Consider the following 288,358-nt stretch of genomic DNA (forward strand, 5'->3'; position numbering starts at 1 on the left):
GGGGCATTCAAAGTCTTATCACGTAGTGTATATGGACTAATTTACCATCCACTTCGTATTCAAACTAGAAACTTCACCTCGTACATCATTATTAATGAAGTTGTAAAATAAGCGCTAAAAACTATTAGGATGTTGGTAACAGTTGTAGAATTTTTCTTTACACTTGACAATTGTATTTGCTTGAAAGTTTGTGAAGTCTTTGCGTTTTAGTTTGTTATAGTTGTCGTGGCTTAACATTGTATAGCTAGTTTGTTGTAACGAATATTTTTTCATGAGTTCTATTGTTATTGTAATTGTTTTATTTAATCTATTATTGTACCAACATTTTAAAAAGCATTTTCATAATATAAAGTTTTATAGTTTATCTTCCATTATGAGTCTGATTTGTAGTCGAGATTATCCATGTAAATGCACGAACAAAAGGAATTTTGTGGGTTTGTTGGATTCAACAATAATAACTCTGAGTTATCAATAAACATATTCTCGATTAACAAGGCATAGCAACCAAGAACAAAATAAGCCTTTGATTTAATGCCTGAAATAATATTTTTTACTAACTAAAATAAGTGAATAGCTGCCAAAGCTAAAGGTGGAAATACAAGGATTGTAGTGTTTTCACTATTTAAGGTTATCAAAAAATAGTGTTTATATTTTATCCATATACAATAAAACCGAGCAAGTCTTCCCCTAAGTTTCAATTTCAAGTATTGTGATGTGTCCAAGTTATTTTCAAGTTAAACAATACTTAAATGCAATCCTATACAATAGCAAGTATTGGAGATATGTACTGAAAATTGAAATTTCAAAATAAGTGCACAATGCACACAACAAGATCATGGAATTTTCAAAATTGATAGTTCTACGATATAATATTTATATATTTTTGATACATTCACATTGTTGTGATAAATAAATGCTATTGATTCACTAATGTAAATTAAGTGTGACTTTTAAAGTTACTGACCATACTTTTTATACTCTCCAATATATTATATAATTATATTTTACTATTGGTGTAACCATTGCACCTCCTTTGATGCAAGCACTACTTTAAGCTTATATTGAACAAAAGAATGAAAAATGTTAGGCCTATGATCTCTAACTCAATCATTTGTTCTTAGAGGGATATAATTCTCTTGCAACATTAAATCTAGTGCATGTCTTCTATTAGTTTTCTCCTAGACTAGGTACAAGATATATTAATATTGTTATCATATTTTTTCTATTTTGTTAATTGCTTGTTAGATTACTTTATCATTGTCAGTTGATTTTATTTTGTGGTGTTATCAAGGTCATTTATTTGCTTATATTTTCTGGAGTGACAATTAACTAAATGGTTTGATATAAATACATGAAATCAAATTATATTCCATCCTCTATTATTTTCCCAATATAAGGTATGTTTTATTAGCTACTTGTAATTTTAAACAATCTATATGATCTAAATATAATTTAAACTTTTTTTTTTGCATTGTTATTTTGATTTGATGTGTTCAATGTGTTGAATATTTCATGTTGTTAATTAGGAACATTCTACTTAGTACCTTGTGTTGGAATCAGGGGATTTCGAAATGATTATTGAATTGGATCCAAATCTACTCTACTCTAATATATCAAGGGATTTTGAAATGATTATTGAATTTGATCTAAATCCACTCTACTATAATATATCAAGGGATTTTTATTTTTATTTGAGATGTTGAATGTGTTGAATGCCTCATGTTGTTAATTAGGAACATTCTACTTAGTACCTTATCTTGGAATCAAGAAATTTTAAAAGGATTATTGAATTGGATTTAAATCTACTCAAGTTAAAACTTTAAGAAACCCCCTCTCAAAAAATTGTATAAAATCTTGGCGAATATTTAATTTTTTTTTGGAATTTTTTTTTTATTGGCGAATCTTTCCTTTTTTAATGAAAAATATTAATTTCATTGGCAATTTTTTTTGGTAGAAAATATTGGCGAATATTGGAAAATAATAAAAGTATATGCATTAATTACTATTCCAAATCCTTTCATTTTAAAAAAATAGTTCTTTATAGAAAAGTAGAGGCCTAAAAGTGGAAATCATTAATGAGTTTAAGGGGTAGACTCTACTTTATTTAGTTTCTATTATTTATTTAAAATAATTTAATAGCTCTCTTTGTATTTTGTGAGATAAAATGTACCAACAATTTGTAACACTCATGGGGCCAACAATTGCTTTTAGAACATTGATTTTCTTTGAGGTCAATAATTTAAAAGAAATTTCAACTCCCACGAGCATTACAACTTGTTGGTACAATTTACCTCATGGAATACAATGAAGGTTATTAGATTAAATATTTTAAATCAATGTTGGCAACTAAAGATTGTTGATATAACCCTAAAGTAACTAATAACTATGATATATTATTGGTGAATTAATTTAGATTTCTACAATAAATTATAAAATATTGATGAATCTAATCCAATCATGTATCGAATATTGTGGTAAATCTTTGACTTAAAAAATTAATAAAATAAATTCTCTGGCGATTGAAACGACACTAAAATTTATTTATTTTTAAATGTGGCGATTCGAGCCACTCTAAAAGTTGAACTTGTTAGCCAAATTTTGATTCCCAAATTTCAAAAAATAGCCAATTGACGAATATTAGCCACTAAAAATTTCACTAATCTACTCTACTCTAATATATCTAATTACACAAATCTACTCTAATCCATAATATGGTGATGAAATGTTACCAATCTTGATAAGATTTGAAGCAATTTAATTTAAATATAAAAAAATTATTCTAATAGTTTTAAAGAAAACTAAATTATGGATTGAAAGCAATGAACAAATGATGCCCCACACCTACAAGTTAGAAAATACTTGGTAAAACTATAGCATATCTATTTTCAAGGGCTTAATTTTTCTATATTCTCCACTTCTCTCTAGCTTGAGGTGCTCTAAATGACGGACGAAGGGAAAAGGATAGCAAACTAAGAAATTATAAAACTAATATTAGGGAATAAGTGATAGTGATTTTGAAAGATTTTGAAGCTTCCATAAGAATGATATATTTAAGGTTTGTTGGGAGCATTTGCTCTATGAAATGGAAAATGGATTTGACACCTAAGATTCAACTTCTTATCCTACTCAAGAAACTATGGGCATAGGGTAATATAGTCAAACTCATATAGTAGGAAAGAATCAATAGACAATGACACTATATAAATATCAACAACAATAGATTTCCACTATCCATTCGATTAATGGTGTATGTTTCTGGATTCGATTGTGTGAGAATTTTTGCACCAATGTTTCAGATCACACTCTATGATCCATCATAAGGATGATAGAGAGGATAAGGAGAAAAATGATACTAGATCACAGAGTGTGAGCCAAAATGTTGATGTAAAAATTCTCACACAATCGAATCCAGAAACATACACTACTATATAAATAATTAAATAGGCTAGGAAATATTAATCACAATCATGGTTAGGGAGAATTCAAGAGAAACAATTTATAGAGCCAATTAGGACTAAAATAAAGGTTTCACATGCCAACTAGAAAAAATAAAGTTGCCCTGGACTAGTCAAAGTGGGTTACTCATTTTACTAGGGGAAGTCAATCAAGCGAGCCTTTAACTTGATGTATGAAAAATTAGTTTTCAATGATGATGGGGACATGCAAGGAAAGTATGTAGCTTGCAAGGATGATGAATAGATCAATGAGAGTGTTAGGAACACGAGAGAAATTTCATCAAATTAAAAAAGGAAAAGAGAGTTATTCATGACAAATGGGTTATTAGTTGAACCACCAAATAATCATTGGCCTATTATTTATTTTTGTATAATTTTAGGCACTTACAAATTTTCCCCCTATCTAGGATAGTCTAAATGAAAGGTAGATGACATTTCCTAAAATAGGCGTATGGGATATATACTTACTTATACTTAACTTTATCAATGTTTCACATAAATGATTGCATGTAATAAGATACTCTTGATAATGATAAATAAAAAGAGTAATTCATATCAATATGAAGTTTTTGGGATATACATTGTGTAGTAACATAAATCTGTCCATTTAATTAAATGAATATTTACTATTTATTTGATTAATAAACCCACTAGCCAACAATTAATTAAATTAACATTTAATTAATTCATTTTCAACCATTCTCCTATTAATTGAAATAAATTATTCAATTTATTTCAATTAATTCATTAAACCAAATTCACAATCAATTAAATGAATAAATCCTATTTATTTAATTTAATCCCCTTTCCTATTTTAAATAAATAATTAAAACATTTATTTAAATCATTTAATCCCCCCCACTTGCATTCTCCTACAAATGCAAGTTGCAACCACAATTGAAATAAATTGATTTTATTTTAATTTAGATCCCGTTTTCCCTCACCCACCAAACCCACTTGCAATCCTAAATCCCCTTATAGACTCTTCTTAACCATTCTTAATTAGCCTAATACATCTCCTAAATATTGTCACATTCCCTAAGCAACTTGAGGTCACTTCTCAAAGACTCCAAAGTCTTTGAAAAGCATTTAATGCTTTATGTGTTCAACAAGCTAACCTCTAAAGTCTTCCAAACCACTAATGACTCTTCCGTGACCATTAATGATTGTTACATAACCATTTATGGTTAACTCAACTCACCCCCATTGTTAGAGGCTTTCCCTCTAACTCAACCCTCATTTAACCCATGGGTCTCTTCAAGTATTTATTGCTTTGACCATGGTTATCCTCACTAACTCTTGAACAAGAGTTTATCCATTGGATAAGAACATTCTTTATTGGATAATGTCTTTTATTCTTTCAACTCAACATTAACCTTACCTCCCAAGTTAACTCTCAAGTCATGTCAAGCATTTAATGCTTATTCCCTCTCCTCTCAACCCATCCCTTGTTGACATTTGTCATCATGGGATTGGGTTGAAAGCCCTCACATAGATCATAAACCCCTCAATCCTAATCCTTGTTGAGATTACTCAATCTCAACCATCCATTGCTCCATTTTACTTATAAATAGAGCTCATTTCTTCATAATCCAGATCCTGAAAACTTGTATGCATCTAGCTTATAATGAATTTTAGAGAGCATTTAGCATAATCATCTATATTTGTCATTTTGGGCTAAAATTAATATTCGATAATTAAATAATTAGATAATATATCATTTTAGCTTGTTCACATTTGCATTTTCATAATCATCCATTCTACAATCTTGAACCTCCATAAGACATCCAAAATAGTGCAAAAAGCTACTAAGAGCTACATACATTTGGGAACTTGGAAAGAAGAGGAACAAGGGAGGAGAAGCTACAAGCATGGTGGAAGGCATTTGGAGATGTCTTAGAGCATTTATTTCTTTGTTAAGCTCTCTATTTTGCTTTAAGTGTCTCTCTTGATATGCTTGCTTAGGATAGTGTTTGATTTTTGATTTTCTAACACTAACAATTGGTTTCTTGCTTGTTTGTTTGTGTTTGTCATCCTAACCATTTCTTTTTGCAGAGCATCATTTGGTGAACCCAATGTGAATCAAACACGCAACCTCCCGATATTTTATTTTTTGAAAACTGCTAACTTTTTCATGTTTTAATTGATACACAGGTCACACTTTAGCGCTATTGTTCACGCTCTAGCACCTTCAAAAGTTGGTACTTTAGCGCCATTGTTCCTAATGATAGCGCTATTGTCTTTCTTTTAGCGCTATTGACCATTAAATAGCGTCATCGTTCCTAGTTTTAGCACTTTCAGCTCGTTGTTTGATAGAGTTATTTTAGCGTTGTTGTCTCTTTTTTAGCACACTTGCACTTCTTTTAGTGTTTTCATTGGTTATTTAGTGCTTTCATGTTAAATAGCGTTTCTATTTCCACACAGAGTAGCGCTATTGTAACAGAGAGTTGTATAAAATTTCTTTGTAACCGAAAAACTAAAAATATTAAGCTTGTAGAAGCCCACCAAACATGCAGATTTTACTAACTTGTTATATTTTGTGCAGGTTTGGGCTAACCCTGTATTTGTAGGATTTTAGAAATTAAGCTTAGGAAGTAAATTTATTTATGTTGCTAACTTTGTCTTTAAAGTTAGGATAAAATGAATTCACTTTCTTCTCTTGGTTAAAATCAACTTCACTTCCATTTTGGGCTCTTAAAAAGAATCATGCATTTTGTTTTGGGCTTGTAAAAAGAATCTCATTTGTCAAGGTAAAAAGAACCACAAATTCAAAACCCAACAAAATTTATTTTTGCAAGATAGGAACAATCTTTATTTTGGTGCTTAAAATCAACAAAACAAATTTTATTTCTTGCATCAACTTAAAGAAATCACAATCCACACTTCATTTTGGGCAAGTTTAAAAAGAACAAACCATTTTTTCTTTCAAGTTCAAAGCGATTTACTTCAAAGAAAAACGTGTTCTCAATTCAGTTGACCAGGATTTCAAGTTCTTAGATTACAAAACATTTTACCTTGAAGTTAAAAAGAACACCATTTTTGTTGGAGCAACATCTCCAAATAGTTAGATCACATTGCTATATTTTGGTTAAAAAGAACAAGTGTTTTTGGTGATTGGCACACTTGTGCAAAGTTTTTCGCGTGGTCCTACTTCTAACACACACTATCCTCTCCCATGACTTTCGTGATCCTAGGTGCAAGAGAAAAGTGTTAGTAACACTCAAAATTTTATCTTTTTAAGAGAAGCCTGCCAAGAGACACATCACTCTTGGGAACGACCTCGCACGATAAATCCTTCAAGCCGCTATAGAAATCAGGTGTGAGCGAAAGTTGTAGCCTTGGGTATAGTTGTTCCTACAGTGTAACTTGCCGAAAGGACATATGGGCCCCACCACAAGTTAGGAGGCTCTTAAGTGAGTCACTGCAAAATGAACTTATGTCCAAAAACATCAAAAATTACTAGACACCTTTTTATATAGAAACCCACCCGTTCTATTGATTAAGGATATTTGTGATAAATTCAGTGCAAGAGCGTAGATAGTTTTGCTCCCTAGATACTCACCATATATATTTCCCTGAGTAGAAACAAGGCTTTTTGAAAGGCTACTTGTAGCTTGATAAAATTGGTGACTCCCCCATCATAGGGATCATCTATCTATTATGCTCACGCAAGACTTAGTATATCACATCATTACCTGCTACGACGGGATTCATAAGGTATGTAGTACCAAAGTTGAAGAAATATCAAGATGTGGGCTGAAATTGTCGCAACTGGCCATTTGACCTTAGGGATAAAATGTGTTTGAAGTGTCTTCGTTTTGTTTCAAACCAGTGATAAATTGAGCCGACTTCAGGCTTTTGGAAAAAACATACACAAAAACATTTGAAAAGGGGTCAAAAAGTTCAAAGATTGGGTTGATTTAAACCCACACTTATTTGTGCCTTTTGAGGCAACATTATTGTGTTTGTATGCTTGCTCTATTTTCTTGTCAAAGAAAATAAAAAACAATTAAAAAACAAGTATTCATCCAACACAAAATTTCAAAACCAACATTTGGCAAAAATCAAAACAAAGTGCAAACAAGATATCAAATTATATGACCATCCTTCACATTTTGAGAAAGAGGAATCTTCATCAACATATCAATTTGAAGAAAAGACCATTAAGCTCAAAGAATTTCATCAAAAGAAGGAGATTTTCATATCTCAATAGACAAATTTTTGTCTCACATAGAGCCTTCTTGCGTTACATGCGTCTATATCTTCAAGGAAAATCCAACGAGTTTGATTAAGAGTCTTTGAACAACATAGCTTTTACTCAATATAGAGCTTTGAGTTATCATAAAAACAAGGGAGGCAAAACCAACCCTACCTTCTTTTTAGACATCTGCATTACATATAACATAGCTTGGGAAGAACCACCAACCCCCAAGAGAGAAGAGGAAGAATTTGTCCCATATGTAACACAAAGTTTTTATTGAAGTTCCCATCCATTCTCACATTCATACATCATCAATCCATTCAAACTCTTGAAACATAAAAAGGTCTTATCCTAAGTTCTTTTTAGAAATTGCTCGAATCAAAACAACACATCACTCTTTAGAGTGTCTCTACATCTAGGATAAACTCATCCTAAGAGGCATTTCTACGCAGGTTAAAACTAGTCTATGAGTGCATCCTCTCATTACTAGATAGTTTGGTTTGTAACACATCTCATACCTTACGATACCTTATCATATCAAACATTGTTGACAACACAACAAGCAATTCATAGAAGGACTTTTGTAACATCAAACCTTTAGTGTTAGAGATCCATATGCTAAACACTTCACCAAACATTTATCTCTCATTCCATCACCAACTCATAATCATTTTCACCAAACTTCAACAACAACTTTCAAACAAAATGGCTCAAACCAGATCAAGGACTAGACAACTAGAGATCGAAGAAGAGGAGGAAAATCTCAATGAATTCCAAGAAGCCCTTGGAGGAAATGCAAATGATGAAAATCATAGTACTCCCACTCCTAAAGCAATAGAAAGGGCACAACACAACCCTCTCTTCAATCGACTTTCGATGAAATCCTCAAAAACAATGTTGATGCTCATTTTTTGAGACTTGCTCAAGAGGGAGCAAAACTACCCTCTGATTTGGATACTGCACAATTACGGCAAGGATCAGAACACCATAGTCGTAATGAGGGTGGAAGAGGTCGAGATAACTTCAAATATGACCTTAAACAAGGAAATCCCCCACTTCCCCCTCCTCCTCCTAATGACATTGACATGTTGAGGCAACAAGTCGAGAATCTAGCCCAACAACTCCACAGTGGTGTGAAAACTACCTAGTTTTCACTTAATGACATTTGTACCTATCCCTTTGATAGGAATCTACATATGCCGCCTTTTCCACGAGGGTTTGAAACACCTAAGTTCGAAAAGTATTGGGGAAAAGGAGACCTTAGAGATCATGTCAAGGAATTTCACTCAGCTTGCCTAGAAGTGGCATATGAAGACACATATCTAATGCACCTCTTTCCTCAGAGTTTGGGGGGAACAACCACACAATGGTTTTCGCGACTAACAGGCGGCATTAGGACATTCGAAGAAATGGTCCAAAATTTCATTGCACATTATTCACACAACATAAAACGCAATGTCACCATGGCAGATCTGTGTAACACCAAGCAAAAACCAGGGGAACTATTTTCAGCCTTCCTGCAATGGTGGAGACAACTATCTAGTAGGCGTTCTCTTCATCTACCTGAACGAGATCTAGTGGAAATATTTATTTCCAACTTGAACAATGAAATCAAATTCCACCTAGACATGAAGGACACAAAATCCTTTGCTGACATGATCACCCAAGGGTTAAAATGTGAATGGACCCTCATTAAAAAGGGGCTTATCAAGATATACAATGAACCAAAAGATGGCCCTCGCTTGCGCTTTAACAGTGATAATCTCAACTTCTGGAATTAAAAAAAAACATCGTCAATGATGGGGTTGTAGATGCAAGGACTATAAAGAGTGCACAACCCGTGGTCTGATTTGCGGGGCAAAATCCCCCTCCTAAAAACAACATGATTGCCCCTCCGCAAAATCAAGGATGCAATGCACCGCAAGAGGAACCGAGACAACGACAACAAAATTATAAACCAAAACGTACATATACTCCCTTAGGGGAGCCTATTGAAACAATGTCACGATAATTGGTCTCTTCAAATCTGGTGACCTTACCAAAGACATCTAACTATGAACCTTAGGTCAAACCTCCATGGTGGAGAGATAATGAACATTGCAAATTCCATCAAGGGAAAGGGCATAAAACAAGTAACTGTCATAGACTGAAAGATCTTGTTCAAGATCTTATTGATCAAGGAGAGATTGAAATTGAAGGACACAACCCAAAAACCTCAAATAATGATCATCTCATGTTTAAGAATCCACTTCCATCACAAGATCAAATGGGTCCTTCCACTTCAGGAAGAAACACAGATACCAATGATTATACGTGAGCCGCCTACAATTACACTATGAATCACCTATATGATGCCAGTGAACAAATTGCAACCATTACCATCAAAGATCCAAGCCCTACCTGCAATGTTGTTACGCGTCGTAGCAAGATCACCATTAAAGAAGCTCCACAAGGCACAACCTCCATCCCAAAGTAGTCTAACCTTGTGGAACAATTAGATAAGACGCCCACACTTATATCCATCTTAGAGCTTTTGCGCCTATCCCCGTCTCATAAAACAATCTTGGATCAAGCTCTCCAAGAAGCGTCGATCCCTGCCAATCTAAATATAGATAAATTTCAAGCTATGGTTGGTAATCTAAGGTCATCACCATGTCTCACTTTCTCTGAAAGCAACAATACATCCTTCCAACAACCTCACAATGCCTCACTCCATATTGAAGGATTTATCAACCAACACAGGATCAAGCGAGTCTTGATTGACAGTGGAGCAGGCCTAAATATATGTACATTACAATTGGTCACAACATTGGGATATGTAGTTGAATCAATGGACCCCCGCAAAAAGATTACCATAAAAGCCTATGATGATGCAGAGCGTTCTTCAAAAGGAGCAGTTGTGTTACCAATCCTAGTGGGCCCAGTGGTGAAGCACATCATATGTCAAGTTCTGAACCTTCCTTTGTCATATAATTTGTTGTTAGGAAGACCTTCAATACACGCCATGCAAGCCATTCCATCCACTTATCCCAGTGTATCAAGTTCCCTCATAACAGTGTAGAAATTACAATTCTTGGTGATGCAGATCCATTTGCATATTGTAACAATATCAACCATCAACTAGAGATTACCATTCCCAACAATAGAGAAACTATCCCATCCACATCATATATAAGTCCAGCCTCTCTTTCCAGTTCAAACACCACTATGCCAAAGCAAGAGAAGCTAAAAATGAAAATGGCAGAGGAAGGTCCTAGGGAGTACAATCTAAGCCAACTCTTTTGTGTTGGGCAACTACCCACTTCCCCTAGAACTCATGGTAAGCCTCAAAGGTTACTTCAAGCACCACTGGTCAAGCCAGCATGCACTTTGGCACCTTTTATCCTTGGAAAGAGTCAGGAAGAGGAGACCAGAGATGAGGACTTAACAGAATGGATCTATAAAGACCCTATCACCACGAAAATACCACAAGCTAAGCTTCCCACATATCAATATGGCAAAGGCCTTACCATTATGCAAAGAATGGGCTATGATGGTTAGAGTGCTTTGGGACCTCACAAGCAAGGACGACATGAGTCGTTGCAGCCTGAATTAAACCCTAAAGATAACACTAGATTAGGCTTTCAAAAGGAGACTCTTCCTAAGCTTGGATTCAAAGGGAAACCCAACAAACCTCTATATCAATCTAATACTCTAAAGAGGCCACCCTTGATTATATCAGCAACACCAAGAACCACACCAACTGCCCCAATGAGGCTGAGAATCCCAACAATACCATCCACAACACCAATCATCTCACCAATCACAACAACCCCATCATCAGTAGCAACCACATCAACAACCCCATTAGCAGTATCAGAATCCCCAACAGTATCGACAACACTGATAATTCCATCAGAAACAACAGATTCAACAATGTTGATACTCCCAGTATTAGATTCACTAATCCCAATAATCCTCCCCGCAACACCAACCATTCCATCTCCAAAGGTACATCAGTCGATTACACCTGCAGTGTTTAAATCAAAAGATATCCCAATTTGGTATAATAATCGGATGCTGGAAAGCGACTCAGAGACCGACTCACATGAGTAAGAATTTGATTCCGTGCATCTCAATACTTCAGAGGAGGAAGACACATCACCACCTCCACCTCGCAAAGAAATCCCTGTTTACAGAGAAGCACAAATTAAAACCTCTTGGGTTCCTAAACTAGAAACACCTTCCTCAGACCCTACGTCACATCCTACTCCTGATTTTGACAAGCAGAGTACCATCAACGACCTTCACCACAACGTCTTAACCCTCACTGACACATCTTATGAACTTAATCTGATCGATGAGGTAATGCCCATTATCCATCCTGAACTCATCGAATGGAACCAATCTAATCCCCCATGCCTTGACCAATTCCAAAACGATGAGGAGATCATTGACTTTTTGGAACTACAGGATAACATACCAAGTGGGGATCACAAAGCTGGATTCACCATTGAACTTAATAGCGCAACATACTTCGGGGCAGATGCCAAACCTTTCAGCTGCAAAAATATTACAATAAAACATGGATCTTCCAGTGAAAACCACACTGTGGCACTGTTTGATCCCAAAAAAGTAAAAAGAAAGAGCGTATCCAACGGTGAAAACCTCTCTAAGGCGCCTATGGATGAAAGGTTTGACATCCTCCCCTCCAGTGCAAATTAGGAATGATCAACAATCCTCATCGAGGAAACAAAAGAATTCAACGTGGGGACCCCTAAGACTCCTCACCAAATACATCTGGCATCTCTTTTAACTCCAAAGGAACAACCTAAGTTTGTCAAATTCTTCCAGAAGCGTCAGATCAACTTTGCATGGTCATATGCAGAAATGCCTGGTCTAGATCCTGATTTAGTCATGCATCACCTCACCGTAACAGAAGGAGCTAAACCAGTAAAACAGAAGCTTCGCAAGATGCACCCCCAGATTACGGTACTAGTCAAAGCAGAACTTAAGAAACTCCTGGATGTTGGTTTCATTAGACCAATTGATTATGCAGATTGGATCTCCAACATTGTACCTATCGGTAAACCAAATGGGGGCATCTATATCTATACTGACTTCAGATATCTAAACAAGGCATGTCTTAAAGATGACTTCCCCCTACCAAACATTGACATGATTGTGGACCTAACAATAGGACATGCCATGCTTTCTCTGATGGATGGCTTTTCAGGGTACAACCAGATAAAGATCGCACCAGAGGATCAGCATAAGATGACCTTCACATGTCCATGGAGAACATACTGTTGGAATGTAATGCCTTTTGGTCTAAAGAATGCAGGGGCAACCTATCAAAGAGAAATGACCACCATCTTTCATGATATGATGCATACCATAATGGAGGGATATGTCGATGACCTATTGGCAAAATCATTAACAAGAGAAGGTCATCTGGAAATATTAGAGAAAATATTTGATAGGCTAGAACAATATCATGTTCAACTCAATCCAAAGAAATGTGTCTTTGGAGTAACCTCATGGAAGCTTCTAGGATACATTGTCTCAAGCAAAGGCATTGAGGTCGATCTGGCAAAGGTCAAAGCAATCATGGACATACCACCTCCAAAGAACATCAGTCAACTAAGGACATTACAAGGGCGGTTTCAATCCATCCAACGATTCATTGCACAACTAGCAGATAAGTGTCATCCCTTTACACATCTGTTACACAAAAACATCCGTTTTCAATGGGATGCCATATGCCAACAAGCATTCTAGATGCTTAAGGACTATCTCATGAACACACCGTTGTTGATCCCACTAGATCCAAGTAGACCTCTATTGCTCTATATTTCAGCAACTAATACAACATTGGGATTACTACTGGCACAACACAATGCAGAAGGGAAAGAGTGTGTTGTATACTATATCTCTCGCACACTGGTCGGTTATGAACTCAATTACACACCTATTGAGCGAGCTTGCCTAACAGTAATCTTGGCAGCCACTAAACTGAGGCACTACCTGTTGACACATAAAGTACAACTCATTGCTAAGATCGATCCACTAAAGTACCTACTCAGCAAAGCAACATTGACAAGCCGCTTGGCCAAATGGGTGATGATTCTAAGTGAATTTGACATTGAGTATGTGGATCGTAAGGCTATTAAAGGCCAAGTTACTGCAGATCAGTTGGCCAATGCACCCCTCATAGGTGATCATCCTCTTGTTTCCAATTTTCCAGATGAAGAGATATTCATGATCAAAGCAACACAACCATGGAGGCTCTACTTTGATGGTTCATATACTAGACATGGCTTGGGGGTAGGCATTCTATTTATCACATCTCAAGATGATATCATCCCGAAGTCTTACAAGATAACTTTTCCATGTACAAACAACATAGCAGAATATGAGGCCCTGATCACAGGACTCAGACTAGCCATACAATGGAAACTAAAAGAGCTATAGATATATGGTGACTCCCAACTAGTCATTCAACAAGTCACAGACGAATATCAAACTAAGGATGATAAACTCATGTCGTACAAGCAAATGGTGGGCAGTTTAAAAGCATTATTTACGACTATCACCTTTGAGCAGATACCCAGAGATCAGAATTGAGCTGCTGATGTCATGGCTACCATTGCATCTCTCCTAGATCTTCCACAAAATTCAACACGCTACGAGTTCTTGGTGGAACAACTTTGGATTCCCGCTTATGATATCCCCAAATCCGAGATGATATGTCACCTTGTCATCTCTGAATCCTCATGGTACGGTGAGTTCTACACCTACCTCCGCGATCACACACTTCCTCCTAACCAATCGAATAACCAATGCAAAACCTTCATTCGCCAAACCGTTCGATACACCATCATTGCTGAAACCTTATACTGACGCAGTCTTGATGGTACTCTCCTTCGATGTCTAGAACAAGATGAGACAACAAAGGCCTTGGAAGAGGTACATGAAGGAATTTGTGGGACTCACTCAAGTGGTCCTTCCTTAGCAAAGAAGATCATGCGCGCTGGATACTATTGGCTATACATGAAAAAAGACTCTAACTATTTTGTCAAAAAATGCAAGAAATGCCAAGTTCATGGAGACCTGATACATGCACCAGCACAAGAATTGCAACCAATCACAACACCATGGCCCTTTTGTCAATGGGGACTTGACTTTGTGGGTAAAATTCATCCATCTTCATCCAACAACCACAAATTCATTATTACCGCCACCGAATACTTCACAAAGTGGATCGAAGTTGTTCCACTTACCCAAGTCACCGACAAGCAAATCGCCTCATTCATCCTTAATTACATCATCTTGCGGTATGGTGTACCCATGTCCATCATCACAGATAACAGGCTTCCTTTCAAAAATTAGGATGTCTGTGAGCTCTGTGAGAAGTTTCACATCCAACATCGCTTTTCCACTCCCTATTACCCACAAGGCAATGGTCAAGCCGAAACATCGAACAAAAACATATTGAGAATCCTCAAGAAGACAGTCAATGATGTCGGCCGTGATTGGCATGTTCAATTAAATCCAACACTATGGGCGTATCGAACTAGCATTTGACCCCCTACAGGCACAACTCCCTACTCACTGGTCTATGGCGCAAAAGTCATCCTTCCTATTGAGGTTGAGATACCAACTCTACGGGTTTCCTTGTATAATCTGATAGATGATGAAGCATATCGAGTCTCTCGTCTTCAAGAATTGGAACTACTTGATGAAAGGCGACACGCTGCATACAACCACCTCAAAGCCTATCAACAGCGCATGAGCAAAAGCTATAATCACTGGGTTAGACCTCGTACATTTGAGGTAGGTGATCTTGTTCTCAGAGAGAATCCTTGTAACCAACCAAACAGAGAACATCAGGGAAAGTTTGAATCAAACTGGTTGGGTCCATATGTTATCAATGTTGTATTTGGGTCCAGGGCATATTAGTTGGCTACTTCAGAAGGAGAACCGCTAGCAGATTCGATCAACAACATGCACCTCAAACGATTTCATACATAAGCTATATAGAGCATCAGGCTCCAATACATACCATAAAACTACCAAAAACATTCAGATAAATGTCCTGAAGAAAATACAAAAAAAATCAAAATAGTAAAGAAAAATCATGCATCCAAATGGTGAACAACCACTCCAATGGCACCTTGGGTAAGTACGATGGTGAAAACCTGGCAAACATGCACCACTAATAAAGGCTATGACTCCATTATCTTTTATACTTGCTACGATCGCATTCATTGCATCCACTCATCCATCAGTCAAACCATGGCTTGTTATTGATCTACAATCAGAGATAGTACTTCATGCGTCTTGCATCCCTCTTTTTCATAGTAATGTCTAAACTGGGGGCAATGCTCTTAACCTATTGATAGAAGTGGATTTTGCATTACTTGTGATTCATTGAGTTCTTCATTCAAACAACTCACAAAATCCAAAAACATTAAAAAATAACTCACAAAATCCAAAAACATTCAAAAGCAACTCACAAAAATCCAAAAAAAATCATAAAACATAAAAAAGAAATCGATAAAAAACATGGCAACGAATAAAAATCCTTTGTACATACACATCTCAATAGACATAAAACAAACATTTTGAGATACTCAAACAACGATGATCACATATCACATCAACCAAATAATCAAACATTGACACACAACTGTCTTAACAAGGATGCATCATTCCTTACCAAAACGAAGACATGATAACATTTTCTTTGACAAGAAAATTTTGTTTACGCTATCAAGTACTTGGTCAGTCGGATAAAGTTATTTATTTATTTATATTAGATTCCTACTCTACTCTAAGATATCCACAAGTGATTAGAGTAGCCAGGATGGTTCCTAAGTATTGTTTGTTTATCATCTAGGAATTGTTCCAATAAAGTTCTGGGGCATGTACTAATGGTGTCTACATGGGAAGTTCACTACGCTACACGATCTTATGCAAAATAAAATCATGGATCACTATGGCTTACCGACTACAACGTATACCTCGACCATATGAGCATGAACCATTATGGAGGGTCCATATTCTTTATCTATGCTACTTGCTTACAGGTACAATGCTCCAAACTTGGTTCCTACTGCCTCGTCCAAGATTGATACTACTATTGCTCAATGATGAAAAATAAAGCACTATGGATCATCATTCCATCTCATCTGTATATATTGCATTCCATCCATCCATACATTCATAATAGTTGCATATCATTCATACATAGTAATGACAATGGATGCATACTCTATTTTTTCGATCTTCTTTCATAGGAATGGGTCCTAGTTCCTCCATATCTTTTATCTAACATCGAATCCCCCCCTCACCCTCTGCATCTAGGTCCTTCATATCTTCTATCTAACATCGAATCCCCCCCTTACCCTCCCCATCTAGGTCCTCCATATCTTCTATCTAACACTGAATCCCCCCTCACCCTCCCTATCTAGGTCATCATCATAAATCCCTTCATCATTTCCCATCAAGCCACGTTCATCACCATTCGTCTCTAAAAGGAGGGACTATGTTTTCCATCCTAAGTAATCTTATAAGCCAAACAAGTTACTCTGTCTGCACAGGTAATCGATCATGGCAAACCTAGACTACCAACATATACTTTGATCAAGTATCTTCGGATCTCAACAGGTAATCGATCATGGCAAACCTAGACTACAACAAACATTTATCATAATGACCTAGTCTCAACAAGGCTGCTATGATTCACCACAACCATCCATCACAATGCAAACACTATCAATTGATCAACCAATCAAACACAATCCAAACAGACAATTACATCAATTATCTAAGTCTCAATGAGTATTTTGCTTCATATACCTTGACGTTATCGGACAATTACATCAATTGTCTAAGTCACCAACAGGTCACTTTGATTCACTCACTCAGACTTTATCTTGTCCAAGCAAACAACTGACATCAACTGTCATGCTTTGACTCGATCGGGGCAATTAAACCAATTGCACTAGATTGTTCAACCAATTTTAATCAATTGTATAGCATCAATCAAAAGCACACACCATATTTGCAACGTATCTCTTGCCTGACCTAAAGGTACTCATTGGCTTGTTCTTTCTCCGTTTCACTTTGTTTTCTCCCATTTTTTCCCTGTTATTGCTAATTTTTTATGTTCTATCTCCCCTCCACTTCTCGTCTTTTTTTGAGAGATCGCCCGATTTTTCAAAATTCTTTGGCCCATCTCTCGAGGGGGCATACCACCCATTAAATTAACATTTATGGGGCATATTTCTTCACAACTATTTTTCTTTCTTTGAAACAACGTGATAAACCGCACTGTCTCAAAGAAGGGCAAATGTAGTCACATAAATCTGTCCATTTAATTAAATGAATATTTACTATTTATTTGATTAATAAACCCACTAGCCAACAATTAATTAAATTAACATTCAATTAATTCATCTTCAATCATTCTCCTATTAATTAAATAAATTATTCAATATATTTCAATTAATTCATTAAACCAAATTCACAATCAATTAAATGAATAAATCCTATTTATTTAATTTAATCCCTTTTCCTCTTTTAAATAAATAATTAAAACATTTATTTAAATCATTTAATCCCCCCCCATTTGCATTCTCCTACAAATGCAAGTTGCAACCACAATTGAAATAAATTAATTTTATTTTAATTTAAATCCTATTTTCCCTCACCCACCAAACCCACTTGCAATCCTAAATCCCCATCTAGACTCTTCTAAACCATTCATAATTAGCCTACTCCATCTCTTAAATATTGTCACATTCCTAAACAACTGGAGGTCACTTCTCAAAGACTCCAAAGTCTTTGAAAAGCATTTAATGCTTTATGTGTTCAACAAGCTAACCTCTAAAGTCTTTCAAACCACTAATAGCTCTTACATGACCATTAATGGCTCTTACATAACCATTTATGGTTAACTCAACTCACCCCATGGTTAGAGACTTTTTCTCTAACTCAACCCTCATTTAACCCATGGGTCTCTTCAAGCAGTTATTGTTTTGACCATGGTTATCCTCACTAGCTCTTGCACAAGAGTTTATCCACTGGATAAAGACATTATTTATTGGATAATGACTTTTATTCTTTCAACTCAACATTAACCTTACCTCTCAAGTTAACCTTCAAGTCATGTCAAGCATTTAATGCTTATTCCCTCTCCTCTCAACCCATCTCTTATTGACATTTGTCATCCCGGGATTGGGTTGAAAGCCCTCATAGAGATCATAAACCCCTCAATCCTGACCCTTGTTGAGATTACTCAATCTCAAACAACCATTGCTTCATTTTACTTATAAATATAGCTCATTTCTTCATAATCGAGATCCTGAAAATTTGCATGCATCTAACTTATAGTGAATTTTAGAGAGCATTTAGCATAATCATCTATATTTATCATTTTGGGCTAAAATTAATATTAGATAATAAGATAATATATCATTTTAGCTTGTTCACATTTGCATTTTCATAATCCTCCATTCTACAGTCTTAAACCTCCATAAGACATCTAGAATAGTGCAAAAAGCTACTGAGAGGTACACTCATTTGGGAATTTGGAGAGGAGAGGAACAAGGGAGGAGAAGCTACAAGCATGGTGGAAGGCATTTGGAGATGTCTTAGAGCATTTATTTTTTTTGTTAAACTCTCTATTTTGCTTTTAGTGTCTCTCTTGATATGCTTGCTTAGGATAGTGTTTGATTTTTTATTTTCTAACACTAGACAATTGGTTTCTTGCCTGTTTGTTTGTGTTTCTCATCCTAACCATTCCTTTTTGCAGAGCATCAAATTGTTTAAATTTATTACTTGTAATTTATAAAAAATAATAATTCAAGTCAAGTGTTTTCATTAATAATGAGCTCAAAATATATGAAAATAAAAATAAGATGATGTGTCATTGAAGTGGGGTGTGGAGAATACTTTTGTTGCATCACATCACTTGACTTACTTATGGAAAATACAAGAAAAATAGAAGAAGAAAGAAAAAATCCCTATAAAAGTATAAACAACACATTCTAATCTTACTTTCACTCTTGATGATAGAGGGAAAAACAAAGTTTTGGATGAATGGTGGCAAAATTGCATAAACTTACAGTTGAGAGAGGATTAAAAGTATGAACACTATTTAGTCTCTAATAAATAATTAAGTGCAAATACCAAGACAAGCCCCTTCTTTATCATAGTTTTAGTTTTTACTCATACAATATTGAAACAACCATCAAACTTAGTGTTTTCAGATACATCAAGTTTTTGTTTAGTTAGAAAATATGTGTGTGTTCTCATTCCTTTTAATTTCACATATTTTTAGCTATTTTAAAGAAACTTGAGGAGTTATAGAGTGAGGCCTAGGTCACCCTTTTTGGCCCACCCAAGTTGCCTCAATGATCTTGTAGTGTCACAAAATGCACCCTATCCCAATTTCACACTTACACATTACACCCAATGCATTTATGACAAAATTCATGGTTGGATTTGATGATTCCAACATCATGAATGGAAAAGATGAAGTGATAGCAACCTATGGTTTGAATTTGGAATGAAATCAATTAGATGGGTGCATGGTGCACAGACACCTGCACAACACACAAGTGTCCTGAAAGATTCCAACATTCAAATGAGCATATTCCACATCAGAACCTTTATAATGCATGTCCCTTCACACAAGTGTGTCTGAAAAGGCTATTCTTGCCTATTCCAAGCAACACAACTCATATTTCTTCCTCATTTTAACTCTTTAGTCATTCCAATTCTCTCTCTCTCTCTCTCTCTCTCTCTCTCTCTCTCTCTCTCTCTCTCTCTCTCTCTCTCTCTCTCTCTCTCTCAGATCTCACAGTGAAGCTTTAACGAATTTGCTCCATGTACTCTTGTAGCAACCAAGAATTATCTTTATCTTCTATCACGTTCATCACCTCAAGAGAGAAGCCATAGCTATACAATGCTCTCTTTCTCATCTTTTGATCTCATGCATTAATCTTTCATATCTAGTTGTCTTTATATGTTATTTATATTATTTGATCTCTAGCAATAGGGGTTTTCCTCCATATTAGGTAGTGTTTCTATTACGTGTCTTTTATTAGGTAGGGGTTTTCCTCCATATTAAGAATGAGGGGCTTGGTTTCTCGAGATTAGTGATGTCTTATCTTCTTGTGATCTCACTCTTAATTGCTCTTCTCTCTCACTTTTCTACTATATCGTGATTATTTGCATAGGTTCATACTCTCGTTAAAACGAGGGCTAAATGTAGCATCATAAATTGTTACCAATCCAATTTACACCTCATACTTGTGCTCCTACTTTAGCATACCCTATCTCTATCCCCTCTCTAGGTCCGGTTTGACCCTATTCTCCAATTTTGATGTCATGAAGAACATTTGGTGGGCCCCATCTTGGAGGTCCTTACCCCATTTATTTTTGCATTAGTCATGTTTGTAGGAGGACCAAGGTGTGGAGTGCTCTGGTCTAGACCAGGGCACCCCAAAATGCCCTAGTCCCCCCTCAAATAAGCCCTGATTTGAAATGGGGCATGTCATTTAGCTCTTCAATGGTTTCCGATCTCTGAGGCTACACATGACCCTTGGAGGTTGGCCTAATTGGTAAATTACCTAAAGAACCCTATATAAAGACACACTATCAATTTATTTTGACATCCATGAGCTATCTAAAGTATTTGTGCATCTGTGAAGCATTCATCATCAACCATCTTTAGAGATTCAAGGCTGCATATTCGTCATTCAAACATTGTGGAGTGAAAATACATCACTCTTCATGCAAGCATGCGTGTGTGATTAGGGTTTTTCATGTTCATGTGTTTATCATGCCCTCACATTCAAAATTTATGATTACATTCAAAGAGTATTGCATCATCATCAACAATTGCAGATTTGAGGTATATCTCCTTAACATTTATTTCAGTATTTGCATTATTTCATTCAAGGTTAATTCCAAAATAGAGGTTTGACTTAAGTAAACCCCTATCCACAACATCTTTCCCTTTCTTTTTGTGTCCAGGAAATAGGTGCAAGAGATGTATTCAGGAATTCCAACAATGTTGATAGTGACGAACAGGTTCAACTTTTAATGGTGGAAAATTTGGAGGACCACAACAGATCTGTACTACCTAGTCCAAAAAAACCAGGCCAAACTTCTGGGAACAAATTGAATCTATTCTTTTGCCTAGATCCCAGTCTATGACTCTGTGAAACATCTATAGAATTTTGTATTCATTAATTTACTTCAATTATCCCTCATTTTGTCCTAATTTCATAATTACATTCCAAATTCAATTAAGAAAGAGGATAATCAATTCCAACCAGATGAATCCAATCAGAATCTCAACTCTTTCCCCATTAGGATTGAACCTAGATCTATTGGATTCAATCCTCTTTTAGTCCTAACCTTAGAATACTAACATAATTAAATCCTATAATAGTCTGCATACATTTAAACAAATGAATATAAATTTCCATTAATAAAAATGCAAGATTTAACATTCATACATAATGAATGGTGTTAAGTAAGAACTATATATTAACTAGTATGAAGGAATATGAAATTTCATATCAAAATTAACAAATTATTAGAACCTATAGTTAGTGTGCATGTGAAAAGATAAATTTAACAATATTAAATTATCATCATCATAACCGTCCATCCTAAGCATTAAGCATTCATAAAGGAAGTAACATCATCAAAGAAACACATAAGCAATGAGTCATGCACATGATTGACGCATGTTAGTAGGTTAGTGGTTTTCCTTACTTTCTACATGGCAACCTCCTGCCGCATTTACTATAGTAGACCTCATAGGTCATTGTACATAGTTTATATAGCTTAATCATGAGACCACATAGGCCATTTCACTTATACAATGATATAAAAATACAAACATACATTAGTCTATAGGTCTTTACAATGCCATAATTATGAATCTATGTCTCTGAATGTAGCATCTCCATTACCATCAGACTCACCTCCATCTGCAACTAGAAGACGGACATATGACTAGTTGTTCTATCCATCCAACCAAATGAAGCTTATGCCTCCCAGTGCTCATGATAAGCTCTTGTCCCTCATGATAAGCTCTCGTCCCTCATGATAGAGTTTTCTAGCAAACCGGAACCAATTGTCGGAATGGAACCTGTGCATGCATGTAGTATCTAACAACCAAACTGTTGAACTTAGCTATATGTGTTATGGCAAGGAGAAATTAATTATTTGGCCAAATTAATCCTATTGGGCTAGGTGAAAACACCCTAGTTTAACCCATAACAAACACATCTTTCCTAATACATCCATCATAGACAATATGATAAAATCTACCCTTCTCGATTAATTTTTTTTTTTTAAATTTCACATTCAATATTTCTTCTTACTCATTCTTATCTTTTTTAATTTCCTAATACTCCAAATATTTGAGTTAAATGGAAAGATTTAATTATATTGATTGAAACGAGTTTCATAGGATCATAATCACTCTTAAATCTGAACCATCTAATCTGCAAGTTAGAGTTGACTGACTCAAATTTGCCCAAGAACTGTAAAATTTCAAGTTGTGTCGACCTAGACTGGATCTGGACAACGATAATAAAGAATATCAATCAAAATTGACAAATCATTAACATTGGATAGGCAGTTTCCGCGATTAGATTTGAAAGTTCAAAAGTCATTACATGAAAAATAATAAGGATAAAGCTGCAGGTATGACATCCATATAGCGTCTATTAAGCCCGATTTGGAGTACAAGAAACAATTCAAATTCAGCAAATAAAAATATCAAAAACAGAGCTTATCTAGTATGCCACAGTCTATAGGAAAACAGTGGAAAGACAACCATATTTACCAAAAGATATATTTAGCAAGACACGCAGTGGGGAGGCAATGTTGGTCTTCCTGCAGGCAAGTCCCATTCAAACCCAAGTACCCTGCAGAAAATCATGGGGAAAGAGGAGAAAAAAAAATGGCGAGATGTTACATAGGAGTCGATTCAGCAAACAAACAGATTAACAAAGAAAAACACCCAAGAGGATGGATGTGATAAACCCACAATGGAGTCGACTTGGTTCTTCCAAATCCAATGATTAAAGAAGACCAAAATTTATCAATTAAGCAGATGCAAAATCGAGTTTGTCCTAGCATTGGAAGGGTGAGATGATTTGACATCTCTCTTCCAACAACAGAGTTAATGAATTAATGAATTAATGAATTTAGAAGTCGAATCCATCAGAGTTAATGCTTAATGTATGCTGCAGTTTCAAAGCAAGAATTTAGCGATTAATACCTGCTCTGCAGCTCGATATATGACCAATGAAGTAAGTTTTTTGCAGAAACTATGCATTCATAGAAATTGAGCTATGCCCAGTAAGAAACTATGCCAGAAAACAAGTCTAAAATACCACTGTCTATGCAACTCGTGGGATAGAAGGCACATAAAACATTCAAACTTATGCTCACCATGAGTTGACTGGCTCAATTTGGGAGCTGGAAAACTTCAGCAACACAAAAATATCAAATAGATACTAACCTAAATGCCAGGTGTTCAAGAGATCTGCAGGAACAAAGCAATGGAAATCAACGTTTACCAGTAAGATTCGGCAGATGATGACATGGTGAGGAGAGGAGGAGGAAAGGGTGTGGTCTTCCTGCAGGGGTTCTATCTTCCCCCAAATCGCCTTTGCAGCCCAAAGATTCGCCCAGGAAGAATGGAGAGATGAAAAGGGGGTGCCGCAAGATGTCGATTTCACCTTTTCCCCAATTTACATTGCCACCAAAAACCAATTTTCAGTCTCTTGCATGTGTCCCCCAAGTTTGATTTCAATTCTATTGCCCTAACCCCCAAAAATGGTATCTCAGGTTTGTTTTAAAAACTTCTCTGAGCTGAGAAAATCGATCCATGAAGCATAGATCTAAATTGATAAAACATGAATAAATGGGGAGTTGAAGGGTGGAAAAACTGAATTGGATTAGCCAGTTATGAAGAGTTTTGATTTGGAGAAAATTTTACCCTGAGTCATAGGGAGTTATCTCTATGTTCCATTTTTTTTAACTCTTTATGTTAATTTTAAAACATGTTTAAATTCAAATTTTAATAATTTAACTTTTGAAAAATCACAAATTTAAATTTTATTCATATTATGATTTTATTTATAAACCTTTTAAATTGATTTATTACTTAATGTCATTAATCTTATTTAATTATTATTATTAATTTGTGTGTAGGTTCACATCCTATGAATTACGGCCGACGAGAATTTCACACGATAAAATTGTTAGATCATAATATAAAAATTCATTGATGACATTAAATAACATCACATTAAAATAATATCGTCAAACACTTTTATTAGCATCATAATATCAAATATTATTAACATACTGATGTCTAGCATAATAATTTAAACTAAAAATTATTATTCTAGATTCGGTTTGTGACAATGTGGTGTTAATTGGATTATTTAATGGGTTTACTTGGTAAAACCCTAATTCCTAATTATCACCACATTACACACTAATTTATATTCTTACTTTTATCATTGTTTATATTTTTATCCGTATCTTAATGTCCACATTTTGTTGTCTTGTTTACTTGTCTTTTTATTAATCTTAGTATTTTGGTTTTGTTATTTTTAACATTATTTCCTTATTAATAGATATTATCACGTGTTATATCCTTTCCTTATATTTTATTTTTATCTAGTTCTTTTAATTGTTTTCTTTAAGCTTTTCTTTTTGGTAGATTCTTAGTTGTAATTTCTTTTATTATTTTTATTTCTTTGTTTTATCTTGTTATTGGTGCACCCTTTCACTCATTTGTTCATACATATATATATAGTTTTCATTCTTATACTTTCACACTTTACATATATATATATATTGCTATTTCATTTATTATTATTGAAAAATAGGCTATTACATTGGCATCATTACACCCATCGCTCTGTGGAGAAAAACTAGACTCCAAAAGACCCAAAGAAATCATCACACCCCTATGACCGTCAAAAACATCGAGCTACCATTTTCGGTGATAGACCAAAAAATAACCCTACAATCCACTGCCCACAGTAAAAACAGAGACCAAACAACCCAATGGTACAATTTCCACTAAAAAACTGCGAAATCCACAACCCTTAGCATAAAAACTAGACCCTAGTTGAATGGCAATTTAAACCTTTTACATATTAACTAGGAAATTCCCTATACACAGAGAAAACTAAAAAAAGTTGCCATGTCGAAGACGCATTCTTGTACCAAAAAAGAGGAGAATTTGCCTTCATGACTGTAGGAAGCCAAAGCAAGACCACACCACCACCACCACCTGCAACCACAAGCCACTAATACCTATGAGCACATCTGCGTCGACACCTAGCTTGACCATGACCAACATTTACCACTTGAACCAAGACACCACCACCCACGGCCAACCTCTAACACAAAAGATTCTTTAAGGAATCCCACGTGAGCATCGCCTCCACCCTTCGTTCAACTCGATCGGAACCCGTTGGCCACCACATAAAGGGCACCATCTCATGAAGTTCTTCCATCCTCTAATCAGAAAAGAACTCACTAACATCAAACCCGACCCTTGGAATGGCCCATTTAAGAATTGAATTGAGACCCACTAGCCACTCACCATCCAAGATAGCCTACACAACCCATTCCACATTTTCCGTGGAGTCTTTCAATTCTAATCCCCATGCCACCACCATAGTTACCACATCCATGTTTGAGTGATACTCGTGTTTTGCCTCCAGAAACACCTCCCCAACACAACAATTCCATGATTTGGATGAATTCATCATCCTTCACCTTGAACATTCATTTCATGCGAAGTGAAGAAACCAAGCCGAAAAAAGTAGCTTGCGGCTTGTCAGTGTAAAGAGGGAAGTTAGCCTTCATTCTCGCCAACCATCTCAAATCGATGACAAATGATGAAAGGGAATGAATGTAATCACATCCCCTAGCCGCTAATTTATCAAACCTCCTACATGTTCGTCTCATCACACACAAACACATTCCCTACCAAATCATAAATGCTTCATAATGAAATTGAGTGCCAATTTAGAACTCCTCAAGAAAAACGGTATGAAAATCCTCCACACGAACTTCTTCGATTTTGTTGAAGCCAACCGCCAATTTTGATAGAGTGTCAACCATGCCATTTGCTAACCTTCGAGCATGACTCACTTTGAAACCTTGGAAATCAACCATCTCATCCCTAATAGCATGTATTAATTTACTCAAGTGTCATGCTTGACAATCGCCCGCAATAATAGCATTGACAATTATCAACGAATCCCCTTCAATGTGAATTTTGGACAACGCCAAGGATTTAGCAAAACAAATTACCATTAAAGTTGTCATTCCTTCCGCAATATTATTAGATCCATTATCAATTCTCTGAGCTCCAAATGCCAAAATATCACCTTTCCAATCCCGAGCCACAAATCCAATCCCTAAAGGCCCTGGATTGCCTTTGGAGGCACTGTCGAAATTTATTTTAACCTATCCTTCTTCCGGTTTACACCATTCAACTTTTGCTTGACAATCAAGACTCGAATCCACTCGGCTAAACCCATTCATAGGCCTCAATTTGATACTTGGCCAAGCCCTTAGAATTCTCTCCTCAAAATTTGACATAATCACATTAGGAAGCAGCTTCTGAGAGACAAGTCACACTTGTAACCTCCTCAATAAGATGATTGATCCGTAAACACAGTCTTTCCATCGACTCCTATTGTCCTGAAAAATTTGCCAGTTGCGTTCCTTCCAAATCTCCCACATCATCGAAGAAGGGCATATATCCCAGATACAAGACAACAGTGATGAAAAGTTTATCCTGGGCCATCCCAAGAGAAATTGCCTTATGTTGTCAGGAAGAAGGTCATGCTACCCCAGTTTAGTTTGGATCATTGACCAACACTCCTAAGAAACATCACATTTGAGTAATAAGTGGTCCACACTCTCCTCATCCTTATTACACAACACACATTTTGTAGGTCCTGCAAAACCCAACCTTTTCCTCCGTTCTCCTATCAAAATCCTTCCCCTAAAAGCAAGCCAGGCAAAAGCTCTTGCTTTGGGAAGGCACACATTACCCCAGCACAACCTCAACGACCAATCTTCGTTGACTCCCCTATCAGCCATAGTCTGATATCCTATCTTGATAGAATAAGCACCACTCTTTGAACCACACCAAACCACCTCATCCGGTTTTGAAGATATCATAATTCTCTATCTATTGAATATTGCCAACATTCTTTCTCTTTTATCTGGTGTAAGATTTATCCCATCCAAGGATTTCCACCTCCATTTCAAACCAAAAAGTCCCTACCCCATTTCCACATAGTCTTGCACTCTACACCCCCATCTCTGACTGAGGATTAATTTCAAGTCAATCAAGTCTTCCTGATTTCCTAATGTCTCCAATCCATCCCATGAATCATCCCAGAACTTAGCCTTTGCTCCATCTCCTATTTTCCATGTGGTATGGTTCATAATAACACTCCTACAAGAAAGAATGAAATTCCAAATTGCAGACCCCTTCACTGGATTTCTAATCGTAAAGATCCTCTGATTATCATTTGAATCAAGATATTTAGTCTTCAAAATCTTCACCCATAACTAATCTAGATTAGAATAGATGCTCTAGACCAACTTAGCCCCATGACTTCATTCATTAGTTGCCAATCCCAAAGTCTTGCACCACCTTCTCCTTTAGCTCTACAGATGCAACCCCAAGCTAAAAAAGGAATCTTATCCTTCTCTCTAGCTTCGTTCCAGAATAATTTCTTCATCTTCTGACTAATAACCTTAATTACCTTGGAGGGAATCTTCAAGCACATCATAGAAAAAATTGGGATGGTCGAGATAACTGATTTAAGCATTAAAATCTACCCAGCAGAGGATAGCCAACGACTCTTTCAACCATCCATTATTTTTAGGAAAACATCAACTAAATCCTTCCAAAGGCCAGATTTACAAGCCCCACCAAATAAGGGGGTCCCCAAATATTTACTAGGGAGAAGGCCAGACTTCATGCCCAGGATTCTCCCAATTTCTACCTGCTTTTGAATTAGGGTGTTGAAGAAAAAAAATTCTGATTTTCTCCAATTCACACATTGCCTCGAAGCTCTACTATAAAGATCTAACATTTCTTTCATGACTCTTTCTTCTCAAAAGGACAATTCCCCCATTAGTAGAGTGTCATCCTCAAATTGAAGATGTAATACTGGATCTAAACCCCTAACAACCTTGACACCTCTCCAAACACCTTCCCTTTTTCTATCTCTAATCAATCGACCAAGAACCTCCGCCATAGTAATAAACGAGAAAGGTGATAAGGGGTCACCTTGTCTTAGCTCTTTACCAGACTCAAAAAATCCTTGAGGGCTCCCATTAACCAAAATTGAAAACCTAGGAGTGTTAATGCAACTTTCAACCCATTTAACCCAGTCACTACAAAAACCAAAAGCTGATAGCACCTTCAAAATAAATCTTTTGTTTACCTCATCATATGCTTTTCAGATATCTAGTTTAACCATCATACATTCAGTGTGAGTGCATCAAATGGAGTGAATAGCTTCATGTGCCATGTAATAATTCCTTCCTCAATTGATCTCTGAGGAGAAAATCCACTTTGTTCTTCGAAGATGATCGATGGCAAAATCCTTTTGAACCTATGGGCCATAGCTTTAGAGATGATCTTATAAATGGTATTACACAATGAAATCGGTCTAAAATCAGCAAAAGAACAAATTTTATTTTTTGGGGGAATGAGAGCAATAAAAGTGTTATTAAGGTCCTTCAACATATACTTCCCCATCCTGGATTCCTCCACCACATCTTGAATGTCCATAGCAAAAATGTCCCAGTATTTCTGGAAAAATATAGACAGTAAGCCATCAGGCTTAGGAGCCTCCCCCCCCATTGAAAAGGGAGATGCTTTGATTTCCTCCAAAGAGACCACATCCATCAGCATAATGTTCTGACTTGTTGTAATACATTTAGGGATTACTGACAAAACCTCCTCCATATCACCATCTTGAATTTTTGTCCCTTTGAGGAAATTAGAAAAATACTCAATAACTCCCTTGGTGATCTCCTCCGGATCTTCCAAGATCTTGCCACCTTGACCTGTTATAGAAAAAAAATTATTAAGGGATCGCCTCGCTTTAACTGAATTATGAAAAATAATTATATTACGGTCTCCCTCTTTCAACCATAACTCCCTTGACTTCTGTCTCCAATATGTTTCTTCCTTAGCTAAAATTTCAGCATACTCTTTCTTAAGAATCTTCTCCTCCTCAAATTCCATTTCAGACATACCATTTTCAATAATAATGGAATGAAGATCTTCCAAATGTGATTCCACTTTGTCTCTTTCCATGAAAATATCCTTGAAAACTTCCTTGTTCCATCTCTTCAAGTTTTCCTTGATCTCTTGTAACCTTTTAAAAAAAATGAAAACCTTAGAACCAGACCAAGAGTGGGGTTGAGACCACCATTGAGCAATTTGATCCCGCAAGCCTTCATGCTTCATCCACATCTTCTTGAACTTGAACGAACACCTGGCCAAGACTTTATCCTCCTGAACAATCATACTTAGAGGATAGTGATCAGAACCACTAATGGGAAGAACCGCTACCTCCATAACCCAATTTCCTTTCGCCCACTCTCCACAAATGAAGAAGTGATCAAGCTTCTCAACAATATTCAGAAACCCTGCACGCCTATTAGTCCAAGTGAAATCACCCCACTTGAAAATAATTTCCATTAATTCATTATCAACCACAAATTCATTAAAATCCTTTTGGGATTGTCTAGCCCATCCAAGACCCCCTTTCTTATCTAAAGGATGGAGAATAGAATTAAAATAATCCCCAATAATGAATACACTATCCTTATCTTCTTCTAATCTCCCCCAAGCTAATTGCCACCACAGGAGCCGTTTCCCTTCAGTACTAGATGGCCCATACACATTGATGATAAAAAAGGAGCAATTAAGAGATTTTGAGAAAACCCTAGCACAAAGCCAATTGACATCCTGGTGCACCATGTTAATATCAATAGTGTTCTCATTCCAGATAATCCCTAAACCTACGGAAGCCCCAATAGCAACCACTAAATGTCCTCTCCATCTAAAAAACTTTTTGAAAAAAGAGTCAAAATCCTCATCATCTAATTTAGTTTCCTGTAGTAAACAAATATCTGGTCGAGTTTGATCAAGGCATCTCTTGATCAAACAAAGTTTGTCAAGGGCATTGCAGCTCCTGACATTCCATGAAAGGATCTTCATTGACCCCAGGAAGAGGCATATCCTCTTCTCGATCTCAATTTGCTTTGCCCTTTGGCACAACCTACCATCTCCAGCTTTTCCGTGGCTGATTTTGGGCCCTTTCGCTTTTTCTCACCATTCTTTACCTTAGAAGAGAGGGTAGAAGTTTGTCCAAGGCCTTGCTTCTCCTTAATGCCAATAAGTTCATTTTATCCAAAAGGGTCCTCTTCCCCCTTATCAAAATCCAAAGTATATGACTCCTCTGAATCGTTGGAAGACTCATGATCACCTTGTTTCACCTCAAAGGAACACTCCAGGTTCCGAATGGGAGATATTTGGATATCCTTGAAGAATACCTCCTCATTGTCTTTTTCTGCCTCATCTTCTTCTCTTACAGTCTCTGGGGATTGGGGCCCACTTGATCTGTGACTCCCCGCTCAAAGCTTTAGTTAAACTTCTCCCCTTCTGCCTTATCTCTCACTGCATGCATATATTTTATTATTATTTCTTATATATATATATATATATATATATATATATATATATATGCACACACTCGTGTGTGTGTATTTTGTGTATACATTTAACACAATTGTTTACATATTATTTTTTAACATATGTTTGCACACATATGTGCATACTTACTTTTATCATGAAAATGTAGACATGCACATTTTCTATTAAATTTATATATGCTTAAAAATTATTTTAATATTTTTCCTTTTCCTTTTTCTTTGTCTGGTTCTAGTGTCTTGTCCCCTCCTTCTCCCTCCTCCCTTCCTCTATTTAGAGGATTCCGGTCTACAATTTGACTTATTTTATTTTCTAACTCTTTATCATGATGATGAATCATAAAGTATGATTCAAAATATTGATGAAAAAAAGATATACATAGTCAAATCCAAAAGCTCTAATCACATTAGTATTTTTTTAATATATAATTGATGTTAATTATTTTTTAATATATAATATATATTCCAAAATATTGCATATATACATGTACATATACATATAAGTTGAAGACTTATCAACTTACATAATAGTTATCCATATGTGTGTATGTATATACATACATATATATAGGTACATGCATGCGCGCGCGTGCACACGCACACACACCTATATGTATGTATATGTATGTATGTATACGTCTATGTATATGTATACATATATTAAAAAAAGTGACTTGTCAACTTGAAAAAATAAAAATAAAAGAGAAATAACATTTCATTTAAAATGTCAAATTAGAGTGAAAACCTTAAAAATTCATATAAAAAAGATTAACACAATGGGATTGTTATATATTTATTTTAAAGTGGAGCAACTACAACATACATAAAGAGATAAGAGATTGTTATATGTATATTTTATAGTGAAATAATTTTTCATTGTTCCACTTTAAAATATAATCTTATTAAAATAAAAAATTAAAAGACTTGATATCTCTTGGCTTATTTTATATATAGTACTTAATATATGTGCTAGTAACATCCATGAATGCAACATAGACAAAATAAAATAATTTAAATTTAGTTATAAGTTTAATAATTTAAATTTAATAAAATTATACATACATGTACATACATATGTATATATATACATATCTGTACACACACACACATAGATACACACATATGTTTTAAGTTAACTCTTATAAAAGGCAAAGTTGAATTGAAACCTAATCACTATTAAAGTATACTATTATAATTGATCCCTAACACTAACCCTAAGCTTGCTTATAGGATTTTCTTTAAAGTTGAATTAGGTTGGGGTTTAATTTGATTTTAGTGTTTAATTAAGTTTAGGGTGAAGGTTGAATTTGATTGTATTAGGGTGAGGGTTGAATTTTTTTTTTATATAAATTTATCTTAAGTTTTTTGACTTAAAAAATTTAGGGCTAGTATTTAATTACAATTAGGATCAAGATTATGCTTCAAATATTCTTAGAGGTAGGGTTCTAGGGTCAAAGTTTAATTAGAGTTAAAGTAAAAGTTTATTTAAGATTAGTGTTAACTTAGGGTTATGATTAAGGTTACAATTTTATTAGAGTTTGAGTTATTATTAAGGTTCAATTAGGGTTCAATTTTCTCTATTTTTTATTAGCTTTAGGGTTAGGGTTATGACTTAATTTAATTTAGTGTTAGGATTAGGGTATATTTTGGTTTAAGGTTAGGGTTCAATTTGGTTTAATGTTTATGTATAAGGTTTAAGATTAGGGCTCAATTTGATTTAGTATTAGGGTGAGGATTAGATATATAATTTATGGTCAAGAGTTTAAAACACTAACTCTAATGTAATATGGGCCAACATTTAATTTGGTTCACTATTCAATTATTTTTAGGGTTAGGGTTCAATTTGGTTTTATGTTAGGGTCAGTGTTTGATTTGGTTTTGGGTTACAATTTAATTTGGTTTAATTATCAATTAGGTTTAGCATTAGGGTTCCATTTGGCTTGGGCCTAAGGTTCGATTTGATTCAGTGTTATGGTAGGGGTTCAATTTGTTTTAGTGTTAGCCTTAGCATTAACAATATGTTTAAGGGCTAGGGTTGAATTTGGTTTAGGGCTAGGGTTCAACTTGGTTTAGTGTTCGATTTGGTTTAGAGTTAGAGTTTAGTTTAGTTCAGTGTTGAATAAGGTTTAGGGTTGGGATTCAATTTGGTTAAGTGTAAGGGGTATGATTAATTTGTTATAGTGTTAGGATTAGGGTTAAATTTGGTGTAATGTTAAGGTTAGGGTACAATTTAGTTTAGGGTTGGTTTAGTTTGGTCAAATGTTCAACTAAGATTTTGGTTAGAGTTCAATTTTGTTTAGTGTTAGGATTAGGATTTAATTTGGTTTACTATTAGGGTTAGGATTAGATATGCAATTTGAGTTAAGGTAAGGATTAAAACATTAACCATAATTTAAGAAGGATTAGATTTTAATTTATTATATTGTTCAATTAGGTTTTGTATTAGAGTTCAAGATTTAATTTAGCGTTAGGGTTAGGGTTTAATTCGGTTTAGGCTTAAGATTTTATTTGGTTTAATTCTAGTGTTAAGATTGAGGGTTCAATTTGGTTTGGTGTTAAGGTTAGGATTCAATTAAGTTGATGATTGGGGTTCATTTTGGTTTAGTGTTAGGATTAGGGTTCATTTGGTTTACACTTGGGGTTAGGCTCAATCTATTTTAGTGTTTAATTAGTTGTAGCAATAGGCTTCATCTTGGGTTAGGATTTAATAAGAGTTAGGATTCTATTTCTATTATGGTTTTATAAGGGTTAGGGTTGAATTTGGGTTTCAGTTTAGTATTAGGGTTACAATTAAATTAAATTTTGGGTTAAAGTTCAATTTGGTTTAGTGTTAAAGTTAGTGTCCAATTATATTTAAAATAAAGATTCAATTTTTTATAGTGTTAGGATTATGGTTTAATTTGGTTTAGCGTTAGGGTTAAATTTGGTTAAGGGTTAGGGTTAAGGTTGAATTTGGTTTAATGTTTGAAATTAAGTTTAGAGGTGGGATTTATTATGGTTAACATGTATGGTTCAATTTGATTTAGTGTTATACTTAGGGATAAATTCGGTTTATGGTTATAGTTTAATTTGGTTTAGTGTTAGGGTAGGGATTATATAAACAAATAGTCTTACAATTGGTATTAAATGTAACCCTAAATTAATAATGATTACAATTGAATTGTGCTTAATGTTCAATTATGTTCACGATTAGTATTCAATTTGGTTTAGTGTTCAATTATGTTTAAGGTTAGGTTCAATTTAACATTTTCAAGATTAAAACATAGATAGTTAAAAATTTTATACAAAATAATATAAATTTATCTTTAATATTCTGACTTAAATAATTTAGGGCTAACATTTAATTATAATTAGGATCAAGATTATGATTTAAATAGTCTTAGAGGTAGGGTTCTAAAGTCAAGGTTTGATTAGAGTTAAAAGTTAGAGTTTAAATAAGATTAGTGTTAACTTAGGGTAATGATTAGGATTACAATTTTAATTATATGTTTATTTTAAAACATCTTAGTTATATATATAGTTTCTTTCAAGCCTTTAATTAATAATAATGTGCCATATTTTTTTTTGACGTTTTAAAATATACAAAAATTGTAAGTCTTTATAGAAATAATAATTGGATTTAAAATATATATAGTTTCCTTTCCTTATATATATATATATATATATATATATATATAGAGAGAGAGAGAGAGAGAGAGAGAGAGAGAGAGAGAGAGAGAGAGAGAGAGAGAGAGAGAGAGCACTGTTGGTCTCGAAGATGTAAGGCTAAGGAGGCATCACAAAGTAAGTGTGTAAGAACGTCGTAAAACTGAGGATGATGCCCCTCAAAAATGTGGTCTCACTGGTTCATAGCTCCAGTCTAAAGCATTCACTGGTTGAAAAAAAATGTCAAATTCAATTTTTTTAAATGATATATTTTTATTATTAAATATTGAAATAAAGGAAGATAACTGATCAAAAAATTCAACTAAATCAAATCATCATTTTATAGTGCACAATAATGAAAGATTTTTGTAGAAGATTAAGATGTCTACTCGATGGGGAATTTTGTGAGATTAGTAGATGTTGTCAATGTGTCTAATTTGATTGTATAAATTTAAGACCATTGAAAATAATTATGAAGTTTTTTAATAATTTTTAATAAGATTAATCTTTCTAAAAAAATTATAATCAAACTTATAAGTTGATTGTTGTTAAATTATTCTTAAAAAGAAAAAAGAAAATTAAATTATTAAAAATAGCTCTCACATCATGTCAAAGTAAATTTAAACTAAGGATAATTAATTTATTATATATTTGTGTGTTTAAATTATTGACTTTATAGTGAATTAATATACAAACTAAAGAACCTAACACTTATTTCCTTCTTGTAAATGGTTCAAATTTCCTCACTATAATGTCTCCAAAATAAATTTTCACATCATGTTCCTCGATGAACAATCCCTAAAATATAGGAAGATGATATCATTGCTCAAAGTTATAAATCTCTTTAGTAAAATCATTTAAAATAATTAATTAACATATATTTTTTTATAAATAATAATCAATTTTTGAAAAAGTCTTCAATAAAAATATGTTATAAAAAACATATTAAATTCTAAGGAACAACTAAATATTTAATATTGATTTTTCATCATTGAACCTTTAACAAAGGTTATCCTCTTAAATATTATAGTTGAGAGTGTGGCACATAAAACAAAGTGTTAGGTAGGTGGATATAAGTCACTTATAAAACGTAAGGTAATAAAAATTAATAGATTCTTTTTAAGTTTAAGGTGAGTCCACCTTTATACATATTTTTATGGGTCAAGCTGTGAATGTTTTTTCCAAATCATAACAAATAAGCACATAGATAACTTGTTCCAACTAGTCACACATAGGAATGGGGAGGCCTAAGAGTCTAACTCATACTAAGACTTTTACAAGCATTATAAAATTTTAAAATCCCACGTCCACCCAAAAAAAACAAAAAACCACAATAAAGTATTTTTTTATAAACCAGCAGTTGGACTGATAAACAAAATGTCAACAGTCCAGAGGTCATCAATGGTCATAAAGAAAAAAAATCTTGTAAACATATATTCCTAACTTCAGATGGCTTAATGTTGTCTGGACTCCCACAAATTTTAAACCCAACAAAGCAAAAATATAGTTCAAGGGGGACAAATCCTTACAAGGTTTAAATCCTTAGAAGCATGATTGGACCAAGTTTGAGGCTTGGGGACTTCGATGGAATAGATCCCCTTGCTTGTGGTAGCTTGGTTGGAGGAAGCTTTTGGAATAGGTGTAAGATTACTCAACATGTTGCAATCTATTTAATAGCAGAGATGCTTATATCTATGTAACCAGTTGAATCAATTACGAATAGATACAATGCAGATTTTCCGTTTCCGTGTCACTAATTGGAAATCACATGATATGAACTGAGACTTGGGAAACACTCCTAGTCCTTGTATACAAATTTTTACATTTTCCCACACCTTCGTCTGGACCAGATATAATGATGCTATCAAATCTGCAGAGGATAAAATATTACATTGAATCTGCAAAACAAGTCAGGTCATCATTGAAACAGATTCTTATTGATGCAAAAAGTAGCCAAGTTCATCCGTAGATCACTAGATTCAAGATTCAAAACATACTTTTGAGTGTTGCAACAAATTCAAAAGTTGGAGATACCTTAGAAATACATCGGTGGATATTTGTGAAGGAAGAATCCCACAACTTGCAGTGGGTATAGATTTCATAAAATACAGAGGTAAAGAATATCATGGTCCAAAATTCAAATAATAGTTGCATTTCAACATGTGTTATACAAGTTTCATGAGAAAACATAATGGACTGATGGTGAGACCATGCAAATGAACCCAATTACTGGTACAATAATCTTCTCTCAAAACAGTGGACATGAGATGCAAAATGATGAGAGATAAATAGATGCAGTTAACCATGTTACTTTCATAAACAAAGAAAAGCAAAACAAGAAGGCTTTTTTGATCTCACTTTGGCACTGCTTGGAACGTCATGTTCAACTTTATTTATTTCCCTGATAAAGTTGTCATCTTCATCCTCCTTATTATGGATCCTAGCAAACCCGTTACGACTTCCAATTTTCTCAAGCTTTTCTGTCACTTTCCATCCAGGAAGAAATGAAGTCAATGTATTACCATTGCAATGCTGATCGGGTTCTGAATCACTTATCCCTTTCAAATTTAAACTAGCTGTGTGAGATTCAGAGGTCACAATAGGGCTCATGGCTTGAATCTGAGATACTTCCCCTTGCCCATGTGTTTTCACAAAAGCAATGGCACCGTCTAAGACTTGTAGTGCTTTCTGTATGTCAGGATCAATATAGCTAGTGTTCACCTCTATTTGGGGTTCAATGTTGTTTTTTTCTGAAAATAATATTCCCTGTTGAGGGGCTTCCTTTCCTCTAGAGAATAACTCTATTCTTGATGTAGATGCACCCTCTAAAGTTGTCATATCAAGTAAGCCCGTGGATACAGCTTTGCCTTTTGTTTTCCATTCTTTAATTTGCTCTCCATTTACCACCTCATCAGTGGAAACGCTATTGGACTTCTTTACTTCTTTTGTTGTGGAGGAAACGTTTCCTTCTTTGGTTTCCTTACTAGACCGCAATCCTTCTCGTATGCGAATATACATAGGTCCATGCTCAAGGATCTCTCGGAATTTGCCTTCCCCACTGCTTGCTGCAAGAACAGACTGACATTTCCATCATTTTAGTCCATGTTAGTATAAGATGTTGTAAAAATTAGATGCTCTCAAGAAAGCTATGATATATGTAAACTTCCTTTAACAATATACTACGAAGTACGAACACATGAATCCACCTTGTACACGAAATATTTCCATCCAACAAGAAGCAAATCAAATAGTACTCAGATTTCTTGATGTTTATCATCTGCTAATAATATGCTTATATGATTTTTCTGAAAGCTTAATGCACAATGTTTTTTAATATTGTAATTTTTTTGACATTTTTTAGTACAATATTTCTAACCTTTATTTGGAAAAAAGGCTTGCATGTAGAAAAGATTGATGTTTTAAAGATTAGATATTAATACGAATCTTACGATGAATGTATTTAGAAAATATGGTAAATTGTTTGAATGGCAAGATTTCAAAGCTTATATATCCATATGTTAGTCATTTCTGCTTATGTTAGGAAGGAGCTCATTTGGGCTAAGAAATTACAATTTGACATTCTTTACATTAATACATGTAATTTTGTTGCTTCGTGATGTGATATAAGATGCATGCTTCAAAAGGGAAGAAAAGTGTCCGTCTTCCATGCATTTGTACCAAAGTCACAAAACTTGCCCAGAGTCTCAAAAGTCTCCACGAGCCTTGAGATGAGAAAAAGGAAACAAGGCCAAGTGAAATTGAAGGTCTATGCGTTCTCAAAGGCTTAAATTTGGGCTTATTAGTGGAGGTCTCAGCCAAGGGAAATTGTAATCCCTTTTTATTAGACCTCAGAAAATAATTAAATAATTAAAATCAAGTTGTCCAAAAATAATAAATTACAAGACAACTAATTTTAATTATTTAGAAGTATTCTTAGAGTGATCTAAGTTGTCTCACTAGACACTCGGGACCAAAAAGGAAGATTTAAAGATAAAAAGATAAAAAAGGAAAATTAAAAGATTTCCTCTCAAAGGAAGTTATAAAAGCATCTGAGGAGAAGACGGGAAATCATTTGAATGATTCATAATTTTTCTTTTTGAGATTTGTGTCTGTGACCAAACTCCTATGGGCAAGATGAAAACTCCAATGGTTTCTCAACAAATGAAAATCTGAAAGGCTGAAGCCGAGGATGAAAACCCACTGCCTCCAATAGAGTGGTTTCATCCAGGGATCACGAATGAGCTGAAGGTTTTGAAATGGGGACAAAAACCCTCGTTTTGTTGTGAGTGATTCCATTCAAGGATTACTTGCATTGCTGAATGTAATCAATTTGAAGATTCCGAAATCGAAAGTTTATCTGGGTATTCATTTGTTGGTTAAAGTCAGTGTAGTTCAATGAATGAAATTTGCACCGTGTTTACAAAGATCACCACCTAAGAGAGATAATTACTATTTATTAGTCATGATACATCCGAGAAGTCAGATTTTACAATGATTGTGCCTATAGCAAACCATATTCAACTGCTAGACCAAAGTCCTGGGATATAGACACTACATGAGGAGGAGATTCTGGGTTATCTCTACAACAGCAAACTGATATAAATGTTTGACCTTACTACCAGTCATAAGAAGTAGAAGGAAGATGGAAAACAAGTCACAACCATTATTCAGGGGTTGTAAAACCTGTTATGGCTTTGTTGTCGTGTATTTTGTACACAATCATACACAGAATAAAATACCCAAAGGCATCTTATCCTCTCTTGAATAAAGCCTCTGATTGCTGAAGATATCGCGAAAAAGGATCAATCAGGATGACTCCAAGGTTCTTTGATGTAGGGTCTCTACGTGTGGATAAGCTCCAGTGGTATGATGTGATTTGCTGGAATCACAAGGGGACTTACATTTGATGATTGAACTTCTGATTTGCCTTTGAATATTGCTGGAACACAGGATTTTACTGCCTTAGATTAAAAAAATGAAAAAAAGATGAGGGCGAAGAGAGGATCTAATCCTAATACTAAGAATGTAGGAGCAATGATTGATCTTTGATGAAACTCTAACTAGGTCTTGTTTTGACATCGCAGGACCATCTCCACAAGGCTAGTGCGATCTTCGAAGGGAAGCTTTATGATGTTCAAATCATCACCGCAGGCATAGACACCATCAGGTTGATGCATATCAATGAAGAAGCGACAATTGAAGTTAAGCTTAAGTTGAACGATTCCAGTTGACTACACAAGGCAAGTCTGCAATCAACAAACTGCTAGTAGTATGGATATGTGAATTTCACCATCAATCAAGCATATTTCTTCCACTCATCTAATAACATGAAATCAAATATGAGAAGTATAAAGACCATGCAAATTGTCGAATCGACCCATAAATTTCACCATTTCTTCAATGAAGTTACAAGTCTTTTACAACAACATCTTGGCAACAATCTTTGCCTTCTCTCTCTACTCTACTCTAATTGCTATTCTATCAACTTCTATCTACTCTCTATCTACTAACTGCTTCTAACTATTTTCTAATTACCTTTACAAAATGAAATGTCAGGGCTTATATAGTGCCCTCAATACAATTCGATGGCTTAGATCGATTTGAGATCAATGGCCAAGATTCAACAATGAAAACCCTAATTAGGGTTTGTTACAACCATTACATAACATTTAATGCTTGACCAATGAAATAATTGTATTGCTTGGACACATGTCCTCTCTAGGAAATTCCACCAATGGATAGCTGGGGTAGGTACATCGGAGTTTGTGCCACCTTCCATGAGTTAGGTACATTGAATCTGGACGTGTTGAGGTGGACCACACTGACTGGAGAAGTGATGACTAGGATGCCACCTCGTCCGACACTTGTAACTTGGTAAATATTCAACTTGATGTTGTTGAGAAGCTAGCTTTAATTAATTCATCTGGAACTATTTGCTTCTTCAACGAACCTTTGTTCTAACTCCTTGTGTCCTTGATGTGCAAGATGATTGATGTATCTCGCCTTGGAATACTGGATTGGAAGAGGTCGCCCTTATCTTGATGATCGTCCTTGATCTGGCTTGATTTTCCTTGAGAAGAGTCCTCCGACTTGTAGATCTTTCGAGCTTGGAATCACCATTTTGATACCTACACAACATTTCAAAATTAGTAACATGTTTTGCAACGTGGAAATATAGACTAGAAAGAGGATTTAAGTTTTAAATTAGGAAACCTCATGATAAATCATTGAATTATCATTTCCTAAGTTTAATTAAGCCACTTGAAATTGAAAATTGAAAATTCAAAATTGAGACTAGGAGAATCTCGCCATACCTCCACTTCAGGACTAAATCTAAGAAAAGATGCAAAATTAAGCAAGTTTGCTAGGCAAAATGTGGATCGAAGTCTTCAAAATGTGCTTCTTCTATCAACTTCACCACCTCTAGCCTTCAACGCTTTGAGGAAAATTCGCTCCTTCTTTAGTCTTCAACTCAATTCGCTCTTTCTTTAGGCCAGATTTCGCACCTTGTTGTTCTTCTCCAAATCGCACTTGGACAAATGATTGAATGATGGATTAACATGCTCAACACACCCCTCCTATATAGGCGCTCACCATTTTAATTGCCCCTAGGCCGACTTGGAAAATAGGCCCAAAAAAAAAAATTTTAATAAAAGAGGGGGCCGACCTTGCAAAATAATACCCCAAGCGCTCCCTTTTTTAAAATTTAATTTAATAATAATTAATTAAATGCCTTTGTAATTAAAAACTTCGATTTTTTAAAGGCTTTAAATTAATTATTGAATGTCCATGCGCTATTTTTAAATACCAATTTAATTAAATCTTTCACATTTTTATCGAATTTGGCATTTTAATGTAATTCGAAAATATTGGCGCCTAAGCATGGGAGGAATAAGGGACACTAACCACATCGCTCTGGTCCCTGGGAGAGGGACAGGAGCGCTCCTTCATTTTGGCCTTGTTTTTCTTGTTTTTCACGTTCAGAGTCTTGTCTTAGACATCCAAAATAGCATTTTAATTGGGAATCTTGAGCTTAATTCGTCCCTTTGTGGAAGGAGTGTGCTTTAAAGTACTTTCGCCCTGGTCCCTTGGTGAGGGACAGGAGCGAACCTTTGTTCCTTGTGCTCATCCTTGTTTATATCAACTTGCAACTGTCTTCACGGTGTAAAATGATGTGCTTTACTCCCTTTCGAACACTTGAAATGTGAGTGGCAACTTAAATTTGGACACACTTGAACATTTCGCTCTGGTCCCTGGGAGAGGGACAGGAGCGAACTTGGGCATTTCCATCACCATTGCAGTCTTTGATACTTTACTTCCTCTCCGAGGCGTTCCAAACATCATTGCCCCTTTGTGTCTTAGCTTGGAGTGATTTAAGCTTGGAGGGAATATTAAATAACCTTGAGTTCGCCCTGGTCCCTGGCTGAGGGACAGGAGCGAACTTTCACTTGTAGGCTCAATCATGCTTTGCTAACTTTTAAAACCACCTTCAATGGATCCGCTATGCTCCCCATCACTCATCCTTGACATGTAATTTGCTTCATCTTGGCGAGAGATTTGTCTAAGGAAGAAATCGCTCTGGTCCCTCGGAGAGGGACAGGAGCGCCTAGGACAATATGGGCTTCACTTGGCGTTTTTACAATCTTCAAATTATCTTCAACGGACTCGTTACGCCTCCTTTGCTTGCCTCAAACTTAACCCTTACTTGATCTTTGCCCAAAACCTGTCTTATAAGGAAAATCGCTCTGGTCCCTGAGAGAGGGACGGGAGCTATCACTTAAATTCGCCCTAGTCCTTGGCAGAGGGACAGGAGCGATTTTGCTTCTAGGGTCAATTTTCCTCATGATTGCGCTTTCAAGTTATATTCAACTGATAAAATGTATCTCCTTTGATCTTCTCAATTCGCAAAATCGTTCAAATCTTTCAAGGACAAGGTAATTTTGGATTTCAAGCTCCGGTCCTTCAGTGAGGGACAGGAGCAATTTTTGTCCTCCAGGCCCAAATGCTTCACTTTTCACCATGAAATGTCTTTGCTAGGGAAGATATCATCTTGCTTCATGCTATGAATAAAAGTTAATGTCCAAAAAAAGGTCTAAAATTGTGCATATAAAGAAAATCGCTCTGGTCCTTCAGTGAGGGACAGGAGCGAATTTGACCTTCTAGGCAAAAACTTCATCATTTCATTGTTTTTGATCAAGTCTGAATGCCCTATCATGCTCATTTTGCCCTTCACCATGCCTTTGATGTCTCAATTCGTCCAAACAAGGTCAGGAATGGCTCAAATAAGTATTATCGCCCTGGTCCCTTGGTGAGGGACAGGAGCGCTTCGCCTTGGTCCTCCTGGGAGGGACAGGAGCGAAATTCGCTCTAGATCCTCAGGGAAGGACAGGAGCGAAATTTGACTTTTTGAACTCTCTATCAAGATAACTTTTATGGAATATAACATTTAAGTATAAGACTTATACTTTAAGTTATATTCCATATATACTTTCAGGATGTTTGAGAGTGGTTTCAGACCTCCAGGAGTTATATTCCAAAATCTAGCTTTTTGAGGTTTTTCAGTTTCCAGACTTAGTCAAATTTCAAGATCAGGGCATTCCAGACTTAGCCAAATTTAAGGACATTCCAGACTTAGCCAAATTTCAGGACCAGGGCATCACTTAAGTAGGACTTGCTACCCTATTGATCTCCCCGACAGCACTCAAAATGCAAAGGCTAACTAACAAAACCCTAAAAAACCTAAAGAACAAACCCTAAAAAGCAAAAAAGCAAGGGTCCCCATTTGCAATGGGGTGATGTGTGAAAACGTCACAACAGGCTTGTATTTCAATCATATAATAAACTTTGCAGCCATTATTAAAGGGTTAACTAATCGTGACAGACATATTTGTGATGCTCTGGTGCCATTTTTGAAGATTTAATAATCCATGACAAATGTATTTGTGATGCACCACCTAGCACAGAGGGTTGTTATGGGTTTAAGGAGATTGGCATCAATCTAAGGTGAAAACCAGAGTATAAAACAATAGAAGAGTGTCGTGTCATTTTAATGGGTCTGCACTTATTCTTCATCAGTTTAATGGTCACCACTTGCAGTTGAAGATTTTTTTTCAATTCACAAATAATTGTAGAGCACACAGCTGAGCGTAAATGGAAAGTGGTGCTGCAACATTTCTACAGGTCTGCATTTATTCCTACCAATAGTTGCATTGCCTGTAGGGTTATGTGAGATAGTTTAGAGAAGGAATCAAAGAAGATTTAAGCTTGTTAGAACTAAGTCAAGCATAAATTTGTAGCTTCATCAAATAGACCTCAACTTCTTCAGCCAACATCAAAGAGGAAGTCACGCCAAGCCTATTTTGTGTTTGCTGCCCCTGTGGAATCCATGGGAAGAGGTTGCAGCAGTATGTTGGGGAGTTTGCAGGGTTATTGAGGCAATTCTAGTAGTTTGGTATAAGGTAGAGTTGTGGTTGAGCCGTTTCCAACATCAGAGTTTATACATAGCAAGGTCTAGTATTCTACATCAGGAATAATAAAGTGTTAGAAGTTGTTCTATCACAGGCATTGATACCATAATAAAAATTGTGCATTTGAAATTCAATGTAAATAATTCTATGATAGAATATTTGTAACATCTTGTTGATTTATGAATATTGTTATCATTGTGGGCTCAACTTGTTGGTACAATGCTTCATCTCCAATTATAAATGCGAGTTCCTTTAATCCATTAAGTAAAAAATTTCTACAACAAACTGTATGCAAAATGTTTGATGGAATGAGTACAAGATAAAGACTAAAATATTGGAAGTTAGTGGGAAAAAAATTTGTTGGGGTCTTTGTGCATTTGAAGAGTCAGAAAGATGAGATAGAGAAGGCCATCTAGGAGTTGCTTGAGATGGGACACTTTAGTCTGACTAAGAGCCCCTTTGCATCTTTGGTGATGTTGATGAGGAAAAAGATGGGACAATGCAAATGTGCATTGACTACAGGGATCTAAATAAGAAACAATCACGAATAGGTATCCCATTTTGTGGATAGATGAGTTGCATGGTGCTTCTTACTTCTCCATGATTGACTTGAGATTAGGCTCCCATAAGATTCAATTTTGTGAGGACTATGTAGAGAAGACTGCTTTTCCGTGTCACTTTCAAGTCCTGCATGAATAGTGTTTAAAAATCAGCTCCATAAGTTTGTTCTCATATTCTTTGATGATACTTTGATATTTATCAAAACATGGGAAGAGCACATGAGTTACTTAGAAGAGGAGCTAAGCATCCTTGAGAAGCAGTCTTTGTTTACCAAGGAATCAAAGTGTGAATTTGGTTTGACAGAACTTTATCTTGGTCACATAATCAGCTCCAAGGGTGTTTGTGTAGATTCAGAAAAAATCAAAGAAATGGTTGATTGGACTCCACCTACCAATCTTTCACAACTTAAGGATTTTTTGGTTTGTGTGGGTTCTATAGGAGGCTTGTTAAGGGTTTTTCATAGGTGGCTGCTCCACGTACTGATTTGACCAAAGGGGGCCTTTGTCTAGTCTAATGCAGCGCATCAATGCTTTGATCAGTTTAAGAATATTCTGAGTTCATGTCCATTTCTTGCTATTCTTGATTTTTCCAAGCCTTTTGAGCTTGAGTGTGATGCTTTTGTAGAGAGAATAGGTGTTGTCTTGATGCAAGATAAGCATCCCATTGCATTTGAGAGCAAGAAGTTGATAGATGCTGAGAGGAGTTACTCTATATATAATAGGGAGATGTTAGCAATTAAGCATGTCTTAGCCAAGTTCAAGCCCTATCTAGTGGGAGGTAAGTTCATTGTTAAAAGCGACCATAACAGTCTTAAGTACTTCTTGAATCATAGAGATAGATTGATAGTCAACAGAAATGGGTGAGTAAGCTTCATGCTTACGACTTTGACATTGTATATGTCAAAGTGAAGAGAAACATTGTGGCTAATGCTTTATCTACAAGACCACATGTATGTTATTTAGTGGAGATTATAGCAAATTGGAAAGAGCTAATTTTTGTAGAGTATGCTATGGACTCTTGGACTTCTAGCATAATTGATGGTACTATATAGGATGACAAGTATATGGTAATCAATGAGCTTATCATTACAAAGATAGTATTTATTTGGTACCCACTTCAGAGTTTAAGGTGAAGGTTATGTCTTTTCATGACATTCCTATGGCCGGTCACCCAGGTTTTTCTAAGACAAAAAGGCAGATCCCAGAAAGGTTTAGATGAAAATGACTTAAGAATGAAGTCCTTAAGTATTTCCAAGAGTGTCCTTGTGTCAACAAAACAAAAATGAACATACTTATTCAGTTAGCTTGTTGCAGCCCTTGCCTATTACCAATCAAAACTAGGAAAGTATTTCAATGGGCTTTTTGGTGTCTGTTTTATCATATACCAAACATTTAGAATAAAATATCCAAGGATACCCTATCCTCTCTTGAACAAAATCACTACTTGTGCCAAGATTGTGAGAAAGACCACAAGGCAACTCCAAGGTCTATATTTGTGAACAAACGACTTTAGTGGGATAGCTTCTTGGGTAGTGTATGTTGAAAATCTCAAGGGGGACTTACGCTTATCAACTGGTATCATTCAAGATTTACTTAGGCAGATAATCTATGCTCTATGTTTTTGGATTTTCTGGTTCAGGACTTCAAAAAGGATAAAAGAGGATAGAGTTTAGGAATTCTAACTACTTTTAAGCTATTCCTATGAACTCAAGAGACGGTGTAGACTGGGTGAGACTAATAACAATACTCTGTTTCGCCACTCTTGGGACAACTATGCAAAGTATGTGCAACCTTCTAGGATTGTGCTTATGATTTTCACACTTAGGAATAGCACCAACAATTGAACAACACTATTCCAAGTAGAAGTTAAACATCCACATTAAAGCTCAAGCTAACTTTACACATTGAAAGGAAATCATCCATCCAAAGAAAGTATGAGCAAAATCTCACCAATCTATACTATAAAATCTATCATTCATCTAATTTCAAAGCAAATAACTTAAACAAATTTAATCGAAGTGTTGAAGGAAATATGCAACCATGCAACCATTTAGCAATAAAAAGATTTCAAGACAATATTGATAATGAACTTTTATTACTCAAGTAGCTCTACGCAACAATTTAATAAATCTCTCCACACTAAAATGAAGTTAGAGAGCAAGTTTATATAGAGTTTTTGAAAGCAAAATAAAGGATCGAGATCAATCTAAGATCGACTGCTGAGATCTAGACAACGTAACCCTAGATAGAGTTTCCCAAAATAATATCAGAGATCAACTTCAAATGAGACAAGTGGCACAAGATGCTATTTTTTAGGATTGCATCCTTTTCTTCTGATATTCAATGAAATTGGACACAATCTGGTCAACCTCTTCCATTGTGACATGTGGCAACATGTTGATCCTAAACTCTAACCCTTCCAGGTCATCTGTAGACAGAGCAAAGGTGATCTCCTAGTCTAATTCCTTCTTCTGAAAGGCATCTCTGATGGATAGGAGGTTTGATGCCTTAGCTAAATTGCTCTTCTAGATTGGTACTGTGATGACAAAGAAGATGTCTTGAACTCTAACCTTCAAATTCTCCAACTGCATATCACTTTCCCGGATAGTCTCCTTCTCAAGCATCTCTGCAACTATAAAGAAAATCTTGTCCTAAATTGCCCTTATCTGTTCTTCTTTTTTATCAGCATCAACTTTTACCTTCTCCAAGATTTCACTTCATGCAATCAACGTCCAATGCCAACTGTTGAAGTCATAGGCAGCCCCTGCTTCAATATTCTTTTCGTCAACCAACTCTTGAGACAAGACTCCTTTCATCTCTCTAAGGCATGGATGATTCTATCTTGGATATCTTGGAAATCAGTCCACACTTCTGCCATGTTTACAATCCTAGAAAGTAAAGAAGAAGTTTGTTCATATGCTGATGATATTCCTTCCATAAACTTGGCGAATAGTCAAATGCCGAATATATTATTTTAAGCGCTCAACTTCTCTCTTATGCTCACTCTTCTTTTCTGTCTCTTCATCCAGCTTTGCCTTCATGGAAACAACTGAAAGTTCTAAGTCCTCTTTTACTTGGGTCTTTGTGCTTGGGCCTGAGTCAAAGCTTTAGCACGACTATCTGCACCATACGGTTGCCTGCCTCATCTCTTTGGATGGTGGAAAATCTCTTAGCTGGTTTCTTCACTGCAACCTTTTCTAGTCTGGCCAAAAAGTCTACCATATCATCTTCTTCGGAATCCTCTATTACTAGTATGTTTATTTTCAACCTCTCCTTCAGCCAATCAGGAATAGTGAGTTGTTCAATGCCTTCCATCTCCTTATTGCCTTTTTCAAATCCAATACCTCGAAGGGCGGAAATCATTCCTTCTTAAAACTCTCCTTCTTCAACATTCATTTCATTTTTTGATTTTAGAGTTTCTGTGTCAGTGGGAGACAGTGGCTGTTCATCTTCTTGGTGGACTGATTCTGCATTCTCCTCATGAATCGAAGAAGGAATGTCTATCTTCGCCAATGACTCATCAATAGTTAAGATATATCTTTCATTCTTAGATGTGGCAGAACGAGATGGCTATACCCTTTGCTTCTTCTGAGGAGGCTCCTCGTTTACAACTGCTTTCCCCTTTCTTTTAGCACTAACATTTTGAGTTGCTTCTTCATTTGAGGAATACCAATGACAAAAGTTGGATACCAATGTCTCTAATTGTGGAATAAATAAAGGGAAATGTGGTCCAAAGTTGGATGTGTAACAAATGTTAATACTTTTCTCAATATTTCTCAAACAATCAAAATCACACTAAAGTCCAAGGCCTGGCCATAATGACCATGATGATGAATGTCCAAATATTAAAGTTGCCAATATTGTGGATATACAAGCACAATATAGAGATGAGTTCTTCCTAGTTTTATGACAAGGGCACAAAGAAAATAAAAGAGTTGGAAATGCTTGCTGAAAAACGAAGAATTAAAGTTGTTGCATATGGATTTTAGGATATTTTTCAATTCTCAATCACATCATGTGTGGTGGGTGCGAGAGGCAACATAAATACCAAGAATGGGATGATCTTGAGCAAAAGAAGTAGCATAAGTAGTATTAACAACTATTCTCACTAGCTAATGTCAAGAATACTATCAAGTTTGTTATGGGACTATTTGCAACAATTGTCTTATATTCAGGCACTAGAGAAAGACATAGCCACCTACTGTTTAAGCCAAGCCATTGTTTTTTAGTATCCTTGAGTTCAACTTAAACACTAATTGACTGCCTTTCTCTAGTGCTTGAACATGAGCCAATTGTTGCAAACTATCCCCAACAAATTTATTAGTACACAAATAAATTCATCTCTGTGTGTGTGTGTGTGTGTGTGTGGGGACCAATTTTACTTTTATTGTTAAATATATAGCCATAGTTTATTAGCAAAAGCTACTATATTATTACCGTAGAGTACCCCTCATGTATGCACATAGACAACTTAAGCCTTAATATTTTCTCTACTTAACGATACCACATTTTGCCATCGAGATAAATTTCCCTATCAAAGAGGAAGATAAAAATTCTCTTGCATAAATTAGTTAAATACATGTCTTATAGTTCTTTTAACTCTCATCAATCCATTATTACCAAACGAGGAAAGAAAATAAAATTCTTTTTATTGAGAAAAAAATCTAATTGCATTCTAGGATCCAAGGGAGGAAAGGAAAACAACCTTTTGATAAAGCTTATAACCATGCCCAATCAGCTGTCTTGATATAAAATTAATAAGTGATGGGGGCACAAAATCCAGCTTGATGTCTAAATTTACTATTGTCCTGCACATATAAGAAAGAAATGACAAAGTTGAATTATTCAAAAAATAATAAAATCACAGAACTCTTTTTGTGCAGTTTTGAACCAAAAAGATCTTTCTTCGAAATTAAAAATTCATTCAGATGAAGATGATAAAAATTCAATGCGGTCCTTGAATCTAAAGACAGCATTGCAAGATGGTTTGCATGACACACTACAAAATTGATCAGAAATGTTCGTGTCCAATCTAATTCCCTTTGTTTTTGGAAACTTCGTAATACATCATAACAAAGAATGGTTTGAGTAACAACAGTGGATAGTGTCTCTTCCCTTTCTAGCTCATTTCACTTGTAAGTCCTCAGGGATTATGGTAATGAAGCTGGTTGAGTAATATTTGGATTGCTAGAGCCTATAGAATCTTAGAGAGTTGGACTATGGAGGTGCTGTGAGCAAGTTGCATAGGTTGTAGATATTTGGGAATGTTCATGTATAGAATGTTGAGGAAGGCTTCAAGAAGACCTTAAACTTGTAATAAATCAAAGAGATAGTGTCATGAGGAGGAATTTCCTTGTGGATTTTGCTCCCTTTATGGATGTCTCTGGGTCAAATATTTTTTTGTTCACTATTGTTTGTGTTTATTTCTCTTGTTCACATGCTATATACTTCCTTTTATAAAAATACACTTGACAATGCAAATTCAAATGCATAGGGACAGATTTTTCCTTCAATTTCATAAAGAATAACAATTCATTCAAAGAATATAAGTTCTAAATAAACAAGATTTGCGCCTATGAATTAAGTAATGGAAAATCTATAACAATTATAGATGAGTTCTCTACGATTTTTTAGAGAATATCAAAATTGTCTGAAAATGTTTCAAATGTCATCTTAACAGTGATATAGTTATTTAAGAATGCTTCTAGAAATAATTGTTTATAAGTTTTTTGCATCAACATTTTGAATCACACTCTTGTCGATTCCCCTCAAAATTCAATTATCACGCCTCTTTCCATTATTCTCTTATCAATTAATTCTCAAATTTGCATCATTGCCAAGTTAACCATGGTCCCTCCCAATTAGTTTGAGAAAATTGTGTCTTTTCATGGTCTTTTCTTCTAGTAAATTATTGCAAGGGTAAATTGAAAATGGTCATCAACAAGTCCAACCAATCAAATAATGACATTCAAAAGATAGAAAGAGAAGCAAGAAATGGTGAAGATAATGGAGCAAAGCAGGGACAAGTTTTTAAAGGAAAAGCATGCACTTTCCACCTAGCATTATTATCAAGATCTTCTTCAGAAATTATAAATGAAAAACTATGTTAGAAATCCACCAAAAAGGGCAAAGTGATGAGAAAAGCATGCTCAAGATAGTTAAGTTTTCATAAGTTGTCATAATGGCACACTTTTGGAGTGTTTATGCCACCTTAAAGCTCCATCACAATATCCGAAAGTTTACGATAATGTAAAAAGTTTCAAGTGAATCACTCTTTGCGGCTTGCAAAGCCTAGTCAAAATCCTACTCAACTCAAAAAATATAGCAAAGTGACTTCTCTACCATTCAAACATTACAAAAGCATTATGTATCCATGCCTTACTAAATAGGGAAAGAAAAAGATTTTGGGTGCCATTATGTGTCCCCCTTCTCAAGCCTAGGCAACAAAAGTGACCATTAGCCTATTCTAGGGTTCCCATAGGCTAATTGATAGTCGTTGCGGGAATCCAGTGAACTTGGAGAGCTCAGTTGATGTTTGGGATTTGCGGTAACGTTTTCCAAAGCATTTTTGGCCTCCTGGGTTGTTCTCTACAGTTCTTGGAGAACATGCCTACTTTTAGTAAGTCTCTGAATTGGTGTTGATCTTCATTCCACTATTCAATGCTCCAACAATGCTTTACGCAACTCAAATGGGAGTATTTTTTAATTATACATAAAAATACTAATGTAAACATTTTATTATTTCACTTTAGTTTTATAATTTTTATAAAGTAGCTTTTATGTTCCCCAAAAGTGGACGCCTAGGGAAGGGGACTAATACTTATGTCATTTTATAAATTGAAAAGTAGTTTTTGGGAGGAAATGAATTGTTTGAAAGTTTCAATTGGCCTTTTTACCTCCAACTATATAAAAGGAGGTCTTGGCCTCTCATTTGTATTATGCAAAAAAGTAAACATAATAGGATGTTGTCAGATTGAACTCTAGAGTTGTTTCAAGGATTGATTAAGGACAAAAACCATCATCAAATCACTAGCTCCAGATCTAAAAGATGGTCCCTATCTAGTTGGAGTGATTCCACTCAGGGGTCACCTTTGTTATTCACAAAGTTTCAAACAAGGTTTTTAGGAAATGAAGACTTTTATAGTTTTTTTTAATCGGTAATAATATTATATTTTATTAATAATTATTAGAAAGTACAATAACAAATGAAACTAGAAGCAACATAAATCAGACCACCCTACAAACCAAAACAAATATTTGTAGCAAAATTCATGTACAAAAAACCTTCATCACCTGCCTAGCATAACCCCACCCTACAAAAAGATTCAACCCACCAAGCCCTAGAGTAGCACAAAACAATACATCGGTTACAATATATCCACACAAAAAACCACACACCTCGTCTACTTTTTTAAAATATTAATAGAGCCACCACGAAGCAATTGATTCAAAACAAGTCATATTAGCAACCAAAAAAATTTAGGAGCCTTGTCCTCATTCTGATTTCACCCTTTTCACAAACCCGTTCACCCAGTAGTCGCTCGGCTTGAACCTTACCCACTAGCTGCCCCTTGACTGCACACTAGAGTCCTCGGCCTGTTCCTTTTCTTTCTCACGAAGAAAGTCCAAAAGCACAACCCACCCTATATTGGCCTCCATCTTCCATTCTTCCCCATTCGACGTCACATTCCAATGAATGAAGGGTCACAGAGAGGGACACAATTCCACAACTTGAATCCAATTTCCATCATTTGTTACAAACCCTACCCCTGGTTTCGCCATTGCCATCAGAGACCGAATCCCAAACAACCATTCTTCCTTGACACACATCCTCATCACCCATTCAATCATTTCTTGCTCTCCATACTCCAACCCCCACGCCAGCACCATGGACACGATATCAACATTGGTTCGATACCCATGTTCTACATTGTTAAATTCTTCCCCCAACAAAATGTCAATAATCTGCATGGAGATGGGTTCATCAAATTTAAACAAACTATGCATCCTCTTCTCCGTTACCATCCCCAAAAAGGTCAACTACTACTTAATGGTCTTGAGAGAAAATTTGCTTCCATAATAGCCACAATCTTGCCACCCATCCTCACATACACTACACTATCTCCACCTCACTTCACAATGTGTCGAAAAACCACCGCATCTGTCGATTTAAAAGCCACCAACCAGCCATAATAAATGCCCCATTCGAATCATCATACTCCTTTGGCGGCGTACAACACATTTCACAATCACAAGCTCACATTTTGAAAATCCTCCCAAATCTTGTTGTCCTTCCCATCATTAATTGACAACCTTTTTTGACAGTGTGTCAGCTATTCTATTGCCTTCCTATCTCACATATGAGACTTTAAAATCTAAAAATGAGTTTAATTTTTTTTAATAATATTGATATATTTATTCAATTTCCACCATGGAGCTTCACCTTTAGTGATGGCATTTAAAAATTAAAGAGTCCCCCTCCAAGTGAAGTCAAGTGACCTATAATTTTTTTGCCATTCTGATTGCTAAAAATGTAATGTCCCCATTTGGGATTTGCCTTTATTTTGTCCTTATAACACGAAACTCCAAATATTTCTCTTGCAATAGACTTCCATCTATACCCATCATAACTTTACCATGAATGGTGAGCGCCAAAAAATGTTTTGCATGGGTGTAATATTATCGGAAGTGCACCAATTCATGGACTATATTCTACGGTTCCTTTGATTATCAGAGTGATGATATGTATTGAACGGGCCTCTAATTATATCAAGTATATAGATCACGATGTGTGGTGTCTTCCTTCATAAAGATCGCTGCCTTTCTTGTCCATAGTCTCAGTCCGAACATTGTCTGATTATACTTCTGCGAGAATGATGGCAATGTCTTTCTCTTAGCTCCTTATGCCTCTTATGAATTCCGCTCTTCCCATACTGAAAATCCTAACCATATATCCCCCCCCGATAGAATTATTCAATCTCATTATATAACTTGCAACCTTGAATGGTTGCATTTCTCCATAAGCAACTAGTTGTATCATATCTCTTCATAAATAATTACTATTGTCTAATCGCACTTGTACATGTATATTAGTTCCTTGTTCTAATCGCACTATTTCCATGAGTATTTCTTATTAAAACAAATCAATTTGTATGTTAATTCGCTGCTTTGTTTATTGATTGTTTATGTTACTTTTAATTCTCCATAGCCTTTGACTAGTCACTGCAATTCCTTTCTTCATATTACTATTCGTACTCATCACTCGATAATCCATGGTTCATTAATTCTTCCCCACGACACTACCTGTTGACGTGGCTAAAGTCGCACTGCTATGACTCTATCCGACCAACACAAAATAGAATGATCTCACCGAGTATCCTATCCTCTCTTGTATAAGGAAGCCCTAATGCTGCTTTTAATCGATCAAAGGGGACAACCTCAAGGTTCCAAATGTCAGTTCTTGACTACGGGATAACTCAACGGTCGATGTGTTTTGCTGGGAGCACAAGAGGACTTACATTTTGCAACAAGCTGGTCTGCTGCGATTCTCAAACTACAAAATAAAAGCAAAAGACAAGGGTTTAGGAAACCTAAGATTAACAAGACCAGTATGCGGGTAGACGGATTCAACATAACCAATCCCTGCTTGGCCAGAATGGCTCACAACCTCGTAGGAACGGTGCAATCTTCAAGGGGACTTGGAAGATTTTTAGACTGCAAATGCATGGCTAAATACCCAATTCTGGCGCATCTCAGATGGACATCTGCAATTGAACTAACCATACACAAGGACATACAATCAGTATATCCTCAATGGTATGAGCCTGAATCCATCAGATACGTGCACACCCCAAAAAGAAAGGTATATCTAAATTACTTAAAGAAACCATGCAAATAGACTAAAACCAAGATGATAAACACCAAATCAATGTCCATTATATTGATTTTAGCTACCTACTACAACAATTTCTGTATCATTTCTATGCTATTCCTAAAATCTAACCTTCTAACAATCTAACCTATTCTAACTGCCTAAAAATCTAACAATAATCTAACCCTTTACAAAAGAAAGGCCTCTACCTTTTATAGAATTTACAATTTGAACTGGTGGCAAGGATCGACTGCATCCAAGGGTTGCAATCTGCCTTCCAAAAGCATGGTAGCTTTAACCCATGCCCACTCAATTCTTAGTTATCTCCTCAACCACTATCTCAACTGCCTACCACTATTTGGCTTTAACTCGGTCCACCTGGTAGTTGGGGATAATTGATCACAACTGACCTGTGTTCCACTTTGTTTCAAAATATCTTGAGTGGGACCCACAAGCAACTTTACATTAAACAATTTCAGCTTTTAGGAACTGAACTTTTGGAATTAAATCCAACAGTGTATCCTTCTGAGAATGCACATTTGGATAGCATTATGTGTTCTTCACTTTGGTCTTGGTGGTGGACTTCAACTCTGTTTTGTGATGGCACGCTTCTTCGTGCTTCGTCTTTTCGACCTTGTGCTCTACATTTCCTCTTTCGATGTTGATCGCGATCAAGGCTCCTTGACGTTTCAGGCTTTCTCCCGGCTCTTCCTGACGACGCCTTCGACCTGCAAATAATCAATTTCCATTCCAGATTAATCATTTTGAAAAATTAAATAAATTAATTTAAGAAATATTAAATTTTTAAAGCGATGTTGGGCTTTGTCTTGACGAAGAATGAAGATGAAAGATGTTTATTTTAAAACAATATAAGTCCCCTCCTTTGTGAATTTAGGGTTTCTAGCCTAAAATTCGACATTTTAGACAAATACTCAAAGATTTGCTTTAAACGTCCCTTTGTTTAAATTCGGCCAATTGATTAAAAAAAAAAGTGATATTTTGCCCTATCACTTGATTCGGAATTTGTAGTTTTAAACGCTTTCACTTTCTTAATTGCCAAATTCGGGTCTTTCTACCTTTTGCGATTTTGACTTGTTCATTTTGACGTAATAAGGCTTTTGGCGAAAATGTCTTTTTTATCATTTTCGGCTGAATGAGGGAGTGTGTGAATTTAACCCTTTGATTTCACCTAAGTCTTTGAATTTCGGGCAGTTGAAGTCTTTTGCAAGACTTTATTTTCAATGATTATTATGAATCCCCTTCAAATTTTGACCTTTTTGGGCAAGAAGCGAGATTTTCTATTAAAACGTCTTTTTCTCCCTTTTGAAAGTTTCGGACCGAAAGGATAAAATGAGAGATCTTTAAGAAAACACTTTTATCGCCTCCTCACAATTTTGGGATTTTAGGCTAAAATGCGCGACTTTGAATCTCTTTCCTTTTCTCGCCAAAATCACTTGTTAATGGAATTCGACCATTTTGTTAAAAATACACGATTTGATCTAAATTCTTCTTCGGCATATTGAGGAGAAATGTGCGATTTTAAACATTTTAGATGGCCTTCCAATTTCGGGTTGTTAGGTGACTTTGGGCCCTTTACCATTTCTTTCGACCTTGGGACGATTTCAGGCATCTTCATCTAACATTTTGGCCTTCTAGGCCGAATTTGTCTTGTGTCTTATTACCTTTTTCGTCTTATAACCCCCTTTTGCACAACTTGGACTGTCTGTTTGAATTCCCTTTACAAATTTCGAGTCTTTAGATCGAAATTTGAGATTTCGAACTTTGCATTTTGACATTTTAAGCCGTTTTTGAGTGGTTTAAATGTTTTTTGGCCTTAGAGGTCAAATCTGCAAATTTGGGTTTTGTCATGGTTTCAGTTCATAGAGCCCTTTTGCACAATTTGATTCTTGGAGTCGTTTTCGGCCTTAATAGTTGAATTGCGCGATTTTACCCTTTTCGGCTAAATGGGGGTTCATACTACACGATTTAGACTTGCTTTCATGTCCGATCCTTCACTCACTGATTTTCGGGCCTCTTGAGACGATTTGCAAGCTTTAGAACTTCGCGTTTAGGCATTTTAAGCCGATTTTGGGAGCCTTAGTTGTTTCGAGGGTCTAAGAGGCAAGATTTTAAACTCTTTAAAATCTCTCGGGCAAATGAGCCAATTTGCATGATTTAGACTCTTTATTGTTTTGACGCCTTAATGATTCTGTGCGTGGTCACTCTGCAAGGGGACCTTATCGGCATTCTTTTGGCATTCACATGATTTGAAGGGTTTATGTGGGCATCATTGCTCTTTCTTCGACATTTGGAGGTCATTTGCAAAGTCAGGATACTAAATGATGAATGTATTATGGGAACATAATTGGTAAAAAATGATTGTTATTAACAATGAGAAAATATGCTCAATAAAAAGATTTACAAAATGTACAAAACAACAAGTTTCTAAATACATTCACCATTTAGAAACTGCAAATAAGATCAGAAAGATCTTATTAGAAATATTTACATAATATTACATAATTGAGCATTAAATAAATAATAAAAGTATTATTCTAATACCCTTCCTTAATGCTCAATCTATCAACTACACCAATAGACCCCCTGAATTTTACAAACTTATCTGGACTGAGGGGCTTGGTGAGAATATCGGCTTGCTGCTCTGCTGTAGGAACATACAGCAATTGAATGGATCCGTCTTCAACCAACTGTCGAATGTAATGACAATGAAGCTCTACATGTTTGGTTCTTTCATGGAATACTGGATTCTTGGCAAGTTTGAGAACTCCCTGATTGTCAGAGAAGAAGGGAATCGGACCTGCTTGAGATATTTGCATATCTGCAAGCATCCGACGAAGCCAAACTGCCTCACAAGCTGCCTTAATTGCTCCCCGATATTCTGCTTCTATCGAGGAGAGAGCCACTGCCTGCTGCTTCTTACTAGTCCAAGTGACTGCACCGGATCCCAAACTGAACACATATCCAGAGGTTGATTTCCTATCATCAATAAGCCTGCCCAATCTGAATCTGTGAACCCACTGAGTCTGGGATCATGACTCCTAGTGTAAAGAAGTCCATAATCAGAGGTGCCTTTCCTATAATGCAGCACACGCTTCGCTGCTACCCAATGATCAGCCTTGGGGGCTGTCATGAAGCGTGAAATGTAGCTCACTGCAAAACTGAGATCAGGTCTAGTAGCAGTAAGATAGATGAGACTGCCCACTAGTTTCCTGAATTGTGTTTCATCTACAGGAGGAGAATCGGACGTGGTTGACAACTTCAAGCCAATCTCCATAGGTGTGGAAGCAGGTTTGCAATCTTGCATTCGAAACTTGTCAAGCAAGTTCTTGACATACTTAGACTGAGAAATAAAAATGCTACCATCAGTCTACCAAACCTAAACACCTAAACAATAATGGAGAAGCCCCAAATTTGTCATATCAAAATCCTTGCACAAATCCCATTTGATTTCTGCAATCAAATGTGCTGAACTGCCAGTAATGATCAAGTCATCCACATAGACAACAAGAAAGAGAATATCATCACCAGAGTGTTTGATATACAAATTATTGTCAGAAGGGCAATGCTGAAAACCATGAGCAACCAAGTACTGATCAATCTTTATGTACCACGCTCAAGGAGCCTATTTAAGTCCATAGAGTGTTTTAACGAGTCTACATACTGCTAACGTGTTTGAAATCGCATCACGACCGTTCCATCCAGCCAATGCAGAATAGAATACTAAGAATCCTATCCTCTCTTGAAATAAGGAAATCCCTAATGCTGTTTTTTATTTGATCAATGGGGATTACCTCAATGTTTCGTTTGTCAGGTCTTGACTGCAGGATAACTTAGTGGTTTGATGTGTTTTGCTGGAAACACAAAGGGGACTTAAGGTTAGATGAACAACTTTCGAGTGAGTTCCCTAGAGTTTAACAGTCTTATATCGGTTGATTTCAGTTGGATTGATACTAACTCAGCTGGACTGTATGGTTTCTTTTTGGTAAAAAAAAAAGGAAAAAGAGGAAAGGGGAAAAGAGAGAGAAAATCTGATTAATTAACTAAGATAACATGTTCAGGAAAACAGACATAAACCTCCAAATAACCAGATTTAACATTATCAGCTATTTAAGAACAATGCTATAAAAATCCAGTGCGATCTTCAAGGAGAACTAAATTTTCATGCTACTAAACATAAATGCAGAATTTTAACATTCATTCACTTACTGTTTAATAACCGAACTGAACATATAAGTGAGTTTAGACTAACCATGTAGGGGGAATGACAATCAGTCAATCCTTAATGGTATGAAGACCAAGGCTTCTATCAAATGTTTATCCTAAAAAATGCTATCTGAAAATAAAAGACATAACAGAATAATTAAATGGTGAAGGAGACCATGCACTCACAAAGAAATGAAACAACTTTAATTATCCATTAATCCTGCATAAATTTCACCAGAGCTTCAACAACAATCTTGGACTTCTTACAAAATAAGGGAAAACCAATCCCTTTAAATAGAGGTCCAGAATTAGATGAATGGCCAAGATTTAAACAAAACAAGTGGCCCAGATTCATCTGTACAAAATAGTACCCTTGCCCATAAATAGGAGGTAAATATCAACAACCACCCCAAAGAGGAACAATAACTACCTAAAAAAGGTAATTAATAACTATCAACAACACCTCAAAAAGTGCACATGCACGAAGCTCAAAATTTACAGCTGACTTGGCAGTTAAATATGAACTTTATGGCCAAAAGTGCCTTTTTAGATTTTAAAAGAAATATGTATTTTATGAAGGCACTTTTTCCTTTTTAGCTGCAGATCCCTTTACTAAAAATTCATCTTCAGCGTGCAAATACTCTTTCCAAAGGTCCCGACCCGCTGTACGTTCTGCACGAACATACTCTTGAAACTTGATGCACAACTGGAACAACATCGTGAACTGAGGCATAGGAGGATGACATATCTTATATTGCATGCCTTCCAGATGGCGATCTACGTGCTTTAAACCATCTTTCCAGTTGGACCGATTAGCCTCAAAACACAAAATGTCTGAATGTAATTTACTAGCAAAATCTAGGTCCTCCGTGGAGTAGGCGATCTTATCCATTCTCAATCTATCCTCCCAGTCCGGTTGCATTACATCATCGGATAGATTATTTTTCCAACCCAAAACCATTGATCGGAGGATTGTCTTTCCAAATTCTTCTATGCCCTTCAAAATTTGCTCGCATTCCGCTTGCTCTTTGTTAATGGTTTCTTTTGTTTCGCTCTTCATGGTGATGGTCCCGTACCATTCTTTAAAAATGTTGATGTTATGGGGGTCCAAGATGGCGGACAATGTAGGAATCTGCGTTTGGCTCCAGAAAAGAGCCCTTATGAGAGGAAGGGTTGTAGAAACTACCTCATGAACTTTGAGGCATTCCCGCTTCACCTCGAGCAGCTTGACCAAAATGGTCTCTCGGTGGTGGGCCATTTCCTATACCTCTTCTATGATTAGCTCTCCCCTTTCCTTAATGCTTTGCATCCATTCCTTGACAGCCTTGTTGGTATCTAGTACTCCTTCAAATTCTGTGGTGGTCCTTTGTGCCAATGCTGTTGGGAGAACATGGGATTCGGGGGCATTATGCAATGGTCTCAGTAGGTGATCAATGTACCCCTTGGCCTGCTCAGCACGAACTCGATACATGTCTTTCTCAGCAGTTATCTCTTCGAGTTGCCTAAGCATATTTTGCACGGAGTCTTTGAACTTCTCCCTTTCCTGTTCCTTGGTGGCTTGTCCGATTGGGACGGTTGTGATGCTATAATCAGCCAATGTAACTTGATCTGTTGGCTTATTGACAGGTGGGGTGGTGATATGGATGGTACGGTTCTTTTGTTCATCCCCTTGGACTTTGCTTCCCTTATGCAAGAGAAAATGTCCTCCAAGTCGATAGGTGGCTGCCTTTCGCTGTGCCCGAGCAACTAACCAATCTTGAGGTATGGTCTGCCCGGATGCTATGGTCAAATTCCCACTCTGCTCTTTAATGCTTTCAGCTGGTTCATTGCATATCTGTAACTGATCTGTTATAGGAGGATTTGAGGAAGTGTCTAGTCCTTTGCTTGCAGCTGAATTCTCTCCTACTTCGCTGAACAACTGTCTGGTATCTCCCTGTGATGGTTGTTCCTCAGTTCTATCAGGCTCGTGGGTCTCATTTGTCCTTTGCTCTCCTTCAACAGTGGTGTCATCTTTGCCGGTACCGTGCAGTTGCAATTTGTGGCGACTCCCTTGGGTGAGTTCATGCACATCAACCCCTTGATTGGACGGAATTTCTCCTTCCTCAACTTAATTTTCAGGCTCGCCAGACTCAGTGACCCTCACCTCTTTATTTAGTCTGTCCTGTGTCGGAGGATCATCAGCCTCAAATGCATCAACATCGCTCTGGGAAGGCGGAGCATGTATATAATCAAGTTCAATCACATCATCATCGGAACTGGGGTCTTTTGATGATGAAGTGACCTCTGGTCTCCTAATAGGGATCTTCTCCCTTCTTGTCCTTTTAGATGTCCGAGTCCCTCTGCTGGCTTTGGCTTTCTTTCTTTTTTCGGGCTTTTCAACGTCTTCCTTTGGTGCACTCGAGGTTCCCTCATCCTCAGAGGACTGAGAACCAAGACTACCCATCATATGGTAGGTGAACTGGACTCCCTCATCAATTAGCCGCTCAATCTGTTGGTGTAACCACTGATCGGTGTACCTCCCTAGGGCTGCCATAACTACCTCAAAATCAGTGATTGGATCCTGTGACCAATCAATGCCTGGCAAGAGATGTCTTACTGCGTCAAACTCCCGAACTTGTAAGCAATTTCTAGAATCCGTTACCTGATCTGGGAACCGACGGTATTCATAAAGTCGCATTTGCTGCACACTTAACCTTGAATATTCGCGTCGTAGGACCTCATAGTCATTAGAACAATTCTTCTAATAATCTTCAATTGATTCCTTTGCTCTGTAGCGCCTTCCATAGGCTCTCTTTGCCAGATTGTCATGATCAAAACATTTCCTTGGGAAATGTTCCTGTAGGCCATAAGAGGCTAACTCAGCAAGTGACTCGTCGACCTGTGTTGGATTCTTTAAATGGACATCGAGGTTACCTAAAATCATAGGGAAGGCGAATCCGGACTGCTTCTTGTCTCTGAGTAAACTGTTTGCCGGACGTGCCTGCCTTGCAACTTCCAAAAGAATTACTTTGTCGATTGGATAGCATGGAAGTTGGAAAGGAGCGCCTTCAAAGCCAGCTATTCGGATATAGGAGAACCTTGGGAACTGAATGAACCAGGCGCCATACCTTTGTACCAAAATGGTAGCTTGCTCTGAGAGCCTTATGTGTAATCCCTCTTGCATCAGCCTGACCAGGCACATTGTGAAGGCGTCATTGACACGCTCATACTAACCAATAGCATAAGCAGGGTTGTTCTTTTCCCTCTGAGCTATGTCATGATAATGTAATTGTGGATAGCAATCGTACACCTTTACCTGATTGGGCCCGTTCCCAATTTCACCTTTCTTCATCAACCCTGACAGTGGCTGGTGTCGGGCGAACATATAGACTAGATAAGATGTCATGGTGAAGTACTTTTTCTCTTCAAGTTTGACCAACTGGGTATGGATATTGTCACTTATCTGGGCCTAGTCGAACTTGGATTTCCCAGCAAAGACCTGTTCTGTAAAATAGAACATCCACTCTTCAAAAAAGTTAGATTGGGGGAGTCCCATAACCTGGCTAAGCAATGTGACCATATCTCCATGCTCATTGTGAAAGTGACTTCTGGGGGTCTTTTTCCCAATTCTGATGCTTGGAGGTCTTCTCTCCTTATACCACTCCTCATTTATTAATGTCCTGCATTTGGCAGGGTTCATATCATATGCCACATGCGCTTCATCTATAATTGTTGCTATGGGGTTATCCGGGAAGGGGATGTCGAATGTGTCGCCAATGGCTTCAGGAGTAGTCAGCTAGGACCATATTCTCAAGGACTACCAATCTGGTGTTTGGTTGATAATGCCGGGCAGCCTCTACTACCAGCTCATAATTCTGCACTGACAGGGGAAATCCTGATGCCTAGGCGATACCACTTTCCATCATCCGCCTAGGCTTGCCATAGGCGTTAGGGGAGAATACTGTCTCTAAAGTCTTGAATGTCGATGTGGCCCAGGTCAGTATCACCTACGTTTTCCCATATGCTTTGGACCTTTGATTCCCTTGGTCCTCCCCTCTGATACTGATATTTCATCTTTTCGCCTTTGTGAGGGATGTCTGATTTAGAAGCTCAGGACGTTTCGGCTGCACCAGGTGTCTTGGAGGACTCTGTCGCAGATTTAGGCATCTATCCTACACAACCGAATGCGGATTACAAGACGAGATGAAGGAAACAAAACAGGTTAGATAAAAGGGATACGTTAGCACATAAGGATCAATGGAAAAACCAAATTTGAAGAAAGCATGATACTTTAGCGAAAGAGCTTGATTGATTTGGACGTGAAATATTATTAAGCTCTTTGATTAAAAAGTTACTATTCGGCTGCGGTTCAAGGACCTAAGCGATTTTGACTGCTAAATTTGCACTTTGTCCTTTTGGATCAGTTTTCAAAAATGGATGAGGTTTAAGATTCCCTAAGTCTGAAAAATGTATTCTTGGTTAACTTCTGGGACAGACTATGATTTTAACTACTTTGCTTGATGCCTTTCAAACAGGAAAAGATGCGGTCTAAAGACTTTAATCATTTAATCAATTTTGCATAAACACATCTAACCAATTTTACATGCATTTTAAATGATTTCAAGGGAGACAAAGCAAGCTTACCTGACAAAATATGGTGTCAATCTGCACAAATCCGGCCTGCAGGATTGATTTCCTTTGAAATTTGAAAATGCCCCTCTTATGCCCTATGCTTTTTGAAAAAACAAATGCATAGCTCGCGATTTTTATGGAATGGTAGGGTTTCTGCAATTTCAAATTCTAACAGTTAACCCTCTATCTCTTGTTTCATGCGCGATTTTCAAACGACAAACTTTGGGGGTTTTGGATGGTTTGCTAACTATTTAACCTCTGCGATTTCCCCTTAGGCGTCGAGCTTGGGCGATTTGCTTTCCTTCAACAAACCTTCAAACTTCTGTGTTTTACTATGTCGCCAAAAATAGGGTGTTTAAAGCTCTTCGCAGGGTTTATATTTCGTGATTTTCCTCATTTATCAAACTTCGGCGAAATGCACCATTTTGCAAACCTTTAACCTTTTTGCGATTTTCCTCCAAGTTGCGAACTTTAGTGGATTTATGATCTTTTGAAAACCTTTATATTTCACCCTTTTCATGAATCGCGAACTTCGGTGATTGAGGATGGTTTGTAAGCTTAATATCGCGATTTCGCCTAGGTTCAAATTTCGGCGATTTCATGTGGTTTGCAAACTGTTTAAAACTTTTCGCGATTTCCCTCAGGTCGTGATTTCGGCGAATGAGGTCTCTTTTCAAACTTTATACATTTTGACATTGCACCTTTAGTCGCCGAACTTCGACGTTTAGGGGTTTTTTGCAAGCCTTTAAAAAATCGCAATTTCGCCTTAGTTGCCGAACTTCGGCGATTTGGAGGCTTTTTTAGACTTTTAAAAAAATGTAATGTCCCCTTCTCCACAGTGATTAGTTTAGTGGTCCGCCTATTTCGGAGACCCATAGGCTATTCGGAAAGGAGAATTAGTGTTTCCAACTTTTGTGGAGTTTTGCTCGAGCTTTTTAGGGTTTACTAGGAGGAAATTCTTCAGTTTTGTCTATGGTTTCCTTCTGGGTTTTTCATGAGCTCTAGGGTGGCATAACATGCATTTGAGTCTTTGGTGAAGTGAGAACTTACTATTTTTAGTAAGTTAGGGTTTGGCTGTTTGGATGACGCTGTCAAACTAAGCTTTCCAAGCTCTTTCTCCGAGTGCGAAGATCATGTTTTTCGGAGGAGTATTTCATGACTTACTATTTTTAGTAAGTGGCAGTATTGAGCAATCTTATTTTTAGCAGTTTGGACAGGGTCATGATCCTGTAGCAGTTCAGTTGTCTTCATTGCTCAGCTTCATCCTGGATTTTGTTGATAATCAGTACTGAAGTCATAAGTGAATTAATTAAATATTATTTCCTTATCCTAAGGTTTAATATTTAATTACTGATTAATGATATATTGGGCGACTTAGGAAAAGACATATTTATATCTAATATCAATGTTATATTTTCCTAAGTTAGGTGTTGAAAATTGAAGAATGCATTGTTATTATTGAAGACTTAGGCAAGTTCGAACTTGTTTAATTATTGGTTAAAATGCAACTTGGGCGCCCACCTTGGGAAATGAAATGAAATGTCATTTGGACGCCATGTGAGAGTGAAATGAAATGCAAATAGGAGAGGTGAATTTGGGAGCATTTAAATTTGAATTTTAGAGGAAAAAACTATAAATACAGGTGCTTGGCCTCCCATTTGGATATCTTATGAAATTGCATTGTTGTGCTGCCGGTTTGGCGATTGAAAATCTGAGCTTCGAAGTGTGGCTTCCTAGCTAAGTCTCAGTTTCGTACTTGGAAGATAGTACCTAGCTGTGTTCCTCTAATTCCAGTGTTGTCTGTGAGTGTTCTGCAAAGTGTGGAGAGTTTTGTGTGGATTTTGGAGTGTTTCCTTGTTGCTGGTCGCGGAGTTGCTGAAACGATATTTTGCTCATACCTCTTGACCAAGTGATTGCATCATTCTGGGTATCGGCTCTTTGGAAGCGTATTGGGAAGACAATCATTCTCCTATCTTGGCGTGGCTTTTGGTGGTCATCACAATTTTTGGTTGCAAATTGAAGTTTGCTGCTATAGTGCCATTTTCAGACTTACCTTGGGATGCGTGCAACACATTCGGGGCTTCCAAGCTGCAAGTTTGAGGTATTGGATTGGTTGCCTATATTATCTTAGTCATTTGCATTTTATTTGGTGTGATTCCGGTTAGTTTTGAGAAAGTTATGAGTGTTTTGGTGTTTCCGATAGTGGCTGGATAGTGTGTTTTCTAACTTGTAGAATTAGAACAACAATAGTGTTCAAGTGTGGTGTGTTTTTGATAGTGGATTGTTTGAGATCAACATTAAGCTTCTTATCTTATCTCATATCTCTTTTTTGTAAGATTGTTTCAGTAGTACCGATCAATCATTCTTGATGTTCTTATTTGTAATTCCCACTGCATAAGTGGAAGAGGCTGGCTTAGCCGCCTTCTTGCTTTGTAATTCAGTTTATGTACTCAATCCTCCCACTGAATAAGTGGTCGAGTGATAAGTTTTATGCAATTGTCCTCCCTCTGAAATATGCGGTAGAGTGATAGCTTAATGTAATGTCCTCCTGCTGAAATACGCAGTAGAGTGATTGAGTTTCAGTTTCTTGTTATTTCCCTTTGCTGGTTTACCGCCAAGAATTCAGTTTCTATCTTGCTGGATAAGCAGAAGGGGCTGGCTTGCCGCCCATGCATTGTAATTTCAGATTGATTTATGGTGCTAACGATCCCCGAAACACCGTATGCTCTCATCCTCCCAGATTGGGCTCTCGGTGAACAAAAGGTGGAAGGGTTCCCTTTCAACAATTTGGATTATTTCTCTCACCTTAACGGGTTATGGTGTTTGCTTTGTAAATCTTATTGCCAAATCAAAAAAAAATTATTGGGGGTTTTGGCTTATTTCCAAGTCTATGACAAATTTTGCCCTTATGTGAACTTCGGTGATTTTAGCTAGTTTGCAAACTTATAATTTTTTTGCAATTTATCCATTATTGGTGAATTTCGGGATTTTTAGACCTTTTGCAAAGTTTTAAAACCTTGACATTTCTCCTCCCTAGTGCGAATTTTGGGATTTTGGAGCCTTTTGAAAAGTTTTGACACTTTTAACATTTTTCCTCCTTTCAATCTCCTTTTGGCGAAAATCGGCACTTTGGGTCCTTTTGCGACCTTTAGACACTTTATCATATTTGGGGGATTTTGCAAGCTTCTGCCATTTCTCACCTAACTTAGGCAATTTTACAAGTCAGAAAAAACATTTTGCAAAGCTTCACACATAGCGTTTTACCAGCTTAAGCGATCTTTTGAAATTTTAACGCCCAAAACGTTAAACTCACCTTGCGGATTCCCAAGCTTACGCTCATGACATCATCATCTCCTGGATTGATTACAAGCATGCTCAAAAAAAGACGCGAGACACCTTGCGCAGAACTCAACAGGGTGAAGGCGAAAAGACCAGAAAGAGGGGGACCCTATCAGCGACAGGGAGCGTGTGCAATGCACAACACATACTTGATGTTCTTTGTCGACAACCTTGAAACCAGGAGGCTGCGTCATGTAGACTTCTTCCTACAACTGACCGTTGAGGAAGGCACTCTTAACATCCATCTGATGGACTTTCCATACAAACTGAGTTGCAATAGCGAGAAGAAGACGAATGGTACTCATCTTGGCAGTAGGAGCAAATGTCTCCTCATAATTAATGCCCTCTCGCTATGTGAATCCTCGAGCAACTAATCTGGCCTTGTACTTATCCAAGGTACCATCTACATGATACTTGACCTTATAGACCCATTTGCAGCCAATGGGTTTCTTCCCTGGAGGAAGATCGGAGAGAACCCAGGTGTTGTTCTTCAAAAGGCTTTGGTATTATGCATCCATTGTCTATTCGCACTCTGGAATCCCTTTTGCTTCGGTATAAGTCTAAAGCTCATAAATACTATGAATGTTGGCCATGAGAGAAAAGTTAACTGTATTTTGCCGCTTGCCCTTATTTCTGGAAGATCTACCCTCAATGAGCTCATCAGGATTAAGATCACTGATTGTCTTAGCCCACCACTTAGGCCGGAAAGTAGATGTGCCAACATCAGATGGAGGAGGAATAACTAGAACTGGAGGTGGAAGAGGATCTGGAACAGGTGGAAGATTAGTATCATCTAGAGGAAATTCAGGTAGTGCATCATCAAATACAAAATCTGCATCATCCCTCCCATCAGGTGAACCAAATGGAAGACGGACACCTAAATCAAAAGCCTTCAAAGGCAGATCCTCAAAATTCTGCTCAGACGAGGAAAGCTGAAATGGTCCTCGATCTTCATCAAAGACAACATCGCGACTGAAGATGAGACGTTCAGTGTCTACATCAATCAGTCAGTAGGCCTTGTCACTGTATCCTGTAAACATAAGCTTCTGACTCTTGGAATCCAACTTAGAGTGCTTGGCATTTGGAATCCAAACATATGCAAGAGAGCCAAAAACTTTCAGATGGTTGATCCTGGGTTTGCGACCAGTCCAAGCTTCCTCAAGAGTCTTCCCTTTAACAACATGAGTGGGAGACCTATTAAGAAGATATACTGTAGTAAACACTGCTTTTGCCCAATACTTCCTAGGAACATTTATGTGTTCCAACATAGACCTAGCCATTTTTGTAATGATGCAGTTACGACGTTCTACAACGCCGTTCTGCTGAGGGGTGTATAGTGTGGTTAACAGACGTTTTATGCCATGTGTATCACAGAAAGTGGAGAAAGCAGTAGAACAAAACTCCCCCCCATTATCAGACCTAAGAGTAATAATAGAACAACCAGACTCTTTTTCTACCAAGGCCTTAAATTTCTGAAATACAAGAAACACATTTGATTTCTGTCTAACAAAGTACACCCACATCTTATGACTGTAATCATCAACAAAAAGTAAGAAATACCTGCACCCAGTAATAGAAGTAGTATTCATTGGACCACATACATCAGTGTGGACCAATTGCAGCACCTTAGATGCTCGCCATGAGTCACCATCCTTGAACGGTGTCTTGTGTTGCTTCCAACCTGACAAGCTTCACAAATTACTGATTCTGAGTTTGAATTTCAGGTAGGCCATGTACTAAGTCTTCTCGAACAAGATGAGCAAGATAGTGAATGTTCAGGTGACCATATCAGTAATGCCATAGATGGGTGATAGAGGAGGATTTTGCTGTGAAGGCATGCTCAAGAGAATCACCTATATCCACAAGTCTATAAAAACCATGATCCTCAATACCAACAACAATTGTAGTGCATGTCGCACGATCAACAATAAAACACTTATGTGCACTAAAGAGGACATCAAGCTAAGGAGAATGCTGCATAATTTGACTTATAGAGAGAAGGTTCAGTTCCATGCCAGGAAAGTAGTACACATTGAGGAATATGAGATTCCTCCCACTAGACTATATCTGAACGTTGCCCTTGCTGACAATTGTGTACTCCTCACCTCCTACAAAAATAATTGAATTAAAATAGGGAGTGAAATCTGTAAACCAATCATGCATGTGAGTGAAATGCCGAGAAGCACCAGAATCAATGTACGAAGCAAAAGATTTCACATGGTCCGTAGGTCTTTTAGCCATGAAGGCATAAAAGGCAGACTCTTTCTGCTCTGTGTGCTCAACGACATTGGCTTTAGGTTGAGACCCTCCCTTCTTCCGCTGTTCAGAAGCTATCCGATTGCGACAATCCTTAATCAACTGGCCATATTTGTGACAATAATTGCATTGAACCTTCTTCTTTTTCGAGCCTTCCTGTGGGTGACTAGAGCCCTTCTGCTGAGATGACCGGGAGGACTGAGATTTACCTTTATCCTTGTAAAAGGATTTGGCTGCAAATGCTTGCTCAGAGGAGGTGAAGTGGCACCGCTACCAAACTGTTGTTTCCAGCGATCCTGCTGCAGAAGTTTGGTGCACAACTTTGGAAATTTCAAATCAACATTCGTAGACGTAATGTTGAGAATTTTTATGAAGTTCTCATAGGATTTTGGTAGGCTTTTTAGGGTTATGACTACCATATTCTCTTCCTCCATTTTTGACCAATAGCTTCAAGCTGATCTCGAATGTCCTTTATCTTTGTGAGATGCTCCTGAAAGGACATGCGTTCATCCATCATGATGGAGAACAACTGGTTCTTTAGAAAGAACGCTCGACTTTTGTTGGATGTCTCATGCAACTCCTTCAGATGCTTCCAAATTTTTGAGGCTGACTTGCCGGAAGGAATCTGAGGTAACTAGTCATTTGTGACAAAGAGCTTGAGAAGCATAACAGCCTCTTGATTCTAGTCATCAAACTTGTCCTAATCTGATCCGGCTGTGGTAGGACGAGATTCTGTTCCCAAAACCAGATCATCAAAGCAGCGATATTCGAAAATAGTCAGCATACGCTGCTTCCAAGTGTTATAATTTTTACCATTAAATCGTTGACTGCCTTCCAACATCAAGTTGGTCAATGACGCCATCTTACACGTTTCCTAATGCATGGAAAACGAAAAAACTAAGAGGCGTGAGCAGAGAATCTGAAAAAAAAAGTCCAATGCAAACAACAGAGGCAAAGACAGGTACAAACTTCAAAAAAATTATGAAGTACGACTGACACGGATTTCGAGAAGATTTTTCGGTTGACCTAGAAAAATTTGAAGACAACCCAGAATTTCTTGCGAAAAACCCAAAAAGAATATGGAATCAGAATTGAAATCCACTAGCACAAAATTCGAGGCATGGAAAATGATGCACCCACAAAATTCTGAAAACAACCCAGTTGAGCTCTCAGAAAACCCACCAAGAATCTACAATCAGAAAAATAATCCGACTTGATCTAAAGGGTAAAAATCCTAGTCAAAAATGCAGATTTCCGTCCAAAATGGCAAAAAAAAATTGCAGGCGGGAAAAAATACGACACTGGAAGGAAAGTCGTTGCGTGGGCAGAGACGCAGGTCGAAGCACGAAAAAAGATCACAAAACCCACATCGCATGATGCAGAAAACACTTCACATCGGGCTAAACAAGGAGATGGGCTGGTGAAGAATTCGCGTCACATGTAGAGGATTAATGGCGTCGCGGGATGAAGGTCTGGTTAAAAAGAAATCCGCCATAGAAAACATGAAGAACAGTAGAAAAAACCGCATGGAAGAAAACCCTTTAGAAAAAAAAATTCGAATTTCGAATTCTAAAAAAATCGCAGGCCCTAGATTTTTTTTTTCACAGATGAAAAATTTCGATCGAATGAAAGTTTTTAGGAAAAACAAAATTTTTCTTTTCTGCTCTGATACCATATTATGGGGACATAATTGGTAAAAAATTATTGTTATTAACAATGAGAAAATATACTCAATAAAAAGATTTACAAAATGTAGAAAAAACAAGTTTCTAAAAAGAAACTGCGAATAAGATCAGAAAGATCTTATTAGAAATATTTAGATAATATTACATAATTGAGCATTAAATAAATAATAAAGTATTATTCTAATAGAATGCAGGTGCGACTTTTATCCTGGCCCCTTAAATCTATCAGGAAAACTATACTCAAACACGAGGGGTCCCTTGTCCACGACAAGGATGTGTGTGCAAAATGCACAACACTACCTTAATCGATGCTTATCTATAATCACCTTCATCATATGCCTAGCTGATCCAAGGTAATTAACTTCAGGCTGATCGTTCTTATAATCTTCTATTGCCGCTTGCTTATTGTCAAACGTCTGACTCTTGATTGCTTAGCTTGTGTTCTTCCCAAGTCGCTGACGTGCCATTCGTTCGCTAATTACCAGCTACGTCACCTTTTCTCAATATCATTGTATGATCGTTTTTTCCTCCAACAAACTAGTCAATATCTTCATTGCTGACTTTAACCATAAACTTGAATGCTTTCTTGTGAGTTGGCTATAAGCATATATTGTTGTCAATATTTACATGTTTTCATATCTATAATCTTTATTAATAATAGTCTCATCTTTAATGATACTATCTTAATTGTTCCTTCTTCATATGTCTTTGTAAGAATTCAATTGTGCCTTCTATTATCTATAAAGATAATACAAAGAGCTTTCCTTTAATTGTTTGGTTCTAGAGTTCTAGCATCTGGATGGGGACATCACAAAAAATGCCGCTTGTACCTCTGCTTCATTATTTGTCCCATTCAGTAAATCTTTTAACCCGAACACCACCATATCACCTTTCGAATCTCTTGCCACCCACACTGCTCCATCCTTTGAGGCACCATCAAAATTGACTTTAACCCATCCCTCCTCAACTTTGCTCTACACCACTTCCTCATTTCACTCAGAACTTTTATGGTTTTTTGATGTGCATATATTTTGTGTTTATGTTTGGCAAATTGAAGATTTCTTTGGAGTCTCTGTTGCTGTCCATAAAGCTAGGTCTCCTATAGTGCCCTAACTAGGTCATTCCTTTCCAAAGGCATAGGGAAATGTGACTAAGGAACTGAAATCTTTGAGATCAAATGTATATGGATATTTAGTGATAGGTGACACCATCTGCAGAGGTTTTAAGGATTTTCAAAGATCATAATAATTCCTATGATAGCTGTACCATTGGTTGGTTGATGTTGATGCATGGCATGAAGTTTGGGATGCATTCACATCATTTTTTACCGTTGTTTGGCTTTGAGAGAAAGCACCTAGTGCTTGAAAATCCATATCAAACCTTGAGTTGCAGGCAAAATGAGATTGTGATAAAATGTTGATGGTTTATGGCTGGACATCTATGCATTTTCAGCACCTATATTGATGCTGGGTTTATTTGAACGTGATAAAAAACCTGCAAACTTGTTATCTCATCGTATTTGAGATTGTTTAGAGTATTGGTTGATTTTGTTTCTGTTGGTGATCGTTTACTGGTTTTCATTGTTTACTAGTTTGGTGACTAGAGGCAATCTGGGGGTTGTTAGGGGCCTGGTTGAGCCTGTAACAAGGCATTACAAACCTACCATATGCACAATTGGTTAAATCAAACTCATTATATGCTCAGAAAATTACATCAGACCTGTCCACTTCAGAACTGTAAGCTGTAAGGTGACTTGGAAGTGTTCTTTCTATGTTGTCTCAGTTTTCTAGCCCTTGGATGTGATGATTTGAGATTCGGGATCTTGCTGGGTAATTACAAGGTTGTTATGAGGACCTTTGTTGTCAGGTAATTAAGCAATAGGACATTTAATGTAATTAGAGTTAATGACGGCAGTTAACCCGTCGGTTGTCGACAGTTGACACCGCGTAACTGACCGGTCACCTTTATATATTAGCGAAGTCCTTGGTCATGGGGACAAAGTTAGTCTGGTCATTGTCATTATACTGACATTATTATGAATCAATGAAGATCTGAGTTCCTTTATATTCTGTCATGATGTATTTTGTCATGTCTATTATTTCTGCAATGCATTGAATTACACTTTATTGGCAAAACATTTGGCGCCGTTGCCTAGACAGACTCGGGAAAAGAAGCGGATGGCGTACGGACGCGATGGGCCTACCCGCGAGCGAGATTAACCCTGAGGCAGACGACGCACAAATAGAGCTCTACGACGGAGAAGATACTACAACGAGGGAATTTTCAATCCTGCTTTAGGTGGCCATCGAAACCTACCTCCGAAGAGAGGCCACGGAGGCGGAAGTTCCAACAAGTGCCGTGTGGACCGCACTAGAAGTTAGCCCTGCGGTGAATCAGTTGATGAACCACCTCCCCCGATTGCTCGCACAGGCTTCACTCACATAGCGAGCTCGCTGGAGGAAATTGCTTGCGAAGAACGACGCCAACAGATCCTCCTACACTATGAAGAAAACAACCGTCGTTGGGAAGCACAACAGGATGGCATGCGATGGGACACTTGAACCTTGAGCCGTACGGGGCGGAATAAAGAACACTCATTGTAATAATTATGTCATATTGTTGACATAGACTTGTATCCCACAGGATGAATGAATAAAAGTGTTCTACTTTTTATATGTCATCGTTATATATAAAGCCGTGCGGGAATTAATGCCCAATACATTGAATAAAGACAAAAATAAGCAAGAGTATATAGATGAACGTGCAGTAGCCTGACGTGCCTTGATCCTTGAACAGCAAGCGGAAAGGCGACAGAGATATAAGCGAAGGGAGGAGGAACGCTCCGAAGGGGACGGTGAGGCCGATGGCCACCCACGGAGTCGGGAGGAGTTACTTGCGGAAACCCGCCACAGGATAGAGTGTACTAAAACTCAGATGAGGGACTTAAGGGGCTTGTCACGCACACCAGAGGCTAGGGAAACTCCACGGAGTGGAGAGGAGGAAAGGGAGGGAGAAGACACCAGGGTTGCGAGGAGTGTCGGAGGGACACCAGGGCACAGCGGTCAAGCACCTCTTACAGGATCTAACCCATTCGGAGTAGGACAGCAGCCACCAGTAGTAAAAAGACAAGGCATGGCGCAAAAACAAAAACTTCCAAAGTTCCATGGGGACGGGAAAGAAGACCCTGTCCACCACTGTCGCACTTGTGAAACAATTTGGGGAGCGAATGGTGTTACCAATCCGGACGAGTGGGTAACACAGTTTCCGCCAACCCTAAGGGGCGTGGCCATCGACTGGTTCTCCGATACGGAGAAGGCTAAAATTAGCACATGGCTTGACTTGAAGAAGGACTTTCAAGCGGAGTTTCGTCTCCTAAGAGGCGATAATGAGATCGTAGCCGAAATTTACGGCACGAAATAGAGGAAGAACGAGACGGTTCGAACCTACAGCCGGCGGCTCAAAGAGCTGCTAGGAAAAATGGAGAACCAGCCCGCAGACGGACTGAAAAAACGGTGGTTTGTGGAAGGTCTGAAGACGTCTCTTAGACGGAAAATGAAGATCGTACCTCCCTCTTCATATATCAATGCCTATAATAGGGTAATGGATTTAGAAAGCGAGCATAAGACGTCCAAGAAAAAGAAAAAGAAATCCTCATCAGACGACGATTCCTCTTTTGACAAAAGCAGTAGCAGTGATGACGAGTCTAATCGGAAGGTACGGGCTTTCCAGAAAGATATGGAGTGAATGATGAGAGAGATGAAGGCGACCAAAGGAAGCACAAGCAAAGCCGACGAAGGGGATTTATGGTGCACGGACTGCCGCAGCGATGGACACACCAAGGGGTCTTGTCCGAAGAAAGCATTTTGTGATATTTGTCAGATTGCCGGACACCTTACCAAGGAGTGTCCGTACAATATGAGGACCCATAACCAACAGGTTCTCTTTACGGAATCGTCTGCGCCAGCCGGCACGTCCCAGCTTGCGATCAACAACGCGTCATCTGGCGGCTATCGGAACAACAGGCGAGGAGGAAGAGGCAATAATAATAATACTAATAATAGAAGCCGAATCCAATACGACGCTAAAGGGCGGCCGATGATACAATGTCGGGCTTGCAACCAATGGGGGCATTTTGCCAGGGATTGTACGGCGGAGGAAGTGCCACAAAAATTTTGCAAGTGGTGCAGTCCAGGGGACCATGATGATGGCAACTGTCCAAAATCTGGAGTGAATTTGTTGAATGTAGAAATGGAGGATGTGCTCGCCATAACAAGATCCAAGACGAAAGTGGCCACTTACCCAGATCCTCGTACGGAAAAACGAAAGGCACTGGAGGCACGAGTGGAACTGGAGAAGGAGATGTCGATGAACAAGGACGCACACGGGCTTGCAGGTACTTCTTGCTCTGAAGCAAAAACAAATATTATAAACCAACTGATACAGGTTGAGATACCTGTCAAAATGAAGGATCTCCTAGAAAGTATGCCACACTTGCGGACGACACTTCTGCAATCCATACTGATAACCCCAGTCGGTCGACCAACACATGGAAGGGACAACCTTGGCGAGACGGCGACAGACCCATTAGCCCTGACGATCAACAATGGTAGACACCTAGCAGTGGTGGAAATGGGTATACTGGGCACCATCTTGACCGACACCATTGTCGATGGCGGGTCGGGAGTAAATGTCTTGCCAGAGGAAACATGGAAAAAATTGGGCAAACCTACTCTCTGGCCGTCCACCTTTAATTTATTGGGAGCAGACCAACACGACATCAAGCCGCTCGGCACACTCATGGCATAGCCAGTTACGATCGGAACACAGTCGTTTGTCTTGAACTTTGTGGTCATCCCATTGAAGAAGAAGGGATATGATGCCATCCTTGGCAGAGGCTGGCTGGTGGCGGCAAAAGCAAACCACAATTGGAAAAAGAACACCTTGTCCATGGAAAAGGCCGACAGAAGATATATCATTGACCTCAAAACCCAACTGGTCAGTGAAGAGTTGGCATCAGAGTCAGAGTCCGACGAGGACGACGGTACGGACGAAGGGAAGGATGGCAGGGAACCAGATGATGAAGGCATCTTAGGAATTCAAGCCTGTTCTGAGGACGAGATGGATTCTTTGAGAGGGCTCTTCCATTGGCAAATGGAAGACTATGAATTATTGTACAGGTGCAATGTGCTGGAGATCGAAGAAGAACCTGACGAGAATGAGTTCCCGCCAGAGTACGGACAATACAAGGAAGGGGATGCCCCTGTGGATGACGCACCAACGCACCAGTTCGACAAGAGTAAGCCCATAAGGTACGAGGAATCCACACTTAAAATTACAAATCTTGGAGAAACTTCAGAACAGAAAAATATTCTGGTCGGCGACGACTGGAATCCGGTCTTGAAGATGACGATGTTCAAAATTTTCACAGATTACAAGGATGTGTTCGCCTGGACATATAAAGACATCAAAGGGGTACCACAAGAACTTTGTGTACACCGGATCCCTCTGGTTCCCGGAGCCATGCCTGTACGGAAGCGGCCATACAGGATGAACAAAAATTATGCCGCTAGGGTAAATGACAAAATTGACCGCATGCTCGAAGCAGGAATCATCTTCAAGGTCCAGACTAGCGAATGGGTATCACCCATTGTGATATCCTTGAAAAAGGAGGCCGATCAGATAAGAATCTGTGTGGACTTCAGGTGTTTGAATGCTGTCACAATTAAAGATCCATTTCCCATACCATTCACAGACACCATCCTCGAGGAAGTAGCGGGCCATGAAATTTATTCATTTATGGATGGATTCTCCGGATATAATCAAATTTCCATTGCAGAGGAGGACAAATTGAAGACCACCTTTGTCGTAGAAGATGGCGTCTATGCATACAACCAGATGCCATTCGGGTTGTGCAACGCGCCAGCTACCTTCCAACAGATAATCCTCCATATTTTCGACAAAATGTCCATAGGAAACTTCAAAGCATTCTTGGACGACTGGTCCATTTACAGCACGAAAGAGGCACATCTCGCCGCACTTGGCAAATGCATGGAAAGATGCCGACGAGCCCGCCTCACCCTAAATCCCAAGAAATGCAGATTTATGGTGCCTCAAGGCAAGTTACTAGGGCACATCGTCTGCAAGGCCAAACTAAAGACTGACCCTGACAAGGTACGGGTCATTGTGGAGATGGAGGCGCCCGACGATGTCACTGGCGTCAAGTCATTTCTTGGACACATTGGGTATTATAGGCTGTTTATTAAGAACTTTGCCCAAGTATCATACCCACTTGATATACTGACACGAAGGGGGGAGCCATACATCTAGGGGACAGCCCAAGAAGAGGCTTTCCAGGAGTTAAAGTCATGGTTGGTAGGTGCGCCAATCCTGACATATCCAGACTGGGACAAAGAGTTCCATGTACATGTCGACGCATCCAACTTTGCCATAGGGGCCACACTGGCGCAGGTTGGCAGCCACGGGCTGGACCACCCAGTGTATTTTGCAAGCCGACTCTTGTCAAAAGAAGAGAAGAATTACAGCACGACGGAGAGAGAAGCCCTCGGGATGGTATACTCCATCCAGAAATTCCAACATTACCTATTAGCGACACCATTCACATTTTATGTGGATCACCAGGCGTTGATGTCCCTGGTGAACAAGCCAATCATCTAGGGGCGGATTGGCCGATGGCTGTTGCTGTTACAAGAATTTACATTCAACATCATTGTCAGACCTGGCAAGAGCCATGTCATCGCTGACCAGCTATCACGGATCAAGTCTGGAGAGCTGGCCAAAGGTGTTAACGAGGATTTTCCGAACGCCCATCTCTTCCGCATTGCTGTCCTTCATGCCTGGTACACGAGTGTGGGCGAAATCCTGTCAACTTCAAAATTTCCTAAGGAAATGTCATCAGGCAAAAGACAAAAACTTGTACTAAGAAGCAGAACGTTCCAACTTATAAATGGCCTTCTCTACAAGATGGGACCTGACCAGATCCTACGACGATGCGTCTTGGAAGAGGAAATTGCAAGAGTCCTGAGAGAAGCACATTAAGGGGTCGCAGGAGGACACATGGGACCGGACACGACGACAAGGAAAGTCTTACTAGCAGGCTTATGGTGGTTGACAGTGCATAATGACGCTAGAGAATGGGTGACAAGTTGTGATACATGTCAACGCACTGGACGACCGTTAAAGAGGGATTTTATGCCACTCAACCCGTCAAATGCTCAAGAGCTGTTCGAAAGATGGGGGTTAGACTTCATTGGTCTATTGAAACCAAGCCAAGCCCGACGATGTAGATACATTGTCGTGGCGACCGAATACTTGACCAAATGGGTCGAAGCGAGGGCCTTGGTAGACAACTCCGCCGTTAGTACGGCGAGATTCATTTATGAACAGATTATCACCCGGTGCGGAATACCTATACAGTTGACAAGTGATAGAGGAGGGCACTTTGTAAACCACATTATCCGGCTGTTGACAACCGAATTCAAAATTTTCCATTCTCTATCAAGTCCGTACTATCCTCGGGCAAATGGCCAGGCTGAGGCGACCAACAAAATCATGGTGTCAGTAATTTATAAGTCCTGCGGGGTTGAGAAGGAAGACTGGGAGGAGCGTCTACCGTCGGTACTTTGGGCGTATCGAACAACCTACAAGGTAACCACTCGGCAGACACCATTCCAATTAATGTACGGCCAGGAGGCTGTGGTGCCAGTGGAATTCATGGTGCCAAGTCTCAGAATTGCCATTGACAATAGGTTAGGCGACATGGAAAGCCTCCGGGAGAGACTATACGCCCTGAATAAGTTGGATGAAAGACAGACGATGGCACAGTGGGCAACGAAGACAGCTCAGCAACGACGGAAAGCCTGGCACGACAAACATTTAAGAAGGATGCAATTCACCCCAGGGCAATTGGTATTGAAGTTTAATGGTCGAAATGAAATTAAGCCAGGCAAGTTCAGGGTAAAATGGCTAGGTCCCTTTAAGATTCGTGAAGTTGACGCGAACAGAGCCATCAAGCTATGGACGATGGACGGGATGGAGGTGCCTAATGCTGTAAATAGCTCCAAGTTGAAAATCTATCACCAACGGAGGCAAGAGACGAGGTCCACCCAGGTAGACAAGTAAGTGCGATCGTATGGAAATGACCGTACGACCCCGTACGGTGTCGTAGGAGAAAAAAAAATGGAAAATTAAAAAATATAAAAATGCTGTCGTACAGAAATAACAGTATAGCAGGTTCGTACTACCGTACGGTACGGAATTTTAAAAAAAAATTATTTAAAACAAAAAAACCGTACGGACGCACGGAATTGAGTAAAAAAAAAAAAAAGGAAAAAAAGAAAAAAAAGAAAAAAGGGACATACAGAAAAAAAAGTTAAAAGTTATTTTTTTTGTCATTAAGTGTTTTATATGGCATGAATACTCAGGAAATTGCCAAGTTAGAAAATTGTCGGGTTATAAAGACGTCCGTATGGACAAATTAGCTACTTGCCAGTTAGAAAATTGTCAGGTGATAGCTGTACAATCAAATCAGCCGTACCACACTAGCAAGGCAAATCCATACAAAATGAAAGACAATTAAGGCTCGAAATAGTTACAAATCGAACCCCAGACAAGGAATTTTTATTTTATTTTGATTAATGGCAACTGAACCTAGGGGATTGAAAAAGCTAGATTGGAGGAAGAAATTGCAAGAAAGAGAAGAGCAAACCAAGAAGGAAGCCAGAAAGAAACCTGCTGTAGCAATGGGCGACCAAGACAAGGGCAAAGCAATTGCACAGGATGCAGGAAAGGGAAGAATTACGCAGGTCACTGCAGATATAATTCTATTCGAGGGTTTGGCTGGAACGGTGTGTAGGCAATGGTGGGAAAATGCCACGAGCCCGTCAGATATTGAGGTAAAAATTGAATTAGCAAGAGCTAGGGTCCATGATGCTATTCAGATGCCCATTTTTAATATTAAGGAATTCGAACCCTGCCTACGACAAATGATTAAAACATATGATCCTGAACTTCGCACATCGTCATTCAATTTCCAGCACATTGACATCATTGTTTCATTTAACTCTGATGATTTTGAGAGAGTATTTGGCATTCCTGACAAGGGTAAAAAGATTGACAAAAAGGTAACAAAGTTGTCCGAGGAAAGAAGAACCAAGCTATTAAAAGAAATGTGTAGGGACAACTTGACTACAGAAGAATGGAGTCGCATCCTGGATCTGAAGGGAAGAGGTCTGAAGAAGACATTTTTAAAATCTGGCATCTGGCAATGTTTACTTGACGTAGTACAGAGCAGGTTGACTGGCACCAGCAGAGCGTCGGACGCGGCAGTACCTATGATCGCATTGATGGCAAGACTCAGAAAGGGCACGGTGTATGATTGGGCTAGTCTACTGTCAGATAGAGCCCATGACTGTATGATGCTGAAACATAAAGTATTTTATATGTCACATCACGCTATCGGATTATTTTTAGATTTCGTGCGGGTACAAGTGCCACCACACCGTAGAGGATGGCAGCCGCGGGATAGCATCAACTCCCTTAAGCCAACTATATTTTATTGGTCAGAGCTGGATATTTTGACTACCGCCGAGGGACAGACTAGCAGGAAGAGGAGACAGGTCCACATAGTGGTGTCGGCCAGTGACACGGATTCAGGACGACATGGCACTAGTGAGGAGGAAAGTGAGGGGTTGGATGATTTAGAGGAAGATAGCACCTTCAGGCTTTCACAGACCGAGCAGCCAGTATCGCTGCAGGAGACCCCCACCACTCAGACAGTATCATTGGCAAGTGTACCGAGGGGGCATCGTGGAATGCCTGGAGGGGGAGCTAGCAGGATCGGCTAGGTGGTATTTACTCCAGCACTCCTGACCGTCGGAGGAGAGGGAGGACCATTGGCATCATCTGGTGTCACAGTGGGTACCATCTCTACCATCCCCATACCTGGGTTTGGTCAGATGCATCCTCGACCTCCACCAGTCCAGCCATCGCCAGTCACAGCCAAGATGACGACACTAGCGAGTGCACCAGTACGCATGCCCATCATCCTGACGGAACCTAGGACAGAGGAGGCCCAGAGGACGGGTGAGGAGAGGTCGGCGGGGGACGATGTCAATTCATGGCTAGACTGATATGCGGCTCTACCTTCATCCCCACGCAGGCAGGCACCACCCACACCTTCCTACCCTTGTATTCCTTCACCTTCAGGGGTTATCGACTTGGACAGTGGCACTAGAAAGCAGGGCGATAGAAAGACACCGCTGGTGGAGGAGGGGGCGGTATCACCGCAGCAGCAGCATCAGGTTGGACGGATTGGAGAGGGGAGACCTACTGCCATGGTGCAGTTCTTAGCCAGGATGGAGGAGGAGGTTCAGTTACTGGTTGCCTCGACAGTAGAGGAGTTTGTCGGACATCTCACTTTGCAGAGACTCCTTGCATTTGCTATGTCTGGAGTAGCAGTGGCATTTCAGCAGTGTTTTGAGCAGCATGGATGGCCGACGCTTGATCTTCCAGAGATGCGAGCAGAGTGGCAGAGCCAGGAGGTGGCCGGAGGGAGTCAGACGAATTGAGCAGGCTGTACGAGATAGGTATCTCGAGCCTCAAGAGACTCAACTCAGGGCGGATAGGGCTCAGAAGGAGTTGGCCACTCGCATCCCTGCATTGGAGACAGAGTTAGAGCAGCAGCGCACCCATGCTAGGAGTATAGATGAGATCCTTGCCATCGTGAGAGGAGAATTGAGTGCCATGAGGGCAGAGTTGGCAGTGCAGTCAAATGAGAGAGCCTCAGCAGAATCGAGAGTTGCTACCCTGGCAGCCGAGTTGGAGGCGAAGCATCAGGAATTGATGGAGGCAGTGTTTCGAGTGAGGAGTTCCCGAGAGCGGCAGTTGCAGGCTGAGTAGGACCTCCGATACCGGACCGACCAGGTGGTACAGCTTCGGGAGCAATTGGTAGTAGCAGCCCTAGCCCCTCCACCATCAGGGACGCCTCCCTTACCCCCTCAGTAGTCTATGTGTATTTGTTATTTTGTGGGGTTCATAGTTGTTATCTGTTGTAGGCATATCATTCCCATTTTGTTGTTTGTCGTCCGGAGACGACATTGCTTTTTGGGGGGGATGATGTTGTCGAGTAACTAAGCAATAAGACATTTAATGTAATTAGAGTTAATGACGGCAGTTAACCCGTCGATTGTCGACAGTTGACACCAGGTAACTGACCGGTCACCTTTATATATTAGCGAAGTCCTTGGTCATGGGGACAGAGTTAGTATGGTCATTGTCATTGTACTGACATTATTATGAATCAATGAAGATCTGAGTTCCTTTATATTCTGTCATGATGTATTCTGTCATGTCTATTATTTCTGCAATGCATTGAATTACACTTTATTGGCAAAACAACCTTTAGGGTGTCATTGATGAAGTTGGAGGGGGTATTGGAAGTGTAATTATGCTGTTGTTACCTGCTACAGGGATAACGTCATTGGTGCAGTCTTTAATATTAAGCATTCAGACCTGCAACACTCCATATATCGATATAGCTGAGTACTGGATGCAATTGGGAATAGATATCAGACATGTACGTTGATTTTTCCATGCATTAAGTGGCTGTGGGTGGCGATTAAAATGGACTCTAAGCTGAAGATCAACTTGAGTGGTGTTTCCTATTTGCTAGAAGGATTCCCCAATGTTTATGAGTTGCTGTTTGGCCAGCATTTATCCTATATAAGACCTGTAAATGAGCTAACAAACATGATGGCACATGCAGCTATTATATTCTGTCTACTCCATTTCATATGATCAGCACTGCATGTTATTTCAGAGTATTTCAAATTGGATTTATATGTTTATCAATTTATGTAATGAAGTTCATTTTTTGAATGCTTTCCCTCCAAGGAACTTGTAACAGCAGATATATGCACCATGAAAATGCTATCAGACTTTATGAAAGCTGGAGTTATCTTTAGTTGCATGGCTTTGCATTTCATGTTGTGAATTTCATTGAGAAAAGTTTTCAAAAAAAAAATTAGGGGTGGTTGTTACATTTTTAAGGCCATCTGTAATGTCCCTACTAGTTATAGATCACTTTCCTGCAAAACAGATTGTTAGAGTGCAACAAAATATATATATTTACTAATCTAAATTGCAATTAAACTTCAATTACTTAATTAAACAAATCTTAATTCTTAAGTAATAAAAAGGATATGGGTGAAGTATTGGGATATGTCCTTAGGTGGGTTGTAATGACCGTCTTCTCGTGAAGTGCTATCCCCAAACTCCTCCTTGGAATCAATTATGGTTCCCAGCCTTACCAAGGAAGTCGATAGATAATTCGATTCCCGTCTTGGACGTAGCATTTTACATCCAAGCCTACCAAGGAAGATCATCATATGATCAATTCCTGCCTTGGATGATACATCCTATCATCCAAGTCTACCAGAGAGGACCGGCAAGATCCATCCCGTCTTGGGTGAGGCTTCCTACACCCAAGCCTTTAATATATATGCATATTAGTACTTAGTATATACTGCCTACCAGGGATTATCATAATCCCGAATTAGGCTAAGGGGATTATTCCCATTACTCTCCATAACATAGTCAAATTATTGTCATCCATTAACACCCAGCATAAGGCATTTCATAACAATTTACATTTCCATTATTATTTAAATTATAATTTACGTTTGTCTTACATACTTCTTTATTCCTATTATTGATTCTACATGAACAAGTATATTGCAGATATATACATATATATATGTGTGTGTGTGTGTATACACACACACACACACATATATATATATGACAATATTATAATAACAATATAATTTTGTCAAAGAGATTGGTTACATACTACATATCATAGATGAAAAACTCGGCGAGCAATTCAAAAACTCGCGAGTAATCGCGATCCATAATGCCGCGCGAGTTAATCGCGGAAATACTCGGGGCGATTTTTTTATATACTCGCCGCGATTTTTTTGGCAAATACTCGCCGTTAATGGCCAAAACCCGCCTGAAACGCGGCACAAAATGCGAGAAAAACGCGACTTAAGTCGCAGGCAAAAAAAAAAACCGAAGTCTTTATTCCATTTCGCGGCTCGCGCGACTCCGGAAGGCAAAAAACGCCACGCGATTTGCAGTAGGGTTTGCATTTGCACGCGCGACCAGGTTTTTACTTGTTTGTTCGTGATCTTTTTGTATTGTTTTATTTCGAATACACAGTCATTTTGACTGTGTAATACACAGTCATTTGAAATGACTGTGTATTGTTTGCATTTGCACGCACGACCAGGTATCTTTTTGTATTGTTTTATTTCGAACGACTAAGACTGTGTAATACACAGTCATTTGAAAATGACTGTGTATTACACAGTCTTAGTCATTTCAAATGACTGTGTATTACACAGTCACAGTCATTTCAAATGACTATGTAATACACAATCATTAGTAATTACAGTCATTTCAAATGACTGTGTATTACATAGTCATCAGTCATTTGAAATGACTGTGTAATACACAGTCATTTGAAAATGACTGTGTATTACACAGTCACAGTCATTTCAAATGACTGTGTAATACACAGTCATTTACACAGTCACAGTCATTTCAAATGACTGTGTAATACACAGTCATTTCAAAATGACTGTGTATTACACAGTCACAGTCATTTCAAATGACTGTGTATTACACAGTCATCAGTCATTTGAAAGTCACAGTCATTTCAAATGACTGTGTAATACACAGTCATTTCAAAAGACTGTGTATTACACAGTCATCAGTCATTTGAAATGACTGTGTAATACACAGTCATTTGAAAATGACTGTGTATTACACAGTCACGGTCATTTCAAATGACTGTGTAATACACAGTCATTTCAAAATGACTGTGTATTACACAGTCACAGTCATTTCAAATGACTGTGTAATACACAGTCATTTCAAATTTTCAAATGACTGTGTATTACACAGTCATCATTACACAATCACAGTCATTTCAATTTTCAAATGACTGTGTAATACACAGTCATTTCAAATTTTCAAATGACTGTGTATTACACAGTCACAGTCATTTCAATTTTCAAATGACTGTGTAATACACAGTCATTTCAAATTTTCAAATGACTGTGTATTACACAGTCATCATTACACAGTCACAGTCATTTCAAATGACTGTGTAATACACATTCATTTTCAAATGACTGTGTAATACACATTCATTTTCAAATGACTGTGTATTACACAGTCATCAGTCATTTGAAATGACTGTGTAATACACAGTCATTTCCAAATGACTGTGTATTACACAGTCATTTTCAAATGACTGTGTAATACACAGTCATTACAGTCATTTCAAATGAGAAATGACTGTGTATTACACAGTCATTACAGTCATTTCAAAATTTCAAATGACTGATGACTGTGTAATACACGGTCATTTGAAATTTTGAAATGACTGTGTAATACATAGTCATTTTCAAATGACTGATGACTGTGTAATACATTAATCATTAATGTACATTGTAATTAATGACTGTGTATTACACAGTCAATTGTGAAATACTCATAGTCATTTGAAATGACTGTCAATTGTGTAATGTCAATGTGTATTAAAGTATTTCATTTAAATTTAAATTTGAAGTTAAAAACTTAAAAAAATACACAACCAATTAAAAATTTTAATTTTAGAGAGTCATCTATTAATAGATGACTGTAAATAAAATACAGTTATACAGTCATTGTAATTTTTGGATGTTTGTGATTTTTTTTGGTAACAATGTTATTTATCTCTAAATGTTGCCTCTCTTTTGCTAGGTTCTTTTCCACATCTTTTTGAAAGAAAATGGATTCAGCTTCTACAGTTAAAGTTGGTGGCAAAAAGAGAGACCCTTGTTGGAAACATGGGAGACCAGGTCCAAAACGAGGAGATATTTTTTGCAACCATTGCAAAAAAATTGTAAAAGGTGGCATTAATAGGTTCAAATATCACCTTGCAAAAATTCAATGCCGAGATACCACAAGCTGTACGGAATGTACTGAAGAGGCTACGAGAGATGCAATAGCAACGCTTGAAGCATATGATCAAAGGAAGGCAACAAAAAAGAGAACAGCAGAGGCAATGGCAGCCCCAAGGGCAGATTTGAGTTCCATGGGGTCACATACAGATGTGGGGACATCTGGTTCTTCCCTTGGGCCACGGATACGAGCAAAGGGAACTTTGGACAGCAACATGGAAAACTTCTTTATTCCACGTAACACTCCTGGTGCACAACCTGGATTGCTTGGCACTGCATGGAATAAAGAGGCTCACCAACAAGCCAAGGTGGCGTGTGCTAGATTTTTTATCTACAACGATGTTCCGTTCAATGCTATTTCTAGTCCATCTTGGGACCAATTGGTCACCGCGTTGACTGTGGCAGGTAAGGGGTTCAAATCCCCAAGCCGTTACGAGGTAAGTGGACCGTTATTGCAGGATGAGGTCCAAAACACTCATGCATTAGTGGAAGAGCAAAGGACTATTTGGGAAAAGAATGGCTGCACCATTCTTTCTGATGGATGGACAGATGGTAGGAACAGGACACTCATCAACTTTCTAGTTGCTTCAGGAGGACAGTTAGTATTTTTAAAATCAATTGATGCCTCCAATGAAGTGAAGAATGCGGAGACCTTGTGCAACATGTTGGATGAAGTGGTGATGGATGTGGGAGTGCAGAATGTCATCCAAGTTGTGACTGATAATGCAGCTGCATATGTGGCAGCCGGCAAACTTCTAATGGCTAGACATCCGACATTATTTTGGAGCCCTTGTGCTGCCCATTGTCTTGACTTGCTCCTTGAGGACATAGGGAAACTAAGTTGGGTAAAGAAAGTGGTTGAAGATGGAAGGAATATCACCAAATACATCTACAATCACACATGGGTCCTGAATCTTATGAGAGAGCACACTGAAGGTAAGGATCTTGTGCGGTCGGGGGTCACACGCTTTGCTACCAATTTCCTCACCTTGCAGAGCATACTTGCTACATTGCCCAACCTGAAGTGGATGTTCGTGAGTGAAAGATGGTTGGGGAGTCCTTATGCTACAAAGCCTGAAGCAGAGAAGGTTGTGATTGCCATTTTTGATACTAATTTTGCCAAGATAGTGGAGGAGATCATCAATGTAAGTTTTGAAACTTTAATTGATGATTTATTATTTAATTTTCTAATATTTCAATCTGCTGATTTTGTTAGATTTTTTATATCTAGGTGTCGGAACCGTTGGTGAGGGTGCTACGAATGGTGGATGGGGATCATAACTCCATGGGGTATCTATATGAGGCCATGGATAAGGCCAAAGAGGCGATTCAACACTTGTATGGGTCAAACAAGACCAAGTATGAACCCATATGGCGCATAATTCATCGGAGGTGGAACCATCAACTCCACCAACATATTCATGCTGCTGCCTACTTGAATCCCAAGTTTTTTTACTCTCCGAGTTTCAAAGCAGATGCAGAGGTTAGAATTGGCCTTGACACATGCATTCGGAGATTAGTTGATGATGAGATCCTTCGAGACCTGATACTTGATGAGTTGCAGAGTTATAAGAAGGCCTTAGGGGAATTGTTTTCTTCACCTGATTGCAAACGTAGGAGAGCCACCTTACGACCAGGTAAAAAAAAACATATGTTTAATTTTTACCATTTATTTCTCTCTTTAAGATTATTGAAATCTTTACAAGTTATAAATCACATTTTGTATCCTTGCAGATTTGTGGTGGGAAGATTATGGTGCCACAACGCCTAATCTTCAAAAGCTTGCCATCCGCATATTATCACAGCCTTGTAGTGCTTCTGGTTGTGAGCGCAACTGGAGTGTTTTTGAGAACATCCACACAAAAAAGCGCAATAGGTTGACTCAACAACGCTTGAATGATCTTGTCTATGTGCGGTACAACATTCGATTACATGAGAAGAAGGTGCTAGGGCAAGATTCACATGAAGCACTTGACTTGGATGACATTGATGCATATGCAGCAGAATGGGTTGCTTCTCCTGATGATGTTGATAATGATTTGGATCCATTCCTTACTAATGAGCAGCTGAGTGAGTTGGAGAGGGCAGGAGAGGAATGGGATGCGGAAGTGGCAGCACGTGAGGAGGAGCAGGAGGTTGATCATGCAGCAGAGGCACCTGTTAGTGTTGAGGATGTTGCCACTACTTCAGCACCACCCACCCAGCGGCCACAATCTGTTTTGAGCTTTAGTCGTAGACGCAATTTATGATTTCTTATTTTCATTGATACCAAACTTTGAACTTGATATGTAATTAGAATTTCAGAGGTTCTTGTTTTGTGGTCTATGACTCTATAACTCTATGAGACTGTCACTATGATACGTTGATATGTATTGAACTCTTATACATATGTTGCACTTGGTTTTTGGTTTATGCTATGATACTTGCATTTGTTGCTATGTATTACCAAAAAAATTTGATTTATATATCATGGAAATCATATATGTTATACAAATTTGGTGTAAATGTGTGTTTTTGAATTATATATAAAAAAAAAATGTATTTTCAAATGTTCGATAAAGTTGCCGAGTTTTGCCGAGTTTTTTGCCAAGTTTTGGCGAGTCCCGAGTTTTTAAATTTTTTTGGCCTTGCCGAGTTATTGCAAAATCCGAGTTTTTCATCTATATGATAGATCCATCCTAATATATGTGTGTGTGTGGCACACACGTCCACACACATATATATATTTATGGCATAAGTACCAACGTTTTACCTTTTCCACAGTCTGTGTTGGGCGCATCCTCCGTTCCTCCCTTTCTTTTCTTTTCCTTGTAATGTCCCCTACCCGATTAACATAATTAATCTATTTCAATATACTAAAATTGATTGAGAGTAATCATGAAGCCAGTTATTGATATTCTTCAAATTATTAGTTATTAACAAATGCTTATTTATTTTCCTCATTAGACAATTAATTTTGTTATCCCTCTTATTGACTATTTCCTAAGAGTTCTTTAGATTCTTTATTTTAATCTAATATTATTATTTTCCTGATTAAGACATCTTTATATATATATATATATACCAGTTGTTAATGTATCACCCATTATTAACATATTTGCTAATTACCTTTTTTTATTAAACATTAATATTACCATTTCTTTTTTTAAAAAAACATTAATTATCAATATATTTAATAGCTGGGAAAAGCAAACAGATCTGATACATGTCAGATCTGGTCTGCCACTGTTTGCAGCCAATATTAATATGATTATTAAATTCTGCATTAAACATTATCGGGCTTCATATATTAAGCATGCATATTAAGCACCAAGAACGAGCGATCCCAATTGGATAAGAAAAATAACAAACAAACTTCTACCCCCCGGAATGAATGATTTGTCTTATATAACTCTTCACAATTGAATGGTTGTGCTCTTTGAGAGCTAAAGAGCATGCTTCGTTACGGGATCGTGTCACTTCACTATTCCAATCACATCTCTTGTTTACTATTGTTATTATATAATCCATTATCGGACTCCATTAAAATTGCATGATTAGTTGTTATGTTTAACAGATGATAATTAGTTATCATGAGGTCTTCTTATTATGAATCTCCTTGGTATTAATCTCCTTTGTTAACATAAAAATGATCTCTGTTAAGGGTAACGCAGATTATCAAAGGTTTACGCCTTAGTCTTGAATGATTGCCTACGATAATTATTTACCACGGGTATCTCTAGTTATTGATCCCGTATATGATATCTTTGGATTGGGATGGATCCTTTCATATTGCTATCTAGTTATATATAGATTAGTCAATTCAATATTCTTGATGTTTATTTGCTATTAATAATACTTCAGCGATCTTGCACTTTGACCTGTCAATGAAGTCAGATAACTATTCTGCATATTTCTCTTAATTGCTCCACTCATATTATCACTCGGTACAATAAAGTATAAATAAATAATCGTGAGTGTTGTCCAAGGTTCGGTTTTGTCATATCAATGAATATCGGAAGAGTTGGCTTTCAATATTATCAATCTATAAAGATAATACAAGGAGCTTTCTCCTAGTTATTTAGCATTTGGATGGGGACGTCACAAAGAATTTGCAATATAAGGATTTGTTGCAATATTAATTTATCTTTATTTGAATGTTTCAAGAATATTAAATTAGTAATAAATATCAATAATAATATTTAATAAATAAATAAATTTTAAAAATTTTATTTATTGGTAATTATATTTATAATAATAATTATTTTATTTAGGATATATATATAACTATCAAGGAGGGGTCATGACACCATCTTAGAGTTCTACCTATCTAGTTAAAGTAGCAAAGTGTTTAATTATCTTTGCCTACACATAAAGGAGAATAATAAAAAAAGTTGTGGTTTCATTTGGAGGTGGCAAAGAAACAAAGAAAACATGCCAAAAAGTGGCAGTGACAAATCAAAATGTGTGACGAGAGAATTGATCATGAAAGGCATAAGGTAGGTGCACATAATTAGTGGCTTTGCTAGTAAAATGTTCTTCTTGGAAGTAACTTAAGAGTGGCAAACCTATTAGTGATTAGTTCCTAACATAAAAAGGGCTCAATTTGAAAAGACAATGCACTTTTGGTTGGAAATTGTCATCAAAAACTCTGCTCAAACTTAGAATAGGTGCTAGGTGGGTAAGAGAAATGTGTAGTCGGCATAAAATGCCTATTGTTATGTTTGATAATATTGGTTATCCGACAATTTATTATTTGTCCAATTTAAGTTTGTTGCAACTCTTAGGTAGTTATGTGTCGGTTGACAATTGTGTTCTTGGCAACTGTCGATCCTTAAAATATGTTGTGTACCGCCAAGTAAGGTAGTAGGATATAGTTGAATCAATTGTAGTCCTTGGCCGACCATCTTTGGACTTCTTCTCTGTATAATTTCATGTGCAAATAAAAAGATATTTTACTTCTGTATCTAGTATGCATTGTTATTTGTATTATTTTTTCCTATATATAATTTATCAGATATAGCAGTAAACATTTGGCTTCATTCCCTTAAAAGATATCAAGTCAGCCTTGAGTGATTCATGCCCTTAGACCCCAATAAAGCTGAGAAGAGCCCACAAGGTGGTCAAGACCAAGCAATTAAGTGATCTTTAAGGATTGTAGAACAAAGAGAAAGAAGAAGATGATTACGAGAAACATTTGAGGAAAATCCAGTTGGACAATTAGACCATCCGTCGATACACTCAACGTCAGATGAGGAGAGGAATCCTAAACTCATAGACATATTCAGCCATCTATCCATCTTAGGGGAAGCAAGAATTGGAGGATCCGAACCACCATGTAGTCCTCATTTTTGTTTTCAAAAATGATGGACCATTACATAAAATTTTTGTCAAAAATGAAAATTTTACTCTAAGGCACACTTCCTAAGGCAGAATTTTGCCTTACCCCTGGACTGGCTTAATCCTCAGTCTATCCTCAAACCATGTTTCGAATTTCATCGCATTTTGAGTTTGTTTGCTATGTATTTCCTTCAATTTCGAGTTTTTTCTTCCTGATTACAGGTGGGAAATTTTCCTTAAATTGCAAGTTTTATGTTTTCCCTTTGTTTTAGTGTTGTAGGGAAATTTTTATTTAATTAGAAGTGCACTTTATGAAAAATAGAACTTGTAACTTACTTTTTATTCCCCCCTTGTTGCTTTTTGGCCTTTTAAGTCATTGTAGGAACTTTTTGGGCATATTACAAGTGAACTTTAAATTATAAAGTTTAAATAAAACTTGTAATACATTTAAAAAGTTCCACTTGAGCGATTTTAAGTTATAGTAGGGGTTTTTCTCCTCCATTGCAAGCTTTATAAAGTCACTTTAAGTTGTAATAGGGATTTTATTTCCCTATTACAAGTTTTATTTTTAAGTTATTTTTGTGACTTGTAAAAGGAATTTTATTTTCCCTTTACTAGTATTTTGTTGAGTTGTTTAAAACTTGTAAAGGGAGTTTTATTTTCCTTTTACAAGTATTTTAAACTTGTAGTTTGCTCTCACAAACCCGATTTTTCCTTAATGCATGAGAGGTAAACATTTTTAAACTTGCAAATGGGTTTTAGAAACCCGATTTCATGTGTTCTTTGCAATTTTAAACTTGTCATTCCTCCTCAAGAACCCAACCAACAATATTGGAGGATTTTGTTGAATATTTCCACCGATTTTGTGGAGGGATTCAAGGAGGGAGAAGGCGTTTTGGTTTCCTTTCTATTTTCATGCATCTTTCAACTCCTTTCATGCCATTTGGAAGACGTTATTGCTGGTTTTATGGCCTTCAAACAGCAAAACAAGTGTTTCTTTAATGCCACGATTTTCTTCTTGGAAAGCCACGAATATTACCTCTCTTAAATCGTTTTGGCTTGTCTTGCCTAGGGTGGAGGTTGGATGATTTACTTGACCGATTTTTCATGCTTTGGATGGGCGTTTTGATCCATATGGCATTTTTCCAAAAACGTGGCTAGGGTTTGAAGTGCAGTTTGTTGTGTATTTAAGAGATTTTCTCTCTTATTTCAAGGATTGTTTCTTATTCTTGGGAGGTCGTTTTGATTGATCAAGGTATGTTCTCTTCTCTTTTTCTTGTTTTAGTTTGTTTTGGTTTCCTTGATCAATTTGTATATAATAAGTTTTATGTTGGTTTTGCCTAAAATCGGTTTTGTGAGAGATTTTCCCCTTTGTTCCAAGTTTGCAAGGCAATTTGTGAATTGCATTGTCTTTCCCCATTTTCCCTCTTTACTTGCATTCAAGATTTAAAAACCCGATTGCATGTAAGATGAAAATAGTTGATCTTCCCCTTTGGTTGAAAAACCTTAACCATTTTTTGGTGAAATTCCAAGTCTTTAAGTTGGAAAAAACTCATCTTTCAAAATCGGGTTTTTAAAACTTGATTACAAGTTGAAAGTTCTTCCCATTTTCATAAAGATGATCTTCCCAGAATCTTTTCATTTTCACTCATATTCATTGCCATCATCCGTACATACCATTCCCACCATTTCATCCACTTGTTTCATACCTTCACTCATTTTTCCCATTTAAAGTCTTCACTTGTAGTCAGCCATCCAGAACCCGAAATTGGTCCAAAATGCACTCAATAAACACTTGAACATGAGTTTTAAAGGTCCAATTACAAGTGCAAACTTGTAGTTACCCCGTACACATATGAAGTTGCATGTTTGTTCTCCACAATTGCAAGTTAATGCTCTTGTTTTCCCACACAGAATCCAAAATTCACTTGTGAGCCGATTTTTGCATCAGTTTATCCCTTCCCTTGTCAATTCGGTTTGCACACACGATCTACCAAATCAATGGATTAAGGCACGGACCTTATTTTGTAAGCAGATTTCAAAATTGGAGAATGATACAAAGAAGAGATACAACAACAATTCATGGATGCAAATTATAAAATGCTTTCAAGACAAAGATGGTCATGACATGAAAAGAGGAAGGCAGCTATTTCCCTCCTGAAAAGCCAGTACTACCCCAAGCAAGAAGATAAGGTTGAAGTTCATTGGCCAAGGACACAAAGATTATTAAGGATGCAAATTCCTGTTTCGGTTCGATATGTCTTTACCAATCCAGAATACTTCAAGTTCTAGCATCCTAAAGCAGCATGAAGATCATCACAGACAAAGGATGATGCAGTTAGAGTCGTTTCTTTGGACACTTAGATTAATTATGCATTTGTAATTTTGTTTTGACGAGTTACATGTAATGTCAAAAATTGTAATTGCAAGTGTCACTTTTACTTGCATTTTGCAAAATGTAAATACATGTAAAACAACAAGAAGTTGTGTTCAATTAGGACTATAGTTGGAATAATTCATAGTTAGTTGTTGAATAAGTCTTGGTGGTTGAGAGAATTTCTCAAGTTAGTTAGGATCCTCCCACCTTTTTCTCAAGGATCCTCTCTTATAAATACTTGGGGGGGTCTATTGTAATAGATATCTTTTGGCAATGCAACAAAATTCTGCCAGTTTGTATGTGCACTCTAGGACTTTGGGCTTAAATGTAAATCAGATTGCTTTCAATAAAAGAGGCAAGTTGTGTTGAGACTTTGTGCCAATTCAAGTGGTTATGTGACGACATTTTCTAGAGTTGATTGTGAGTTTTGTTCTATTGTGAAAGAGGGATTTAAATTCAATCTTGCAGACTTTGAGCTGCTAATTGTATTTAGAGTTATATGTTTGGTTTTTAGATTTGGTCTTACACACTTTGAGCTGCTTATCATATCTGAAACTAGTGTGGAAAGCTGAAGTGGGAAGATAGCTTGTAGACTTTGTGCTGCTTCTATTTTTAAGACTTGTGCATGTAAGGTGAAGTGCATCATGTAGTTAGACTTTGAGTTGCTACAGATTGTGCTTAGTTAGCAGAAAATCATCTAAAAAGGTTGATAGGAGAATAGATAGTTGAAGACTTTGAGCTTTCTTTCTGTTTTCCTGTCCCGTGTCCCGGGGAAGTGACGGAGGTCTTTCTGCCTTCATGGAAACTTTGCTTCCCTTTATGTTCCAAAAATCCTACAAAAAAGTCTCATTTCTATATTTGCTGTTATTTATTTCCAATTGCTATTACTTTTCTATGAAGAGAAAAGAGTATAGTTTTTCTTGAAAGAAGAAGAAAGACTATTGTCCCACCCATATTAGATTAGTTTAGTTCGTAGATAGGGGGAACCTTCCTTAAATTAGGAGAGTATCATACTCACACACTGTGGCTGAAACCACAATTTTGTACATCCCCCAGGTGTACAAAGTTTTCAACCAACACACCAACCCTTGGATAGAGAGAGCACAGGAACGAATTAAAGCCTAGGAGTACTCGAAGTGTTGGGGATGCTGGAGGTGGGCATGTAGAGGACGCGCACTTGGCCGAGAAAGAACCATAACATAGCAATCATAATAGTCAACCCAAGTCCGGTGCACAACGGAGTAAGCAAGCAAGAAAAATGGTGACTCCTCCAACAAGTTTGAATGTGGATCGGTAGAAATTTCCAAAGTTATGGGGAATGGGTCAGAGGATCCTATCCCGCACTGCAAGACGTGTGAAACCATTTGGTTGACAAGCAATCAGTTGGATAAAGGCTACTGGTTAAGGGCATTTCCTGCAACGTTATGGGTAATAGCCATTGACTGGTTCTCTAAACTAGAAGAGAAACACACGGAATCGTGGGATTGCCTGAAGAAGGCATTCCAAAAGGAATTTAAACTCTTGAAGGATGATAATGAAATCATTTCTGAAATCTACAATACCAAACAAGGGAAGCATGAGAACGTACGAGCATACAATCATAGGCTCAAGGAGTTGTTGAGTAAGATGGAGAACCAGCCAACTGATGGGTTGAAGAAGAGGTGGCTCATCGAGGGACTAATCCCCTCACTACGCAAGAAGATGAAAGTAGTGCCTCCATCCTCGTATGCCGATGCTTACAATCGGGTGATGACCATTGAGAGTAAAAGCGAAACATCCTCTCAAGGGAAGAGGAAGAATAACGATGATGAGAGCACCAAAAGTAGTAGTGACAAAGAATCCAAAACAATTCAGGCCCTGCAACGACATATGATGAGAATGATGAAAGAATTGAAGGTACAGAAAGGAACCAATAAAGAAAGTAGTGAACTATGGTGTATTGGATGCAAAAGTGAGGGGCACACGAAAGGTTATTGTCCTACAAATATGTCTTGTGAGATTTTCCAAGTGTTGGGTCATTCAATCAAGGAGTGCCCATACAATTTGAAAACAAGAAGTACACAAGTACTCTTCACATAGGGAGAGTCCACTCCATTGAAACCATAGAATGCATTGCCAAGCGAATATCAAAATGGAGGGCAAAATCAAATACAGTACGACTCCAAAGGATGTTCTATCATATAGTGCCGACAATGTAGTGAATGGGGACACTTTGCGAGAGAGTGTTAGAATAAGAAAGACAACATTCAACTATTGGGCAAATGGTGTTGCCAAGGGAATCATAAAGACACTGATTACCCAAAGAAAAAGGGTATTATTATGCTAGACGTGGCAGAACAAGATGAGGCAGTACTGGCAATCACAAGAGCATAGACGAAGAAGGTGGTGTACTCAGACCCTTGTATGAAGAAGGAACGACTCTGAGAAGCCAAAACAAAAGTAGAAAAAGTGTTGGTGAAAGAACGAATAACTTCCAATGGAACTGCAAGTACGTCATTGCGAGAGTCAGAGAAGAACATAGTTCAATAGGTGTTGTAGGCAACCATACCCATCAAGGTGATAGACCTTCAAACTATGCCACAATTGAGAGTGGCAATTACCAACATGGTCAGTGATGACATAGTTTGCCAAAAACAATGTAAACCACAACAGGAACTAACAAGGAAACCACTATGTGAAGAGAATGAGGCCAATGATCCAATGTTGCTGATGGTGAGCATCGGGAGGAAATCGGTGGTTGTCGAGATGGAAATAATGGGGAAGAAGTTGGCAAACATCATCATCGATGGAGGCTCGGGAGTAAGCATACTGCCAGAAGATACTTGGAAATTCCTTGGAAGACCAACGCTCTAGCCGCCGACCTTCCACTTGGTAGGTGCCAACCAACACGACATCGAGCCGTTGGGAACATTGATAGCACAAAAAGTAATGATTGGGAAAACAATTTTTCTTGAACTTTGTAGTTATCCTATTGTAGAAGAAGGCGTACGACCCAGTCCTTGGGAGGGGATGGTTGATTATTGATGAGGCGAGGCATAATTGGAAGCAGAACACACCCTCGATTGAGAATGATGGGAGGAAGTACGTTATCAACATAAGGAACCTAGCGGTGAGTGAAGAAATGGCATCTTCCAACTCAAAGTCTAAGGGTAGATATTTTGGGATGGACGGAAAACAATGGAACCTAGTGACGAACAGGTGCTCGAATTGGAAGATTGCTCTTAAGATGAGACGAGTTCCTTGAATGGACTATTCCATTGGCAAATGGAGGACTACGAGGTATTTTCGCCAACGTGTAATTTTCTTGAAGCTACAACACTTGGTGAAGAGGAATCGATGAAAGTGTGTAAAGTTATTGACGATACATATGACAGTAAGGAGATGGAAAATTTAAGGAAAAAAAAAGACCATTCGAAGCATTCTGTACTAGGCAAGGGAAACCATATGAGGTCAAGCCGGACACAGGAGTGGAAGGAAGTAGACCATACGCAATCAAAGGGAAACCAAACAAGCCGTACAAAGACCACACACTGTACGGAGGGGGAGATAGTAAGTTGTACAGAGGGGTAGATAAGCTGTACATGGTACTTGGAGGGTTGTACATGGAGGAAACTCACATGCCGTACGAACATGAAAGACCATACGTACAAACATACTTACACGGAATGTACGAACAAGAGAAGAGGATGTATGGGTTGAGGTTGTACGCGGAGTCACATGTGGTGGAGAAATCAAGTCCGTACGAGGTAGAGGATTGTACGATACAAAGTGTTGACGTGTCTGACATCGCATCGCTGCAAACTCCATCTTGCCAACGCGGAATAGAATGATCTCGCCGAGTATCCTATCCTCTCTTGAGATAAGGAAATCCATAATGTTGTTTCTTTGATCAATGGGGACGACCTCAAGGTTTTGATTGTCAGGTCTTGACTGCGGGATAACTTAGTGATCGATGTGTTTTGCAGGGAGCACAAGGGGACTTACGATTTTGCAACAAGCTGGTCTGTTGCGATTCTCAGACTACGAAATAAAATAAAAAAGGGAAGGGTTCAGGAAGCCTAGGGACAAGGATGATAACAGCTGATGCAGCGGGTAGACAGATTTCGATAAACCAGTTCTTGTTTCGCCAAAGATACCCTCACAACTAGACAAAAACGGTGCAAGCTCCAAGGGATGAAGGATTTTCAAATCGAAGACACTCGTTTTAGGCACCCAATTCTGGCGCAGCCTAAGACGAACACCTGCAGTTGAACTAAGCACAGTTTGGGTTCAGACTAACCATGCACGATGACCTACAATCAATAGACTCCCAATAGTATGAACCAAAAATGCATCAAATACCCCTCCACACTTCACCATTTAAATCCCTGCACTCTAAAATTAATTAGCTGAAAGAAACCATGCAAACAGACTAAAACAAAGACAACAAACACCATATTTCAATGTTCATATATTTACTTCAGCTGTCATTACAACAATTTCTACAGCATCTCTATGCTATGCCTAAAATCTAACTACAAAATTCTCTCTAACTATCTAACTATCTAACCCTTTACAAAAGAAAGGCCTTTGCCTTTTATAGTTTTTACAATATTGAATCAGAGGCTAGGATTGACTGCATCCAAGGGCTGCAACCTGCCATCCAAAAGCTGGCAGCTTTAACCCATGCCAATTCAATTTTCAGTTATCCAACCAACCACAATTCCAACTACCTGCCACTGTTTGGCTTTAATTCGGTCAATTTGGCAGTTGGACATAACTGTCCACAAAAATATCTTGCACGGGACCCACTGGCAATTTTATAACAAAACAGTTTCAGTTTTTAAAACTGAACTTCTGGAATTAAATCCAGCTATGCACTTTTCCTGAGAATGCATAGACTTGCCGCATTTGGAGTGTTCTTCGATCTTTGGTCCCGGTGGTGGACTTCATCTTGTTGTCTGGGTGGCACGCTTCCCAATGTTTCATCACTTTGATCCTGCACTGCATCTTTTCTCCTCCAACTTCCAACGCTTGGCCTTGGTTGCGATCCCTCTTTGATTTGCATTTTCAGGCCTTCGCCTGGTTCTCTACGATGGCTTTTACTCCTTCCGCGAATTTAGTTGTTCCTGGCAATTTCGGGCTAAATGCATAAAATGCGAACTTGGACGTTATGTGCGATTTTACCCTTCTTGCCCATTTTCGGGGTGAAGAAACTTTGCAAACGTTAAAGTTTAACTTCTACCTCATTCTGGCGATTTTGGGCAAGAGGGGCGTTTGAAAAGTTTTAAAAAGTTCATACTTAGACGTTTTCGAAATTTGGCCTAAATGGCACTTCCGCAAACTTTAAGTTAACGCCCTACTATTTTATTTTCACATTTTCGGGGAGGGGGGGTTTGAGAGCAATTGCAAGGTTTTTTTTTTAAACTTTAACATCGCGACTTCCACGCTATATGAGAACTTCGGCGAAATAGGATAGTTTGCAAACTTTAACTTCAAAACTTTTCGCGATTCTCCTAAGTTGAAAACCTTGGTGATTTCTATTTCATGCAACTTCGGCGATTTTACGTTTTATGCAACTTTATACCTCCGCGATTCCTTCCAGGTTGCGAACTTCGGCGTTTTGACATGGTTTGCAAACTTAGAACATTGCAATGTTTGCCTTCTTGAAACTTCGGCGAGTTTAGACTTCATGCAAACTTTAAACATTTCGCACTTTACGTCTTATTGGCGAATTTCGGGATTTTGGGCACTTTTGCAAACTTTGGAGATTTTAGCCACTTTTGCAAACATTGGAGATTTTAGCCACTTTGCAAACTTTGGAGATTTTAGCCACTTTGCAAACTTCGGAGATTTTAGCCACTTTGCAAACTTCAGAGATTTTAGCACTTTGCAAACTTCGGAGATTTTAGGCACTTTGCGAAATTCAGAGATTTTAGCACTTTGCAAACTTCGGAGATTTTCAGACTTTTTGCAAAGTTTTAAAACTTTAACATTTTTCCTCCTTTCAATCTCCCTTTGGCGAAAATCGGCATTTTGGGTCCTTCTGCGACCTTTAGATGCTTCATCATATTTGGGGAATTTTGCAAGCTTTTGCCATTTCTCACCTAACTTAGGCGATTTTACAAGTAAAAAAAAAAAAAAGGACACTTTGAAGCTTCAGACTTAGCGTTTTACCAGCTTAAGCGATCTTTAGACGTGAGACACCCTGTGCAGAACTCAACAGGGCGAAGGCGAAAAGACCAAAAAGAGGGGGACCCTATCGACAACAAGGAGCGTGTGCAACACACAACACAAAGTTGTACTTGAATTCAAGGACACTGTATAGAAACATTAAATCGTATGTGGAAAATCAAACACCATACAAAAACATTAAACCATACATGGAAAACCAGTCAGGCCCATACATGAGGAATCAACCAAGGTAGTCAAGGCCGTATGCAAGTACACCATATAGGCAAGTGGAGAGGGGGTTCTATGAAGAATAGGTAACCAAGCCATATATCAATTCCAGGCCGCACGTGAGGAAAAGTTGCAATTCATACAGAGAGGTGCCACCTGGGTCGTACGGGATAAACCCTACCATAAAGCATGTGGTAACAACTTCTCGGCCGTACGTTGTATGATCATCTTAGTGTCATCCCTCCATACATCTTCAACACATAGTGGACTGACATGTCTTGAAATCTCATTGGAGAGCACGAGTTGAAACATAATTTTGATATCACTATATTTTGGCTTCATCGGCATTGTTTTTGGCATCTTAAGAAATCATGAAAATCATGTGCGCCATGGAGTTTTGTGTGGTTTTGAAGGTCTTAATTTGATCTTGGTGGCAGGAGCTCTGCCCCTTGACCCTGCCCCGTATCGCGACAAGGAGCATGCCCAAAGCACTGCCATGGGGCCCCGCGAGGGGCGCTGCCCCTAGACCCTACAAGGGGTGCTGCCCCTCGACCCCCATTTGATTTGGCAAGTACACTACAAATTGGGGTTGTCCAATCCAAGTCATTGTCTACACTCTTGTCATCAGTCTTTTCAAATATTACTTGATCTATAATTGTCGTCTAGAAGACAACATTCTTTTGGAGGGGATGATGTAATCGGTATAAAATGCCTATTGTTATGTTTGATAATATTGGTTATCCGACAATATATTATTTGTCCAAATAAAGTTTGTTGTCAATCTCGAGTAGTTATGTGTCATTTGACGATTGTGTTCCTCTTGGCAACCGTCAATCCTTTAAATATGTTGTGTACCACCAAGGAAGGTAGTAGGATATAGTCAAATCAATTGTAATCCTTGGCTGACCATCTCTGATTTTCATGTGCAAATAAAGAGATATTTTACTCCTGTATCTGGTATGCATTGTTATTTGTATTATTATTTCCTGAATTTAATTTATTAGATATAGCTGTAAACAAAATTTTCCAGAAGCAAGCAAGGGATTTTTAAGTCATAAAAGTGCACTTTTGAGAGGCAATAGCCACCTAAAACTCCGCACAGCCTTTAACATAAACAGAGGCACACTTTTATAAAAGGATTTATCATTCCTTAATTCCTTCGAGTCCACTAGTTTAATGGTGGCATTATGACAAGGGAAAGGTGCCCAGCTTAGGGACCGATTTTGACACTTAAACCATAGAAAAATGGAATGGTTTTCCCTTGATGTTTCCAGCTCTGATCTTTCCCGTACTTTCAGTCAAAATTAAAAGCAAAAAACAGTCCAGAAGCATGCAGTAACACCAATGAAAGAGTGTTTTTCAGACTTGGATAATCACAACTAGAATATATTTTCCCTCTATTGCTACAAACTTACTGTAATGTCCCCTTCTAAGATAACTTGAAATTCTGGGACAATGACTTGAATTCCTTATATTTATTATGGATTATTAAGTCTGATTTTTCTTATGAGTTATATAATTGATAATATGAAGACAAATCAATATAGAATGATACTTCCAATGTCACTTGTTGTTTCTGATTTCTATAATTAAGAGTATGCTTCAGTGAACTGAACTGATATTCTTATTGTATCTAATATAGCAATTTACATCTACCGTGAGATATAAGTCATTATTGTCTATGGAAATACTGGAAGCGATGCCTAATTATATTATCACTTGAGGCAAGTGTTACCGATTAGAATTACTTGCAATGATCGTATAACCTGCAATGTCTGATATTGATAGTGAATGCTCGTTGTCTAATTATATTATCACTTGAGGCAAGTGTTACCGCTTAGAACTACTTGTAATGATCGTATAACCTGCAATGTCTGATACTGATAGTGAATGCTCGTTGGAAGATAGGGCAGTTTCTGCTGCTCCTCTAATTGAAGTATGCATCCAACAATGGGTCTTTGGCCTGTCTCTCTTCAGTTCTTCCAAACGGAGATAAAACGATATATATATATATATATATATATATATATATAAACTTTTACAAAGGCTGTTGTGTCTGATATACGATCTACACTTCCCGCACTCCCTTAGATCCGAACTTCTGGATTTTCCTTGGTATGCTTTCACCAGTAATGTGGGTTGATAGTTTTCCGGTTCTGACAGGATAGATTCCAAGAAGATCTGAAAACCATTTCCCCCCCCCCTTTTCTAGCATAAACTCGTTCTCAATATATATCTTATAAAATGGAATGACAAGTTACTCTTCCTTGAATATTCATTAATCGCACCTTTTCATAGTACACCCAATCAGCTCATACAAATGATACCGATTAGTTTAATTGTATAACCGCTGCCATTTACCATGCTTAACAAATTCCTTGCTCATCAATTTGCTAATATTATCGATGGTTATGTTTAATAAATCGACACACTTGATTTGTCAAGAGGTTTAAACAATCAATCAAGGCCCAATATCTACGATCAGCAATCTGAAGTAGTCAGTGATAGACTTGGTTTCAATTAAGTCTCTCCTACGATGATTCCATAGTAATTAGCGGTTAATGAGGAATTTGCACCACCATAGCTTCGATATGTAATATTATTCACGGTAATACTAAATGATATCTTCGTGCTCTATTATATTTGGAAACACCTATCACTCGGTACAAGATTCTTATAGAGGATAGATGTCGTGCCATTATTCGATACCCAAATCTTAATATAATTACTAACGGTGGATGAGGGTGTTGCCTTAATATCTCTAATGAAATGATTCCAACTCCAATATAATCATATCTTCCTTCATTGGTTTGTTGGTCATTATCCGTTTGGACAATCGTTGTGTTCATTAGAACTTTCGATATTACTTGTATTAATCTTTAGTTTGTGTATAATTCTTTTGGATGGCGATAATAGGTTTATTCTTATTGTAGTTTTGGTCAATAGTGTTGGCCATTTGGAGGAATTGATTGTGTGTTGCATTGATGTTTTGCCATTGATGTCAACACTAGCTGTTTTGGATGCTTTACCGGCACCCTTCTGGTCCCAGTAGGTTGAGTAGTTTCTGGTTGGTTTGGACTCGGCATGATCGGGTATGCTCCAGTATGATTTAGTTATGGAATTGGCTTATTCATGATAGTCATGTTCATATTCATTCACTTGGTTTTGGTTTGGTGATCAGATGCTATCCTGTTTGCTTGGAAGCTTGGTTTGAGGTTCCAGCGAGGGCTTCACCGACAAAGCTTTTAATGAAGATCTTTGATGATATGCATAAGTGGTGTTGGTGCAAATTCTGGTATGGATTCAGGATGCTGATGGTGATCATGTTCAAGATGGCGAATGAAGATCATTGCTTTAGCGTATGGACCTATATTGGGTCCCTGTTGATCTAGGTTATGGACCGGCTTAATGTAATGTTTGGATTGGACCTCTCGATGTGTTTTCGGGATGTCTTATGAGTTGGATATTATTTGTTTGGTCTAAGGCCGACATGTTTTGTAATTATGTAATTGGTTTATTGTTTGGTGGTCGACCTAATTGTTTATGGTTGAGGGTTTGTATATATATGATGTAAGATCTCATTGTAGATCATCATGGCATATGGTCAGGGAATGGGATATGGATATGTAATGTGCAAATAATGTAATATCATTCAAGCAGAGGATTTGGTCGATCATTGGAGATCGAATTGGATTTATGTAAAGAGGATTTAGTCCTCCAATATTGAGCTTAACCGGAACTATACTCAACCATAGGAGATGCTATCTTTGCAGTTCATTCATTCTTCCGAATTGTAGTCTGGTTTCCTATGTAGTTAGTTAAACTCCTTTTGTGATGAGCAGTGCGCTCTAGGCTGTTGGTCTTCCTTCAAGTGCAAGCCCCTCAATTGTAATTCACATACTTACTGCAGAAGCATTATCTGACTATGGGTAGGCTTCCCACCGTGGTTTTTCCCTTTACCGGATTTTCCACGTATAAATCTTTGGTGTCATGTGGATGGTATTTATTCTCTAATTATTGTTTATGCTTAATTGGTTTAACTACTATTCCGGTATTTGGTTCAAGCATTCTGGTATTAATGTTTTGGGTTCTGGTGTTAAAGTTTTAATTGCTAAATGTTCTAGTAATCTGTGACAACTAATTCACACCCCCCCCCCCCCCCGCCTTCTCAGTTGTCTTCTGGTTATTTGAACTATCTAACAATTGGTATCAGAGCTTTGGTCCTCTCTATAGAAAGCTTAACCGCTTGAGGAAGATCCTATGGCGACTAACAGTTCAAGTTCATCCAGTTCATCTGGAGCTATCTTTCAGAGAGAGATTCCTAGGCTTGATAGAACAAATTACACAGTATGGGAGATTCAGATGGAGTCTCATCTGAGATGTCTTCACAAGGAGATTTGGGAGATCACACAGAATGGTGTTACATCTCATAATACGGCATCTGGCAATCCTCCTTCGGCAAGCTTGGATAAGGATCTTGAGAATGATTGTAGAGCAAGGGAAGCCCTCTTGTGTGTAGTTTTTGATCAACAAATACTGGGATTAACTAATAAATCATCTGGAAAGGCTATATGGGATAAGTTGGAGACTCTTAATAAAGGTGACCCTACTGTGATGATTGCTAAACTTCATGGTTACCGGGTGAGATATGAAAACTTGAAGATGGAGGAAGATGAAAGGATTACTGCATTCATGAAAAGGGTAAATGAGATTGTTATGGGAATTCAATGTTGTGGTGGAACTCTGAGTGAAGATGAAATTGTTTCTAAAGTTCTAAGAGCCCTACAACCGGCTTACAAGATGAAGGATACTGCTATTAATGAGTTGAGAACAATGGCTAATACATCTGTCAACAAACAAACCTTGGTTGGGAAATTATCTACTTTTGAGCTTGAAGAATTTGGACCTTCTGGAGCTGTCAAGACTGAACCTGCTTTTCATGCATCTGCATCAACAACCGGTAAGCAAGATTGGAAAACTTTCTATGAAAGGAATTGGATGATATGAAGAGAGAAGATGATGAGTTTGAACAACTTGAAGCACTATTTGCTAGAAGAGTGCCTAAAGGACCGGTAGGAAGTAAGTATGAAGGAAAAGCACCTTTTAAATGTTTTGCATGTAATAAGATTGGTCATTTTGCATCTAAATGTCCCGAAAGAAATTCAAGATTTGAAGAAAGAGTTAAAATATCATTTAAGCCCAACTCTCGATATCAGAACAAGTATAAGTACAGGAAAAACAAAGACAAATCATGCTACATAGCGGATGAGGAAAGTGTTACTGAGTTTGATGATGAACCGACTTTGCTAATGGTTCCGGCAATGGGAAGGAATGGGTGTTCCTGGCTATCAAGGAATATGTTCCGACATTGGAAGAGAATGTACTTGAAGAGAAGGCACTTGCTGCTAAAATTGAAGACAAGGATGAATGTGTAATTGACAGTGGTTGTTCACATCATATGACTAGAGATAAAGGGAAGTTTCTATCTTTGCAAGAATTTGATGGCGGTCTGGTTAGATTTGGAGATGACAAAGCATGTATGATCAAAGGAAAAGGAACTATATCATTGGATGGTAAGAACAATACTGATAATGTTTATTTTGTTGAAGGTTTGAAGCATAATCTTTTAAGTGTAGGACAATTGGTGGATACGGGATTTCAATTACAGTTCAAGGATGGAAAATGCAAAATCATTAACAGATCTGGTTTGTAGATTGCAAACGGTACACAGACAAAAGGTAATATATTTCATTTGAATTCCAGTGAGAAGACATGTTTGATTGCAAAAATTGATGAGAGTTGGCTATGGCATAAAAGGCTGTGTCATGTTAATTTTGATTGCATTGTGAAGATCTGTTCAACTAAGTCTGTTAGAGATATACCTAAGATTGTGAAGCCCTATAATTCGGTATGTAAAGAATGTCAAATGGGTAAACAAGTTAGATACTCTTTTAGGAGTATACAAGATAAATCTAATGATGTTCTTGATCTTATTCATACTGATTTGTGTGGCCTTGCTAGAATTAAAAGTTTTCAAGGTAATAGATATTTCATGCTAATCATTGATGATTATTTTAGAATGATGTGGATTAGTTTTCTAAGGGAGAAATATGAGGCTTTTGAAAAGTTTAAAATCTTCAAAGCTAAAGTGGAAACTAAGACAAAATTGAAGATTAAATGTTTGAGGTCAGATCATGGTGGAAAATTCACATCCAGTGAGTTTAATAACTTTTGTGAGAAGCATGGTATAAGGAGACAATTTTGTGCTCCCTGGACACCTCAACAGAATGGAGTTATGGAAAAGAAGAACAAAACTATCTTGGATGCTCCTAGAACAATGATGATGGAAGCTAGTCTACCTCATATCTATTGGAGAGAAGTAGTGAGCAGAGCGGTTTATACATTCAACAGAGTACATATCAAAGGAGAAACCGTTAAGACACCTTATGAATTATGGTTTGGCAATACACCTACAGTTAAGTATTTCAGAATCTTTGGTAGTAAACGTTATATCAGGAGAGATGATATTATTGGCAAATTTGATCCTAGATGTGATGAAGGCATATTTCTTGGTTATTCTAATGAAAGCAAGGCATATAGATGTTATAACAAGAGATTGCAGAGAATTGTGGAGAGTGCTAATGTCAAGGTGGATGAGTTGAATAGAAGTCAAATCAGAGTTTATGAGCAAGAATCGACGGTGGAAATGATTATATCTGAACCGGTAGCATCTTTATCAGAACAGAGTGTTGAACCAGTTACTTCGGCAGTATCAAAAAATTCAACCGTAACTGAAGAACCGGGAAGAGGAACAGAGAGTTAGAAGACTCCTAGGTATGTGAGATTGAATCATTCAGAAGATCAGATCATTGGGGATAAGAACAATGGAGTGATGACAAGAAGAAGACTGACAACTAGTGAGGTATGTTTAATTTCTCAAGTTGAACCCGTATCAGTAATTAAGGCATGTAAAGATGAATATCGGTTGAAAGCTATGGAAGAAGAATTAGATTAGATTGAGAAGAATAACACATGGACTTTGGTTCCCCAACCTAAAAATAAGAATGTTATTGGAACTAAATGGGTTTTTAGGAATAAATTGACTGAGGATGGTCAAGTTGTAAGGAGTAAGGCAATATTGGTTTGTAAAAGATATTCTCAGAAGGAAGGAATTGATTATGGAGAGACTTTTGCACTTGTAGCTAGGATTGAAGCTGTAAGATTATTTATTGTCTATGTTGTCCATAAAAACTACAAGGTTTATCAGATGGATGTTAAGTGTGCATTTTTGAATGGGGATCTTGATGAGAAAGTTTATATTGAGCAACCTAATGAGTTTTCACTTTCAGATGATAAAAACATGGTTTGCAGGTTAAGAAAAGCTTTATATGGATTGAAATAGACACCTAGAGCTTGGTATGCAAGGTTGGATAAATATCTTTTGAAGCTGTGTTTTACTAAGGGTAATACTCACAGTAATTTATATTTTAAGATCACTGATGATGATACTGATTATTGAAGTATTTGTTGATGACATCATTTTTGGAGGTGAAGATAAATTATGCATGGAATTTTCTAAAAATATGGAGGAAGAATTTGAAATGTCTATGATTGGGGAAATGAAATTTTTCTTAGTTTTGCAGATTACTCAGACTAACAAAGGTATTTTCATCTGTCAAACTAAATATGCTAGGGAATTGTTGAAGAAATTTGGTATGGGAGATTCTAAACCGATAAGTACTCCTATGGTTACAAGTGAGAAATTGACAAGGAAAGATGATTCTGCAGCGGTAAATCCTACAAGATACAAATCTATGATTGGAGGTCTTCTTTATTTGACTCAGACTAGGCCTAACATAATGAATGTTGTTTGTATTGCATCTAGATTCCAGAGTGATCCTAGAGAAAATCATGAGTGCGGTGAAAAGGATTTTTAGATACTTGCAAGGCGCATCTGAATGTGGTTTATGGTTCCCTAAGGATGATGACTTTACTTTATGTGCATATACAGATGTTGATTGGGCTGGAGATATTGATGACCGGAAAAGTACTTCCGGTGGAGCTTTCTTTCTTGGAAAGAAGTTGGTTTCATGGATCAGCAAGAAACAGTCATGTACTTCTTTATCTACTGTTGAAGCCGAGTATGTTGTTGCTACTACTAACTGTACATAGGTTCTATGGATGAAGCAAATGTTGAAGGATATCAAAGTGCATTGTACTGGATCGGTAGTTATTCACTGTGATAACTGGGCTGCTATTGACATATTAAAGAATCTGGTATTTCATTCTAAGACAAAGCACATATCTACCAAGTATAACTTTTTGAAGGAGAAGGTGGAAGAAAATGAAGTTAAACTGGTTTATGTGAACACTAAAGAGTAGATTGCAGATACTTTCACTAAACCTTTGCCTAAAGAACCATTTGAGTACCTAAGAGACAGGTTAGGGGTGTCTGCCCCTCTGACAGGAAATTGATTGATGCTTTTTGGCATCAATTTGGTATGCATTATCAAAGATATTATTCATTTTGGCACTGATGTGGGGATGCTACTACTCAGGGGGAGTAGTCAACTTTGTGTTTCAATGATTTATGTTTTTTCTTTGATATTTATGTCAGATTTATGGCATTGATGTCAAAGGGGGGGGAGATATTGATGTAAAAAAGAATTGTATACATTAGTGGGAGAGATATATGTGTAATTCAAAGCTTTACAGAGATATCATTCGCAGGGGAGTTTGGTCTTTGTTCATTGCTATATCTTTGAGTAGGAGATTGTTGGTTGTCTTCCATTGGGGGAGACTTGTTTGGCATTTCTTGGTACTTAGATGTTTTTCACATCTAGTGTTGCCATCAATGCCAAAGGGGGAGATTGTTAGCCATTTGGAGGAATTGATTATGTTTTGTCATTGATGTCAACACTAGATGTTTTGGATGCTTTATCGACACCCTTCTGGTCCCAGTAGGTTGAGTAGTTTCTAGTTGGTTTGGATCCAGCATGATCCGGTATGATTTAGTTATGGAATTGGCTTATTCATGATACTCAGGTTCATATTCATTCAGTTGGTTTTGGTCTGGTGATCGGATGCTATCCTGTTTGCTTGGAAGCTTGGTTTGAGGTTCCGACAAGGGTTTCACCAGCAAAGATTTTGATGAAGATCTGTTGTCCTCATTTTAAAAAAAAAAATTGGACCATTACATAAAAAATTTGTCAAAAAATGAGAATTTTACTCTATGGCATGCTTCCCGAGGCAAAATTTTGCTTCGCCCTTTGACAAAACTGATCAATGGAAGAAGAAAGGAATGGGCAGAAAATAAGAAAGTAACTATTAAGGACAAAATTGATGAAAGGTCGTGGTTGTTGTCCTCATTTTTTGAAAAGGGACCATTACATAATTTTTTTGTCAAAAAATAAAAATTTTACCCTATGGCATGCTTCCCAAGGCAGAATTTTGCTTCGCCCTTGGAATAGCTTAACCCTCAGTCCATCCTCGAACCACGTTTCAAATTTCATTGCATTTTTGTTTCATTTGCTATGTTTTTCCTTCAATTTCGGGTTTTTTTCTCCCTGACTGCAGGTGGAAAATTTTCCTTAAATTGCAAGTTTTAATGTTTTCCTTTGTTTTAGTCTTTGTAGGGAAATTTTTAGTTAATTACAAGTGCACTTTATGAAATTAGAACTTGTAACTTACTTTTTATTTCCCCCTTGATGCTTTTTGACTTTTTAAGTCATAATAGAAACTTTTTGGATAAGTTACAAGTTAATATTAAATTATAAATTTATAAGTCATTTGTAATTCTTTTATAAAGTTCCTGTTTAAGTTTTACTTGTAATAGGGATTTTATTTCCCTATTACATGTTTTATTTTCTAAGTCATTTGTAAAGGGAATTTTAAATCCCTATTACAAGTTCTTTTTTTTTAAAAGTTAAATTATTAAAACTTGTTGAGGGGATTTTATTTTCCTCTTAATAACTTGTATTTCTCTCTCAAAAACCCGATTTCTCCTAGACTGAAAATTAAGGCATTTTAAACTTGCAAAATGGTTTTAAAGACCCGATTTTGCCTTGTCCAAAGAAAAGTGACATTTTAAACTTGTAAAATGAAAAAAGAAACCTGATTTTCATTCTTACATGCAAAATGAAACTTGTTGCATTTTTCCAAGAACCCGACCAGCATTGTTGAAGGATTTGGTTGACAATTTCCACCGATTTTTGTGGAGAAATCTTAGGAGGAAAGCGTTTTGGTTCCCTTGCTATTTTCATGCATCTTTCAACTCCTTTCATGCCATTTTGAAGACGTTGTTGCTGGTTTTATGGTTCTTTGGCAGCAAACACATGTTTCTTGAATGTCACGATTTGGTTAATTCAATTGCCACGAATCTTTACTCTCCCAAGTCGTTTTGAGTTGTCTTGCCTAGGCGTGGAGGTTGAATGCTTGTCTTGACCGATTCTTCATGCTTTGGATGGGCATTTTGATCCATATGGCATTTTTTCAAAAACATGGCTAGGGTTTGGAGTATGGTTTGATGTCTATTTAAGAGATTTTGTTTCTTCTTTCAAGGATTGCTTCTTGCTTCTTGGAGGATGTCTTGAATAAGCAAGGTGAGTTTTCTTTTGGTTTTTGTTTTCTTGCTTTGTTTATTTTCTCTTCTTATTTGATCTTTCTAGTTGTAAATTTGTATACATGTTGGTTTTGCCCTAAAAAGCGGTTTTGTGAGAGAGATTTTCCCCTTTGCAAAGCAATTTGTGAATTGCATTGATCTTCCCCATTTTCCCTCTTTACTTGTATTTGAGATTTTAAATCCTGATTACAAGTAGGATGAAAATAATTGATCTTCCCTTATGGTTGTAATATTTTAAGCATCTTTGGTTGAAATTTTAAGTTTCAAAGATGAAAAATACCCATTCTTCCAAAATCGGGTTTCTAGAACCGAGCTACACGTTGAAAGTTCTTCCCATTTTCTTAAAGATGATATTCCCAAAATCCTTCCATTTTTATTCATGCTCCTTGCCTTTATCCGTACATTCCATTCACGTTATTTCCCACTTGTCAAAATCTCATTTTTCACTCATTTCTCCATTTTCCATTTTACAAGTATACTTGCATTTAGGTTTTAAAAATCCGATTGCATGTTTGTTCTTCCCCACTTGTATACTTGTAAAACTTTTCCCAAGATCCGAAATTGATCAAAGTCAAGTTTCTAGCATTCCCTTTTATTTCCCATCTTTCTCTCACAAAGTTGTGAAGTGCAAGGGCTGGAGTTCTTCCCCTTTGGAGAAGGAAAAATGTCAGTTGTAGATGATTATGATGTTGCTTTATCACTTTTAAGTCTTCATCACAGCATACCAGGTTGTTCTTCAATGTCAGATTTACCATCATCTCCCATTCCAAAGAAGATGAAGTATAAATATGACAAGTACCAAAATGAAGTTTCCCCTTCACAAGTTTCCTCTCCTTTGGATCATATCAAGGATACGGAGATAGGGCATGTTGACATGTCAGAATTCATTAAAAGGGTGGAAGATCCGTAGGATAGTAATATGTAACGCTTGTTGGACAGCCACATTCATCATGCATCTTCTTTTTCAGTATCCGCCCTAGAACCCAAATTTGTTCTCGCTTGCGCTCACCACTTCAACAAGGAGACTAGAACCATTAGAAATGATGATGGTGAGGCAATAATCCGCCTTGATGCGGATACTATTGAGAAAGTCTTCAGAATACTATCAACACCTGTGTATATGGAAATTTCAAAGCATAGTGCAGCTAAGTACTATGTCAAGAGGGAAAAGGACTGCAAACACCACATTAACAAGTGGATTCATGAACCATGAGCCGCTTTCACAAGGTGGGCTAAGTTGTACCGTTGTGACTTCAAGTGGGAAATTGGAGACATCATTACTCTCCTCAGTAGGATGGGTCTTGAGCACTCTAATGTTTTTGAGCCCTAAATGTATCAGTTTACCATGTTCATAAGTCAGTCCCATCATCTATCGTGGGGAGAGATTATCAGTGACGCTTTGTGCGAACAACTTGCAGCAGTCCCTACTACCATGACTTTCTACATGAATTCATACTTAGTGTATTTGGCAACATCACTCAAACATTTCCTTGGTCTTTCTACCAAGGGTGATCGCTCGCTTATACCTGTGTGGGAATATTATGATCGGTTGCCCTTGTGACCCAACAAATTACATTTCAGGAGGGTTCAAGATGCATTCTTTGGTTACTTCATGTGCCAATTTGACAAGACTCTAAAAAACAAAAGGGTGTCAGATGAAGCATGGGAAAGAGTGAATGAGTATGGGTGCTTGTTCCTTCAATTCTCAACTTTGACTTAAATAAGAGTCAGATGCTACAATGGGCAGCCATACATGCTTCCTACATATTCAACCAATAGGATCATTCTTATGGAGTTGGGAAGACAGATCATGGTTGTGCATGCTCATCAATCTATGAAACATAAGGTGGGGATGGGGATTTCTACAACCAACCCATTAAACATTGGCCGGTACTCCCTTATCACATCCACCAAAGACAAATCTATGGAGACCGAGATGCAGGAGATTAAACTCAAAAGGTTTAAGTCGAGGGCAGAATTTGACTACCGAGGTATGAAGGAAAAGATCAAAAAGTCCTTCATACATGTGCATCATATTGACGATATCTGGGTGGATCTCCGTACAAAAATGGAGGTTCTCAAGATGGATTACTACAGGCTCACCCTTGAGCAAGTTATTGATTTGAACCTGGTAGACATTCCGCAAGGGATGATTGATGATGGGAATGTGCTTGATCCAGAGTATGTCCCACAAAGGGTTGAGAAAGCCCCACTTCCTTTAATCCAATGGTCACATAAAGAATGCACTTCCATTCTTGAAAGATTTCAACCTATCCTAGCTAACACCAACACTTGGCTCAAACGTAATGATGTTAGACTCATCAAGATCAAGGTTGGAAAAGAAGATGACTCTACGGGGCCTCTTGGACGTAAGTCTGAGATTCAGATTGACAACAAGGAAGCTGCATCATCTTCAGGCACTAGGATCAAATTGCGTGTTAGACAGGCAATAGTATTTCCTCCTGAGGAGGCGACAGTTCGTGGAAAAGAAAAGTCTCAGATTCACATTCATGTGATTGATTTCGATAATCTGGAGGAAGGACAACAATCCGATGATGCTCCTAAGTCGTTGGCTTCAAACTCACCTCATGAGATTCCCTCTTCAGTTTCCATGAAGCTGCCTCTATCTCCTCCTGACATAATAGTGGAGGAGTCTCCTCAGAATGTCGATCCTATTTCAGCAGTTGAGCCACCTCTTGATCATAAACAAGAGAGTTTGTTGGAAATCTCCGAGGATACTCCTGCATGCATTCATTTGTCGGAGATTGCTACCTCTACTTCTGGCTTTGAAGAATTTATGAGGCAATCTTCATGCCCTTTGGTTCTTGAGCAAACCATGGTTGCCATCCTGACAAATACTCCTCCCAGGGTGACGATGGCTGTTCAAACAGAAACTGCTTCTCCTTTGTCTTCGGTAGCTACTAGAGGAGAACTAGTCGTCTTACCTCCATGGCTTAGTTCTTTTACCCCAAAGAGGAAGAAGCAGGAAATCTCTCCTGATGTCTTTGATTATCAGCAACTCAAGCAATCTAGGCCTAAGGTTGCTAAAAAAGCCAAGACGATCTCAAGGGTAATTGTTGACAGCAACAAGATGAAAGTGGCAGAAATTGTTGAGCCCCTTGCATATAAGCCATGTGAGGAAATACAAGCTGTTGATTATAGGGTTACAAGGATAGAATTGGGTAAACAAACGCATGAAGTGGTCAAGCATGATGCCCATCAATCCATAGCCTCACTAGTAAAGCGGTGTGATGAACTTCCAGCGAAGAAAGACAAGCTAGAAGAAGAGAATAGGCAACTTGTTGCAGCTGTTCATAAAATTACAAAACCTACTAGTGAAGGGAGTAATGCTACAAGTTCTTCCGGTTCACAAGAATCAATTCGAGGAGTTGAAAGACTTGCTTAGAAGGTACAAGCGTTGGATTCTAGGGTGGATCAACTTCATGGTCAATGTGCACAAGTGCTGAAAAACATATTCCAAATGATGTCCAAGTTGGAGACCATTGAAGAAAAATTGAATCATACCTCTGAGACTTTCAAACAGAATTTGGAAAGGGTTGAAGGTAGCTTGACAGTTTGGTGCACAATGCCTCGACAACAGTTGAGTGTTCTTCACAAGCACGCCATTATTCCTTCCAGGGTCATGTATGTGGAATTTGAAGAACTTCTAGAGAACAAAGCCCTTGTTCTCAAATCCCTCATTGAGGAGATTGATGACGCAATGAGATTGCGAGTTGAAGTGTTCCAAGGTGTTGTTTCTCACTGTGAGAAGGCCTCTTGCAATATCATGGGTCAGAATGGAGAGTTGATACCAGAAGAAGAAGTGCTCGCAGATCTACAAATGAGGATTCATAATGAGTGGAGGAGCGAACAATTTTCAGCTGCTTCAATTCAGGTTTTGATGAAACATCAAATCTTTTTGCACGAAATCCAGTCCACTTTGGAGAAGAACGACTCTATGCTTCTTCAATGCAATGACACCATCGTGAAGACCATGGTTGTTGCCAAGAACACCCATGAACCGAATCCTGCTGAGCTACGAACGATTATCTAAAAGTTCGAAGGATTCATGTCTTCACATGCTGCAACTTAAGCATTTTTCAAACACTTAGTTGCATTTTTCAAGAATTGTAATCTCTTAATTGTAGTTTTTCTTTTGATAAGTTACATGTAAAAACATTTTGTAAATTGCAAGTCAAGTCTTTACTTGCACTTTTGTAATTACATGTAAAACAACTACAAGTTGTATTCAATTAGGACTATTGTTGGAATAAGTCATAGTTAGTTATTGAATAAGTCTTGATGGTTGAGAGAATTTCTCAAGTTAGTTAGGATCCTCCCACCTTTTTCTCAAGAATCCTTTTCTATAAATACTTGAGGGGGTCTATTGTAATCTTCATCTTTTAGAAAGCAAGCAAAAACTCTGTCAAATTTACAACAAATAAGTCTTTGAGCTTTCATGTGTGAATTTAAGAATTGAAAGAAATAGAAGAAAACTGCTCAAGATTTGAGTCTTTGTGCTACATTCTTGAGTTTGTGTTCCATATTATCTTTCTTGAAAGTGTTTCTTTAAGAGCTTAATCGAATTTGATTTGCAATCTTTGAGCTGCAAGTATTGGAGGTTAATATAAGTTAGAGTAAATATTCTTTTCAGAGGAATTGTAAGACTTTGTGCTTGCACTTGTTCTTAAGAGAGTTTAGAAGTAGATTTTGTAAGAAATAGCTGAGAGTCTTTGAGCTTGGTTCTTACTGTTTTAAGTAGAAAAGAATAAGGTATTTAAGTCTTTGTGCTGATATAATTTGTTCTGAATATCATTAATATAGAAAAGGGGTAGATAGGACTTCACATAGTCAATACTTTGAGCTTGATAATGTTGTCTCATCCCGAAAGAAGTGACGGAAGTCTTTGAGCTTTCAGGAAACTTCATTTCCTTTCTCTCATTTCATTTCAAAAAGTTGTTACTACTGTTTTATGTTAAATTGCTATCAGTTTTCTGTGAAAAGAAAAGGATATTTGCGTTCTTGAAAGAAGAAGAAAGACTGTTGTTCCATCCTATTTTAGTTTTAAGTTGTAGATAGATAGGGGGAGCCTTCCCTTAATTAGGAGAGTTTTACTCACACACTGTGGTTGAAACCACAATTTTGTATATTTCCCCAAGTGTACAAAATTTTCAACCAACAAGATCTTTGATGATATGCATAAGTGGTGTTGGTGCAGCTCCTGGTATGGATTCAAGATGCTAATGGTGATCATGTTCGATACTTGGCGAATGGAGAGCATTGCTTTAGCCTGTGGACCTATATTGGGTCCCGGTTGATGTAGGTTATGGACCGACTCAATGTAACGTGTGGATTGGACCTCTCGATGTGTTTCCAGGATGTCTTATGAGTTGGATATTATTTGTTTGGTCTAAGGCCGACATGTTTTGTAATTATGCAATTGGTTTATTGTCTGGTGACCGACCTGATTGTTTATGGTCGAGGGTTTGTATATATATGATCTAAGATCTCATTGTAGATCATCATGGCATATGGTCAGGGAATGGGATATGGATATGTAATGTGCAAATAATGTAATATCATTCAGGCAGAGGATTTGGTTGATCATTGGAGATCAAATTGGGTTTATGTAAAGAGGATTTAATCCTCCAATATTGATGTTAACCGGAACTGTACTCAGGCATAGGAGATGCTATCTTTGCAGTTCATTCATTCTTCCGGATTGTAGTCTGGATTTCTATGTAGTCAGTGAGACTACTTTTGTGATGAGCGGTGCGCTCTAAGCTAATGGCCTTCTTGCAAGTACAAGCCCCTCAATTGTAATTCACATACTTACTGCAGAAGTATTATCTGACTGTGGGTAGGCTTCCCACCGTGGTTTTTCCCTTTACCGGGTTTTCCAAGTATAAATCTTGGTGTCATGTGGATGGTATTTGTTCTTTGATTATTGTTTATGCTTAATTGGTTTAACTTCTATTTCGATATTTGGTTCAAGCATTCCGATATTAATGTTTTGGGTTCCGGTATTAAATTTTTAATTGCTAAATGTTCTGATAATCTTTGACAACTAATTCACCCCCCCCCCCCCCTCTCAGTTGTCTTTCGGTTAATTGAAATCTCTAACAAATAGATGCTTTGTCTTGTTTGTCTTATGTCTTCCACTGGTGCTCCATGAAAACAATAGAGAAATAACTCTAGTATGTCTTTAGATGTAGTCACTTTATCTCGTCTTATCATCCTGCTTATACGATCATTTATTCTATCTATTATTTTTTCTATTGATTGACACGAATATGTCCCTGGTCTACCCTGCTTGGATCCACCATTTTTGGTCTCAGAACGGGGGACTTGACACTTACAGGTATATAATTTTTTCATGTCCCCTTTTCAAAAATAGTGCCATGAAGAAGACCTCTACCCTATCCACATTTCTTGTAGGCTAAAGGGCAACACAAGGGAAATAATTTTTAATATTATTTTAAGCTGGGCCTAATAATTTTTATTTTAAGGGGAAATTTAAATAATATTATTATTCAAATAGAAAGTGTTCTCAATACTAATAAATTTAAGTATTTCTAAATATTTAAAAATAAAATAAAATAAGTATTTATGAATACTTTAGGAAATTGGTTCCAAGGGCCCAATTGGAGTGCTACAAAAGGAAGGGGCTTGGCTTCAATGGGATATCATATTTTTGTCATTATTTTGCCATTCAATTTCTGAATTGTGAGCTTCATGTTCAAATCTGAATCCAACAACAAAAACAATTGGATTGAGGACAAAAACCCTCATATCCATTAAGGCGAGTCTACCCAAAGATCACATTGGAGCTCATTGATTGCAATTGTTTGATTCATATCAACATTTTTGGGCCAAGTTTCAAGTTTGCATGTTGCTACTATAGTGTCACTACAGTGAAATAAACACTTTTGGTCAAGTTTTAAGTTTGCATGTTGCTACTATAGTGTCACTATGGAGATGGGTGCATTTTTTCATCTACCCCTAGATCTTCCCGGCACTCCTTGAGGAGGTTGTCATCAACTTTTGTTGTTGTTCGCAGGTTTGTGTGTTGGTTGAAAATTTTGTACACTCGTGAAAGCAAACAAAATTGTGGCTTCAACCACAATATGTGAGTATGAAACTCTCCTAATTAAGGGAAGGCTCCTCCTATCTATCTAAAACTGAAATAAAAACAGGATGGGACAGTAGTCTTCCTTCTTTCTTCAAGGAAGTATATATCCTTGAAAGATCCCAAATGGATCCCTTCGTTGATCTACTGTAGTTTTTTAATTATTTTGATTGAATTTCCTGTTTATTACTATAATCTTCCAGAAATAGACAGAAGTTGCAGAAGGTTGAATTCTTTTTATGTTTTGATAGTTTTTCAGCAAGTAATAATTGAAGAACAAGTACATGAAAAGAGTACTGGAAATAATTGTTCATACACAACCAAATCAGAATCGTACCAAGTAGATTTCTGATTATTTAAATCAAATAATTATCCACATAGTGATTCCAAACAATTCCAGGAAGATTACAATAAGAAATGAGTCCAACCTGGATGAAGAGTGAATACTGTAATAAATAAGGAGGCTGCCGCAAACGTCCAAAGCTCTTACATAACTCCAGGTGGGAAGAGAAATGGCTGCAAAGTACAGCCGTACGACTGTTAGGTGATGCCAAGCTGGAAACCCCAATCTCCACGTTGAACCCTAACTCTGTCCACTGAATCCTCCAGAAAAGATGTAGTACCAACTCTAAGGCACTGAAAACTGAATGCAAGAACCAAATAACCACTGTGCTGGGGGCTACATCCTAGACAGGCAAGACCCTGGGGTTTTTGTCCTAGATGCTGAATCACTCTCCAAAGCAAATTCTCCAAATCAAAGATGAAAATTTGTAAAAGATACTTGATAATTAGATTACCATCTCCTTATAACTCCTTCCCTCTAGCTCGAACCCTAAAAGTGTATGAAAAGTGCGCTTAGGCTTATAAAGTCTTATTTCTCATTTTTAGTCGCCAAGTATAGAGAAAACGCCACTTTTTTAATATAAAAGAATTTCGTTCATCAAAAGGGTCCCTGACAAATGGGAAACATTTAGAAAAGTTCAAGACCTTTCCAACGAGCTATAACACATAGGCATATGCATCCAGATGAAGCCAAAAACCCCTCATTACTCCAAAATGGCTATAAACATAGCCTTATTTAATTAATTAAACGCTAACTTAGGAAATATTTAAATATACTAAAAATATAACCCAAATAGCTGCAGAAGGCTCAAATGACTCCAAAAGTCTGAAACGGAACCTGTCATCTATCTATGACTGATGTTGGAAATCATGGATCAACTGGCAGTCTCATCCCTAAAATCTAGGGATGCTCCTAGAAACTAGGAAACACACCCAAATCTCCTGAAACTGAAACCAAGGAATGGTCTCATGGAACCGCAACCCTGGACGCTGTCACAACCTCCTGAAAAGTAGGAACTGTCTCCTAAAATGTAGGAACTGCCTTCTAAAATCAAGGAACTGCTCCAAACTGGTCTACTACTGCCAGAAACACCAAATCCAAACACTGAATATCCAAACTGGTCTCTATCCACCATTGCCAACCTACAAGACTCCATAATAGGCTAACTCAAATGTCTCTGCTAGACAGAGCTAAAGAGGGGACATGACAGTCCTCCCCTCTCGGAGATGCTTGCCCACAAGCAACTGAAACACCAATCCTCCACCATCCCAAATAAGACGTAAACAAATCATTGCATGTAACTGCTGCTCATCTCTGATATAGACAACATGCAATACCCCGGTCTGGAATGGCTCCTCAAAACGCTGAAGCACCTATGCAGTCAAATCAACACTGCCTGGGTCCTAGAGCGAAGCATAGCTCCCGCTGAATACCTCAAGTGAGCAATGGAAAACTATATCATCTCCATAGATCAAATATCCATAAACGCCAAGATCACTAGTGTGTCGGTGATCACCAACATGCATAACATCCGTCATAATATCCAATGAATGCCAATCCATGGAAGACCCTCTGTGATCTGACACCATCTGACACAAGTGACACACAACTGCCATACACTGCTGCTGATGTGCCGGAAGATCTAATGCCAACTCACTAGACAATATATAATTTCGAATAAAATCATCACTGTCCAGGCTGGCATCTAAAAATATGTAATCACCAACCAACAATGAAACAATCACCCTATCTAGAGAATCAGGTGAAACTGCCACATCAACTGGCTCAAAGTACTCACTAGGAGTAACATCACATAACTCATCCACATTAGCTATCTAATGACAATCAACCTGTGGATCAACTGTCGTCCCACTCTGCTCGATAAACTGAGATGGATAGTGGGTAAACTCTAGCTCCATCCTCATGAAATTTTGAACATACCATCCAAGTGTCAACAACCACTGTACACCCACAACTACATCTATACATCTGAAGTGAAGCAACCCATGTAGGATCCACGAAAGAAAGGTATTACACATGTCTATACCATGATCCCACACAAACCACCTGTAGGACATAAACTGCTCCTGTTGCTCTCCTTTGATATAAGTGCCATATAATCTTAATATTTGGAGTAACATACTATAATCCCTATAAAATGTTGTATCAAATGAATCAACACCTGGATCCCAAATAAAACTAAATCCACATCCATCTATCATGAAGAGACAATGATAGTAAGAGGCATCCTCGATACCGTGTCTCTCTAGAGCCACTGTGAAACTCTCACACCTGTAGTAACCATCCACAACAACACACCTGCTAATCCATGCATCATCCTTCCCCCATGATCCTGGATGAAGTTTCTATGTCAAGGAGATGAAAAACTCTTACGGTCGCTGCTCATCATAACGGTTGATTGTTTGTTGATACCGCAAACAATCCATCCCAAACTGCTAGATCAGGTGCCTGCAATCAATAACTCTATCCTCTAAAGATGGGAGAGCACTATCGCAACACGGATAGTATAAGTCCCGAACCAACTCACATCTGTGAGCCATCCAATCATCTACAATCGGACTAAAAGAGAAATGAAGTGCACTCCTCGCGAGGTAATCTAAATGGACTCTCATAGGCTCACTCAATGGCTCTATGTCATAATCTTGTCCATCAAACTCATCATCACTCCCACTGCTCTCAAACCATGAATCCGAAGGCAACTCATATGTCTGAGATCCAAAATCCATAATACACCTCAACTAAGCATTGTGGCTCTGCGGTGAGACATACTGGTTTCCCTCGTCAGCTGTAAGAGGTGTAAAAGAAGATTTGCTTTCCAGAGAAGGAAACAAGTCAACAGGAGTATCATACTCCCAACCAGCTGACAAACTGCTAGTCGCCTGTGAAAACAATGATGGAGTAATATCGTGAGTCAAATCACAACTCTCTGGTGAATCTCACAGTGTCACAGTAGAACACTGTACTGTATCTATCGCTGATGATGTCTGTGCCACTCTCAATCTATCAGAGAGCTCCTCCAATTTGGAGTTCGCTTCCTTAAGGGACAACTGGGTATCCTCCCATGCAACAACAATCGCCTCAAGCTCCTGAGAGAGGATATCAACTTCCTCCTCTTCCCTCAACAAAGCACCATAACTAATAAAATCCCTCTAAAGAAGATAATCTTGGTTAGCCACTAACTGTAAATACTCATGCTTCAATATCCCAATGGCTCCATAAAGAGCATGAAACTCTGGTGAGGAAAAATCACTGCTGCCCTGCTCATCAATCATGAGGGTGCTCCAACTATGTGTAGCCAACAACTAGCGAGCGACATCGAAATGCTCAATAACTGTTTCTATACGCCTGTCATCAACCTTGAGTTGTCCAATCAAGTGATGAGGAGTCCGAGAATGTTGGCTCTCCTATAACTGTACAAACTCAAAATCTACATTGTGGAAAGAAGTTGTATCTGTATCCTGTACCTCTCTGTAGTCAACATCGTGTATGCACTTGACCATGGATACAACCTCATCCAAAGTACTGCTGCTCTGTGCCTCTGAGAACACCACATCCGTCAATGACGATACTGCTGAAAATGCACTGTCATCACTCTCTTCTGCATCCCATGTGTCCGCACAACCCACTAGCTCATGATCTTGGGGTCCAGTGCTACTAAGAGAACATACTGGGCTGGATTCTAAGGTCTGATCTATAAAATCAGAATCATGATGATATGAGTTCTCAACATTCCAAGCATCATTGGTACCCGAATTTTGAATACCTTCATGTGACAGCCCATTGGCACCATCTTGTACAAGTGTAGACATTGATACCTCAAGCTGATGCAAAGGTACCTCACTGCTGTCATAAAAATCAGAATTGCTAACCTCTAAATCAGTTGCCTCTTGGGAAATCCCTTGCACGGAAGGTGAGGACAATTCATTATCCAAAGCTGTCCTAATGTCTCCTTGAGTTGAATCCACATGTCTAACAAAACCATCACATAAATTCTTGTCCCACTCATCGGAACTTGAGGGCACCAAAACATTCTTATGTAGAGGTATATTACCCATAAATGAAAGTTCTCTGTCCATTCCTGATTCCTGCACCTTTGATTCTTCTTTCCTTCTTTGCCATTGATCTGAACTTGTAGCTACCAAGTTATCTTTGTCTACTCCGGGTACACCCATAAATTGTGTGAAGAAAAGGAACTCACGTATCATCTTAGGAAGAGAACAATACTGATGATTGCTGCTCATAACTGTATCATTAAATGTCTTGGCAAGAGACCTTCTCCTTGTACTTGTTGAAGGAGTTGTACCCTTAGACTATCTGGAACTCCTTGAAGGTGTTTGTTCAAATTCTTTCCCTGCTTGTTTATTTCTAAACAACCCTGTCATGATGTCAAATTTGATTTTCAACCAAACTAAACTCAAATCTGAATTAGAACTCTTGATCTTCACCCAATAGGTTGGCAAGATCAAAGCTCTGATACCACTGAAAGATCCCAAATGGATCCCTTCGCTGATCTGCTATAGTTTTTTAATTATTTTGATTGAATTTCCTGTTTATTACTATAATCTTCCAGAAATAGACAGAAGTTGCAGAAGGTTGAATTCTTTTTATGTTTTGATAGTTTTTCAACAAGTAATAATTGAAGAACAAGTACATGAAAAGAGTACTGGAAATAATTGTTCATACACAACCAAATAAGAATCGTACCAAGCAGATTTTTGATTATTTAAATCAAATAATTATCCAGATAGTGATTCCAAACAATTCCAGGAAGATTACAATAAGCAATGAGTCCAACTTGGATGAAGAGTGAATACTGTAATAAATAAGGAGGCTGCCGCAAACGTCCAAAGCTCTTACATAGCTCCAGGTGGGAAAAGAAATGGTTGCAAAGTACAGTCGTACGACTGTTAGGTGATGCCAAGCTGGAAACACCAATCTCCACGCTAAACCCTAACTCTGTCCACTGAATCCTCCAGAAAAGATGTACCAACTCTAAGGCACTGAAAACTGAATGCAAGAACCAAATAACCACTGTGCTGGGGGCTACGTCCCAGACAGGCAAGACCCTGGGGTTTTCGTCCTAGATGCTGAATCGCTCTCCAGAGCAAATTCTCCAAATCAAAGATGAAAATGTGTAAAAGATACTTGATAATTAGGTTACCATCTCCTTATAACTCCTTCCCTCTAGCTCGAACCCTAAAAGTGTATGAAAAGTGCGCTTAGGCTTATAAAGTCTTATTTCTCATTTTTAGTCGCCAAGTATAGAGAAAACGCTACTTTTTTTAATATAAAAGAATTTCGTTCATCAAAAGGGTCCCTGACAAATGGGAAACATTTAGAAAAGTTCAAGACCTTTCCAACAAGCTATAACACATGGGCATATGCATCCAGATGAAACCAAAAACCCCTCATTAATCCAAAATGGCTATAAACATAGCCTTATTTAATTAATTAAACGCTAACTTAGGAAATATTTAAATATATTAAAAATATAACCCAAATAGCTGCAGAAGGCTCAAATGAATCCAAAAGTCTGAAACAGAACCTGTCACCTATCTGTGACTGATGTCGAAAATCATGGATCAACTGGCAGTCTCATCCCTAAAATCAAGGGATGCTCCTAGAAACTAGGAAACACACTCAAATCTCCTGAAACTGAAACCAAGGAATGGTCTCATGGAACCCCAACCTTGGACACTGTCACAACCTCCTAAAAAGTAGGAACTATCTCCTAAAATGTAGGAACTGCCTTCTAAAATCAAGGAACTGCTCCAAACTGGTCTACTACTGCCAGAAACACCAAATCCAAACACTGAATATCCTGACTGAGTCTCTATCCACCATTGTCAACCGACAAGACTCCATAATAGGCTAACTCACATGTCTCTACTAGACAGAGCTAAAGAAGGGACATGACAATCCTTTTCTCTCCTTACAAAAGTGATAGCAAGAAGATGTATAATAATGGTAACAACTTCAAATGAAAACGAGAGAAAGGAAATGAAGTTTCCTGAAAGCTCAAAGACTCTCGTCACTTCCTTCGGGACGGAACAGCAATATCAAGCTCAAAGACTTGACTATTGGAAGTCCTATCTACCCTTTGCTATACTAAATTTTACAATGAATAAAAGACAACAGCTCAAAGACTGGAATAATCTATTCTTTCAACACAAAGACAAGAACTAATGCAAACTCAAAGACTAGCTGCTATTTCTTATCAAACAATAATTTTTCCTCAAGAATAGACGCAAGCTCAAAGACAGAATAGATGCAAGCTCAAAGACTTGCTGCTCCTTCTAGAGATTTTCCTATTTTAATTTATCTTCTCTACTTGCAGCTCAAAGACTTCAAATCAGATTAAACTAAGCTCCTTTAGAAACACTTTGCATGGAAGAAATAAAAAGATTCAAACTGTAACATGTAGCTCAAAGACTCAAAACTTGAGTAACCCTTCTTTATTATTCTTCAAAACTTTCAATTCACATACATAAGCTCAAAGACTTGTTGCTGTAAATTTGGTAGAGTTTTTGCTTGCTTTCCAAAAGATAAAAATCACAATAGACTCCTCCAAGATTTATAGAAGAGGAGCTTTGAGGAAAAGGTGGGAGGATCCTAACTAACTTGAGAGATTCTCTCAACCACCAAGACTCATTCAATAACTAACTGAGACTTATTCCAACTACAGTCCTAATTGGACACAACTTGTAGTTGCCTTACATGTAATTACAAAAGTGCGAGTAATGTGTAACTTGCATTTTACAAAAAATACTTTCACATGTAACTTGTCAAAACAAAATTACAAATGCATAACTAAAACTATTCCATGTGTCTAAAGACACAACTCTAACTGCATCATCATTTGTCTGTGATGATTTTCATGTCGCTTCGGGATGCCAGAACTTGAAGTATTTAGGATTGGTAAAGACATCTTGAACTGGAACGAGAACTTGCATTCTTGTCTTCTTGCTTGGGGTAGTACTAGCTTTTCAAGAGGGAATGGGCTGCCTTCCTCTTTTCATGTCATGACCATCTTTGTCTTGAAAGCATTTTATGCTCTCAACCATGAATTGTTGTATTTCTTCTTTGTATCATCCTTCATTCTTGAAATTTGCTTGCAAAATAAGGCCCATGCCTTAATCCGTTGATTTGGTAGATTGTGTGCAAACTGGATTGACAAGGGAAGAGAGAAATTGATGCAAAAGAGCTCACAAGTGAATTTCGGGTTTTGGAAGTTGCATTACATGTGTGGGGAAAACAAGAGCATTAACTTGCAATTGCGGGGAACAAACATGCAACTTCATATGAGTGATGGGTAACTACAAGTTTGCACTTGTAATTGGACCTTTAGAACTCATTTTCAAGTGTTTTTTGAGTGCATTTTGGACCAATTTCGGGTTCTGGATGGCTAACTGCAGGTAGGCTTTAAATGGGGAAAATGAATGAAGGTGTGAAATGAGTGGATGAAATGGTATGTACGGATGATGGAAATGAATATGAAAAGATTTTGGGAAGATCATCTTCAAGAAAATGGGAAGAAATTTCAACATGTAATCCAGTTCCAAAAACCCGATTTTGAAAGGATGGGTATTTCTCATCTTTGCAACTTCATATTTAAACAAAAGATGGTTAAATCTTTTATCCGTAAGGGAAGAACAATGATTTTCATCCAACTTATAATCGGGATTTAAAATCCCGAATACAAGTAAAGAGGGAAAATGGAGAAGAACAATGCAATTCTAAAATTGTTTTACAAAGGGGAAAATCTCTCTCACAAAATCTGATTTTTGGGGAAGAACCAACATATTTGAAAACAAGAAAAATAAAACAAGAAGAAAAGAAATCTTACCTTGCTCCAAACTGAAAATGCCTTCTTCAAAAAGATGATCAATCTTTGAAAGAAGGAAGGAGAACTCTTAAAAAAGAAATTAACCGCATTCCAAAACCCTAGCCATGTTTTTAAAAAAAATGCCCAAAACGGAAAAACGTGGCAGCAAATGCGTGAGAAATGGCATGGAAAATGGCCAAGACTCTTTCTAACCTCAACGCCTTAGCATACCAAGACAAAACGATTCATAACATTGCTGATTCGTGGCATTCCAAATGGCAAAAAAATGTGGTTTTTTGAAAAAACGTGACTGCTGTTATAAAGCTAAAAACCAGCAATCTTAACTTCCATGTGGCGTGAAAGGTGTTTGAAAATGCATAAAAATAGTGAGGAATCCAAAACGCCTTCTATCTCCCAAAAAATCTCCACAAAAATTTGCCTAAAATCCTTAAAAAAACGTTTTTCCTTGCAATTTGGGTTTTTTGGAACCAATAACAAGTTCAAAATGCATTGAAACAATGAAAATCGGGTTTTTTAGAAGATATAACAAGTTTAAAATTTCACTTTTTCAACATGTTGGGCAAAATCGGGATTTTTTGGCCAAATAGCAAGTTTAAAATGTCAAAAATGCACGTTATGAGCAAATTCGGGTTTTTTAGACCAAAGTGCAAGTTTAAAATTGTCAAAAATGCACTTGCAAGGCAAAATCGGGTTTTTTGGAGAGAAATGCAAGTTTTAAATACTTGTAAAAGGGAAATAAAATCCCTACAACAAGTTATACTTGCTTGCACATATGTAATGGGGATTTAAAATCCCTATTACATGTAAAAACCATTAAAGTAGGGGTTTTTAGACCAAACTGCAAGTTTACTTGTTATTTAGCCAAAAAATCCCTCTTTTAACTAAAAAAGCCAAAAAACAATAAAAATAATAAAAACAATAAAGGAGAAATTTAAAATAAATGACAAGTATTCATCTTTTAATAAAAGTGCACATGTAATAAACTAAAAATTCCCCTACAAAGACCAAAACAATGGACATCATTAAAACTTGCAGTTTGAAGAAAATTCTCCACCTGCAGTCGGGATTTTAAAACCCGAAATTGAAGGAAAGACATAGCAAACGAACTCAGAATTCGACGAAATTCGAAACGTAGTTCGAGGATGGACTAAAGATTAAGCCAGTCCAAGGATTAGTCGAAATTATGCCTCGGGAAGCGTGCCATAGAGTAAATTTTTTTATTTTTTCACAAAAAATTTATGTAATGGTCCTTCATTTTTGAAAACAAAAATGAGGACAACATTGTGGACACTATTTTTCTCAACCATTCAATTTGTGGCTGTAACAGTCATACAAAATTGATTGCCCTTGTCTAGGGCCTGTGCTAGCACATTGGAGGGTTTTGGTCCTCATTTATTGTTGATACAAGATTTCCACCCATCTTTCGAAGGAACACTGGCATTATAGAGTGCAGATTTGTCCTATTTTTTCCACCAACCTTGGAGGAGAGTTTCACTTCAATTTGAGCAAGTTTCATCCACATTTATTGCTGTTTGGAGGCATTCTTGGACATTTACCAGTATTTTCAATGGTTCATCCTTCAGCTATTGTTTCCATCATCCACCTTTAATTGTTGGCATCTTCCATCTCAAATTGTTGTATTCTGAATGAAGGGATACTTTCGGTGTTGTATCAAAGGGTTTCTTCTACTGTTCACATTCCTAAATCATCATGACACATATTACAAATGCTTTCAGTCTATTGTGAGGTTAGAAATCAAAGTTCTCATTGCTCATGTAATTCTGATTTCTGATCAGCAATACTGAAGTTCATAATTCACAATGTCAACATCAAATAAAGGAGACCAAATGTTTGATAAAACGTCCCTATGATTGTAACTGTTATTATCATTGATTTCAGAAATAATCTTTGATAAGTTGTGCTGTCCTCATTTTTGTTTTAAAAAATGAAGGACCATTACATGATTTTTTTGTGAAAAAATGAAAAATTTACTCTATGGCATGCTTCCCGAGGCAGAATTTCGACTAATCCTTGGACAGGCTTAATCCCCATTCCATCTTCGAACCACGTTTCGAATTTCGTCGCATTCTGGATTCGTTTGCTATGTCTTTCCTTCAATTTCGGGTTTTTTTTCCTTGACTGCAAGCGGGAAATTTCTCTTGAATTGCAAGTTTTAATGATTTCCATTGTTTTGGTCTTTGTAGGGAAATTTTTGGTTAATTACAAGTGCACTTTATTGAAAAATAAGAACTTGTAATTTTCTTTTTATTTCCCCCTTGAACTTTTTAGCTTTTTAAGTTAAAATACGGATTTTTTGGATAAGTTACAAATAAACTTGCAATTCTTTTCTAAAACCCCTACTTTAATGTCTTTTGTTTGTAATAGGGATTTTAAACCTCTATTACATATGTGCAAGTTATTAAAACTTCTTGTAGGGATTTTATTTTCCCTTTACATGTAATTTGTAACTTGCACATCTCTCTCCAACACTCGATTTTCCCTAGAATTGAAATAAAGTGTCATTTTAAACTTTGCTATTTTGCCCAAAAAACCCGATTTTTTCCATAAAGTGCAAATTGAGGAATTTTAAACTTGTAATTGCATTTTTAAAACCCGATTTTGCCTTGTTGATGGAAAAAGTGACATTTTAAACTTGCAATTGGATTTTTAAAACCCGATTTTGCCTTGTTGAGAGAAAAGTAACATTTTAAACTTCTTGTTTGCTCTCAAAAACCCGATTTTCCTTATTACATGCAATTTTAAACTTGTTCTTTCCCAAAAACCCGACCAGCAATATTGGTGGATTTTGTTGACAATTTCCACCGATTTTTGTGAAGAAATATTAGGAGGAAGGCATTTTGGATTCCTTGCTATTTTCATGCATTTTCCAACTCTCTTCATGCCATTTGGAAGACATTATCGCTGGTTTTATGGGGTTTTAACAGCAAAAACGTTTTTGAAAAATGCCACAATTTGCCTCATTCAAGTGTCACGAATCTTGTCTTTCCTAAATTGTTTTGGCTTGTCTTGCCTAGGCGTGGAGGTTGGGTGTTTTACTTGACCGATTCTTCATGCTTTTAATGGACATTTTGATACATATGGCATTTTTTCAAAAACGTGGCTAGGGTTTGAATCTTCTTTTTTCTATAAGAGATTATTTCTCTTCATGATAGTTGTTATGTTTTGTATATGATTATTTTGCCCCAAAAATCGGTTTTGTGAGAGATTTTCCCTTTGTAAGGCAATTTGTGGATTGCATTGTTCTTCCCCATTTTACCTCTTTACTTGTATTCGGGATTTTAAATCCCAATTGCAAGTTGGATGAAAATAATTGTTCTTCCCTTATGGTTAAAAGAATTTAACCATCTTTGGTTGAAATTCCAAGTTGCAAAGATGAAAAATACCCTTCTTTCAAAATCGGGTTTTTAGAACCGGATTACATGTTGAAAGTTCTTCCTATTTTCTTCAAGATGGTCTTCCCAAAATCTTTTCATTTTCACTCATATTCATTTCCATCATCCGTACATACCATTTCATCCACTCATTTCACACCTTCATTCATTTATCCCATTTAAAGTCTACCTGCGGTCAGCCATCCAGAATCGAAATTGGTCTAAAATGCACTCAAAAAACACTTGAAAATGAGTTCTAAAGGTCCAATTACAAGTGAAAACTTGTAGTTACCCATTACACATATGAAGTTAAATGTTTGTTCTCCACAATTGCAAGTTAATGCTCTTGTTTTTCCCACACATGGAATGCAACTTCCAAAGCCCGAAATTCACTTGCAAGCCCATTTTTGCATCAATTTATCCCTTCCCTTGTCAGTCTGGTTTGCACACATGATCTACTGAATCAATGGATTAAGGCATGGGCCTTATTTAGCAAGCAGATTTCAAGAATGGAGGATGATACAAAGAAGAGATACAACAACAATTCATGGTTGAGAGCATAGAATGCTTTCAAGACAAAGATGGTCATGACATGAAAAGAGGAAGGCAACCCTTTCCCTCCTAAAAAGATAGTACTACCCCAAGCAAGAAGACAAGGATGCAAGTTCCCGTTCCGGTTCAAGATGTCTTTACCAATCTAGAATACTTCAAGTTCTAGCATCCTGAAGCGACATGAAGATCATCACAGACAAAGGATGACGCAGTTAGAGTCGTGTCTTTAGACACATGGAATAGTTTTAGTTATGCATTTGTAATTTTGTTTTGACAAGTTACATGTAAAAAAATAACTTTGTAATTGCAAGTTAACTCATTACTTGCACTTTTGTAATTACATGTAAAGCAACTACAAGTTGTGTTCAATTAGGACTGTAGTTGGAATAAGTCATAGTTAGATATTGAATAAGTCTTGGTGGTTGAGAGAATCTATCAAGTTAGTTAGGATCCTCCCACCTTTTTCTCAAAGCTCCTCTTCTATAAATACTTGAGGGGGTCTATTGTAATTTTGATCTTTTGGAAAGCAAGCAAAAACTCCGCCAAATTTACAGCAAAGAAGTCTTTGAGCTTTCATGTGTAAATTCAAGAATTGAAAGGAATAGAAGGAAATTACTCAAGCTTTGAGTCTTTGTGCTACATACTTGAGTTTGTGTTCTATATTATCTTTCTTGCAAGTATTTCTTAAAGGGATTAATCGCATTTGATTTGCAGTCTTTGTGTTGCAAGTAGTTGAGGTTAATATAGATTAAAATAAATATTTTGTTGAGAGAAGTTGTAAGTCTTTGTGCTTTCACTTGTTCTTAGGAGAATTTAGGAGTAGATTTTGTGAGAAATAGCTAAGAGTCTTTGAGCTTATACTACTTCCCATTGTTTTAAGTAGAAAAGAATAAGATATTCCAGTCTTTGAGCTGTTATAATTTGTTCTTTATAGCATTAGTATATAAAAGGGTAGATAGGACTTCACATAATCAAGTCTTTGAGCTTGATATTGCTGTCCCGCCCTGAAGGAAGTGATGGAAGTCTTTGCGCTTTCGGGAAACTTCATTTCCTTTCTCTCATTTCATTTAGAAAGTGGTTACTGCTGTTTATATCAAATCGCTATCCTTTTCTGTGAAGAGAAAAGGATATTGTCTTTCTTGAAAGAAGAAGAAAGATTGATGTCCCATCCTATTTTATTTTTCAAGTTATAGTTAGATAGGGGGAGCCTTCCCTCAATTAGGAGAGTTTTACTCACACACTATGGTTGAAACCATAATTTTGTATATTTCCCCAAGTGTACAAAATTTTCAACCAACAAGTTGAATGCCAAAGTGTTTGATGAATGTCTGCAAGCTAGAAATCAGAGACATTGCAAGTTTGGGTTCAAAATTTGTGTTAGGGACTCTACATAGATATTTCATGATACTTAAATTCAACACAATTGTAAAAGGCATTTTTTGGAATGGTACTCCTAGAAAAAAAATTTTCTTTTTTAAAAATATTTGTAAGTGATGCAACTAAAGATGTAATATAAATTTTAATAAACTCTATCTTTAAATTCTTGGTTCTAAGGTTAGTTACATAGCTTTCCTATTAGTCTAGTACAAACAAAAGTTTGTTCTACAAATTTGTACTCAAACTTATAACTAGTAAAAATATGTTTACTTTGCTTATTAGCAAAGGATAATTATGTCAAGTGGCCATTGGTCTATTGGTGAATTTGAATGGCTCACAAAGAGCCCGCTAGGCCTCTTTCACAATGGTTTTTCTTTCCACAAAATAAACTTGGATGAAGATACCAACATTCTTGTGCTCAATGAACTTTCTTCTTGCAATAGAAGCAAACAATGCAAGGCTTTCATTATAAAAACCTTCTTGGGATGCTCTTATTATCTCTTGCATGAATTTCACTATGGAGCTATTGTCTCTCTTTTGGAGACCCTTGGTTGGCTTTTTAAGGTAGTGCTATACTACCTTACTCATGAGAAACCTATTTGTGCATTATATAGTTTAAAATTCCATTAGATATCATTAACTTGATCATGTTTTAACCTTTCATGGGTTGTTTTACTTTGTCTAGTGGTTTTCTTGAGCCGTCTTGGAGCATAATCTCCAACTTCTTCGTAGCCACCAAAATATCTCAAACCTACATATTGAGGTCTTTCCTTGACCTCTATGGTAATTTTTATGCCTTGGCCATTGGCCATTCTTTTCAATGCCCTTTTCCATCAAATTTCCCAACTTTATTTTCAACTTAAAGCTAATTCCTTTGGTATGCTTCTCAAAACTATCTAGTGACTTCTCTAGATCAGAAAAAAGAACAAATGGTGTACTTACCATGCATACCCCCGTCATGGTTTGTGCATCTTTGGTAGAGGGTAGAGGATGGGCTCCACTTCTCTTCTTCACCATCGTCTTGGAACCTTGTCAAATACTCCTCTCATGTTCAATTCTTGGAGCAATAACTAAATGATTTTTACAAGGAATTACCTAGGGCTTTCCAATCCATCTTGCAACTCTTGATAGTTGATACTCATCTTCTAAGTTCTGCAATTTCTTTCTCAATTCTTTTCTTTCCCTTTGCATTTGCTGGTTTACTTGTAGGATCCCTTGAATCCATACTTCCCTTAGAGTTTTCCCATTATTTTAATATGCAACAAAAAAACTTACACTTGCACACTTTGCAGGCATATGGAAAAACCAACTCTGATACAAATACAAATTATAATTGACATGAATACTCCATTGGACGGTTCATCAACATGAATCCTATCATCAATAACTTGTTGCTCACAAGGTTTATGTTTAGTTAAACAACAGTTAAGGATGTAAATTATAATGTTCTTACAGCTCTGTACTGATTTCTAAAACACAATTCATTCGTCAAGGAGGACAGAACATGTCTATATTATCCATATCCACTTGTGCTCTAGATGTTTTCAACTTTTAGTAAGCAACATAAGCAAGTAAATGAAAAAGACATCACACCACAGAGATAGTGCAAGATATTTGCCCTAGGGAAACCCAATTAAGAAAAAAATCAGGCAAGAATATACTATCAAAACGGTTATACAAGCTTGATGCCTTCATTAAGGCTACTAGGAACACTGAAAACATAGCATATTCTGAGTTGGGCCTAAACTAGCAATTTTAATGAATATATGAAATCGTACAGTCTCAATAAACATAGCAATGAGCTGCTCCTTCAATTGCCAAATAGTAAATACCCTATGACAAGTAATATTGGAATGCAATTCTCAGTTGTGCACACTTCTCTCTCTTATCACCTTAAAGTATATTAGTACATAACCAAAGGGGCCTGTTTATGTTAAAGGATGAGCACATCAATTGGAAAAAGGTACTAGAACATCTTTCATGTGAATAGATGGAAAGAGAATACCATTCAACTCCTCAAAGAATTTCAATTATTCTATTTTGTTGTTCATGAGATGAATTTGTCAACCACCAAAACTATCAAACAACACTACTCCCATTCCTTAATAATTCATTAGCAGCCAAAAACTTAAGAGCCTTGTACAGAGCTGAAAACATCACTAATATACAATTTTTCCTCTTCTTCATATTACTACTTGGAAATTCACCAACAACATGACCAATCACTCCACCAACTAAAAATGAATTTCTATCCAAACATTTTTGGATCAAAACACAATGTCCCCTTCACAAGAGTAATTTATTTGGTGATGACCCTTAGCCTATTTTATTTTCCGTAAGCTATTTGGGATGCTGCAAGGGAGTAATTAATTGATTAAATTAGGTTGTCTAGAGATTTTCGTTTTAAAGGAAACTTGTATTTAATTTTTTTTTTTTATGAAGATTGGACAATATTATAAAAGTGACTTATTTTTGGGTTCAAAAGAAAAGTTTAATATAAAAATAAATTAAAAGTCACTTTTGGAGGGAAATGAAAAGTTGTAGGATATTTTAATATTTCCAAAAAGTGTATATATGGGGGGTATGAAGAGAGAAGATTCATTCTACGCATTTTATCAAACCCTAGCTTATTGGAGAGATTGAACTTGGTTCATTCTTCAGCCATAGGATGAAAACCTTATGGAAATCAGTTTCATGGACAAAAACCCACCTAGTTTGATCAATTGAATTCATCCAAGATTCACCATTGTGCTTCATTGATCAGATGGATTAAAGAAGGTTTGTTTAATCTGATTTTTGAGCAAAAATTTTGAAGATTTTTTCTATTTTTGAAGGCTGCTACAATACTGCACCAGTATCCACTACATAATTCCTACTATATAAACTTAAAGGAAGAATCAACATCTTTCTAGTTGTATAATCAACCTTGGAAGGTGCTACTTGTGAATTTGGTGATTTCCTATGTGAATATTAACATTTGACAAATGTATGATGTTGTAATGAAATATGCATACAATATTAGCTGTCTATTGCTTGGTTTTTTCTAATGTATAACATATCTGTTGCTGCAACTATTGTATCTTGACAGTTGACATTGAATACCCGCAAGGGTTGTGTTGGCCAATTGTTTGTTAACTGGTAAATGAAACCTGTCAATGCATGACAACTATTTTTTAAAATACCCATGAATTATTCAATGCCTGCAAATGTTTGTCAATATGTCCATGAGCTGTTCCTAAGCACTAAATTCAGAAATATTGGTTGGTTCAATGTTTGGCCAACTGTTTGACAAATTGTTTCAAGGTAGGAAATCAGAAAATTTGCAAGTTTGTTGAAATATTTTGGTAGGGACTTTATACAAAAAACAGCTGGACATGATTCAAGCTCATAGCACCGATGATCAGTTTCTAGTTGAAAGGAACTCACCTATTGATGAATTGTCAAAACTCAATATTTTTTCAAATACTTGATTTCAGCATGCTTACAAATATCGTTCTCTAAATAAAAAAATTCATGTCAGTCTCACCATGAAAAATGAAGCGCTAGCTGAATTTGTAGAATACAATACAGGATCTGTGTATGCTGGGGAATGATATTGTTGGTAGAGCAGATGTATTCAGTAAAGATGTTGAAAACTCGGCCATAGTTCTAAAATTTGAATGCACTGGTTACTCCATCATGTGCTTGTACTACTTATATAGTATAATATAAGGAGCATGCTATTTAAAAATAAATAAAACACTTTGACAACAATATAATTATAAAGCATTAGCTCACCTGAAATAACTCTGTGCCGAGTCTACTTTTTGTAAAGCAAAACCTCCCATGAGATCCATGCGAACCGTCCCATTAGCAGGAGGAATATCTTCAGAGCTAAATCCATTAATGTTGTTATCTAGTTGTGAATCTGATACCTGCATCACAATGGATGACCTGCAAGGCTAAATGTACTTTTTTTTGCCATAAAACAATCAAAAGCATGAAAAGCTTCCTATAATATGTATTGAATTCCTTAACATTGATCTGAAAGCAAGGAAGTTGAGTATACAGATAATAACGTATATGTTTAACTAGAATGAAGATCAGTATGACTCATGGCATCAAAGTGTGATCTAGAAGATTTACCGACTTCAGGAGAACAAAAACACTGTCTTCTTCAAAATATTCCAGTTCAAAATATCGGAAAATCATTTCCCGAGGCAAAAGAGGCCATGGAATTTTCATCCTTTTTACAACAGTGCCAATAGAAACATTAATTGTAAGCTTTAAAAGAAGACCAAAAGATAAAAATATAATCATCAGTAGTGAGTATATGTAGAACAACCTTACTAGAGATAATTCTTCACCTATGTGAATTTTCTTCAAGCAGCGAGACTCTAATATCTTAAATGTTGGCACAGTAAATTGAGGCCACCTGCAGACATTTACAGAAAATTAATGCACTTCCTCCATATCAAGGAATTATTACAACTTCCAGCTCCTTCTCTATCACGTTAGTGACATGTAAACTGAAGCAAGGGAAGTATTCCCAAATAACATCAAGAAAAGGGACAAAGAATACTTATTTTATAGCCTAAAGAATGGTGTATGTGCGGTTAGTATCAAGAAACATTTAAACTATATCTTGAGAGACACACAATAAACAGGAAGACTGTAAGCCTCATTCAAATCTGTTGACAGAAACATTTGGAAAAACAGAACTTGGCCACCCTTGTACATCAATGTGAAACATGTATGACAACCTCATCAATGAACAACCAAGGACTTAAAACCCTGCCAAAGCAAAACACACCTCAGAAATTGGATTCTTGAAACGAAGATTGATATTGTGCTCTTATAAGAAACACAGTTTTCCATGTAAATACCTTCATGTTTCATGCATCATATCTGATCAGCAACAGAGTTTTTCACCCAGGTCAGTTTTATTTTAAAAATAATTTTTCTCTTTCTTTCTGAATCATTCATAGCCACGGTATACAGTCTCCCACATTTCCAAATCAGCTGTAATATTGGGCTCTGATTTCAGCAATGTTTGCCTTTCTGTCTCCAACCCTAGTTGTGTGTCTGTGTGTGTGTGTGTGCGTGTGCCCACACATGTATGTATATATCTATGTGTGTGTGTGTGTCTGTGTATTACAAAATTAAATAAATATACAGAATTGTAAAACTAAATATATTTGATAGTATGATACTTCGTCATTCATCAACGCCAAATGCCAAAATGGCAGTGATAAAGATAAAAATTAAAAACCAATTGATAGTTCAAAATTTCAATTTTTTGTCATATGCAATATAATATATATCAGCTGCCTTTCAAAATGCCAAAATGAAAAAAGAGAGTGGAGAGAGCAAGATGATCTTTGCATTGGGCAAAATGATGCTCTTAGGGGCATTTTAGGGTTTTGGATGCAAAAAAAAATATTTAAATGTCTTTTTTCTTACAGGGTATGCACCCTAGGCAAACCCAAGTGTATTCCTGAGTGAATCCAAACCCAGACGTACACGTTACAGGTGAGGGAGGCCTGAAGGGCATAACAGGTAACTTAGTTGCAGACTTATAAGCAGCCCAAGAGAGTCTCAACATCAACTTAGAAGAGATACTACGGGATTATAGAGAGCAATAAGTCACCTCTCTGTCCTCAGCTTTTAAAGGCTATGCCTCAAGCAGCATGGATCCTGCTCTGGTGTGCAGAAATATCTATGTATTTGTCCTTCAACTAGCCCTAATCGCAGGGCATTAAAATATGACAGTCCAATTATGGCAATAACTATCACCTTTGCAGTATGATGTCAAATCAAGGACTTGTATGTTTTATTTTCAAAATTCATGTCCATCATAACTTTTGACCCAGTATTTCATGCCAGCCACATTACCACATGATCAATCAACTATGTGAGATAAGTTTTATATCTACAAAGATTCAGCAGATATGCTTTCTGATCATTATGAAATTCCCTGGGGCATTGAAAATGCTTCATGAAAGAGACAATCATTCAAATGCACCAATTAAGGAAATGCACCAAAACTGATGTAATGTTTTATTCCACGAAGTAATATCCAATGCTTTTTCTCAGATAGAGAAAAAATTTATTTATTTATTTTAGATAGGATTCAAGATTGATGTGATTTTTTGCTCCATCAAGATTCTGCCTTCGCTGCCTGTGATAAGTCACCTCAAGCTTTTGGAGTCCTTGCAGCCCAAAATTGGGGACCTCAAAGTTTAGCAAGTTACTCGATACTTTTCCTTGCCATTGCAAATTAAAAATCCTATAGTAATGACTTAGCCAGCTATCTATACGGCAACAATTTCGACTCATAGAGGGCATATGCTGCGTATTTACTATTTTGTTTTTCTTATTGATGTAGGAGCATCCATGGTGTAGGGACTATTCTCGTCAACCAAAAATATGTTTTATAATTTTCATAGTTTAGGTGAATAAATGTTGTAGACTCAATATTTTTGTAATAAAAGCCAAATATTTTATTAAATATTTTGGTCACGACCTTATGTTAAAACTTTGTGTAAATTTGGATGCATTTGTTGTAATTTACAATGTCAAATATTTCAAATAGGCCAACTTGGGTATTAGATTTGAAGGGGACCCACTTACACCTCAAGTGGATGCGAATAAGGCAAACTGACAAGATTCCGTGAGTTACAAGTTATGACAAAGCATTTAAGGCAAGTTGGGCGCCCAATAAGGAGCTCAAAACTTTTACTATTCCAGGAGTCAACCGGTGGAGTTAGTGGTATGACAGGCAACTAATTTGAGCATAGACTGGAAGGGAAGTTGTAAGAGCAATTAATGGACATGTTGAATGCAATTTCAAAAGGAAGATGAAAGGGAATCCAAGTTCAGTGTAGCATTTCTGGGAGGCTAATTTCAGCCAAATGAAATGTGGAGTTGTATATTCATGGGGGTTCTTTCATTTGGTGAAGGAATAGCTTTGCAGGTGAAGTGTGTGGGAGCTAAGGAGAAGGAGAAATCAGATTTGAAGCATATTTTGTTTCTTCTTGCAGGTTTTGAAGAGTTTATAATCAGATTTGCATATCTGAATGTGAAGCCAATAGGCTTATTTAATTGTAATCAGTTTACATTTTCAGATTTAATTTACAAAGTCATATTTGCTTGCATATTTTGTGATCAGATTTGTATGAGTTTGCTGTTGTAAAAATCAGATTTTATGAAGGGAGAGTATCCCTTTACATCACTTATCAATATTCAAGTCACCAATCAGGTTTTGAAGTCAACAGCAGATTCACTCAGATATTACTGCTCTTTTCGAGCAACAAGAACTTCTATAAACTGGCCATTTTCTGTTGAACTGTACATGAAAAGGTGAAATGATTTCTGGTTTTGATCTTTTCTATACTCTCTTCTACTTGAGTTGATTAAGGCTCTATGATCATTCAAGATATGTGCTGCTCATATTCTTCTTTCCTCAAATTTCGACTTTATCTGATTTAACATTTGTAATGTAGCAATTACTTTTCAAATCCAGTAGTGCTCGTCTACATTATCAATATATCAGTATATGAGCTTTGATTTGTGTACCTTGTTTAGCATGCATATCATACCAAAAATCTTACTATAAATATAAAAGCTGAAATTGACTCTACCGTGTTACCAAAAAAAAAATTTAGTTATTAGATACAGAAAAGATCTACAAACTTTTTGGCCATTACACCAAAAAGTCTTGTGATGACTGCTGGTGGTCAATATGCAAATACTTGCCTTCTAATTATATAGTTTGTTCAATTAGAATATTCTGAACAAATTAGAATATCTTGGGTAAAGAATGGGTAAAATGTAACTGAAGCACTAACAACACATAGAGTTGCCAAATTTTCTGTGAAAACACAGCAACTCTGAGAAGAATTGTTTCAGGGTAAAAATTAGAAGAATGTTGTTCTTGATTTCCCTTATTTTGTCTATGTCAAAGGAAAACGAACACTATAACCTTTTCTAGTTCCAAAAAATATCATCAGAGTTTCTTGTGAGGCCATAATGTATTAAGCAATTGCAATAAGATATATGATAAACAAGTTGTTCGTTTGAGTTATTGATATTGAACTGAAAGCAGAACCCTAGTCCAGGCTATAAATTAGCATGATGAATGTTCCTTGTTGAGTTGATCTAGTTAATAAACAGAGTCGACAGATAGGTCATACTAACCACTTGTTTAAGATAGATGAGTTACCATTTCATAAAGACCACTGAATGGACTCATGGCTACTTCTTGAGATTGTCATTTGACCGGGGCCACACATGCCAGAAATTTAAAGCGAACCAATAAAGGAAATGTTGGTATAGATGACAGTGACGGTGAAACAGGAAAGCTCAATTAAAAGATAAATTGAAGAAGACTATAATTATGCATGATAACTTGAGATAGTATATGCTCGGTTGATCATACCTGCAATTCATTTTACCTGTATATCAAAATCAAAGTGCTTTTGTGTTGTCTTACTTTCTACTTGTTCAGTCATGATTTTCTACATGTTTAGAACTTAATAAAAGAAAATCATAGAAGGTGCTTAACATGCCGGATTGAGCTAATGATGTTTTTGGTGAGACCCATTCTTCTATTTTAAGAAATAAGATGTCTTGACCAAGATCCTACACAAGAGTTGCACAGAGCACAAGTACTTGTAGAAGGTTGCAACGGGCAAAGCATCAACTTTCTAATGCATGGAGCTTAATTCCATTGAGGACGTGGACAAATTGCAAATACCATCCACAACTCTTCTCCTAATAACACTCCAATCTAATTAATCCCTCTCAATTTTCACAAATATTGTCTTGCCCTTGATAGTTGAAGTTGACTAAAAAAGCATTTCTTGCTCCTCTCTTTCATAAGCTGAGTAGTCCCAATTTTCAAATTTAGCAGTGATAATTTGTTTTCCATTCTTTTGCCTTATTTTTGTGTTTTATTTTTTGTCTTTTGTTGAGCTTGAAGATCCAAACTACTAGGAATTCTTATGCAACATGCCAACCCAATGAGAAGACTCTCAGTCCCACAAAAGATGCTCAATTAAGTACAAGATAAGGCCTACACATTTTACCCTCTTCCCTGAAGTAGTTCTTCATACTTCCAAATCCCTTAGAACTGGAATCTGGATAATGTTACAAATGCTTCTTCTGCAAAAATTATTGCTTATCAGTCAATAGTGTCCTTATCACAATTGATGTCCATACCTTGCTAATCAACATTGTAGCACTTGCATTATTTTTTTAGTCTCATGTTGATTTTTCCAACCTGTTGTTAGCTGTTGCTACAAGATCCTTCTTACACTCTTCTTGTTCAACTCATTAGTTTATGATTCTTAAAGATGTTGAAATTATATATTTGCAGCTTCCACCTTTCAATGAAAGGAGAGGTGGTATATTCTTTTCTAAGACTTATCAATATGTTACAGTTACTAATATGATGATCCATAGATGTGAACAAAACTATTTTTTGTGAATTACAAATTGCCAAATTATTTTTAAGCTTTGCCTCAGTATCATTCTTTAAACTTTGGAAGCTTAATTATGTCTCAACAAGATGAAAATTAATGCAGAACACAATCACATATTTGATGCCACAATGGTTCATTCAGAAAACCGCCAATTTAGAAAAAACACATCTTGACAGGTGACACTAGCATTTCCACCAATTTGTATCGCTTGTATATAGTACAAAGGAGGAATCAAAACTTCAAAGGTTCTCACAATTCTTTGTCTGTTTCACTATGAACTACAACTATGTTTTGGTACTCAATAATGGTGTCTCACACTTCTCCAAAACTTTCAAGAAGCTTCAATGTACTTCGCACCTGTCTTTCCTAGTCATGACATGGTCTTCCTATGCACTGGAAGCCTCCAAAACTTGAAAACAAAGCATCAAAAGTCACTTTTTTTCAGTTCCTCAACTGCTGCTTGCACCATGGCATATTTATTGCTTCTTATCTTATGAATTCACTAATTCAAATATATGATTTCACCACTTTCACTAGGTGGTGAATTCATCTATCAAAACAATAGGCACTTGCAAATTTTCAAAATTTGAAAAAGCATTTTTTCTTATTCCTTAGTTCATCTCGACCCTTTTTGGGTCATATCTATGTTCTTAGAGGGACTTTTGGTCCCACAAAAGCCTTGTGAGACAATAAATGAAGAAACATCTTCTCCACCTTCTCCTTGGAGTACCATTAGACTTATTGTTTTCCCTTAGAGTCTCAATTGCCAAGACTCATGAGCTCCGTTCTTGATCTCTCTTTTTTTCTGCTAAAGTACCACATCATTCAAGAGTATTTCTTGCTTCTCATTGACCAAGTCTTTTGATGAAGGTAGTACTAAATCTTCTTCATCATCATCCAACATGGATGGTTCATAAAAGTGGAGGTACTCAGAATTGATCACCAAATGGAGTTTCATGGGGGGCAATTCAAACCTAAACACATTCTCTCCAATTGTCTCTAATATGGTAAACAAATTGTACCTTATAAGTTTAGTCTTTTTGGCTTGTCCTTGCATCTACTCTTTTCTAGGGTCAGACATACTTTTCCTCCTACCTTGAGACTATGTAAATAGTGCTAGTCAACTACTACAAATGAGTCTTCTCTAGTTGTCTTCTTACCTTGTGTTGGATTTTGCAAATCCTCTCAATAAACTTTGTTACTTTTGTCACCATTGAATCCAACCCTATGTGAATAACTTGCTATTCAAGTGCAACATCAAGTGGACTAGTTGGCACATACTCCAAACACACTTCAAAAAGTGACTGCCTTGTAGAAGAATGGATTGCTTTATTGTGTGTGTTGTATGTAGTAAAATGACTCATACCAAGCCTTTGGAAACCTACTATTGTAGCCTCTTATGAGATGCACTAGTGTCATGTTTAATAAATATGTTTATCTATTTGGGGATGGAAGGAAATACTCTATCTTCTCAGACAAAGTGGACCAAACTCACAATGCCCATGCAATAGCAAAAAATAGATCTATGGTCTCTTTTCTGGAAATAGTTTTCTTGTATGGCATTAGAGTGCACATTTTTTGAGCCAATCAACAACAGCAAAAATATAATCATTCCCATTCTCGACAACAAACCACCCACAAAATCTATGCAAAAACTTTATCATGGTCTAGTAGCCAATGAAAGAGGAGTTTATATTCATTCCTTTCATATCTTTGATTTGCAAGTGCAACATAACTTTCATCCTCTAAAGAATGTCACTACTTCTACTTGCATTCTAGGTCAATACACATACCTTTGCAAATTGGCCACTGTTCTTCCAACACCAAAATGGCCTGCCACTTTGGAGGTATGTGCCTCCCTTATGAGTAGAAGTTGTCATGCCTTTGGAACACACAATTTCCCAACTATAGAGCAATCCATCCTTGAGGTAGGAATCTTGACCATCTTTTGCAACTCCTTGTTCTTGGAATTGTTTGTACTTCTCTCCAAACATTTGAGTCTTTTCCATATTCTTCTCCATAGGCCTCCTTGGTGAAAGGCTCTAACTATGAAATCATAGCAAGAGTTGGTATAGGATCTAATATAGGTGTCCTAGACAACATGTTTGCCACTAGATTGGTACTTCTCTTCTTGTATTTGATCACCACATGAAACTATTGTAGAAAACCCATCCATTTGTAATGGCACGCTTGTTGCAACTTTTTTTGAGCCAGCAAGTATTGTAATTGTCAATGGTTTGTTTATACATTAGTCAATTTTCCAAATAGGTAGTGTCTTCATTTCTTGATAACCTGAAATAACGTATAAGGGTCTCTATCACGTACCCATATCCCCTTATCATTGAAATGTAGAACTCTGAATGATATCAAACATGTTTTCCACCTTGTAGCAAGACATGGCATACTCATTAGCATCTATCTCAATGTAATATGCTACCCGTGTTCTTGCACTACCACTGATTTCTTTTGTCAAACAGTTTTTTTATGCTGATCTTATGAATTGTTTCAGTTTGAAAAGTAGTGATGTTTGTTTGAGGGTTAAATATGAAATTTCTGCTAATATCTCAGAGTAGTATGCATAATAAACAACTCACATTTATTGAAATAACCATCAATTAGCAGCAGACTGAATGAAAGACAATGGAGTATAAGCAATTAATCTGACCTCTTATTAACAGCAGATGTAATAGAAATATGTCAGAGATATACATTTAGATCTGTCCTCTTTATTGCAGAGCAATATTGACTTCAGTTACAAGCAGAGTTATCAGAGTCATCCTTGACGTAGAACAATTAAGATTCCCAGTATTGAACAGAAGTAAACTTTGGCACCAAACAGAAAAATGAATAGTTCAGTCAAATGCTCCACAGGAAGAGGCTCACGCCACTCTGAAGTATGCCCACTTTACCAACACAATCTGTATTGCAGAATAATCCAAACTGAGAGAGTTATTGCAGCGATCAGAAATGCATAGCAATCCTCTTACAATGTATATAAATCTGAAAGTGACACTTCAGCATACAGAAGTAGCTTCCACGCCCAAAGATGATGCTCATACAACCCACGTTTGTTCCTCAACCTTCATGCCCTTGGTGGTATTACTATGTCCAGAAAATGTAGAGCCCTAACTGAGGTATAGCTCCCAAAAACACCTTAACCCAGCAAAAAAATAGCTCAAAAATAAACTGAAAATGCTCCAAGTGCAATAAATCAACAATAATATTGTGTAAACCAGCAACCATGACCATGGATAAAGCATAGAAAAAACATATGCCAAGGTAGCTGTAGCTCACACAATAATCAAGCTCGCATCAAGATAGAGATTGCTCATGCCAAATATGATAGAGACTCACAACTGTAGAAATATAAGGGAAGCCGTGCCCAACAAGCAAACCTACACCCAAAAAGGTATGAAAAAGAAGCTCCTAATTCTCCAATGCTCCCATGCCTCAAAACTTCATAACTATTTAATTTGCTTCAGGCTCCAATTGAAATAGCTTAGCAGTAAAACCCTAGCAAGGCGTCCATATACTCATTCCACATAAATTTTTAATAAATCCAAACTCTGCAAATTAAAACCTCACTTTGAATCCCATTGCGAAATTTGAGTGACTTCGCCAAAACATTAGCCAGGGTAGATCTTCCACCACCGAAGCCAATCTTCTCCAAGAGGGGTTTCATCCTCGAGAAGGCTGAATCAAACCAAGTTCAATCACAAAACCCCAAGGGTTTTTACTGGAGAGAAAATAATAAACTTCAACATACCAAATGAGCTCTCAAACCTCTTACTTATAAGATTTACTAGGAACTTTCTAGAAATTCCTTTATAAAATCACTTTATTAATTTAATAAGCCTTACAACTACAAAAAATTGATTTACTTTGTTTTTAAAACATTTTTGGCACTTAAAGTCACTTTTCAACATCTCATCATTTAAAAGTCTCCATTCTCTTTCCAACGACCCATAATACTAAGGTGCCCGATAGATTATTTTAATTAAAAATCCAACCTTAGTAAAATTAATTTAATATAGCTCTAAATTACACTCACGTAGCAACAATGGTTGAAATGCATTGAAATTAAAAACTGACTTCGTAGGAGTGATCTTGATGATGAAATTTGATAAAAAGGACCCAACTGGGTGACTTTTTAAAAATAGACGCTCCCTCCAAGAATCTTGGAGCCCAAACCAAAAGCCGAAAATAACATCTGGAAGTGTCATACAACTCCACTAAATCATTTGAGCTCACTGGTAACCTCAAATTACCCCTCTGAACAGGCTAGCACAAAACCCAAAAGTCAGCACCAACTACAAAGCAAGAGGACCCAAAAAAAGGGAACATTGTACTCAACTTCACAAGGCAGCTATCAATTATGCAACACTATCATTGAAGAATTCCAAATCATGTGCTTCAAAGCATCAAAAGTGTAATCATGTATCGTACTCCAATGAAAAATCTTACCCAACAAGGCAACTTATGTAAAGAATCAACTATTAAAGAAAATGCTAGATTGATTGGCAACTACAAAGTTCTTTGCCTTTGTAGAACTCTTTGGTGTGGGCCAACTCTTAATAGTCTCCAAAATAAAGCCCATACTCTATTGTTGTTGACTAGCACAAGGGCATATGAGGTATGCGGACCCCATACCCCTTCTAATTTTTTTATTATTTTTTTACTTTTGGCCTCTACAAATGGCCATACGGTTGTAGCACTAGGCTAGGGAGCAAAAAAAAATTGCATATTTTCAGGTGACTAAAATAAATAGAATTTTATGTAAATCTTCATCTCCCAGACCTCTTAATCCAATGGTAAGGTCTGGTTTGTCCTGAGGGGTCATTTATAAAACCTCCCCTTCAAAACACTCATGGACACCCAAAAAGACATTTTTTTCTAAAATCAAATTCAAACCCTAGATATGTAAAAAATAACCACAAATCTGCAACCCCAAAACTGCAATCTATAAAGCATCCTGCAAAACGTGTCTCATACCTTGAACTGTTTGAAATCTTTTCTGCATTTTCATGTCTTCAACTTTGCATCTACTCAAACAAGGGTTATACCATAATAGGGATCTCACCAAGCCACAACAACAGCCATGGCTTTGATACCACTTATTAAAAAAATCATTCAAGTTGATCAAACCATTTCCTACATAACCCGTGAGAGAAAATCATACATGCAAGCTTACAACATAACTATATGCAAAGATCGAAGAAACATCACAAGGTAACACAAGAAATACCCTAAGAAATCCCTCAAGAGGGAAAAATCCAACGTCCAAAAGCACCCACATTCAATATATTATTCAGAAATGAAAACATTACAATAAACTTACAAAGTCTTCACGAATACTTCTAAAACATAAAGCTCTTCCAATGCATCCTCCATTTGTCCAAGCATGTATCAACACATCCCATGCCATGATTCACATATGCTCTTCAAAAGAAGGCTCAATATAATGATAGCCAAGCCAATACCTCCAATAGCCAACCTCAACCACTAAACATGTGCTTGCTTTATAGAAACAAGCTCACACAAATATGACCAAGTGGTAAGGTAAAATAAGTCCTCAAAACCATGAATCTACAAAACTATTGACCCCACAATTAAGTGGTAAGGTAAAACCAAGTGCCTCAAAACCGTGAGTCCACAAAACTATTAACCCCACATTTACTTTTGGTAGTAATTTTCTCAAATATTAAAATTTTTAAATGTGTAACCCACATATAAAATATTTAACCCAATGTTACATACAACTTTACAAGTGGACTCAAATAAATACTTAACGTGGCTGAACGCATCATCTAAGATGCAACACAAACAAAATTATTTTTAAAAAATTAAAAAATTTCATGTTATGCAAGGTGTACAGCACCTGTTCCTAATGGTTTCACTTAGTTTAAGGAGCAATTTTGAATTTTAATGTATGGAAATATTTCGAAAGTTATTAATTTATGGAAGGTTAAAAAAAGGTGAGTGGTTTGAAAATGGATCGATTAAACTATTGTTATCATCTAGCTTAGTGAAATAATGTTCTCCAAACTCATCCTTGAACTTCTCACTCTTAAAATGACTCACCTAAGCAAGAAACTAATTGAAACAAAGTTGCAGAGATCTGATTGTCGGAGCTAAAAAGAAACCAATGTAAACTAGGTGATCTAGACGCTCGAGGTATTGAAGTCAAATGGGAACAAAGCACAAGTGATGATATCAACCACTTTTGAACTCATCTTGTGTAGAGATAATAAAAAAAAACATTTGACTGCTATCAAACTTGTCCCAGATGATAAAAAAGACAAAGTCCATGACATTTCGGAATCTAAATCAACCAAAATTACTTGGTTTCTGTTTCAAGCATCCTTTCAGCTTCTTTTCAATATGCTCTTGCTTCTCTTTTTTATACACTTCCAAGAGAGGTCAATTTGGGATGACTTAAAGTGGTTTTCTTTACTGTTCCTGCAAAATTGGTCAAGTTGAGCTATTGTTGCTTCAACGAAGAACACTTAGTGGAATGATGGCGTGATTGGGGGAATGTAGGAGAAAATTATGGGTTTGTATAGTTTACATTGTTGTTCTTGATAAAGTGTGTCTATGAAGACCTTGAGAAGACAGTGAATTGTTTCTTAAATCTCTTGAGATGGTGGCTTGAGGAGTTTGACATTCACTCTTCTAAATTTTTCACCAACATTGATTCTCTAGGTCACATCATTATTTTTTATTTTTAGGCTCTCTGAATTGTTAATACATTTTCCTACCATTTCTAAGCACAACTATATTATTAGTTTTTTAATCAAAGGGGCTGTTTTTTAATAATATCACAACTTCTCTAATCAATTTATATTAAGGTTGAAAAAGATTAGCATCAATGAACCGTGTGGTGGAGCGGCAGTTTATTTATTAATAAATGAGTATAAGTCAAGAGAAATAACAATTTATTAGGGGGTAATTCACCATAACTGATAGATTAATTATCTTAATTAATTAAATATTAATAATATTCGTTAAAAAATTCAAAAAAATTGAAAGATCAATTTATAATGGCCACATTTCATTGTGTTGATTGTTGAAGTTAGAAAAGGAAACTAAAAAGGCAGAGTTTATCCTACACATACAAAGATGTTAAGAGAATAATAAAAGCAAAGAAAACACGCAGCTTTTTGGAAGTTTCAGAAAAGATTAACATTGTAAAACTTAATACAAAAAAGAGATTTGTCATATTGTTACTTTAAACTTTAAAGTAAAGAATACTACATTAGAAAAAAAAATTAAATTCAATGTAAATCAAGTTTAAAGAGACAGTGGTAAACCTTAAAAATAATAATGTAACATAATGTTCTAAGGACAAGAAAACTGCCAACAATGCAGGAAGGTTTTCTCATAAGAATAAGGATGTACTTTCAAATTCTTAAGGGCTTGTGCTTTGCAAGTGATGCAATTTTTTGTTGGTATAGCTTTAATACTGAGTTTCAAGACAACACAACTTAATTCATACTGGGACTATTCTTCCAAATATGGTCTGTAGAGTTTTATTGAAGGACTTGAATCAGTTGAAAGAAGAGTAACAGAACCAAAATGAAGAATGTTAAAAAAAATATTATAAATATACGTTATTAAAGTTTGATAAAATATTACCTAAAAAAGACAGTTTAATGACTTATGAAAGCATCATCAATCTCTCCTTACCCAAGTTTCTTGACTGAAATCAAAGAAAAGGAGTTCAAATGAGAATTAAAAATGATTCATGCCAAAATCATTAAAGATTGCAATTCAAGAAATAAACAAATCCAAGTTGCTTACATGACATTAAAAATCTAATAATTGAGTAGATGTGAAAGTGAACGAAACAACCATGAATATTGATCCACAAAAGATAACGAAACCTCAAGTAGAGCTTTATTGACCTCTTTGTTCTTGTTAACTCTTGCAATTGCAACATCATGCTTCTACAAATCTCAATTGCAATTTAGGATGAAAGTCCTAGGTTTCATGTAAACAAATTTGGTTATCATTTCACAACAGTTTTTAATTCTCATCAAGATCAATCTTAGATGGATTAATCCCAATTCCATATGTCATTATTCTCAAAATTTATCAATGCATACTAATTATTGTATAGTACTTGTACTTTGAGGTTGAAACACACTCACAGAAGCAAGTTGTATTCCTAATTAATTTGATTATTTATTAATCATCATTGCCAAGTGATATGACTTATCACCTTTTCAAGACATGTCCCCTTGAACATTCCAATTGATTTACATATAAATAACCTATCATCCTATTCATTCATACCCACCTATCTATTGTTATATTCTTATTTTGTAGTCAATATGTAGACATTACACATATATAGTGTATGTGTAGCATCGTAAATTGCATCCCTATGCAATTTCTTGCTTAGCTAGGCCCTATTTTAGCATGTATGGCCTCCTGCATCCGGTCTCGTTCACCCCAACTCAATTCCATGTCATTCCAACTTCTCCTTCCCAATTTGGATCTCAAGTCCCAATTTGGGGCCACACTGGAGGGAGCAAGGCACCTACGGTGACCCACTTTCGGGAGCAAGCCAATCAAGGTGCCCTGCTCCCCAGTGTTTGGGCCCAAATTCAAACCACTTAACGGTCAGCTTGGTTAAGCGGGAAATCATTTCCCGTGTTGACCTGCTCCGAGTTTTGCACCCCAAAATTCTTGGAAGAGGTATATAAGAAAAGTATCCTCCCTCATTTTGGAGAGGCAATAAGGAGAATAAGAACGTGAATGAACAAGAAGAGAACTATAGGCAATTCAAGCATTCAAGGCATTTCATTCCACCATATTATTCATTGTGGCAACCTTCAACAACCTTCATGCAAGCATGTCTTTTATGATGTCCCTTTAGGTCTTTTGTGGAGTCATGCTATTGCATCAACATTTGTGATCACCTTCAAGGAAGCACATGCATCATCAAGGTATAAGACACTTTCATTCTCAGATCTAGCCTCTACTATATATCAGCACACTTTCAATTCAAGTTCAATTCAATTCAACTTCAAGGTTAATTCCAAAACGAGGGTTTGACTTAGGAAAACCCCTTTCTACCCAACATTTTCCCTCTTTTTTGTGTGCAAGAATAGGTGATAGACCCACAGAAACAGGTACATAGCAAGCAGGTGGAGATCTACAATCTGCAATTCGTCAGAGCTGAAATTGCCTAGAGCAGGTCAAGCAGGGCTCCACAGTCCTGGGAGAAAGTCAAGATGGGGGCCTTGCTCCCTCCAGTTTTGCCTCAAATTTGTTTTGCAAGTTGGTTGTAGTCTACTCTACTAGATCTTCTTCCAGAATCAGTTTGCTAGTTCACTATCTTCCTGTGCACACCAAAAGGTCATCTTGTCACCCCATTTTGCATCCTTCTTCCTAAATTGCAAAGTCATCTTTCAATTACCCCCATGAGGGACCAATGGATTCACTTTGTGCCTAAGAACATCTTGGTTAAGTGGACCATTCTCCCTCTCAAAGTGATTAAAGCAGAAATGGGCCTAAGATTTCTAGTTTGCCCATACAAGCTAGTGAACTCTATTTCCCCACATCACAGTATGTACCAAGCAGAAGTACAATAAATATCTAAGTTGTCGATTCGGGTACAAGTGCGGGTTCGGGTATTGTATACTTATATATACACACATTTATAAATATAAATTGAAGAAATGGGCAAAAAGGTTTTCAACTAGCATATGGAATATATGCATAGTACAACAAGGTGATTTTGGGAATGTCAGCATAGAGAGAATAAAAGAAAATGCAACTTAGAAAGCTATTAATCAGATAACTACATTCTTCAATACAATGGAATGGATTGTTTCAAAGCATTTTGATATTAAATAGAAGCTTCAAGCAAAGAAAGAAGATTTCAATTCTGAAGTTACAAAAGAGCACTATAGAAAATGGCATAAAAGTGAACAATATGATGCAGAAAATAAAAATTAAAAAATATCTTCAAATCGATAGAGGCAACAAATTACACGACTGCAGATCACATCTACTTAGCTTGTATTCACTTGTATAAAGTAATTACCAAGTTCAGCTCTCAAGTAGAACCCACAAAGTGTTCAAAATGGAACCATCCTCAATCATTTAGACATCAATATAGAATTAACATGCCCCTCAATTTATTAACAAATGCAATCCAAATTATGACACTTTCTACAGCAAAGCCAACCCACTTACAAGATCACAAGATTATGACATCCAAGATGTATTATTGTTTCCCGAATAAAGGGGCTGCAAATACAGTCTGGCACTATGAATGATGCACTTTCTAGATAATGTGAATGAGCAAATGTTAAGGACCAACTTTGACGACAGTGCTAGAAACGTTTGGATTCACTTGGGCTCAGCCTGGGCACTCAGGTTCGAACCTGAACCAAAGCCAAACCCGATTCTAGACCCAAAGCCACAAATACAGTAACAGAGATAAATATAACTTCAATGTACCATTGGCATAAGCTGAGAAACGAATCTGGTGTTGGGGAGGGTTGGACAAGATCCACATCAGTTTGAGCCATTGCCAACACTCTTCAAACATCCATAATCAAATATTTGGAACGGACAATATAAATCAAATATTCTCCGCTTCTGTGGAACTGTATTATAGAATTACACTCTGATATTCGGTACATATGTTAGCTTGTATCGTTTATATTTGAATGTTTTTGAAGTTAAATTCTTGTGAAATGGAGAAAACATTTTTTTCGTCAACTTTGCAGTATTTTATGAGACGTGCTATTTGCTGAATCGTGGTTCCAACTATGATCAAAGTTGGAGTCAACTTAGCATCAGTACTTCCAAAATTTTGTGGAAAAAAATTTGGACTTGATTTCCTTTGGATTGAACTTCTGCCAATGTTCATTAATATAAGATTTAAACATTTCAAAAAATTAAAAAATGTATGAAATGGAAAGTGGGCAAAGTTGCCTAAAACTATTTTCTCTACTGAACTTATCAAGTAAATATTCAACTCCTAAAAAAATATCTGCCCCATTGTTGTAAGTTTCCTTTTGAACAGATAGTATACTCTGCAAAATATTCTCCTGAAACTAAGTATACTCTGCAAAATATTCACATTGTTGTAATTCCCTGTGATACCAACAATTAAAACAAGCAAGATTTTCCCTCATTATCTGTTTCTTAAGGATAAAGACTTTCATTACATATGGAGAAACTGAGATACTCCAGTAAAACTTTTGGGTATAACAACTAGCTATCCTCTAGAACCTAAACCTACCAAAATATTATCTCTATAACGGTATAACCCATAACAAAATTCAAACAATTAAGGGAAATCCACACTCGTGAAAGAGATTTGTAGTACCAAAATCTGATGAGAAGATTCTTCAATAAACAGTCCAATTATTATTGATGAATATCTGTATATCATACCCAGTTTCCTGGCCAAGTAAAATGAACTAAAAATTTTATTGGCAGCCGTTTATGAAAAATATATTGTTGTTTTCATATTAAATTGGACATCTATTTCTCACAACCTCTTCTAAGATGATTTTCGTGACCTACCTAGCATTTGACAATTGGGAGTAAGGTAGTACCTGATATTTTATGTTGGATTCTATGCAAATCTTAGCATCTTTCTTAGGCACTTGCTTTTAGGTACTTGGTTGTAATAAGGATGGATGATCCTTTCCTGAGTGTTTAACATCTCAGAAAATCAATTTATAAACAAATTTAGATGAGCACTCATACTAAAATCTTGAATACTTTAGAATATGACCTACTTTAATTTTATTCACTTTCACTACCAATAAAATAGGGAGGTAAAATATAATATTTTTCATTCAAAGAAATGCATCATAATATAATACAATTTAAAGGGAGACAATGTAATCAACTTTTGATACCATCTTTGAGATCTACTAGATAGACACATTTTTCAAGGAGAAGAAAAAATTATTAAGAAGGGTTTAGAAAGCCTTCTAAATATTCATAGGTATCTCACCAATGTGGATATAGAGACGATTCCAGTCCCACGCATAAACCTGAAAACATCCAAAACAAAAATGATACATCGAGAACCGGTTTACAGACTGAATTGATGTAAAGCTTAATTTCAAAGCAAATGTACCACCAATTTAACATAGCTTCAATTTTACTCACGAACTTACAGCTGTCTAGTGGACCATTTATGTAGCCTTCAACTAGTAATGTGTGAAATGGAGTACCCTGAGGACCTTCTCGATACATTACACGGAACTCATCATTATCTTGTTTCAGCTAAACAATGAGAACACTAATAGTCAGATTTTAAAATTTATAAACTATACCACTGTGAAAACCTATAAAGTAACGGGCAAGTAATGTACAAGCTGTTCTACAAGTAATAATTGTAATGTATGAGCTGTTCAAAATGTAATGCATTGGCACCAAATTCCAGTAACTAATAAAACAGATATCAGTAGATGGTAAAGGAGACATTGACGTCTAGATATTATATTTGCAAGAAATGAATTATTCTTTTGAATAGATTCTGTAATTCAAAAACAAATGAACACTATAAAAGTGGACCACCCATTAACCCTCAGAGAGCAAATTTTTTGCACTTCAAAAATAAATTTGAGAACAATACACTGAAGCTAATAACAATGCCTGAAAACTACTGGACCCACTATAATCCTGATTTTTATGTCTATAGTTCATTTCTGAGCTTTGGAGTACCAACTTGTGGCGGGCATAATTCTTGAATAATCTTGTAAATTTTTAATAGCTTCTTTAGGTTTTCTCCTTCTTGGTAGTCAACCTACTTTATGCGAATCGGATTATCCATGTTGATGTTTTTAATGTTTTGGGTCAATAAGACCCATAAAAAAATGACCACTATAAAAGTGGACCACCCATTAACCCTCAGAGGAAGCAAATTTTTTGCACTTCAAAAAAAAAATTGAGAACAGTACAATGAAGCTAATAACAATGCCTGCAAACTACTGGACCCACTATAATCCTGATTTTTATGTCTACAGTTCATTTCTGAGCTTTGGAGTACCTACTTGTGAAAGGCATAATTCTTGAATAATCTTTTAAATTTTTAATAGCTTCATTAGGTTTTCTCCTCCTCGGTAGTCAACCTACTTAATGCGAATCGGATCGTCCATGTTCATGTTTTTAATGTATTGGGTCAATAAGACCCATAAACAAATGACGACTATAAAAGTGGACCACCCATTAACCCTCAGAGAAAGCAAATATTTTGCACTTCAAAAATAAATTTGAGAACAGTACACTGAAGCTAATAACAATGCCTGCAAACTACTGGACCCACTATAATCCTGATTTTTATGTCTATAGTTCATTTCTGAGCTTTGGAGTACCAACTTATGGCATGCATAATTCTTGAATAATCTTTTAAATTTTTAATAGCTTCTTTAGGTTTTCTCCTTCTTGGTAGTCAACCTATTTTATGCGAATCGGATCATCCATGTTCATGTTTTCAATGTTTTGGGTCAATAAGACCCATAAACAAATGATGACTATAAAAGTGGACCACCCATTAACCCTCAGAGAAAGCAAATTTTTTGCACTTCAAAAATAAATTTGAGAACAGTACACTGAAGCTAATAACAATGCATGCAAACTACTGGACCCACTATAATCCTGATTTTTATGTCTATAATTCATTTCTGAGCTTTGGAGTACCAACTTGTGGCAGGCATAATTCTTTAGTAATCTTTTAAATTTTTAATAGCTTCTTTAGGTTTTCTCCTTCTTGGTAGTCAACCTACTTTATGCGAACCGGATCATCCATGTTGATTTTTTTTAAGTTTTGGGTCAATAAGACCCATTCACCATTTGTAATATGTATGACTAATGATGAATTCATGAGATGTATTCATTCACACTCCAAAGGCAAGAAACCTAAAATACAAATTGTGCAAGATGAAGATCAGAAGGAACTGAAGACAAGGCTCTAGGGTGGTGAAGACCCTTAGAGACCCATCCAAAATCAAAAAATGTGAATAACTAACACACTTGGCATTTGCCTAATGTACCACCTAAACACACCCCTATATAGAGACATTCAACAATTGTCAAATGAGAAAATACGCTCCAGAAAACACATGACCAATTAAAAACACTCAGCATGTACCAAATGTGTCATGACAAGTACTACTGACTATACTTGAATAGGACAACTGAAAAACCCAACCACCTAGAGAAAAAGCTACGGTGTTCTACCTTCTCACTGCTGAAGTTACAAGGAGTTGTAAGTCTTCTATGTTGATTGGCCGATCATGTAGAAGAATAAATATGCTCATTGGGCTCATGTAAAATCATCTAGAGTTCTAGAACATTTATAAAACTAAGCATAGCAGTGTGTTAGGTGAGTTTCAAAGTAGAGTGAGCTTGTGAGATAATTGTTGAAGTAAACAAAAGATTGGTGCAGCTCTTCAGGAAGTACAATGGAAATACTTATGATATTGACAATTCATTATAGCATAATTACAATAGATGCGATATTTATAATAACACAATATTGTTTTCTAATTTGGTAATACAATAATCACAATTTGTTACAATATATTAATTATATTACTTATAATAAGAAAATCAAAATTTGATAATATATATAATTATAATTTTTATAACTATTATGATAATTTGAATAAGCATCATTAAATAAAAATATTATTCTATTCTGTAATTATTTCTCTTTAATCAGATAAGTACTTTCTCCTACACTATCATATATATAACAATTACAATTCTATTATAATAACTATTAATTTCCTAAGAAAATCTGCCTTTTCATAATAGTTCATTTTTCATAATTAACTTTGTTCTCCTATTATCTTTAATATTCTTGTTTTTATTTTATTTTTTCTTTCTCCTAACAAGTGATGGCTCTTGTTTTCCATTCCTCTGTCCCGTCCTTTTTATTGGGCCTAACTATTGCATGTTGCTTTCCTCATCCTAATGATGGATCATGGAGTGTGATCTAGAATATTGGTACAAAAACTTGTTCAGCTTTCTACTTGGATCTTTCTAATTCATAATATAATTCTTTACTTTGGATGAGGATTTAGCATATACATAGCACTTGTACAATAAGATAGTCCTTACCTCTTGTAACATTGTATATTTTATTTGCATACAATTTCGTTCTCACCTAGACCTCACTTGATGCTTAGTCTTTCAATGCCCAATGACTGTTTTGATTCTGCTCACACCACCTCACAAACCTGCATTTTCACCACGTTTTCTGTCTTTTCCCCAAATCTGAATCCTGATTCTCAGGACTAGGGCACAGGGCGCCTTGGTCCTCTCAATCAAGACCCAAATTTGGTCCTCACAATGGTCACATCAAGTGAGCAAGAAATTGGATCCCATGTCGGCCTACTCCATAAATTCAAATAATTTTTGAGCAGTCAAGTATAAAAGGAGGTCTACCCCTCTCATTTGAAACCTAATAACAAATTCTATGATCTCAATTACACTCTAGGAAATTCAACTCAAGTGAGCGAGTAATCAAACATTCATTAAGCATCGAAGAAGAAGTGAAGTCAAGTTCACGCATTCAAGATGGCATCCATTATCACCTTTCTATGAAGACATCCTAAAACCCTTGCATGAGGATTCAAGAAAGCTTCATCAAGGTATACATTTCAATTACAAGCAATTCATTTCAAATCCAACCTTTCCCTCAAAAGGAAAGCGTCTTGTTGCAATTTTCCATTACAATTATCATTTCAATTTCATGTAATTGATGCTGAAGATCCAGAGGAAGAACTACAATCAGATAATGCTCATGAGTCACCCATTTCGGAGTCACCTCATGAAGTTCCTCCATAGATTCCGTTAGAATTACCTATGTCTTCTCTTGATGCGAATGTGGATGCTTTTTCCATTGTTCATATTTTTCCTGTTTCAGCGGGTGAATCTCCTTAGAGAGTTATTCTGATTTCAGCTGCAAAGCAATCTCTTGATCATCCTCAAGGGAATTTGATGAATATCTTTGAGGATAATCCTACATATACCCCTTTGTCAGAGATTTATACTTTTGCTTCTAGTTTCGATTAATGAGCAGTCTATAGTTTCTGTTCAAACAATAATTTCTCCCAGGATGACAACTGTTGTTCAAACAGAAACTGCTTCTCCCTTACTTTCAATCGTTGCTCAAGGAGAATTGATGACTTTACCTCCATGGCTTAGTTCTTTTACACCTAAAAGAAAGAAGCAAGAAATATCTTCTTACATCTTTGATTTCCAGCATCTCAAGCATTCAAAACCCAAGGTTGCCAAAAGGGCTAAGATGATCTCCAGGGTAACAGTTGATACTTTATAGTAACAGGATGAAGGTGGCTGAAATTGTTGATCGAATTGTAGACAAGCCACAGGAAGAGATGCAAGTTGTTGATTACAAGATCAGAAGGGTGGACTTGGGCAAACAAACGCACGAACTAGTCAAACATGATGCTCAACATTTTGTAGCCTCATTGGTGCAACGGTGTGATGAACTTCTAGCAAAGAAGGATAAGCTAGAAGAGGAAAATGTGCAACTTGTTGCAGCAATCCAAAAGATTACCAAGTCTTCAAGTGAAGGGTACAATCCTTCAACCTTCACAAGTACTTAGAAACCAGTCCAAGGAGTTGAAAGAGCTGCTCAGAAGGTACAAGCATTAGACTCTTGGATGGATCATCTTCGTGATCTGTGTGTGCAAGAGCTGAAAGACATATTTCAAATGATGGTTAAGTTGGAGACCATTGGAGAAAAGTTGAACTAGGCCTCCAAGACTTTCAAATAGAACCTGGAAAGGGTTCAAGGTAGCTTGACGATTTGGCGCAAGATGCCTCAACAACAGTTGAGTGTTCTTCAGATGCATGACATTACTCATTCCAGGGTCATGTATCTAGAATGTGAAGAGATCCTAGAGAACAAAGCCCTTGTTTTCAAATCCCTCATTGAAGATATTGATGATGCTATGAGATTGCAAGTTGAAGTATTCCAAGGTGTTGTTTCTCGCTGTGAGAAGGCCTCTTGCAATATCATGAATCAGAATGGGGAGTTGCTACCAAAAGAAGAAGTTCTCGCAGATCTACAGATGAAGATTCATAATGAGTGGAGGAGTGAACAATTTTCAGCTGCCTCAATTCAAGTTTTAATGAAACATCAAATTTTCTTGTAGGAAATTCAATCCACTTTGGAGAAGAACAACTCTATGCTTCTTCAGTGCCATGATACCATTGTGAAGACCATGATTGTTGCCAAGAACACCCACGAGCTGAATCCTGATGAGCTACGAACGATTATCCAGAAGTTCGAAGGATTCATGTCTAAACATGTTTCAACACTTAGTTGTATTTTCAAAGTTGTAATTTCATAGTTGTAATTTCCTTTTTGACATGTTTACTTGTAAAAGCATTTTTGTAAAATGCAAGTCATCACTTACACTTTTGTAATTACAAGTTGGCTAGTTACAAGTCGATTTAGGATAGGACTTGTAACTTTGAATAAGTCTTAGTTAGTTGTTGAATAAGTCATGGTGGTTGAGAGAATCTCTCAAGTTAGTTGGGATTCTCCCACCTTTTTCTCAAGACTCCTCTCCTATAGATACTTGAGGGGGTCTATTGTAATTTTTATCTTTTGAAAAGCAAACAAGTAAACTTTGCTAAAATTTGCAGCAAGAAAGACTTTGTGCTTTTTATATGTAAATTGAAATTGAAAGAAATAGAAGAAGATTTCTCAAGAATTGAGACTTTGTGCTAAATATCTTGAGTTTGTGTTCAAAATTATCTTTCTTGCTATTGTTTCTATAAGAGCTTAACCAAATTTGATTTGTAGACTTTGTGTTGCAAGTATTGGAGATTAATATCAGTTAGAGTAGATATTCTGTTGAGAGAAGTTGTAGGACTTTGTGTCTACACTTGTTCTTGAGGGAAAGTAGAAGTAGATTTGGTGATAAGAAATAGTTGGGAGACTTTGAGCTCACACTAGTTCTTGTTGTTTTATGTAGAGAAGAATAAGATATTTCAAACTTTGTGCTGCCATACTTTGTTCTTGTTATCATTAATATAAAAAAAGGATAGATAGGATTTCACATATTCAAGACTTTGAGCTTGATATTGGTGTCCCGTCCCAAAGGAAGTGACGAAGGTCTTTGTTCTTTCAAGAAACTTCATTTCCTTTCTCTCACTTTGTTTTATAAGTTGTTATTTCTGTTATTTTCAATTGCTATCACTTTTCTATGAGGAGAAAAGGATATAGTTTTTTCTTGAAAGAAGAAGAAAAAAAATTGTTGTCTCATCCGTTTTAGTTTAGGAGTAGTTTATAGATAGGCGGAGCCTTCCCTTAATTAGGAGAGTATCATACTCAAATGCTGTGACTGAAACCACAATTTTGTACATTTCCCAAGTGTACAAAATTTTCAACCAACAAAGTTCTTGGGGGCTCTAATGGCCCAAAAGGAAATAATCATAACCCAACCATTTTATAGAACTTTGTTCTCATTTCTTGGAATAAATAAGCCTTTGATGCATTATTGGGTTGAAGGATGGCTAGTAGAAACCAACACTAGCCATTATTGAAGAGAGGTACTTAGTCTATTGAAAATAGGGGAAGGAAATGCATAATTGATTTAAGGAACCATGTGATGATTGAAGAAGCAACCTCATCGAATTTGGACTCGAATACAAGAAAACCATGGGTATATCAAAAAAGAGGCCCTATGGAGTCCAATGCCAAGGAAATTCTAGACCTCCAACCTTGCTCCGAAGATAATAAAAGTTATGTACCACTAGCAAATGAAATATTACAAACTAGTCTAATCGAAACACAATATGATTCAAGTCGTGAGAAGGCACAAGATGCAAGGAAGATACAAGGTGAACAATTGACACCACCAACACACATTCCCACTCAAAAATACGGAATACAAACAAGGGAGTGTAAAGCTAAAGGACACACCTAATTCATGAACCAACAACCATAACAGTAAACTTAGGCAGAAAAGGTAGTGAAGTCAAAACTTACACACTTGCCAAGGATTTGTTTTGTACAATGCTAGGTACTTTTAACCAAAAGCGAGATGGTTTTCATGCTTTGGGACATTCTAGTTGGAATTCTCTCCTTACACAAAAAACACTTAAAAACCTTTGGAATCAAAAAGGTACAAACCAAATTGATAAAATCATTGGGTTGGAATTGAGAAGTACAAATGAATGTTACAAGGAAGCTTATTGTTATTGTACACACTAGCATGAAATGGAAAGAAAATTAGAAACAACTGAATAAATTAGAGCCAATTGAAAAAAAATAAAGAAAATAAGTTGGACCTATAAGAAAAAGCAAAAGGAAAAGGGAAAAGGGAGAAATATTAAAAAATTAAACTCTCATATATTATGACAACTTGGAAAAATATTAGAAAAGCCAAAATTCTACCCACTATATAACAAAGGAAAAAGGAAATATGAAAGGTTAAATTCTGCAAGTACCACTACATAACCTCTTTAAAGTCTAGTTGATCACTACAATATTTTAGCATTGTACTACCTACAGTATACAGAATTATTGCAGTTGTAAAATTCGCAACTATACGATTCGTATGGAGCTTAGTTACAACAAGACAACCTTAAAAAAAAAATTAATTGTTGCTACCGTAAAACTTGTAAAATCCTTGAACTTATCCAATGTATGCCTTGTTATCATTGTAGAACCTAACATCTTGATTGTTTTCATACAATTTTATTTCTATGCTCTTACAATATGTTTTGAATTTCTGAATTTTTTTGCTAATGCTGTATTGTCTTATTATGGACTCTCCTAGTCTTGGAGAGATTAATGAGACATTTGATAGCATTTTTGGGCAAATGAACCAAGAAATTTGTGATAGAGATCCTAATTTGGGATTATATGACTAGCATATTAAGTTTGTTGGGATGCAACAATGGGATCCTATGAATACCCTACTTCATATGTCAGCCTTTGCTTTAAATCCCAAAAGGTATGCACCAAATCCTAGGAGGATGTCTCTTTATGTATATAGGAGAAGCATCATGCTTTCTATGTTTTTGTCATTTTAAATTCTGGCATTTATTAATTTGTTCGTCTCTCATGTGAACTCTTAATTCAACTCTAATGTTGTGTATTAAAGATCTACAATGTATTTGATGAATGCCTTATCAATGTTATCATATGAATATTTGAATTTAAATTTTTTCATATTTTTTTATATAGTTGTCCCCTTTTCCATCCCATAAAATGGCCTCAAAAATAATTCACCCCAGAAATGCATTCTCCTTTCTTCTGTCATTCCTATCTTGGAACTTGTTGAAACATAGGTTCAAAGACCTTGTACAAGACTATGATATGAAATGGTAGTAATTTAGGTGTAGCTAAATATGTTTTCTTGATCAATTTGCTTTAATGTTTATGAAGGAGTTGATGTATTACATTGTGTTTATTTAAGTCCTATGCATTAGAACTTTGGATATAGCTACTTAGTTCTGCTAAATAAAGCTCTCAAAAAAAATTTACTGAACCAAGAAACCCATTTCCAAGATTCATGCAGAACAAGACACTTTAGATGAGGTAAATAGTTCCAAGATGTTATCTTCATGAGTTTGAAATGACCCCCTTAGTTTTTTTTAATTTCCAACACAACATTTAGCACCCAATACCATTAGGAAAGATGAAACATTTGAAAGCATTACATATTGGCAATTAGACCAGCCACTTCCACTTTCCAGCAGGATAATGAGATACTGAAAATTAAACAACTTCTTGGCAGTATAACCAGCCACTTCCACTTTTCAGTGGGAAAAATTACAAACCAAAGAAGACTCAAACCACTTATTCAGCGGGAGTAATACATTATTAGCTGGAGACAAACACTGAGAAAGATAAAACATCTATGCTAGGTGGTAAACCAGCCTCTTCCACTTATACAGTGGGTATTGGGAAACTAATCAAAATAACATTTGATGTTAGTACTACCAACCACATTACATAGAACATCATAAGATGATTAGAGCATGAAAAAGTGAGCTTCTATCAACATACAACCAATAGAAAACCATAGTATCAAATGGAAGGAGAGGAACAAACATGAATGAGCATAAACCAATGATACCAAATTGCTGCTATGTGTGAATAGCAGGTTGTACGCCTTCAGATCAGCAACCAAGAAACTCTCCAAGCATCCAAAGCTCACCAATGTCCACTCCAAGAAGCTCCAATGTGTAAACAACCGAAGGAGTACTGAATATCCCCGAAAAATCCAAACAAGAAACCCTCAAAGACTGGATCCACGAAACCCTTCCTTGCAATGCACTTAGCTCCCACATAAAGTATGGCCAGCCTTAGGGGTGATTTGCTCCCAAAAATCAGACTCTCTACCAATCAACCCTTTGAGCTCAGGAGATGAAAGGCCCAGTGAATAGCTTTCCAACGAGCTCCTACCCACAAAAATCCGTTCAGTCAATCAAGAGATCTTAATACATCCTCTAGAACACAGCTAGGAGTTATATTTTCAAACTCGAAGACAGTAAAAAGATAGGAGGTATTCACCCTTGAAGCAACGTTTTGGAAACAAACCAGCAGCACTTCGTTGCATAAACATTTGATGATCAAAATGAGGAGTAGAGCCTTGTATTTATAGAGAAAGATCCCCTCCAATTCAAATTCAACTCCCTCCAAAAGTGAAATGAAATGAAATGCCATTTTGGACACCAAAACATAAAATTATTTGACTTAGATTAAAGCCAAATATTTCTCCAAGGGGGACGCCAACTTAAGCTCATGTTTTCGCATTTTTTGAAAGATTAAAACCTTTAATAAAATATTTCCAAGATGGACGCCCAAATAAGGTATAAATAACCTAAGTCATTTAATTAACAAATGACTTAGTCCATTTGATCAAATAATCAAGTTGGAGAAATTGAATCCAATCTACCTGCCAAAATTAGAACTGAATCACTGGATCAACATGCAAAGCTGGACTGCTAAAAATACTTGTGTTGCACTGGCTTAGTCTGAAACCCTAAAATAGTGCATACTAAAAATAGTAAGCGTCTCCAAACTCCGTTAGGGCACAAACTAGGAAACAACTGTCACTTACTAAAAATAGTAAACCCACCAAAAGTGAACAGATGGAGATGCATGTCACACTGCTGTGAAGCTCTCCAAAAACCTAGAAAATAAACTATCGTCGCCCTCACTTACTAAAAATAGTAAATGTGTCCAAAAGCATTTTAACCACATTTTGAGCAGCCATCGCAACTTACTAAAAATAGTAAGTCAGGAAAAGTCCTCAGATTCAGTTGCATGTCACACTATCACGAAGCTCTCTGAAAACCCAGAAGGAATCTAGAATCAAAACTGTAAAACTCCAACATGCAAGCCACCAAAACTGCTAAAGCATCCTCCTAGAAAATAGGAAACCCTAATTACTACTCCCAAGGCCTCCGGAATAGGCTAACGGCCAAATGAACTGATCACTGCTGAGCAGGGGACATTACAGAGTTCATCTAAGTGGGCACTAAAGGGGAATATTAGAGTATAATTTCCATTTACCATGTAATGTTTGTCTTTAGCATTTAGGCTATTATTTTAGTCATATATGTTATAAAAGAACTGTCATAAGGATTAAGTAAGCTAAATAACCAAATGATAGATACCTAATGTTTGTTGATGTTTAAATACAATAATGATATTCAATAAAAAAATATTATTCTCGTTACAATATTAATGGTTCATTTTTATCTCTTTCATTTTATTTGAATACCCTTACTTTATCTGGATTGGTGCCTGCTAGCATCTAACAATTTCTTGTTATACATAGATCTAGCAAGCTGCAATACTGCCTCAGTTTTAATCTAGGTAATGTTCTTTTTGACTGTGATTAAAAGAAATATATAGGCTTTTATACTTGTTATCTGCCTATGAAACTATGATAAAGATGGACATTATCTTTGATTGCGATCAGACTGATTTCAATATCTCTTCCAGGCCTTTACTTTGGTCAACCAGAGGCAGGTGCTAGATGCACCTGTTTTTCTAAATGATATTTGAATTAATAAAATATGCTACATACCAAATCAAAAAGATGAAAATTTATGATTGGAGTGTATCAGCTTTATTAGCATTTCTAAGGAAAGCTTCATTTCCCATCAAATTCATTTAATTATTTATTTCAACTAGAAACTTCTATTTAATATTATTGTTTTCATGGTTTATCCATGAGAAAGAAATAAAAGTGTTTACAAATAGAAAAAATATTTCATGGCAGCCATGTGTTCAAAATCAAAAAGACAAAAAATCGACATGATAAGAGGTCATTCAGAGTTTACTTTCCATCCACGAGACTTAGATTCTTCAGCATTGTAGTCAGAGGCACTCCTCAACATTTCAAGACATTCCCAGATCTCAATTTCATATTTCTTGACTACGGTCTCAATATTAGTCCCCATTTCAACATTCCCTCTAGTTTCTTCCCCTGTCAACCAATGGAAGATGTTAAAATCATACTTAAATATTTATTAGTAAAGAGTAAACCTCGAGATGCAACATAAAATTGATGATCAAATGGTAGGCAAAGCTAAAATTTACAAAACTAAAGCAATTTGAACTATCATATCACTTATCAACAGTAATATTATAATATTGTTTGCAATTTTATTATCTACAGAGAAAGATTGGATGATTTTGTTTGCTTTTAATTGCATAAAAGTGCATCTACCGTCAAATAAAATCTCCCAGAACAATTAATCATGTACAAAAAGTAATGATTCAGTAATGTAAGGTGGGCCAACCAAACATCCCCAGATTGAGGTTCTTGGATCAATTACTGAACAAAAAAGTTCTGTAAAAGTATTGTGACCTCTCAAAATCTCGTTAATTCATTTTCAACCTTTGGCTTTCATCACATCATCATGTTACAGCATAGACCCAAAGAAACAGATCTATAACAGCGTGAGTATTAATAGCATTATGTCAATGAACTGGGGAATTTTGTTCATGATTTGTATGGGGAGGCTTCTAAGTTGTTTTCTTTGTACACAGAGGATATAAAAATATCATCCCCAAGATGTTACTGTTATAGACCAGCTCTGGTCTGTCATCCCTGAATCAATTACTGCATAATCTGAATTATTCAACGTGTACAAATGAGCTAACTGGACTGTGCTGCAATCTGGTCACCCAAGTCCTAGAAAATACTGTATGAATTGAATGTCAATGTCAAGAAATAAAAACCATTGTCACTAATTTGGACACTTGGCAAAGTTCTAAATATGCTATCCCAGCTAAGTGGAAAGTATTTTTTTTAAGAAGAAACACTGCTCTTGATCAAAATTCTCTGCTATTATGTACAGTTTGATGCGTGCTTTAGATCAACAATGCATCTTTTACTATATTTCTGAATTATGAAGATGGTTGGTTTGACATATGCTGAAATAGGAGCTAATGCTGTACACTACATTTGTAGCTCACATCTACCACAGTATTTATCAAAACTGTCTATAACCACCCAGAAAGAACCAGCTTGACATGTACATTTTAACAGAATAAGCTACACAATTCTAAGTTTCAAATAAGAAGTCATGACCTTCCAAGCCAGAAAGTTTCCAAAAGATGCAGAGTTACCACAGAAACTAGAAACTCCCATATTCAGAAAGGAAATCTTTAACAGACCCCAAATTGAAATCATGTTCTCCATAAAAAGATGTTTGCATGAATTTAAAATAAGGCATGTAACTATAGCAATAAAAATGGAAATATGATAGCCCGCACAGATAGCAGACTTGGCTTGGGCCATGGGTTTGTTCCCCATTGGTCTCAGGTTTGACTCCAAGGCCTGGGATCACCAGATGCACCTGGCTTGCAGGCTGCTTGGTACATCCCCAGGGACTAGTCTCACCTCAGCTCACCCCAAGTGGGTGCTGGGCTGGGTCGCGGGGATACCTTGTGGCAACAAAAAAAACAATGGAAATATGATGCTAATATGTATTGTAATTGTCATAGCATTTTAAACCTCCAAGATGAAAGCTGGCCTCCTCATACTTCTATTGATTCGATTTCTTTACCCTTATCTGACTTCCTGTTACACTAATATGTTGCTATTTGTGATATAACGATAACTAAATACTCCCAACGGAAAAAGCTGAGATGTATGATGTGGTGCTTAGCAATAAATCTAATTGTGAAATAGTATATGATGTGTTGAAGCATGCATAATAAAATCTGTATGATTGGAATGATAAGTCCAGAGATGCCCAATCTTATGGGAATAGCCAACAAATTTACATATGACCTAGTGAGGGTTTTGTATGATGATAGTGCTAGGATGGATTATCCCATATAAGGGGTTTGTTTGTATGACTTGTGCCTTGGTTCAGATGCCCCTTGTACTTGCTATATCTCCTTGTTGTCAAAGAATGTAGAGGATAACTCTTACTTTCTCCTTGAATGTTATGCCTTGGACTTTGTCCAACTTGATTTGTTCTTTAGCTTTGTACATGGACCTTACATATGTGTTAATAGCATCCCTTCTTATTTGACCAAGTCTGGTACTATGTATTTGGGAATCATATACACTTCAGTATTAGAGGAAGTAGAGAGTAAAGTTGGGACTGTTGGTACTGAAAAGATAGACTCTGCCCTTACATAACAATCATTGGACTTCAAATTATAGCCATCATATTCCCTCAGTGAAAATGAAATGATATGTATACACGTAAAGTGAACCACTCACTTTGCAAGCATTGTTAGATATCAAATGCTACAAAGCACTTGTTATGGTCTCAGACTCTCAAGTTTACCTCACTCCACAACAACTCTAAAACTATGTTAGTATTTCAACTTGCCTTTTTGAGACAACATAAAGAAGAATAGTGTGTGCAGTAGAACTTTTCTTCCAATTATAAGAGGAAGCTCCCTGAGACCTAACTAGAATTAAAACTAGCAAAATTTACAAGCAAGTACATTGTACAAGATTTGATAGGGGGATTTTACATTAAATGTAAATATCTAATTAACTATGTTTTTGCCCATAGATGGACTACTCGGTGAGTTTTCAAAAAATGGGGATTTTTTTTGCTTGGCGAGTATTTACGACTTTAACTCGCAAAAGAAACTCACCGAGTTCTTAGGAAAAACTCGCCGAGTTTTTGACGAGTTTTTCACAAAAACTCGGTGAGTTTCCAGGAAAAACTTGGCTGCATTAAAAAAAGGCCCAAACATGTCAAAAATTATCTTCTTTTTTTTTTAGTTAGTCTCATTCTCTTCATCAAAATATATACATGAAATATAACATTTAAGTAATACTTTAAGTTATATTTCATGTATATATTGACAGGATGTTTGAGAGTGATTTCAGATCTCTAGGAGTTATAATGCAAATTCTAGGTTTCAGAAGATCTTTTAAATTTTCAGACAGCCAAATTTCAGTAATCAGTAGGCTACTATTAGCATTCTCTCACTCTCTCTATCTCACTCACTTTATCTATCCCGAATTTTAGACCTATCTATCTCCCTATCAATCTTCCTCTATCCCCCTCTCTACCACTCACCATCTCAATCTCTCCTCTCCCCCAAGATCTAGACCTATCTCTCTACCCCTCTTTCTCACCCTCAGACCCCCACGAGGGGTGCTACCCTCAACCTAATTTTATTTTGCAGATGCTTGGTAGCAAAGTTGGGGTGGGAATACCCCAAATCTCAAAAAAATTGGCCTCAGAATCTTATGTCAGCCTTGTAGTTCATCCAGTTGTGAGCGCAATTGGAGCTTGTTTAAGGCCATCCACACAAAGAAGAGGAGCAAGTTAGCCCAAAAATGCCTCAATGACCTTGTTTTTGTGCAATATAATCTTCGGTTGCGCATAAGGAAGATAGAGGAAGCACCAATTGGTCCAATTGATTTGGATGATATAGATCATTACAGTGATTGGACAGTGTAGGATCAGCCTCATTGTTTACAGAGGATGACATCAATGATTTGGAGAGGCAAGCTACGGAGGAGTAAGGGGGTGGATTTGGTTTCACACTGGATGATGTTGTCGGCGACTCAACATAAATTGCCTATTGTTATGTTTGATAATATTTGTTATCCGACAACGTATTAATTAATTGTATTGAGTGGGTTGTCAGTCTTTGGTAGTTATGTGTCGGTTGGTTGACAGTTGTGTACCTCTCGACAACCGTTGGGTCCTTTAAATATGTCATGTACTACCAAGGAAGGGACATGGTATTGTCGGATCTAGTGTAATCCTTGGCCGACCATCTTTGGTCTCTTCTCTGTAATAATTGAATTTGCGAATAAAGATATATTTTCTGTCGTGTTTGGTATGCATTGTCATGTACATAACTATTTCCTGTATTTAATTTACCAGTTGTACCAGCAAACATTTTGGTGTCGTTGCCTTAAAAGAAATCTGGTCAGCCTTGAGTGATTCATGTCCGTAGATGTAATATCCCACTAATTTTTTTTTGTTTTTTTCAGGCCAATAGCAATTCATCCACAACAATTAACCCGTTAAGGTTAGAGTAATAAGCAAAACAACTGAAAGGGAACCCTTCCACCTTTTGTTCAACGAGAGCTCAGACTGGGAGGGTGAGAGCATACGGTGTTCCGGGGATCGTCAGCATCAATAAACAAACTGAAAATTACAATTGCATGGGCGGCAAGCCATCCCCTTCTGCTTATCCAGCAGGATAGAAACTAAACTTCTTGGCGGTGAACCGACCAAGGGAAAGATTACAAGAAACAGAAGTTCAATCACTCTACCGCGTATTTCAGCGGGAGGACATTACATTAACAATCACTCTACCGCATATTTCAGCGGGAGGACCAAAAACATTGAACTTATCACTCGACCACTTATTCAGCGGGAGGACTGAAAATTACAAATTATTGCATATCAGGCGGCAAGCCAGCCTCTTCCACTTATTCAGCGGGATGAGAATTACAAAGAGAGAACTGGTTAGTAGTACTACTACCTAACCTTACAATAATAGAAATGATAGAAGGAGAGTAATGCAGATTTCTATAGCAAGATATAAATTTCTGTTACAACCAAATCTGCAGGCTGGGAAAACAGACCAGCAACCCAAATAAATGCCAAAATATTCATATCTCCCTCATTTTACATCCGATTTAGCTCAAACCAATCCCAAACCCACCGTACAACATATGCAATGCTAACCAATCAAAACAACACCCCAAAAAGACCCTTATTTATTTTGCACGCATCCCAATGCAAGGTAGAAAACCCACGCCTAGACTAGGAATTTCGATTTTGCATAATTAATTCAAAACTCAAACAAACGTGCTAAAAACTTACAAACTTATTCGCCAATGCTGGGAAGGAAGATAGGATTGATACCCATAACTATCATACGCTCCAGCAGAGAGATGTGAGCAAAAATATGCTTCAGCCACAGGCAAAACCAGCAAGTACAGAATCGTTGCAACACCAAGATGTCAATGGCAAAGCTATGAAAACGGTAGAGGAATACAAGGCACAGCTAGGTACTGTATTTCAAGTACGAAACCGGGTAGCACTAGGGAGACGCACTCCGAAGCCTCAAGTTCTGTCGCCAATCTGGCAGCATAACATTACAGATTTTCAAGATGATCCAAATGGAAACCCAAGCCTCATATTTATAACTTCATTCATCAAATTCAAATAACATCCCTCCAAATTCCACGCTTGCATTTGAATTTCATTTCCACTTACATGTGGACCCAAGTGTAGTGGCCATTCTCCTAAGTCAGAACTCACGCCCAAGAAGGAGGAGGACCCACGTTGGACACTTAGGCACAAAATGGCGATGTAAAGTGAAATAATACCCCTTTTAAAAATATTTCACATCCCATAAAACAACTGAATTTCGCTCAAACTTAGGATTAAACAGGCATTAATCCCAAATTTAATAAACCAGTAGCCAATAAATAGATTAATTAAATATTAACCTTAGGAAAGGAAATAATATTTAATTATGTTGCAAATTTCTCCCGCACTGATTATTATCACCTCCAAGATGAAACTGAGCCCAGACGACCACAGACTGCTGCAGAATTCAGACCCCTGTCTACTGCCAAAAATAGAAATGTGCCACCCAGCCACTTACTAAATATAGTAAGTCAAGAATTAATGCTCAGAAAAATATGATCATTGTGTCCAGAGGCAAAGCAAGGAGTGCTCAGTCGGACAATGGCACCAGAACGGTCATCCCCTGACTTACTAAAAATAGTAAGTCCTCGTTTCATCGATGCTAGACCCTGATTACTCATTCCACCTAGCCTACGGGTCTCAGGAATAGGCTAATGGACCACTGAAAGAACATCAGTGAGAAGGGGACATTATAGTAGATCCCATCAAAGGTGAGAAGAGGCCACATGGTGGTCAAGACCAAGCGATTAGGTGATTCGCCGACCCTCGGCCGAAGGGAGCACAAAGACAAGTCGAAGCCTGGAAGTACTCGGAGTGTTGGGACGTTGGAGGTGAACGTGTAGAGGACACGCGCATGTTTGAGAGTGTAAGGAAAGCACCGGAACATAGTGGTCGGAACAATTCACTCAGGTCCGACACACCTGGAAGTACTCCGACACACCTGGAAGTACTCGAAGTGTTGGGGACGCTGAAGGTGGACATGTAGAGGACGCTTGCATGGCCGAGAGTGCAGGGAAAGCACCGAAACGTAGCGGTCGAAACAGTCCACCTAGGTCCAGCACACAAGGCGAATACACACGTACCTTCCGAGTGAAAACAATGTTGAACACCCAGGAGAAGCAAAAACTGCCGAAGTTCATGGGAGACAGGTCGAAGGACCCAGTACGACATTGCAAAACATGCATAACCATTTGGGAGGCAAATGGCCAAGATGATAGGGACTACTAGCTGAAGGCATTTTCTGCCACCCTTCGAAGGATCGCCATTGACTGGTACACAGACCTCGACGCCTAGCACAAGACGAGATGGAGTGATCTGAAGAGGGTGTTCCAGGAGGAATTCAAACTCTTGAGGGATGATAACGAGATACTCGCTGAAATCTATAATACTAAGCAAGGGAAAAATGAGAGTGTACACACTTACAACCGTAGGCTCAAAGAACTGTTGAACAAGATGGAAAACCAGCCAGCCGATGGGTTGAAGAAGAGGTGGTTCACAGAGGGATTGATACCCTCATTGCGCAAGAAGATGAAAGTAGTGCCTCTGTCCTCATACGCTAATACATACAATCGAGCGATGGACATCGAGAGTGAAAATAAAACCTCCTCCCGAGAGGAGAGGAAGACCGATGATGATGAGAGCACCGAAGGTAGAGTGACGAAGAATCCAAAACCGTACGAGCCCTTTGACAGGATATGTTGAGAATGATGAAAGAATTGAAGGCTGAGAAAGGAACCAGCAATGAAGGTAATGAACTATGGTGTACTGAGTGCAAAAGGGAGGGGCACATGAAAGGTAATTGTCCTAGAAATATGTTTTGTGAAATTTGCCAAGTGTTAGGGCATTCAATCAAGGAGTGCCTATACAATTTGAAGATGAGAAGTACACAAGTACTCTTCACACAGGGAGCGTCCAGCCCATCAAAATCATAGAATGTATCGCCAAGTGGTTATGGAAATCAATGAGGGCGAAACCAAATACGGGACGACTCCAGAGGACGTCCTATCATACAGTGTCGGCAATGTAGTGAATGGGGACACTTTCAGAGAGACTGCAATAACAAGAAAGACAGCATACAATGATTGTGCAAATGGTGTGTTGTCCTCATTTTTGTTTCCAAAAATGAAGGACCATAACATAAAAGTTTTGTGAAAAAATGAAAAAATTTACTCTATGGCATGCTTCCCAAGGTAGAATTTCGACTAATCCTTGGACTGGCTTAATCCTCAGTCCATCCTCGAACTATGTTTCAAATTTCGTCGCATTCTGGGTTCGTTTGCTATGTCTTTCCTTCAATTTCAGGTTTTAAAATCCTGACTGCAAGTGGAGAATTTTCTTCAAACTGCAAGTTTTAATGATGTCCATTGTTTTGATCTTTGTTTGGAAATTCTTAGCTTATTACATGTGCATTTTTATTAAAAAATGAATACTTGTAATTTGTTTTAAATTTCTCCTTTATTGTTTTTATTAATTTTATTGTTTTTTGGCCTTTTTAGTTAAAATAGAGATTTTTTGGTTAAGTTACAAGTAAACTTGTAGTTCTCTCCAAAAACCCCTAATTTAATGGTTTTTAAATGTAATAGGGATTTTAAACCCCTATTACATGTGTGCAAGTAAGTTATCACTTGTTGTAGGGGTTTTATTTCCCCTTTACAAGTGCATAAAACTTGCATCTCTCTCCAAAAATCCCGATTTTGCCTTCTAAGTGAAAAAGTAACAATTTAAAACTTGCACTTTGGTCTAAAAAACCTGATTTTGCTCATAAAGTGCATTTTTGACATTTTAAACTTGCATTTTGTTCCCAAAAACTTGATTTTGCTCATAAAGTGTTGAAAAAGTGAAATTTTAAACTTGTTATAACTTCCCAAAAACCCGTTTTTCATTGTTTCATGCATTTCGAACTTGTTGTTTGGTCCAAAAAACCCGAATTGCAAGAAAATCGTTTTTGTTGAACATTTGAAGGCAAATTTTGTGGAGAATTTGTTGGAGGAGGAAGGCGTTTTGAATTGCTCTCTATTTTCATGCATGATTGGACACCTTTCACGCCACATGGAGGTTGCTTTTTCTGGTTTTTAGCTTTATAACAGCCACCACGTTTTTTACCCTTTGGGATGCCACGAATCTTCAATGATATGAATCGTTTTGGCTAGGAGTGATAAGGCATTGAGGGTTAAGGAGGATTCAAGCATTTTCCATGCCATTTCACATGCATTTGCTGCCACGTTTTTCCACATAAGGCGTTTTTGCAAAACGTGGCTAGGGTTTGGCATTTTGGAATCTCACTATTTATTAGTTTGTCTTCTCCATTCCAAGATTGTTTGCATTTTTGGAGAAGCATTTTCAGTTTGAAGCAAAGGTATGTTTTCCTTTCTTTCTTGTTTCATTTTATTATTTTCTTGTTTTCTTAGTTTTCCTTCTTAGTTGCATTTTTGTAAATATATTGTTCTTCCCCCAAAAATCGTTTTTTGTGAGAGAGATCTTCCCCTTGGTATGCAATTTTTTAATTGCATTGTTCTTCCCATTTTCCCTCTTTACTTGTATTCGGGATTTTTAATCCCGATTACAAGTTCGCTGAAAATTCTTGTTCTTCCCTTACGGTTAAGGAATTCAACCATTTTTGGTTAAAATTCCAAGTTGAAAAGTGTGAAATACCCCCTCCCCTTTTCAAATTCGGGTTTTAAAAACCAGATTACATGTTGAAAAATTCTTCCCATTTTCATGAAAATGACATTCCCGGATTTTCCCATTTCTATCCATTCATGTTTCCCATATCCGTACTTTCGTACTTTTCATTTCCGTCATTTTCTGCAAGTCAAATTCTCATTTTCGATCCATTTCTCCATTTGCAAATTTACAAGTGTACTTGCATTCGGGTTTTAAAACCTCGATTGCATGTATGTTCTTTCCAACTTGTATACTTGCAAAAATTTCCCCAAAATCCGAAATTGGTCAAAGCCCAGATTTTCCCATTTCTATATAGTTCACCTCTTCCTCTCACAAAATCGTGAAGTTCAAGAATCGAAGTTTTTCCCATTTGAATTCCCATTTGAAAAAGGAAGAATGATATTTGCAGCTGACTATGATGTTGCCTTAACTCTTTTAAGTCTTCATCATAGTATTCCAAGTTCACAATCAATGTCAGATTTGCCAGCATCTCCAGTTTCAAAAAAGATGAAGTACAAATATGACAAATATCAGAACGAGGTAGCACCTTCCCAAGTTTCTTCCCCTTTGGATCGTATACGAGATACGAAAATAGGGCACATGGATATGTCGGAATTCGTCAAAAGGGTAGAAGATCCACAGAATAATAACTTGCAGTGGCTGTTGGACAGCCATATCCATCATGCATCTTCTTTCCCGGTGGCCGCCCTAGAACCTGAGTTTGTTCTCGCCTGCACCCATCATTTTGACAAAGAGACAAGAGTCATCAAAAATGATGATGGTGAAGCTATAATCTGTCTTGATGCAGATACGATCTAGAATGTCTTCAGAATACCTCTTGCACCTATTTACATGGAAATCTCCAAAGAAAGTGCAGCAGAGTATTACGTGAAGAGGGAAAAAGATTGCAAGTGACATATCAATAGGTGGATCCAAGAGCCACAAGCCTCCTTCTCAAGGTGGGCGAAGTTGTATCGCCGCGATTTCAAATGGGAAATAGGAGACACCATAACCCTTTTCAACAAGATGATGGGTCTCGAGTATTCTAATGTCTTTGAGCCATGGATGTATCAGTTCATCATGTTCATACGGCAGTCTCATCACATTTCATGGGGAGACATCATCAGCGATGCCTTGTGTGAACAACTTGCAGCAGTCCCTACCACCATGACTTCTTCATGAATTCGTATTTGGTAGACTTGGCAACATCACTTAGACACTTTCCAGGTCTTTCTACCAAGGGTGATCGCTCACTTATACCAGTTTGGGAAAATTATGACCAGTTGTCGTTAAGACCCAACAGATTGCATTTCAAAAGAGTCCAAGATGCATTCTTCAAATATTTCATGTGTCAGTTTGACAGAACTCTGAAGAACAAAAGAGTATCAGATGAGGCATGGGAAAGGGTGTGCGAATATGGATGTTTGTTTCTACAGTTTCCCACCTTCACCTATATGAGAATTGGATGTTATGGTGGTCAGCCATATATGCTTCCTAGATACCCGACTGACAAGATCATTCTTATGGAGCTGGGAAGACAGATCATGGCTGTCCACACTTTTTCGTCTGCTAGACACAAGGTTGGAATGGGGATCTCTATCACAAATCCACTGAAAATTGGTCGGTATTCCCTTGTCTGTAATGTCCCCATTTTAGCAGACGTGGTTTTTTGGGTGATTAGCCTATCATTATGACCCTCGTAGGCCAATGAGTATGGATAGAGCGTCTTCCGAGGCTTGTATCATCTCCAGAGTTCAATGTGTTTCGATCTGGCTTTCATTTGGTATCATTTGGACTTCATTTGCTATACTTACTATTTATAGTAAGTTTGAGATGTTAGAGATGGCCCCTTCTATTTTTAGTAAAGGGGTATGATCATATGCAGCTTCATCATGTTAGCTCCCAGTTCAAACAACGTTCAAAACTGTTGAGTATTAATGGAGATATTAATGTTTATTTAGTTTAAATAAACATTAATGTTTTGAGCTTATATTATTAAGTTATAATATAATTTTATATTATAACTTAAGTAAGGGTCCAAGTATCATTAAAGGGGACCATTTAATTAATTAATTGTGGCTCTTTTACGAAGGTGAAATATTAAATGACAAAGTGAAAATATTGTATCATTAAATGTCATTTAATATCATTAATTGATTTAATGCCTTATTGGAGAAAATCGAACCTTCATGGGAAATATATATAAGGCTTTTGAAAAGAGGAAAAAAAAAAGAAAAAGATATTTTGATCATTGTGATTTTGAACTCTGAGAAGGGTTTACAGCTTTGCCATTGGAGAACGCAATTCTTCTATGTGATCATCATTTGAGCAAGTGAAATACTTGGTGAATTTGATAATTCTGAGAGAATCTCATTCAAATAAAAATCAGGTTCCATGTTGTTGCTGCCATTATTTTTATTATTAAAAAAATAATGTATTTTCCCATCCTCTTGAGAAACAAAGATACATTACAGAAGTAGTTCAATTGTTTCAAAATTTTCAGATTATTGTAATTAGTTTCAGTTTTAGATTATTTGTTTTCAATAAACCCTCAAAATACAAAAAAACAATATATCTATTCAAAACACCCAAAACTAATTCAAACAGGGCATTCAGTAGTAGAGCAGTATAGAAGCAAAGAACCAGTAAGGTTCTTACATTGGTATCAGAGCAGTTTCCTGCCAACCTGTTGGGTAGATTGATTCAGCTAGTTAATCATGGTTACTTCAAGTACCCAGAATCAGTTGGACCAGAATAGGAAGCAAGTGTATTTCTCATTGAAAAAGTTAAAACAAAACCAAAAGAAGCTAAATGAATTGATTTCACACCCTGCAAAACTTGATAGAATTGCTCGGTATATGACATCTATTTTTAAGGATAAAAAGGTGAAACTTGAAGAGAATGTGGTGATTATTGGCACTCAAGAAGTTGTTAACAGTCATGATAACAAGTCTGATTTTCATGACAGCAACCTTGCACTTGAGTGTAATGATGATTTGAAAGTCATGGAAAGTTCAGAAAGTGTTGTGGGAGTGACCTTGAGTATTGGCACTCGTGATACAAGTGTCAAGAATGAGGATTGCATGGGAATTTTGGCTCATCAGAGTTTTGATCTACATGACAGCAGTGATGAAATTTTGCATCAGCATGAGAGAGCAGTGACTACACATGTGCAAGATGCTTCTATTAAGTCGCCACATGAAGGTACTCGAGATTTGGGTACTAATGGGGTAATGTGTGATGTGGATTCATGTCATTTAGAGTTTGATTTTTTAGATCAGACCTTAGAAAACAAGTTTGAAGATTCATGCTTTGGCATAGGATCCCAGAATCATAAGTTGGATGGCCATGTAGTTACATTGGAAGTGGAAGTGTGTGAAGATATTGTCATAACAACAACTTCTACCTTGCCAGTTGAGCCATCCTACGAGGTACATAGCAGTAATACCTTAGATATTGATGTGTACAGAATTGATTGCACATATGATGTTGTTGATCACAAGGTGAGTGATGTTGATTCGGTTTCATACCATAGTGCAGATTTGGGTGGAAAGAATGAGTCACAGGGGTATCATCATCTGGTTGGGCAGTTGAAGGTTAATGATGATATGATTGCTACAGCTTGGAGCATTTTGATGTCGCTCGACAAATGTTGGCGACCTTTGGTTGGAGTACTCCTAAGACATATGAGCACGGTGATAGTAGCCTTTCCCTGGAAGAGTTCCATGCACTCCGAGCAGTTATTGGGATAATGAAACAAAATTACTTGCAGTTACTTGCTGATAGGGATTATCTTCTTGAGTGGGATTGCACTTGCTATGATGCACTGAAGGGAAAGGAGGAGGAGGTTGATGAGCTCACCCATGAGCTTGAGGTGACTATGGACTCGTTGGAGAGCGCTCAGTCAGCCCTTCGTGAGTCACAGTCACAAGTTGAGGAACTTACCGTGGCGTTGAGTTTAGCACAGTCTTCACCATCTGTGGATACAGTTGAGTTTCCTATAGCATCACTTGGTGATGAGTTTACACCCACAGGTTGTAGTGATGGGTATGTTGAGGATGTGGTTACATCCACCACTGATGCAGGTACAGGTGACTTAGCTAGGATGAGTATTTGGGTTGAGAGTAGCAGAGACCCACTTGTTGCATCAGGTTCTCCCGAGGTTAGTGCTATGACAAATGATACAGGTCAGATTGTTGATAGCTCTTGTGTGGCAGTGGTGGACTCTCCATAGAGTTGTGTGTTAGTACGCAACGTTACTCCATCCACTTCACATGGAACTCACATAGTGTCATCTGGTTGGGAGTATGGCTCTCATGTAGATTTGTTTCCCTCTCCTGGAAGCAAATCTGCTACTTCATCCCATGCAGCTGATTTTGGACGCCAGCTTGTTGTTTCTCAGAGTCAGAGTGATCAGTTGCAGGTCTTAGAGGATAAGGTTGACTCAGCCTTATATTGTTTTTACTGCACAGATTCATTTATTGAGTACCTTCTTGAGAGTCCAGAGTTTAGAGAGGGTTCGTTTGGAGCCACCAAGGATACTCTCATCCGAGGTTCTCTCGCCATCAGGTGTGGTGTGGGAGTAATTATTGATACTATGACTACAATGCTTCCTAATAGAGATTTTGTGATTGGGTTTGCAGAGAGGGTTACCAGAGCCCCTACCCAATCAACAGTTCGAGGTCAGAGATTGGAGCCATCTCATGATTCTAGTATTGTTAGAGATGAGCCCTTGATCGAGGTTGGAGCGTTTTATCGCAACTACACGGTGAGGAGTGCTCATCACTTTTCTTTTGATCCACACATGGAGGACTTGATGATGCATCGGTGTGGATTGGCTTCAGGATTATACCATCCATTGTGGGATGGAGAATTACCATCTTCAGTAAATGAAACTAGCAGTTGCAAGTACTCGACTCAATTGATTGTTGGTGGCTACTTGCTCGAGCAATGTTCAGTTTCCCATCATGTTGATGTGTATCCAGTGGAGATTGTTACTCCTATGACACAAAGGCTACCTTTGGATACATGGCTTCAGAGAGACTATGGTGACAATGGTCATGATGGTTTAGTTGGATATCACATCCATGAGGGTTTAGCAGAGCTTGTGGAGAGATGTTGCGTAGCAAATGTTTCCAGGTACTCCTATCTTCACAGTACAGATGGATGTGTGTATAGATTGCACTGGGATCCAGGTGATGACAGAGTTAGTGTTGTAGTTTGGATAGGTCCCATGGGTTGGCTTCACCACATCTCGCATGGTGAAGTGGCGATCAGTATTGAGCAGCAAAAGTCTGAGGGAGGTTTACATAGCAAATTTCTACCCTGGATTTGGAATCCAGGTATACTATGTGGGACACTAGCGAGTATGTTGAGGGATCCTTTGTGTGCATCCGAGTTCTGGTTGGTGTTCCCTGGTAGGTTTCATTGCATGTACATGGTGTGCATCGTTGGTAGTCTCATTTCAGGTTCTCATATACATGATTTGTCTCAGATGCATAGTTCAGTTGCGCATGTGTTAGATGATATGTTTGGCAGCTTATCTTGCGCAGTTTTGGGAAGCAAACATTGTCAGTTTTCAGAGTTGCTTCCCCTTGATGTTCATGTTCTTGTGACACTTGCTGTTGAGGTTGATATAGTTTGGCAAGTCTTGTTAGTTGTGCCCTTGGTGTGGGCATTACAGGAGTTGGTTGGTAATACCAAGGACATTACACAGGTCATCATTTGGGATCCAGGTGGAAGAGTTTATTTGCAGTTGATATTGCTTGGGGACAAGCAATTTCAAGAGGGGCAAATTGTAATATCCCCATTTTAGCAGACATGGTTTTTTGGGTGATTAGCCTATCATTATGACCCTCGTAGGCTAATGAGTATGGATAGAGCGTCTTCCGAGGCTTGTATCATCTCCAGAGTTCAGTGTGTTTTGATCTGGCTTTCATTTGGTATCATTTGGACTTCATTTGCTATACTTACTATTTATAGTAAGTTTGAGATGTTAGAGATGGCCCCTTCTATTTTTAGTAAAGGGGTATGATCATATGCAACTTCATCATGTTAGCTCCCAGTTCAAACGACGTTCAAAACTGTTGAGTATTAATGGAGATATTAATGTTTATTTAGTTTAAATAAACATTAATGTTTTGAGCTTATATTATTAAGTTATAATATAATTTTATATTATAACTTAAGTAAGGGTCCAAGTATCATTAAAGGGGACCATTTAATTAATTAATTGTGGCTCTTTTACGAAGGTGAAATATTAAATGACAAAGTGAAAATATTGTATCATTAAATGTCATTTAATATCATTAATTGATTTAATGCCTTATTGGAGAAAATCGAACCTTCATGGGAAATATATATAAGGCTTTTGAAAAGAGGAAAAAAAAAGAAAAAGATATTTTGATCATTGTGATTTTGAACTCTGAGAAGGGTTTACAACTTTGCCATTGGAGAACGTAGTTCTTCTATGTGATCAACATTTGAGCCAATGAAATACCTAGTGAATTTGATAATTCTGAGAGAATCTCATACAGAGGTTCTGATTGTGCTGCAACAGTATTTATTTCAGTATTCATCGAATTCACAAAATAAGGGAGAGATAAGGTGCAGCTGTGAATGGTTATTTGTTATAGTGCGCATGAACAGTACCCGTGAACAGTGACACGCTACAGTACCCCGCGAATAGTGACGCGCTACAGTGCTGCCATGAATAGTAAAATGCTTCAATTCCGGTTGGAGGCAAAGAAGAATCAAATAAAAATCCGGTTCCATGTTGTTGCTGCTATTATTTTTATTATTAAAAAAATAATGTATTTTCCCATCCTCTTGAGAAACAAAGATACATTACAGCAGTAGTTCAGTTGTTTCAAAATTTTCAGATTATTGTAATTAGTTTCAGTTTTAGATTATTTGTTTTCAATAAACCCTCAAAATACAAAAAAACAATATATCTATTCAAAACACCCAAAACTAATTCAGACAGGGCATTCAGTAGTAGAGCAGTATAGAAGCAAAGAACCAGTAAGGTTCTTACATTGTCACATTTGTGAAAGCTAAGGCCAAGGAGACTGAATTGCAAGAAATCAAGCTCAAAAAGATTAAACCTAGAGCTGATTTTGATTACAGGGGTATGAAGAAGAAGATCAAGAAATACTTTGTGTATGTGCATCGCATTGAGGACATCTGGGTAGATCTCCGCACAGAAGCTGAAGTTCTGAAGATGGATTACTGCAGGCTCACTATTGAGCAAATTGTTGATTTGAAGTTGGTGGATATCCCACAAGGGATGATTGATGATGGGCACATACTTGATCCTGAATACATTTCGCAGAGGGTTGAGGAAGCTCCACTTCCTTTGATCCAATGGTAACACAAAGAGTGCATATCCATCCTTGATAGATTTCAGCCTATCTTGGCTAACACTAACGCATGGTTGAAAAACAATGTTGTTAGACTAATAAAAATCAAGGTTGGAAAAGAAGATGATTCTACGGGGCCTCTTGGACGTAAGCCTGAGATTCAAGTTGACAACAAGGAAAGTGCAACATCTTCGGGCACAAGAATCAAGTTGCAAGTTAGTCGGGTAGTAGTGCTTCCTCCTGAGGAGACGACAGTTCGTGGGAAGGAAAAATCACGATTTCATGTTTAGGTATCGATCTGGATAATCCAGAAGAAGGGGAGCAATCTGATGATGCTCCTAAGTCTCCAGTTTCAGACTCGCCTCATGAGATCATTCCTCCAGTTTCCATTGAGACGCCTCTTTCTCCTCCTGATTTGCTTATGGATGAATCTCCTCAGAATGCTAATGCCATTTCAGCATATGAGCCATCTCCTGATCATCAACAAGAGACTGTGTTGGAAATTCCTAAGGATATTCCTACTTGCATCCAGTTATCAGAAATTGATACTTCCACTTCTGATTTTGAAGAGTTTATGAGGCAATCTTCATGCCCGTTGGTAACTAAGCAAAATGTGGTCGCTGCCCAAAAAAATATTTCTCCCAGGACGACCACAGTGATTCAAACAGAAACTGCTTCTCCTTTGCCTACAACTGCTACTGAAGGGGAGTTGATGACTTTGCCTCCATGGCTTAGTTCTTTTACTCCGAAAAGGAAGAAGCAAGAAATCTCACCTGATGCCTTTGACTATCAGCAACCGAAATAGTCCAAATCCAAAGTTGCTAAGAAGGCCAAGACTATCTCCAGAGTAACTTTTGACAGCAACAAGATGAAGGTAGCTGAAATTGTGGAACCTATTGCAGATAAGCCACTTGAAGAAATGTCAACTACTGATTATAAGGTTACAAGGATAGAGTTGGGCAAACAAATGCATGAGGTCATTAAACATGATGCTCAGTTTTCTGTAGCTTCGCTGGTACAAAGGTGTGATGAACTTCTAGCAAAGAAAGACAAGCTAGAAGAGGAAAATCGACAACTTATGGCAGTCGTTCGTAAAATCATAAAACCTACTGCTGAAGGGAGTAACTCCATAGGTTCTTCTGGTTCCCAAGAATCAATTCGTGGAGTGGAAAGGGCTGCTCAGAAAGTACAAGCACAGGATCTTGGGTAGATCAACTTCATGATCTATGTGCACAGGTAATTAAAGACATTTTTCAAATGATGTCTCAGTTAGAGACCATTGAGGAGAAACTGGATCAAACTTCTAATACTTTCAAAAAGAATCTGGAAAGTGTTGAAGAAAGTTTGACAATCTGGCATACCATGCCCCAACAACAGTTGAGTGTTTTGCAGGAGCATGCCATCATCTCTTCCAGGATCATGTACTTGGAATTTGAAGAACTCCTGGAAAACAAGGCCCTTGTTCTTAAATCCCTCATTGAGGAGATCGGTGATGCAAAGAGATTTCGGGGTGAAGTTTTCCGAGATATTGTCTCACATTGTGAAAGGGATTCTTGAAACATAGTAAGTCAGGATGGAGGGTTGATTCCAAAAGAAGTTCTTGCTTATTTACAGATGAGGATTGATAATGAATGGAGGAGCGAACAATTCTCGACCGCTTCAATTCAGATATTGATGAAACATAAAGCCTTTTTGCATGAAATCCAGTCTATCCTGGATAAAAACAACTTTGCGCTCCTCCAATGTCATGACACTATTGTGAAGACCATGATTGTTGCCAAGAACACCCATGAACCGAATCCCGAGAAACTACAAACAAGCATCCAGAAAGCCTTTTTGCATGAAACCAGTCTATCTTGGATAAAAACAACTCTGCTCTCCTCCGGTGTCATGACACTATTGTGAAGACCATGATTGTTGCCAAGAACACCCATGAACCGAATCCTGAGGAACTACAAACAAGCATCCAGAAATTTAAAGGATTTGTTTCTTCACGTAATGCAACTTAAGTGTTGAAAAACACTTAATTGTATTTTTCCACCTTTGTAATCTTTAGTTGTAATTTTTTTTTGACAAGTTACATGTAAAAGTATTTTTTGTAAAATGCAAGTTACACATTACTTGCACTTTTGTAATTACATGTAAGGCAACTACAAGTTGTGTCCAATTAGAACTGTAGTTGGAATAAGTCTTAGTTAGTTATTGAATAAGTCGTGGTGGTTGAGAGAATCTCTCGAGTTAGTTAAGATCCTCCCACCTTTTTCTCAAGGCTCCTCTTCTATAAATACTTGAGGGGTCTATTGTAATCTTTATCTTTTGGGAAGGAAGCAAAAACTCTGCCAACTTTACAGCAAAGAAGTCTTTGATCTTTCGTGTGTAAATTCAAGAATTGAAAGGAATAAAAGGAAATTGCTCAAGCTTTGAGTCTTTGTGCTACATTCTTGAGTTAGTGTTCTATATTATCTTTCTTGCAAGGGTTCCTAAAGAGCTTAATCACATATGATTTGCAATCTTTGTGCTGCAAGTAGTTGAGTTTAATATAGATTAAAATAAATATTTTGTTGAGAGAAGCTACAAGTCTTTGTGCTTTCACTTGTTCTTAGGAGAATTTAGGAATGGATTTTGTGGGAAATAGCAGTGAGTCTTTAAGCTTACACTACTTCTCATTGTTTTAAAGAAGAAAAGAATAAGATATTCCAATCTTTGAGTTGTTACAGTTTTTTCTTGATAGAATTAGTATAGAAAAGGGTAGATAGGACTTCATATAATCAAGTCTTTGAGCTTGATATTGTTGTCCCGTCCCGAAGGAAGTGACGGAAGTCTTTGAGCTTTCAGGAAACTTCATTTCTTTTCTCTCATTTGATTTTGAAAAGTTGTTACTACTATTTATATTCAATTGCTATTCTTTTCTGTGAAAAGAAAAGGATATTGTCTTTCTTGAAAGAAGAAGAAAGATTGCTGTCCCATCCCATTTTATTTTCAAAGTTGTAGTTAGATAGGGTAAGTCTTCCCTTAATTAGGAGAGTTTTACTCATGTGCTGTGGTTGAAACCACAATTTTGTATATTTCCCCAAGTGTACAAAATTTTCAACCAACAGTTTTTTGGCGACTCTACTGGGGAAAGAGAGATTTGAAGTACCTTGTTAATTATGTCTGTAGATCTCTGGTATAAATTTGTTTGGCCCATCCAAGGCATCAATAGTTTCTTGGGTTTCTGCTAAGGGCACGGATGCATTTGGAAGCCTCACGCTTTCGTTTGAAGACTAGTTTCTTGATGTTTTGAAAGAAGAGCTTGGAAATACTTTCATTTCTCTAAGCTGGAAAGTTTGCGTGTTTACATTCGTCGGAAGCGAGGTGAACATTCTGAAGAAATATCTCCTGCTGAATGAGCTAGATTCCTTTTGCTCACTAGTACATCCTCCCTTTCATGAACCACAAGTAATCCTCCTTAAAGGAAAAAAAAATCTATCCCGAGTGAAAATTCCTTTTTCTTTTTCAAACCACTGATATCTTCATTATCTAGTATGGCTAATCCACCTCCGCTTCCTCCTCCCGGTCCGTGGGGAGTAGCTTTTGGTCCTTTGGCTTTAACCCCACCTCTTCATCCACTTCCACAAGGTTCTTGTAAAAATCTGCCCAAGTTCCATGGAGATGGAAAGCAACATCCCAATGAACATGTCAAATCTTTTTATATGGCATGCGGTGTTCTTGGAGTTGAACATCAAGATGTTGTTGTTCGTTTATTCATAGAGACTCTTCAAGGTATTGCAGCCGATTGGTTTTTCAATCTTGCTGCTGGTTCGATTGTTTCTTGGAACTCGTTGAGAGACAAGTTCAAGGAACGTTTCAAGCCTGCGGAAGATGAACACGCCTTGCTGGCCCAGTTGAGCCAAATGAAGAAGGATACCCATGAAGGCATGTGTGAATTCATTGCTAAGTTCAATAAATAAGCAAATAGAATTCCTATCAATTCTAAACCTACTCCTGAGAATCTCAAGTGCTTTTTCATTAATACTCAGTTGCCCGAGGTCAGTTTCTTCTCAAGGCGAGCATCCCCTGCTGATTTAGAAGTTTCTCAATCAATGGCTACTGAAATTGAGGACGATTTGACCCTAGCTGGTAAAATCAAAAAGGATTCTAATCGGTCCAAAGGCAACTCACATATGGAAGGTTCATTTTCTGGTTCTACCGATCCTATGGTGCAGAAATTAGCAAATGAACTTCTTTCTTTAAAAAAGCAAGTATCTCAGAATTCCTACCCCTCACCATACAAGGATATCCCAAGGTGGACATATCCTACTACTGCTGCCAGTTATGCTGCTAAGAATCAAACCAAGTTATCACCGCCTCCTGAGAGGCTTGCGCTTGAACCACCTCCTTCAAAGGCAGCAGTTGGCTATTATGAGACAGATCAAAATGAGTCTTCTTATTTTGATTATCAGTCTGATGACGTTGCTCTTCCTCAACAAAAAGAAGAAGACGATGTGACTGGCAACTCTACTATACGTTATATGCACTATGATGATTCTGTTGCTGCCGAAAGGACTCATAGTCAAGCATTTGCTGTAATGACAAGATCCCAGACTTGGTTGGCTCAACAAGATGAAGCTGCAAAGGTCGCAAGTGATTTACAACCACCTATTACTATTGCTAAAAGAGGAACACTGCTGCCCTACATTCCGAAGGATGCATCAAAAAGTCAAGTAAGTAACAAAAATCCTCCTTTTGCTTCATCTATTGATTCAAGGCCCAGTATGCCTAACCCCAAACCACTATTGGACAATGTTAATCCCTCTCTAGCTGGCTCATTCCAAGCTTTCGATATTATTGACCATGCTAGAAAGACTAAGATTCAAATGTCCGAAGTTGAATACTTACAAGCTAATCCTGATCAATTTGATAGGTTAGCTGACTTTGTTAAAAGTAAAGAAACTCGTCCCATACTTGAAAATACTACCCCTCAAGAACCCAAGAATTTGCCCAATCATTTGGTGGCCATTTCATCTACCACCCAAAGAAAGATAGAACCTTTTTTCATTTCCATGTTGATCAATGGTTTTCAATTGAACAATTGTGTCTTGGATTCCGGTGCTTTTGATAACGTCATGCCCGCAAAAGTTGCTCAAGCTTTGGGGCTAACCTTGACCAAAAATTTTGGTCATTGTTATTCCATGGAAAACAAACAAGTGCCTCTTATTGGGCAAATCAAAGATGCTCAATTTGCATTTGCAGCTTTTCCAGATAATAAAATAAAGATGACTGTTTTGGTAGCTGACATTCCTGCGTCATATGGAATGTTACTGTTAAAGCCTAAAAGTGCACCCGATACTAAGCTATAAAACCTAGCACTTTGGGTAAACATGGGGACAATCACAAGTCTGTGGGTAAACTGTTAATATGATTGAACCTCCAGAAAGGCCGGTTCCTGAAAAGTGAGGTATCACTACTCTAACGAGACCTTAAAAAAAACCTTTGAGGAAAAGGGAGAGAGAATAAGAAATAAGGATGAAAGAAATGCTACAACATAAACAAGGTGATACACCAAATTATCTGAAAGATAACAGAAAACTCTTTTAAATGCACCTGTTCTACACATATGACATCTCTGAATTCATATCACAAAAAGTGTTTCATACAAAGGGTTATTGCTCAAAAACTTGAAAGGAAATGACTTTCACAAACAATTTTTTTTGATAAACTACAATGCATGACCTGTGATTCATGCATGAGACAGAAAAATTCAAGAAAGGTTATTTCACAAATAACACCAAAATGAAAGTTGCTCTCAATCACACAATGAAAAATAACTCAAAAAATGATAAGGCATGAACTGATATTTTTATTCAAATCTTCTGTCAAAACTGCAAAATGGGTTACAAGATACAATAACTCAGCTAGGCTTGAGAAAAAATCCAGAACCTCCATAAACTGAAATCCTTCCTTCCTTTATGCAAAAAGCCTTTCAAAGGCAAGGATGAGATGACTAGTGCTCAACTGAAAGCTTCCTTGAGTGATCTGCAAGTGAAAAATATCTCCATTTCCGAATAGAGAAAGAAACCCCCACAAAAAGGCTTCAAACTCTGCATGAATGTGTGAAATCAGGTGTAAACTCTTGGTCAACTGAAGGTTGACCCATGAAATACTCAAAATCAGGCTCTAATTGCTGGAGAACTAGCCCAAACTCATGAATAACTGCATTCCAAGCCCAAATTCGACCCCAAATTCATGTGATAACTTCACCTATCTAGGTTCAATATTTTCCTTCCATGTGCATATTGGAAATGATTTTTTCTTTTAAAACACAATTATAATAAATATTAATTGGATTTATAATCCATCCAATTAAATATTCATTTTACATTGTCTTGTGTATATGGAAGAAAGGTATTTGAACCTTAGAGTTTAAAGATGCAAAAAAAATTTTAATTTCCTTCATTAGGATATTGCTAGGAAATTAATATATGCAAAAATAATTAATTAAGTATTTATTAATTATATAAATGTTGTTAAATAATAGCAATTTCTTCAACATTGATATAATTAATAAATACTTAATTAATTATACATCTTTTTTAAAATTTCAGAAGTCTAAAAAGACTTAAGGGTTTTAAAGCCTCCCCACGGCTAGGCAAAGTTTATCATTAAACATGTAAGTGGGAGTTTATGAAAACTTCGACCACCATGCATTAATCTCTTTGTTTTAAAAAAAATGTAATCCCATAAAATAGGAAAAGGAGAGATGAAAGGGGGAATAAAGAGATGAAAACCCTAAAATGATATTCATTTTTGCAATGCAAGTTTTCATTTTCACGGCAGAAGAAAATCTCGCAAAGCTGCTAGGGTTTCAGACTTTAGATGAATAAAATGTGAACTCCTCCTCCACTGGCAGCCATCCACAACTTGACTGGAACAGGTCTACTCCATGCATTGAAATTACATGGTTTTCTCTTAAACCACGGCATCAATCCATGTTTAATGAAAATGAGAGGTATTTCATCAAAAACGCATCTATCCCGAAGACTTTTCTGCTTTTCCTTTTGTTCTTCAAAAATCTCTGTGAAATCTCTAATCTTTTGGGGACTTTGGTGAATGTTAGGAAGAAACTCTTGCATCTCTGTATAGTGAATTTTGAAATTTCTGAAAACTTCTGAAATTCCTTTATATTTCGCTGGAAAACTGACATTTCTGTTTGGCGCAAGCTTTGATAGTGGGGTTTTCACGTTTTCTAAAGAGGAAATTGGGGCTTTTGGCATTTTACCCTTGTTATCTCTGCACTTTTTAATTCAATGAAACTCTGAAAATCCTTTGTATTCTTTTAAAATCGGGCAAAATAGATGGATTTATAAACATTTCCTAAGAAGGAAAACTCGGATTTTTTTTTAATGTATCTCTGTTATCTCTGTACTTCATACTAAATTTGTGGCTTTTTTGCCTTGCATTCATTTTCCTTGCTGAAAAGAAGATTATGAAAATTCTCACGCAAGAACGTTTATTAATGGATTTTAAATTCCTTGTAATCTCTGTAAATTTATGGGGTTTTCCATTTTTCAAAAAAGAATTTGGAACTTTTGGCATTTTAGCAGAAAAGAAACTCCCTCTACAACTCTCAACGCACGGAATTTTCTGCAAATCTCTGAGGCACAAAAATGTTGATGATTTTTTTCCTTTTTCCTTTTCTTTCGCACTTTTCCTTTTCAAACTGAGAAAACTGAAAATGAAATTCTGTAATTTCCTTTGTATCTCTGCTTTTTGAAAGGAGATTTTGGGGTTTTTTATAATATCCATGGCATTGCTCCATCTAGAACCCTGTCATACATGCATAAGGTTGATCATTAGAGGATGCACTGTTTCTATGAGACCTTTTACTGTGATTTTGTCATTCTTTGTAAGATCTTATCTTCAGTCACATCATCCTTGCTGCTGTCTTCTTTCATTGTTCTTTTCTTGACTGCATCTTCAAGGCTGTTTTTTAAAGCTTTTAACATGTCCATGTATACTGTATACGTGTCAAAGTTGCTCTCCATGCATCTTTGTACTGACCATTCTGCTATTTTGCCTTTGTCATTTTGAAATCACTGAAACTTCCAAAATAATTGTGGTTTTTTATCAATTTACAATATTGATATTTGTATGACATATCCCTTCAGACTCCAAAAAACTTCGGCTTTTGTTTCTTTTTGTCTTTTTCCACTGCAGTAATCTGCATCTTCATGGCTGCCTTTACACCATCTTATGCTTCCTGTGTACACCTGCAAATACCCTCTGAACAATCACATAGTTTTCATGAGCTGGGCTCAACCCTTGTGGGAGCCTCATTTAACCCCACTCATAATAAACCCTCTGAAATTTGCAATTCTTTACCTGTCTCTACACATTAAACAAGCAGTTAGAAAAACACTAATTCTTCAAGGAATGAAGATGAACTTTTCTTCTCTTGCAATCAAAGATTTTTATTTTTTTGTAACAAGGGGATCTTGATTAATGATGCAAATGTATAGGTGAGATAAGTAGACATCTAACCATTGCTTAGATCTTTTGATCTAACCCACTTCACCATTTAACTTTTTCAGGACAAGGAGGAAACTGGAGGAGAACGGATTTCAAAAATGCAAACCCACGATGTCGAGAGCATATTTACACCAGCCATATACCCCCAGGCAATGGCTGGTTCCTTTCTTATTTTATCTATGCATTTTCTTTATTAATTCAGTTTTCTCCTTTGCATAGGAAAGTAAGGATTACTCTCACAATCTTGTGTGAGAGACAATTTATTTGTAGATTACTTCTCGTAATCCTTTCTTTTGCTCTGAAGATTACTTCTCGTAATCATTTCAACTGTATTAAATATAATGCATTAAATAACAACTGAAAGATTTCAATTATGTGACTGTAATCTTTGCCTAGGTACTAAAATTTTCCATTGAATTGTAAATATAATGAAAATTTCAGTAACAGTTACTTGGCCGTATTTTTTGCAAGGATGTTGGGGGTGAATTCAACATGGATATGACGGAAGCAAGAATACCTATCAAAGGTGTTGTGCAGAAGTTAATTCTTGAAAGAGAAACCAAGTACACTGTTGTCAAGTCCAATGATCCCCATGCTCAGATTCTTTTTAAATCTTCTGGTTTTGGGAATTATAATCTCCATATAGATGAAATTTCAGAATTTGCTGAAGATTATCCTTCTAGCAGCTCCGACATTTCACTACTTTCAGCAAATGAAAAATTTGTTGATACTGATCAGGATCAAGCATCGGAAGATGGGTCTTCCAGTTCATATGTTATGGTTGAAGAAGTCTCATCTCCTATTGCTGATGAAAATATTCCATCACCTTCTCAACGAGAAGAGTTTCACTCTTCACCTACACAAGAGGAGAGTTCAGATTCTCATATGGAAAAAGATGACAACTTTTCTTTTCATAATGCATCTGCTTTGGATGAAGGCAGCTCTAATCATTCCAATGAAAATAACAGTTCAAATGATGTGTGGACTCTTGAGTTTGATGGTAGCTGTGCTACAAATGGATCTGGAGCCGGCGTAGTTCTCATATCTCCTAAGGGAGAGATCTTCCCTCAATCTTTCAAGCTGCAATTCGCTAATACTAACAATACGGCTGATTATGAGTCGCTTTTGTTAGGGATGAGCGTTGCATTGAAAAGAAGAATCGGAAATCTTCATGCCTAGGGTGATGCAGAATTAATTGTTTGTCAAGTGAGAAACATATATCAAACTAGGAATGATAGACTCAAGCATTACCGCAATTTGGTATGGGAAAATATTGAAGATTTTGATTCTTTTAATATCTCGGTTGTTCCTCGTGAATACAATGATAGGGCTGATTCTCTTGCTGTTTCAGCTACTTCGTTAACTCCCCATCTTGACTTTGGTCAAGATAAATATAATATTGAGATAATCTGCAGACCTAGTGTGCCTAACAATTGGGATCATTGGGAGATTTTTAATGATGACAAGCAGATTAACAATTTCCTACAAGCAGAAGATGGTTTCAACAACCTATATTTTGAAGGAAGTAATTCTCCTACTTCTTTGTCATCAGATTCAATGTCTGAAACATCATCCGAATCAGATGAAAATATTCTTCAGCTGAAAGGAAATAAGATTCCCAAGGGGTTAGTTTCCCTTGAAAAACTTTTCGATCAACACGATCGTTATATCAAAAGACGACAACAAGAAAGTGTTGATTCTCCTACGGGATATGAGAAATATAATATTGGATTAGATGATGATCCTAAATTTGTCAATACTGGCAATAACTGCACTTCAGATGAAAGAGATCAGTTTATTCAGCTTTTGCGCCAATACCGTGATGTCTTAGCATATTCATACGATGATCTAAAATCCTTTCAACCCAAGGAAGTGCAGCATGACATTCCTCTTAAGCTTGGTGCAGAACCTTTCAGACAGAAGCAACGATAGTATAATCCGAAGATTTTAGGTACCATTCTTTCTGAAGTTCAAAAAATGCTTGATGCTTGGATTATCTTTCCCATCCATCATTCAAAATGGTTGGCAAATATAGTGCTGGTGCGTAAGAAGAATGGAGAAATACGTATCTGTGTTGACTTCAAAAATCTTAATCAGCTATCACTCAAGGATAATTATCCATTGCCCATCATGGATCAAGTTTTATAAACAGTGACAGGTTCTGAAATGCTATCTATGTTAAATGGATTTTTGGGATACAATCAGATTGAGGTTAGTGAACCTGATCAACATAACACTGCATTTACTACTCCATGGGGTACATTTGCCTATCGCAGAATGCCTTTCGGGTTGATCAATGCAGGGGCTACTTTCAAACGAGCTATGCACTTGGCTTTCCGTGGTACTGTGGGAAGATATGTTGGTTGAAAATTTTCTACACTTGGGGAAATATACAAAATTGTGGTCTCAGCCACAGCACACGAGTAAAAACTCTCCTAATTAAGAGAAGGCTCCCCCTATCTAACTACAACTTTGAAAATAAAATAGGATGGGACAGCAATCTTTCTTCTTTTTTCAAGAAAGACAATATCATTTTCTCTTCACAGAAAAGGATAGCGATTGAATATGAACAGCAGTAACCACTTTCAAGTGAAATAAGACAAAGGAAATGAAGTTTCCTGAAAGCGCAAAGACTTCCGTCACTTCCTTCGGGACGAGATAGCAATATCAAGCTCAAAGACTTGATTATGTGAAGTCCTATCTACTCTTTGCTATACTAAATTTTACAACGAATAAAAGACAACAGCTCAAAGACTGGAATAATCTATTCTTTCAACACAAAGACAAGAACTAATGCAAGCTCAAAAGTTTGCTGCTATTTCTTATCAAACAATGATTTTTCCTCAAGAATAGACGCAAGCTCAAAGACTTGCTGCTCCTTCTAGAGATTTTCCTATTTTAATTAATCTTCTCTACTTGCAACTCAAAGACTTCAAATCAGATTAGACTAAGCTCCTTTTAGAAACACTTTGCTTGGAAGAAATAAAAAAATTCAAACTCAAACATGTAGCTCAAAGACTCAAAACTTCAGTAATCCTTCTTTATTATTCTTCAAAAATTTTCAATTCACATACATAAGCTCAAAGACTTCTTGCTGTAAATTTGGCAAAATTTTTGCTTGCTTTCCAAAAAGATAAAAAATTACAATAGACCCCCTCAAGTATTTATAGAAAAGGAGTCTTGAGAAAAAGGTGGGAGGATCCTAACTAACTTGAGAGATTCCCTCAACCACCAAGACTTATTCAATAACTAACTAAGACTTCATTAACTAACTAAGACTTATTCCAACTACAGTCCTAATCGGACACAACTTGTACTTGCCTTACATGTAATTACAAAAGTGCAAGTAATGTGTAACTTGCGTTTTACAAAAAATACTTTTACATGTAACTTGTCAAAACAAAATTACAACTAAGGATTACAAAAGAGGGAAAATTAACTAAGTGTTGAAAAACACTTTAAGTTGAATTTTGTGAAGACACAAATCCTTGAAATTTTTGGATGCTCGTTTGTAGTTCCTCGGGATTCGGTTCATGGGTGTTCTTGGCAACAACCATGGTCTTCACAATAGTGTCAAGACACCGGAGGAGCGCAGAATTGTTTTTATCCAGGATAGACTGGATTTCATGCAAAAAGGCTTGGTGTTTGTTGGTTGAAAATTTTGTACATTTGGGGAAATATACAAAATTGTGGTTTCAACCACAGCACACGAGTAAAAACTCTCCTAATTAAGGGAAGGCTCCCCCTATCTAACTACAACTTTGGAAATAAAATCGGATGCGACAGCAATCATTCTTCTTCTTTTTTCAAGAAAGACAATATCCTTTTCTCTTCACAGAAAAGAATAGCGATTGAATATGAACAACAATAACCACTTTCAAGTAAAATGAGAGAAAGGAAATGAAGTTTCCTGAAAGCGCAAAGACTTTTGTCACTTCCTTCGGGACGGGACAACAATATCAAGCTCAAAGACTTGATTATGTGAAGTCCTATCAACCCTTAACAATACTAATTTTTACAACGAATAAAAGACAACAGCTCAAAGACTGGAATAATCTATTCTTTCAACACAAAAACAAGAACTAATGCAAACTCAAAGACTTGCTGCTATTTCTTATCAAACAGTAATTTTTTCTCAAGAATAGACGCAAGCTCAAAGACTTGCTGCTCTTTTTAGAGATTTTCCTATTTTAATTAATCTTCTCTACTTGCAGCTCAAAGACTTCAAATCAGATTTGACTAAGCTCTTTTAGAAACACTTTGCTTGGAAGAAATAAAAAGATTAAAACTCAAACATGTAGCTCAAAGATTCAAAACTTGAGTGATCCTTCTTTATTATTCTTCAAAACCTTCAATTCAAATACATAAGCTCAAAGACTTCTTGCTGTAAATTTGGCAGAGTTTTTGCTTGCTTTCCCAAAAGATAAAGATTACAATAGACTCCTCCAGTATTTATAGAAGAGGAGCCTTGAGAAAAAGGTGGAAGGATCCTAACTAACTTGAGAGAATCTCTCAACCACCAAGACTTATTCAATAACTAACTAAGACTTCATTAACTAACTAAGACTTATTCCAACTACAGTCCTAATCGGACACAACTTGTAGTTGTCTTACATGTAATTACAAAAGTGCAAGTAATGTGTAACTTGCTTTTTACAAAAAATACTTTTACATGTAACTTGTCAAAACGAAATTACAAATGCATAACTAAAACTATTCCATGTGTCTAAAGACACGACTCTAACTACATCATCCTTTGTCTGTGATGATCTTCATGTCGCTTCAGGATACTAGAACTTGAAGTATTCTAGATTGGTAAAGACATCTTGATCCAGAACAGGAACTTGCATCCTTGTCTTCTTGCTTGGGGTAGTACTATCTTTTCAGGAGGGAAAGGGTCACCTTCCTCTTTTCATGTAATGACCATCTTTGTCTTGAAAGCATTCTATGCTCTCAACCATGAATTGTTGTTGTATCTCTTCTTTGTATCGTCCTCCATTCTTGAAATTTGCTTGCAAAATAAGGCCCATGCCTTAATCCATTGATTTGGTAAATCGTGTGTGCAAACCGGACTGACAAAGGAAGAGAGAAATTGATGCAAAAATGGGCTCACAAGTGAATTTCGGGTTTTGGAAGCTGCATTACATGTGTGGGGAAAACAAGAGCATTAACTTGCAATTGTGGAGAACAAACATGCAACTTCATATATGTAATGGGTAAACACAAGTTTGCACTTGTAATTGGACCTTTAGAACTCATTTTCAAGTGTTTTTTGAGTGCATTTTGGACAAATTTCGGGTTCTGGATGGCTGACCGCAAGTAGACTTTAAATGGGGAAAATGAATGAAGGTGTGAAATGAGTGGATGAAATGGTACGTACGGATGATGGAAATGAATATGAAAATATTTTGGGAAGATCATCTTCAAGAAAATGGGAAGAACTTTCAACATGTAATCCGGTTCTAAAAACCCGATTTTGAAAAAATGGGTATTTTTCATCTTTGCAACTTCATATTTAAACAAAAGATGGTTAAATCTTTTATCCGTAAGGGAAGAACAATGATTTTCATCCAACTTGTAATCGGGATTTAAAATCCCGAATACAAGTAAAGAGGGAAAATGGGGAAGAACAATGCAATTCTAAAATTGCTTTACAAAGAATTTTTTTTAACTAATTTCTCCACTTTTCGTGGGAAGAGAGGATGGCGCGCAGGCGGATTTTTGCAGAAGGCCGAGCTAGGGTTCTGAAGCCCTAGCTCGTGTTCGGCGGCTTCCGCAGGGGGTCCAGGGTGAGAGGCGAAGGGAGTGCAGGGTGGGGGAGTCTAGGTGGTGCAAGAAACAGCGAAGGGCAGAGGGGAGATGCGAGGCAGTCTGTGTTTGGGTGCAGGCTGAGCGGCTCAGCCGCCATTAAAAACTTACAGCGAGCTCCCACGGGGTTGGGGACCACGGGGGGACCTCCATCCCAGGAGTGTTGGGGGAGGAGTGGGGTTTTGGGGGGGGATTGTTTCTCTTTAGGGCCCCTTTGGGGTTTAAGGACTTTGTCCTTGTGTGTCTTACGATGAGCATTGGCGGGGATGTTTCGAAGGACCAGCCAACCTTGGATTTCCGAGCGGCAGTGGGATCCAATCCCCCACCACAAGGCATGAAGACATTCAATGATACCCTCTATTCCTCAGACAGGGGATCTGGTAGTTCGGGGAGGTCGGGCATTTTAAAGATTAATGGCTGCTTGGAGAGATGCAGCGAGAGGCCAAAGCTGATAATTCCTCCTGAGATGATAGCGGAGGATGTCGAATATTTTTCAAAACACTCGCTATATTGCAAATTTTTGGGGATGAGGGTTTCTTTGCAATTCTTGGAAAACTGGGCGCAAAGGACTTGGGTCCCGGAGGGGGAAATGGAGATCATGCTTCTGGCAATCAACTATTTCATGGTTACCTTCAACTGTATGGAGGATCGCAATAGGGTCTTCGAAGGCGGGCCATATTTTTACAACCAGGTGGGGTTGTTTATTAAACCTTGACATGCAGGGTTTAACCCCTCGGAGGAGCTCCCGAATAGGGTGGCTGTGTGGGTTCGTTTACCACGTTTCTCGGTGGAATGTTGTCGCGAAGATGTGCTCCAGATGATTGCCACTCTACTTGGGAGGCCAGTGGGATCCTCTACGCAAACCTTGGGGAGAAAGGTAATGACCTTTGCGCGTATCTGTGTTGAAATTGACCTTAGTAAACCCTTGCCAGATGCTATAGACATGTGTGCAGGATCTTCCTCGTGGGTTCAGCAGTTAGATTATGAAACTTTACCTTTCCGATGCCGGTTGTGTCATGAGTATGGTCATTTACAACGTAAGTGCCCTAGATATAAACTGGTGATGCGCCAACCCCAGCAGTCGGAACCGAGCCAAGATAGGGCTGAAAAAGGGAAAGCTCCTATGTCTATCGAGGTCGGGGGTTCTGATGGTTTTGTCCCAGCTAAGACAAAGAACAGGAACCGAGGACAAAAGAGGCCGTTGCAGGTGAGACAGGAGGAGGACACCTTCAACAGATTTGATGCTTTGGATGACCTTGGACATCAGGAAGTTAATCTGGGGCTAACCCCTTTGGATCAATGAGCGTCAGAAGGGGCCCTAGATAGAGTAGTGGAGGTCCCTACCCAGGCCCTGCTAGGGGTTGGAAGCCAGCAGATGGAGATGGATCAGCAAGAAGGGGTTCATTTGGGACTCACTCCTGGGTCTGAGGTGATTGTGACTGAAGGGGAGGGATCTCCGATAGCGTCGAAGTTGGAACCGGCTGGAGCCAAAAGCAATAAGTCTGTTGCTCATCTGGTCTACATCAGAAAGACATTAAGAAAAATGTATCAGAAAGGAGCTCAAAGGTAGGCAAAAAGAAGGATTTGGACAAGATTAAATTGATGGGGGAGAATTTGGTTGAGTCAGGGTCGGTAAAGACTTTGGATTCTCACTTTTCCAATCCTCCGAAATGATTTTGATCTCTTGGAATGTGAGGGGCTTGAACAGTGGCCCTAGACAAAAAGTTGTTCAGGACTTGATTAGGAATCATTCGCCTGATGTCATTTTATTGCAAGAAACTAAACTTACAGTTGAGAGTATGATGGGCCTGGTGCCGAAGATGTGGAATCGAGGAGAATGTCAGTGTGTTGGGGCAGCAGGATCCTCTGGAGGGGTGGCTTGTCTTTGGAACCCCTTAAGGTTTCGCCCTTTCTAGTGGGTTGCTTCCCGTTCGTCATTATCCGGGTGTTCTCCAGTATGGAGACTGGGGAACTCATTTTGTTTTCTAACATTTATGCCCCCACTGATCTTCTAGGTAAGCAAAATTTATGGACTCATATTTCCGATATGCGAAGGCTGGCCCCTTTTCATCCTTGGATTATGGCAGGAGATTTCAATGTCATCCTTGAGCTGAGTGAGAAGAAGGGGGGTATGATGAGGTTGGAGCCTTCTTCCTTCCTCCTTCAGGATAATAATTCCATGCTACAGCTTGTTGACATTAAGCCTGGTAATGGTTTCTTCACCTGGAACAATAGGAGGGTGGGAGAGGATTGGATTGCAGAGAGATTGGATCATTTCCTAGTTTCCAGTTTTTGGATTTGGGGGGGGTGGTCCACCAACTCAGAGATTCTTGACTGGAGAGGGTTGGATCACTGGCCCATCAAATTGGTTTCTTCTTCGGCTTGGGTTGCTCGCTCACCTTCATTCAAATTCCAACTTATGTGGCTTTGAGATCCTTCTCTGCAGGCTCTTGTAGCAAAGTGGTGGAGGAAAGGGAGGCCGGCCTTTGGTACTGCCATGTACTCCTTTGCCAAGCAGCTGCAATTTGTTAAGTTTCAGCTCAAACAGTGGAACTGACAGGGTTTCGGGAACATCTTTCATGCCAAAAAAGCTTCTCACATGGTGCTGAATGGGATCACCAGTGTAATCAGAGAGCAAGGTTTGTCAAAGGAATTGCTCAAGGAGGAAGACAGGGCAGTCAAGGTGGTTGAGGAATGGGAGCTTAGGGAAGAAATTTACTGGAAGCAGAGAGGTCGTATTGACTGGCTAAAGGAGGGGGACAAGAACACAACTTTCTTCTTCAACTCAGTGAAAGCTAGAAGGCATGGAAACTCCATCCCTGCTCTGGTTAATGATAGAGGAGAGCAGTGCTTATCCTTGCCAGAGATATCTAGGGAGGCATCTCAATTTTTCCGGTCCCTCTTCAGGGAGGATCCCCAGGGGGATACGGGGGAGGAGAACCGGGTTCTCACTTGCATTCCTTCTCTTGTCTCGGGGGAGATGAATGAGCAGCTTTTGTGTCCTATTTTGTTGGAAGAACTTGAGAGGATTGTCTTTCAGATGAGAAAAGGAAAAGCTCCAGGACCGGATGGGTTCCCAGTTGAATTCTTTCAAGAATTATGGGATATTATCAAGCTGGATTTGCTGGATGTGGTGCAGGAATCACAAAGGAACAAGCAGATGCTTAGGGCGCTGAATGTGACCTTTATTGCTCTTATCCCCAAGTGTAAGGGGGCTGACCGGTTAGGCCAGTTCCGCCCCATCTCTCTATGCAATGTAATTTATAAAATCATCTCTAAGCTGATAGCGGATAGATTTAAGAAGTGCTTGGGAAAGGTTATCTCTGAGGAACAGAGTGGGTTTGTGGAAGGGCGTCAAATCTTGGATGGGGTGGCCATTGCGACAGAGACCATTCACTCTATGGCAACTTCCAAGGAAAAGGCTATGTTTATCAAGCTGGATATGGCTAAGGCGTACGACAGAGTCCGATGGTTCTTCCTTCAGAAGATCCTAAAGGCGTTTGGTTTCGCGGACGAGTGGATCCAGTGGGTTATGAGCTGTGTTACGACTACTTCTTTCTCGATGCTTATCAACGGAGATCATACTGAGCTTTTTGGTGCATCTAGGGGTCTTCGTCAGGGAGACCCCCTCTCCCCTTATTTATTCATTCTCATGGCTAAGGGTCTAGAGTGGCTAATTAAACATAATGTGGGTCAAGGTATTATTCAGGGTTGGAGATAGGGTAATGACTTGCAGCCACAGTCCCATTTGCAGTTTGTGGATGACACGGCTCTTATGGGGCTTGCTCGGATCAGAGAAGCTAATAATCTGCGTATGGTTGTTTATCTTGCGGCTTCAGGCCAACTGATCAACGAGGACAAATCTTTGATCATCTTCTTCAACACTCCTAAAGTTATTCAAAGGAGGATTGCTCTTATCTTGAGATTCCAAGTTGGCTCCTTGCCCTTGAACTATTTGGGTATTCCTATATCCCCTGGTAACCCTCCTAGGGATTCTTGGCAGGGTATCTTGGATAAATTCCGCTCGAAGGTTGAACACTGGACTCATAGATGGCTATCCTTTGCTGGGAGGGCTCAATTGATTCAGTCGGTGGTTCAAGCGCTTCCGATCTATCGGTGTATGCTTCAAGTGGCCCCTAAGTGGTTCTTGAAGGGTTTGGACTCTATGGCTAGGCAATTCTTATGAGCAGGAAATCTCTCTTCTTCAAAATGGAGCCTTGTCAATTGGGGACTTGGTTTGTAGCCCGAAGCAGACGGGGGGGCTTGGCTTAAGACAGTCTGTTCTTTTTGGGGAGGCGTTGGCGGCTAAATTATATTGGAGGTGGTGTGTGGAGCAAGATCGGAATTGGGCTAGAATTCTGGCCAACAAATATATGCAGAGGGTCCCGATGGAGGAAATCCCTAGATATCCTCTTGAGGGAAAGGGCTCTTCGATCTGGTACACTTTCAAGAAAGGGGCTTCTCTCATTAAGGCAGGTCTCTTCTGGATTTGTAGGAGGGGGGAAGAGGTACTCTTCTGGAATGACTCTTGGGATGGATATCCTCCCATTCTTGATCAGTTCCCCAACCTTGGGAACTTGGGCCAGAGGTTTTTGGAGGCTGGATGGTCAAGGGTGAGTGACTTCAAGGCTGTTTATAAGTGTGGGCAGCTGGATTTGGAGAGGTGGAAGACTCTTGACGAGTGGCCGGTTGTTGGAACGGAGGAAGAATGTGCGGAGCTGCAGGGTATTTTGGCGAGTAGACACTGTAGTTCCCTTAAGGGTAGGGATGGGCTGGCTTGGTCTCCAAATCCTAAGGGAGTGTTCATGGTGGCTAGTGGATACCAGTAATTGTTATTTCAAAGATTTGAGGGAAGAGAGGTGACCTGGTGGAAGCAGATATGGAGTAATGTGTCTTGGCCGAAGTGTAATTGCTTTGTTTGGACTTTGGCTTTGAATAGATGTCTTACCTGAGACAATATCCGCAAGCGTGGATTTTTGGGGCCCTCTATCTATGTTTTGTGCGGTAATGGGGAGGAAGATTCCTCACACCTGTTCTTCAGATGCTCCTTCTCTCTGCTTATTTGGCATTATTGGTGGGGGGTTTGGAAGCATCCTTGTATCCATGCGGATTCTCTAGTGGAGTTCTGGAGCAGTTTGGGTAGACCCCCTATTCTGTCCTCCTTCCTTCAGACTATCTGGTATATTGGACCCGTCTTCATTCTGTGGCAGATCTGGCTCGAGAGGAACAGGAGGATTTTTTGTGAGATCAGACTATTTGTTCAGCAGGTCTAAAATAGGATCATTGCAATGATCAGGGAGACTATGGAAGCGAAATGTGAGGTAAATTTTCCTTTGGGTAGAGAGGAGGCTGACATTGTGAGTAGGCTTGGTCTGCAGGAGTTGTCTCCGACCTCAACTTGCATCAGGAGAGGTAGACAGGCCATGAAGAAGGTGCAAAGGGGGGGAAGGTGGATACCCCCTCAGGATGAGTTTATAAAGATTAACACTAATGGCTCGTCCAGGGGTAACCCAAGCCCTGCTGGAGTTGGCGGTGTTGGCAGGAATAGCAGGGGAGAGGTTGTTTTCCTCTTTTCGGTGCATAAAGGGTGGTGGTCTAACAACTTTATGGAGGGACTGCCGATTCTCTATGCCCTTAAGCGTGCTTGGGAGTTGGGACGAAGGAAGGTGATTTGTGAATCGGACTCACAGATTGTGGTTAACTTATTGACTGAGCAGAGGGTGAGTGGGATTCAGTGGCAATTGGTAGGGGTGGTTCAGTAGATTCTCCAAATTAGCTCTTTAATGGGACAAGTATCTTTTGTCCACATGCCTCGGGAATGGAATAGAGCAGCTGATTGTTTGGCAAAGTGGGCCTCGAAATAGGGTAGGGACTGGAAAGTTGAAGGTTGGGAGCATCTCTCTGGGGATTATTGTCAGGATCTGCAAAAGATATTTACTGAGGACATGGATGGTTATGAAGTAGGATAATCTAGGGTTGTTTGGGGGGTTCTCTCCTGGGGCCTTGGGGCTCTGGGTCTCTTTGTAATTCTTGATTCTATTTTTCAATAAAGTTTTTACCCTTTTATTCAAAAAAAAAAAAAATTGCTTTACAAAGGGGAAAATCTCTCTCACAAAACCGATTTTTGGGGAAGAACCAACATATTTACAAATTTACAACTAGAAAGGAAAAACAAGAAAAATGAAACAAGAAGAAAAGAAATCTTACCTTGCTCCAATCTAGAAAGGCCTCTCCAAAAGATGATTAATCTTTGAAATAAAGAAGAATATATCTTAAAAAGAAATTAACCGTATTCCAAAACCTTAGCCACGTTTTTTTAAAAATGCCCAAAACTGAAAAACGTGGCAGCAAATGCATGAGAAATGGCATGGAAAATGGCCAAGACTTTTTCTAACCTCAACGCCTTAGCATACCAAGCCAAAACGATTCATAACATTGCTGATTCGTGGCATTCCAAATGGCAAAAAAACGTGGTTTTTTGAAAAAACGTGGCTGCTGTTATAAAGATAAAAACCAGCAATCTTAACCTCCATGTGGCATGAAAGGTGTTTGAAAATGCATAAAAATAGGGAGGAATCCAAAACGCCTTCTATCTCCCAAAAAATCTCCACAAAAATTTGCCTAAAATCCTCAAAAAAACGTTTTCCTTGCAATTCAGGTTTTTTGGAACCAATAACAAGTTCAAAATGCATTGAAACAATGAAAATCGGGTTTTTTAAAAGATATAACAAGTTTAAAATTTCACTTTTTCAACATGTTGAGCAAAATCGGGATTTTTTGGCCAAATAGCAAGTTTAAAATTGTCAAAAATGCACTTTATGAGCAAAATCGGGTTTTTTAGACCAAAGTGCAAGTTTTAAATTGTCACTTTTTCACTTTATAAGCAAAATCCAGTTTTTTAGACCAAACTGCAAGTTTAAAATTGTCAAAAATGCACTTGCAAGGCAAACTCGGGTTTTTTGGAGAGAAATGCAAGTTTTAAATACTTGTAAAAGGGAAATAAAATCCCTACAACAAGTTATACTTGCCTACACATATGTAATGGGGATTTAAAATCCCTATTACATGTAAACACCATTAAAATAGGGGGTTTTGGACCAAACTGCAAGTTTACTTGTAATTTAGCCAAAAAATCCCTATTTTAACTAAAAAAGCCAAAAAATAATAAAAATAATAAAAACAATAAAGGAGAAATTTAAAACAAATGACAAGTATTCATCTTTTAATAAAAGTGCACATGTAATAAGCTAAATATTCCCCTACAAAGACCAAAACAATGGACATCATTAAAACTTGCAGTTTGAAGAAAATTCTCCACCTGCAGTCGGGATTTTAAAACCCGAAATTGAAGGAAAGACATAGCTAACGAACCCAGAATTCGACGAAATTTGAAACGTAGTTCGAGGATGGAATAAGGATTAAGCCAGTCCAAGCATTAGTCAAAATTCTGCCTCGAGAACATGCCACAGAGTAAAAATTTTCATTTTTTCACAAAAATTTTATGTAATGGTACTTATTTTTTAAAACAAAAATGAGGACAACAGTGTTTCATCAATGTCTGAATTGAAGCGACCGTGAATTGTTCGCTCCTCCATTCATTATGAATCCTCATTTGTAATTCAGCAAGAACTTCTTCTGGAATCAGCTCTCCATCCTGACTTACTATGTTGCAAGGGGCCCTTTCACAATGTGAGACAATATCTCGGAAAACTTCACCTCGGAATCTCTTTGCATCACCGATCTCCTCAATGGGGGATTTAAGAACAAGGGCCTTGTTTTCCAAGAGCTCTTCAAATTCCAAGTACATGACCCTGGAAGAGATGATGGTGTGCTCCTGTAGAACACTCAGCTATTGTTGGAGCATGGTACGCTAGATTGTCTAACTTTCTTCAACACTTTCCATATTCTTTTTGAAATTATCAGAAGTCTGATCCAGTTTCTCCTCAATGGTCTCTAACTTAGACATTATCTGAAAAATGTCTTTCATTACCTGTGCACATAGATCATGAAGCTGATCAACCCAGGAATCCAATGCTTGTACCTTCTGAGCAGCCCTTTCCACTCCACGAATTGATTCTTGGGAACCAGAAGAACCTATGGAGTTACTCCCTTCAGCAGCAGGTTTTGTAATTTTATGAACGGCCGCCATAAGTTGTCGGTTTTCCTCTTCTAGCTTGTCTGTCTTTGCTAGAAGCTCATCACACCTTTGCACCAATGAAGCAACAAAAAACTGAGCATCATGTTTAATGACCTCATGCATCTATTTTCCCAACTCTATCCTTGTAACCTTATAATCGACAGCTGACATTTCTTAAAGTGGCTTATCTGCAATAGGTTCCACAATTTCAGCTACCTTCATCTTGTTGTTGTAAACAGTTACTCTGGAGATAGTCTTGGCCTTCTTAGTAACTTTGGATCTGGACTGTTTGAGTTGCTGGTAATCAAAGGCATCAGGTGAGATTTCTTGCTTCTTCCTTTTCAGAGTAAAAGAATTAAGCCATGGAGGCAAAGTCATCAACTCCCCTCCAGTAGCAGTCATAGGCAAAAGAGAAGCAGTTTCTGTTTGAATCACCGTGGTCATCCTGGGAGGAATATCTGTTTGGACAGCGACCACAATTTGCTCAGCTACTAATGGGCATGAAGATTGCCTCCTGAATTCTTCAAAACCAGAAGTGGAAGTATCAATTTCTGATAACTAGATACAAGTACGAATATCCTCAGGAAGTTCCAACACACTCTCTTGTTGAGGATCAGGAGATGGCCAGTATGCTGAAATGGGAATAGCATTCTGAGGAGACTCATCCACAAGCAAATCAGGAGGAGAAAGAGGTGTCTCAATGGAAACTAGAGGAATGATCTCATCAGGCGAGTCTGAAACTGGAGACTTAGGAGCATCATCAAATTCCTACCCCTCTTCTGGATTATACAGATCGATCACCTGAACATGAAATCGTGATTTTTCCTTCCCACGAACTGTCGTCTCCTCAGGAGGAAGCAATACTGCATGACTGACTCGCAACTTGATCCTTGTGCCCGAAGATGATGCACCCTCCTTGTTGTCAACCTAAATCTTAGACTTACGTCCAAGAGGCCACGTAGAATCATCTTCTTTACCAACATTGATTTCTATAAGTCTAACAGCATTACTTTTCAGCCATCCGTTGGTGTTGGCCAAGATAGGCGGAAATCTCTCAAGGATGGATATGCACTCTTTGTGCGACCATTGGATCAAAGGAAGTGGAGCTTCCTCAACCCTTCATGAAATGTATTTAGGATCAAGTATGTGCCCATCATCAATCATCCCTTGTGGGATATCCACCAACTTCAAATCAACAATTTGCTCAACAATGAGCCTACAGTAATCCATCTTCAGAACTTCAGCTTCTGTGTGGAGATCTACCCAGATGTCCTCAATACGATGCACATGTACAAAGGATTTCTTCATCTTCTCCTTTATACCCCTATAATCAAAATCAACTCTAGGTTTAAACCTTTTGAGCTTGATTTCCTGCAGTTCAGTCTCCATGGCCTTAGCTTTCACAGATGTGACAAGGGAATACCGGCCAATTTTCAATGGGTTTGTGGTAGAGATCCCCATTCCAACCTTGTGTCTAGCAGACTGAAAAGTGTGAATAGCCATGATCTGTCTTCCCAACTCCACAAGAATGATCTTATCAGTTGGGTATCTGGGAAGCATATATGGTTGACCACCATAGCATCCGATCCTCAAATAGGTGAAGGTGGGAAACTGTAGAAACAAACATCCATACTCGCACACTTTGTCCCATGCCTCATCTGATACTCTCTTGTTCCTGAGATTTCTATCAAACTGACACATGAAATACCCGAAGAATGCATCTTGGACTCTTCTAAAATGCAGTCTGTTGGGTCTCAACGGCAACTGGTCATAATACTCCCAAACTGGTATAAGTGAGCGATCACCCTTTGTAGAAAGACCTGGAAAGTGTCTAAGTGATGCTGCCAAATATACCAAATATGAATTCATAAAGAAGGTCATGGTGGTAGGAACTGCTGCAAGTTGTTCGCACAAAGCATCGCTGATGACTTCTCCCCATGAAATGTGATGAGACTGTCCTATGAACATGATGAACTGGTACATCCATTGCTCAAAGACATTGAAATGCTCAAGGCCCATCATCCTGCTGAGAAGGGTTATGGTGTCTCCAATCTCCCATTTAAAATCGCAACGGTACAACTTTTCCCACCTTGAGAAAGAGGCTCGTGGCTCTTGGATCCACCTATTGATGTGTCGCTTGCAATCTTTTTCCCTCTTCACATAATACTCCGCTGCACTTTCTTTGGAGATTTCCATATAAACAGGTGCAGGAGGCATTCTGAAGACTTTCTTGATCGTATCTGCATCAAGACGGATTATAGCTTCGCCATCATCATTTTTGATGACTCTTGTCTCTTTGTCAAAATGATGGGCGTAGGCGAGAAGGAACTTAGGTTCTAGTGCAGCCACCGGGAAAGATGATGCATGGTGGATATGGCTGTCCAACAGCCGCTGCAAGTTATTATCCTGTGGATCTTCTATCCTCTTGACGAATTCTGACATATCAATGTGCCCTATTTCCGTGTCTCTGATGCGATCCAAAGGAGAAGAAACCTGGGAAGGTGCTACCTCATTCTGATATTTGTCATATTTATATTTCATCTTCTTTGGAGTTGGGGATGCGGCGAATCTAACATTGATTGTGAACCTGGAATACTGTGATGAAGACTCAAAAGAGTTAAGGCAACATCATAGTCAGCTGCAAATATCATTCTTCCTTCTCCAAATGGGAAAAACTTCGATTCTTGAAATTCACGATTTTGTGAGAGGAAGAGGGGAAATATATGGAAACGGGAAATTCTTGACTTTGACCAATTTCGGATCTTGGGGAAATTTTTGCAAGTATACAAGTTGGAAAGGGCATGCATGCAATCGGGGTTTTAAAACCCGAATGCAAGTAAACTTGTAAAATTGGAAATGGAGAAATGGATGGAAAATGAGAATTTGACTTGCAGAAAATGACGGAAATGGTAAGTACGAATATGGGAAAAATGAATGGATAGAAATGGAAAAATCCGGGAATGTCAGTTTCATGAAAATGGGAAGAACTCTGCAACATATAATCCGGTTTTTAAAACCCGAATTTGAAAGGGAGGGGTATTTCACACTTTTCAACTTGGAATTTTAACCGAAAATGGTTAAATTCCTTAACTGTAAGGGAAGAACAAGAATTTCCAGCGAATTTGTAATCGGGATTAAAAATCCCCAATACAAGTAAAGAGGGAAATATGGAAAGAACAATGCAATTCAAAAATTGCATACCAAGGGGAAGATTTCTCTCACAAAAACCAATTTTTGGGGGAAGAACAACACATTTCAAAAATGCAACTAAGAAAGAAAACTAAGAAAACAAGAAAATAATAAAATGAAGGAAAGAAAGGAAAGAGAACATACCTTTTTTCAAACTGAAAATGCTTCTCCAAAAATGCAATAATCCTTGGAATGAAGAAGCAAAATCAATAAATAAAGACAAACCGCAATGCAAAACCCTTGCCACATTTTTTGGAAAAAACGCCTTTTGCATAAAAACGTGGCAGCAAACCCCAAAGAAATGGTGTGAAAGGTTAATGAATCCTCTTCTATTCTCAACACCTTAGCATAAGATGCAAAAACGATTCATATTGTTGAAGATTCGTGGCATCAAACCCTTCCAATATGCAGCCAAAGGAATCATGTGGAAAAAACGTGGCAACCAATGCATCTTCGATGGATCATTAAATAACTTGAAACATATCACAAACTCCACGCCTAGGTGAGGGAGGTAAAATCGAACTAGGAGATTGCAGCTTGATGGAGTTTTAAACCCCCAAAATGTGGCATTAAAAAAAACGTGGTTGCTGATTTGAAGCAAAAAAACAGTAAATGCAACCTCCAAATGGCGTGAAAGGTGTCCATGAATGCATGAAAATAGGGTAGAAACCAAAATGCCTCTCCTTCCTAGAAGATCTCCACAAAAATTTGCTTTGAATTCTTTAAAAACCGTTTTTTCTTGCAATTCGGGTTTTTGGAAGACAAGTGCAAGTTCGATTTTGCATAAACATGTGAAAATCGGGTTTTTGGGAACAAATGACAAGTTCTAATTTCACTTTTTCCTCATATTTAGTCAAAATCGGGATGTTTTAGACAAATAGCAAGTTTTATTTTTCACTTTTTCACTTACAAAGCAAATTCGGGTTTTTTGGAACAAACTGCAAGTTTAAAATAGTCAAAAATGCACTTGCAAGGCAAAATCGGGTTTTTTGGAGAGAAACGCAAGTTTTAATTACTTGTAAAAGGGAAATAAAATCCCTACAACAAGTTATACTTGCTTGCACATATGTAATGGGGATTTAAAATCCCATTTACATGTAAAACCATTAAAGTAGGGGTTTTTAAACGAAACTGCAAGTTTACTTGTAATCTAGCCAAAAAAATCCCTATTTTAACTAAAAAAGACCAAAAAACAATAAAAGGGAAATTTAAAACAAATTACAAGTTTCATCCTTGAATAAAAGTGCACATGTAATAAGCCAAAAATTCCCCTACAAAGACCAAAACAATGAACATCATTAAAACTTGCAGTTTGAAGAAAATTCTCCACCTGCAGTCGGGATTTTGAAACCCGAATTTGAAGGAAAGACATAGCAAATGAACCCAGAATTTGACGAAATTCGAAACGTAGTTTGAGGATGGACTGAGGATTAAGCCAGTCCAAGGATTAGTCGAAATTCTGCCTCGGGAAGCATGTCATAGAGGAAAAATTTTCATTTTTTCACAAAATTTTTATGTAGTGGTCCTTCATTTTTGGAAACAAAAATGAGGACAACAACTGGGTCTAACTGGGGAATTATTTCACTTATCCTTCAAGATTGTGAAAGAAAAGAATCCAGAACTCTAAGTGCCTTCCTCTTTTCCATTGGGTCACAAAGTCAAACAAAGCAAAAACAAACAAACAAAAGACGAAAAACAAACAAGAAAAAGACATTATGTACAAGAAGTTACCTCAAACCTTCATTCAAAGTAATGCTTCAAATGCTGACCATTATAAGGCAGCGCAAATGGTGTACCATCATGATAAGCCAAGATAAAACTATCTTCTCCAGCAACACGGTGAATAGTGAAAGGTCCTCACCAAAGAGAATCAAATTTGCCATGTAAACCTTTCGGTTCCCTTCGCTTATCCCAAAGCAAAACACGATCAACAACTTGGAATCCTCTTTGCTTTGTTTTCTTATCAAAAAGAACTTTGACTTGTTGTTGATGCTGAGCAATCCGATCTACCACTTGTGTTCGTTGTTCTTCCAGCTGAGAAAGATACATGATCCTTTTCTCTAAAGCATTCTCATAAGTTTGATCTTCAATTGCTTTAGCCAACTTGAGAGCAGGAAGTTCCAAAGCGATGGGTATTTATGCATTGATCCCATAAAGAAGCTGAAATGGTGACATACCAATAGCCCTTTCGGGTGTAATTTTGTCTACCCATAAAGCATCAAAAAGAGCCTTATGCCAGGACCTTTGATTTTCCTCCACAAGCTTGCGAATAATAGTAATCAAATTTTTGTTACTTGATTCCGTGTGACCATTACCTTGAGGATAATAATCGGATGAATGAGTTAACAAGATACTATATTCAAAGCAAAATTGTGAAATTTCAGAGGAAGAAAAGGTGGCTGCATTGTCAGTCATGATTTTGAATGGAACACCAAACCTGGAAATAATATTCTCCTTGAGGAATCTGCATACTATCTCAGAAGTAGCATTCTTTACCGGTATTGCTTCCACCCACTTGGTGAAATAATCAGTAGCTGTAAGGACATAAGAATGACCTGCACTTGAAGACGGATTGATCACACCAATGAAATCAATGCCCCATTGCCGGAAAGGCTCTTCAACAATAACCGATTTTAATGGTAATGCTGCAAGCTTTGGTTTGCCTACAAACTGCTGGCAATGTACACATTTATGCACCCATCGGAAAGCATCTTGAAAGAGCGTAGGCCAATAATATTTAGCTCTCAAAATTTTGTGAGCACTCACTAGCGCAGAAAAATGTCCACCACAAGCCTTGTCATGGAAAGATTCCAGCAATTTAGTTTGTTGTGCTTTGTCAACACAACGAAGGAAAGTACCATCAATTGCTCTTTTGTACAAACCAGTATCCCATAATACAAAGTTCGCAGCTTTCAACTTGATACTTCTTTTTTCCTTGAACGACAAATGTTGTGGACATTCACCACAAGTCAAGAAAAATGCTATATTAGAGTACCATTCATCAGTAGTACTGACAAACAATAACTTGGAAAGATCTTCAGAATCACCCAATTTGCGCTCCTCTAGAATACCTTCCACCATCAGCTGACAGAGTCCTCTTCCTCGAACAAGCTTTGTAGGCTTAATCTCCAAGTCATACTCTTGGATTTTAGCAATCCAATTTCCTCTCTTTGTGCCAAACTCCTGTTGTGTTAAGATAGATTTGACTAATGTATCAGGAACTAACACAACGGTATGAGAATTCAAGATGTAAAAATGGAAGTTCTTAACTGCTTTAACAACCGCATAGGCATTCTTCTCAATAGAGGAATACTTGAGTTCATGAGACTTCAAAGGACAACTCATGAAAGCAATAGGAGATTCAATCCCTTCTGAATTTTTCTGCATTAGAATAGCCGACAGAGTATTGCTCGGAAGCATAACTATACATGATGAACTCCTTGGTGTAGTTGGGACAAACCAACACGGGTGCATGAGCAATTGCATCTTTGATTTCATTGAATGCTGCTTTTCCTTCAGAATTCCAATGGAAAGCAAACTTTCCTTTCATCATATCCACAATATGACAAGTCTTTTCTGCAAAGTCAAGAATGAATCTTCGCAGAAAATTTACCTTACCAAAGAAGGAATGAACAGCAGTCTTGTTGGATGGCAAAGGGAGATTCTGAATAGATTTAACCCTCTCAGGATCAACTTTTATTCCCTCCTTGGAAACAATATGACCAAGGAGTTTTCCCTCTGTTACCCAAAAAACTAACTTCTTGGGACTAAGGGAGATGTCATGCTTGCGACATCTTTCAAGAACATCTTGTAAGTGAAAAAGATGATTCTCATGATCTTTAGAAAAAACAGTAAGATCATCAAGATACACTACAATATACCTTCCCACAATACCACGGAAAGCCAAGTCCATAGCTCATTGGAAAGTAGCCCCTGCATTGATCAACCCAAAAGGCATTCTATGGTAGGCAAATGTACCCCATGGAGTAGTAAATGCAGTATTATGTTGATCAGATTCACTAACCTCAATCTGATTGTATCTCGAAAATCCATCTAGCATAGATAGCATTTCAGAACCTGTCACCATTTGCAAAACTTGATCCATGATTGGCAATGGATAATTATCCTTGAGTGATAGCTGATTAAGATTTATGAAATCAACACATATACGTATCTCTCCATTCTTCTTACGCACCGGCACTATGTTCGCCAACCATGTTGAATGATGGATGGGAAAGATAATCCGAGCATCAAGCATCTTTTGAACTTCAAAAAGAATGGTACCTAAAATCTTCGGATTATACTGGCGTTGCTTCTGTCTGAAAGGTTTTGCACCAAGCTTAAGAGGAACGTCATGCTGCACTTCCTTAGGTTGAAAGGATTTTAGATCATCATGTGAATATGCCAAGACATCACGATATTGGCGCAAGAGGTGAATAAACTGATCTCTCTCATCTAAAGTGCTATTATTACCAATATTGACAAACTTTGGATCTTCATCTGAACCAATATTATATTTCTCATATCCCATAGGAGAATCAGCACTTTCTTGTTGTCGTCTATTGATATAAAGATCATGTTGATCGAAAAGTTTTTCAAGAGAAACCAACCCCTTGGGAATCTTATTTCCTTTCAGCTGAAGAATATTTTCATCTGATTCAAATGATGTTTCGGACATTGAATTTGATGACAAAGAAGTAGGAGAATTACTTCCTTCAAAATACAGGTTGTTGAAACCATATTCTACTTGCAGGAAATTGTTAATCTGCTTGTCATCATTAAAAATCTGCCAATGATCCCAATTGTCAGGCACACTAGGTCGGCAGATTATCTCAATAATATATTTATCTTGACCAAAGTCAAGATGAGGAATTAACAAAGTAGTTGAAACAGCAAGAGAATCAGCCCTATCATTGTATTCACGAGGAACAACTGAGATATTAAAAGAATCAAATCTTCAATATTTTCCCATACCAAATTGCAGTAATGCTTGAGTCTATCATTCTTAGTTTGATATATGTTTCTCACTTGACAAACAATTAATTGTGCATCACCCTGGGCATGAAGATTTCTGATTCCTCTTTTCAATGCAACACTCATCCCTAACAAAAGCGACTCATATTCAGTCGTATTGTTAGTATTAGCAAATTGCAAATTGAAAGAGTAAGGAAAGATCTCTCCCTTAGGAGATATAAGAACTACACCAGCTCCGGATCCATTTGTAGTGCATCTGCCATCAAATTCAAGAGTCCACACATCATGTGAACTACTATTTTCATTGGAATGATTAGAGTTGCCTTCATCTGAAGTGGATGCATTATGAAAAGAAAAGTTGTCATCTTCTTCCATAGGAGAAGATGAACTCTCCTCTTGTGTAGGTGAAGATTGAAACTCTTGTTGTTGAGAAGGTAATGGAATACTTTCATCAACAAGAGGAGATGAGACTTCTTGAACCATAACATATGAACTGGAAGACCCATGTTTTGATGCTTGATCTTGATCAGTATCAACAAATTTTTCCTTTGCTGAAGGTAGTGAAATGTCAAAGCTGCTAGAAGAATAATCTTCAGCAAATTCTGAAATTTTATCTATATGTAGATAATAATTCCCGAAACCTGAAGATTCAAAAAGAATCTGAGCATGGGGATCATTAGACTTGACAACCGTGTACTTGGTTTCTCTTTTAGGAATTAACTTCTACACAACACCTTTGACAGGTATTCTTGCTTCCGTCATATTCATGTTGAGTTCACCTCCAACATCCTTGCAAAAATTACGGCCAAGTAACATTCCATATGATGCAAAAACGTCAGCTACCAAGACAGTCATCTTTATTTTATTATCTGTAAAAGCTGCAAATGCAAATTGAGAATCCTTGATTTGCCCAATAAGAGGTACTTGTTTGTTCTCCATGGAATAACAATGACCAAAAGTTTTGGTCAAGGTCAACCCCAAAGCTTGTGCAACTTTTGCGAGCATGACGTTATCAAAAGCGCCAGAATCCAAGACACGATTGCTCAATTGAAAACCATTGATCAACAGGGAAATGTAAAAAGGTTCTATCTTTCCTTGGGTGGTAGATGGAATGGTCACCAAATGATTGGGCAAATTCTTGGGTTCTTGTGGGGTAGTATTTTCTAGTGTAGGACAAGTTTCCTTACTTGTAACAAAGTCAACTAACCTATCAAATTGATCAGGATTAGCTTGCAGATATTCAACTTCGGACATTTGAATCTTAGTCTTTCTAGCATGGTCAATAATATCGAAAGCTTGAAATGAACCAGACAAAGAGGGATTAACATTGTCCAATTGAGGTTTGGGGTTAGGCATACTGGGCTTGGAATCAATAGATGAAGCAAAAGGAGGATTTTTGTTACTTACTTGACTTTTTGCTGCATCCATTTGAATGTAGGGCAGCGGTGTTCCCCTTTTAGCAATAGTAACAGGTGGTTGTAAATCACTTGCGACCTTTGCAGCTTCATCTTGTTGAGCCAACCGAGTTTGGGATCTTGTCATTACAGCAATTGCTTGACCATGAGTCCTTTCGGCAGCATCAGTGTCATCGTAGTGCATGTAACGTATAGTAGAGTCACCAGTCACTTCTTCTTCTTCTTCTTCTTGAGGAAGAGCAACATCATCAGACTGATAATCAAAATAAGAAGACTCATTTTGATCCGTCTCATAATAGCCAACTGCTGCCTTTGAAGGAGGTGGTTCAAGCGCAAGTCTCTCCGAAGGAAGAGGTAACTTGGGCTGATTCTTACCAGCATAACTGGGAGCAGCATTAGGATACGTCCTTCTTGGGATATCCTTGTATGGCACGGGGTAGGAATTCTGAGATGCTTCTTTAAGGCAAGAAGTTCATTTGCTAATTTCTGCACCATAGGATTGGTAGAACCAGAAAATGAACCATCCATATGTGAACCTCCTTTGGACCGATTAGAATCCTTTTTTATTTTACCAGCTAGGATCAAATCGTCTTCAATTTCAGTAGCCATTGATTGAGCAGCTTCTAAATTAGCAGGAGATGCTCGCCTTAAGAAGAAACTAACCTCGGGCAACTGAGTGTTAATGAAAAAGCACTTGAAGTTCTCAGGAGTAGGTTTAGAATTGATAGGAATTCTATTTGCTAATTTATTGAACTTAGCAATGAATTCACGCATGCCTTCATGGGTATCCTTCTTCATTTGGGTCAACTGGGCCAGCAAGGCGTGTTCATCTTCCGCAGGTTTGAAACGTTCCTCGAACTTGTCTCTCAACGAGTTCCAAGAAACAATCAAACCAACAATAAGATTGAAAAACCAATCTGCTGCAATACCTTGAAGAGTCTATGAATAAACGAACAACAACATCTTGATGTTCAACTCCAAGAACACCACATGCCATATAGAAAGACTTGACATGTTCGTCAGGGTGATGTTTTCCATATCCATAGAACTTGGGAAGATTTTTACAAGAACCTTGTTGAAGCGGATGAAGAGGTGGGGTTAAAGCCAAAGGACCAAAAGCTACTCCCCATGGACCGGGAGGAGGAAGCGGAGGTGGATTAGATATAGTAGATAATGAAGAAATCAGTGGTTTGAAAAAGAAAGAGGAATTCACTTGGGATAGATTTATTTTTCCTTGAGGGAGGATAGCTTGTGGTTCGTGAAAGGGAAGATGTACTAGTGAGCAAAAAGAATCTAGCTCTTTCAGCAGGAGATATTTCTTTTGAATATTAACCTTTCTTCCGACGAACGTAAACACGCAAACTTTCCAGCTTAAAGAAATGAAAGTATTTCCAAGCTCTTCTTTAAAAACAGCAAGACACTAGTCTTCAAACGAAAGCATGAGGCTTCTGAATGCGTCCATGTCCTAGCAGAGACCCAAGAAAATATTGGTGTCTTGGATAGGCCAAACAAATTTATATCAGAGATCATTAAGACAGAAATAACAAAGTACTTCAACTCTCTCAATCCCTAGCAGAAAACCAAAAAAAAAAGGTTATTTTGAAAACAACAAGACACTAGACCTCAAACAAAAGCGTGAGGCTTCCGAATGCATCCGTATCCCCAGCAGAGTCGCCAAAAAACTGTTGGTTGAAAATTTTGTACACTCGAGGAAATATACAAAATTGTGGTTTCAACCACAGCACACGAGTTAAAACTCTCCTAATTAAGGGAAGGCTCCCCCTATCTAACTACAACTTTGAAAATAAAATAGGATGGGACAGCAATCTTTCTTCTTTTTTCAAGAAAGACAATATCCTTTTCTCTTCATAGAAAAGGATAGCAATTGAATATGAACAGCAGTAACCACTTTCAAGTGAAATAAGACAAAGAAAATGAAGTTTCCTGAAAGCGCAAAGACTTTTGTCACTTCCTTCAGAACGGGACAGCAGTATCAAGCTCAAAGACTTGATTATGTGAAGTCCTATCTACCCTTTGCTATACTAAATTTTACAACGAATAAAATACAATAGCTCAAAGACTGGAATAATCTATTCTTTCAACACAAAGACAAGAACTAATGCAAGCTCAAAGACTTGCTACTATTTCTTCAAGAATAGACGCAAGCTCAAAGACTTGCTGCTCCTTCTAGAGATTTTCCTATTTTAATTAATCTTCTCTACTTGCATGTAATATCCCTTGGCTAATCTGACCCTGTTTCACTTGTTTGAACCCCAAGGAATATTGTCAAACACTTGGCATACAATGTTTGAAGCCGCTGTAGTGAATTCTTTATTTGTCTTCTTTAGGTTTGTAGGCTGCAAATGAAGTTATGGAAAGCTTCTAACAATGCAAAGTTGTTATAGAAATGATATACTAGCTGTTTTAGACCTTTCCACACATATGTAATGACTGAAATTAACTAGTACAGCTAGTTGACATTAAGACAAACACTTGTCATGCATCCCAATGTATACCTAAAGCCATTAGGCATTTAAGCAAACAATTGGCATGAAAGCTAAGTGGCTGATCAATGTTGAATGTTACCATGAATGTGGAATATGCAAATTATATCTCCATTAAACATATGCAACCTCCAAGTATTTCATGATATAATCATAATAGAAAATGATGCAATGAAGTAATGATTTTCTAATACAATGACCATAGATAGAAAACCTGGTATTTTAATGGCTGCCTTGATATATTGGTTTGATTCTCCTCATATGCAAATCCCTTGTCAAATATATATAGCTGTTCAACCTTTCTAAATCCCCTTCTATAGAACTCAAACTACTGTAGCGCACTGTTCACGGCACTGTTCATGCGCACTGTTCACGGCACTGTAGCGCACTGTTCACGGCACTGTTCATGCGCACTGTTCACGGCACTGTAGCGCACTGTTCATGGCACTGTAGCGCACTGTAGTCTCTTTCAATCTGCAAACAAACTCTGAAATAAACCCTCCAATCAGCTCAATATTGACTTCTGAATGAAGCCAATTCTCACAAACATAATCAGATGATATTGCACACCCTCTATATGCTGTTACAATGAAGAAGCCACGCTCTCCAATGCCGACAAGCCTTGAATCCTGCAGAAACCCTTGGTATTCTACACTTCAATGCTCCAGAAAAACTTCAATCAAAAACTCCAATCACATAATCAATCCCTCTTCTCTTCTTTTCAAAAGCCTTATATATATTTCCCATGAAGGTTCGATTTTCTCCAATATGGCATTAAATCAATTAATGATATTAAATGACATTTAATGATATAATATTTTCACTTTGTCATTTAATATTTCACCTTGGTAAAAGAGCCACAATTAATTAATTAAATGGTCCCCCTTAATGATACTTGGACCCTTACTTAAGTTATAATATAAAATTATATTATAACTTAATAATATAAGCTCAAAACATTAATGTTTATTTAAACTAAATAAACATTAATATGTCCATTAATACTCAACATTTTTAAACGCCGTCTGAGCTGGGAGCTGACATGATGAAGCTGCATATGACCATACCCCTTTACTAAATATAGAAGGGGTCCATCTCTAACATCTCAAACTTACTATAAATAGTAAGTATAGCAAATGAAGTCCAAATGATACCAAATGAAAGCCAGATCGAAACACACTGAACTCTGGAGCTGATACAAGCCTCGGGAGACCCTCTATCCATACTCATTAGCCTAAGAGGGTCAGAATGATAGGCTAATCACCAAAAAACCATGTCTGCTAAAATGGGGACATTACATTGCAGCTCAAAGACTTCAAATTAGATTAGACTAAGCTCCTTTTAGAAACACTTTGCATGGAAGAAATAAAAAGATTCAAACTCAAACATGTAGCTCAAAGACTCAAAACTTCAGTAATCCTTCTTTATTATTCTTCAAAAACTTTCAATTCACATACATAAGCTCAAAGACTTCTTGCTGTAAATTTGGCAGAGTTTTTGCTTGCTTTCCAAAAAGATCAAAAAATTACAATAGACCCCCTCAAGTATTTATAGAAGAGGAGCCTTGAGAAAAAGGTGGGAGTATCTTAACTAACTTGAGAGATTCCCTCAACCACCAAGACTTATTCAATAACTAACTAAGACTTCATTAACTAACTAACACTTATTCCAACTACAGTCCTAATCGGACACAACTTGTACTTGCCTTACATGTAATTACAAAAGTGCAAGTAATGTGTAACTTGCGTTTTACAAAAAATACTTTTACATGTAACTTGTCAAAACAAAATTACAACTAAGAATTACAAAAGAGGGAAAATTCAACTAAGTGTTGAAAAACACTTAAGTTGAATTTTGAAGACACAAATCCTTGAAATTTTTGGATGCTCGTTTGTAGTTACTCGGGATTCGGTTCATGGGTGTTCTTGGCAACAACCATGGTCTTCACAATAGTGTCATGACACCAAAGGAGCGCAGAATTGTTTTTATCCAGGATAAACTGGATTTCATGCAGAAAGGCTTGGTGTTTCATCAATGTCTAAATTGAAGCGGTCGTGAATTGTTCACTCCTCCATTCATTATGACTCTTCATTTGTAAATCAGCAAGAACTTCTTCTTCTGGAGTCTCTCCATCCTGACTTACTATGTTCCAAGAGGCCCTTTCACAATGTGAGACAATATCTCGGAAAACTTCACCCCGGAATCTCTTTGCATCACCGATCTCCTCAATGAGGAATTTAAGAACAAGGGCCTTGTTTTCCAGGAGCTCTTCAAATTCCAAGTACATGACCCTGGAAGAGATGATGGCGTGCTCTTGTAGAACACTCAGTTGTTGTTGGGGCATGGTACGCCAGATTGTCAAACTTTCTTCGACACTTTCCAGATTCTTTCTGAAAGTATCAAAAGTCTGATCCAGTTTCTCCTCAATGGCCTCTAACTTAGACATTATCTGAAAAATGTCTTTCATTACCTGTGCACATAGATCATGAAGCTGATCAACCCAGAAATCCAGTGCTTGTACCTTCTGAGAAGCCCTTTCCACTCCACGAATTGATTCTTGGGAACCAGAAGAACCTATGGAGTTACTCCCTTCAGCAGCAGGTTTTGTAATTTTATAAACAGCTGCCATATGCTGTCGGTTTTCCTCTTCTAGCTTGTCTTTCTTTGCTAGAAGCTCATCACACCTTTGCACCAATGAAGCAACAGAAAACTGAGCATCATGTTTAACGAACTCATGCATCTGTTTTCCCAACTCTATCCTTGTAACCTTATAATCGGCCGCTGACATTTCTTAAAGTGGCTTATCTGCAATAGGTTCCACAATTTCAGCTACCTTCATCTTGTTGTTGTCAACAGTTACTCTGGAGATAGTCTTGGCCTTCTTAGCAACTTTGGATCTGGACTGTTTCAATTGCTGGTAATCAAAGGCATCGGGTGAGATTTCTTGCTTCTTCTTTTTCGGGGTAAAAGAACTAAACCATGGAGGCAAAGTCATCAACTCCCCTCCAGTAGCAGTTGTAGGCAAAGGAGAAGAAATTTCTGTTTGAATCACCGTGGTCATCCTGGGAGGAATATCTGTTTGGATAGCGACCACGGTTTGCTCAGTTACCAATGGGCATGAAGATGAGACTCATCCACAAGCAAATCAGAAGGAGAAAGAGGCGTGTCAATGGAAACTGGAGGAATCATCTCATGAGGCGAGTATGAAACTGGAGACTTAGGAGCATCATCAGATTGTTGCCGCTCTTCTCGATTATCCAGATCGATCACCTGAACATGAAATTGTGATTTTTCCTTCCCACGAACTGTCATCTCCTCAGGAGGAAGCACTACTATAGGACTGACTCCCAACTTGATCCTTATGCCCGAAGACGATGCACCCTCCTTTTGTAAACCTGAATCTCAGACCTACGTCCAAGAGGCCCCGTAGAATCATCTTCTTTACCAACCTTGATTTTTACAAGTCTAACAGCATTACTTTTCAGCCATCTGTTGGTGTTGGCCAAGATAGGCTCAAATCTCTCAAGGATGGATATGCACTCTTTGCGCAACCATTGGATCAAAGGAAGTGGAGCTTCCTCAACCCTCTGTGAAATGTATTCAGGAGCAAGTATGTGCCCATCATCAATCATCCCTTGTGGGATATCCACCAACTTCAAATCAACAATTTGCTCAACAGTGAGCCTGCAGTAATCCATCTTCAGAACTTCAGCTTCTATGCGGAGATCTACCCAGATGTCCTCAATGGGATGCACATGCACAAAGGATTTCTTGATCTTCTCCTTCATACCCCTATAATCAAAATCAGCTCTAGGTTTAAACCTTTTGAGCTTGATTTTCTGCAGTTCAGTCTCCATGGCCTTAGCTTTCACAGATGTGACAAGGGAATACCGGCCAATTTTCAACGGGTTTGTGGTAGAGATCCCCATTCCAACCTTGTGTCTAGCAGACTGAAAAGTGTGAATAGCCATGATATGTCTTCCCAACTCCATAAGAATGATCTTATCAGTTGGGTATCTAGGAAGCATATATGGCTGACCACCATAGCATGCGATCCTCATATAGGTGAAGGTGGGAAACTACAGAAACAAACATCCATATTCGCACACCTTGTCCCATGCCTCATCTTATACTCTCTTGTTCCTGAGATTTCTATCAAACTGACACATGAAATACCCGAAGAATGCATCTTGGACTCTTCTAAAATGTTGTATGTTGGGTCTCAACGGCAACTAGTCATAATACTCCCAAACTGGTATAAGTGAGCGATCACCCTTGGTAGAAAGACCTGGAAAGTGTCTAACCCTTGGTAGAAAGACCTGGAAAGTGTCTAAGTGATGTTGCCAAATATACCAAATATGAATTCATAAAGAAGGTCATGGTGGTCGGAATTGCTGCAAATTGTTCGCACAAGGCATTGCTGATGACTTCTCCCCATGAAATGTGATAAGACTGTCGTATGGACATGATGAACTGGTACATCCATGGCTCAAAGACATTGGAATGCTCAAGGCCCATCATCCTGCTGAGAAGGGTTATGGTGTCTCCAATCTCCCATTTGAAATCACAGCGGTACAACTTTGCCCACCTCGAGAAAGAGGCTCATGGCTCTTGGATCCACCTATTGATGTGTCACTTGCAGTCTTTTTCCCTCTTCACATAATACTCCGCTGCACTTTCTTTGGACATTTCCATATAAACAGGTGCAGGGGGTATTCTAAAGACTTTCTCGATCATGTTTGGATCAAGATTGATTATAGCTTCACCATCATCATTTTTTATGACTCTTGACTCTTTGTCAAAATGATGGACGCAGGCAAGAACGAACTCAGGTTCTAGGGCAACCACCGGGAAAGATAATGCATGGTGGATATGGCTGTCCAACAGCCGCTGCAAGTTATTATCCTGTGGATCTTCTACCCTCTTGACGAATTCTGACATATCAACGTGCCCTATTTTTGCGTCTCTCATGTGATCCAAAGGAGAAGAAACCTAGGAAGGTGCTACCTGATTCTAATATTTGTCATATTTATATTTCATCTTCTTTGGAGCTGGGGATGCCGGCGAATCTGACATTGATTGTGAACCTAGAATATTGTGATGAAGACTCAAAAGAGTTAAGGCAACATCATAGTCAGCTGCAGATATCATTCTTCCTTCTCCAAATGGGAAAAACTTCGATTCTTGAACTTCACGATTTTGTGAGAGGAAGAGGGGAAATATATGGAAACGGGAAAATCTTTACTTTGACCAATTTCGGATCTTGGGGAAATTTTCGCAAGTATATAAGTTGGAAAGGGCATACATGCAATCGAGGTTTTAAAACCCGAATGCAAGTAAACTTGTAAAATTGCAAAAGGATAAATGGATGGAAAATGAGAATTTGACTTGCAAAAAATGACGGAAATGGTACGGATATGGGAAAAATGAATGCATAGAAATGGGAAAATTCGGAAATGTCATTTTCATGAAAATGAGAAGAACTCTTCAACATGTAATCCAGTTTTTAAAACCCGAATTTGAAAGGGAGTGGTATTTCACACTTTTCAACTTGGAATTTTAACCAAAAATGGTTAAATTCCTTAACCGTAAGGGAAGAACAAGAATTTCCAGAGAACTTGTAATCGGGATTAAAAATCCTGAATACAAGTAAAGAGGGAAATATGGGAAGAACAATGCAATTCGAAAATTGCATACCAAGAGGAAGATTTCTCTCACAAAAACCAATTTTTGGGGGAAGAACAACACATTTCAAAAATGCAACTAAGAAAGAAAACTAGGAAAACAAGAAAATAATAAAATGAAGGAAAGAAAGGAAAGAGAACATACCTTTCTTCAAACTGAAAATGCTTCTCCAAAAATGCAACAATCCTTGGAATGAAGAAGCAAAATCAATAAATAAAGACAAACCGCAATGCAAAACCCTTGCCACATTTTTGGAAAAAATGCCTTTTGCATAAAATCGAGGCAGCAAACCCCAAAGATATGGCATGAAAAGTTAATGAATCCTCTTCTATTCTCAATGCCTTGGCATAAAATGCAAAAACGATTCATATTGTTGACGATTCATGGCATCAAACCCTTCCAATATGCAGCCAAAGAAATCACATGGAAAAAACTTGAAACATATCCCAAACTCCATGCCTAGGTGAGGGAGGTAAAATCGAACTAGGTGATTGCAGCTTGATGGAGTTTTAAAACCCCAAAATGTGGCATTAAAAAAAAACGTGGTTGCTGATTTGAAGCAAAAAACTAGTAAATGCAACCTCCAAATGGCGTGAAAGGTGTCCAAGAATGCATGAAAATAGGGTAGAAACCAAAATGCCTCTCCTTCCTAGAAGATCTCCACAAAAATTTGCTTTGAATTCTTCAAAAACCGTTTTTTCTTGCAATTCGGGTTTTTGGAAGACAAGTGCAAGTTCGAGTTTGCATAAACATGTGAAAATCGGGTTTTTGGGAACAAATGACAAGTTCTAATTTCACTTTTTCCTCATATTTAGTCAAAATCAGGTTTTTTTAGACAAATAGCAAGTTTTATTTTTCACTTTTTCACTTACAAAGCAAATTCGGGTTTTTTGGAACAAACTGCAAGTTTAAAATAGTCAAAAATGCACTTGCAAGGCAAAATCGGGTTTTTTGGAGAGAAATGCAAGTTTTAATTACTTGTTAAAGGGAAATAAAATCCCTACAAGTTATACTTGCTTGCACATATGTAATGGGGATTTAAAATCCCATTTACATGTAAAACCATTAAAGTAGGGGTTTTTAAACGAAACTGCAAGTTTACTTGTAATCTAGCCAAAAAAATCCCTATTTTAACTAAAAAAGACCAAAAAACAATAAAAGGGAAATTTAAAACAAATTACAAGTTTCATCCTTGAATAAAAGTGCACATGTAATAAGCCAAAAATTCCCCTACAAAGACCAAAACAATGAATATCATTAAAACTTGCAGTTTGAAGAAAATTCTCCACCTATAGTCGGGGTTTTAAAACCCGAATTTGAAGGAAAGACATAGCGAATGAACCAAAAATTTGACGAAATTCGAAACGTAGTTCGAGGATGGACTGAGGATTAAGCCAGTCCAAGGATTAGCCGAAAGTATGCCTCGAAAAGCGTGCCATAGAGTAAAAAGTTTCATTTTTTCACAAAAATTTTATGTAGTGGTCCTTCATTTTTGGAAACAAAAATGAGGACAACAATGCTGCTCAAGATGAAGAGTTGAGAGAGAAAGGGATTACAAACCGCAAGCAATTAATCAGGAGGACTAATGTCTTCATCAACAAGCACAGGGTGATCATGCATGTATGTAGTATCCCAGGTATTTTTTATTTTATTTTAAGGCCAACAATAGTCATCAACAAGAAGATAACCCGGTAAGGTTAGAAATCATAAAATAAAACATGCTGGAAAAGCAACCCTTCCATTTTCTGATCACCAAGTGCCCAATGTGGGAAGGTGAGAGCATACGGTATTGAGAGGATCGTTAGCTCAATTAACTGAAAACAATACAATGCTTGGGCGGCAAACCAGCCCCTTCTGCTTATCCAGCGGGAAAGCAAGAAAACTTGGTGGTGAACCAGCCAACTGAGATACACAAAGATACCAATCACTCAACTGCAATATTTCAGCGGGAGGATTGAAATTACATAACAATCTCAACTCAACTGCTTATGCAACGGGAGGACCATTACACTCAGACATCACTCGACCACTTATGCAGTGGGAGGACTAAAATTACAATTTGCTTGATAATAGGCAGCAAGCCAGCCTCTTCCACTTTTCAGCGAGATGAGAATTACAAAACAGAATTGGTTAGTAGTACTACTACTTAACCTTACAAAAATAGATGATATGAGAAGAGAGTAATGCTGAATATCCAATTAAGAACATGAAATTCTGCTAATATCAAATCTGTAGGCTGGAATTGTAAAACCAGCAGCCTATGGATTCACTAAAACGCTCATAACTCTCTCATTACTCACCCAATTCACCCAAAATATGTTCTAAACAATTGCTATACCCGCTACAATGAAAACAAACCCAAGGAAAGCCATCGAAACACCCATATTTATTTTGCGCGCTTCCCAATGCATTCACAGGACCCAACGCCTAACCTGGGAAGTTCGATTTTCAATATAAAAATCCACACTCAAAAGAAGATGCTAAAAACTTACAATATGCAGCGCCAGTGGTAGGAAGGAAGGATGAGCCGGTACCCAGAATGATGGAATCGCTTGGCCAAGTGGTGTGAGCAAAATACACTTTCCGCAATCCCGTGACCAGCAACTAGAAAACACTCCAATCTCAAATAAAACACTCCACAATCTGCAACTCACTCACCAAATAGCACTGGGAATACATGGATATAGCTAGGTACTATCTTGCAAGTACGAAACTGAGACTTAGCTAGGAAGCCACACTTTGAAGCTCAGATTTTCAATCGCCAATTCGGCAGCATAACGATGCAAATTCATTTGATACCAAATGAGAGGCCAAGCACCCGTATTTATAGATTTTTTCCTCTAAAATTCAAATGCAATTGGCGCCCAAAACCATTGAAATTCAATTTCATTTCATGTCATAGCCTCCCCTAGACGTGGCGTTAATTTTCCCAAACTCCCTAGGCAAAGTTCGAACTTTTTCCTAGGTGACAACTTTGCGAAATAAAATAATATAAACATGAAATATTTCATCTTTCTCAATGCCACCTTTTTAATGCCACTGACTTAGGAAAATAACAATATTGCTGGCAGATAGATATTTTTCCTTAGTTGCCCCATAACATAATTAATCAGTAATAAAAATAATTAAATATCAAACCTTAGGATAAGGAATTAATATTTAATTAAATAACTTATAACTCCAATACTGGTTGATACCAAAATCAAGGATGAAGCTGTGCGATGAAGACCACTGAACTGTGCTGAGTCGGGACCCTGTCCGAGACTGCTAAAAAAAGAAATGCTCAACACAGCCACTTACTAAAAATAGTAAGTCAAGAAATACTACTCCAAAAAACATAATCTTCGCACCCAGAGAAAGAGCTTGGAAAGTTCAGCAGAACTGCGTCAACCAAACAGCCAAACCCTAACTTACTAAAAATAGTAAGTTCTGACTTCACCAAAGAATCAAATGCATGTTATGCCACCCTGGAGTTCATGGAAAACCCAAAAGGAAACCATAAGCAGAACTGAAGAATTCCCTCTTGACAAACCCTAAAAAGCTCATGTAGAACTCCACAAAAGTTGGAAACCCTAATTCTCCTTTCCAAATAGCCTACAGGTCTCTAGAACAGGCCAATGGACCACTGAATGCACATCACTGAGAAGGGGACATTACAATCCGCCCTTCCCAAAATTCCTTGTCCTCAAGCAATGCCATCACAATTCCCGAAAATTTTAAACCGATCTGCACCAAAGCAAGTACGATCCCAGGGTCCCATGCCCATCTTAAGAAGAACCCACCATGCCGATGCTATGCCACTCTGATCACATCAATGAAAACATCACGCCCAAACTGCACTAAACTCCCTTGTAACTCCAAAATGTTACCATCCATGATACTCAAACTGAAAAACCTTGAAGGACTGAAATTAATATCATGCAACATCTCATGCCCATAAAGCTCTGAGTAATCAATATCAATAAGGCCACTGTCTATCACAAGCCTGGGCAATAGGAAATAAATCCTACTCAACTCACGATCAAACTCCACAACATATCTTCCCAAGGTGTCAAGCAGAGCCATGACTGTGATGTGACTTCTCCAAATCTCCCTACAAAGATGAAAACAATCCTTTGCAAGAGCTCAACAACCTCATCCCCATAACTCCGCATGAATCTACTAGGCCTCAATTGAATTATTCTGATACAACCATGGAGATTTCTGAAATCTCTTATAGTTCCTACTTCAAGCACCCCAGAATGATGAACCATAGAGAGCAAAGGTTCGCTATCCCAATCATAAGTAGAAGAGAGGGCATAAGAATAACCACTAGTTAGAGCGTGAACACTTCCCATACACAGATACTGATAGCCCCAACTCGCCATACCTCTCATCTGAGACCATAAACCCGTTCTACCAAGAGACTGTGAAGTCTGAAAAAGAGTATACCAACAGCCCACCAAGTCTGAAATGATTGACTTGAGATCTGATTTCAGGGAAATCAACATCCAAGAAGATGAACAACTACTGCAACATAGGAAATCGTCATCCAAAACAACACATCTGCTCACGTCCAAGGCTGGAAATATCTTCTCTAGTGATTCCAACTCCGCATGGAACCATCCTTTGCTCAAAATATCTTCCCAATCCACTAGTTGATGAGCAAAAGGAACCATCAAATGGCTGGTAAAGAAGGGAACAACACCATCAAGTCTGAAAATTTGTTCCTTATCCCTCCAAAGATCCTTCTTTCCACATGTAATAAGCTCCATCAGACCATGTTGATGATCTTGAGCCTGGACACCCAATCGACAGTGATCTTCAACATACTGAAAAGAAAACTCCAAACATCCCCAAGTGCTAGTAAGAACCAAGAACATACTTAAGAAATTGATGTCTCCTCTAGCAACCCCTTGAAGCCTAACCATGAAAACTTCAACAACACTGGTGTATGGAACAAGTGTTGCCCTCAAATCCGACACCTAAAATGGACTAGTATGAGCCTTATTATTATTCAACCCAGGAAATGGGTTATTAAGCATGCAATCACCATGTTTTGGTCCATTCTCCCCTACTTTGTGAGTAACAAATCTGAAATCTTCACTCCTTGCTGCTGCAATGAAACCTTGGACTACTTCTAAACTATGTTTAGACAACATCTTGATGACAAAGATGTTGAAATCATCTAGCACAAAGAGAGAGTTTTCAAGAACTTGGAAGCCATCCCTTTCTTCTTGCTCACTTCCATCTTGCTGATCCAAATCTGCACATGCAACCTTTGTTTTTCTTGTGAAGTTCTCAAGATCAAACTCTTCTTGAAGACTATCAAGCTCACCAATAACTTGCTTGATTTCTTCAAATCTTTGTGCATTCTCTTGCTCCTTGAAAATTTTGAAATCAGCAAACTGGTCTTCTAACTCCATTAGAGCCAATTGAGTATTTCCTAACATGTCCTTTGTTGACTCAAGCTCAAAATTAAGCTCTTCAACTTTCCTCTCTTCCCCTTGGAATGCACTAGTGGTCTTCCTTGCAAGTTCAAAGGCATAATCTCGATCTTTAATCAAGTGTATGTAATCCGATTTCAATATTTCCAAAGAGTCTTTGATAAGTTGCAGATTAGGGAGAGTAACTTCATCCTTAACCCCTTTCTGTCTCTCATCCATTTGAGCCTTCCAATAGAGTTCTTCAATCAAGCTATGTGTGTGATCAAATTGGGATAGAGCTTGCATTTTTTTTTCAACAGACACCTTAAATTGACCATCCTACTCATAAGAATGCAGAGATAGTGTTCTACTGATAGGCAACAAGAAAAAATAAGAACTTTGTTTCTTGCAATCGCTGCCCCCATAGCTGCTCCAAGACTCTCGTCTAACTCCACCAACTAACTGCAATTGCTCAATATCATGAAGACGATAAGATTCTACTAAATCTTCAACTTTTTGCTTACTACCAACTCCATGAATAGGTGAATCAGATTTGCATTTTAGAACCTCTTTAAACTTTCCATCATCAAAAACCATATGGTCCTCTAACTCTACAACACAATCATCTTTTTGAGCCTTATCAGGATCAAGGGGAAATTTATCCCACATAGGTTCCTTGTCATCGCTAGGTGCCATCACACCCGGATCCCAAGTGCTAAAGGGCTAATTACTTTGTTTAGTTAGAAAGTGTTCACCATAGCTCCACGTATCATCCAACTTAGATCCTGATTCTTCTCTTGGTTTCCACACTGTGTTATTTTCACCAAGTGCAAGGCTAGAACCAAGTGATGTTCCATCTTCCCACTCAAAAAATGGATTGTCATAGTTTTCACTATACCCATCTCAAACAATGGGTTATCAACAATCTAAAAAGTATTTCCTTTTTCCAACTTAGGCCAACTATCTTGCTGTCCTAAATCTAAAAATTCCAATTTAAAACATTGCTCAAAGACTTTTAGAATTTGGTCAAGCTCATTCTTCAAACTATGAGTCTCAACCCCATTATTCTGAAATGCAATTTCTGATTGGTCCTCTAAATCTGCCCCTTGAATGTCATCATTTTGGTATATTTTAAACTCACAAAATAGGACAGCCTCTTGATCATTAGGAACTTCAACATTAGTTGCAATATTTTCAGCTTCATAACATGAATCTCCATCCAACACTCTGTTAATCTTTCCCTCTTGTTTAACATTTTCAATTTTCATCTGCTCTTCCTCTAGAAGCACATGAGTGTATTCAACACTGTCACTAGCTCAATAAGAAACATTAAGAGATTCATCATGCACAACCTCGAATATTGTTTTTTCTTCTTCTTGAATGACAACCTCATCAATGGTAGGTGCATGCATCACCAAAGAGTCTTCATGAAGCACTATCTCAAAGTTAGGTGTCAAAACACCAACTCCATCATTTGTCTTTGTATTAAAGATATTGTTTTCAGAAGCTTCCTTATGTTTGGATTTTGCAAGAACCTTTACGAACCCCATTTTAATATCTGGATCCTTCATCAAATTAATCAATCCTTGCATTAACTCACAAATAGACTTATCTGTACTAGACATTCTTCTAAACTCTAATGTGCAACAAAAAACCACGACCCAACAGGATGGCAGGGAGAACTTGTGCTCTGATCAATTTGAACACATAGGCTGGCAGGAAAACCAGCTCTGATACCACTGTAGTATCCCAGGTATTTTTTTATTTTATTTTAAGGCCAACAATAGTCATCAACAAGAAGATAACCCGTTAAGGTTAGAAATCATAAACTGAAACATGTTGGAAAAGCAACCCTTCCACTTTCAGATCACCAAGTGCCCAATGTGGGAAGGTGAGAGCATACGGTGTTGAGGGGATTGTTAGCTCAATTAACTGAAAACAATACAATGCTTGGGCGGCAAGCTAGCCCCTTCCGCTTATCCAGCGGGAAAGCAAGAAAACTTGGCGGTGAGCCAGCCAAGTGAGATACACAAAGATACGAATCACTCAACCGCAATATTTCAGCGGGAGGACTGAAATTACATAACAATCTCAACTCAACCGCTTATGCAACGGGAGGACCATTACACTCAAACATCACTCGACCACTTATGCAGTGGGAGGACTGAAATTACAATTTGCTTGATAATAGGCGGCAAGCCAGCCTCTTCCACTTTTCAGCGAGATGAGAATTACAAAACAGAATTGGTTAGTAGTACTACTACTTAACCTTACAAAAATAGATGATATGAGAAGAGAGTAATGCTGAATATCCAATTAAGAACATGAAATTCTGCTAATATCAAATCTGCAAGCTGGAATTGCAAAACCAGCAGCCTATGGATTCACTAAAATGCTCATAACTCTCTCATTACTCACCCAATTCACCCAAAATATGTTCTAAACAATTGCTATACCCGCTACCATGAAAACAAACCCAGGGAAAGCCATCGAAACACCCATATTTATTTTGCACGCTTCCTAATGCATTCACAAAACCCAACGCCTAACCTGGGAAGTTCGATTTTCAATATAAAAATCCACACTCAAAATAAGATGCTAAAAGCTTACAATATGCATCGCTAGTGGTAGGAAGGAAGGATGAGCCGGTACTCAGAATGATGGAATCGTTTGGCCAAGTGGTGTGAGCAAAATACACTTTCAGTAGTCCCGCGACCAGCAACCAGAAAACACTCCAATCTCAAATAAAACACTCCACAATCTGCAACTCACTCACCAACAACACTAGGAATACATGGACACAGCTAGGTACTATCTTGCAAGTACGAAACTGAGACTTAGCTAGGAAGCCACACTTCGAAGCTCAGATTTTCAATCGCCAATTCGACAGCATAACGATGCAAATTCATTTGATACCAAATGAGAGGCCAAGCACCTGTATTTAGAGATTTTTCCCTCTGAAATTCAAATGCAAACGGCGCCCAAAACCATTGAAATTCAATTTCATTTCATGTCATAGCCTCCCCTAGACGTGGCGTTAATTTTCCCAAACTCCCTAGGCAAAGTTCGAACTTTTTCCTAGGTGACAACTTTGCGAAATAAAATAATATAAACATGAAATATTTCATCTTTCTCAACACCACCTTTTTAATGCCACTGACTTTGGAAAATAACAATATTGCTGGCAGATAGATATTTTTCCTAAGTTGCCCCATAACATAATTAATCAGTAATAAAAATAATTAAATATCAAACCTTAGGATAAGGAATTAATATTTAATCAAATAACTTATAACTCCAATACTGGTTAATACCAAAATCAAGGATGAAGTTGTGCGATGAAGACCACTGAACTGTGCTGAGTCGAGACCCTGTCCGAGACTGCTAAAAAAAAATGCTCAACACAGCCACTTACTAAAAACAGTAAGTCAAGCAATACTACTCTGAAAAACATAATCTTCGCACCCAGAGAAAGAGCTTGGAAAGTTCAGCAGAACTGCGTCAACCAAACAGCCAAACCCTAACTTACTAAAAATAGTAAGTTCTGACTTCACCAAAGAATCAAATGCATGTTATGCCACCCTGGAGTTCATGGAAAACCCAAAAGGAAACCATAAGCAGAACTGAAGAATTCCCTCCTGACAAACCCTAAAAAGCTCGTGTAGAACTCCACAAAAGTTGGAAACCCTAATTCTCCTTTCCAAATAGCCTACAGGTCTTCGGAATAGGCCAATGGACCACTGAATGCACATCACTGAGAAGGGGACATTACAATGTATCAGCAACACTTGAGCCTCTACAGATTTTGGTTCCAGAAATCAAGTAGCGCATAGAGAGGTTTGTTTCCTTGGGTTTGCCTTCTCCTTTTCCTGCGGATGGTTTTGTGTTAGGGATTGAACAAGTGTTGAACCAAATAGAGCAATTACAGCAAGATAGGACCTTCCTACAACGCTTGAACAATTCTATTTTGGCGGAGGAGGTCGAGCATCTCCTGCATCCCCTAGCCCAACTCTACGCGCTCTTGAAACTGGTCCATGATGAACCAACAAACTTGTTTTTCGATGAAGTAATTTGTTTAGATCAGCACTACCAGAATCTGGAAGCGAAGGTCTTGCGCTCCGAAGACGAATGGTTTTTGTTGCAGCACGTCTTCGATTTGCTTCGCCGTGTTCTAGCATGAAGTCTAGTCTCCGAACCAGCAATTTTGGGTTCTAGCATTCCGCAAGCAGAATTCCCCATTTTGTCGCCAAGAAATGTTAACATTATTTCAGGATTGCTCGGAGGCGGCATTTTGATCAAGTGGCAACGATTCTTTTTTATTTTTGGCCATTTACCTGTTAGCCAGCATGCACGCCAGGTGGCGTCTCGGCGTTGTCTCTAGGTGCTCTCTTTTCTCATTCAAAGTTGAGAGAACGCGGAGCTCCCACGTGACTCGGGTTTCTATAGCGTTGTACGCTTCTCGACCCCACCATCCACCATGTGAAGGTAAAGACACTTGGTGTCCCCGCGTTGCCCAATCTGGATCTCTCTCTACGCTCGACTTTGGATGTCCCCCGAGCCGCCATGTCTTCCATGGTAGTTCATGAACCAAGATGTGGTTTGCATCACGATTTTCTTGTTGGGCAGGTGCAGGGACCACCACAATATGTTGGAGATAACAACTTTAAAGGTTGTTTTGCTGGTTAGTATCTCGCGGTGTGCCACGCCAAGTTTTCTTGACAGAAACGGTTACTAGGATGTTGTTGACGTTGTGAGCTATTAGTTAGGAGTCGAGGGCTCTATTTATGCTTTCTTTTCCTTGCTTAGAGGGGTTCAGACTTTCAGAGAGATTTTAAACTTTGGCTCATTGAAGAAGCCTTTATGTTGATTTAATTTGGTGAATGATAGACACGTCAGATTGTGCCTATGGACTTTGTGATTGTTTTATTTGAAGCTTAATATATTGACTTCTGTGATGTTTTCAAGTTTAATAACTTCTATGATATTTGTTGTGAGACTCCACGGATTAAACTATGTTCTGAGACTTGTTATCTATTGGATGAATGGTTAATATCATGTTATCTTGAATGAGTTTTTGTTGAATTATTGTCTCGAATGGTTCTGAGCATGTAGATTGTTGAATGAGCTTTATAATCACATGTCTTTGGGTTTTATATGTTGTTAATGCTTTTCCAAAATGTTCTGGCGTATCGCCTAAGTAGTGGTAGCTCATTTGTTTTAAGTTTTCTCCTTCTCTTTTTCTCCCCCAATTGTATGAAGAGTCGGCTTCTCAAACCCGGAGGTCATTCAGTGAGTTTCGCGCAACAAGTCCCCCATCACTGAATTTCCCATAAGGTTGTTTGCGTTTAATGTAAAATTAAGAGTCAACAGTAATCTTTTAAGGTAGCAAAACATTTTCATATTGCAAACATCAATCCAAATACCCAATGCTGGTGCAATCCAAATGAACATCCACAATCAAACTATCACCAAATAAGATTCAAACTAACCATACACTACAGTTTGCAATCAACAAACTACAAATGGTATAAACCAAGGAATTCATCAAGTATCATCACGTTTCTCTAACATAATCAATGAACTTCAACTAAATATTGAGAAGTAGAAACCATGCAAAATGTTGAAACAACACACAAATCCACCATAATGGAGTCGCCTCCCAAAATGGGGGGCAGCTACATTATGATAGCTAGCCCTTCTTCCTACAAAAATGGAGAGCTTTGACATTCATTTTTTATATAACAGCAGAGGGTCAGCTTGTAAAATCAAACTCGGTTTAGAAGCTTTTTACCATCAATGTTTTCACATTTCTTAGGAAGATTTGATATGAGTTCTAGGAAAGAATGCAAACAATTATTTGAGTAACTTGCTAGCATAGGAAGATAGAGAGATTCTAAAGGTCTTTGGGAGTGGATTTGCAAGGGATCAGTTGATGCGTGTTGTGTGAAACTCGCCACACAGAATGAAATACCAAGTATTCTATCCTCTCTTGAACAAGGAAACCTCAAATGCTAAACAATGTGATCAAATAAGGCAACGACAAGGTTTACAATGTGACTTTGCAATGGATAGACTCAGTGAATGATGTGATTTGTTGTTCTCACAAAGTGCTTAACTGGAACTGGAATACTAAACTGACTTGAACTTCAAATAAAAGACAAAAAGTGATAAGGTTAGAGATATCTAAGCTAAATCTAAGGACAATGAAGATAATGGATGGTGCTTTAGATAGACATATTTCTTATGGAACTACTTTCTATATAACCAAAGATAGCTCACAATGCCATAGAAAGAGTGCAATCTTCTAAGGTAGTAAAAGATTTTCATATTCCAAACATCCATCCAAATACCCAATGCTAGCACAATCCAAATGAACATCCACAATTGAACTATTGCCAAATAAGGTTTAGACTAACCATACACTGCAATTTGCAATCAACAAACTACAAACATGAACGAAGGTTGTGCGGGGTAAGCAGTTCCAAAGACAAGTATGTGGTCCCCTTATCCCGCGCTAAGAAGAATGCAAGGCTAAGAGCCATGCGGGATAAGAGGGTCGAAGGGCGGATGGATTTCCTGCTTATCCTGCACGAAAGAAAGACACAAGACATGGCCAGTGCGAGATAATAAAAGGCAGTGGGAAGGACTTTCCCCGTTATCTTGCAAGAGAAAGTGGAGGTCCAGGCGGGTAGTGCGGGATAAGAGGGTCGAGGGGTGGATGATGGGCCCGATGACTCAGCGGCCACGTTAGCAGTGGCGGATGACTTCTCTTGGCAACAAGAGCATTTTTGTTTGGCTGAAAGGCCATGTTACGTCGAATTTTTTGGAGTGGGGCCAGTTGCCTCATGGTGCAGTCACGATCGTTGATGATCACTTGAAGCCCGATCTAACGGCCACGACTTATTCTTTCATTGGCCCCACTGGCGCTCTCTTGGAGAGATCTCATGCGTCCATCTGCACACGAGATCTCCTGATTGATGGCTAGCATTTGAACTTCCTCTAAGCTGTTAGCATTTAAAATTTTGTAGGCGGGTTTTTGTCAACCTGATGGTCGAGACGTTCTTCCTACTCAGTCGACACCTCACTCTTGGTTAGATTCTCATCCAACCACTAGGGATCGCCTTCTTTACTCCAGATTGGACCTTGCAGGACGATTTTTGACGCCACCATGCCCTCTTGAATGCAGAACAGATACTTTTTTGTCCCTACAAGTGTGCTTGGCCATGCTTGTTGACAGGGATTGCTTCACCAATGGGTTGTTTTGCTCTTTCCGAGGCAGAGGGAATCCAACACACCATCAGATCTAAGATCTGATCTCCTCCTCTTTTGTAGATAATTTGTAACCTAACCCTAGGAGGGTTAGGGTTTTTTCAGCTGTAGTTTTGAGTTATGCCTCAACTATAAAGGCAAATTTTGTATATTTTTCAAAGGATCTTCTCCTCTTTTTCTCTTACAACAGTCTATGACTTCTATGACTGTAAAAATTACTTTGCCTTTGCATTAATAGAATTTGCTTGCCTTACCTAGTTTCAGTTTATGCAAATTTGTGTATTTCTCTTACCTGTTTGTATGAATGCATCTTTTCTTGTTTTCTCAGCATCTGTGATAGTGTTGACTCCTCTTAGAGTGGCACCTATGAATATTGTTCGTTCCTCTGCCATTGTTAAGAATTCCAACCTTGACTCGGTCTTAGAAGCTAGACTTAGATAGGAATTAGTGTATCTTTTGCGCAGTTTTATTGATGTTTTGTGTAGTTACAGGTGGGGGTACATCAACTTTCAGTCTAGGTGCAAACCTTTTTCCTTTCTTTCATGCAACCCTTCTCTCTCTCCCTTTTCCCTGTTAGAGCATAGATTAGTTTTACCAGTGTTGGGTTGGTCCAACGCCCTGCATTTTGGATTGAAGAGGAAATCAGCCTTCTTTGGAGATCCAACCTCACATTTAGCAAGGTCCCACACTTGGGAGGTTGATTCAATGTTTCACAAGGTTGATGATCAAGGTTTCTTGGGTCATCAAGGGTGCAAACTTTTGTGACAACAATTTCCTTGTCATAGATGTATCCTTCATGTTGTAATCAATTTCTTTTTCATCATCTTGAAGTGTTCTTCCATCGATCTTGTTGAGTCCATCATAGAGTAATCGACTTTCTTGCCTTACTTGAACCTCAACTTTTTCATGTTGTTGAGGTATATTCTCTCTATCGTTCTCCATCACCGCATGCATCATTCCTTGCACCAAATCTGAAAAGAAAATTCATGGTAACCAGTCCTCAAAATGTTGTGAAATACATTAGAACCTTAAGCAATAAATTAATTTGGATTTGTGAAATATCATCAAAAAAGGTTCACCAATGCTTCACAAGCCCTTCGTTTCCACTTTTTGCACAAAATTTCCAGAAAATCAGACCTTAATGACTCCTGATTCCACCTTCAATGATCTGGAAATGGCACTTTAAAACTTTGAAATTCTAGAAATGATGTTTTAGATCTGGAGAATGTATGCTCAATTGTTGATGGAAATCGCTCAAACCTAGGTATAATGACTTCTTGTCTTCAAAATTGCTTCTTCTACTTTCAGTATCTAGTCATTAGCATCTTAATTGTTCAATCATACACTCCTCTGTTGTTAACACCAACTTCCTCTGATCTTGGCTCCACATACTTCAAGCATTCCCCTCTTTCGTCTTCAAGACTTGTTTGGAATCTGAGCCGATTTCCTTGCTGTGAATTTGCCTGTATCCCTACTATAGAATTTTCTACTTATTTATTCTTCCACTCTTTTGCATTCCGATTTCACTCCTTCTGTTGTTGAACTCACTTCCTTCCAGATTTCAAGGGCATCTTAACTATTAATTAGGCATTCCCTTTTCACTAACTTGTTCAAAAACTAATCTTCTCGGCTTAAAATCGCACCTTGCTTTTGCTCCACTTGTGAACTCCTGCGAATGAATTTGATTCACATTACAAAATAATTGCTTGGAATTCACTTCTATATTCATTCATACAATCACTTCACACGCGACAAGGGGTCAGCTAGGCTTGTGAATTTCCCTTTTGTTTTAATTACAAATTTTAAATTGCATTCATCCTCATTCAAGTCAGCCTTCTATTTTGCATTTTGGACGGATTTTTTTTCTTTATTGTCTTTTGAGTCAAGTTGGCCTCCTTCTTTATCCTTACATGTTTTGTATTTGAAGGGGGGTATTTATAAAAGGTTGAGCGTTCACTCCTCAAGCAGATCTAACTTGTACTCATACATTCCCATGCAAATTTTCTGCCTCTTTATGCAATGTTGAGCAGAATTAGGATGTCTTCTTGCATTTTCCAGCGGAAATTTGATCTATGCATGCATTGCTAAGCAGGTTTAGAGAGTGGTTGTGCATTCTAGGTCAGAAATTTATGAATATGAAATCAAATAAAAAAAATAAGAGCAGTTTTAAAGAATATGAAATGTTAATTTTAAAAGAACAGTTGGCATAGTACACCACCATTTTCAAAAGCTATTAACGAAAGGATGTGGTGGTGGGGTAATGTGACATGGGTAGCACTTGGGACTCACAATTGAGGATGGGTGGTGCTTGCATTTCAATATGGAGGCCACCTTTTCCTTGATTACGCCAAGGCAACAATTAGCATTTATGGGCAAAGTAACTAAGAAAAGAATGAAAAAATCTTTTCAAATTTGATGAAGATATTTTCAGTCAGATCATGAAAATCCTTATGGTTGAAGAGTTTTTCCTGACTAAACATAGGTATTGGACGAATATAGACATTGTGTCAACGGTGGTAGTGTGGGGGTTGGAAGTTGGATGGAAAGAAGATGTTGAATGGGTGTTGAAGGTTTGTGTAGAAAATGATTAGCTATATGGTCTTCATTCGATGTTGGAAAGGGAAATTTCTAGGGCAAGGTTTATGCCTGTGCAGGTGGCCAAGGGCATAGATGAGGAGACTCCTCAACAGTTGATGCCATTTATTCACTGGGCGTAGGGGGCAAACAAGGATGAGCATCGGGTAGAAGCATATATCGGTTGGGATTCATTGATTCATTACCTGCGAGCAATGGAAACAGAGTGAGCCAAAGGAAAGAGGAAGGTGGGGCCGAAAGAAGAACCATAAGCAAGATTCGAGCTGAAAGACTAGTGGATTAATGGGCCTTTGAAAGCAGTGAGGAAGAAATAAAAAGAAAAACAATATTTTCTATTTAAAGCTTGTTTATGTAGTTACTTGATCAACTGTCATATGTTTTAAACTGTTAAATTGTATAAATGCGTGTATAGGGCAAAATGTTGGCTGGTGGAGGTAGGGTTTTGGTTGATGTTTTGTCAGACTATGGACAGCGTTTTGGAGCAAATTTTGGCAATGTTTCTTTGTAATGTGGGATAGATGATACTACAGCTTATGTACTTTGTTTTGAATATCAATAAAATACATTACTGACAAAAAAAAATGATTTAAAATTTATGATTTTCAAAAAGTATTAAAACATAGAATGATTTCAAAAAGATATATAAAAACAAAATAATATATAATAATTAGGTTTAATTTTTTAATAAAAGTATTTGTATTTAATTTTTCATTCAAGTTAACTTAAATTGAATCAAATCCCTATAATTGGTTTTATTATCAATATTTTGAGATAAAAAGAAATTATTGAAATTTCTATATTTATTTTAAAATATATATATTTTATTTACAATATTATAAATAATAAAATATAAAAAAATATTTAAGATAGATATTTCCTTTTTAAAAATACAAAGAAATCCAAAAAAACCTAAAAAAATCTATCATTCCTAAAAATTTGCTCCTATGACACCAATTTTTTTTAAACCAATCATAGTGCAGATAAATAATTTCTACAATATCTTAAATTTCAAAATATAAATCTCAACTTTACAAAAACCAAGTTTATTTTGAAAGAAAAAATAATAATCACTTTTGATTGGTACACACTAATTGATTGATTGGGCTTCAATGAATGCAATAGTATTGCCAACGACAAGTACTAATAACTTGTCAGATATTTAAGGATGGGAACCTTACGATTCTCAAACCTCTTATTTATTAGCTTTTTTGAGAACTTTCTAGAAACTCTATTATAAAATCACTTTATTAATTCATTAGACCTTTTGACCCCAAAAGGTGATTTATTTTACTTTTAGAAAAAATTTGGCACTAAAAGTCACCTTTTAGCATCTCATCATTTAAATCATTTTGGTTCTCTTTCCAACAAGCTATAATACTAAGGTACCCGATAAATTATTTGTTGGTTGAAGATTTTGTACACTTGGGGAAATATACAAAATTGTGGCTTCAACCACAATGTGTGATTAAAACTCTCCTAATTAAGGGAAGGCTCCCCCTATCTATCTAATACTTAAACTAAAATAGGATGGAATAGCAGTCTTTCTTCTTTTTTCAAGAAAACCAATATTTTTTCTCTTCACAGAAAAGTGATAGCAATTTAACATAAAACAGCAATAACAACTTTTTGAAATGAAATGAGAAAGAAAATGAAGTTTCCTGAAAGTTCAAAGACTTTCGTCGCTTCCTTTGGGAGGGGACAGCAATATCAAGCTCAAAGTCTTGACTATGTGAAGTCCTAACTACCCTTTTCTATTCTAATGATATCAAGAACAAACTATGACAGCACAAAGTCTGAAATAACTTATTTCTTTCTACACAAAACAGCAAGAACTAGTGTGAGCTCAAAGTTTCACAACTATTTCTTATTATAAAATCTACTTCTAATCTCTCTTAAGAACGAGTGTAAGCACAAAGTCTTACATCTTTTCTCAATAGAACTTATATTTTAACTATATTAATCTCCAATACTTGCAGCACAAAGTCTGCAAATCAAATTTGATTAAGCCCTTTAAGAAACACTTGCAAGAAAGGTAGTGTTGAACATAAACTCAAGAATATAGCACAAAGTCTCAATACTTGAGTAATTTTCTCCTATTCCTTTCAATTCTTCAATTTACACATAAAGCTCAAAGTCTTCTTTGCTGCAAATTTGGCAGAGTTTTTGCTTGTTTTCTAAAAGATAAAGATTACAATAGACCCCCTCAAATATTTATAGGAGAGGAGTCTTGAGAAAAAGGTGGGAGGATCCTAACTAACTTGAGAAATTCTCTCAACCACCCAGACTTATTCAATATTTAACTATGACTTATTCAAAGTTACAAGTCCTATTCTAAATTGACTTGTTACTCGTCTACTTGTAATTACAAAAGTGCAAGTAATGACTTGACTTGCAATTTACAAAATGTTTTTACAAGTAAACATGTCAAAAAAAAAACTACAACTACGAGATTACAATTCTGAAAAATGCAACTAAGTGTGGAAAAACAATTAAGTTGCAGCATGTGAAGACATGAATCCTTCGAACTTCTGGATGATCGTTCGTAGCTCAGCAGGATTCGGCTCGTGGGTGTTCTTGGCAACAACCATGGTCTTCACAATAGTATCATGGCATTGAAGAAGCATAGAGTTGTTCTTCTCCAAAGTGGACTGGATTTCATGCAAGAAGATTTGATGTTACATCAAAACTTCAATTGAGGCAGCTGAAAATTGTTCACTCCTCCACTCATTATGAATCTTCATCTGTAGATCTGCGAGCACTTCTTCTTCTGGTATCAACTCCCCATTCTGACCCATGATATTGCAAGAGGCCTTCTCACAGTGAGAAGCAACACCTTGGAATAGTTCAACTTGCAATCTCATTGCATCATCAATCTCTTCAATGAGGGATTCGAACGAGGGCTTTGTTCTCTAGAAGCTCTTCAAATTCTAGATACATGACCTTGGAAGGAATAATGGCATGCTCCTGAAGAACACTCAACTTTTGTTGAGTCATCTTGCGCCAAACCGTCAAGATACCTTCAACCCTTTCCAAGTTTTGTTTGAAAGTCTTGGAGGTATGATTCAATTTCTCTTCAATGGTTTCCAACTTAGCCATCATTTGGAATATGTCTTTTAGCACTTGCGCACACAAATCATGAAGTTGATCCACCCAAGATTCCAACGCTTGTAACTTTTGAGAAGCTCTTTCAACTCCCCGAATCGATTCTTGTGAACTAGAAAAATTTGAAGGATTACTCCCTTCATCAACAGGTTTTGTGATTTTATGAATAGTTGCAACAAGTTGCCTATTCTCCTTTTCTAGCTTGTCTTTCTTCACTAGAATTTCATCATACCATTGTACTAGTGAAGCTACGGATTGTTGGGCATCATGTTTGACCACTTCATGCATTTGTTTACCCAATTCTATCCTTGTAACCCTATAATCAATAGCTTGCATTTGCTCATGTGGCTTATCTACAAGAGGCTCAACAAATTCTGCCACTTTCATCTTGTTGCTGTCAACTGTTACCCTTGAGATTGTCTTGGCTTTTTTAGCAACCTTGGGCCTAGATTGCTTAAGTTGATGATAATCAAAGACATCAGGAAAAATTTCCTGCTTCTTCCTCTTCGGGGCGAAAGATCTAAGCCATGGAGGGAAAACGACTAGTTCTCCTCCAGTAGCTACCGAAGGCAAAGGAGAAGCAGTTTTTGTTTGAACAGCCGTGGTCACCTTGGGAGAAGTATGTGTTTGGATGGCGACCATGGTTTACTCGGTGACCAAAGGGCATGAAGATCGTTTCATACTCTTCAAAGCCAGAACTAGAGGTATCAATCTCTGACAAATGAATGCATGCAGGAGTATCCTCAAAGATTTCCAGCAAACTCTCTTGTTGATGATCAAGAGGTGTGTTTAGTCCTAAATGTATAGTTGGTGAATGATCAGATAACACAATATTCCCTGCATGTACCAAGTATTCATGGGACAAAACGGTCATAACATAAATGACAAATGATAATAAGTAGACCAGAAGGTTATATCTTTATTCCAATGTCCAGAATTGTCCATACATAATCTCCCCCTGTCGAGGTTCCAACCAAACAATGTATAGACCCGACGGTTGGCCAAGTTGCCAACCGTCACCAACTCCCAACTACCCGATGCGAACCTCTCGGCAACAGCAAAACATAACCACACATAACACACTTATAATTATTATTCATACTAACATACGTTTTTACCCCTAACATTAGCCCCCCCAAAAATGTAGTCATCTTCCAGACGACTCGAACAAGAGAAACTGAAATGAAAAACATAGCTAAGACCGAGAAGAGGGAGGAGGCATCCCTATAGTGGTCGCTGTAGGAGGTTGCTGACCGGCCTGGAGTTTCAGGTTCTTTTCTGCCATCAACTGTCGTTCGCGAGCTTTCTTTACCATGTGAGAAGCTTCCAGTAGCTTTTTGTCCTTTTGTTCTAGCTGTGAAGTGAGCGCCGCCACCTAGGCTGCTAATGCCTATGCCTCATTCTCCTGTAGGCTGCAGTGGGCCTCACAGGTAGTCATCTTCATTTCCATCTCCTTCCTCAAACTCTTCTCTACTGTGGCCAACTCTGTCTACTTCTTACTCTCCTTTTCCAGGGTTATTATGTACATTTGTTGAGCCTCTTTCTCCACTTGATGCTGCCGCATCTGTAAGTACACCTCTCAGAAAGCCCCCTCCATGCTGCGGAAGGTGGTGCCTAAGGTGCCTGAGCCTCCTATCAAGTGCCTGTGGGTCCAGTTCTGAATCATCTCAAGTGTACTATTATCTAGCCACCCTTGCTGCTCAAAGTGTTGTGTGAACTCATCTTTGCACTCCTGGGTCATGAAGTGACACAGCTGTGTAGCATCGGCTGAATTGTCGGCCTCCATCTATCCAGTAAGCTAAGCCATGCTACGTGCAACATCATAGAGCCCTTGTAGCTCCTCTAGGAATCGTCCAAGTGAGCCTACTGGGTCATTCGGGTCAGGTGGTGTGATATGGAGTCCAATGAGAGCTCCCTCCGGGCCACTGCTCTACTCGTCCCTTCCCTGCTGCTCCTAATCAGTGGATCTCTCCACATCTGGGATAGTGATCTCTCTATCTGTGGTAATGCCTAGCCCAATGGCCATGTTATGTGGTGCATGGGAGGGGGAAGGTGTGGGGCGAGTGCGAACTGCCCTAGCCATCCATCCAGCGAGGTGTCTATATCCTCATCTGTCATAGTATCCACGGCTGCCTCTAAGTTAGCTGGTACCGTACCGGTTCTTGCTAACACCGTAACAATTTCTACTGTCGTCGTACCAGTTTCTGCTACCGTCATACCAGTTCCTGCCGCCGCCGTACTAGTTTCTATTCCTGCTGCCAATACAGCCAAACTGATCCGTGGCAACGATACCCATCGCTGTGCCGGCGGCTCCCCCTCTCCAATCTTCTGGAACAGTACCCCCACTGGTTGTACATCTCCCACTGGGCTAGCTACTGCAAGCGCCTCTTGAGGTACCATGTGTGTCGAGGCTAGTTTTGAGGGTGTAAATTTTACCCTCGTACTCTTCCATTGCGGCCGCAATCCTCCCTGTTGCTCCTCTTCTCTATCTTCTTCATGCTGCCATGACTCTGTTTCCTCTTCCTCCTCTAGAGCGGTGTGTCTTGATAGGTGGAACCCTTCATCCCCACTTTCTTGTTCTTCTGTTTCTTCCACCTCCTCCAAATCCTTGGCATTGCTAACCTCTTCAATTTCTACAGATGTGTCTAGTTTCCTCCTCTTCCGTGTGGGTTGCGCTGTGTCGCCAAGGATGTCCAGGTGAATGTAGTAGTACATGGTGGGTTTATTTGGTTCAACCCGTCCGCGAGGTTCAAACGTCCCCCAAACCTCTGGCAGTACCTGCAGGCGCACGGCATTTAGGAACAAGCTGATAGCATGATGACACATGTAGAACGTTTTGTGTTCCAATCTTAGGAAGTCGTGGATGCATTCTGCCAGGAGTTGCCCCCAATTGTACACCTTCCCGCATCTAATCCCGTTCATTAATCCAATCATCCATATGGCGATGTCAGAGGCGCGGTTGGCCCCTGTCAGGCAGCTTTTGACTAGGTCCATTAACATCCTCCATTCTCCCGGTGCGATAAAGGTACGCTTCATTCCTCTGCTGTCAGCCCAGGTGCTCTTCCACTGTTCTTCTGTGAGGTCATCTCTACACACCAAGTCCATCAACCATTTTTTCTCTTCTCTAGTGATTTTTTTGGTTGGCTTGGCAGCAGATGCTCCTTTCTCCGATATGCCAAATACTCGCCTGAAATCCTCAGGTTTGAATGAAACCCGCACTGTGTGCCCTTGAAACTGGATGACAGAAGCTCGTTCGTGCGGATTATAGCCGAATACCATGGTCCGCAGGACTGGCTCAAACTCTTTAATGTTGAATGTGGGCATCTGCACAGTGTGATCAGCTTGTGCCCTCCTGAGAGATTCCTTCAGCACATGGTCCAGAGGGTTTTCCTCCCACCAGGTACGGCATTCACTGCCAGTCACACTCTCGAATGCTACATTTGCTACCGTGAGTTCCTCTGAGTCCTTTGTTGCCTTAGGTCTGCTCTTGGTTTTCTTACTGTTGGCGGGCTCTGTGGCAGTCATGGTTGTGGCTACACTGGAGCTGCCTTTCTCAGTTCTTCTTCCCATACTCCTTCTTGAGTCCTTATTATAACTGCCTGATAGATTGTCTCGCCAGTTTGTACGGCCCATTATATCCTGCTCAGTTTCCCTATTGTACGGCTTCTTGCTTGTGTTCTGCCAAACAAACCCTTTGCCTTTTATACTTGCGTGCTGCCTATTCCCGCCGTACGGATATCCCAGATTGCCTTTCTGGAACCGTACGTTGTACAAATTTTTCCTTTTTTCCTTGTGTGAACTTCGCTGCACATGCCCGTACGGTTATGTCGTACACCGTACGACGTTGTTGCAATGCCTTGCTCCGTACGGTAATGTCGTACGCCGTACGTTGGAATTCGCTCACCTAGTTCCATACGGTGATCTCTTCCTATTGTAATCCGTACGTGCCCCATACGGATTTTGTCCTCTTGAATCTATACGTCGTACGGTGAAGGTTGTGGCCAGTCTATATGTCGTACGGTGTAATTGCTAGACACTTTGTATGTCGTACTGTGGGGTTTGTTGTCAATCCGTACGCTGTAGGGTATCCTGTTATGCCTCCCTGTGATCCGTATGTCGTACGGTAAGACTTCGTTGTGCTCTCCCTTCTGTTCGATCCGTACACCATACAGAATTATCTTCGTGTTCGTCCGTACGGTATATGGCTGGTCTGTACGGTATGTGCCTTCCTTTCCTTCGCTCAATTCTGGCTGGCCGCCAGGTTCATCCTCCTGAGCTGTGTCTAATGGGGTCTCGTGGGGGTTTCTATAAGCCTTTTCTTTTGCCAGGGTTAGGAAAAAATGCTTTATCAACTTAACATAAAAGTTTAAAACAATTGTTTCCTCAACAGTCTTACTTTTTCTTTATTGTTTTTACTTGTACTTGCCTAATATTTTAATTTTTTAATACTTGCCGATTTGGACTTGCTTTTTTCCAGTATTTCTCCTTCTCGCCCCTTAGGACCCCTTGTTTTGCCAGTCGTCTTACTTCTTTTGTCTGGCACGGCTTTTTCAATATTAGTTTCCTTGCCTTTAATTTACCCCGGTACCCCTTAGCCTGATTGTGCCCTTTGGTTGGCCTTCTGTAGGCCACTGGCGAGTTTATTGTGTTTGTTTTTGCACGCAAGAATTTTCTTTGTCTCCTTTGTTTCCTTCTCACTGGCCTTTTACTTTGCTTTTTCCTCCATTTCTTCTCAGGTTCGTCGTTCCTTGCCTTGTCCTCCATTTCTTCTCAGGGTCGTCAATGTACTGGTCCCCGTATTGGTGGTACCATTTTACTCTTTCTCCGTCAATGATCTCCGGTTGTCCAGCCGGGTTGGGGATAACCCGATACAATGAGTTAGGTCCGGCCTCTACTTCGCCTGCTTCAGAAGCGATGACGAATAGGTCCTCTGGCTTCAGTACCATTTTTAAACATGGGCCTAGGGTTGCCCCATATTCTTCCAGGTTGAGCTCTTCCTCCAAGTCCATCGATTCCTCTTTAATTATGTTCTCAGCTCTCCTCCTGGCTTCTGCTTCTTCATCAATGTCATATGCTACGTATCCCTCTCGAGCTCCTTCATATGGGGCCCGTTTTTTCCAATATCCGGAAACTCGTACCCACACAGCTAGGTCCCCGAAGTACGCATTCGTGAGATGTTTGTGAATCCTAGGAACCGCCACACCTTCCACCCTTTTTGGTACAAGTCGTTCTTCCATGGCCGCCCAGGGCTTCGCCCAGTCATCATCCCTTCGATAGGGTTCTCCTTTTACCACCGGGCCTTCTTCGACCTCCTTGCTTTGACCAATGGTCCAATGCCCTTTCATGGCGTATCCTAGAATGTTGATCCCAATCACAGGTTTATTTCTTTCCCTGTAGATTTTTAGCTTGGAACCGTTCACGAGGTCCCTGATCGGATTGTTATCCAAAGTCACGAGCTTTACTACTCTATTCCTACCGACCTCTCTGATTTTATAGGGTCCAAGCCAACGGACCTTGAACTTCCCTGGTCGAAGTTCATTCCGACCGTTATACTTCAAAACTAATTGTCTCAGCCGGAAGTTGGCCTTTCGCAGATGCTGGTCGTGCCAATGCTTTCGTCGGCATTGTGCCACCTCAGTTGTCCATTGTGCCATCAGCCTTCGTTCATCCAGCTTTATCAAACCATCAAGCCTTGCATTCATTCTTTCTATGTCCCCCAGTCGATTTTCCACCGCCACTCGAAGACTTGGTACGATGTACTCCGCTGGTACCACTGCCTCTTGTCCGTACATGAGCTAAAACGGTGTATGCCCAGTAGTGACTTTGTATGTTGTTCGGTAGGCCCATAGCACGGCTGGTAGTCTTTCCTCCCAGTCTTCGTGTTCCACCCCACACGATTTATAGATTATTGATACCAACACCTTCTTGGTTGCTTCTGCCTGACCATTAGCGCGGGGATAGTATGGACTGGATAGGTTATGGAATATTTTAAATTCCATAGTCATGGTACGGATTACTTGATTGACAAAGTGCATTCCTCTGTCACTAGTTATTTGGAGTGGTATCTCATACCTGGTGACAATCTGTTCGTACAGGAACCATGTCGTACTCAGAGCCGTGTTATCCGGCAAGGCCCTAGCTTCTCCCCACTTGGTGAGATATTCTGTGGCAACTACAATATATTTGCACCGGTGTAGGTTACTTGGCTTGAGAGGTCCCACAAAGTCCAAACCCCATCGTTCGAATAGTTCCTATGGCTGCGAAGGGAAGAGAAGCATGAAGTCCCTTTTGAGAGGTTTTCCCGCTCGTTGGCAAGTGTCGCATCCGATCACCCACTCTCAGGCGTCGGTGTGTAGGGTTGTTCACCATAGACCTGCCAGAAGCACTTTCCTGGTGGTTGCATCTGGTCCCATATGTCCGCCTGCCAATCCGTCGTGTGCCTCCTTTAGTACACCGTGAATTTCCTCCTCCATGACACACCTCCTCAAGATCTAGTCAGGACCCATCTTATATAAAAGCCCATTGATTAGTTGGAAGGTTTTGCTCTTTAGTGCCAACTTTCTCCATTCTCCTGAAGGCATCTCGCTTGGAAATGTGGAGGTAGATAGGTATTGGCCTATCTTTTCATACCAGGTTGGTAGTATTGCAATTTGAAACAAGTGTGCGTCTGGAAAGTCTTCGTTTACTCCCTCAGCCGGTTCCCCTGATCTGATCCTTGATAGTTGGTCGGCTATTACATGGGACTTCCCTGGCCGTACGACAATGGTGAAGGTGAATTCCTATAAGAGCAGTAGCCACCGGCTTACCCTCCCTTGACTAATTGGTTTATTCAATAGGTACATTAGTGCCTGATGGTCCACATTAAATGTGAACGGCGTAGCCAACAAGTAGTGTCAGAACTTTTGTACTGCGTACACCATCCCCAGTGCTTCTCGCTCTGTTGTGCTATAGTTTCGTTTGGCCTTTGACAGAAGTCGGCTTGCAAAGAAGACGGAATGGTCTAGTCCTGGTGCCCCTACCTGGGCGAGAGTAGCACCAATTGCAAAGTTGGAGGCGTCGACATGTACGTGAAATTCCTTGTTCCAGTCTGGGTACACTAATATCGGTGCACTCACCAGCCAGTCTTTCAATTCCTTGAAGGCTTCTTCTTGCTCCGTACCTTATCTACTGTCAGTGAATGGGATCGGAAATGGATCCTTGATGGTTACTACATTTAGGTACCTGAAATCCACACATATCCTTATCTGATTAGCCTCTTTTTTAAAGGAGATGACTATTGGAGAAACCCAGTCACTTGTTTCCACTTTGAATATAATCCCTGCTTCCAACATTTTATTGATCTCCTCATTGACTTTGGCTGCGTAGTTTTTGTTCATCCTGTACGGCTTCCTTTGTACCAGTTGGGCTCCTGGTATGAGGGTTATGCGATGCACGCTTAGCTCCAACGGTACCCCCTTCAAGTCTTTGTAGGTCCAGGCAAAGACATCTTTATATTCCGGAAATATCTTGAAGGCTGTTGCCTTCAGCACAGGGTTCCAATCATCTCCTACTAGTATCACCTGTGGTTCTGCTTCATTGCCTAGATTAATTTTCTCCACATCTCGTTCCTCGTACTTGATGGGTTTATCCCTTTCAAACTGGTGTGTTGGCGTGTCATCCACTCTTGCCATTCCCTCTTGATATCTACCGTACTCTGGGGGAAAGGATTGTTCTTCCGTCCTACCGCTTGATTCTCCTATCTCACATATTTGTAGCATGTGACATTTTGGGTGGAAGACCTCATAGTCCTCCATTTGCCAATGAAAAAGTCCCACTAGTGAACTGGCTCCATCCTCCGAACACCCGTCCAATTCCAACACTCCTTCCTCGTCGGGCTCTTTCCCTCCTCTGTCTCCTTAAGAGCTCCACTCCCATCGATTGGAATCTTCTGAGTCGAAGTCCGATGACGTGATCTCTTCGCTGACGGACTGGTTCCTGAGATCAATTACATACTTATGACCGTCACTCTCGATTGAGAGCGTATTCCTTTTCTAGTTATGATTAGCTTTGGTCATGATCAGCCACCCCCTTCCTAGAAGAGCGTCGTACGCTTTCCTTTCCAACGGAATGACTACAAAATCCAGAAGGAATTGCTGCGTCCCAATTACCACCTTTTGTGCCATGAGGGTACCGAGGGGTTTGATACCGTGTTGATCGGCACTGACCAAGTGGAAGGTTGGTGGCCAGAGTGTAGGCTTGCTGAGGCTTCGCCAAGTTTCCTTCGGTAGTACGTTGACTCCGGACCCACCATCAACAATGGTGTTTGTAAGCTTTTGTCCCATTATATCCATCTCTACTACTGTCGATTTCCATCCGACACCCACCGCGAGTAGCATAGGATTCATGGCATCCGTACCAAATTCCTTCACCAGGTCCGTACTACATGGTTCTGCCACCATTTGGTGTTCCTGACCGAGGGTAGTGTCCATGGTTACATTTGTCAAAGCCATCCTTAACTGTGGCATGGTCTGCAGAAGGTCATACACGTACAGATATTGTGGTTTGTAACATCTGCTTGATGATAGTCTTCTCTGGTTCCTACCGGACTAGTGTATCAGCAGCCAGGTGTGAGGCCCTCCGCTCTCCAGCCATCGCCCGCTGGATATCCGCCCTTGCCTCCTAGAGTCTTTCTTTTTCTATGCGAGGAACCGGGTACATGGCTTTCTTGTTTTACAACCTTGTGATCGCCAATACGTCTTCTCTTGATCCCTCCACATCGAGCATGTTCACCCCTTTTTGTTTTGGACAATCTATGTCCTCCTAATTTCCTGGACCGCACCATCTGCACAGCAAACTTCCTACATCACCTCCGTTTTGGCATTCTGGGGCAAAGTGACCCCATTCGTTGCACTTCCTGCACTGAATCATGGGTCGCCCCTTCCCGTTGTATTGAATTCTGCTCCTCAGTGTGTTGTTATTGGATTTTTTGTTACCCTGCCGATTGTTTCTGTACCCTCCAGGTGAGGCATCAGAGTTTGTTGTTGGCTTCAGCAGTGTCGCCGGCAGTGTGGTTTCGTCGAGTTGGGCGTAGAGCACTTGTGTGCTCCGTGCTTTCAAGTTGTACAGGCATTCCTTAGTGGAATGTCCCGTTACTTGGCAGATGTCACAGAAAACTTTACGGGGACAACTTCCTTTAGTGTGTCCTTTAGTCTTGCAGTCAGTACACCATAGTTCTTTTCCTTCCCTACCACTTTCTTTGTCACCTTTTAAATCCATCATCCTCATCATATCCTTCCGGAGTGCTTGCACGGTTTTGGATCCCCCATCGCTATCGTCGTCCGTGCTGTCACCATCGCTGGTTCGTCGCTTCCCCCAGGATGTCTTGTTTTCACTTTCAATATCCATGGCGCGGTTGTATGCTTCATCATAAGATGGCGGAGGGACCACTTTCATCGTCCTTCTCAGGGATGGTACCAATCCTTCCACAAAACCACCGCTTCTTGAGGCCATCTGCCGACTGGTTCTCCATTTTGTTAAGTAGTTCCCTCGGCCTTCTGTTATATGTGCGCACACTTTCATTTTTTCCTTGTTTGGTGTTGTAAATTTCCGCCACAATCTCGTTGTCATCCCGTAGGAGTTTGAATTCTTCCTCGAAGGCCTTCTTTAGATTGCTCTAGGATGTTTTATGCTAAGCATCAAGGTTTGTGTACCAGTCAATAGCTATTCCTCGCAGAGTGGCCGGAAATGCCTTCACCCAGTAGTCTCGGTCGTCCTGGCCATTTGCTTCCCAGATGGTGACGCATGTCTTGCAATGTTGTACGGGGTCCTCTGACCCGTCGCCATGAATTTTGGAATTTTTTGTTTCTCCGAGGTGTGTGCCATCGTTCTTTTCTGTGCGGTTTTATGCAGTGCCTAGAAATGGCTATATGCCAGAAAGGTACTGTGTCCGGAGGGTACCGTACGCTCCTGGTCTGGTTGGGCCCCTGCCAACCGGGCTTTGGTCACCTTCACTTCTAAAGTCCCTCCTTCCCAAGGTTTCTGGATCCGATCTTCCTATTTTGATGCCCTCCGACAAGGACAAGTTTTTAATGCCGGACAACGTTGCTTCGAAAATAGTGGCGATTTCCTCGTGCAGGTCTCGTACCGCCTCCTCTCCTTGTTCGAAAAATTCTGATTGGGTGCTTTGTGATTTGGTTCTAGAGTCTTCTTCACTTGACGTCGAGTGTGGGGCCTGGTCGGCGAGATCTTCCTCCGCTATGTCTGGAAGTGGTAGGTTCCTAGCGACCTCGGCCAACTCCTTCCACATACACGGTTTTTGCCTCTCCCAACTACGACTCCGACTCACTCTCCGACTTCTGTTGTGCTTCTTCGGACTCCTCGAGTCGGCAACCTCTCTTAGTCGCTGTCTTCTGTTGGCCTGTTCTTTTATACAGAGAGATCTCCGTACTGTTCCTTTGTTTACTCCTTCAGTAGCAGTGGTACGTCTATCTTTGTTCGGCTGTAGGGGCATGTTGACGTGTATTTTGTACACAATCATACACAGAATAAAATACCCAAAGGCATCTTATCCTCTCTTGAATAAAGTCGCTAACTGCTGAAGATATCGCAAAAAGGATCAGTTAGGATGACTCCAATGTTCTTTTAGTAGGGTCTCTACGTGTGGATAAGCACCAGTGGTCGTTGTGATTGCTGTGTCATCAAGGGGCCTTACGTTTCCGAAGATTTTCCTAAACTAAACAAGCTCTCAAAAAATATCAAAAGAGCAGGGTTTGCAAGAGATCTAATCTAGTCTAACCCTAAGAATGACTCAATGTGGACAAGACTTGGTGAGATTCTACCAACTTCAATATTGCCATAAATTAACAACTCAATTGAAATTGATGCGATCTTCTAAGGTAACAAATGATTTTTCAATACATCAAAGATCAAGGACACTACCATGAAGGTACATATTCAGGATACAACAACGATTGAAGGTTTAAGCGATTCAAATATCTCCAGTTGACCACGCAGGGAGTTCCTACAATCAGCAAGAAGCTAGTGGTTTGGAAAGCGAATCCTACCAAAGATCAAGTCCAACACTTTGTCCTTCAAATTAACACACTACTTTGATTGAGAATGATTCAAGAAAATGAACAACCATGAAGATAACCACGAGAATTGCAATAAAACACCATAACTTCAATATTTTATTGATCTCAAAGCCATCATGTACAACAATTGTTTGAAATTCCTTTCTCAAAGCTCAATCTTGCTACAAATCAAATTGCTAATCTCTAATATCTCTCTAATTCTCTAATACATCAATAATTTCTAACTCTCTCATTACAAAATGAAAAGAAATGAGGGTATAAATAGCATCCTCAATTACAATGAACGGTCCAGATCGAAAGAAGATCAATGGCCAAGATTATGACACCTAAACCCTAATTAGGGTTTATTACAAATAGCCCCCTTTTTACTGAACAATATTAAATGCATAGCCAAATATTAAATTTGGCACAAAAATCTAGGAGACATAGACCAATGACAATTAAGGTGCCATGTCATCTATAACAACCTCTCATCTATAATCTTATTCCCTTTCCAATGCTCCTTTTTAGCATATGCAATGAATCTTGATACGATTCCTTCAATCTCAGCAATTGGAATCTCGAGAAGATTCCTCATTCTTTCTTCTAAGTGGATGACCTGATCAAATGCCTTGAGAAGAGCAGCGTCCCATCCAGGTTCAAGTTCCTTAGTCTTCTCAATCAGGAGCATGGTAGCAAACATCTGGTCCCGTTGCTCATCTGTGATAACATTAGCATCCTTGCAAAAGATGACCTTGACTCTATCCTCCAATTCTTGCAAATCCACATCTGTCTCAACCTCGATCCTCCTACCAAGAATGGTACGTAGTACCTCAAATACTCTGTCCTGGATCGGGTGGATAACCTCCTCAACATGATTACACCTAGTACTGATATCCTCGAAGAGAACTTCCTTCATCTGGAGTAAGGTTGACCACTGAAGCAAACTATGAGGTCCTCCATCCATTATCTTTTCCTGTGTTAGGACCTTCCTTGATGTTTGTCTGATTACTTGTAAGACAGGAATGATAACATCTTTGGTATGAGCAAAAGCGGCTACCATTATCATCAAGTTGTGGATGATCTCAAGAACCTGGATAGCTCGGTGAATAGTCTGCATCATCCTTGTTGCAAATTCTATGGCGACTGTATGAGATTTGTCAATCCATGAGCTCATAAGCTGGACCAAACTCCTGACTCTCTCTGCCTCACCAATTGATTGAAGGGGAAGTGCCTATACGGGTGATCTTGTTGGATCCTGACGTCCCAAAGGCTGATTGAGATGGCTGAAATATGTTCTCCATGCACCGACCTCTCTCTCAAGCTTTCTATTTTTCTCCATTTCTTCTCTAAGCTTGTCTTTCAATGCCTCAAATGAATCGGTGGCATCATCTAGTGTCTGCTCGGCTGTGAGTGGACCAAGCTCAAATGTTTCTACATCATATTCTTCTGCAAGGATCTCACCTTCATATTTGTCCACGGCCGGTGTAGCTATCTGCAATTTTCTGGATCCAGTCTCATCTCTAATCATCTTGGACATCTTAGTAGCCTTCCTCTTCTCTGTCACTTCCTGGGAATGTCCAACAAGGCTCTCTAAATCAATCACATTGTCCTCGTCCTCTATCACAATTACCTTCGTTAGTCTTTCCTTTAACCAATCTGGGATGGCTGATCTTGTTTCTTTAACTTGTATTTCCTTAAGCAATTCTTCTTCTCTGGGGGGAGATGTTACTTCATTATCTTCCCTATCTTCATGCAACTCATTATCTTGGAGAGATCCACCTAGTGACCTTCGAGGTGCCTGTCCTTCTTTATCGTTTTGTACCATTGATTCCATAGACTCCTCTATCTCAAATGTCCTCTTCTCTTGTCAAGAAGATGTGCCGGATGAACGATCTCGGTTGGCCTCTTGCTTCTTCTTGGAAGATTCTCTTTTCTCAGGTCTCTCTTTCCTCTTCGAGCCTCTAGGATGGAGATTGCCTTCACTTGCGCTTCGAAGGTTGCCTTCATTTGTATTTCTAGGATTAGGATTGCCTTCGCTTACACTTGCTCCACCTTCAGCTGGTCTCTCCTCCAAGGTGAAAGTCATAGCTATGCCCTGTTCTCTCAACTTCTGATGTTGCACATCAACCCATCTGCGAGTACAAGACAAGACTGGAGCCATCAAAGCATCTAGATCCACAACCTCGGGCTCATTCCAATCTAACCTCACTGTTTTGCTTTCTCGATCATAGGATGATTGGAGATGTCTGCCACTGTCCTGAGCTTGGTCGGCCACTCTGTAAATCTTGCATTTCCTGATGAAATCCAAAGGCAATCTAGAATGCATCTTTCTTTTCACTTCAAGATCGTCTAAGAGATTCATCATAAAATCTTCTATCTGAAACTCATGCTTATATTTCCTACCGACTGTCTCCTCTATATATCCATGTGGATCAAAGCTCTCTCTCAAGGCAAAGAATGAAAATGAATACAAAGCTAACTCCTTCTCTGCGTCGTCCATGGCTAGAGCATTAGGACATACCTCAACTGAATTGCCTAATATGATAGGTACAGGAATTCCATTTCCATGTCTGTGTCTGAATGCCTTCGCATAAGCTGCCAACTGTCTAGTTACCTCAAGTAACACAATTCTGTCTGTCGGATATCTCGGCAACATGTATGGAGGTGAAGGACATCCATGGACTCTAATATAAGTAAATTTCGGAAATTGGATGAACCAAGCACCGTACCTCTTTATTAGCTCTTGTGCATCCTGAGATAATCTATTGTGAATCCCTCCTTGCAATGTCCTGGTGATGTTCATCGTGAAGGTATCATTAACTAACTTGTAGTTACTTCCTGGCGGATGATGCAAGTGAACATAGGAATCACAAACTCTGACCTCGTCGGGTCCTCTTCCAATCAATCCTCTGTGAGGTAGTCTTGCGTACTCAAAGCTCCTGATCAAGGCATATATGACGTATGAACTCATGTGGAAGGATTTGGTAGCCTTCAGTCTCCTTAACTGTACGTCCAAGCAATGGATAATCATTCTAGCCCAATGAATTGTTCCTTTTCCCTGAACTATCACTTGGATGAAGTAGAACATCCACTTCTCGAAATATAAGGCCTGAGGGGCTCTTGTGACTCGGTTGAGCATTGTTATCAGATCTCTGTATTCCTCCTAGAAATCGATCCTATGTGGTGTGTTCGGGATCTTGCTTAGGCGAGGACGACTCTTAAGTAGCCAATTCTTGTTGATGATGCTTAGGCAAGCATCTGGATCATCTTCGTACATGGACCTGGCTCCTTCTATGCTTTTGTAGACCATATCTCTGTGCTCTGGAAGATGGAAAGCCTCACTTATAGCTTCCTCTGAAAGATAAGCTAAAGTGTTTCCCTCCTTGGACACGATCGTCCTAGACTGCGGATCATAATGACGAGCACACTCGATCATCAATTTATGGCACTGGACTGCTAGAGGGAAGCCGGCCGCCTTAATGATGCCACTTTCAATTATCCTCCTGGCGACAGGTGATGGCTTGCCAATGTAAGGGACCTCTCGAAACTTCTTTGTACTGAAGTTGCCCAAGTTGGTATCTCCAATGTTGCTCCACTTAGACACGATCTTGGTCTCCAGTTCTTCGTTCTTTTGATCTTCCTTCATAAGAGCTGGACGACTGGTGGATGCTCCCGCCTTCGGGGTCGCCATCGTAACACCTACACAACATTTCACAATAAGTAATAGATTTTGCAATGCATAACTATAGATTAAAGATTAAATTTAGGAAACTTCATGATAAGTCCTTGAGTTATCATTTCCTAAACACGATTGAGCTACTTGAAATTCAAAATTTCAAAATTCAAAATTTAAGGCTATGACGATCAACATTCAAAATTAAGACAAGGGAAGATTTCGCCATACCTCTCTTGAGAGCTAACTCTAAAAATGCAAAATAAGGCGATTTGCCTAGGCAAAAATCAATGTTTGATGTATTTCAACGTGATCCCCTTCAAGCGAACGTCTTCCTTAGCAACTCCGCCACCTTTGGGGGGTCTTCAATCGAGATGATGGCAAACTCGCTCTACTTGAACCAAACTCGCACTCCTTTTGATGATGTTTCACACCTCCTTTTGATGATATTCGCACCTTGTAATTGTCTTCTCCAAATCGCATGTAAAGGATGATTGAATGATGTTTTGAAATGCAATAACTCACCCTTCCTTTATAGGCGCTCTCCTCTACAATTACCTCTAGGCCGACTTTGTAAAATAAGGCAATTATAACAAATTTTAAATAAAGAATCAAGGCCGACTTTGTAAAAATATAAGATTTAAAATTCAAGCGCTCACCCTTTTTTAAATTAATTAATTAATTAATTAATGCCCTTGTGATTAATTAATTCGATTTTTTAAAGGCAAAAAATAATTAATTAAATGTCCACGCGCAATTTTTAAATGCTAACTTAATTGAATATTTTAAATTTTATCGATTTTAGCATTTAATATAATTCAAACTTCATTGGCGCCAAAACATGAGAGAGGTAAGGGTACAAACCATATCGCTCTGGTCCCTGACTGAGGGACAGGAGCGATCTTCATTTTAGCCTTGATTTTCTCGCCTTTTACGTTCAAAATCACATCTCTTACGTTGAAACTGGCAATTTAAACAAGAATCTTGTGCTTGATCGATTTAATGTCGTAAATGAATGCCCTTTATGATCATTATCGCCCTGGTCCCTGGCTGAGGGACAAGTGCGATCTTTAGTCTCTAGCTCAAATTTGCGATCTTTTAACATCCACTTCTTGTTTGTTACCTTTCAAATGACGTTTTCAACCTTGGTGATCTTTGTTTTGAGGTGATCTTTGAAAAGAATGAGTGATTTTGTGAATATCGCCCTGGTCCTTGACTGAAGGATAGGAGCGAATTTGCCTCCTTGCTCAAGTTAATCACCTTTTGACGTTTGGTTCCTTGCATATCATCCTCTTAAAGACATTTTCAACCCTGTGCGACCTTGTGCGACCTTGCCTTGACGTGGTTTTTGAAAGAAATGACCAATTTAGTTAATATCGCCCTGGTCCTTGCCTGAAGGATAGGAGCGATCTTTTGTGTCTTGGGCTCATCCTTGTTCCTATCAACTTGCAATTGTCTTCACAGTGCAAAACGATGTCCTTTGATCCTTCTTGAACACTTGAAACGAACGTGGTCTTCAAAATTTAAGCATACTTAGAGATTTCGCTCTGGTCCCTGACTGAGGGACAGGAGCGAACTTGGGCATATAGTGCAAATCCTTCATCTTTGGCGGTCTTTGTAACTTCATTCTTTGTCGAGGCGTTCCAAACATCATTGCTTCCTTGTACCTTGACTTGGAGTGACTTAAACTTGAAGGAAACATTATATATACTTGATTTCGCCCTGGTCACTGGCTGAGGGACAGGAGCGATTTTGCTTCTAGGGTCCATTTTCCTCATGATCACATTTCCAAGTTATATTCAACTGATAAGATGTACTTCCTTGGTTCTCCTCAAATCGCGAAATTGTTGAAATCTTGCAAGGACAAGGCAATGTTGGATTTTAAGCTCCGGTCCTTCAGTGAGGGACAGGAGCGATTTTTGTTCCTGGCACATTTCCATGTTTGCGAATTTCTTCAAATTATATTCAACGGAAAGAACATGCCTCCCTTTATCTCTTCCAATCCAAAAATCATCTTGATCCTGCAAGGACAGTAAAATTTTGAGAAACAAGCTCCGGTCCTTCAGTGAGGGACAGGAGCGATTTTTGTCCTTGAGGGCAAATGTTCATCTTTTGTCGCAAATGACTAAGTCCCGGCGTTCCATTACGTTTATTCCATCTTCCATCACGTCCTTGACGCTTTAGCTTGATCAAAATGAAGTCAGAATGGTCCAGACAAGACATTTCGCCCTGGTCCCTGACTGAGGGACAGGAGCGATTTGTCCTAAAACTCCAAAAATTCGCCATTTTAAGCTTCAAAAATCCTCCAAATCTTTCAATTCGCGTTTAAACGCATCTCCTGGCGACCCTGCACAAGACAAATGAAACAAAATAACAATCAAAATGCATAAAACACCATCCTCGCCCTGGTCCCTGGCTGAGGGACAGGAGCGATTTTGCTTCCCTAGGCCAAAATATCATGATTTTAGAGTTTTAACCACTTGACAAGGCAACAATAAGACTTTTCCAATGCTCGGGATCAATTATCAAAATTTTCAAAATTTGGTCAAAATCATTCAATCAGACAAAATTCCAAAATTCCATCATCAACACTTAGGCAAAATTTGGACTTGCACTCAAAATTCCGACTGAACCTAGACCAACCTTCTAGACCTCTGACGAATTTACCTCATTTCAAAATTGCATCTACGCGAGGAAGCTCAACAAGTTTCAAAATTGACTGGACTCTGGCCTGAAAACATCAAAACGGAAACCCTAAGGCTTGACCCTAGTCCAGATGACCGACTCACTAAACAAAACCCTAAAAAGAACAGAGAGAAGAACGAGCAAAAAGAGGGGGTCCCCATTTTAATGGGGCGATGTGTGAAATGGTCACAACAGGGCATCAAGTGCCAGAGGTACGGCGCCGACTGGCCTCCCTCTCCTCTTCCTCCCTATGACTCCGTTCCTCATACCGTCGGAGAACTTGTTGCCGCCGAAGTTCCTTTGCCGTTTTCTCCCTTTGGTCTTAGTGTGCAATCAAATTTCTAGCGAGTAACCTTGGAATACTCCCGAGTAGGTCAAAGATGGGGGTGCTGACAATGAGTTCACCATGTACCGTGCCTTTCGAGACGGCTCTCTCCTGAGCCTCTCGCTGCACGTACTGCGTGACCGACACGTCCCTCAACTCCAGCAAGTTTGTCGTCAACTAATCCTCTCGTTCCTCTTCTGCGGTACTCTCTTCGTGCATGTCGCTGTCCACGACAATTAATTGTTGGTTAAACGGTCGGCCCATTAATTGCTTCCGCCTATCGCCATAGTTATCTCCAGGTTCGTTCAGGCAACGGCGCCAAAATGTTTAGTCCTAAATGTATAGTTGGTGAATGATCAGATAACACAGTATTCCCTGCACGGACCAAGTATTCATGGGACAGAACGGTCATAACATAAATGACAAATGATAATAAGGAGACCAGAAAGTTATATCTTTATTCCAATGTCCATAATTGTCCATACATAATCTCCCCCTGCCGAGGTTCCAACCTAACAATATATAGACCCAACGGTTGGCCAAGTTGCCAACCGTCACCAACTCCCAACTACCCAACGAGAACCTCTCGGCAATAGCAAAACATAACCACACATAACACACTTATAATTATTATTCATACTAACATACGTTTTTACCCCTAACAAGGTGGCTCAATTGCTGAAATAGGAACGACATTTTGAGGAGACTCATCCACTTCTGTGTCAGGAGGAGATAGAAGCATCTCCATGGAAACTAAGGAGGGAATCTCATGAGGTGACTCTGAAGCCAGTGACTTAGGAGCATCATCAGATTGTTGTCCTTCCTCGGGATCATCAAGATCAATCACATGAATGTGAATCTAGGACTTTTCTTTTCCACGAACTGTCGCCTCCTCAAGAGGAAGCACTATTGCCCTAATAACCCGCAATTTGATCCTAGTGCCTGAAGATGATGCACCTTCCTTGTTGTCGATCTGAATTTCAGACTTACATCCAGAAGGCCCCGTAGAGTCATCTTCTTTTCCAACCTTGATCTTGATGAGTCTAAAACCATTACCTTTGAGCCAAGTGTTGGTGTTAGCTAGGATAGGCTTAAATCTTTCAAGAATGGAAGTGCATTCTTTATGTGACCATTGGATTAAAGAAAGTGGGGCTTCATCAACCCTTTGTGAGACATACTCTGGATCAAGCACATTCCCATCATCAATCATCCCTTGCGGAATGTCCACCGAGTTCAAATCAATAACTTGCTCAAGGGTGAGCCTACAGTAGTCCATCTTGAGAACCTCCATTTCTATATGGAGATCCACCCAGATATCCTCAATGCGATGCACATGTATGAAAAACTTTTTGATCTTTTCCTTCATACCTCGGTAGTCAAAATCATCCCTTGACTTAAACCTTTTGAGTTTAATCTCCTGCATCTCAGTCTCCATAACTTTGGCTTTGGTGGATGTGATAAGGGAGTACCGGCCAATTTTTAATGGGTTGGTTATAGAAATCCCCATCCCAACCTTATGTTTGACAGATTGATGTGCATGTACAACCATGATCTGTCTTCCCAACTCCATAAGACTAATTTTATCAGTCGAGTATCTAGGAAGCATGTATGGCTGCCCACTGTAGCATTTGACTCTTATATACGTGAAAGTCGGGAATTGAAGGAACAAGCAACCATACTCATTCACTCTTTCCCACGATTTATCTGACACCCTTTTGTTCTTTAGAGTCTTGTCAAACTGGCACATGAAGTAACCAAATAATGCATCTTGAACCCTCCTGAAATATAATCTGTTGGGTCTCAAGGGCAGCTGATCATAGTATTCCCACACAGGTATAAGCGAACGATCACCCTTGGTAGAAAGACCAGGGAAATGTCTAAGAGATGCTGCCAAATATACTAAGTATGAATTCATGTAGAATGTCATGGTAGTAGGGACTGCTGCAAGTTGTTCACACAAAGTGTCACTGATAATCTCTCCCCATGATATATGATGGGATTGCCTTATGAACATGATAAATTGATACATTCAAGGCTAAAAAACATTAGAGTGCTCAAGACCCATCATCCTGCTAAAGAGAGTAATGATGTCTCCAATTTCCCACTTGAAGTCACAACGGTATAACTTAGCCCACCTTGTGAAAGTAGCTTGTGGCTCATGAATCCATCTACTAATGTGGCGTTTGCAGTCCTTTTCCCTTTTGACATGGTACTCAACTGCACTATCCTTTGAAATCTCCATATACACGTGTCGATGGTATTCTGAAGACTTTCTCAATAGTATCCGCATCAAGATGGATTATTGCCTCACCATCATCATTTCTAATGGTTCTCATCTCCTTGTCGAAGTGGTGAGCGCAAGTGAGAAGAAATTCGAGTTCTAGGGCAGCCATTGGAAAAGAAGATGCATGATGAATGTGGCTGTCCAACAACCGCTGCATATTACTATCCTGCGGATCCTCCACCATTTTAATGAATTCTGACATGTCAACATGCCCTATCTCCGTATCCTTGATATGATCCAAAAGAGAAGAAACTTGTGAAGGGGAAACTTCATTCTGGTACTTGTCATATTTATACTTCATCTTCTTTGGAATGGGAGATGATGGTAAATCTGACATTGAAGAACAACCTGGTATGCTGCGATGAAGACTTAAAAGCGTTAAAGCAACATCATAATCAACTGCAACAAGTCTTGTGGTTGTATCGGGCATTGATAGGTCGACCTTTTGGTGCAACGACAACCATACCTATAACAAAAATCAAATTCCAAAACAAAATGACTTCAATAATTCTGAACAATACATCCTCGCCAAAATATATAATGGCTACTTTGCTATGATTTTATTGCTTCTTCTCCATATCGAATAGCATTATATGAATGCCTCACAACATATCAAACACATTTCTGAAAACGAAAACTGAATACTAACTCTCTTTACAATACGTATTTTTGAATCACTAACTTCCTTTCCCACACCTCAATGACCAATACACTGAATGAAAGGATCCAAATATAAAATAGAAAAAGTGAGTTGCTTAACCGTATAGGAAAATACTCCCAAACTACTCAAGAAGTTACAACCGATCATAACTGTAACTAACTCCCACCCACTTCTTGTCATCGTGGCTTCTTATAAGTATTTACGATAATTAGAAAGCAAACTTTACTTTTAAAACAATCGAACTCTTATTCATTATTAATCTGGTCACAGAAATAATGATACAAAAAACGCAATATTTGTGGAAAACTTCGTTTATTGTGTGCAGCACAATTGAAAGGTTCTGAAAGATAATTTGAGGAATCTGCTCAATCATCTCAAATGCAGTCCCAAAAATAATCAAAACAGTCAGAATCTCAGGTATTGTTTTCACATCATTAAGCACCAAACACTGTTATATTTCTAATTATCTGTTGTATCAATTTATATCAGTGATCAAGAAATCACATCAGCTTTCAATCTGATTTGCTTTTGACATCAATGACAAGAGATTGTAATACCTATGTCATCCAGTCTAGATAATGTGTGCACTTCATTTTCAATAGACACCAAAAACTAATTTTTCCAATCATGTTTAGGCAAGGATAGTGAATTGATGTTATGTTTCATACCAAAATCAAAACTTTCACACCTGTCATCAACATCTCCAACACTGTCCCAAATCACCTGTGCCTCTTCCTTATCTTCTTCAACAATGAGTTGTGGATCCAAATCAACAAGGTCACTAGATCTCTTCTCAAGATCAGCTACATGCAATGATAAAAAAATTTCAAGAACATCATCAAAATTAACACCATCAATGCCATCCTCCATGCATACATTGTGCTACTCATCATGATCAAAAAGGAATTTCACCCCATATAGGATCCTCATCATACTTAGGTGCCAACACACCCAAATCCCATGTGTTAAAGGGATGATTGCTTTGTTCAAAGAACATGTGTTCATTGTGCTCCTAATGTTTGGTTGCCTCTCTAAAAAGATCACTCTCTAGCTCACTAGTAAAGAAATCATCATAAACATTCACCTCCAAATGCTCTGTTTGGTTATGCATCTAGTATCCATCTGGAATAACATCTTTGGAATAAGATAAGGAGTCAAGAGCTGATTTTAAAACATCCTCATTTTTGCTTTCTCCAAGCCCAACATCTGAAGGTACATTAGTGAGCTCATCGTCAATATCTACTCCATTAGAAACAAGAAGGAAGTCATTAGAAGAGTCATCACCGGATAAATCCAAACTAGGATCCAAGGCTGCTGTTTAGTCCTCTCCTATATGCACAACCTTATCCATAATAGCTCCATGCATGACAAAAGAGTCATCCTAAGGCTCTATCTCACATTCATCATGTTTCAAAGCATTCACTGCATCAGATTTTTCTGCTATGAACTTCTCAACCACCTGCTCCTTATCATCCAAGAAAATTTTCATCTTTTCACAACAAGTTATCACCCTTCTAGCTAATCTCCCTTTAATTGAAAGGATTGCATGATACCCTGAGAGGATAGAAAACATAGACTGTGGCACATCATCACTCTCATTAATAGTCGAGACTTGAAACCATGATGGCTGCAATAATATCATCATCATGTTCTATCCCGGTTATAAAAAAAAATGGTAAAACATTTTGTAGATCAAATCATTCATTCCCGAATCCAGCATAATGTAACTCGATCTGAAATTTGCAAAAATTTTAAGTATTGCAGACCTTATAGAAAAGTGAGAACTTTTGATGTCATCGAGATCATAGAAAAGTGAGAACTTTTGATGTCATCAAGTTAAAGTACCTGTTTCATTGTGTTATCATCATCATAAGAAGCTAGAGGTGCTAAAATTCTCATGAACTCACTTAAACTCTTGTGATAGGAATGATCTATGTCCCTGTAGTTATAGTCTTGCAGATATGTCTAAGGGATCTCCCCCCCAAAGGATAGGAAAGAAGCTGCTCCTGGTAAAGGATCCAATGAGGATCTGGTTGAGGTTCTGAGAGGATCACCCCTCAAGAACAAAATGGATGCTAAAGACTCTGTTGAAGACTCGAGGGGGATTACCTCAAGAATAAAAATGTGATTGATTTGACCCTTGGAAAGGGGTAAGTTGGTTAAGGTTCTATTGAGATGTTGCGGGAAGCCCCTATCAAGGAAAAATATGTGGATGAGACTCAGAGCCCCTTGGTCTGGAACAATTTCAAACTTCCTTGACTTGTGCGGATGTTGGTGCTACGCTGTCATTCTAATGGCTGGTTTTTCTAGGGCCTTTGTTTCTGTTTGTTGGAGCCTATTTGGTGGCTCACTGTTGGCTTTCATTCTATTTCTGTTTTTTCTATGTGCAGCTTTCTGTTAAGGGCTTTGGGTGGCCTTCTTCCTGTCTGTTGTTGATCCACTATGGCTACAAGGATTTTTGGGCCCGTTCAAAACCTATTTTTCCCTGATCAAAAACAAGCTACATTTGCAAGATCTTCAAAGCGAACCTCAAAGAAGAGTGCAAAAAGAGCTTTTAGATTCAGATGCTAAGAAGAACGTGCAATCTTTATGGCAACATAAGAATATTCATTAGATCATACAATCATCCCATGAAGTCATATGATAACATTTGCATTAAAGAAAAGTCAATTTTTCCCATACACACCTATTAACTATTCAAGATCCACAATTATAGGGAAGCTACAAAATACTTCCTCTCATCCTTTTGGGATGATGATTTAATTGTATTGGCTCTTTTACAAAGATGAACACACTATTTTTTCGCACAAAAGAATCTCAAGTGCATCAAAATGTAAGGGTCCAAATATGTTGCATGATTGTATCCTAGTTTGGATTCTTCATCTTCAACATGCCAAATATATAAGCTCAATCTAGATTAAAGAACTATTCCAATACTTTCATTAAATAACTTTATTACTTGAAAATCACAAAATTAAATTCCGAAATTCCACACATTTCTCCGTGCCATTTAATTGATATCTCTAATATTACACCTTACCTTTTACTTTTCCATTTCTCCATCCCCTTATATTCTAGCCATCACAATAAGGGAACAAGAAGGCTTTCTTCCCAAACACATCAAACTATCAAGCTGGACTAAAGTCATAAATATTAACTTCAACCATGCAAAGTAGGACAGCCTAAATAACTGTCCACATCTAATTATATAATAGTGTCCAAACTACAAATAAACCACCACATAATCAAAGCCATAGATGAATCTAAGACTTTATACTTCCAAGAAATAAACACCCATGCCAAGACCATCATTTTCAAAATCCAATTGGAATCTACAAGACAACATATATACTCAAACAAACAAAAGATAAATCAAAACTCTAAAACCAAATAAACACAAAATAAAAAGTAAGGCCACTTACAAAGAACATATAAATCATGAAATAGCAGGTATATGAGCAAGAGCAACCAACAATAATAGTGAACCACTCACCCACACAAAAAATTCAATCTAAAATAATATTAAATAAAGAAGACTTATGAAACTGATGCAGCCAAACAATATACTTTGAAAATGAAGTGAGAAAAAAAAATGCATCACCGTATCTAGACTAATCTACCAAGGAAAACACTTCCATATAAAGAAAAGGACGCCCTAAACCTCTAAATAATCTACATGGAAAATTCATCCTAACCCAAGACCTAGTTTGTGCCCACCTTCACTTAGGAACAGCCCTTCCTAAATCAACTCTTAATGAACCAAAACTCAACAACATAGATAATGCAAACACAACTACTCAAAATCTGCATTGAAATCATGAGAATAGTACACACAAGAAACCCTTACATTGAAGCCAACATGAGAATAGTACATACAAACTTGTTACAAATTCTTGATAATTTTAGTACCAAACATAAGAAAACATCTAAAAATGGAAAATTTGAGTTAGGACTGCAACTTAAAGTCTTGTTCGGCCCAAATCATCATCATAAATCTTGTGCTAGCACTTGTCATGTATCTTGAACATTTGTTGTAAATCTGTAAACATTCTCTCATACTAGGTGATCCAAACTGGACCAGGATAGATCCCATCCAATAATTTCATTTAATCAGACTAGAGATTAATTAAACATATAAGTTTTGAATGTTAAAAAGAGGAGACTGGATCATGTATAGGCTAGGTACAAGCAAAAGTCCATAAGCAAGAATTTTAACTGCAATCATATACATAAGCCTATTGGTGATTTGCATTGACCTTCCGTGATTGTGGAGCCTTTGTTGCTTACCTTTCTTCAACAAAATATGGCAAATATCTTGTCCTAGCCCTAACCCCTGATTATGAATTCATAAATGGTTAGCTGATGATCGAATAGTATTCTCTGTATGTGGATGCCAAAATGGCCTGCAAAGCCTACCACTCAACCATGTATTTTAACCATTGCCTTACCTTCCACATTTAGCTCATATGCTTTGATCTAGTACAGTTAGCGAGTGATTTTGTGAGTTTAGAAGTAAGAATTCGACTCAAACATCTTATGTCCAAAAGTTACCTGAGGCTATGGTCAGTTGCGGGCAACTTTTGAGAGAATATAGAACCTACTTTGCAAATACAAGAACCTAATCATAGCTTGACAAGAAATTATGGGAGAATCACCAGTATCTTGCTTTGAAAACAGATGATTCTAAACTGATTTTTCTATTATTTGGTGTAGTTTATATGTTAAACTATACTTAAAAATTAAAATAAAAGAGAAAAAAACTCCAAAAAAGAAAGCATTTGATAGATCATCCAGATTTCATCAATCTATTTCTAGATTGGCCTCAAATAGTTGCTTTATTTCAACATTATATTCAAGCAGGCAATTAAATTTGAAGATCAGCGTTGACTTATAGAAATATACCTTCCAGAGTGTAATTTGCCAACAGATTGATGAATAAAGATGTTTCCCTCTTTCTAGATTGATAAAATAAAATCGCACTAACCACAAGATAAGCTTTTTTATCAGATATTGATTATGCATTTGAAAATAGCAATTCCATAACAACTAAAATAGTCTTTCAAGACTTCATTATTAAAAAAAATTCTGAGAGATAAATTTCTTCTTTTATAAAACTTAATGCAGTTCCAGACGTCCATTTATACATAACATATGGCATTCCATATGGTCAGGTGGCTTCCCAATAAAATTGAAAAATTCATTACAGGAGTATAAAAACAGAAGAAACAGAGGATCACCTGTGGGAACATGCAGAGAAGATTTGAGAAGCTGTTCCTTCAATAGACGCCTAACATTATCCTTTTCTGCAAGTGCGGATGATGCCAACGTTTCATCCAATCTCTTACGTCCTTCAATACAAGTTATCTTTGCCATGCTTGAAGGTCCTCAATTGTCTCCTCTTTGATGTTAATCCTTTAAAATATTTACAAATATTACAAAACAAAAGTTTGCAATGAGCAGTTTGGGTACTATGCAAATATAATCGTATTTATATCAATAACACAATTGCCTAATTTGGTTTTTGTAAGTTATGCCAGGGCTACTATACTAGTGTAGTATGCTTGGGAAAATGAAGTTTAAAATTTGGAACAATCTTTTTAAGATTAGATGTAAAAGGAAGTAAAGAACTGAAGCTCAATAGTGCTTGAAGCAAGCTTTGGGCACAACAAAAAACTACAATACTTTCGTCTCACCAAAGAATCAATTGTGCTACAAAGAGATTTGTGAGGTTGAGCTTTAATCATTTGCCTTTTTCGTTCATGCTGTGTTTATTTCTAGACTTTTTCACTTTTGCGGAAAATGTAAGATTTATTCTTCATTTATTTGAAAATATTATTTTGAAAAAGTTATAAGACTTGTCGTACAAGAAATCTTGTTTGGGAAAGGTTCGGCTATTTGTATTGAAACTTTGTAATCATTTTACAGAAAAACATATTTTCAGAACTTTCAAGTATATAAGTTATCATGTGCAAAATAAAATTTAAGAAGTCATAGGAAAATGAGATTTTAATAAAATCGTTAGTTTTTAGGAATAGATCTTTTTTTCAATGATTATGTAAATTTAACAACAGGGGTTATAGCGGAAGTCTCTAACAAAATAGGTGAGAACGCCCTCAAGAGGCAATGACTCCAAGCACCAAAAAAATTGGTTCTAAATTACCGAGCAAAACCAATCTCTGCTTAAAATTCTTCACTTAAAAATTCCTTATTGCCCATAAAATTTCAAATTCATAAATCATGCCACAATTTCAACTCACCACGCTGAATTTAAAAAGATATATGCACAAATTCACAGAAATTTGTTTATTTTGCCATGACTGTCAAAAGACTCCATTTTTTATGCCAATTCAGCGAAATATCCACGAGAAAGTTTACATTCTCAGCGAATTCCGGCTAAACTAGAGAAAGATCACACAAATTCTATAACTTTTCAAAAAAAGAAACTGGATTGCAGAGACAAAATTTACAGGCGCGTGATAAGACGCTACTAATAGTACAATGTTAACGATGAAAGTAAAAAAGTTGACAAAAATCCTGCCTCCAATCACGACATCTTCAGCAAAACGTTAAAAAATTACCTCGAGAGCTCGGAAATCGTTGACAGAAATCGGAATCCAGTTCATGAATTACAAGAAATGACAAATTTCGATGATACTTTTCACAATGACGACACCGAATTCACCGACACAATATATATAGTTTCTCTCAAGAATGATGAAATCTGTGAAAGAACAGAAAAATCTAGTGTAGAAGCGAATATATTTCCGGATTGACTAGTTCTCATTGCTTTTTGTTTTTACTTTTGGAATCGTCATTAACGTTACTTTGCCCGGAATATTAAGGCATGAAATTAATGGCCGTATGGCTGCATTTAAATCAACTTCAGAGAAATTAAGTCAAAATTTTCAGGAAAATTGTTACATGGAAGGAAATTTTTTAATGCTGTCAAAATAAATTATACAATTGTAAATAGAAAATCTATACTATAAAAATTTTAAAATATTTTTAATATTTCATGGTCAACTTTAAATAGATAATCATAAAAGAAAATGTTGACACGCAATGTGGACCTTCAAATTTAGCTAGGTAGCCTCAACAACTCTGTTGGCAATTTGCCGCGATCTTTAAATGTGCTTTTCATATTAAATGTGTGCTGTGAATTGTAAGTACTACTACTAGGATGGGTGGTAGTATAATTTTTTCAATTTTGTAGGACAGCTTATCTGTCTCTATTTAATAGCTCAACTTATATGCCTAGTTAATGATCCATCATTAACTGAATATCCCAAGCAATAGTACCAAAAATTTCAGCTGAGTGAATTTGTTTTTTCATTTTCAAGGGAAAAAGTCTATTAACTATGTATTTATATTAAGAGTCATCCTTAATCATTTGTATTGGATTTCATTATATGATTAAATCTATTCTTTAAATCTATATTTTTGGGGATTTGAATCTTTTAGATAGTTTTTAGTTTCTGTCAAGGATACTATTTTTTTTAATTAAGGGGTAAACGTTTTTTAATCCGGAGTTATGAACTGATGGGGCTTGAACCTTGATGACAAGAACAACAACACAACAACTTAACCATCACAACAAGCCACTATTGGCTGTCAAGAATACTATTGCATTCATTTAATTTTTTAATTAAATTAACAAATAAGTACATAGAATTAAAAATTTTAAACAAAATCTTAATAATCTAAATTTAATTTTTTATTTTCAATAATTTAAAAAACTTTTTTTTTCATTTCTATTGATGATTTTTTTTAAATCATATTTTCCTCATTCAATTATGTCAAGTGGCCTTCCATTTGTACAAATAATAATAACTAATTCCAGAGCCAAAAAGAAAAGGTGAAATTGCCAAGTGCAGTGGTTGCAAAAACCTACCTAGCATGCCAGCAATGACTTATTTATTTGCACATGTTTCAAGTTAAAGCTGCCAATTTTTCTTTAAAGTGATATGTGGGAAATATTTTCTTTGGAGGCTTACCCATCAATTGATTAATACAAATTTGGAACGGGTAAAAATATTCAAAAATGCTATTCCGCTTCAAAGTTTTGGAAACTAGCATATTAATTATTATATCCCACTTTTTAATTAGTGCATAGGATTGAAGAAAAATAAAATTACATTATGAATTTCAAGTGGTGAGCATCGTAAATTTATTAAAGAAATAATTTTAAATCTTTTAAACTTACAATTTTATATTCTTTTTAATTATAACATTACAGAATGACGAGAGTTGTTATGGGGGATATTTCATTTGAAATCAGTGAGGACGTCATTGCCGAGGCCACGGGTCTATCAACTGAGGGAAGGAAGTGGAAGAAAACCAGCAAAGTCGCGGATGAGACCAGTATGAACCGCTTCTACAAAAAGGGTGAGGAACTTGTCAAGATGTGAGGGGGTTTCAATAGGGAATGCCTTCCATACTGTAGGAAATATGTGCCTCGAATTAACTTGACTTGTGTTCAAACTGATCGAAGTAACCTATCCCGATGGAACAGTTGTCGGTGTGACTCTTGCCGATGGGCCGATGGAACCCTCTTCTTGTGATCGGCTATCGGGTGAGCAAGTCTGAGATGATCCAACGGTTGTCGCTATACCGCGATGGGAAGATGATCGAAAGTTATTCCCATGGCTTAGCGACAAAGCACGTTCAAAAAGAAGCGAGTTAAAGACCGTGCAGGTTGAAGGTGGATCAACTACTGTTGCTATACCGCTATGGCGAGATGCACGAACGTTATCCATCGCGGCTTGGCGACCAAGTGGTGGGGCCCGGCAAGAGAGCTACTCAGGTGAGGTAACAGTCGAGCAGATCAAGGTTGGTCCAACGGTGGTCGCTAGGTCGCAATGGGAAATCGCTCGTTAGAATATCCATCACGACCTAGCGACAAAGAAGAGCTTCATTCCGACGGTTAGTGAGGTCGTGCTAAGGTGGCAGGGCAGGGACTCCGGAGCCAATCAGGAAGTGACACATGGCATAAGTGAGAGGCCCAGGTGAGATAAGGGTCGTGCAAATCGAGAAGATCCAATGGCAGATCCGAGGAAGATCAATGGTGGAGTAAAATTCTGGAACTATCAGCGGTTGTCATTGTACCGAGGTTGTGAGGTGCCCGAAATGTTATCCCTCGCGACATGGCGACCAAGTGGTGGGACCTGACAGGAGAGCGACTAAGGCGAGTTAAAGGTCGAGCAGATTGCAGATGATCAGACGGTGATCGCAGAAGATCCAACGGTGGTCACAGAAGATTCGACGATGGTCGCTAGGTCGTGATGGGAAATTGCTTGTTAGACTTTCCATTGCGACCCAACGACAAAGAAGAGCTTCATTTTGGCGGTGAGTTTGTGATAGACTGGCAAAGATGCGAGCTAGAGGTCGAGCAAGTGGAGTAGAGACTGACTACGGGTGTGCGCTCGAACCGAAGTCCAAAAGATAAACACTTGGACATTGAAGATGGTCTTGTCGGGTATATGAATACGAACCAACCCGACTTTCTGGTGCATGTGGGATATTGTGTTTCTCATGAATGCAGATCGACACAGACGGTTAAACTTCAAACCGTTGGTGCAGTTGCTCAGATGAACTGTCGACAATCTGATATATGTAGCCATTGGATAACTATGGTGTAACTGATATCCAAGATCCGATTGTAGTGTCCAGTTCGTAAGAATCTGAGAACAAATACCTGTAGTTGCAGACTAAAACTTTATTGTAAATTCATTTACTGGAAATAAAGTGTTTCAACTGTTGGTGTTGGGTTTTTTTCCCGAAAGGGTTTTCCCACGCAATTCTTGGTGTTATGTCTTTGTGTTGATTCTATGTGTTTTGTCTATGTTATTCTTAACATTCTGTAAAAGTTTTAAACTGCATTCTTGCATGATCTTCCTTGTTAATTGACATTAGGAAGGTGTTTCCACGTTGTGCTTTCCTTTCACATACTCGTGGGACCATGTGTGCAAAATTATTATGAAATACTTTACCCTTGAGGGAAGGTATGGTGTTTTCTATTATTACCGTTTCGCATTGCTCAATCACTTTCGCAACCATGATACTATTTCTTTCCCGTTCTTTTTACTGCACGCCTTAGAGTCTACTATTAAAGATGTCCGCCATTGCACGACTCAAGATAGCAATTACACCATCCTCCACCAGGGTTTGATGTTTCGGCTCTACAACTTTCACAGGGCCTTGTGTCCCCCTAAACCCATCTTTGTTCAACCTGTTCCCTCCATCCAGGGCCGCCTTGTTGGTTTTAAAAAAGGACTCAAAAAGACCTCAAAAAAGCCTATTATGCCTTGTCAATCCCCTGACCACACCCCTATCATTTCCCCCAAAATTGGGGAGAATAACAAAGGCAACCCTTCTGCTACTAAACCCACCTCTAAGAAATCCAGGATAGAACCTAAAATCTTATTAGTCGAGTCTGACGCGGAGGATGGTGTGACCCCACAAAGATCCCACAGGTTTGTTGGCAAACCCCAGATGAAACAAATTATTGTTAGAAAGAACTATGTTAATGAGGAGAAGGAAGATTCTAAGAAGGCTGAAAGTGATAAGGTTGAGGATGAGATGGAGGCTACGGAAGGCTCAGATTTCTCTAAGATGGGTACTAAGGCCCCTGACTCTGAGATTAACAAGGATGATAATAAGACTGTCTCCCCTTATTCTAACACTCCCCCCCCCGCATATCTCTGAGGAGGATGGAAGAAAGTCTGAGGGCGGGCAGACTGCTGCTGAAGGTGGGGAGAAGAAAGAGGTGGTGCAATGTGCGGGTTGTAATGCTATCTCCGAGGACCTGAATGGTGTGAAGAAGAAGCTGGACTATCTGGAGTCCCATGTCGACAAAATTGGGAAATTCACAATAAAGATCATGCACTCCTCGGCTACTTCAATGTGCATGTTGCACCAGGAGAAATTGGATCAGGACAGGCTGGAAGGCGACACCACGAAGGAACTGTTTGAGTTCCTTGTTGAAGATTGGACTGGACTCATGCTCTCACAACACTTGGGAGCTGGAAAACATGTTTAATGGTGGAAGCTTTCCTTTTTTGTTATATTTTTATTTTTTGGATCGGCTAGATCCCTGTTAAGTTTAAGACTCTTGCTACTTTCCTCAGTTATTATACTATGAACAATATGTTGTTTATCTGTTGTTTAAGGTGCTATTTGGACGAGATTGGTTTCAATCTTGGGTTATCCAATAGCTATAGGCGGTTTTTGTTTTTGATGTTTAAGGTAGGAATTGGTTGACTGTTGTTTGGCAGTTGTGTGTGTGCTAGTTTAGCTCTCTTTTGAGGCTTGTTTTTTTTGGGTCAACCCCCCTATTTTGGTTGCTTTATTATCAAAAACATTATATTTATTTATATATAACATTTGAAGGGGAAAAGATTTATTTAACAAGTAATTCATTTAGAAGCATGACATTTCCACAGTCCATATCAATGTTGCTAAGTAATTTCTAGATTTGACTGTGTGAATTTTTAGTATTACCATAGTCAAATCCAAAAATTACTTATGAAGTAATTCATTTTTAAATAAATTAAATTTTGAGATTGCTTTTAATTACAATATTATATATTTATTTAAGAAATACTTTTTTCAAAAAAACATTCTAAATCATTTAAACTTACATTTTTTATTTCTTTTAATAATAACAATATATATATCAATAATTTATTATTTATTTAAAAATATATATAATATTTTTATTTAAAAAAAAAAGTATATTGCATATAAGGAGTAAACTGATACAAAAAAGATTATCTTTACCAGTACCTAACTGATTACAACTGAGTGTACATATGGATCGTTGATCCAAAAACTATATTATGACTATTTATATATCTATAAAGAAAACACTAGTCCGTAATATGAATTAGCCAGATCACAGGGGTATGCTAATACTATGGAGTAGCCAGATCACATCTGTTCATGGTCCTGAAAGGCCTCCATCCAAGTCGTCCACCCCAGAGAACCTTCCATCCATACTGTCTGCTTTCCCTCAAGTAACTGGCTAAGCATCTGAATGTGCTCCATCACTGGGTCTCTAGTTTTCCCAATCTCAATCCCAAGACTCTCCAATGCTAAATCAATGGACTGGTGTTCCCCTGCGTCCTGCCTCCATTTATACCCATTCTCTAACTCATGTATGAACTTCTTGGCTTGTCCTTCTTTAAGGAATCCAAGGAATTTGTTCTTCTCTATCTTCATTGTAACAAATACCTACTGTAGCATCCTAAAATTGCGACACTTGCAATTTCGACCACATTTGGGTCTTCACGATGGCGATGCAACACGGAACCTGAATGGAGACCCCGAAACTTGTTCATGACATCAAAAACTGCATTTTTCAGCACCCTGGCCTGATCCTCCTTGCACCCTGCTGTCCCTGGAGGTGGGACCATGGCGCCCAGCGCCCTGGTCCCATGCCCTATTTTGGGCCCAGTCTCTTATGGGGCTTCGGGTCTTTAAGTTTGCAAATTGGAAAATATTATTTCCTGGTCGGCCCAAGGTCGGGAAAATCAGTCTATCAGCCCTAATTGACAAGTATATAAACTACATTTCGTCTCCCATTTGAGGAGGTCGAAAAAAAAGGAAATAAGCAAGAGCAAAAGGCAAAAGTGATATTCAAACATTCAAACATTCAAGCATTCAAGCATTCCTTCAAGCAATTGAGCATTCTAAGTCTCCATTCAAGGCTAAGTGTTGCATTCAAGACAAGGATTCAACCATTGAAGAGGAGATCACATACAACATACAACATACTACATACATTACACCTTCGCATGTAAGAATACAAACATTCTTACAACAAGGTATTAGTACTTGTTTACATTACAAACATTTACATTTACAGCATTCTCATTTCTTGGTTAATTCCAAAACTGGGGTTTGATCTAAAGGCAAACCCCTCATCCCTAACCCCCCAATCGTCCTCTCTTTTCTGTGTGTAGGTTGCAGGTACGCGGTTGTAATTGAAGATCTGGAATCCTTGTGTAGAGACGAACAGATCCCCCTTCGTTTCGCGGATTTTTCGGAGGACCGTGTGCACGTCGGGCGCCATCGTCCCGTCAACTTTCGCTCAAATTTGCAGAACAACACCGTCTCGACATTTTACTACTAATTCCAGGTCCGCAACTTCATCCCATACCCCTATCTCTGTTTATAAGCGAATCTTTCCTACTTTACATGCATTCCTAGTTCAATCATTCTATCTACATTCTTTACAAAAGAGGGTATCCTTGATGTCTTAACCCTTGAAACTCATATAGAATCCAATCTTGCATTGCATTGCATGGGATTGGATAATGTTTCAACCCCTCTTTTGAATGTAAAGTCTCTCTTAAGTGAAAACCATCAACCCTAGTGACTCTCCCTTCTCTCTCCTTGGAGTTGGGGAGGGAAGAACAACTAGGGTTCGATTTTTCCGCTTTACATTTTGGTGAACCCAACGTGAACATCCTCATTCTGATTATTCATGGTTAGATCTGAAAATTTTGCTTTCCTAAATTTCCATGTTTGATCTTTTGCAAATTTTAGAGGTTGATTGCATAAAAACCCTAAAATTTTCTTTTTAAGTAATTAAACTTGTGAAATGTTTAATTGTTAATGCTAGTTTCAGATCTACCCTTCTATTGCAAATTGTCAATTCATATTTGTGTTTTAATTCTGAAAATTAAGTGGTTAAATGTCAAAACCCTAATTTTAAAAACCTTCTTGATTCAACCTTTGACTGATAATTTCACTGATCAAAACACCTCCAAATCGGCTGTAACTTTGGATTCCACAATAAAATCACAATATCTTTCATCCCTGAAAATTTGGAAAAAAGTTGCAAGGACCGTGTGCACCCCGAGTGCCATCGTCCCCGACATTTTTTCCGAAATTTCGGGAGCTAGATCTTACTGTATTTTTCTGCTAAAATCCAGAATTTTGGCTGATTTTATCAATTTTAACATCTTCAAAATTAAAGTCAAAGTTGGTCTAGCGATTGCTTGGATTGAGGCTTCTAATCATTCAAAAATTGTTGAAATTGAAATTCATATCAAAATTGTGTTTCTTACAGTCCTAAATCTGAAAAGTGTGTTAGCATTCATTCGAAATTTCAGTGTTTTATTCAAATTTTTGCAGTTTGTGACTTTTGAAATTAAGTGTTTCATTGCAACAACTTTGATTTCCACTTTCAAATTTGAATTTTGCATGAAATCGGGTCAACTTTTAAATTTCAAAACTTGCATTGCTTTCAGTATTCCTTCTAAAATCATAAAATTCAAAATTTCAGTTTCCCCCTCTTTTTCAAAATTCAAATTTTACATTTTTCAACAATCTTGGTAGGGTTCAATTTCGAGATTGCAACTTTAATTTGGCCTATCTGCAGATCGTAAAATCACTCAATTTTTTCAGATTAGCTTTTAATCATCATAACTTTCATCCTTGAAAATTTCAAAAAAAGTTGCGAGGACTGTGTGCACTCCGTTCGCCATGGTCCCGGACATTTTTTCCGAAATTTCGGGAGATTGTCCTGATTGCATTTAACAGCTTAAATCTAGGAGATTGGCTGATTTTATTGAAATTTGCTACCTCTAAAATTCAAAATCTTCTCTCTCTCTTTAGTGCATGAGTTTTACAACAATAAGTCCTACTTACACTATTCCCGTTAGACGAATCCTTAGAATTAAGTCTTTCCAAGGTGTAATTACCGAAGAGATGGAACCTAATTTGAATGGCCTTTTTAACGAGGACATGGGTAATTCCTCTAATCCTCTTAATGATGAAGAAGCTCTCCATGAGGTTTCTGTAGAACAACTTTCAAAATTGGATAACCAATTTGATGATTTTCGACAATGGATGTCTCAAGAATACCCCGATAGCGAAGCTCTTTCATTAATTGAGGGTCTAAAACGTATGGTTCAAAGTGATAAGAATGGAATTGATATTTTGTGTGGTATTGCACACATTGTGGATTCGAATGTGATGCCTATGAAGAGTTGTGCTGAAACTTTAGGTTATACACAACCTCCTACTCAAGTCAATCATTCTATTCCTTTGACAACTCCTATTGCTAGTATACCTACTTTTACATCAAACATAATGACTACTTCAATACAAGACATTCCACCTATGATCACTAGTTATGGGGACAATCCCTCTTCTTCAATCAACCCTCTTCCTTCATTCAATCCAACTTCTTCATTCATTCCTTCAATGAGTGTTCCTATTATATCTCCACAAATGAACATGACGCAAGGGGGCAATTCATTTAACCCTTCCATTCCTCCTTGTAGTGTTCCTCCTTTCCAATCATCTCCTATGACTAACTATCATAGTGTCCCACCACCTTACTCTCTACCTTCTTTCAATAACATAACACCTCCATCACAATCTAACACGTCTAATATGAACTCTTCGACTGAAGCGACCATTAACAATCTTGCACAAACTATCTCTTCTTTACAGCAACAAATTGCCTCTATGAATCAATCTAAGTTTAGTGTGCCCACATTTGATGTTGCGAGCCCACTTTCTCTTGACATTGTTCGAGCTATCCCCCCTAAACATGTTGAAATTCTGCATTTGGAGCTTTATAATGGTAAGGGTGATCCTCTAACACATGTTAAGACCTTTCAAACAATATGTACCGATTTTGCTTATGACCAAAGGTTGCTTGCAAAACTGTTTACTAGAACATTAAGAGATAAAGCCCTACAATGGTATTGCTCGTTGCCTTCTTATTCTATTACTTCTTTCGAACAACTTGCAAATGCTTTTATTCAACAATTTCAAAACAATATAAGTCCTAAGGTTACTTTGATTGATTTAATGCATTGTAAACAAGGTGTTAAAGAAAAAGTGACTAATTTCATTGGTAGATATAAGCATTTGTATGCTCAAATTTCCTTTCCAGTACCTGACAATGATATTCAAAGAATCTTTATTTCTAATTTACAAAAAGATATTAGAGAAAAACTTCTGTTTTCTGAGTTTACTTCTTTCCAACAGTTGTGCGCAACTCTTCACAATTATCAACTGACTGTGAGTCAAATGGAATAAGCAAATCCTATGGCTCCAAGTGATAAGGGTGATAGTAGTCAACAACCATTTGGGAAGTTTAAACCGAACAGAGAGTGCATTAAATTCAATGAAAACATCATCAACAACAACGTGAATGCAGCATCAAGTGTGCCTCCTATTTCTAAGTTTTTCAAGAAAGAAAGAAAGTTTACTCCTTTGAATGAATCATTGCATAGTATTATGAATAAGTTATTGGAACAAAATGTGCTTACTCTTCCTCCTATAAAGCAAATAGATCCTGCAAAGATTAATTCACCCTATTTTGATAACAAATCTTTTTGTCAATTTCATCGTCATCCTGGGCATGATACTGAAAAATGTTTTGCTTTAAAGGGTAAAATTCAAGATCTGATTGATAATAATACTATCTCTGTTTCTGGTGTGAATGATAAAGGCAACACATCTGTAGCTCCTCCTAACCAAAATCTTAAGATTTTTACTGATCCATTACCTTCTCATACCTCTAATGCAATTGATACTAATGATTCCTCTGTCTCACCTGATGATCTTGTGTCTATGACTCTGAATGTGATTAACTTTGTAGAGCAGCAGAAAATCCCTAAAGAACTTTCCATCACATTTGATTCCAGTGAAACTATCAGGGCACCTGATGGTCCTTTATATATAGTTGCAAAAGTCAAGAATACACCTTGCCTTGGAGTGCTTATTGATCCTTCTTGTATGGTTAATATCATTACTGAAGAATTCCTTTTTACTTTGCAATTGAATCAAGTGATCTATGATGAAACAAATGTGGTTGTGAAACTATTTGATGCATTTTCTTCTCCTGCAATTGGTTCTATTACATTACCTATTGAGGTCCATAACAAATCCCTTGATGTGGACTTTGCTATTATTCCATCATCCGAACAATTTCGTGTGAAGCTAGGTTGTCCTTGGCTGTCTTCCATGAAAGCTATTGCTTCTCCTATTCACAAGTGTTTGAAATTTCCCCATAATGGTGAAGTTGTTACTATCAATCATAGTCTCTTTAAACCAGCTGAAAGAACTTCTAGCGTTCCTATTGATTACTTTTGGCCTAAACAATTCCAATCTCTTCCTCCGCGAAGTGATCATCTTTTCAAATCTTATCAAAAGTGGAAAAAAGATATGATCCTATCTCTAAGTGAACCTAGAACACCCAAACTTGACATTCCTATTGTTCTTGAGAAGGAAGTTCTCCCTTTGAAAGATAAAACTAATGTCTTTCCTCAAGAAGATTCCCAACCCATCCCTATGAATGTGACTATGCCTATGACTAATAAACTTCCTAAAAGTAGACCTATACCTCCTCGTCATGATGGACTTGGTCTCCTTCCTAAACTGAATGTTCCTCCTTTGTATGGAGCAGTTCCTCCTCCTTCCTCTTATGGAGAGAAGAGACCTTCCTCTTCTCCTATTATTCAACCTAAGAGACCACAACCTAAACACCCAAGTGAAAAGGATGAGAACATTCCTCCTCCTCAATCTTCTCAACTTCCTACTAAGACTAGACGGAATCGTTCTGCATGTGAACGCCAACGAAAGCGTCGTCTTAGAGCTCAAACTTTGCAATCCCCAAAAACACCTTCGGCCAACATTATTCCATTTTCTCCTCAGCCGACGATTGAGCCGAAATCTCCTAAACATAAGATGCATGATGGTTTTGATCCTGTGCGATTTAAAGATCCTATTTTTATAAATCTTGATGATGATATAGATGAAAATATTATTCATGATGAAAATGTTACTCCTGTTCATTCTGATAGTGAATATGAATATGTTGATGTTGATAACCATCTATCTAACGAATTTTCTAAAGCACTTATCCTAGCTCCTAGACAAAAACAACGTGGCTCGGAACATGAACATAGCCCTTGTTTGGATCTTGTGATAGCTCCATCTGCTGTGTTGGATGTTCCTCCTCTAGCATGTTTCCTACCTTCCCGAAATATTGATCAGCAAGATCAGGGGGTAGATGATGTGCTAGACTAGTTCATTAGCATAGCAGACTCTCTCCTCCTCTCTTTTGTTACTTCTTCTATGTGTTATTCTCATTCTTCTATTTGTTGTCCTTAGTGTTGTCTACTTGAGGATGATGCAAAGCATTGAGATCTATTTTGGTCTCTCTCATGTTGACTCAAAAGACACATGTGTTCCCTTCTTCTAGGTGACGTTCCTTGATTGGGGAATGAAGAACAATTATGCATACATACATATGATATACATGAATTATCATACAGCATACTGACCCCGAGGAAAGCGAAGTCACCTTGTGCTTTGTGTTTTGTGTCTATTATCCTTGGGCTTATCTCACACTTGGGGGCTAAATCCTTGTGATAACGTGCTCCTTTCTCCTTTCTTATATGTATCACTACCTTAAATCAATCACCCCCGATGAGGCATGTGTGATCGCTTTAATGTAGGGGGGCATACATCCCGTTCATATCTTTTCAAGATACTTGAAAATTTCTTGACAAATTTAGCTTTGCCTTGAAAATTTTTGATATCTTTCTTGCATGACTCATAGTGAGGGAACCTTACTACTGACAGTCATGGTTCTCCCTCGTGATCTTCCCTTTTACTTTGTCAATCGAAGTCATAAGATCCTTAGTCCACTGGGGGCTTGGTGTATCTTGCCTCCTTGACGTGGTGAAAGTTTTTCAATGTTGATTCCTTGTACTTTACCGGAAGTATGAGCGTACGCTTATACTCCCGCTAAAGTGGGGGCTAAATGTAGCGTCCTAAAATTGTGACACTTGCAATTTCGACCGCATTTGGGTCTTCACGATGGCAATGCAACACGGAACTTGAATGGAGACCCCGAAACTTGTTCATGACATCAAAAACTGCATTTTTCAGCACCCTGGCCTGATCCTCCTTGCACCCTGCTGTCCCTGGAGGTGGGACCATGGCGCCCAGCCCCCTGGTCCTTCAGGACTAGGGCACCCAGCGCCTTGGTCCCCCAGGACCATGGCGCCTTGCGCCCTGGTCCCTGGCCCTATTTTGGGCCCAGTCTCTTATGGGGCTTCGGGTCTTTAAGTTTGCAAATTGGAAAATATTATTTCTTGGTCGGCCCAAGGTCGGGAAAATCAGTCTATCAGCCCTAATTGACAAGTATATAAACTACATTTCCTCTCCCATTTGAGGAGGTCGAAAAAAAGGAAATAAGCAAGAGCAAAAGGCAAAAGCGATATTCAAACATTCAAACATTCAAGCATTCAAGCATTCCTTCAAGCAATTGAGCATTCTAAGTCTCCATTCAAGGCTAAGTGTTGCATTCAAGACAAGGATTCAACCATTGAAGAGGAGATCACATACAACATACAACATACTACATACATTACACCTTCACATGTAAGAATACAAACATTCTTACAACAAGGTATCAGTACTTGTTTACATTACAAACATTTACATTTACAGCATTCTCATTTCTTGGTTAATTCCAAAACCGGGGTTTGACCTAAAGGCAAACCCCTCATCCCTAACCCCCCAATCATCCTCTCTTTTCTGTGTGTAGGTTGCAGGTACGCGGCTGTAATTGAAGATCTGGAATCCTTGTGTAGAGACGAATAGATCCCCCTTCGTTTCACAGATTTTTCGGAGGACCGTGTGCACGCCGGGCGCCATCGTCCCGTCAACTTTCGCTCAAATTTGCAGAACAGCACCGTCTAGACATTTTACTGCTAATTCCAGGTCCACAGCTTCATCTCATATCCCTATCTCTGTTTATAAGCAAATCTTTCCTACTTTACATGCATTCCTAGTTCAATCATTCTATCTACATTCTTTACAAAAGAGGGTATCCTTGATGTATTAACCCTTGAAACTCATATAGAATCCAATCTTGCCGTGCGTGGGATTGGATCTTGTGGGTTTCAACCCCTCTTTTGAATGTAAAGTCTCTCTTAAGTGAAAACCATCAACCCTAGTGACTCTCCCTTCTCTCTCCTTGGAGTTGGGGAGGGGAGAACAACTAGGGTTCGATTTTTCCGCTTTACACCTACAAAAAGATGCGATGGAGAGTGACTCCACGAAATGACTCAGTAAGGGCCCTAGCTTTACCTTGGAAGTTATCTTCATTTCTAATTTTCCAGATATGCCATAAAATTTTAGTAGATAGAATATGCCAAAATAGGTTAGTATCCTTTTTCAAGCCCTTAATGTACCCAGTGAGAACATCTAAAATAAGAATCTGATTAGGAATAGAAATACCAAGCAACAACCAAATTTCTCTAGCAATATTACACTCAAAGAAAATGTGCCTAACAGACTCAGGCACTCTACACACATTGCAGATATCACTATTATTATGATTTTTTATGAAGGGTAGCTTGCTCATAATCATCAGCCATTTAAAACATTTTTTCTTAGATGTAGTAGGGTTGCTCCAGAGTCGTGTGAATATCTTTTGCCACTGTTTTACAAATAAGTCTGCATACCACAAAGTTTTAGCATACTTTATAATAGATTTATCATAGGAGAGGATATTATAGACATTAATAGCTTTGATATTGGAAACATAAATAGTATTATTCCACATAAGATCAGTACACCTTTCATTATTTATCTTACAACTTTTAGGCAATTGCAGAACTGCACACGCATGCTTCACCATATTGTAGGTTCTTTTTTGGGAAATCTGCAGATCATATCTAACTCTAAGGGTATCCCAGTTAATAAGCTTATCATTCTCAATAATGTCTTTAAAGCAGTGAATGCCTTTAATGGCCCAAGTTTTAGCAGAGCACCCTTGAGTAAGCACGAGAGGTTTAGAAGAGTGGAAAAGGTTCCACCAGATAGAACTCTCCCCATGAATGTGATCATTATCGTTGGCCCTACTATTGGTGATGTAAGGTCTAATACTTTCCCAGGCTTTCCAAATAGACTTAAAGACACACGAACCCTGCACTAAGATTGCAAATCCTCTAGCCACTAGGTCACAAAAGGGTAAATATTTCCAGGCTTTAGCCTTCTTAGGAACAACTCTCATGATGTTGTTTCTAACCAGAACTTTCCATGGTTCACTACCTTCAAATGCCTAGAAGATCCATTTTGCAACAAGAGCAACCCCTTGTATTCTCAAGTCTTTTAGCTCGAGCCCTCCTAGACTTTTCTCTATGTGGCACCACCCCCACTTAATAGAGTGTGTCTTCTTATTTCCTTTCCCATTAGACCATAGGAATTTCCTTATAGCTTTCTGTATCTCCAGAATTTGATAGTTGGAGAACATCCAAATAGAGGAGTAGTAAATGTTGTATGAGGATAGAATTTTTTGGCAAACTTGCACTCTACCTACAAGTGATAGATATCTGTTATTCCATTTATTAAGCTTATTGTCAATTTTGTTGCTAACCCATATCCACATCTCCTTGAGAGAGGGGGAGATGGTGAAGGGTATCCCCAAGTATCTGACTATCTTGTTAGCCCCCCCACTAGATTCCAAACTGGTGTAACCATTCCAGAGGTTCCTCTCTCCACCCATGCTGCATAGATTTAGCATGAGAGATTTTTTCCCCTGAAATATCACCTAAGAACTTTATTTTGCACTCCAAGGCTTCCATGGTTTGCTTGGTAAGTTCAACAAAAAGTGCAGTGTCGTCAGCAAATTGAGTTTTAATCAGTTCAGACCCATCAAGAAGCATAACACCTCCTATTTTAAGGGATATGGTTTAGTCTCTTAATATATAGTATAGGGCATCAGAAGCAATAACGAATAGCATAGGGGCAAGAGGGCATCCCTATCTAATAGACCTACTGAGCTTAATTACTTGAGTGAGAGAGCCATTAATCTCCACCTGTGCTGATGCATCTTTAAGGAGAATCTTTACCCATTTACAGTATTCCACCGAAAATCCAAAGGCTTCTAGCATCATCAAAATAAATTCCCATTCAACCCTGTCATAGGCCTTCTCAAAATCTAAAAGAAACATAGCCACATTCTGCCCGAAAACATTAGCCCAGTCCATAGCCTCCCAACTAGTAATTATGTTCTCTAGGATGAATCTTCCCTTAATGAAACCTGTTTGTGTGGGAAATATGAATTTGGGAAAGACATTCTCAAACTTGAGAGCAAGAACTTTGGCCAGAATTTTATAAGACACATTGAGGAGAGTAATGGGTCTCCAGTTTTTTATGAGTGACTTGTCCCCTTCTTTGGGTAATAGCTTAATAGTCCCTTTATTGATAAATTCTCCTAGGGAACCATTCTCATAAGCCTCAGTGTATAGCTCATGGAGGTCTTGGCAAATCCATTCCTCATTAGCTTTATAAAACTCAACAGGCAATTCGTCCGGGCACAGTGCCTTGTCATTGTTAAGGTTTCTAATGGCAATTTTCACTTCACCCATAGAGATAGTTTTTCTCAATGACTATGAGTCCTCCTCTGTAATCCTACTGGGAATAATTGCTCTACATTTCTCTTTGGCTTCTTGAGACTTGGGGGAATATTCCAAGGAGAAGAGTCCTTTGTAGAAAAGGCAAAATGCCTCTTTAATTTCTTCTACTTCCATTACCTCTTTGTTGTCAACCCTTATCCTATCAATCTTTTCTCTAGTTTGTTTTTGTTTAAGCATATTGAAAAAGAATTTAGACCCCTTGTCACCGAATTGTATCCACTGACTTCGGGTTGTGATCGTTGCACCTCTAATCTTAACCTGTTGGTGCTTCCTCAAAACATCTCTAGCCTGAACGACTACGTTGCATAGTTCAACTATGCTCGGGTTGTTCTGAACATCTACTTCACACTGGTATAGTTCATCGGCAAGTGTTTTCTCTTGCAATCTATAATCTTTAGCTTTTTTCTACCCAATAGTCTACCAACTCTTAACATTTTTATTCCATCTATTGACATGGGATTTCAAATCCTCATTTCCTTTGTTGAGTAATCTAATAATTTTAATGGTGACCAACACATCCAGATCCTTAAGAAGATGGGTGTTGAGGATGAATTTATTTCCTTCTTTCCCTTTCTTGATTAGAGAGTCTCTGGAAATAATTAGAGAGACCACAGGGTGATGATCAGAGAGTGAAACCGGCCATACTATCACAACATTACCCTTATCATCTGGTGTAAAGGAGAATTGTTCTCTGTCTACATAAAACCTATCCAATCTACAATATATTATATGTTTACCTCTCTGGTAATTGCACCAAGTGAACCATATTCCTTTCACAGTCTTCTTGTTACCAAGCAGGGGGTCAAAGAGTTTCTTACAATTCTTCATCCTTTCCCAATACAGTTTCTCGGCTCCTTTCCATTCCATAGCTACACCACCACATTTATCCTCATGACTTTCAATCATGTTGAAGTCTCCCCCAATAATCCATAGGATATCAGGGAGGGAGGCAATCCAATCCCATAATTCAGTCCTTTCCCTATAGTCAAGCATAATTTGAGCACACTCTTATGATATTTTTGTTAATGTCCAATGAGGCCCACACTGCTTTGTTACACGGTGAGCATCCTTGGTTAACAATGTGATCTTTCCATTTGGAATTGATGAGTAACCCAACTCCCCCTCTCCCTTTAACATGGTCTGAACAAATCTTAATAGAGTCTTTCCAGATGAATTCTAGATTAACCTCCAAGGTAAACTTGACTACTTTTAATTCTTGTAACATGACGACGTCTGAATCTTTATGTTGGTTAAAAAACTTTCTAACTATCTATTTCTTGTCTTGTGACTCTAGACCTCTAATATTCCATGAAATGCACTTCATCATAACTAACTGAGAGATTGTTACTCTTTAGCAGTCTTAAAACTATTGAAACACCTGGGGAGATCTTTCTTCTCTTTTGTTTTCCTTCTATTGGATGATCCCTTATTCTTGGAACCTAGTGGTCTACCTATTCTTCTTCCAGGTATAACCTCAATGTTCTCACTATTAACCATCTCCTCCCCTTCTTCACCGGTGTTTTCATCATATTGAGAATCATCCTCATAATCTGAATCCTTGTTGGGATCAGGTCGATTGGGGGCCTCTCCATTCTCAGAACAAGATTTTTATCTCTTCAAACTATTACAGTTGCCTAGGGTCTCATCCTCAATTGCAGATGGCTTACTAAGACTGGCATCACCTCTACTAGGGTCAACAACAATGACCTCAATAATACAATTATCCTCAATTTCAACAAATTTCTTAGGGGGAAGGGAGATGACCGCCTCATAAATGGATTATGTAAGAGAGGGGGATCCTACTGCATTATCAGGGACACAAGTTAAAGCAAGCTCATAGGAAACATCCATATTTGTAGAATTCTTATGAGTAGCATTTAAACTCAGTGCCCCACTAGGGCTCCCTCCCTTACCTAATTCACTGTTGAAACCATCCCTCTCTTCGAAATTATTAGCTAAGGATCTGACAAGGGTGGAGATTGCATTCGTGCTCAAGAATCTCCTCTCTAGGGGGATTTCTTGCACGTCGTCTTCCATAGGCAAGGTTGGGTTGTTCACCACAGAGGTTTTATCATCTCTATGTTTACTGTTATTGGGGTTAGTCACTCTAATTTTCTCCACAACCAATTGTTGGGAATTTTTCCTTCTCCTTTTTCTAGGGTTTTTTCCAACCACCTGAAAACCATCCCGTTGAGCTTTACCCATCTGTTTCAGGGCTTCAGATATTGCAAAATGGGAAGGGGGAACTTCATTAGAGTTCCCAATATTTGTATTTTTATCAAATTTAGGGATATTATTTGCTTCATTCATAGCTCTCTTAATATTTTTACTAAGGGAGTCAAGTTTTTCCATGAGTGGCACTTGGTTTCTATGGACTGGTGGAGGTTCGTTAGCACCATTACGAGACATCTCCATTCCTTTATGTCGCTTAATAATGAGGCAATTCTTCTGAATATGTCCCTCTTTTCTGTAGAGGAAGCACACATTAATTCCTCTGATAATTTCAATGGGGCAAGAAACAGTTTCATCCCCTAATTCAATGTTGAGTGAATTGGGTAGGTCAAAGCTAGGGTTTGATTGAGACCAGAACCCTAGCATCCAAGTGCGGTATAAGGGAGGCTAAATTATCCAAACAGATAGTCTTGCCAATAGGTTCAATCATTTGGGGTATGAATCTCCATAGCAGTGGAGAGACATTCTTAACCAGAAGCCATCTAGGGCACGAGAGTGCCAATATTTCTTCATTGGCCGCTTCAAGAGACCACCCTAGGGCACAAAATGTGCATTTACCCACAATCCAGTATTGTATCCTAATGACTTCCAATTGAGCCTTATGATATTTGAAAAAAACAACGAATAATCCTTTTTGAATTAATCTACAAAGTGAAACATGAAATCCTAATTTGATATTCTGAATATTTCTAAACCAGTCATCAAGAAACTTCTGGGTCAGACACTTATCAACATCAACAACAACCAAGAAAATAACAGTGTCTTTTAATCTATTCTTTTCAAGGGCTATTTCATTACTCATTAAATCATTAAGAATGATAGAGATGGAGCCCAAGGTAGAGTTAGGGTCCTTACCTTTTCCACGAGGGTCGTCATTATCTACAGTAACAAACCTAGCACCATCTACGATAGCGTCGAGTGGTTGATCAACGGCTTCCTTGAAGGTTTTTCATTTTACATCTTCATCACCCGATTTGACGTGCGAGGTTGCAACGCCTCCGGATGAGCCCTCCATAAATTCTCATAAACCCTTGCACGCAGAGATAAGCACGAGCAATGACAAGGAAGGACAAGAATAAATGCAATCTCGAAAATAAAAAACAACCTAAAGGCGAGAAAAACTTACCTACGTGGAGGAGGCCGCCTTATCTCCCCCACGTTAGAGGCTATGGCCCCTGTACTCCCGTGCCAAGCCTTGAATGTGTGGCACAATTGCAGACTGCCTAGATCCCTCACTCTTAACATAGATATTGAAAACATCTCTATTTTAATAATTATCATAATATATAATATATAATTAACATCCATATCTTTCCCCCTCTTCCTCTTTCTATACTTTTACATCTATATCTCTTTTCCTTTCCATCTCTATCTCTCTATATTTCTTCTTTCATTTATCTCTTTATATCTATATTATTGTATCACTATAACTCTTCCTTTATCTACCTCTCTCTATATCATTTCATATAGCCATCTTTATATCTTCATCCATCCCTTTCAGTCTTTGTCTCCATCTCTATGTATATATCTCTCTCCCTTCCTTCCCAATTCCTTTCCAACTATTGGCAGGAACTTGACGCATTGAGTCTCTTGTTTTATCACATATCATTATCTTCATTTGTTGTGTTCAAATGATAGGTACAACAAAGCCTTTTATGACTTTTTAAATTTATTTTTGTAAAATTGTTCATGTAAGAAAAGAAAAATATAATTTCATTAAGAAGTTGTTATATAATTTGTATCTCTTACCTATCTATATTTATAAATGCACTATTTTTATTTATCTATATGTATAATGTTAATCATTAAATTGTAGACATTAAAAGAAAAGATTTCAAAATATGAGTATTTGATGTTTTATAGAATTATAAAATAATTGCAAATTAATATATAAGAATTATTAGTATTCATTTACTACAATAATTTATCATGCATAATGGGTTGGGAGCTTGGCTTGATTGGCAAGAGCTTCTTGTGGTAGACACGAGGTCACAAGGTTCAATCTCCCCCTAGTGCATATGGTATTGGATGGCATGTTGTGTTAATGTCATTGGTCATGTTAATTAAACAACTCATTTTAGCATTCCATGATCTATCATTCTCTTCTCTAGCTCAAACTCATCCAAATGATGCAATGTCATCAGTCATGTTAATTAAACAACTTATTTTAGCACTCCATGATTCACCAGGTTATCTTCTCTAGTTCTAACTCATCCAAATGATGGATCATGGAGTATGATCTAAAATGTTGATGTAAAAATTAACATAGTTTAATCCAAAGAACTCATCCAAATGATAGACCATAGAGTATGATCTAAAATATTAATGTAAAAATTAACATAGTTAAATCCAAAGATTTCATTACATTAATATCATGGACTTTCACTCATCCAAATGATGGACCATGGAGTAGGATCTAAAATATTGATGTAAAAATTAACATAGTTAAATCCAAAGATTTCATTACATTAATATCATGGACTATGGAAAGTCCATGTTGTTACTTACATAACATGCTTTATATAATCTTCTTTAACAATAAGATATGATTGAAATCCCTTGGGGGGTTTTAAGATTAATTTCAGGTGATTTTATCACAACAATCATAGTCCTATAAGCATAAGTTGCATTTTGTTGGACTCTAGGGGAAAGTTGATGAAGGGTGGTTCATTAACTCTTAGTTTGTAATCTAATAATCAAGCAAATTGGTTAGAGGCAGTGGAAAGTTCGAACTTGACCATTTCGATGTGGAAAGTTTATTATGGAAGCTGATTTTATAATTGTAATTATTGGTTTGAATTTAACAATCTCCAAAGCTAGAAGCTTTGAAGCTTTTTTACATGAGGCATTTGCCCTTAAGCTTTTTTACATGAGGCATTTGCCCTTAAGCTTTTTTACATGAGGCATTTGCCCTTTACAAACATTTTTAAGACATTTTTTATTTTAGCATTATTATTAAAAATGCAATAACTTAGTTGATTTCTCACTAATTTTGGGGTCAAGTTGATTCCCCCTTTCATATAAAGTAAATGATTGAATGGAATCCTAGGGGTTATCCTCTTTCCTCCTTAATAATAACCTACCTTGATTTTGTCGTGCCTCCCCTCTAATCGTAAAAATTTGGTTATTTTCTTTGGTAATGGTGACAAATTTTTTCTTCCCTCTAATACCCATGTATCACTTGGATGGCACAATTATTATTACTTTGAAGCATGTGAACATATGCTTCATTATCCTTTATCACATCTACTAGCCGCTTATTTTATAAACTTGAATTTATTTGGTATCATAGGGATTTGATTGCAATTTCCTCCTAGTGAGTATTAAGGAGGAGGGCCCTAGGAAAGGAAACTAGGGGTCTTCCATCTAAAGGATGATTTAGTAGCATTTTGTAAAGATTTGACAATGATGGTTAATTCCTTAAAGGTCACTCACTGGAATGAGAATCTAGAATTATCCTATCCTTTTTTTTCCTTATTTTTTGGTCCTACAAAAGATGAAAAAATCAATATATATTCCTATGGTTCATTTCCATTACCAAGAGGATTATTTGCTCAAAAAATAGTTGGTTTGTGGAATGGACTCAATTGTGTCTATGACAAAGAGTGTGTAGTACCTATACAAAATTTTTGTAATTGTCTAAGGGATTGGAAGGGCTAAGAAAGTCCCTACATTTATAAATTAAATGATTTTGTTTAATGAGTTATGGGATTGTCTCCCATTTTGTTGGTATTATTTAACATATATTACCA

The 288,358-nt window shown here is 38.0% G+C and overlaps 1 protein-coding gene across 2 annotated transcripts; it reads right to left on the minus strand.

The window, feature by feature from the left end:
- Positions 1–36,496: 36,496 nt before the first annotated feature.
- Positions 36,497–164,439, minus strand: LOC131037510 (uncharacterized). Of its 2 annotated transcripts, none has more exons than XM_057969668.2 (8): positions 164,296–164,439; positions 153,123–153,231; positions 152,957–152,996; positions 135,828–135,917; positions 135,629–135,728; positions 135,281–135,417; positions 49,836–49,938; positions 36,497–37,001 (listed from the first exon to the last, which is right to left on the minus strand). In XM_057969668.2, exons 1-8 carry the CDS (start codon positions 164,413–164,415, stop codon positions 36,813–36,815), a joined length of 888 nt encoding a protein of 295 aa, XP_057825651.1. In that variant the 5' UTR covers positions 164,416–164,439; the 3' UTR covers positions 36,497–36,812. The 2 variants fall into 2 exon arrangements, with proteins under 2 accessions (XP_057825651.1, XP_057825650.2); XM_057969667.2 differs by lacking the exon at positions 36,497–37,001 and adding an exon at positions 37,022–38,181.
- Positions 164,440–288,358: the final 123,919 nt, after the last annotated feature.

This window comes from Cryptomeria japonica, chromosome 6, assembly GCF_030272615.1.
Source record: "Cryptomeria japonica chromosome 6, Sugi_1.0, whole genome shotgun sequence".
NCBI classification, from domain to species: Eukaryota; Viridiplantae; Streptophyta; class Pinopsida; order Cupressales; family Cupressaceae; genus Cryptomeria; species Cryptomeria japonica.

What these genes read in the sequence shown, in the direction of transcription:
- LOC131037510 (XM_057969667.2), bottom strand. Translation starts at nt 164,415, where the DNA reads ATGGGGACTAATATTGAGACCGTAGTCAAGAAATATGAAATTGAGATC. An exon ending in GAAGAATTATCTCTAGTAAG is followed by an intron (nt 135,729 to 135,827) that starts GTTGTTCTACAT and finishes TGTTGTAAAAAG; the next exon opens with GATGAAAATTCCATGGCCTC. An exon ending in TCGGCACAGAGTTATTTCAG is followed by an intron (nt 49,939 to 135,280) that starts GTGAGCTAATGC and finishes TTATATGTGCAG; the next exon opens with GACAATAGTAAATTTAGACA.